We start from the raw sequence: 288,155 nt of genomic DNA, 5'->3' as shown, positions 1-288,155 counted from the left end.
GAATTTTCAATTTATGTATCGTACCGAATCTTGGCAAGAACTAGAGATTTTGACAAAACACGCAACCACTCCTACACTATGACATCAGTATTTAAAAGTGAGGTGGAAGTCAAACATCAGTCCTACACACGTTATGTTTTAACCTTATATTTCTATTAACCTTGCACACACCGGGTTTTTTAATCTTAAAAATGTTATTGTTCTCTACGTTTTGCCCACTATAACTACTACATTTCAACAGATAAAAGTACACAAAATTGTATATTAGCTCAACAAGAATAAATAAGAAAGTGTGAAACAAAATTTTATATATTTTCCTATTTATCAGAAAATAAAGGAAATAATGTGAAGACAAAGTAATTAATTAAATAAATATAATATGTATATAAGACTTGAATAGGCATAAAAAATATACATAATTAATCGAACATATATTAAACAAATAAAGATTAAACAGTATGAATATAAAACACTGAAATGCTGAGCTTTTTTTTTTAATTACAATATTAAATTGGAAAATGAAACAGACAAATTATAACAGAATCAAGAATATATATATCTTTGATGAAAATGTATGATGAAATAAAAAACAAAAATACTATTAAGTACAGACTGAGTGATTAAAAGATGAGAACATAATAGATTTATGTATAATAGTAATGGAATAATTCGAATAAAGAAATAAAATAAAGCTATGTAGCATGCTACTTACAAATCGGTTATTGTAAAGAGTCCTTGTGCATTCATGGTATAAGCATTTGAGCATTAAATCATATAAAACAAAAATATCTGCATATAATTAATATAAACTTACGCTTTAAACTATTCATATCCCAGTAGGACCCTATTTAAAAATATAAATGTTGTAAACAATTCATGGGATTTGAAGAAAAATAAATATGTATAGTATTGCAATAGGATACAAAACTAGGTTTTCTCATTTGCTTGCTTAATATGCAATTAATATTGTGATCAAACAAGTGTTACAAGAGGGCCACTGCTTCAAATTACAAAATCTTCTATTGGGAGCTAAAGTGCTAATTTTTTTTTTATTATGGTCAAAAAGTTTTACTATTATTATTATATTTCCTCCTTTTTGGGGGCCTAGCTAGCAATTTTATAAGAATGAAACCCCTTTTTTCATTACAATTAAGGAAAATGGCGAACAACTACTTTCGCATCTATTTGCATGTCAAAATGGGACTGACAAATAAATGATCTAAACCTTTATTGTCTTTTAAAAAGCATTCATCCAACGTGTAGATGTATTCTAATTACCTCCGACCCTAATAGGTTTTAAATTATGTTATTATACATTCTTATTTACATAATGTACCGCAGGATTATATATTTATATATATTTGGGTTGACTTGATTTTTGAATTTAAAAAAAAAAAAAATATTACATTTTCTTGTAAAAAGCAAAAATTATTTAATTATGGGAGGCCTACACCCCTTCCAACACTACCCCTCCAGACGTCCCTGATTATGATAGTTTTTGATAGGTAAGGGTAATTGAGAATTTAACCTAATGAATGTATTATCAAATTTAGATGACCAAGATACGCCTTTTTGTGGGCTTAGATTTCATAGATTTATTGGTTTGGTGTGTGAAGCAATTTGTGACGACAGTGAAAAGGCTGTATTTGATATGGGAGTCTGAATAATTTTAAGCGTAAGAACTCAAAAACATGCATGCATACATACAAAGCCTATGTATGCATGGTGAATGATGTGGCTTATGTATGTATCATAATAGTAATAATAAAACCTACACATAAATATTAGTAGTAATTAATTAGTAATAAGAAACTTTGACTTATAAGAATAGGAATGACTAGATCCGTGATTATTTATGATTAAGACTGTGACTCAATATCCATGTATATGGGACCGTCTCCACTTTTAGGTCGTAAAGTAATGGATTTTCGAAGGTAAAAACTTCGATTACATCTAGGAGAGGAAGAGGAAGCTGGAGGATCACCTCGTGTAGATTGAGAAAATGAGGATTTTCTATCATGATCATTATAATAGCCACCATCGTTGATTAGGTTTTCCATGGATTTGATGTCAGATTTGTTTCGCCACTGATTTTGCCAGTAGGAATCCCTCCGAACGGCAGATGAAGCTCGATTAGACCGGTAGAACTGATTTCCTCCATTTGAAATCAAAGAACGACTTCCTGACAAAAATTTGTGCCGATAGGCGTGAATCCCGTCCTGCTCATCGACGCTAAAATTCATGGTAGCACCTACGTCTAGATAATAAAAATATATTGGAATAGTTAATCATTACTATGGGGAATCATGAGGGATTGAAACTGATCTCAGTTTTTCTATGACCCTTCTGGTTTTTTAGAAATCCGGGTTTTTAGTAAGCCAAGGCTAGTATCTTTTACCAGTATCAGAGAAATAAAGATTTGACAAATAAAACTTTTATAAAAGTGTTTAAATATTATAACAGTTTCTGTCTCTTGTTCTGAACTCAAGATACTTCATTTAAGACACAAAAATGAGGGAAAAGGACACTCTTCTTTAGGGTTATTTATATAACGTATTCATCATTCAAAGTAATGAGGAATATTATAGACTATAAATTATAGAAAATTATTCTATTTAAAGATACTTATTCAAAAAATATGCATCTCCTTCGAGCTTTGTTCCAAACCAAATGGGTATGAGAAAAATTGTGATGAGTTTTGGATTTGGGCTCAAATATAAATTCAATCCAATTATAAAATTTGTGGGGATAAATATTATCCCTGCATAGTTTATTTGAATAATAATTAATTATATATAATGAAATGTAAAACAAACCGTCGTTTGGAGTATTTTTGGGAGAAAGTAAGTCATTTTCAGTGGACTTATCCATGTTTCTCCAATTTGCAAAACGAGAATGTCTACCCCCACTTCTTTCTCCGCCATAATAGTTAGGACTAGAACAAACAATGTCTGGCGTAGCTCCTCTAACGGGACTTAGCATCATGGATGCAGTTACGCTCCTGGAACCTAGTATATGTTCTTCTGAATGAGATCGTCGATATTCATCGAGTCCATCAACAGATGAAAACTCTATAGGACTAAATGTTCCAGACCTTGGTGAAATAGGCCATGAGATTGGAGGAGGGGAGCGAACCAAATGAGAATGTATTTCTGGTGAAATAATTAGAGGATCGCATGATCTAGTAGGGGAAGTAAAGGACTGAGGAGGGGACTCTGAGAGAAGACATTCTCGAGAATTAAGAATTTGTAAATATGGGTTATCCCTTCGAGAAAGATGAAGGGCATCAAGTTCTAAATCCCCGTTGAGCGACAAGTTGAACCAGCGGAAATGCAATCTAACCCATTGTCTCCAGGCGTAGTTGGATTATTTTCGTGATCTGAAATGGATACTTATAGATAAATATATTATCATTTCATAGGTTAAGACATAAAAGTAATAAAGACCAGGACTAATTATATTTATATGCACAAATGAACTTAGTTCGTACTCATAAATGAAAAAATATACCTAAGAGATTTTTATTGTTGTTACTGCCATTGTTACTTCGATTCTTGTGTTTCCCTCTGCTAAAGAGATTAGTGATTATTTTAAGTGGACGATTTGTGCATTTTCGACGATGATCCATCCTATTCTTCCAAGAAACATTTGTACAGATGATGAATATTTATTCCCCAAAGGGACTTTTATCGATTGACGCTAAACGACGAACCAAATGACTTTTAACTATGCTAGTCGACCAATCGTTGATAAATATCAAAGAAAGGAGCCTTTTTCCCCATTGACGTCATTTTATTCCTATGTCTCAGCTCAATTCTCTGATCAAACGATAATAATAAAAAAACATTTATTTATTTTTTGATTATTGTTTTATATTATGTATTTTATTAAGAAAATATAATTATGTCAAATTCCAGCTCATACCAATGTAAATATTAGGGATTCAAGTTTATTTCATAAACTTAATCTATCACGAATATACATAAATATAATATAGACGACTACGTACATCAACATGAAATTAACAGCTGATGTGTCACATTGCATAAAATAATTAAAAATGAATGTTGGAAGATTTTTCTCAAGAGGTTTATGCACTGGGAGATTACTTCATAATAAAAGACTCGAAGGAAAAGTGGCCATCGTGACAGCCTCTACTGAAGGGTAATAACTTAAACATAATGGATGAAGCTTAATTAATTGACTACAACTAACTACATTAATCCAAAGTATTGGATATGCTATTGCAAAAAAACTTCTATCTGAAGGGGCCAAAGTAACAATTGGGTCTAGAAGGCCGGAAAAGGTCGAAGCTGCACTGGAATCTCTTGATTCTCCTAATGTGATAGGCGTCCCATGCCACGTGGGAAAAGCCTCTGACAGAAGGAATCTCTTAGAGAGAACACTTGAAACTTTTGGGGGCCAATTGGATATTCTTGTGTCCAATGCGGCAGTCAATCCCACTTTTGGACCCACACTGGATACCTCTGAAGATGCATGGGATAAAATTATGGATATAAATGTGAAGGTACCATTTCTGTTGGCCAAAGAAATGGTCCCGTCATTGAACAATTCCCCCGACCCTTCTATAATATTCATCTCCTCCATTGCTGGATATGTCCCCATGCCGGTGAGATCGTTTATCCTATTCTTGAATATAGTTATTGATTCTTGTATTAATAGATGCTAGGACCCTACTCCATTAGTAAGACTGCTCTTATTTCCCTGAGCAAAACTCTCAGCAACGAGTTGGGACCTCAAGGAATCAGAGTTAATTGTGTTGCCCCGGGTATAGTGAAAACCAAATTTGCTTCAGCAGTAAGTTGAAACGACTTCGGTATTATTATTATTTAAGGAATCTCCTTCCAGTTAACTGATAATGACAGTATAGCAAAGATGGCTCTTGCTAATATCCCCCTCAAACGGTTTGCTGTTCCCGATGAAATTAGTGGAATTGTAGCGTTTTTAGCTTCCAAGGATGCTTCATATATGACTGGAGAAACGATTGTTGCTTCCGGAGGAATGCCTTCAAGAATATGATTCTTTACTCATTAATAACGAATTAAAAAATACATAAATATATTACGTTTCTCTAATCTAATTGAATTAATTATATGATTAAATAAGATTTTTTTTTTGTAATATCAACTAATACGTTGAAAAAGGCAGTTACTTTTTCCGACTTAATTTGTTTCTCGAGGATGTAGTTGAATTCTGTTCTGTAGTATCTCCTTTCGTCGTTCCTTTCTTTTTCAAATGGATTCCAGGAGAGGATGAAGCTTCGCGTTTTAATCGAGGAGAAGAGCGACGAAAAGTTTCAGTTGAAGGAGATAGAGACTTAGTCTCAATATGAGGGGATTTACGTGAAATGGAGGAGTCCCGAGGTGAAGACTTATTGTTATAGGGTCCATTTCGAAGAGACTCAATTCTTGTAAGTTTGAGGACAGGTATTTTATTTTTTATAATTGCATTAATCCTTTCCTCAGGAGAAGATTTTTTTGGGCTGTCTTCCGATACAGGTGGTTCTAATCTATTGGATCTTGTACTTATCTTTTTTACGGAACTTATGGTTTCTTTTTTACTACTTAACTCCTCTATTGGTGAAGATTTTTTCTTTCGTAGAGATTTTACAGGTGTAGCAGTGGTTCTTGTTTTTTTGCTTGAAGATCTTACTGAAAACTCCTCTTCAGAAGAGCCATTGTCTAATGATTTATTGACAGATTTCCGCTTACTTGAGTTCGTTCTGATGATGCTACTTTTCTTTTTGTTCGGAATAGAGGAGGAGGATTGATTATTATCCTCTTCTGAATCATCAGAAGAGTCTTTCGTGTTTTTATCTGTGAGTCTCTTATTTCTGAGAGACTTGAATTCCTTAAATTTAGTAAAAACACCTGGAGTTAGACTTGGATCATAGTTTACAGTTTTTCTCCTATTTTTATTAGCAGTTTCTTCATCGTTTTTAGTTACCCTCACTTTGGGTAGACTACGAGGATGAAAAGAAACTTCATCATCACTATCTAACAAGCCAGCGATTTTTTTGTGTTTTACCGAATTTCTAGGTGTAGAAATAACCCTTTCATGTTCATTATCCTGACCATTGTTTCTTCTTCTTCTTGATGATCTCATTTCATTAGACAGCATATTACTACTTACAGTGGGGGAGCAATGTACATTTTCTTTATTATTAGAACGTATCCCATTCACCCCAGGAGAATGATCTGTATTATTCAAAGGGGTGGCATCATTAGATTCTTCTTCGTCTAGTTCTTCATTGGCTTTACCAGCTTTTGCCTTATTAGCTCTTTCATTTGCAGTGTGGTCTTCTAAGCCTCTTTCATGCGCCTCTTCAATTTTTCCTTCGAGCTCTTCGATAATAACTTTAGTTTCGTTTTTAACAGTCTTTTTGGCAAGCACTAGAATGGAAGTTAGAGAATCATAGACGTCTTGAATGTAAAGTTTATCACTATAACAATTGAAATTATCACTGAGCTTTTTAACTGCTTTATCATTAAAACTGAAGGAACAGAGGCAGTATGACAAATCTCTCCATTGTCTATCTGTTTTAGTGACTCTGAACCGGTGACACATTTTTTCAACAAGAGACTCTAAATGTTTATCCTTCTCAATTAGACATATAATAAATTTCATTATTTCCCTAAATTCTTCTTCGGGAACTCCAACTTCAGGGCTGGAGAGTCGTGAGACGATATCAGGCATAACATTATATAGAGAATTTCCTTTTCTAGCCAATTCAGTAAAAAATAACTTAGCCATGCTAGAAATTCGATCCACCTTGTCAATAATACATAGAGCCATATCTGATATTTGCCCCTTTACTTTTATCATATCATTTAAAATGAGATGAGTAAGAACAGTTAATGTGTTACTCCTGACAAGAGAGGATTCATCTCGTAATCTAGCATACATCCTGGGAGTCCAAGGTTCTAACGTATTAGGAAACCGAACGGAAAGATCTCCTGCTGCTATTATCATATTCGCACGAGTAGTTTCATTCTTACTTTTCTCCAAAAGAGTAAAAAAAGACGAAGATGTTGATCACAAAATTCATTTGAAACTAGCATGAATTTGGATAAAGTTAAAGCTGCTACCGTTTTTAGAGAATCGTCATGCTCTTGAGAAGAGCAGAGACTTACGATAAATGGAACAAAGTGTGATAGTAGATTCCCTCCAGTGACAGTTTCATTTTCACAAATATTTCTGATGAACTCCGCTTCTGCATCATCTCCTTCGGCTCCAACAAGTTCATCATCATCATTATTACCATTTCTTGGAGTTTCACTTGCACTGTTAGGAATATTAGCAACGGACTTGCGTTTCCGTTTCTTTTCTTTTTTCATCTCTCTCAAATGGTTTCGCCTCTTCATTTCACAAAAAATGGAGATATCTAAATGCTTGAGTTGGCACACAGCAATTTGTCCTGCAACATATACTAATCTCTTTATTTCCGTCATATTAATGTTATTATCGTCGCAGACTGCACAAATTAAGTCTAATGCTATTTGTGCCATACGCCGATCTGGATGTTCAGAAAACTCGTAGATAACAGTTACAGCGACTTTCACCATGGGAATATAATTCTGACTCTCACAACGGGTTATACCCTCGACAATGATTTTATGTAGAGATTCGAAAAGTTTATAATCAGAATCGTATCTAAATGGAGTTTCAAGATCATCCGATTTATGTCGGGGAACAATTTTTAAAAGAGATTTACATGCTTCACAAACCAGTTGAAAATTATTTAGGCCTCGTTCTCCAAAAGCATGCTCAATAATGATACTAACATTACTAGACACAACAGAGGGCTCTTTGAGACCAATCATTCCAAGTATCATTATAGCATCACATGATGATTCCTCGTTGGAATCTGGCATAACGAGTGTAAATATTTGCCAAAGAATCTGAAAACACTCCTTTCCTATATCTTTCGTCTCAACTAACATACCCACTAGAGCTTCAAGTGATGTACATTCGCCCAAAGTGGATCCCCTTACAAGAGCAATAATATTCTTGACTATTTGAGAAGCTCCTCCAGATCTAGTGCCAACATCAATATAGAGACGCCTGTATGCCTTGACAACAGCCTCCTTCACAACTGATTCATTCGACCATATAAGAGACAACATTTTTCTAACGCCCATCATAGCATTTAAAATACCAAATTCAAATGCTGTAACGAAGAAATCAATAGCTTCGAGAATATCAGTGGATTGCTTTGATCCTAGAAGTTGGCACATAATAGGAAGTGAGTCATTCATAAGTTTTCCAAAAGAGACAGAATCTTTGAGATAAGCAACAAGAATTCTTTGTTTAGTCAAAGCTTCTTCATCGGGTTGATCATACATAGATGCAGAAAAATATATATCTTTAAGGCTGGATATTGTTTCCGATTCAGCCGAAAATTCATCGGGAAACTTGATCCTAGCATCCATTAAGAGAGCAATTGCATTGATATAAGTTTTACGTGTTATAAGGTGCTTAATTCTTCTCGAAACTTCACCATGAACCGCTCCATCCCAAACAATTTCTTTCGGAAGATTTTCTTTGCCATAATCATCACTTTCTAATATTTCTTTCAAATGCAACTCAATATCTTCATCATCCCATTTTTTTTGTTCTTTGTCTATCAACCCTTCCAAATCTTGCAATTTCTTAGATTCGGCATTTAGTTGAGACTCAAGTTCTTCAATAGGAAGGGAAAACGTATAAGGATTACACTGAAGCAAGGAAGTAAGAAGTTGAACGGCTTGTTTACGAACATTGGAAGATTTGTCGAGTAGCCGACCCATAGTTAACTTTAGTACACTATATTGACGGCCCAATGGTATCGACTTAGCCACACATAATTTACTCCATATTGAAAGTACTGACGATCTTACGTGGGCGTTAATGTCATGAATATGGTCTTCCAAATATTCTAAGAATTGATTGCGATTGTCTTTACTTTTTTCATCGAGATCTTCTTTAGATAGAACTTTAATTACAATCTCTCCAAGTATGCCCAATATACTTTTACGCATCATGTAAGAATCCCCGTCCAAATGAACGATTAATAGACTTAATGAGGGTCTTACATACTCGGGGAGTTTTTCAGTGAGTTCAAATAAGAAAAGTGAATAGGATCTCGTAGCAGAAGTATCTCTATTTAGCTCCTTCATATCTAACCTCGAAATTTCTTGAATGATTTCCATGACGATAGACTTGCAATTAAACTCTTTGACAAAGACTTCAACCGCCTCTGCGAGAGGAGATACCATATGTTCAAAAAGTTTCAATTCTTGAACTAGTTTAAAACTACATGATAAGGAGTAATCGAAGCGCGAGTTTAATGAACTTAATACTTGAATCACGGACATACGCACACTTCGATTTCGCTGATGGGCCATTACAGGATTTTCCAAAATTCTGAAACCCGCATTAGCAAAGCAATTAATAAAGTCCTCCTCTGCTACAGGTGGAGTAAAGAGTCTATTGACATTGAGTTGTAGAATTTTATACATAAAGTTAATAGCACTCATTCGGGAAGACTCCCAATTTATTCCTGCCCAGTCATATCCGCTCGTAGAGTTTTTCTTTCTTCCTTTTCCCGGAAGGGATGCAGCGGATATCTGAGATGATTTTTCAACAGTTTCCCGTTCAATGAGTTCCGTGAGTTGGGTTATAAGATAAACAATCATTTTCATATCATTGAGACATTCTAATTTCGCTTCCGGATCTGAAGAAAAAAAATAGGATTAATTCAAAGCTATTAGCGTTTTCATGGGACGTCAAGCATTTTAGAGGCACTAATTATCAAGTTTTATAAAAATAAAATCCCTCTTTGATTAGTATTAAGGACAACACTCAACTATTAGATGTCAAAATGGGACCAGCAAATAAAAGGATATAAATCCTTCTAATACATAGTTTTATTAAATATTTCATGAGTTGTAGGTACTGAAAATCCCTATTACTCTGATTGAACTTAAGTTCAAGAATGAGTGGATTAAGTGAATGGAAAGTATGAACTCTAAAGTGAAGAGGCTCTAGAAGAAAGGTTGAGGCACCTGGATCTTGTTCATTGAGGATGGAGTCCACCCGTTGAAGCAGTTGATCTCCTGCGTTGAGAAGACAATCATGGGCTGTTGCTTTGATATTCGTGGGCAGCTCCTCGTGAAACCGGAAAATGACGGAATAGAATGAGTCAAACCAATCCTTTTGTCCAAAGCAAGATCCATCGTTACGAATATCGAACTCAATTTCCTATGATTATTAGTGCAAAAAATGAAACGTCAAACTCCTTTACGAATTCGGATAAACAAACCTTCATTCGGGGCTTCAGTTCCCGGACATTCAAAATTTTTAGAACAGCATATTGGTCCAGAGAGTCCGCTTTGAGGAGATCCTCCCTCTCCATTGGTATAACGAAGTTGATCGTCATTTTGGAGGATTCCAAACTTCACTCACTTATTTCGGATTTTGCCACCTTTTTTCTCTCTTTCTTTCTTTCTTTTTTCTTTCTTTCTTTCCCTCCCGATAAACATAAGTCGTTTAATAGTAGATCTAGCAGAAATACTTTCTTCCTTTTTTCCCATTATGTTTGAATAGAGTCAGGGGTAACAACTGCACTAACCACTGACCAATAAATCTTTATTGGGCTCTATTAAAAAAAAACACCGTTAATTTATAACATACTCACCGTATAAAGGGAAAGTTGAAGTATACTTACTTCAACTATATTATTGATATCAAATAAAAAACAATTCAAATGTCTTTATGTCATTTTATTTATTTAGTGCGCATCAAAATGACACTACTAATTTATCTGGTGCTCCTTTTCGTATTTCCCTCGTTTTTATTTTAACATTTGTAAAGATATTTACGCATTGTGAATGACGATAAGTTCTACTAATATCTGGAGTGTACCAAACCTCAATCACTTAATCTCATAGTGGGGGGGAGTGTATTTTTTATTGTTAAAACCCAAATAGCAATACCTAATTGATTTTGTACTATATTACTCGCTTATTATTTCGTCAGCATCAGAGAATTTATGTGAAGTCACTTGCTACAATTAATACATCTTCCAGAAAGACAACATTTTTGAAATGAAATAATGAAGTTTTTGATTAAAAAACTTTTGTACAGTAAGTATTTCAACCTGGGGGTGCTACATATATTACCATTATTTTTTTTCAACAAATCAATTAGAAAAATGAAGTTTAGATCGAACATTTTAACCATTAAAGGTAGGAATCATCTCTTGGGCAAAGGACGTACATAGAATATGCATCAATTAAATCTTAAATATAGAATTAAGATTAAAATCATTAACAGTATTAATATTATAGTAGACAGTATTATGTGCGTGTCATTTTCATTTCTTCACTCCGTATTATTAATTAATTTTGCTTTATAACCTAATAGTACGTATAATTAGTATGTATCTTTGAAGGTATGATTCTAAGTTTTTCATCATTACAAGTATTTTTAATATATTCTAAATCATGAAATGTACACACCACAGTATTTGGTATATTTTTTTAACAAACCATAACCCAAAAATAAATTTAAAAAACTAAATAATAAGACTGCAATTATTTATGAATTATGGCATACAAATGCTGGAAAATTGGTTTTATAGCGTAACAGGTTGCGTGATTGGAGGTTGTGCTCCTCCATATAGTATATAGCATATAGAAACTCATTGTTTCTACTAATATATTATTTGTACAACTCAATGGCATTGTGCTATTATTACCTCCTGTATTAACAAAATGTATTTTAATTCATAAATCGTAAGGAACGCAATTGTCAATCTATATACGCATGGTTGGCGTAGAAAAGTATTTAATTATATGTCGGATGTGATGTGACTACATTTACATAGTTGAACCAACATCAAAAGTAGGTAGCATAAACAAAAAAGCTATTTATAGTTTGTAGCTATAAATAGTTAGGAAGGATGGTTTGGCTAACTTTTGTTAAGAAGGAAACACAATATTTCAGTGTTTCCTATATTAAGAATGGTTTTTTGAAGAACTAATTTAATAAGTTAAGGAAGGATTGAGATGAGTACTCCTTCTACCATGATAATTATATGATAAAATAATTCTTAAAATAGATTTAATTTTACAATTAAGGCTTTTGGTGTCATAAAGATCTTATCAATTCCTTATATTATTTAAAAAAAATACATTTCCTAACTCAAAGATCTATTCTTTTAATTATGTCGGAGAAAAGCAAGCTTTAAACTCTTAAAAACAAAAAATTATTAATAAAGTAACTTAAATATGTATGTTATAAATCAGCCAAATGCATAAAAGTTGTACAGTTATTTAAAAATTACAAAAAATAAGTTAATAGAGAATTGAGTTTTAATCAGTTATTTAAAAGCGTATAAAAGATGGGGAAAAGTCCCCTTTATACAATAAAACTATGAAATTTAATATAGTTTAAAAATCCATTGAGTCCATAAATCTCACGATAGCTTTGTTCAGACCTTCAGGAAGAGGAGTCCTTTTGGATCTGCATGCACATATTATCGTAAGAGTCTCTGCTATTATCGCTTTTACTTTGAAGTCATATTATACTCTTGTTGTAAGAGCAATGAGCCAATCTGACGCCTTGACACTAATACCAAACCTATCAGTTATGATACGATACACTCCATCATTTGTATTAGAGGCCTCACTCGATCACAAAAATAAAATAAATCGAACGAAGATTTCATAGCTTCCTTTCAGAAATAGCATTCACGGTTCGTTCAAATCGACTTGCTGGTATATATCGAGGATGTCGCCAACCTGTATCGAAACCATTTCTGTGTCCACGAAATAAAGGGGTGGGAGTGAATTATTGTCGGGTTGATTTCTTCTTCTTCCATAGTAAGGTTCCTCCAACGCTTCTCCAAAAACAAACCCGGTGATGATATTTTTTGCCCTTTCCAATGAACCAATTCCTATAAAAAGGGGATTGGCGAGCGTTAATGTTGGAAATTAGCATTACGATTCAAGGAAGTGAACCCTGCATGAAGAATTCAATCACTATCAGTAATATTTCCTTCGAATCTTTTCAGCTCGCCTGTTGATGTTAGGGTATGTTCTTTATACTATTAATCGACAGTTCTTAGGTGAAGGTTATAGTTTGAGTGGTGCATCAGGATCTAAGGCAATTATATTACCAACGATAGAACTTTCCCAAGAAACTGCCATGTTATACCAATAATTATTAATTACCCAAGGTCTTTATTACTTTAAAAACTTCATTCGGTCCTTAGCCTTTTTAGCCAACTAACGTATAGATTTTTCAAAAATACTTCTGTCGACTGAACCCAGTCCCAGCTATAAAGCTGTAATAACTAATAAGGCGGTCGTTGAAGATAAATTGTCGTTTATCTACGCAGACATGGTGTTTCTTGAAATAGTTTATTGTTTTGCATGTATTTTTTGGAAAATTGTGTGCATCTCAAGAGATGGTCAATTTTGGGAACGACCGGTTTGTCCCTGATTTTGAGTTTTTCTAATTTTGTAATATTTTACGAAGTATATATGTTCACTTCCTTTGTCACTTTCTCCACAATTTTTTTGTAATTATATTAAATGAGATGTTCTTGGGATATCGGAGAGACCGAAACGTCAAGAAGAGTGCCTGTGGATGCGTACCATAAGTTTGGAAATAACTTTGCAAGTTGGTTCTTCAGAGAGGTGACTAATTCTGTTTTAGTTATGTTTATTTTCAACCCTGATGCTCCTTCGAATTTGGGAAGTTCATCCATAACGGAAACATGTATTTATTTGTGTTCTCATATCTATAAATTATAAATAACTAAATAGACACAAAAATACTTATACCTTTTACTCATTTTATTCCCAAATCCTCATAAGTAATTAAGTAAATATTTAATTATGTATGTCTCCAATGAATTTCTCCACAAAACCTCAAACTATTATAAACAAGACTCATAAGTCATAAGTCATATCAATAAAATTGGTCAATAACTATTGTTTTCGCTGAAACAAATAGTTGGATTGACTACTGTGTACTACAAATTGTGTAGGTTACAATAATATCTGCATATCAATATAGCCTTGAAACGGTGTCTGGTAAAATGATTGTGATAAAAGGTTGCGGATAAAATCGTTGTGGTAATATCATTTTGTACATTATCATTCTGAGAAAAAATGTTGAGGGTAAAATATAATCGTGAAGCAATATCATTGGAAGCAATATGATTATGAGTAATTTCATTGCAACACAATATTATCGTGTGCAATTTCGTTGCAATATGAATATATATTATGTTCGGACGATAAAACTATTGAATGATGAAGAAACATGCCAGTATAGAACCCTTCTAATATGCTGTAATATATCAAGCCCCAAAGGTTATGTATGTGAACTACTGAGGCCCGAGGCAAGTTAAATTTATTCGCCGCCATTTCTTTGAGCATCTTAGAACCCTTTTAATATCCCCAAATACCCCCGGCCCTCAAGTTGCACTGGTTAAGTGCTGGGCCCCAAGGCAGTTTAAACTCCGCCGCCGCGTTTCTAAGCAAACGAACCCTTCTAATAAACTATAATACACCTTGGCCGACAGGTTGTGTAGTTGAACTGCTGGGCCCGAGGCAAGTTAAATTTATCCGCCGCCGCTTCCCTGGTCATCAAGGAACCCTTATAATATCCCAAAATACACCCCAGCCTCAAGTTGTACAGGTGAAGTGCTAGGCCCATGAAAGTTTAATCCCCCCACTTACTAAGACCCAGGGTAATATTCTATAATGTACCCTGGCCCACAGGTTGTGTAAGTAAACTGCTGAGCCCCGAGACATCAATAAACCCTATATAATATCACAAAATACACCCTGCCCCAATAATGTAATAATATTTAATTCATTTTTCGATGTTTTTATGAAGGACTACATAAGAGTTTACAAAGTTTTATTTTGTTTTATTAAAACGTTACAGCATGAAGATATCAAATAGATTTGGTCTAAACAAATCCGTGGGCCTGGGTGTATTATAGTATATTAAATAGGTTCTTTGGTACTTAGAAACGCGGTGGAGTTTAAACTGCCTAGGGGACCAGCACCTGTAAAAACTCAAGGTTGGGGTGTATTTTGGGATATTAGAAAGGTTCCTTGATACTCAGGGAAATACAGCATATAAACTTAACTTGCCTCGAGCCCAGCAGTTCAGCTACATGTGGGCAAGAGTGTATTATAATTTATAGCATATTACAAGGGTTCTACCCTGGGGGGTTTCTTCATTATTCAATAGTTTTATGGGCCGAATATAATATATATTGTAGCTAAATTGCTCAAGATAATATTGTCTTGCAATGACATTACTCTCAATCATATTGCCTGCAATGATTATTACAACGCAACGATATTACCAAAAAGATTTTATCCCTAACCTTTTTACCATAATCATTTTTTAGTGAACCCATTAAAACTTTTAGTAGGTACTTACGACTAATATGGAGTATTTTTAATCAAGACGTACTCATCCTGGTCAAAATATCAATAATCATTTATAAATTAAGGTTCCATAATTATAGGGAATCTGAAAATACAAGTGGGGGGGGAGGGATCCGTACCAGCCCAAAACAATACTTGTATACTCAAGTAAAATATTAATATAAACATAATTTATTGTTTATTCTACTCAAGGTGGGGGGTTTTAGTGTTTAAGTACCTAGGGCAATGATTGATACTTAAAGCTTTAAACCAAGTTTAGCTTTTTTGTCCGCCAGGGGCATTATTTTGTACAATTTTTACCTTTAAGAAAATAACAACTCTACTAGAAACTAGAATATATTCGTGTATTAATAAAAAAAAATAGCTAGATTTGAGTCACAATTGTAGAAAGTAGAATATGTTTTAATTCTAGTATTATTAAATAAAATAACTATTAGCTATACTTGAGTTATTTTAGTGATAAATTATGTGAGATGATAAGATGAATGTATGGTGGTAGTCTTCCGAGAATGGTCTGCTTTTACAGCGCTACAACTTGTCCTTCAAGGGAGCGGATGATCTTTTTGACCATATCAAGAGTAATTTTGAGAAGAAATCTGCTAGTCAACTGACCCCTACAAGTACTGTACGGCTTTGCTTCCCAATGGGGGATGATATCTACTGGAACATTAGTCTCCACGTTTTGAAGTAGCTTTATTCTAAAAATTTCCAGGAGGTCCTTGAAGGAGGAGGAGTTAAGTTTTTTTTCCTCTGGCAAGGCTTCAAAATTCAAGGCTCTATCTTTAAATTCTTCATGCAATAATTTGGGGGATCTCTCTGGAGGTGGAGAAATTGATGGAAATTCATCAGGTTAAATCGGAAGTTGGGACAGCTCAATACTGATCTGCATAGAGCATGCTTATTTTTTTAAGAAAAGAGGGCAAATGGACGCCAGACTACAGATGACAGATATTAATGGAACCTTCAAGAGGATGCTACAGAAGAGGCCGTAATTGAATTTGGAATTTATTAAGTTTTTAGACTTTTGCTCAGACGAAGGATATATACTTCATAATAAGTTAAAAGGAATATTGGATATAAACTATTTACTCTTTAGTTTTAGATTCATTTATGGGAAGATACTCAATTCACACATATATCGCCATCGGAGATGATCTTCTCATGAAGAATCAGCGCACTAGATGTAAAACTAATTAGTATCCAACGATAATATAAAATAATTGAAACAATATATCGACAATTGGCAGTTTTAGTTTATTTCTTAAGTGGTCTGCTATTAATTATGTGTTCCAATAATTTTGATTAAGTTAGATATTTCGTTTATGACTATTTAATGTATCTATTAATAATTTGAATTCATATTAAAAAACATTATACGGTCACAAGCTCTTGGTATAAGAGCACATTTAAGGTCAATTTTCCATAGAAAAAATAATTATATGTAGCATGTAAGAGGATCTTCGTGTGCAACCACTTATCAAATTCCATGGGAAAACTTGGTAACAAAAGTGAAGATCCAGAAGATATAATGGTAGACAAGGGGAGCGAGTGGATCACTTAAAGGAAGCACAGAGGTCAAAATTCACTTATTTAAGGAGATACGAATGAAGTGGGGCCTTAATAATATAAATGATATTTTGAGCTGCATTGAAACTACTCACCCTGCAATAGCGATACCGTAACGATGCATTCAGCTTTCCTGATTTAATATCCGTAGGTATAAAATTGTTATCTTCCAAGATGGTACTGGCAAATTTGCGAGTAATTTGAGCAAAATTTATGCCTTGAGGCATATTGATGTGTAATTCTCCTTTCTCGAACCTCCCATCCGAAAAAAAAGATGGCAACCCCAGACGTTGATTATCAGTTTTAATTTCTAAATATGGATTGAATTCCCGGAAGATAGGAGAGTACGAGCCTCTTAAATTTGACCATCATTTTAAGTAACTCAGACTCTAAGATGATTGATGGTTTATAAGTGGCATTATTTTCGTGATCTTCAAAATGAGTTTACATCATCAAAAAGATCGTTTGCTCCCTTGAAGACTAAAGCATTATCCGAAGACTCCGATACATGATTCTTATCATCTGACATAACTAATTTATAATTAAAAAGTAAAATAATTAACTCAATATGACTTTATAAAGACTAGAAAATGAATATAGATAAACATAAGACACTTGTTATAGTCTTCAGTATAAATAATTGAATGACATATTAAAACCAACATCTTAGGAAATACTATTAAAAATACTGACCATATTTTTTTTTTGGTCTTCCTTTTTCATTTTTTTTATAAATATTTTGAAGCGGTCATTTTTAACAAAAACAGAGGCGTGCTGGAGGCACAGTAAAAATTTTCTTCAACATCATATGTAATGATTGTTTTTTAGTGAAATTGTAAAAATCTTTTTTTTTACCATCTCTTTTTTAACAGAAATGGTCATCCGGCCTCTTCAAAAAAAAACTAATTCCGAAAAATGTTTATACTTATCTAAAAAAAAACCACCCCAAAGTTAATTCCTCGGACGTGTTTTTTATAAAGAAAATAATATTTAACGATGACCTTTTTCTTTTTAGGGAAAGCAAGACAATTTTGTCCATATTTAATTTGCGTTTTTTTAGAAAGGATATATAAATATATTTTTAGCGTTACCTTTTTTTTATGAAAAGGTCGATTCTTTATTCTATATTTGAATTATTTTAATAAAAACTTATTCTTTGTGTATATATTTAAATTTTTGAAAAATTACATCCAGCCAAGAGCCAGTGTAAGGGTTCCTCCTAAATACCGGCCTTAATTATATGAAAACTGCAGATTTGCTTAAGGACTGATCACGTTGAACAAATTGTCCTTGAAACGAAACAAAACAAAATCAAATTTTGGGCTGCTATAAAAAAATGTTATTACAAAAATTTAGAAAATAAATAAATGTAAATCTCATATCAAGCTAGTCAACCGGGAAAAGAAAAGTCTTAGTCACGGCCCTGCCCCCACTTAGAATTAAGAGTACTTGTACTTGGATATAGGTCTGGTTACATGACTATTTATAGTGCGTGCTAAATCTTGATGAACAATGATCAGAAGATAAAACCTGATTAATTATCATTGATCTCATCATTTGTATCCTTATGCATCCTGTATCCTGATCCTTATATATCACTTATCAAAGTTATCAGTGGCATCTGTAATAATTATTTTTATGTAGAGATATATTTACATTTCAAACTGTTTAGAAGAGGCTGAATTTGGTCGAATGATTTTTTTTTATATAAAAAAAGAAAAGTTGAAGGATTCTTTTTTCAAAGATTTAACATTTAAACTTTTTTATTCAAAGATTACTTTTATACAGTGTTGACGAGATTTTTTTTTATTACAGCCCCTCTAGCCAACCACCTGCGGACGCCCTTGTGTTCATATTATAATTATATTAATAACTAGTGGTAGTACTTGGTATTACACAAGGTAACTAGAAATACAAGGTATGTCAATTATGCATATTGGAACTAATGTGTGTCTTCCATCATGAGTATGACGTCATAGTCGATATACTATTAAATTCATGGATTGAATTCACGCATAGTTATGAAATGATTAATCTTAATTATTAAGACTAAAATGCTTTTCAGTTTTTATAACTAAATATACCTTAAAAATAAAATATTATAGAGGGAAATTATCTATATTTCGAAAACATAAAAAAATGCATAAATTACTTCAATACTTGCAATAAAAATAAACTAGAGTTGGATAAAAATTTGATATTTAATTACTTTAAAAGTTAACAGACGAAATGAGTAATCTTTCTTATTTTCCTTGTTAGTTTATTTTTTATACAGCTCTTATTTAATTTATTAATATATTTTTAGTCGAATAAATGTTCGAGACGTATTAATTTTTTGATAACTTCACGAGGTTCATTGGGGTATTTACTATGAATAACTTTTATCAGTCTATGCAAAACAAATGATTTAGTATCCTCATAGTTTCCGTGGAATTGATTAAATTCGGTTTCAATTTTCTTTGAAAAGCTTATGAATTCTGTAGATGGTTGAATTAATCCCCTTCAATAGAGTTGGTAGTCATGGACTAGGTGGAACATTAAGATATGAGTTATGAATTCCTAATCTTAGGAATTTTGGGGGAGATTGGCCACATACACCACAACGTATATAAATCCCTCTTCCTGACAGTTGATTTGGTTGGGAATGCTTGTAAAACTCTCCTTAATTGTAGTTTCTATTTTCATCTTCACTACCAGATTCTGTGTTATCTCTTCTTGCTTTTCAAAAAAAAAAAAAAAATACATCAATGTCTTCAAATGTTTACTCTGTTATAGATTCATTCTTTTCTCTTGTCCAAATGCGGATATTTTTGGGTTACCATTCGAATAATACGAATCCCATTATTTTCCAATTCTAAAATAAAATTGAAAAGTAGCTCCTTTGTTACCGGACAATCATAGACGAAGAAAATGGGTTGCTTCCAAGGACTTATCAATCTGCGAATAAATATAAGCTGAATTCAATACATAAAATAAGACTAGTATTATTTATCTGCGAAAAATAAAATATTGTATGGAAATAGTATCGATATAAATTTTCATGATATCTTGAAAAATCCTGGATTTCTTTTCAATGAATAAACGATTGAATTTAAACCTAATTATGATAAAAATAATTTATGTTTAAAAAAAAACTAGTACATAATTATATATTGTAATTTATAGTTAAGTTATGGATTTCTTTAGTCATTCATGGATAAGTATACACGACAAAAAAATGCAAAAATACCCACAAACTTAACAACTTAGCTCAATTTGTGTTCCGATATAAAGAGTTTCACATATATCCTGCAAACGATCTGAAATAATTTTTTAAATAAACATAATAAAATAATTTTAAGACATACGACTTTATTAACTAGGAAGATTTATGAATTTAATATAATAGTAATTTATTACTATTATATTAAAACGAGGACTAAACAATGTGATATTATGAACTCTTCACATCAACCCTGACGTCACAAAAACAATTGTTCTATTTAGGTTGACCAGCGGTCGGTACAGACAACAATTTGAAAAAGAGGGCTAGTCCGATGTATGTTATTGGCATACGTTGTATTTCTAGTTATCTTGGTATTACGGTGAGATATTATCCGTTGACGAAGATACAAATTTTGCGTTAATAATATACAGCACACGCAGCTACTCACTCAATACTTAGACATTCTCTCCCGTACAATAAAAAAAAATAATGATAATACCTCATTGCTAAACCTCAATGTATCAAATTGTATCAACTCATTGAATACTCAAATTGTATCTCATGGTCACATAATGAAGTGCCCTAATGTCCTGAATGGAACATCCTTTTAGATTAAAGGAAGCAAAAGTTGATTTTATAATGAAGTGATAACTTGGAGTGCAACTTTGTGTTACTAATAGAGATATATAATTTAAATATTAAAGGGAAGTTTATCTGTCTTTTGTACAAATTTCTCCAGGTGTACTGTATAGTGTATATGGTGCTCCATGATGTATATCATAAATATATTTTGATCAGTGGACTAACAATGTAGTCGAATTAATGAAATATTGAAGGGGTGTGCATATAACATCGGATACATGGTACACTGTATATAGTGCTCCTTGATGTAAATTAAATGAATATTTTTGATGAAAGAATAATAATGTAGTCGTATATTTGAAATATTGCAGGCGTGCACATGTATAACAAGAGCTCTGTTTCTCTTTTTTTTATTACTGGTATCGGTGTACGGTAACTTCATATAAAACATTTACTTATACGGAGATTTCGAATAAATTTATGACTAAATGGGGCATAGAATTTATGAATTATCATTTTGTACCCCCAATGTTGGGGGGTGTTTTCGTGTACCGCCGGCTCCTAAAACGGGATGCAGCCCACCACCAATACTTGAAGAAACAACTTAGAGCACCTCACAGCCACCCCATTCTACCCCGAATGCTGGGAGTATTTTCGGATAGCGCCGTGTCCCAAAGCGGGATGCAACCCCCCGTTGACACTTAAGTAGTAACTACTAAGAGTACCTGACGAACCCACAATTGTAACCTGAATGTTGGGGTGTTTTCGGGGTTTATTAGTTCTCAATTCTTATTGGCTTAAAATCATAATTTACTACTTGTTCGGGGTACAATTGGGGGATTATGTGGGGCGTTTAGTAGTTTCTTCAAGTATCAGCGGTGGGTTTCCTCATAAAATAATACGAAATGTCCTTATACGAAAATATTTTATACGAAGTTACCTATTACCATTGGAAAGGTTAAAAGAAATACAAAGTTAGACCATCATGTAATCGGGCTTGCTAGAATTTTCAATTTAATGTATTGTAGCGACTGCTAGGCAAGACAGGCAGATTTTGACAAACCACTCATAGTCTATGACATCACTATTCCTAGAATTTTCAATTTTATGTATCGTACCGACTGCTGGGCAAGAAAAACAGATTTTGACCAAACACGCAACCACTCATCTACTATTACGTCTATATTAAAAGCGTGGTGGATGTCAAACATCAGTCGTACACGCGTTATGGTATAACCTTGTATTTCTATTTATAAACATGTACCATTGATACCTTATAGAAAACATAATTCAAGTTCACTTTCAGTGTATGCTATGATTTGAATTAAATATAAGCGCTTGTATGTTAATATACATTTTGTTTGTTTTTATCAGTGAGTGCTCCAGAGATTAAAGTACACATCACTTCATCAGTCAGGGAACACTGCAATGAATATGGAACGCGCTCTTTTTTGTATTGTTTTACAAGACTGCAAAGAAGAAATGACATTTTTACAGGAATTATTTAATGAATTTATTAATAATTTCATCTAATAAATTGAAATTTTGCATTTATTATTTTAAACAGATGATTTGCTGTTGCCCAGGTTGTGTGACTGGTTATCATAAGAAAGAGACTCATCAAAATCATACTGAGGAAAAAATTGTTGAAGAAAAACATTATCTTCGTAAGTTTTTGAAAGTTCCTGAACTTATTAATGAATGGGTCAACTCCATCGGAAGAAAAAACTAGGAGCCAACTCAATATTCAATAATCTGTGGCAAGTATTTTCCTATATCATCTTTTATTCATGAAAGAACGGATACAAATTTAACTCGGCAAAAAATATATATAGTCACTTCATACATGTAAATCCGGTGTGTTTTTTAGCTCGCGTGTTAATTTGTAATTGGTAGTATAAAGAACGAATTTTATTTTCCTGAACAGTTGTCATTATTATTTAATTCCTGAGTAGTGAACATCTTTTTCTAAATATATTCAAAACCTGATTGAACGTTCGTGTGTGCTCATAAAAGACGGAGTGTAACCCTGAGGATTTGTTGCGGAGATGTAATTGTAAATCCTTGAGGGGCTTAGAGTAGAATTGGGGATTAAAATCGGAGTAATTCTAGCAAATGTCCAATTTTATATTCTTTTTACTTTCCTCTCTGGGACAGCTGATTGTGGCTGATCTAATGAAACGTCATGAGCATTATTCTTTATCTCCTCGCATACATTCTTCAAATTGGTAGGGTTACCATGTTGATTTTCGGTTTCTTTTTTTTAACATGCCCATTCCACACCGGATTTACACCTTTGGTCCACTTAAACGATATAAATTAAAATCTGATTAGCTTAAAGTGCAGTGTTATTTTTTCAGATTTGAGCAGGATAGACTTCGTCTTAATTCTCCTATTGAACGTTTATTTCAAGAAGATGATATAAAAAATTTCACGGATATAAAACAAGTCTGGATTAATCCTGTTTACCCATAGGCATTATTGTAATATAATATATAATGAAGACTTCATCTTGTTTTTCCTCTTATCATCACGGGATCTTGTTCCTGATATTTTTTTTATTTTTTGGTTTCAAAGTGAATAATGACCTCTCTTTCTCCAATTTTTTAAAAGGACTTTCTATACCTATTGTCGAAGTGAATCATATATGTTCATCAATCAGTCTGAGCCGCGATTCTGATATTACTAACATTTTAGCATATTTTAAACATAAACAGAATGAACCCAAACTAGCTTCAAGCATAAAGTATGCCATTGAGATATTGGAATAAGCAGTACTTCATCAAGACTTTTATTCAAGAAATCATATCAGCTTTATTATAGAACAACTTCACTTTCACTCTGTAAGTGCAAAAGGACGAAAATACTCTCCTGAATTTATTGGAATTTCTATAGTTATACATGCCCAGCTTTATATAATCAAATTAGAGAATCTGGACTTATTTACTTGCCATCTGAATCACGTATAAGAAGAATAACAAGTGTTTTTTCAGTTCAAGGAGGAGTGCCAGTCACAACTATTGATTATTTAAAATCTAGAGTTAAATTATTGGATGAAAAAGACCAGTATGTTTCTATAATAATGAAGATGAACTAGGAAATTTTTCACAGACACATGCTGAATCCTTTTGCCACTTCCGAAAGAAAAATATTTATGTTATTTGATTCATTACATGTCTTCAAAAAAATTTATAACAACTTTAATAGCAGACGAAAAGTATCATGCCCATCTTTTGAAAATGAGGATGTTATTGTTGAAGCCAAATTTGGGCATGTGAGCCAAATCTTCTACATGAAGCTAGGCCAGGGATTGAAATTAGCTCACAAGCTTAATCATAGAATAATTGCTCCTCAACCAATTGAAAAATGTAATGTTGATCTTTCTGGAAGGTTTTTTTACGAGTCCACACTGAATGCACTTAACCATTATGTTACGAAAGATGATCAATTCAGAAGCTTCAAACAACCAGCACAAGTTATGGATGAACTTTTTGAATTGCATAAATATGAACTCTAAAACTATGTACGTCCAAAAGAGAGAAGATTCATTAAAACGAATTTCTGTAAACGTAATCCTCGTTGGGATTTTGAATCTCAGCTTCAGCCATCGACTGATTTTTAATAAGGGGATGAAGCTGAAAATTCATCTTTACCATCGGAATCTTCATCCGTTAGTTCATTAACATCTGGAGGTTGAATGTAAACATTAAACTAAGCTTCCTCATCTTATGAAATATCCAATACTTTACTTGTTGTAAAAAAACAACAACTGAAGAATGTCAAAAATGTTAGTATTTTTTTAATTAGCTTTTTGGACACATAGTAATGCAATTGTATATTTAGAAAGGTCTATTGCCAATTATTTTTTGAATTTTTAAGGAAAGTTGTATAATATATTATACATTTAAAAAAAGTAAAATTATTATAGGTATTACATATCCAATTATTAAAATATAGCGTACTTTGCTCAGCCATCATGAAAAATATAATTTTAGGTTTTTTACTACACTGAAAGATCTCTTATGATTCTCAAACTTGCAAAATTTTGATTCCCCCCCCCCCTTTTTTTAGCAAAAAATATTAAAGAAAGAGTACTTTATAAATAAAGTAATTACGCATATTATTAATTAATGACTTAATTTGAGAACAAATCTAAACTTCATTTGCGTGCACTTTTGGACACGTTAGAAGGAAATTTTGATAAATATATTGCAAAAAATAAAAATATCGGGGAAAGTTAGTAAGTGGAAAAAATGTAAGATTCTGTTAAACTGATATAATATATCTATCACCAATATAATGTATATTATGATAAAAGAAAAATAAACAAACAACGACAGCGATTCCAATGAAAAAAGTGTGATAATCACTTAATTCCCGTTATCAATTATAGTATCATTTGATATCATGGATTTCTTATATTGGACAAGACTCTTGGATTAACGGACAAGCATTTGCATAATACTAGGCAAGAGCAGCGATTTCCACTTCGTTATGATGTTATAAGGTGTCGGAGGAAGAGGTGGTTGGCTGTGGAGCAACAAACCACTGAGAGGATTCGGGCAGTTAGCCAAAGGTTGAGTCGTTGGAGAGTGCGAGGAAAATTGTAAAGCTAGGTAAAATTGGAGCAATCTGAAAATTCCAATAGAACGATGGTCTTCGTCTCTTCATAAACCTTCTTTCTTGTCCAAAGAGAACGATACAGGTTGCTCGCCGAAAATGGATTTACACACGGGAAGAAAATTATATGAACAAATGACGGAATCCCAAATTCAACATTATTTTCCGATGCCAACCCGATTCCAGAGAATCACTGGATTCTCTGATTCGGATTAATTGTCCCATCTCTATTTTTTTCCGTTTAGGCACTCAAAATGAATGGAACGTAGGAACGGCACTCATTTTCACTCATTAATTCAAGCCTGGACATGAATTAATACATACCATTAGAGCTGCTAAACTGCATTATCTAAACTCGTGTGTATTAAAAGCAAAACGTTGATCCTTTAATATCCTGTCTCTAATACAATATATGTAGAGTTGAATGAAATTAATATGTTTTTTAACAATGTCACTATGATCCATATGTTTAATGATCTTATCAATTGATCAAATTTGGAATAATTATCATTTCTGAGGCCATTGATGGTGATATTTTGTATTTTTGTCATCAAATAATCAACAATATACTACTACTTTCTATATTTCTCTATGTCAAAGATCCCCAAATAAAAATATGTGAAGGATAAATCCTTAGATTATCATGTACATCCACTGATTAATTTAAAAAAAATGTATTTCTATGTAGAATATAAAGTTTTTTACAAAAATTGTAGATGGATCCTTTCTCCATAAATTTAAACTCAATTTTTAAATAATCCAATTTGAATAAAATTAGCAATGTCAAATCATTTATAATTGTTAAACTTAAAAAAAAAATTGATCTGTGAGTTAATCCAGCTTTGAGCTATTTTTCATAATGAATTTGATCAAAAATCAAGACTTTTGAGTTTGGAATGGAAGTGTTGTAGCTATATAAAAAATTTAATATGTTTATATAATGAAATTTTCATTCAATGGTTTCCAGCCCACTATTATTCGACTTACCGAATTTGATATGTTCATTTAATTTCATTTATTACTAAAAAAGTTGTTCAATGCACCTTCTTAAGTTAAGTACATATTTGATTCAGATATGGAACCTGTAGATGTGGTCCGTCAACCCAAAAATAAGTTATAATGATTTTAATTAAAATTGAGTGTGGATTATATTTTTATTTTATGATAATTTTATCTTCAATTTCTATCAACAAATTATTCTTATTAAACCTTTGGAGGCGCTGCAAGTCGCACTTGAAGTAACCAAAATTGATCGTCACAATAAAATAATAGGAAATAGATAGATTTTATTTGAAAGGTCATATCGGGCCCAATGAAAGTCTTTTAAATTAAATAAAGATTCTAAACTATAGTTAAAATTATTTGGGAGCTTAATTCCTCACACAAATTTGAATACGAAACAAATAATTATTTCAAATCTATATCCATATGATGTAAAAAATTAATTCTAATTTTCTCCTGTTCTTGATTTTTGTTTTAAATTGTTTTAATATGGACACACAACAGATATCCGTATAGCTGTCAGCAAGTTTATTTAATAGTATAATCTTAAGCAATTGAACATTTGTTCAGTTGTTCATTTAAAATATATTTTTGGTAAAATATGAAGCTTTTTCGTCCAATGGCATCTAGTTCAGGTGAAATACCTAAGTTCCTGTCAATTAATGTTATAACATAAATATCCTTCATATTCCTGGTGGTTACATACAAAATTTCTAATAAAATAATACAATATAGTATTCGATTTTCATAATCATTGGCTAGAGCAAGAAGAATTATGTGCAGAGGTTTCCCTGCGTATGACTCGAGTTCCACATTGGACATCATCCACCAAAAATATAAAAAGAAACACTTTTTGAAGTAACAGGAATATGCAGCCGTTTTGGAGTGGGAAGGGGTGGAGAAAAATATTACCTTTGACCAGGATGCTGTTCCCGACAATAGCTTCTCAAAGGTAATGTTACTATATTTGTTAATAAGAAGTGAAGAGGGATACCAATCCCCTGCACCTTGGCCAGTGACATTAAAATACAGATAAATAATAATAAACGAACGAACCCATTAGAGTAGAAAAATAATATATAAGAGTACTAAAACTACCGGAAATCTGGATGAAACAAATATATGGTCCACATGTTGAATCTTGGATGGTCGTAAATTTACGACTGAGTTACAGATTTCGGCAGGATACATTTCCTTTTTTCGAACTTTGTAAAGACCTGCTAAGATGTATAATTCGGTCATCCACGTATTTGTTTAGTACCCCCGCCTGAAAATACTTAGGCTATTTGCATCTCTAAATATAAATGGTCTTGAAAACAGAAAGTCAAGATAATCATCGGCCATTATTCTTTTTTTTCTCTCTGAAAGAAGGAATTCGCCTCCAAAAACCAAGGCACTTTACTTTGGACTTCTAAATTCTAAGCCATATATAGAAAAAAAAACTCATTTTGAGAGAGCCGATTAGAATAGAAAATTTTAAAGCTTTTTGTTAAGTGAAAAGTTCTGAGCGTTTTTCGTTAGATGTCTTTAGTAAGCTATAATAGCTCACGATTAATACTTTCACAGTTTACAAATTCACTCTTCTGTTTGTTTTTGAAGCCCTAGAATTAATAAGTGCGTCAATGTCAAGTTGTAATATCAAATCTTTGATAAGGCTTATGCAAAGAAGGTGCCCGAGTCTGTCCAGAGTCAGCATTGATCGCAACTTGGGACATACTCTATTCATTGTAGAAAAGCTACGCTCCACAGTTGCCGTACTTGTTGCAATAGTGTTTTATAAGTTGACGAGCTTCATTAGGTTAACACACCTCTTTTCACTAATCGGTAGCCCTAGTTGAAAATCTTGTTTTGTTCTTGACATTCCACTTTGAGGACGGACCTGCTAATGTCTAAATAGTCAAAATTCTCTATAACATAACCTAAAGTATCGATATGCAAGTAGCACGGTTTGGATGTATCCAATACATCGAATATTTTGATGTCTTGCTGTCGAACCGGATTCGGAACTCTTCTTTGACCCTTTGAATCAGAACGTCATTTGAAAAGTTAAAACATATTGTTGGGAAATTAATTGGTCTTAACTTGGTCTTAATTTGTGAGAATGAATATTACACGTGAATCGGTTAAGAGTTCCAACAACTTTACTTTATAACCTTTAACTTCTATTCAAAATAGATGAAAAAAATCGAGTATAAATTTTTGATGGAATTTCCCAAAAACATAATGCAGTTGCAGAAGATATCTGCAGTTAATCATATCATTTAAATACTTCATACCAAAGACCCAAAATAATTACACTGACCTACAAAAAAGGAAAACAAATTTTTCTGCAATGGAATTGAAGAACAGTTTTAAGGCTAATTTAAAGACGTTGAATTCAAATTGGTTCTTATATTTTCTCTATCACATCACGTTTTTGTGCTTTAAGTAATTACTCAATTTTTATGAATTTCAAGAAAAAAAATCCTTTTATCTAGTTGTATAGTAAAAGGGCTACACAGGAGGAAATAAATCGCTACTCACGGGTTCTTAGTGATGAAGAACAAAGCTACAGATATTATTCAGCTATCTCATGAAGATTGTGGACATCCCAATTCTATTTACAGAGTATACTTTGAATGATTTGGTTAGTGTTATTTGTGTAAAAAAAGAGTTGGCTGAACTGTTGTCTTCAAGACTGCCAGATAATTGAATGCTGAAACCTGGGATAAGTCCCTCATTTAATCGTAACAGATAATCAGAGCTGCCTAATATAATTAAACATTTATTGCTACCCTTCAAATAAAACATACAATCAGTACGGGCACATGTAAAAATAACTTTAACTTTTGGTGCCCTCGCAATAGTTAGCCGGATTATGTATCCTACTACAGTCTGTCCTGAACAAGTTTTTGGAATGGTGCAAGGTTCAGCCAACCACCGATATCAGAATAAATTAAAAAACTGGAGAGGCTGGAGACGGAATGTCCTTGAAAAGGTTGAATATTGTCTAATAGCGTCCTCTCAATCATAAATTTAGAGCATTCATAAACAAGATGAAGTGGGTTTTCATCTCTTAAGCCACACCCCCGACATAGTGGGCTAATTTCATGGTGTATGAGATGATATAATCGGCGTAAAAGACAATGCCCAGTGATAAACTGAACCAAGGAGTTCAGTTATCCTTTCGAAAAATCAAAGAGATGCTTCCACATCCCAAGTCGTCTAACTTTTGGGAGAATCGCACGGATTTGACGCCAATAGTCAAGGTTCGATCAAAGTGTCAGCCATTTATCTATGTAATGGGTAGAGACCTTCGCCTTAAGAGATGACCGCGTGATTCCAACAATTCGGGTAGGAGGTTGATCCAGACCGCAAGCATTGGTTAGCATATCAGCCACCTCCTTTCCAGTGATATTACTGACAGAGCTGCCTAATCATATCGATTAAGATGGCCAGTTTGTATATTGTACTGATGTAGAAGGACTTCTTCATTCTATAGGATTGATATCATATGATTCAAGGCTTTTTATTGAGAATTTCAAAAGAACAAATAGGTCATTGTGTAAAAATTTGTCTCGATTTTATAGGGATTTCCTTTCTTTCATTTAGATCAGAAAGGAGGATAAACAAAATACCCCCTGTTTTCTGTATAACTGGGACTGTGAAGCAACAGCAGATCATTGTGAGAAAAAAGAATATCCACAATGATTCTCTAGCACAGTGGTTCTCAAATGAGGGATACACATACCTTTTGATTACTTGGATGCACTCCAGAGGGTACGTGAGATTTTGGAAGAATATTTTACAAGTGGTACATAACTCAGGGGCGTCCGCGGGGGGTAGCTGGAGGAGCTTTACCCCCCCCCTCCAATTAACCCTTTACTGCCTGAATTTTATATAATGTATTAAAAAGAAAAGTTATCATTTCTATAAACTTTTATAGGCATCAGGATCTAATATAGAGGGAAAAAACCAAAATATTTTTTAATAAGAAAAATATCTTAACAATACATTGAAATCCACTTGGTCACATGGCATATTTATGTACTATGGCTTTGAAAGTACATTTGGGCGAATGACTAGGAATAATAACACTAGAAATTCATAAAAAATGATAAAAACATTCTAAACATAGAAAAAATATATATATTATCATTCAAAAACATATAAAAAGGGCTCTTCATTCTCTGAAATGTTTTCTGCCTCATCATCACTAATAAGTAGAGGACGATAGTCAAGATCTTAATATCGTTGTCATCAGATAAAATATCCACAGAATAGATATTGAAAAAATTAGTCGTTGCCTCTTCGTATAAAATCTCTGAGGTGCAATCGCAATCGTTTAGCGTTCAAGTCCACTTTTGATGACGTTGCCTGAAGCCCAAGAGGATTTTGAAATCCACTCTAAATATACAAGGACATTTTTTGGTATACAAATATTTGAATATTTCTTTGATTGTATAAACTCTATTTACATTACTACACAACCATGAATTATTTCAAAATGTTATCTTATCGGGTTTATCCCCTATAGTGGAATAAAGATGAAAGTGCAGAAGCTCCGTGATGACACAACAACTCACATTATAAATTAAGTTATAAATGACAAATTAGTGTAAACAACACACTATTTTTTTTTAACAGGAGTGTACCTAGAATAGTACTCTAAATATCACTTGGTCGTACGAAGATATAGATTTGGAAATTAAAGCAATACACGTGTTTATTTTAAAAGAAACTTGGAAGTACATCCAGGCGGTAAAGGGTTAAGGAATTTTTGGTTTTTTTTACTAAAAAATTTAATATTTGAATTTTATTTAACAATTAATATTTGAATTTTATTTAACAATTAATATTTGAATTATATTTAACAATTAATATTTGAATTTTATTTAACAATTAATATTTGAATTTTATTTAACAATTAATATTTGAAATTTAATTTAATAAACTGTGAATAGCTATGGATTTTTAAATTTTTCTCCCAAAAATGTAATATTTGAAATTTTATTTAAGAAAAATTTATAATTGAAATATTTGTGAACAACAGTAGATTATCATTTTTCTTTCCGAAATAACTTAATTTCTTGAGAATAAATATGGATTTTCGAAATTGTTTACCAAAAAATTGATTTTTTTTCAATCGCTAAGGATATTTGAAATTTCTCTAAGAAATTTAATTTTTATGAACAGCTGTGGATTAAGAATTTTTTTTCAAAAAAAAAAAACACACAATTTTTTGACAATTGATATGAATTTTTGATTTTTTTTTTCCCAAAAAAATAGTTTTAAGAATGTAATTTTTGAATTTTTTTTCTCCAAAAAACTCCATTTCTTCTGAATAGCTATAGATTTTTTGAATTATTTTCAAAAAAATTAGTTTTTTAACTTTTTTGAGTAGCTGATGTGAGTGTGTTTGTAGATAAAAATCTTGTTTTTTTATTTTTCAACATAGTCTTCTTGAAACTCTACACACTCGCAGGTCCCATCTCTGTGACCTGTCCCGATCGTAACTTCACTGTGATAAGTATGTAGAGTGCTACCATCTTCACGTGGAGGTCTGAAATTTTACAGGTCACCCTCGTATTTAAAAAAAAACAAAAAAACATTTGAACTTTTTTTGGGAGAACCCTGGGGATGTAATCGAGGAACAAAGTAACAGTTTTTATAAAGACATTAAAAATGTATCAAGTTCGGTGGGGCTCACATATGATGGCGAATTATTGCTGGAGGTTGATGAGAGACAACCCAGAAGTAGGACACCAAAGATCAACTAAGAAAAAAACTATCAAGACACTCATAGATGGAATTTAGAGTTTTAATGTTATTGCTACCATATATTTGGTTGATACAAGTAAAAAATGGGAGTTGAAAAATGGCCAAGTTAGTTCAAACTGATATAATACCTATCACCAATGTAATATATATTAAAAGAAAAGAAAAATCCATGAACACGACAACGGTTCGAAAGGAAGAAGTGCTGATAAATTAATTCTCTGTGTTCAAACTATTTTTTTTTTTTTACGTTATATCTCAAAAATTAATGGGGAGTATGAAAGGTGCTTATTTTCCACTGAATCTTATAGCTTGCTATTGAGCCAATTTCTTCATACTTCTGAAATGTTAAATTATTCACTATTCAACAAGTCCAAAGTAAATTGCTTTTTACGTATTAACAATACGATGATATTATGAATTAAATCCCTGATTTGAAAAGATATAAATAAAGTAAGTATATTCAGTTGTGGATTATTTAATCCATGATTCAGTACATACTTGCTTAATGGACATTGATTTGACATCATCTGATAAGTACGTACAATACAATAATATTATATATTCCAAGTATTATGTTATCGACTTTTTGATTTCGAAGCCTTTTATTTGTATTTCATAACGTGCATTGTTTCTATTAGTGTTGGAACTCGGTCTGAGACCGAATAATTTGTTCAATTCGGGTTAAAAGGATTTTTCTACTCCAATCTGGACCGATATGTCTAAGGCCAAATTTCCTTAGAGTAAAAATCAAACCACTAACTGAAATTTACTTTTCTAACAAGATTTTTTCTTATTCTCCGCAACTTTATTGTGTCTCGCAACCTTTAATCCAAAAAGAAACAGAAAAAAAAGACAAAAATCATTTGATCTTACACAGTTCTAAGCCAATTCCTCCTAAGTACGAAAATATTATTCAATTTATTTTTGGAAATTCTTCACAGTAATACAAGAGCCTCTTCAAATTCAACCAAACAACTTTTCAGAACACTGATATAAGGAAAAGAAATTATAAATCAGGGCCCCCCCCCAAATTAAGGATTTCTTTATTTAAAAAAAAAAATAATATTTGAAATAAAATTAAAATTATTTCCAAAAAATTTAATTTTCTCTAAATATCTATGGATTTAGAAATTTTGTCTGCGAAAAAATTTATATTAAATTTAAAAAAAAAAAAATTATTTTGAAAGTTTTATTTATGGAATTTTTTTCCCAATAAATTAAATCTTTTAGGAACAATTCTGGATTTTTGAAATGTTTTGAGAATAGCTATAAATTTTGGAAATTTTTTTCCGCAAAATTGTAATTTAAAAGAAAAAATCAAAAAACCAAGCCCCCCCCTCCCTTAAAAATATATGTAACCCTGTGGATGCCGCTGTTTATATAACGGTGTCAATCCGGTTTAGGATTTCCAGACCAAAACCCACCACTACATAGTCTGTATCTTTCTTCCTTTTTTTTCTCTCTCTCTCTTAATTTTAGTTATTGCTGTGTACTTGAATACATAATAGATTAATTATCCATGAACATGTCTTAATTAGGTACATTGAATCAATCAATACTAAAACTTTATTCATTTTAAGTCTACCAATCAGTAACGATCGGAACAAAGACTGGGGTAAAGATAAATGGTCGGGGGTAGTGATGAAAATCGGATATATTTTGTAGCTTACTCTTGTTATTGGAGTTGCTAAATTAAATTTTCTTTTCCTGAGCTGTTTTCTTCAGTATTTAATTCCTGAGAAGTGAACTTCATTTTCTACTACTTAAAAGCTTTCACTGATGTATACGAAACGGGAATGAACATTAGCGTGTGCTCATACAAAGAAATAGATTTTTTATTTTGATTTGTTATAATTGTAAGTCCTTGTTGGACTCGGAGTAGAATTGAGGATCCATATAAGAGTAATTCTTGGCTATGTCCTTGTTTATTTCCTTTCCCATCCCCCTCTTCAAAGCTACATGTAGCTTATCTCATAAAACGTCATGAAAACTAATCTGCTCTCCACAAAAAAAAAAAAAAAAATCAAATCGATTTTCATTTTCTTTTATTATAACATCCCAATTATTATTCCTTTTTAGAAAATAAATGTGCCATGCCGTACTGACAAAATTATGTACAACTTAAAGTTAGCCCTAGTGCACTAGTTCAGAGCTCTGATAAGTGAAAAACAATACATATATCAGCAGCTGAGAAAAAAATAAATTGCAAATTTTTTATGTAATACTATAAGGGCAATTGGATTAGAGGGGTGGACGTGTTGGAAGGGTTTAATATTTAGTAATTAATTAATTTATGTATAAGGTGTTATTAATTATTGTTTTTTTAAGTTCGGATATCTTGGATTTTAGTTTTGGAAAACAAATATTCTGGATATGTGTCTTCCTTAATTTAAAATTTATTTTTTCTATTCAAGTAAATTTTCAAGTTTCGCAGTTTTTCTTTCATAAAAACCTCACATCTTACGAATTTATACGACAGTCCCCTGGTAGGATATCAAAACAGGCCATATTATACCGATATTAAATATAAATTAGCGGATCAAGCAAATTGTTTTGTTGAATAGTTGAAACGCAATCTGTGCAAATAGTTGAATCAAGACTTTGCAGAGAAAGTATGGGCTAGCCCGGTCATCAGAGGAGAAAATCGAGCTGAGTAGTGGATGGAATCCATAAGTCAGGGCACTTTAGATTTTTTATCTCAAGGTGGGGAGCATTCATGAGTGTTACTACATTAATCATGTAAAATCTGGGTGCAGGATATTTTGGAATTACGGAAAATCTGGAAGGCATGACCTCGTTCCCCCTCCTAACTCCAATGGAGCTAATGTCATAAGGAGGTTTCTAGGAATTTATTTGAATGAATAAAGCCCTTCATCCAAATGAATATGAAATCAACAAAACAGAGCAACAAATTCAAACGTATTGCCAATGTAACGAGAAAAAAACCCAAACAGATTCTAATGAGGAACTAGCCAACTTCCAGTATGCTACAAAGTGCTATGAACTAAAAAGTACACTTGATATATAAAAAGACTATTAATTGAGCTCAATTTGCAGCTTGAAAGACTTAAATCAACTCAAGGTTGAGCGAGGAATGATACAAGTTCATAATTTTATTAGATGACATTGTATAAATGTAACTAGATCCTTTGGAACATAAAGTTAATTAGCTTTAGAACATGGAGACTGTATTTCAAATGTTTATATTCAACGAATGACATGAATAGGCTGTCGTTGGACGATCCAAGAGATGTCTGGATGTTTGTCTGCCAGAAAAGAGCAGGAAAAATTCATCGGCGTGGACAAAAACACGTATTTGGAAGAAATAGTAGACGTTTTTACATAGTCAGGGGAAGAATGATACCACAAGTCAGTCTCATAGACATTGTACCAACCAGTGGAGCCTTAACCAAGGTGTCCATTGGATCCCCCATTTTTAAGACTGAGAGTATTAGTTATGAAATAAAATTTTAAGGTAGAATGACTATGACGTCACTATTATATAATTTACCCTCCCCCTGCATTGGAATGCATACTAGCACCACTGATTACAGTTCCAATTAAGACAACTGTTATATAAAAGGCTGTGAAAAAAAGTAATTATGTATTTTACGCTTTATAGCAATACATTATAGGAAGTTTTACAAGCATCCGATTTAAGCCAAGTATGCCCTGTTCTTTTCAATAGGTTGTTTACAACAATAATCCAACTTCATAATCCCTTTTCCGAAGAATCCTTTGTTCCTATTGGCTAAAAAAAATCGAACTATCAATTTTCACAGTCCTCTATTGTTGCGAAATTAGTTTCCCAAGCACATTGGCCATAGACAGGAACAGGTGGTACTAACTTGGTACCAGGTCCAGACTGGAGGGTGGATGCATAATAGCTTCCCATCCGAGCGCCCGGGACTTCTGGCAAGTTATCAAGATATATGCGGCCTTTTGTTCTCTTGTTGTCTCTTATACGCCAATACTGGACACTTCTGTTCGATCAACCTCTTCAAACGGTCGAGTTGTTCACAGTACTGGGAAGAATTGAAGGTATATAAAAATCGCTCAAACAACGATTGTGCAACACAAATCCAAAGAGTATTGGCCCACTATACATTGTATATTTTCTTGGTCGCTTTCGACGCGTTTCTCCCTTTCAGGTAGTAACATGATAAAATATGGCAAATTTCTTCCTTTGGGAATACCATACTCTACGCACGATAATTTACGATTGTACAAGGTAAGTGAAATACTATAGGAAAAGCGTTTGAAGTATACACTCACACATTTACATCGCTTTAACGCATGATCCCATGTGACCAATATTGAACAAGGTATACTTAGTTTTAAAAAAAGGGGCGTGCGTGAAGTAGGAAATTACTCCCCCCTAATATATTCAAAAACTGCCTTAAAGGAATGTAAGAAAGCTTATTCGCTACTGACAATAACTTATTAACTTTAAAAGGCGAATTACAGTGTAACGCATTCAAATGTTCACCTATGGTTTTCGATATTTTAGAGCCGTTTATAATTATCACATGTAATTGAAAATTATTTACGTGAAAAAGCACAACACTTACCTGATAAGAACTAAGTTTTATTTATGTATTGGACCTGAATAGTATAGAATTAAAAAAGATAATATTCTGGCTCAAATAAGTATAAATCATGATTTAAATTTAAATACCTACGTGACTAAAGTTGTGAGATTTAAGCATTTACTCCAGAGTTTATAGTTTATTTTTTTCGAAAAAATTGAAAAAAACAATAGAAACTCTCAAAAAATTAAATTTTTGATTGTTTTTTTTTTCTAAGTTCAACATCTGTTCACAAAAAATTAACTTTTAGGGGAAAAATATCAAAAATATAATTTATAATGTTAAAATTTCTTATTAAAAAATAACAAATTCCACTGTTATTCACAAAGAATTTAAAATATTATTTTTTTTGTAACAAAATTTCAAAAATCGATGGAAATTCTCAAAAAATTACATTTTTGGGAAAAAAGTTTCAAAATTCCACATTAATTCAAAAAAAAGTTTCAAAATTCCACATTAATTCAAAAAAAAATTCAATTATTAAATTTTTCGTAAAAAAATTTCAAAAATGGATAAAAATTCTCAAAAATTCAAAAATCCACAGCTGTTCACAAAAAAATAAATTGTTTAGAAAAAATATATCAAAAATCCCTTGCTTTTCGCAAAAATGATTTTTTTGGAAACAAATTTCAAAATCCACAGCTGTTTACAAAAAAATTAATAACGATTCCTCCTATTGCCTTTAGCAAAAACGAAATTGAATTTGTGTTTATTTCCTTGTTGTTATAGTTAATAATCGCTATTTTAATCAAACACCACGACAACTAACCTTCCAAACTTTGAATAGTCAAATTTACCAAACTCATTCATAGAGTGTTTGTTTTTTTACATACCTTTAGTGGTAAAAATTCTTCACTCTACTTATAAAAATCCCTCTGTAATCTTAGACATCCTAATTACTATTTGTTTGTTTATTAAGACGGTGAAAGGGAAATTAGGGCACATTTTATTGGATATTTTGAACATTCAGTTCAAACATTGTGCTTATCCAAACCCATTAATGATGTTAAAATAAATGATTACTCTGTAAAACATTCTTTAATTAGATCATATAATGTTCTATGAAGGATTTTAAACAGTTTTGGTACCTGTACATTGAGTTAGTTTTAGGCTTGCTTCAGGCCCATAGTGACCCTGTGGGAGAATTAATTTGTAAATATACACGCAAAAAATCATTTTTTATAAAACGACCATATACATAGAAAAAGCAGTCAACTTTTTTTTTTAAATTAGAATTAAATAAGAAAAAGGCCCTGCATTTTATTTTCTAAAAAGTTAAATTATTTTTTTTTAATCAAATTTTAACGAGGGAAAGAAAGAAAGGAAATGGTCCTCTCATTTATTTTTACCCCAGGGCCAGCTCAACCGGCCCTGTGCACACAATTTCTTATATGACCTCAGTTGATCACTGCATTGAAAGTTTTATTGAACTAACGGTAGTACCCGACATTGCCCGGAGTTATTAAGCGTTGTCCATCCCGAAAACTTTACCTAAAAAATAGGTACTCAATACATAAATGTTTTCTCCTCAAGAATTTAATAATAACAATAACAGCTTGAGAAAAAAAAAAATTGACGTTATAATTTGAGTTCACATTTTGCAAGGAAAAAACTAAACTGAGAAGTTTGAAAAGAAAAAAAGGTTTTTGCGTGTGCTCTATTTCTTTTTTTGTTCATATTCAAATAGGTCGTCATGGTGTCACGCATTCTCGCCTATATTTGATGTAAATTGTTTTAAAAATGCATAATAAAATAAATGTATATGAATTTAAATATAATTATAATATTTTCCCTACACTAATGCCTTTTTATAAGTGGAAGGTTCTCCTCTTTATAGCAGTAATTCATTCATTTTCTCTCCCACCTCCAATTCTTATACCAGACTGATGATATTAACAAGGGACTTAATTTTTCGTACTACTATATGTCTCGATTTATCCTTCTTCTAACTCTTTTTTTTTCCTTACAAAAATATCACCTCCAGTTATGACTGATGACGGAGGGAGTACTTTAGTTTCTAAAGCGCTACCTGGCTGAGCCTTAGCTACACACGCTCGATGCTACAAGCAAAACACAACAAAATTTCATTAATATGACTTTACATATTGTTATTTCTTAGATCAAAAATGAATGTTTCAAACATACATTCATGAATGAGATAAACTTGGCTTTATTAATATAGATGGTATTTTTTTTTTTAAATATACGAGCTCATTGACCTATTGTTTCTTTGGTGATTAGGGCTCCTTGTTATATTTATCATAAATGAATCATTAAAGGAAAAGGAATATTTTTCCATATTTAGTATAAAAATATTGTAATAGGGCTTTGCTTACTTATTTTTAAATTAATTAAAATAACGTCATTGGTAAGAGATTGAAAGAAAATGTATAACTTATATTGCTTTGAATGTTGTTATCAGGATTGTAATGAAAGGAGGGTAGCAGTGGGACTGGTACTCAATATTTTTTTCTCTATTAGTATTTATCAGCCTATTGATAGTTAGCAAGGTTGTGCCCGGTTCAGGTTCAGTGGTTCCATCGGTCTCGATTCTTTCATTTAAAGTGTATTTACTTTTTGATACCGTCCATTTATTTAAACAAATATATATTATTCTAACTTTTTATACAAGAATAAATTTGAATGTCCAGACTTTGAGGGGTAAAACCAAAAATGAAACGCATTCAAGACCTGTGTACCCTTGAAGGTCTTAAATATTCCTAAAAATTGAACCGAAAGGCTCTAAACCCAAGATCAATGGAGAGGTGCAACATAGAACTTGCTGACTCGCTCTTACATAAATCAATGATTAAAGTCTTCTATTTTTGATTCAAACAAGTATCCTGAGTCAAAAAGGTAGATTCAGAGATCTGATATGTAAATCAGATAAAGAAGAGAGGATTTCGAGGCCTGACAAATATCGTTGGTAAACATTCTATATTGTGTATTAGTATTTCCCATCGATTGAGAAAGAGTTGATGATTATAATTGCTTGAGAGACGGAGTTATGGAGGCTGGAACGGAATTCTTGGTGCTTGTGTTTCAATGTTTAATTTACTGTGTAATTTGACGATAAACCACTCAATCTTCTACCTATCTTTATACCGTGAGGACATTATAATGAGTCAATCCGAGGGATTCAGTTTCACATTAAAGTTTATCAAGATTTCTTCCTCCACCCTCTGAAGGACCGGTTTTATCTTTACACATTCGTAAAATAGATGATACGAGGTCTCCAATTGTTCATGTCAAAAATAACAACTTCTCTCTTTATAATCTGCCTGCACTTGTTCGTAAAAATACAGGTTGTTCCTAGTTTGTACCTTAACCATTTTTGATGTGTATCAGTGAATGGTTTCTTCAAAATGACGTTTGGATTCACATGTTTCATGTTGATGATGGGTCCTTCTCTTCATGGTCAATATCAAAATACTGGCTTAATCATCTTGTTTGGAATGACTTCTAAGGCAATGAAAGTCGGGATTGGAGGACCAAGATATTTACTTTTGAAATTGTGCCCTGAGAACATTCACCGTGTTCTAACGGACATAAATAAGTTATTCAACACTGGGCTACCGTCTGGTACATATTAACCTGCAGAGACAATCCCAACATTTCTGAGGAGTTCACTCCTAATGTTCATTCCAGGATTATAATTAAGTGGTTAGTTTGAACCTAGTTAAGGGCGGATAATCTCAATGGTAGAACTGCATACTGTGGACATCTTTCTCCATTGATGACCCAATAATTTGACCACTTCAAACATTTCAAATGGACCCGTACATATCCATTCAGCAAATTGACAATCAATCTTCTGTAAGATTTTTGTATATGAGTGGCCCAAAAATCACAAGAACTTATAAGTCGTTTTAACCACAAGAGATTCAATGCCTTCCACATACCTTTTATATGTGTAGAACCAAGACCCCAGTGAAATGTTGAAGCATTAATCCTCCACCATGAGACTTGTGCACACAAATGCCTGCTACTAAATCTTCCCTTCCCTTAATTTGTATAAACTCTCACATATCATCCCTGAAAAGGACTTTATCTCAAAAGATGGAATGTTTTTATGAGGACATTGATATCCGCAGTCTTCAGTTTTTCATATCTGGTGATTGGGGTATTACTGAAAATCTAATACCCTTCTGTATAGGAGATAGATTTTTTACTTCATTTCTTCTATAAGGGTTCTTAGAAGTGAGAACAATTTAACCATCACATTTCTTAAGATTCTTGAAACCATCCTTAATGGCTTTAAGGATGTGGGAGATGGAACATGCCAGTTTTTCTTGTGCCCGCCCCCTTGAAAATACAGTCAGAGAATCCAAGTAAGGAGCACTTAAGGGACTTTTTCATTTATTTTCAGGCCTTCAAGGCTGGAGTTTAATCCATTCATTACAATTAGAAAGGGAGATAGTGATAGCAAATCTTCTTCACCACTCAATGAATTGGATTGATCCTAATGACGTTCCATATAGTTGATTGGTGCAAATCATCAAGTTTGTTACCAATATAACATATGTAAATTCGATTTTCTTTTGATATTTTGTTGCATGCATACCAATTCATGACAAACTATCACATACCTTGAATTAAGATGATGGAGGAAGAATTAACAGAAGGAAAGGGATATGGAATGAGTATTTACAAATTAATTACTTAAAAATTTAATAAAGCAATCGGTCTATCTGTTTGTTTGTTTGAGGATCACTCATTTTTGAATATGAGGGTGTAAAGCTAAGGCTCAGGGCCTCAAATTAAAAAAGAAGAAGAGAAAGGAAGAGTACATATTTTTTGCCATTGTAAATCTTAAGAATTTTTCAGCGTGCGAGTTTTGTTGTTGTTAGCAATATGAACAATATTTTTTCGATTATTTCTCAAGCTGTTATCATTGTTTATCATTCTCGAGGAGAGAACATCAACATATTGAATATCAACGTAGGAGTGTGTGTTCATAAAAAAAGTAGAGTAATACTGAGGATTCCTTGAGAATTAATTTCATACAAGCTTTGATTTGATTATATACATGGACACAACTTTTCAAATTAATTTCCTAATATGTAAATAAATATTTTCACAAATTATCTACATTATTTGATTAATAATAGACGGCCTTATAGGAGAGTCATCTGCCTTAATAGGACATGAGCAATATCTGCAATATGTTGTTATCAGTTAGTTAATTCTTCCGAATTATGGAATTATTATTTTATGTATAATTGTTGGAAATTGTTGAATCATAGATAATTCAAGATCATAAAGCCCCAATAAGCATATTTCATCGCATTAAGTAGATGGCAATTTGAGTAACAAGGAACATTATCATTATGAATTGGCTTTGGAGGATCTGTCTACAGAATATGGGAAATCTTATATGCATAATTAACATGTAGTTATTTTTAGTATATTAAAAATTATAACTCATGTTTGCTCATAATGTTACGAGAGTTGTCCCGCAGCATCTACCGATCATTTTCTTGAAACCAGATCTCTTTTTAGAAATTTTGACTGGTCTCGAAGTAAATATTGATGCTATGAAAGTATAACCAGATCCGCCTCACAATTTGAGGAATTTAAAAATCAATTATAATCAATTTGTGACTGATATTTCATGCCTTTTCTCTTGATTCCTAGGCATTCTAAGGTTTTTCTGAAGACCCCGTTCCAACTTTCTCCCCCCAACAATTCATTTTATTCAAGCTCTTTAATTTAATACATAACGACTGCATACATAAGATTGTAAGAGGAACTGTTGCCTCACAAATGGTTCCCTTTATTTTGTCATACAACCTTTAATACAAAAAATAAAGAGGGGGAAAAGGGCCCAAAATCAGTTGGTCGTTAGGCAATTCTTCCAAACTATTGAATTATTTTTCTATAATTGTTAAAAACTGTTCACTTCTTAACAAAACCTCAATCTACTGAGTGGTACATTAAAATCTGAACACTTTGAATTTTATTATTCAATAAGATATAATTTATTTCCTAATGGACAATAGAATTTCACAAATTAATAGTATAAATAGATGTGCGTCTGAGCTCTAATAATCATTTGTGTAACAGCCCTAGGGGCCAATAATGACTTCCCACTCCAGATGTAGTCCTCTGTCATGGCCTCTCAGTGCTGGCTGACAGCAGCTTGAAGGGCATCAGTGTTTTGATGAAGGACACTGCAGACCTTCCCCTCCACATGAACCCAAAAAGTGAAGTTGAGGTGTTTGACATCAGGGCCGTAGGGAGGCTAAAAGTCTCAAAAAAGAGTTCAATAGAACTTAAAATACTCATTTAAGAGTCTTGCAACAGAGAAGATGGAGCTGTTTTATTGCTGGTGTCAAAAGTGGCCTCCCACACTCACAAGGCTCTTTCTGCCCACTTTTTTTATAGCTCTCTTGGCAGTACCTGAGATCTCTTGAATGGGCCCTCATGGACTTGAGGGATTGGCCTGGCCTGTTTTCTTTAACTCCTCCAGGTCCAGTTTGGCCTTTTGGAGATATTCTTTCTACCTTTCCAACGTTTTGGACTTGCTGACGACGTAGACGGTGGTCCTGGAGACACTCAAATGCTTGGAGTTGAGAATGGAGATTTGTCAATCTCATTCAAATATTATTTTCTCGACTTGCATGTAAGCAAGAGATCTCTACTTTATTTTGTTTTGTAACTAATTGCTTTAATATATGAAAATATAAATTAATTTCAATCACTTAGCCTCCATTAATTCCTGAATTAATAAGTGTTCATATTTCAATGGACCAGCCTGTAGTTCAACCAATCAATGTTTAGAACACTATTTATTGCGGGGAGGGGGAACAGAAACATCGTCAGTGGATAACAAAATATAGTTTAATTTTTTGTGTTAGTAAGATAATACCAGGACCAAGTACAAATACGCAATTATAAACGCAAGATGGCGACACTATTATGACGTATGTAAATAAACTAGTAGTAAATAAACTCTGCTCTTGCAGCAAATATTAAGTATAAATTTTATCAATTGAATCAAAAAATATTTTTCATTGTTTGATGCCTTTACACGAACTTGACTTGACTCAATGCACAAAAGCTCGAACTCTATCCATGACTAGTACATACAATTAAAGAATCTATGTATATTTTATAAAGATTTTTGTATTTATGTTATTTTTTGTTTAAACTATGATCACTGAACAAAATAAAATAAAATATTATTTTATTTTTTAAATATTTACTTAATTTAACACCTACATGATGAGATTTGAATGTACGAGTAGATAGGTTTGAATAGATGGAGGTGGGAAAATAATGGGATATAAGGACCCTATTATCCTAATATATAAGGTTTTTCTTCATTATTTTTTATTTTTGGATTTAAAATTGATATTCCCCTTGAGTTTTTAAATCAAAATATATTTCTATTATTGATCTATCAAGATCTCGTAGAAAAATGAGACCAAATATATAAGATAACAAAAGTGTCCACAGCGGGTGGGATGAAGGGGCTGTTGCCTCCTCCCCCTCAATATCCAAATTTCTTACAAAAAAAAATTCCAAAAAATTTCATTTTCTGTGAATAGCTATGGAGGTTTTTCCAAAAAAATTAATAATTTTAATTTTTTTTTTTACCAAAAGATTATATTTTTTGAAACCAAGAGTGGATTTTAGATAAAAAAATATTTTTTTTTTTTTTTTTTAAATTTTTAGGAAAAAATTAATTTTTATTTTTTTTTAAGAGTAATTTAAATTTTTGTGAATAGTTTTGGACTTTTGAATTGTTTTTTCGGAGAATTCAATTTTGTTTAAATAGCTGTGGATTTTTGAAATTTAAAATGAATAAATATATACCTATATATATTCTTGCAGACGCCCCTGTCTAAGGTGAGACGGGTGTACAAGAAATTCTCTGATTTTTAAGGATTACGAACTGTAGTTACTGTTTTATTTTTGAAGGACAAATCCATCAGTTCAAATAATTTAATTTGATTATTTTTTTGAACATTTTTCGTTAGAAACCCCTTTAACATATTCTCATATCTTCTTTGTCTTTGAAGGTGCTCAGTACTTTTGCCTTAAACTATTTTGACTCAGGACTTTTTGCGTTAAAGCCATTTTGCCTCAAGGAAATTTCAGGATCATATATAAATATATGAGGTTGATACGTCGTTATTGTTTATTTTTGGACTTAAAATTGATTTCTCCATTAAATTTTTTTAAATTTAAATGTGTAAAATATATTATTGTAGCTTTTTCATGAATCCATGAGTCTTTTCCAGTATGAATAAACCATCATGTATAATGATATTTAATAATATTAGTACTTCTTCTATTCGAATCTATTTTGTGTCTGGGTTCAAATTAATTAAATAGTAAGATTTTGATGATGTGGTTTGAAATTTTTGCACTTAATAACATCCTTATTTGAACAGAACCTTCACATTTACTGTTTTTTATAGTAATAAACATGACATATTTTGGTATAAAAATTCAAACAGAAAAACAATTTTAACTTTTAAATCTCATTTACTTATATAATAAGGTGAAATATCCTTGAGACAAACTAGTTTAATGCAAAATACTAGGCGCAACCCCAATCACGCAAAACTGTTCTGGTGAATAACATTATACTGTTTATCTTTGTTATAATTTTGTATCAATATCACCTCCTATTTTAATCATTTCTTTCATTTTAGGATAATATTTGATATTTAAAAAGGAAACTGTTCGTGAGCAAAAAAATGATGGATTGACTGAATATCTACAATTCAAAAACGGTCTTATGATGTTAAAACAAAATTACAACTACGTTATATATATGTAGAATAATGTTTTTAACCACAACAGGCTGCTTGATTGGAGCTGGTTCTCCTCTAGATATTATTAAAACTCATGAACCTAATGAATGCCTCTCTGATATTTCCGTGAGTCAACACATAAACAATCTTGAACAAAAAATCAAGAAGGGAGAAATATCCCAATTATTTTTTTTTTACTTCATTAATACATACAGCTCAACATTTAATAGAATTACGAGTCCGTGCAAATTCTGGGAGATGACACTACTTTGATGAGTAACTTTGGTGACTGTCTTTTGGATTTACCAGGAATAATCCTCATCGACTATCTCGAAAAGGGTAAAACTATTACAGATACATATTATTCGTCGTTATTGAACCGTTTGAAAACCAAGCTGCAAGAAAAACGGTCAGGATTGGCCCACAAAATAGTCCTATTCCATCATACCAATGTACAATCTCACACCTCAGCAGTTGTGGTGGTAACATTAACGAAAATGGGGTTCCAACTCGAGATAGCCAAATAACTAGAAATCTCACACACCTTCACTCTTCAGTCATTCATCAGCATATCATGGATTTTATCAATAATTTCTATCGTACTATCCTAAACATGGCCTCCAGAACGTTCAACTTCACTTGTGCCCATATGGCCACTCCGAAAATTTTGAAACCAATTATTAACTGTTCCAATAGAAGTTGCAGATTCCCCATAATGGTTTACCATGCTTCTTTTTAGACACCAGAGGCGTTTTGCATTTCATAAAGTAATTTTTAATCAACACACGATATTCTTTTTCATCCATTTTTTGAAAACTACTCCACTTCTTCGATTCAAACGAATGGCAAAGAGAAAGAAATTGACCAATCTGGCTGAAAGGTAATGTTTGTTCTTCCAAGAGATGCTACTAACTAAGCATAACCTCGATACGAGCCAGGAATTCCCTCTCTCGAACTTTCACGGACTTTTCAAACAACCATCGCATTTGAATTAATTATCAGCATTTTATTCAAAAATACTGAGAATAATTAAAATAGATAAAAAATGAATTTTTTTGGAAAAAAAATTGAAGTATAAAATTTTTGGGTAAAATTTTATTTTAGAAAAAATTTCAAATATAATTTTTTTTTCAACAAATCCATATTTATTCTCTGAAAGTTAAAATTTTTCGAAAAAAAAATTAAAAATCCGCAGCCATTCACAAAAAATTAAATCTTTTCGAAAAAAAATTAAAAATCCAAATCAATCCACAAAAAATTAAATTTTTTTACAAAAAATTTAACATATTAAATTTTATGCCCGAATGACCTTATTTTTAAGAAAATAAATGTTTCAAAAAAAAATTACTCCTATTTTCTTTCCAAATATTTTCATCCGGACCAAAAAAAATTTTATGCTGATATTTGAGATCCTGCTAGGTTATGACTAGACAAAGTGAGCCCTATTGGCTATTGTTGTAAATGAAACAGTCCATATATCATTATTATATAGATGAAAAAAAAGTGTGTTTTCGATTACAGTTATCCATCCTCCCTTACTTTCAAAAACGTTGTTAGGAGCCTGTAAAATGAGCTTGAAAATAATCTAAGGAATGAACTGCACTCGAAAAATATATTTGAAACTTGGAATTATTAGCAAAGGCTTGAGATACAACTGGGAATGGTTTAACCGCGAGTGAATGACGCGGCGAAGTTTAAATTAAGCACCCCTTTAACAAGGGCCCATGTAATATATATATATATTTTTTTTTTGGGGGGGGGAGGTGTTTTTTTTTCCTACATCATCATTTAACCAGCCCCTTCAGTCCCCTCCGGACGCCTCTGATTAAAGAACGCGTCTAACAATTTTATTTGATAAATTTTTAATGATGTGAGATTTTAAAACAATTAAATATTTTTTTGGATGACGTTGTTTTTATTATAAAATGTACTTATATTAAAAATAACCAGTTCCCCAAATTTTCCTTCCTCCTTAAAATCAATGACTGGAGACGATACCAAATAGTCTTTTGTCGGTTCTTATATCGTTAGTCCAGTTTAGTCTCAGGACAGGTTCTATCCATCCTTAGAACAGTCAGTCCTAGGTACTGGTCTTTAAACTGTCGTTGCATGAACTTTTCTTAAATATTTGGATAGTCTATCAAGCCAAATAAGATACATTATATATCTATTAAGATCATTGCAACATCTTGCCCAATAACTCATGTTTTCATTATAATACTATATAAAAGGAACATTATTTATTTTTTATCATATTCTCTTTTCCCTTTTAACATTCGAGGTTGAGAGTAGATAAATGTTTATTTGTTTTCTCTTACGTCATCAATGTTTAATTTGCTTCAAAACTATCTTTCGTCATTATGATTTACTGCCCAGTAAAACCAGGAGTTTTCAAGATAACCCTGCTTAACCAAGTAGGCAGGATTTTCTAAACTACACAACTCTCCCTGTCAAAATAAAGGGACTCTGTGAAATAAAAATTCCTTGTTTGGGGGAGATAAAATGCAGGTTAATTATATTATTTATAACATTACAATATAAAACTTCAGCTGAGCAAAAATAAATGCAATTTTTGAAGCCAAATGAGAATATAATTATTTATATATCAATCACTCAAAATCTTTTATGGAATTAGTGCATAATTCTTCAAAAAACTGAAGAGTTATATTTAAAAAATATAATCAAATGTCAGATACAGTGAGGAACATAAAAATATTTGAAGTGTGCTCCATGTTGTTAACATACTTAACAGGAGCGTCCGCAGGGGAGGGGTTGTAGCCTCCCAAATTAAGGAATTCTTAATTTTTACTAAAAAAATTTATATTTGAAGTTTAATGAAATTTTTCAAATTTACTAAAGATAATTTTCTTATTTTTCTCCAAAAAATTTTATATTGAAAATTGGATTTTAGAAATTTTTTTCTAAAAAAGTTAATTTTGAGAATGACTATGGATTTTTGAAAATTTTCGCCTAACAAAATAATATTTAAAATTTTTTTCGGAAAATATTTTAAATTTTAAATAAAAATTTAGAAAAAATTTAATTTTTTGTGAACAGCTCTGGATTTTTGAAATTTTTCTCACAAAAATTTAATAATTGGAAATATTTTTCAAAAAAAAAAATTATATTTGAATTTTAGTTTTAGAAATTTATTTACAAAAAATTTAATTTTTGAGAATTTATACTGTTTTTTTAATTGTTTTTGACAAATAATTTAATTGTCCTTGAAAAGATATGGATTTTTGAATTTTTTTTTTCAAAAAATTAAATGTTTGAAATTTATTTCAGAAAAATTAAAAAATTTCTATTTTATTCCACTAAATTGTAATTTTTTTTTTTTTTTCAAGATATACAATCATGTGAACGTCCTTACTTGTATATATACATACATATACTACAATTTGAATGTTTTGGTGAACTACACTCCTTTATATCTGAGTATGTCACCTTCATCTTCACCAAGGTGCTAACTCGCATCCACAAAAATATACAGAGTATTTGATTATCAGTTGTCGATAACCTTACTTTTTTTTTTCTCCTAGTCAGTATTCTAAACGTTGATTGGTTGAATTAGAACTTTGCTCTTCTTCCTGTTAACGGTACCCAAGTTGTGTCTTGCAAAAATAGATCAGCTACGGATCTCGGGGGCTTTTCGTCCATAAAAATGTTTAGTTTTCCTAAATATATAAAAGAATAGAAGGAAGTTGTGGATCAGATGTGTAAATCTGACTCCAACGAAACGCTCAAAGGTTTGCCAAATGATTTGATCAAAAAAATAAAAATTACTATGTAAGGGATGTGAAAATTAAATTAATAAATTGTGCTGGGTTATATATTCTAATTGTTAATCCTTAAATTATTTTCTACATGCTCACTTTGAAGAGGCAATGCTTCTTTCTAAGTCTCCAGAAGGACAGAGACGTTTGGTAATTCAAAGCTACGTTTTACCGAATTTTTTTATTTCAGAATATATATCATTTATACAAACAAGAGGAATCCCCGTATTTGTATCCCTGCCTCAATCTTCATGTTTCTTCGGAATTCTTTAGTAATATCATAGAAGTTCAACCCTAAAGAAATGGTCTCTTTTGTGACCAAGGAATGACTCACGAAGTTATGGAAGAATTCATATCGTTTTTGGATCATGAACTTTTTAGTAAATATGAATATATTCGATTCAAAAATTTCCCTTTGACACGTAGTTACGGAGGATAACCTTAAAAAAAGTTATTTCTTTACAGTTATTTCGAGAAGCTTTGAGGAAAGTGACCAATATTTCTTCTCATGAGAGTCAAGATAATTTTCATTGATGAATTATTACTTTCTAGCTCCTAAATAAGGCAATGACAACATCTATCAATACTTTCTCTACATACAATTTATAGAAATCTAAATATTATGTTTATCGGAGACCTATGATCTCTTGTGCAATGGAAGGAAATATTGATGTCTTGATAATTTGTTGTAAATTTCCAAGCATTTTTAAATTGGATACTCTTGACTCATACTTCTGATCAATTTGATTATTATTTTTTTCTTCAGAAAATATGAATATTTAATACATCTATCTATATGATGATATCCAGATTGTCCTATTAAATTTATTTTTGTATCTTGAAATCCAGTTTTATTTATTTATATAGCATATATTTTTTTCATCAAGTTAGAATTGAAATTTTTTATTTTAGAATCCATGGGGTGCGGTTAAAAAGAGCTCTCTTGCTTACTTGCAAGCCGAGAAAATGACACTTGAACGACATTGACGAATTTCCATTCGCGCACTCCAAGTATTTGAGTGTCTTTAAGAACAAAGCCTATTCCCTCAAGTCAATGAGGGTCCATGCAATAGATCTTGGTGTTTCACACCAGACTGCCTAGAGAGTTATCCAAAAGTAGTACCTTGTGAGGGTGGAGAGACCACTTTTGACAACAGCAGTTCAATAAACCCACCTACTTCGTTTCAAGACTCTTTTTGACACTTTTAGCTTCCCTCCACAGCTCTGATGCCGACGCTCTTAACTACACCTTCTGAATGCATGTTGAGGGGAAGGTTTACAGTGTCCGTCATCCAAATATCGAAGCCCTCAAAGCCACCGTCAGCATGCACTCGGACGCCATGACAGAGGACTACACTCTCAGTGGGTGCCAGGCCTTCTACCACCGCCAGGAAGCCATCATTGGGGCTACATTAATAATTAAGAGAGATCAGGAGTATATCTATCCATAGTTTTAATTGTGTTGAAATTCTATTATTAATCAATTAATTATATTTTGTTGAAGTTCAAAATTCAAAGTGTTCAGATTTAAATGGAGCACTCGGTATATTTTGGTCCTTGAATTGTTGATCAGAAACTTATTTATTTCCCTTATATTTACCTGGTTGTTGTTGAATTTTTATCTGTCTGAATTGGGCAAGCCCCAAATGATTTTTGGCCCTTTTTTTAGGTTTCTTTTCGTAGGAAAGCTTGTGTGATACAATAAAGGTAACGACGGGGGATGTAACGGACTATAAACACAATTAACACTCTCAATGACGTCATGAGGGATCGATTAAGCTTATTTAAGGACAGAACAGAGGGACTGAAATTGATTGCAGTCTTTCATCCTAGATAAGCACGAACAAAACACATGTAGCAAAGATTTTGAACACGACTTGATCTTGTGTTTAATCAGGACTTTCTTCTATCTCTGCTAATTACTATTTAAATAATTGATTTATATTATTATTTGATGTAATATAAATTTCTTTTTTTTTCTTTCCTTTTAAAGACAAAGAAGAGAGTAAAAACATATTTTTTCAATCATCATTGATGCAGCAGCAACAGGTTTAAATTTCTTCTCTTTTTTTTTTTACTTTCTCCCCCGCTCTCTGGTTGTAGTATGCTATGCCTTTGATGGAAAAAAGAGAATTATTGTACATAGTATGAAGTACATTACATCGTAGGGGAGACCGGGGAGAGTTACAACACAGTTTAAAAAAAACAACAGATACGCTAAAATTTGACTCGGCATACGTACGAGTTAGCAGGGGCATTCGCAGGGGGAGGTTGTAGCCTTCCCCCAAATTAAGGAATTTTTCATTCTGAAAGGAGAATTTAATATTTGAAATTCTTTTTTAAAAATTTAATATTTGAAATTCTTTTTAAAAATTTAATATTTGAAATTCTTTTTAAAAATTTAATATTTGAAATTTTTTTTAAAAATTTAATATTTGAAATTCTTTTTTAAAAATTTAATATTTGAAATTCTTTTTAAAAAATTTAATATTTGAAATTTAATTTAATTTTTCAAATTTTTTGTCCAAAATAATGTAATAGCTATGGTTTTAGAAATTTTTCTACGAAAAATTTAATATTTAAAATTTAATTTTAGAAATTTTTTTCCAAAAAAATTAATTTTTTTAGAAATAGTTAAAATTTTTGAATTTTTTTTCGAAAAAAATTTCAAATTCTTTTTCAAAAATCTATTATTTGAAATTTAATTTAGCTATGGTTTTTGAAATTTTTCTATGAAATATTTAATATTTTTATTTCCAAAATTTTACATTTTTAGAAAAAATTAAATTATAAAATTATAATTTAATTTTATAATTTTTTTTTGAGAATAGTTATGAATTTTGAATTTTTTCGCCAAAAAGATTTGAAATTCTTTTCCAAAAATTTAATAATTGAAATTTAATTTTTCAAATTTTTTTCCTAAAAATGAAATGTTTGAAATTTTTTGAAACACATTTAATATTTGAAATTTTTTGTGGAAAAATTCTATAAACCAAGCCTTTGTGGTGTCCTTGAATGAGAGTCCCATAGACTTATAATGTCATTAAATTAGAGTATGTTCTAAAATTCCTACTGGAGGTCACTTTTTTAGACAAAATGAACCATTTTTTTATAAAGTAATTATGTTGCGTGACTAAGACGTGGCTGTTATATAATTTCCCTCTCCCCCCGCATGTAAATACATTCCGGCGCCCCTGTTATATGTAAAGAGGGGATGTGTGTAAAGAAAAAAAACAAGTTTAGCGATCAAAAAAGGAAAAACAATTATTGCGTGTAAAAATTTCTGCTCCGCTGCAAAATTTGTTTGAATGATCAATTTCTTCATTAGGGGGGGGGGTGTCAAATCGAAAATTACGTCTTAGCTGCTCCCAGTTAATTTAGTGAAATGTCATGTCAGTTCAACTGCTCTTCTCAAAACACATTCTTCAAATTGTTAAAGTGACCACGTACATTTTGTTTTTTTCCTTTTAATATACCTGCATGTCATAGTATTTGAATCCCTGTAGATAAGATAAATTCACTCTCAAAAACCTCTTCAAGGCTCCACTATCATAGTTAACAAACATCCTTGCTGAGAAGTGTAAAAAAAAAGACAATAAATAAATCCAAAAAATGTGAGGAAATGTTACAATATCTCAAATCTGTGCTCACTCAGTTAGTTTTGAAGTTTGATAACATTATATTAACTGATAGCAAAATAATCAATAATTTAAAGGATTTAAAGTCATACGAAAGGATATCTAAAAGGAAGATAGTAAATACACTGTACACTTCTTCGTTATTTATTTTCATTTCTACTTACTATAATTATCTATAGCTGTTTTTGTGTCTTTCTGTAGTGTAATGTTTGATTGAGTGCGTTACGAAATACCAATGTTTTGCAAAATTTGGAAAATTACATACTCTGAAAGTTAAAAGATATTAGTACATTAACCGTTATAATTAAAATGCATTTGTTAAAAAATGATAGATTTTAATGAGGTGCGTCCGCAGGGGATGGGCTGGAGGGGCTGTAGCTCTCCCCCTTAAACTAAGAATTTTTTTCTATTTATTAATTTTTTTTTTTGGTCAGGATAAAAAAATCTAATATTTGGAATTTATGTCCAAAAAAATTAATTTTTTGTGAATAACTATGGATTTTTGAAATTTTATTTCGAAACAATTAATATTTGAAGTTTCATTTTTGAAATGTTTTTCCAAAAATTTAATTTTTTAGAAACAACTATAAATTTTTATCCTCAAAATTTAATTTTTTCTGATTAACTATGGATTTTTGAAATTATTTTACAAAAAATTTAAAATTTGAAAATAATTGGTGAATTTTGAAATTTAAAAAAAAGTTTATTATTTGAAATTTTTTGACAAAAAATTAAATTTTCTATAAATAGCTTTGAATTTTGGTATTTTTTTTCCAAAACTTAATTTTCTGTAAATAGCTATAAATTTTGGAATTTTTTTTCGAAAATTTTTAGAATTGGAAACTTTTTTCCAAAAAATTTAATTTTTGAAATTTTTTGGAAAATATTTTTTAAAACGAAATAAATTAAGTATATATATATACTCCCGCAGACGCCCTTGGAAATGATTTGCCTAATTGTAAATTACTTGGCTTCTTTATTTATCCTCTCTATAGTTTTTAAAATATGATGCTCGCTATTTAGGTGCACTCTCCTTTTCCCTAGTACTCATTGGTTAAAGCAAATACAATTAAAAACGAAATGCATTATTAAGTACAAAAATATGTATTGCCCCTACACAAAATTATTTGACCATATAAAAAATAGTTTTTTATACAATATATTGAAAAGAAAAAGTAAAAAGATTTATTTTTTATTCACAATAATCTCTATTGTATTTCACATATGTGAAATCCAATTTGTGCCTATAGATTTTTTAATGTTAGAGAAAATGCCTCTGTTATAATTCTCTTGTGTTGCAACTATTCGTGGTATCCTCAGATAATTCGAAAATATTTCAAAATAAAGCTAGTACTTTTTCAGACCTTCAGAGCACTTAAACCTTTTTTAATATTTTGTAATACATAAAATATACTCAACAAAATGTTTTTTTTTAATTTAAATGTAAATTTTTCACAGACCTTGACTATGCATTGTGGGACACAAAAAATTCAGGGAACCCTGGTATGAAACATGGCCGGTTTTAGCATGAGCAGAGACTGGGCAAAGATAAATGCGATGGGTGCTTTTCTTTTTTTCCTGTTATAAAAAAATGAATTTATAAATATTCACAATTTTTAAAAAATAAAATGCAGGGTCCCTTTGTTATGTTTAGTTAAAAGTTCTGAGTGTTTTTTAGCTAGATATCTTTAAAGAACCTTGTCTCACGATTAATACATTGCATAAAAAAAAGCTTAAAGTATGCCTAAACGTTAAGTGTACACTTAAAAATAGTTAATTTACAGTTTTGTGCTGGGTGAAGGCAGTTGTGTGTTACAGCGGTCTATAATGGAAGTTAAAAGAGAAAAAAATCTATGCATTCTCCCGTATCACTACAACCAAGGTGAAAAAGTGGACGAGGTGGCAAAAAAAAAGGTGCTGTTTATGACCCAACACAGTACTGAATGCAACAGCAATGCATTGTTCCAACGATTCCCTTCTGATATTATGGAAGTCGAAAATGTCAATAAAATAATGGAAATCCTTTTAGTTGGACCGTCATATGAGCACTTATTCCATTGCCCACTACCTGAAGATTAGCGAGAAAAATCATTTATAAAAATTTTAATTTGATAATCCTGACTATGTTAATTCTATTGTCAAAGTTGATCGAAAAAACGGTCAGAACTTTTACCTATTATTTAACAAACAAAATTTTTTTTTTTAATTTGATCCAAAGTTATTTGAAATACTTGTTTATACCATTATTTTGTCGGACTTGCTATAATTTTCAATTTGATGTATTGTACCAATGGCTGGGCAGGACAGACAGATTTGGACGCCATAGCGTATAACATTATTATATTTACAGCATATAATATTAAAAATTATATGATTGAAAAACAATATACATTATACTCTTTGACGTCACTATTAGAAAAGCGTGGTGGAAGTCAAACATCAAGCGGAAAAGTGTTATGGTATAACCTTGTATTTCTATTAACCTTGGTATTACCTATTTTTAGAAAAACCCATCTCTTCTTATGGAATTTTTAATAAATTGTGTCCATATTTTATTAATGACAAATAAGATTTCTATCTATATTTTTAAGATGACCTTTTTTAAAAAATATATCTTCTAAATTTTATTACAGGGAGCTTATGTTAACAAAAGTATTGAAACAATATTAGGTATTCAAAATTACAAAAAATCTGTGCGCCATTATTCATGGAAAGGGGAAAAAGACGCATATAGCGTGTGAAAAGTATTTCTTACTCTTCTATAAGCTGCAACGTGTCTTTGCCACAATATATCCTCAGACACTTAAAAATGCCCACATTTTCACTTTTCCAATTTTTTTACCCAGAAGCCAAAACACTCATTTATATTTTATTTTCGGCTATAAGATCACTAACTTTATCGATAGAGAGGACTACGTTTTTTATCACAATTTTCTAAACTAATCAGTACTCTCCCTGCCTTCCCCCATAAAACAGGCTCTACTTGGAATCCACAGCTCTATGCATTCCGTATAATATGTTTACCTATCTTAATTATATATGTCCTACATCAAAATAATACTATCTTGTCCACAAAATCAAAAAATCCCAATTTTACTTTTAACTTGATATAATCAACATAGAAATATTAAATTTTCCATAAAAAGTAATTTTTTTTTTTGGGCAGGGGGGAGAGGGCAACAGATTCAATTATAGTGTTTGTATTCGAATTTGAGGGATATTTTAAGATGTCCAAAAAATTTTAACTATAGTTTAAAGCCTTTATTCGATTTAAAAGACTTATATTGGCTCCATAAATTACACTTTTTCAAATAAAATATGTCAATTTGTAATTTTTTTTAATGCAACAAATAATTTTGAATACTTTCATTGATATTTGCGGCACACCCATAAGATATAATAAAAATAATTTTTTGATAAAATTTGAGAATAATTTATCGAACTTGCCACTTCGAAATTACGGATTTTTTGATTTTTATAGAAAATTTAATATATGAGTTTTTTTTTTCAAAAACTTGATATTAAAAAAATTATGGATTTTTGAAGTTCCCCAAAGAATTTAATTTTTCAATTTTTCAAATTTATTTAGAAAAAATTTAATTTTTCAAATTTATTTAGACAAAAATTGAATTTTGTGTGAATAAATGTGAATTTTTGAATTTTTTGGATTTTTTTCTAAAAAAAAAGATATATCATCCAGCAAATACCAATTTAATCCACACTCAGTTTTGAGAAACATATATACCCTTGAGACAATAACAATTGGGTGTGAAAAGTATATCTTATAGGATAAAAAGACTACCACTTCCCATTTAAATAAAAAGAATAAAAAAATCAGAATGTTGTGGAGGTTCAATTTTGAAATAAATACATACAATAAACCTACATATTATCATATTGTGTCTGTAATATACTTCAATTCCTATGTATCTATGTCAACAACACATTCTGGAAAAAGTCATTAGACGAATACTTCCCATAGTCTTTATTTATGTATCCTAATACTATCATCTACTTCACCTTGAAGCCATCTTTCAAATTATTTGCATGGGAATAGAAGAAAGGAAAGTCACAGTGATATCACTTCCCCTTCCATTAAAATTATTAAAAGCCTTCTTTCTTGTTTTAAAGTTGTATTTTTTATGTGTGCTTGGGGGGGTGGAGGGGTACCCAATCCTCACTAGGGGCCTTTCAGGTAAGACTGGAGAGATATCAGACAGTTGAAAAAATCGGACATAACTATTATGTTCGATAACTAAATAGATGAACTTTAAACAGTTTTGGACATACATTGACAGAAAAATGAAATAAAACTTTAATGTACTCTAATTAGTTATTGTATAAATATATTTTTAGATATATATATATATATAGGTATAACTAATTAATAATCATATTTTTGGTCTTCAGCTACTCCATATTTCTCCATAACAAGACCAGAAGCTTTATCAGACACGAATGGTTTCTTTCAAATGAATTAAGGCTCATTCCAATTAAGTCAATTAAGTTTTGTAAAATTGAGGAGGTAATGGCGATTATCCAAATGTTTTTCAATTATCTTGGAGTAAATAATTTTTTTCTTATTAACTCCAAATATTAATTTCAAATATACTTTTATTCTTAGAATAATGTGAACGAATCAAGATTAAATTCTAGAAAAAAAATTTGAAACATGAAAATTTTAATTATTAAATTTTTTGTGAGAAAAAAGTGAAATTGGAAATATAAAAATTTTTGGAAAAAAAATTCAAAAATACATAGTTACTCATAGAAAATTACATTTTCTGGAAAAATAATTGAAAAATTAATTTTTTTGGTAAAAAATTTGAAATACTTAATTTTTTGAAAAAAAATCAAAAAACTACAGTTTTTCAAAAAAAGAAAACATTGCAAAAAAGAAAAAAATTCAAAAATTACATTTGAATGGTTAATTTTTTTTTTCAAAAATCTATAGTTTCTAATAAATAATAATTTTACTAGAAAATAAAAATTGTAAAATTAATTTTTTTGCTAAAAAAGTTGAAATATTTAATTTTTTGAAAAAAAATTCAAAAACCTATAGCGAATCACAAAAACTTAATTTTTTGGGGAAAAATATTTCAAAAGTAATTTTTCAAATATTAAGTTTTTTGCTTTGCTGCATAATTTGCCCAAATGACGAAAAAAATTATAGCAAAAAGTAAAAATTCCTTAATTTGGGCGTCTACAGCTCTTGCGGACACTCCTGATTATATAGTAGAATAAATTATATAATCGAGTAACAATATAATATATTCTTATTATATAAAATACAATAATTTTAATAAATATTTCATAAATCGTTTAATAAACCATTCAAACTATTAAGACATATTTCAAGGACCCACACATAAGGACTAACATTCAGGGTAACTATCTAAAAACTTTTTCAGATTTTTTTTTTTTTAAATGATTTACTCCATCCAGCACCTCGAAAATTATATATGGAATTTTCAAAAAAACACCTGGTTCACTTTTTTGATAAGACGTACATTTACAACATTTGGTTTAATGATTCATTGATCATAAATTTGCAATTGCATCGCAAAAGTTTTTGAGCTCAAAAATGGTCAAATAACTCAAATTGAGGATTTAAAATCTCATGCATACCAATTGATAGAGTATTGTGTTATAGGGTTATGTTCATTATTATTGTTATAGGGTTATGTTCATTATTGTTGTTATAATTAATTATTATATATTTTAAAATTATTCTTATATGTATGCTTGCAACATATTTAATGACAAGTCAAAAAATTGAGTTTAGTTATTTACTTATGACGTAAATTTGAACATGAATTATATTTTTTAATATACATAAATCAGAAACGTCCAGTCGGAATTTTTTTTAAGCCTTCATGTTTTGTTTTCAAACGCTATAGCAGGACAATTTTTGTAATTTTATCACATTAGTTTTTACCAGGCGTTTAAGCGTTCCCCTATTTTGGCTTACTGTTCATCGTTCCATTCAATTTGTTTTCTTCATTCAGCCATTATTTCTGTTCCGTTCCGTGTTCCAATCATAAGGTAGTATCATATACACTCTACGACCTTAAATTACGACTTCGACTTTGATAGTGTGAGCCACTTTAGAACTAGGTTTTTAGATTTTTTAACATAATAATTTGGTGAATATTAACGTTCAAATGAGCAACAATTGACAAAAATCGGTTTATTCATCGTCGAGATGAAGACCAAAAGGCAAAGTAATGCCGATTTGATTCGTGTACAGTTCAGCAACAAAACAAGAAAAACTGTAGTGTGGACTAGTTGAGAAACTCAAAGAACGACTGCTACCTCACTTACAAGGTCAATGAGGTTCCGTCGGTCAACCAGACTTAGTTCCCAGCCTCTGTGGTTATGCTAGGAATCGTGGCATCAGGCGTAGGAATGATGCCCCCGTATTGGTTCCCGAAAGGCCTGAAAATCGGGGCCAAGGAATGCCAGATCGTCATACAGGATGTGGTCTTGCCCTTGGTGAAGTTCCACTACACAGAGGGAAATTATTTGTTCCAGCAGGACTATACTGCGGCCCTTACAACACATAATTTATTATTTATGGGGGGGCCAGTTGCTGACATTCATGGCCAAATGATGACCCTCGGCTCCATGATTCAGAAGTATTCTACTGGCTGAGCTCATATGTTCGAGTTAAGGTAGTAAAAAATTTCATAATCGATAAGAGGCTTGAAAAAGTGCCCCATCTGCTCCCCCCTCACCCCTGAGCCACTGCTACAAAATAGATCTTGCTGATTCCTCGTCGTATGTATGTATTTAAAGGCTCTAAGAAACCTTTCTGAAAGTCACTTTTATGAACAGAAATTTTGACGAATGACTACTTTGTTGAACAGATACTGTGGCAAAAGCAATGATAAATATATTTGATGATTATTTATCCTCCCATAAAATATAATTATCTACTGGACTACTCTAATGCCAAATATAACTTGATAGTTATAGGGTCGGAGACAACCTTGGAATATATAAGGATCAATCAGGAGATGACGATTGACCAAGTACATAGGAGCTCTAAAACATTAGATTTAAACGATTGATTCATTCGAATTGTCGATTGAATCCTTTGAATCATTGATTGATTGACTTAATCTATTAATTACCTATTTAAAAATATTTTATCTTTGTAGTTTATTTATTTAGATATAGTCTTGATTTTTTTCTATAGCGGTACTAATATTGGTTTGTGCCAACCACTAAAGCATCCTCATAATTAAATGAATCAATTATTAATTGATCAATACTTAATCATTACAATTAGTTGCAAATAATTAAACATTGTATCTTTTAAAGTAAGTGCATTTTATATTTATTTCGGCAAAGTGGTCATTCGGCAATGTGTTCATTCGACATAATTGCATTCGGCATGGTGCCCACGCAAAGTATTTTGGCTATAATACACTCTATTGCTACACTATTAGCAAATATTATTAATATACTGTATGGAATAAAATACTTTTCGTAGGATTTAACTGTTAGGAAATATATGGTTCTAGGACAATTGCCCGGAAATATTTTTGTCGGGCATACATTTTGCCGAACCAATTTTTCGCCAAATGACCATTTGGAATATTTCTCCGAAAAATGATATTTCATATTTTAAGTATTGTGTATATGCTATAATAGTTATATAACGTAAATTAAAGAGTTTTCTTTTTACAGAAAAATATTTATTTTATTAATTATCATCTATGAAAATGACATTATACTTGTTCGTCATGACTTTATGTCAATATGAATATACCATTACGTGGAATGATAATTATTTGATTATGTAAAATTAATTAGCATTTCTTCCATTTGAATTGTGGTCGTGTTTGTTTATTAATTAATTTATTTAAAATACTATAATGGTAAAGATCTTAAATACATTCGAAGCTTATATGTTGTGTTTCTATAATGATCATTAATCAAAAAAAAAAATTTTTTTTTTACAAAATAACCCATATTAATTTACTCTGGGGTGTGAATAGAACGCCAGATTGAACGGCGTTCAACGAACATAAATAAAATTCTCCTTGTGTTAGTTGTACTTCAACCCGGGAGAAGACCGCCCCCTTGAGGATATCCTACTATTACTTGGCCCCAATTTTCAGGCCTTTCAGGATCCGATGCAGAGGCCTTCTTGACAATATCAAAGTGGAAGTAGCAATTTGCCGTCATAAAGTACTACCTTATGATTTGAACGCCGAACGGAACGAAATAATGACCGAACAATGCACGCTGAACGAAAAAAAGGAGAAAAAAAGGGAACGTCACGATAGCAGAACGCTAACAAGTCTGAAATTACCTATATGTTAAACATATTATGTATATTGAATATAAAATTGAATTAAAATATATGATTGTATACATCAAAATATTGAATATAATTTTATCGTCCAATTGCTCCAAATGGTCCTTCGGTAAAAATGTTTTCGGACAATTGTCCACTCATGGAAATATATACAAGTAAATCATTTACTAAATTTTGGAATGGACTAACTACTAGTTAATTTAGGCTCTCTTTTCTTTAGAAAGAAAAGTTGTGAGATACATTGAAGATTGTTATGGATAAGCGACTCTTATTCACATACTAGAAAAAGTTTACTATGGAGCGGAAATTAATGATTTATGATTCCTAAGCATTGATTCAAGAGGATTAATGTTGAAAGTATTGATATTTGTTAATCAAAACTTTGTGGAAAAAAAAAAAAAATCCATAGCTATTCAAAAGTTAAATTTTTTGAAAAAAAAAAAAAAAAAAAAATCATATATAAAATTTTTCGTAAAAAAATTTCAAAGATCCATTACCTTTTTAAGAAAAAAAAGTTTGTATCTTTAATTTTTTGTTATATTGCATGATTTGCCCTAATGACCTTTCAAAAAAGAAATTTTACCACTATTTTCAAGTAAATTTTTTTATCCTGAACAAATTTTTGCTTTCTAGTAATACTGGATTACCACGTTAATTTTCGATTTCTTTAAAAATAAAAGACATATTTAAAAATATGTTTGCTCATCCCAAAAACTAAGTTCTTGTGTACATCTCCTATCCCAGAATATTTTGTTGTCAGCTGTCAATTTTTCTACCTATTTCTCCTTTCCACTGTACGTTGATTGATTGAATTTGAACTAACTCTTCTTAAGCCGTGAACAATTCCTAACCATTAAATGATAATTATATATGTACTTGAGGAAAACCCTTCCAACTGGGGTGGCTGGAAGGACTGCAGCCCCCAATGGAATTTTTGCTTATTACATTTTTTTTGTCATCCATGCAAATTATGCAGTAGAGCAAAAAATTTAACGTTTGAAATTTTGTTCACAAAGTCTGATTTCTTACAAATAGCCGTGTTTTTTTAAATTTTTTTTTCATAAACTGCAAATTTTTGTGAATAACTGTAGATTTTTGAATTTTTTTTTCAAAAAAATTGACATTTGAAGTTTTTTTTCTAAAACATTTAATTTTTAATTTTTTTTTACAAAAAAATTATTAAAATTATTGTGATAAAGTTTATATTTGAAATGTTTTTTAATATTTTTTCCAAAAATTTGATTTTTAGTAAATTGCTATGGATTTTATTTCTAAAAAAAATAATTTCTCCTGAATACTTATGGATTTTCTAACTTTTTTACGCAAATTTAATATTTTAAATTAAAAATTTTGTGAATAACTATGGATTTTTGATATTCAAAAAATTATAACTTTTGATTATTTTTTTTTTTTTTTGAAAAAATAAATAATAATAATTAATACATATATCTTCCTACGAACGCCCCTGGACATATACATTCCGGATTCTAATATTATAAAGCTCAAGTGTTTGATATTTATTTGATCAGAGATGTCAATATAGTAAATCATTTAAACAATATTATAAATAATTGTTTCAGTCTTCTTAAAAAGATAAATCTTACAGGAAGAAGATAAAGCTAATTTGAAAAGATTTGCTTGATGAATTCCTCCAATTCTTTTTCCATCTAGATAATGATGCTATTATTATCTTACTATTCTATGTAATGAACATGATTAAGAACTTTGAGGCTGAGAAAGTATCATATCTTGATAATTAACTAACAAAATATATGGCTTGGATATAGAATAAAAAAATAAGCATCGTTAATGTTTCTGTTCATTTTTAGCGTCTTAGCAGGGATTATTTTTATTGTTAATTGTTCTCCAAGGACATCTTTTATCCTAGTACCAAAGATAAGACCATGTTGCCATATCATCAAGTTTTGTCAAAATTGAGTAACCTACTTTTGCCCTATATAATTAATTACTCTTTAATCAGCGTCTAACGGTGTAACTTTGATGAATTCAACCTTTTAATGGAGAACTAACTAGATTAATTCTGCATAATGAATAAAAAAAGGATAAAGTGACGTACCATAAAATGGATATCCCACAAGGAAAAAAAAAATGTTTTTCGTCCCTAACTAAACTTGGCCATAGCTGATCGCCAGATCGTCTTTTCTTTTAAAAAAGTGAACTAAGTGAAATTAAGTAATGATCGCCTAATTGAAATTTTCCAGAAACAAACGGATGAACAGAGAAAGTGTGAACGGGTCCATGACAACCTGATATATGTATCTATATATTGGAGAGGACGGATATGTTGAGGATCTATTAAAACGTTGTTACTCCAAATATAAATGATAATTTACAATCTATGCCATCATCAGCTGTGGAATCCCCTTTATTGATGTTTTGAAAGTCGATCCGTATAAATCAAATTAGCTCTTGTTAAACTATGGGCAAATGCTAGTAATAATTAACTAATACTATCATAGCAGAGGCGTCCCTAGGGGATGGCTGGAGGGATTGTAGACCCCCTCAAATAAATGAATTTTCCCTTTTTACTAGATTTGTTTTTGGTTAGGATGAAAAAAATTTACGTAAAAATAGGGGTAAAAATTTTTTTCATTTGGGAAAATTATTTGCAGAGCAAAAAATTTAATATTTGAAATTAAATATTTTCTATAAATTGCTGTGGATTTTGGAAACTTCTTTTCAAAAAAATTAATTTTTATAAATTGCTGTGGATTTTTAAACTTAATTTTCTGTGAATAGTTTTAGATTTTTGAAATTTTTTTTTAAAAATTGTTTTGTTAACAGTTTTGGATTTATAAGTTTTTTAAATTTAATTTTCTGTCAATAGCTTTAAATTTAATTTGTGAAAATTTTTGTGCACAGCTGTAGATTTAATTTTGTGAAAATTTTTGTGCACAGTCGTAGATTTTTGAAATTTTTTTCCAAAAAATGTATTATTTGGAATTTCATTTTTTCTGTAAATTGCTGTGGATTTTTTAAATTGTTTTCAAAAAATTAAATTTTTTATAAATTGCTGTAGAATTTTTAGATATAATTTTCGGTGAATAGTTTTAAATTTTTTTGTGACCAACTATGGATTTTGATTTTTTTTAAAAAAGATTTAATATTTGAAATTTTTTAAATTTAATTTTCTATAAATAACTTTATATTTTTAATTTTTTTTCGAATGTAAATTAATTTTTTGTGATTTTTTTTTCTGGATTTTTGAAAAAAAATTAAAAGATATAATTTTTGAAATTTCATTTTTGATTTTTTTTCTAAATTCCTGTGGATTTAAAAAAATCTAATAGTCGATATTTTATTCCAAATAATTAAATTTTTGCAAATTGCTGTGTATTTTGAAATCGGTTCTTTTCATTTTTTGGAAAATTTCAAATCAGTTCTATTTAATTTTTGAAATAGAAAAAAATAAAAATAATTCCAACCCCCCGCCCCCCACACAAATAGAAAAAAAAAAGTATATTTATACATATATATAATGCTGCGGACGCCCTTGGATAGTTATCAAGAATTGGCTACCTAAAAAAGGTTGCATTATATAATTAAAGTAAACATTATATGTACTACAACAGATTTCCATAGAAGCTTTTCAAAAAAGATAACATAAATAATTTGATATTTAGAAAAATGAAGTCAACTACTCTTGTTGAAGGTTCATATGAATGATTATGATAGAAATCTTATCATGAGGCCCCTCTATGTCTAAGAAATCCAGCGCCCTCAAAAACCGGTACTCTAAGCCTGCCATGTCAACTCGTTAGAAGTTTCATGGACAACAATACATAATATTACTAAGCGCTTTTCGCATTATATTCATTTGTATACAGTATACCTTGGTACGTATGTTTTCTCCACTCTCTGCATGAGTCTCTAAGATTTGCAATCCCTTTTAACGTAAAAACTGTAGATTAACAAAAGACAAATATCACAATCCTAATGTAAGTTTATGGTAAAATAAATTAAATTATTTACGTTTGGGGAAAGCAGTTTTTTATCAGTATGGGCTTTGGTAATTCTCTGTAAAATATCTATTTTATTCTAACCACAGCTTTACTCCAGTTGTATAAAAATAATTGAGTATTTTGTGGTCAGCTGACAATTTTCTACTGATGTTCCCTTTTATCCGTGACTTTAACGTTGATTTGTGAACTTTTAAGTACCCCTTCCTAAGCAGTGAGAAAAAAATATATAAGAAGAAAATGAGAATCATCCATGAAATAAGTGTAAAGCAACAGCTGCATTTTTATAAGGGCAAGAAAATTATTAATAAAAAATTAATAACTAAAAAAGTGATAATATTTGGATACGAGTTGGAGATGAAAAAAAGTAGTTATCAACATTTAAGGTATTTTAATCACGTGGTCTCTCTATTCGTTATCTTTTAGCATTTGCATCGTCTAGTTTTTTGCTAATGTCACACAACAGACTCCATTCCTTACTAAGGGTCGTAGATAACGACGATTGGGGCTCTGGACACATGCAAAAAGATTTTGGGAGAGTCTTATGTATTAATATATACTCTTGAATATAATCATTCCATATTTGAGAAGAATTGCTTACTGTTACCAAATTATTTTGAGTCTTTTCCCCGTTAATTTTGCCTGAACTTTTATTCTAAACTGTCTCAAAATATGATTGAATAATAAAAAAATTCATAAAAATGTAATTTTTGAAAATTTTCCCCAACAATGTATATCTATATATTTTAGATATCTTTAATTTATCTCAAAGCCTTTACCCCTCTAAGAAATAAAGTAAGTTTGAACATATTTGACCTCATACTCTTTCCATCTATGGAATCATAGTTGTTAAATTGTGAATTGTAATTCAGAGCTAAACAAGAGCGAATTTGAATTCAACCAGTCAAGTTTTAGGACACTGATAACTGGTGTTGTGTCAGTCCTTATTTATTAGGCCTAGTCTTATGAGTCCTTGGGAACGATCCTTCAGACTTTTTTCAATTTTTTTTCCAAAAAATTAATTTATATCAATACTTATGAATTTTTTTTTTTTCAATAAACCAAGCCTTCAAAAAATAATCCTGCGGACGCTTGCTACTGATAACTAGGGGGAAATAAGTAGAGAAAAATTGATAACAGGGAACAAGAGTAGACTTTACGTAAATGGGATATCGCCATGATGGGCATAAATGGGGACAGATTGCTCATTGATGGAATATTAAATATTCCATCAATCCAAAATGGCTCCTTCATTTTATATGATAAATATCATATCTACGCCCTTGTTGTAGTAATATAATATTATTAATAAATCTGTTAAGGGAATTTAACTTTAATTCCACAATTCGTCACTAGGAGCCTTTTTCATCTTTAAAAGAAAAATAGGGATTTTTGTTAGCGACAACATAACAATATAATTTCTTACTTGTTATTAAACTTAATTTTTGACACACAAAAGATGAGATGAGTGAGTGAGGTGCACGCGCCAAATTATAAGGAAGCAACAGTTTTCAGTGCGCTTGAGTGACGCATCATCATCATTCATAATATGCGTAAGACTGTATGTACATGGCGTCACGAGACTCTGCAACAACACTTGTAGTTTCTCAAGAATGGAAATTTTTTGGGCGAAAAAAATTAAGAAAAGAGTTAAAACGGTTTGGCGAATCGGCTTGTCCGGGCGGGCGGGTGGGGGACAAATATTATTTACCCAAGGTAAAAAAACGCGCACTCTCTTACTACAGACAAACTACTATTACTACTATTAATACATTGAATAACTTTTTAAAGTAAAGTAAAAAAAGATTTATGATAAAAAACTATAATGGGGTTCTTGAATGTTCCCTGTTTTATCAAGAACACACTCTTTTATATATATGTATATATTCATATTACCATAGACAGAAAAGGGAACGAATAATGTGATTTGGAAGCACCACCAGCAAGAAGAGCTCCTACATTAGAAGAAGAAGTAGAAAAAAGAAAAAAAGAGAGATACGGGCGTCGCGCACCCAAAGGAGGATCTCATTAGAGGGAGCGGAGATTTTGTATGTGTTTGCCTTCAGTTACTAATTACTTGTCAGATCGTGAGGAGAGTGTGCATATTCTTTTATTATTCTCGTGAATGTGTGTTATTGTTTTTAGTGAGTCCTCCTCAAATACCTTTATAAATGGGAGCTAATATTATAATAAATATTATTACATCCTCGTTTTCACGATTTTTATTAGTATTTCATCCTTAAAATGGAAGAAGCCATCAATAGGAATACAATTTAATAATATAGTTTGAAGTGTCTTCCTTTCAATCTAAGATATAAAATATTATAAATATTACATTGGTTACTCACAACCTTGAAGTAAGAAGCGGCGAATATACTATAGTACCTAGATACAAATCCTGGTGCTCTTCCTTGATTATCTTATTATTATTTGATGGGATCTAATAAGAAAAGGATGGGTACTGAAGGGATTCATCCATTGAATTCGGCGGCGGCCTTGGAGAGCGTGGTAGAACTTGATTCATGCCTCCTCTCCGGAGAAAAATTCCTCAAATGGACAGACCATGTAAGACTCACTCTTCTAATACTTGTTAGGAATTGAATATATTTTTTGTAGATTTTTAAGTAAGATAAAATAGTCTGCTTCTAAATATTTGAATGTCATTTTTTATATAATAATAAATAATTCGGCTAATTATATAATTTTGAGGATACAATTTGGCAGTGGCGTCATCATATATATATGTAATTTAACAATTTAATATAAGGAATAATATTATTTTCTTGATAATTTTGAGCCTGTCATTCCTATGAATTGACATTTTATACTCATTGCACGTAAATGTTTTATTACACTAAGAAGAATTGTTCTTTTGTGTAATCCGAACTCATCGAATTCAGATTCAAAATACATATATTATGGGTAAAGACATGAAAATTGTCTTAATCCTCGTGAGTGTAAATCAAAGATTTGATAGGCGACATATCTGCTGACCAAGAAAACTAAAGTGCTCCTGGTTCGCTAATACGTTTGAATATTCAAAATAGGGAGAGATAATTAACAAGAGCAGTAATACATTACAGGTTACCAAACTTTACTTTAAAAAAATATCCTTTCAGAGATTTGTACAAGTTTTTCACCTCTAATTATGAGTATCAGTCTCTGTGCATCGTTTTTGAAAGTGTGTGGGGGAGGGACTATAACTATACTTAAAGCAATTTCTTTTTTTTTGCTACGATTGATAATTCTAAATTCTCAAAAAGTGGAGAGGTCTTGCCTCCCCCCCCTCGCCTGTTGCGCGGTCCCTGTCTAAAGTTATAAACTGTATTCAATGCAGATTGTCCGAGTGACAAATTATACGCCTCATAGAGTTGAGTTTAATATTATTTAGCTTTGCTCGAAACTATCATTTCATTTGGATACTCAAGTTACTTGGTTATTATGACTTTACGTGTAATCTAAGTGTAGGTATTTGAACTTTATATTGTCCCCCGGAGTACTTATAATTATAATTGAGGTACTTGGAGGCACTCCAAGGGGGGGTACTTGAAATTTTGAAAGAATATTTTTTAGAAGCTGTACATCTTGCTTTTGCCCCCCCATTAAGGAATTTTGGTTTTTTACTAGAAAATATAATGTTTAAAATTTTGTATTAAAAAAAATTAATATTGGAAATTTAATTTAATTTTCTGGGAATAGTTATGGATTTTTAAATTTTTCTCGGAAAAATTTAATATTACTTTATTTTATATTAATCTTAGTTTTCGTTTATAAATAAGGATTTTTGAATTGTTTTTCCAAATTTTCTTAAATCTTTAAAAAAAAACTACTTTTGAAATATTTGATTTAAAAAAAAAAAGGAAATCTAAAACCAAGCCCCCGCCTCCAAAATATAATACTACAGACGCCCTTGTCACTGAAGCTCAAAATGCTTTGTGCTTCGTAAGGGAGTATTTGGGTTCAATTAATATTTTACTAGTGGTACATCATTCAAAAAAGGTTGAGAGTCCCTCATCTTAGGAATAATCAATTATTGCGTTATCCTCATCACAAGAACCGAAAATTATTCAACTAATTTTTCTTTGTAACTTGTATCAGCAAATTCTTCAAGTTAGAATTTCTACGTTTCAAAACGCCTTATTTATTTACTACATCAGTCATTTTTTTAATTACCCTCCTACTATTAATTGGTAAATATTATTTAATTTTGATCTATTCAAAGTACGCATTTATTATGTATTTACGAGTTACATAATTGTGGGCATTTGAACTTTATAACTTCCCTACTCTGAACTTATAATTAATTTTTATCCAATTAGTCAACAAATCTACGATTAATAGACCAACCATACATCTATTTAACTCACTTTTTAGATGTAACTTGTAGAATTAATTAGCTTATATCGGTAAGAAATTATAGACAATATATATATTCTTATGGTGCCTCAACACAAAAGGAAGTTTGAACAAAATCAAGTACCTGATAAATTCCCAATTTATTTTTTATTTGATCAATATCAAAATTATAGGCCTTATATTCAAATTCCCGGGATAAGTGAAGATAGTTATAAATGCCAATTATAATTAAAAGACTTCAATTGATCCACACCATAATATTTGGCTCTGATATGGCCTTTTTTGAATAAAATTATTTCTAAATTGTGAAAAAGCAAAGTGGCCGTACCTTCCCCACAGTTGCACGGCATACGGTGTACCACCCTGTCATAATGACCCCAAACTACAAATTCTAGGGATTGAGATAAGGGTTAGAAGAGGGCCAGATGTGAGCCAAATTGTTGCTGCAGAAGTTTTGGTTTTTCTGGGCTGTATAGGGCTATAATTGACCTTTTGATGTTGTAGGTAGTCCGGAGGGAGATGCCAACGGTCTCAGCAGCCTTCCCGGCACTGACAGCATTACCTTTTTTGTTGTTGCTCTTACACTTAAAGACATAAAAATAATAAAAAAAACTTGTTTATTTTGTTTCAGCTGTAGTTTGATTGCGTATTGCAACATCATAATAAAAATAACTAGTTCGAAATCTTAATTAAATTCTATTGCAAGTTTTAGGTCTCCATTCTGTATACTGCCAACATTTCCTGCAATTTAAAATGCCTAACTTAAAAAATGAGATCACTGATGGGCCTTAAAAAAGTTTTTTTTTTTAGACGTATCCAAGACACAACTGAGTGAGAGAAATATCATCAAAAAGATCATATTTTTGAAGGGAAATATTGTCTTTCGTTTAATTGGGGCCTTGTTTTTTACTGCCTCGTTGAGTTAGTCAAACTGACATAGATTTGATTAAATTAAAGAAAAAATATTTTTTTTTGTCTAATGCCTTTACTCGATCTCAAGCTCACTTGACTCAACGCTCAAAAACTCAAACTTGAATTTACTCAATATTTAATAACTCAAAATTGACTTAAATAAGTATTTATAACTCGAATCCATCACTATAAATAATCGTAATTAGCAGAACCTTCCGTTCTGCTGGTATATAAATATGTATTATTATATGTATGCCAGCCAGGTTTTTATTTGTATAAACATGTTGATAAAGTTACAATTTAGATAACGGCTTATTTTAATTTTCGAACAAATTAATCATTGATTCATTTTGATCAATTGAAATTAATTATAAATTATATTTTTAAACTGTGGGATTAATTAATTATTTAATATGCAACTGAATACTTATAAATATCAATTAGTAAATTCAAAAAATACACCAATAATTATAATGTATGGACTTGTGTTGGTTTTTGTCCTGAAAAAAAAGGCCCTTAAGAATGTATTTCATCGACCTTAGACGACTAATTCATTTAAGAAATTGGATTTTTCTTTTTTTAATAAATGCTTGTTTCAAAAAATCGATTTGGGTTTTTTTAATTAATAAAAATGAATTTCGATTATTGTTGGTTTTCTAAACAAAATATATTCTGATTCTTGTTACAATATAGAAAATATATTATCTTTCTTTTTTATTTCAAAAAAGTAATTTCAATTCAAGTGTTTTTTTTTTAAAGAAAATAAATTTTGACTCTTGTGTTCTTATTCATCTTTAAAAAAAAAGAGAAAGAATATTTACTTATCCTCTTGAAAGTTTGGAGTTCCTTAAAGTATAAATATCAAAAAGGAACATGGAGCCCCAACCCCGCCACTCAATCACTGATCATAAGTAGGTAACTTTTTGTAATTTGGTCTTGAGTTTTTTGAGACCTTTTAAAGAAATTCGGTTTAATCAGACCTCAAAGAATAATTTGATCTATATTGTTCGAATTCAAAATGCAGTCTCGATGGATTCTATTGATAAATTGATTATGACGTCATTTGTGTTTATCAGATATGAACATCGACCTACAATTTAACGTCATATGAAGTTAAATCATATTTGTACAACTCATGAATCTGGATAAGAGATAAAATCGGTGTATGGATTGAGACTGAGCTGGGAAGTGAAATCAGTCATTGGATCGAGGGTGGTCTGAAAAGTTTCCGACCTCAACGTGAAGATGGGAGTAGTTGTAAATAAAAATGAGTACCTTGCATTTAGATTTTGTTGACAGTTACTCACTAATGTTTCACAGCTTTTGGACTCTCAGTTGTTGTGTAACAGTCGTTTGAGTGAATTTATGGGATTATTTTTGTGAAAATGGAGAAAATCAAGTATGGCTATGTTGGCGTAGTTTAGGCACGGAGTAATTAAATTAATGAAACTTGGATACACCATTTTATGCTCAAAATACAGTCCAAACAGTGGACTGTAAGGAAATGAAGAGAACAAATTATTTTGCTGAGAAAAACACCGAGCACTATTTGAATGGGTTACTGAGATGGGAACATCGCTGGGAGAAGACTGTAGAATTACAAGGAGACTATGTTGAAAAATAAAAATTCAGACAAAATGCCTTGTTTATTTGTTAGGGCGGAAAGTTTTCAGATCACCATCGTATGTTGAATTCGATCTAGTTATAAATAATTCCTTCCTTATTCTAAATGAATAATTGTTCCTCTGTATGATGATTACAATTAGGGATAGTTGGTTAAATAGTACTAGGGATGCGTGGTATAGCCCAAAATTCTGCTGTAAATATAAATATTTGCGGCTAAATCTGTTTGAAGCTCCATTACTGGGACATTGGAGCCGTTTGGAGGCACTTCCATCAATTTTCAATTTTAAATCGATCATATTATTACTATTTCGGACGAAGCGTCTCTATTCCTTAATGACGTCATCAAATATTGACATGCTGATGATGTCAATATCATATATCGTGGTTTTTGTTCCACCGAAATATTTTGGTCCTGTAAAGTAGTTTTATTTGTCCCACAAAAAAACTAAAATTGATTTGTCTCATGAAATTAATTACTGTGGGATGTGACTAGGATTTTTCGCCCCAAACAAAACTACAGTACAGAGAGTAGACTGCAAAGATTATCGTCAAATGAAGAGGAAATCGCATCCGTGAGAAAAATGCTGAGCACTTTCTGGACTGGTTACAGATATGTTATCATACTATAGCATGGGCGGACTTACAAGGAGACCATGTTGAAAAATATCTTGTTAGGTCAGAAACTTTTCAGACTACCCTCGTATTAGTATTTTTATTTAATCAATAGTCATTCTTATATTTTCTTAATGCCTTTAGTCCACATCATAGTCATAGAGTCATAGGTAGGGAGAGGAAATATATCAGTATTGATGCATATATATTCATTTAAAACGAAAAAGAAAAGCCTTCAAATTGAATTTCAATCGACTTGTTATATACATTCACATTCACGCACTTATTTTTCTGTGATTGATTTACATAAATGTATAAAATATAGGGTTAGCATTACTTTATGCCTACCTAAGTGTGTAGGATATCATCAATATGTAACCAGCTACTACTTACTAAAAGTAGTGTTGTATCCCCATCTTTTCGAATCGAGTTGTTCAACACAATGTAAAATGAATGTGGTAATCCTTACAATTGAATAACTTTTGAGAGGGCAGCAGCTGAGCTCTCCTGACGTTTCATTAAGTTAGCTGCAAACGGCTATGGGAAGAAATAAATTAGTAGAGTTTTCAAAAATATGACCTGTTTCAATGGTAAGAAAAATAAACCTAAATTTAACGTGATAATCCTGACAGTTTGAAGAATGTTTGGAAGGGGAGGATCTTAGCTGTCATGACGTTTCAATAGATTAGCAGCAAACAGCTAATAGAGGAAGGAAATAAATGCAACTCTCACACATTTAATCATTAAAATTTATTTTTGACGCCTTCAAAGTAATCTCCATTGGATGCAATGCACATATGCCAACGTTTTCCAGCCTTCCAAACATTTTTATGCGCAGTTTTTGGCATGCCTTTAGTTCCTTCCACGAATTTTGTTTGTTAGATTCAACAGACTCAAAAGGGGTTCCAAGGTGTGGCAATTTAAGTTTGGGGAACAAAAAAAAATGTCACACGGAGCTAAATCAGGTGAGTATCGATGATATTTATTGTGTCCTTGGCTTTGAACTCGCTCACAATTGTAGATCTGTGTGATGGTGCATTATCGTTGTGTAAAATCCACGAGTTGTTCTTCCAAAGTTCTGGCCCATTTTGACGGATTTTCTTACGCAAAGGCCTCAGTACGCCCAAATAGTACTCTTATTGACTGTTTGTCCCTTTTGGAACGAATTCATGATGTAACGGACCTCAGATAGCACAGAAAAAAATGTCATGTCTTTGACGATCTTACGGCCCTCCTTGAATGCTTAGTACCACTCATATGTACGGGGGTTTCATAAAACTGATTTACCAAAAAACTTTTTCCAACATTTTCAACGCGTCTGCACATGAAATTTCGTTTGAAACACAAAATTTGAGGCAAACTCTTTGTTCAATAATTTTGTTGATTATAAAAATTGTGGAGCACTAGTGAGGTAGACTGGCTTATCCAGGTGTTGCAAGCAAACTGGTTTATAGATTGCGCTCAAACTTGGCATCCTAATGATTTTTTTTTTAAATCCCTTCAGAGCGGGTAATTTAAATTAATAATTCCAGGTATTTTTTTTGACTGAATGTAAATGTCCCTTCTCAAGAATTAAATAATAATAATAATAATAGCTTTGGAAAATAAAATTACCGAATGGCACATTAAAATTTTAACACTTTGAATATTAAACTTCAACAATATATCATTTATTATTTAACAATAGAATTTCAACAAAATTAATACTATAAATAGATGTGTGTCCCGGCTATCTTAATCATTCATGTAGCTGGTTTTAGGGGGTAAAAGGCCGGACATCTGTAGTCCTCGACATGCACCCAAAAGGTGTAGTTGCTGGAGATGGCATCAAGGCTGTTGGGGGGGGGGGCGAAAGCGTCCAAAAATGAGTTCAAAAGACTCACTTAAAACTAATTCAAAAGAGTCTAGCAACGGAGGAGATGAGTTTCTTTCATGACTGTTGTCAAAAATGGCCGTTAAAGTCTCTGGATTTTCTTGTGCAAAATCCCTAGATCTCTTACACGGGCCCTCATGGACATGAGGAGATGGCCTGGGCTATTTTCTTTAACTTTTCCGAGTCCAGTTTGGCCTTTTTGACAGAGCCCTTCTTCCTCCACCGTTTTTGGACTTGCTGACGGTGTAGATTGTGGTTCTGGAGACCCCCACTGCCTGGAGTGCAGGAATGAAAATTCGTTCATCACGTTCAAGTATCCTCTTCTCGACTTGTACGTATCTAGAGAACTCAGATTTGTTTTGTTTTATAACTAATTGTTTATGGTTTAATATATCGAAATATGAATTTATTTCAATCACCCAACTTTTATTAATTATTGAACAAGTAAATGTTCAGATTTCAATGGGCCACCCGCTCAAAAAAGGCTCGTCTTAGGTCATATTTTTGACAACTATAAAAATAAACACAATTCCGACTAAATCAAGGAAGAATAGAGGCAGGAATGACTTCGATGCCGATTCTTAATTATACTCTGAGTCCAAAAAGACCTTACTACACACTTATAATTCCCCGACAAATTATCAATGTTAACCTCCCTCATTCATGGGCATACACACTCGTAATAACACTTTGTACTTGTATGTTTTCTCGAATAATGAATCCTGAATGTGTGAGAGCTAATTGTAATTCATTGTTGTTTATCTTTGTCTGTTAGACTTGTCTTTAAAAAAATGATAATTTAAATTAGACTGAATGTTGTTGTATGCTAACTAATCAGTTTTATGAACGTGGATGTGTTAAAACAATTCGAATTAGCTCTTCTTAAGATATGAAGAATTACTATTAAATAATAATTGTTCATAGTTAGGACTAACAACTGCCAGATGATTCAAGGCAGTTTTTCTGTTTCTCTTTAGAGAAGGAAAGGTGCTGAGATACAATCAAAGTAATTTAAAAATATGGATTAAAATGACATTTTGTCAAAAATGGTTAAATTTTTTTTTAAAAAGGAGCTTAAAAAAATCCCAGTTACGGCTTCGTCATTAAGGATCGACTAGATTCAAATCTCGATGTATGAAGTAGCTACCACTGCATCCTCACTGCCGATTAATTAATTTCTAATAATTTTTAATCATTTTATTCTTTCAATGTTGTTTTAATAGTTTTTATTGATGAAAAATAACATCATTAATAGGCTGGAAATACACTTGGCAAAAAAATATTTTTTGATATACTTATCGTTGAGGTTGATTATGAAAAAGTTAGTAGATAGGAGGAGAAGCATACAATTAATTGAATGAGTGTCTTATCTGGGGGAGAGGCTGCAGAATATTTGATCCGCGCTGACCAGCTCAACTTCAACTGCCACAACATCTGCCGTGTTTGCCAGCGCCTGGATAGAGGGTCTGGCGTCAAGGATAGTCCTCAAAGTTTTAGGCAATTAAAGAGAAGCCGAAAGCTGCCAAACACACAACCTGGCCATGTACATGGGCGAACTTGCTAATAAAATTACCTAGACTGGTTTATTGTCTCAAAGGTGGTCAAAGCTCCTAGGGGAAAGTCAAAGAGTTTTTAGAAGGAACCGTACTTGATTCAAAAGCATCAACTATGGAGTATTATTTTCTACAAAGACATTTAGAAGTATTTTTTAAATGAGTTCAAACAATTTTTAATAATCTTCTCCGATTAAATTTTTTTTTAATATCCATGAAAAATTAAACTAAGTCGAAATTGTAATTATTTTACAGAGATTAAAGTCCTTTGTGCAAGCTAATAAGACGATGTCCGAGATGTCATGGGCGGCGGTAATCAGATTGTAATCTCCGACCTTTTTGTTTCTATCTTGGTCCGGAAATGAGTTTGAAAGATAACAAATACAGCTTATGGTTAAGGTGTGCAACTTTAGGATTAAAACTCTCTACACATCTCAAAAATATAGTTAAATATATGGGGTAAAGCTTATCACTAACGGTAAAATTTGTGAAATTAGTGTCTTGGTTGAGGAAAAGTCATAAAATCAATAGGCTAAATTGGTATTGATTAGAACAATGGTACCAACCGTGGCTCCAGGGAGTACAAGAGCTCTACAGTACATCGTCTAGGGTTCCAGATCCTCACTAAATGTATTTGAATAAAAGGTTGATTAAAAAAATCCAAGACCCACCACATATTCTGGCAAAAAACAAAAAAACTCTATTGAGTCGAGTAAAACCGAGTCGATAATTGTTCGAGTCAACACAACACGAACTAAAAGTTAAGAAAAGGGGAATTTTTGTGATGCAGGTGTATTATTACTACTAATGCTAGGGTACATATCTTCACACAGAGAAAATAGAAGGAAAGGGAGACTCATCAAACTTTAAATTATTGATTATCTTTTTATTATTTGTTTCTTTAGAATTCCTCTTCAAGTGATACCAATTGTATTAGTGCTTATTACAATAAAAAAGAACAGTTGAGTATTGGATCTTAACCAAGGGAGGTTGGAGAAATAAAAACGTTCGTTCCTTAGAATCACTTTATATTATATATAGAATAAAAATGGTCTTTTATTCTACAAAATAAAAGGTCCGCCCATTTCTGAAGTAAAAGGTTTAAAGACTTTTGGTATGTTACAAAAAGTAAGAATGGGGTGGTCCTTAATATGGGACTTAAAATCGGTCCCGTCCTTTCCTTGTTATGGGCCCTTTAAAAATTTCCAAACTTTAAAGTGCCCTCTACAAGGCTACTAATGTAATCATAGCTGAAGATAATATGATCTGTCAGTATGCTAAAAAAAAGGAAACCGAAAATAAACGTGGGCACCCTGACCATTTGGAGAATTTTCGGAAGAAGAGCAGGATGGCTGTCAAAACGCTATTATACTATATTTTAATTCATATATATATTTATTTTATAATGCATTTTTAAATCAATTTACATCAAAGATAGGCGAGAATTCTTCTTTTAGAGAATGATGTTAACACACACACACACGAACAATTATTAAATAATTAATAATGACCAAAAAAGAAGAAACCACTGACTCATCAACCCTTTTTTCTTTTCTAACCGGTAAACATAGTTTTTCTTTACACACATCCCTCTATACTGATAGTTTAATGGACAACGCGCTTGGGATAAACTATTCTCTTGAACTCTATGGGTGTAGGTTCGATAATCGGTTGTTCTTAGAAGTAAAACTTTATGAATATGAACTGCTAAGACACTTCTTAGCTCAAATGGAATATAATACTATAATATGTACTTGTACATAATCAGTGCAACACCATCTGACCTATTTTTTTAAAACTTGATACTACAATAATAAAGGAAAATAAAACAGCACATTTGGATGTATCAATTTCAAATGGACGCTCCCTCATTCATTATCATATTAAATTCATCTATGAATTTTATAGTACATGATCTCTGTTTACTATTTAAAATTAGACCAGTAGTAAAACTTGAAGTATTTACCGTGGATATTTCCATTTCTCCACATTGTTATATGTTTTTGTTTCTTAATGTTATTTGATTGTTTATACCCCTTCCAAAATGGCTGACATCTGCAACAATATTGACGTCCATGAGAACGTTCAATATGTAAGTATTACATAATCAAAACTTAATGCATGGACTTGGAAGTTTTCATTAGAATACAAGTGCGACTTAAACTGTGTTATACCGATTGGAGACCCAGTACTTGCTGTAACATTTAATTACGATGTTATCTCTCTTATTTTTACTGTTTTTTAAAATATATTTTTAAGTCTACAAATGTCGGATCAACAATAAGATAAAAAAAAACACAACTTGATTACGATTCTCCTCTGCGATGGTGTGAGTGCCAAGAAGGCTGCAGAGAACATTGGGATCTCAATTTGGACTGCCTAAAAGATTAAAAAGTCAACTATATCCCCATCTATAGCCAAGACGAAGCAAAAGTTCTGCAGTAACAATATGGCTGACTACTGGTCTGTCTCCATTTGCCTCCTTGGTTTTGGAGCTTGAAGCGTCATGGAAAAGAATTTATGGAACAATTTTCCTCCAAAATTGGTTTAGCTACGAGCTGCCGTCATGTCAGCGTGGTACGTCTTTGACAAGGCCTTCATCTTCAAGAGCGACCAATCTGTTTGCTAGCGTGTCGAGGCAGTTATTGCTTGTAAAGGGAGGGGTATCCGCTGGATTATATATTTATACATATTTTTTGGGCTTGGTTTTCGTAATTATTTTGAAAAAAAATCAAAATATTTTTGAAAAATACATTTTCTAAAAAAAAAAAATTATGAAAAAAAATGAAAATTTAAATTTTTCGGAAAAAATTCTAAAATCCACTGCTTTTTTTTAGAAAAATAATCAAGTGTTAATTTCAGAAAATTTAATTTCTGGAAAAAATTTGGAAAATTCAATTTCAAATATTATAAAGTCAAATTTTTCATTTTTTAGTAAAAAACAATAGTTCCTTAATTGGGGGGGAGATACAGCCCTTCCAGCCCATCCCCTGTGGATGGAAAATATAACTAAATATAGTATTTAAACATATCACAAATTAGTTTGGACTGTCTTTTCTTGATTCCATAAAAGTCAAGCTCTTCTTAATTTAGTCACGCCACTACAAAGTTTTGTGTCCCCACTCACTCTGTAGTATTTGTTTCTTAATTCAATTTGATTGTTTATACCCTTTCCAAAATGGCCGGGTTTTCTAAAAAGTTTTTTTCAGTTTTCCTTATCTACAATATACATCATCATTCTCCTCTGATTCTTTTTAAAGAGTTTCTTATCTCTGAAGTGTTTATTTGTTTTATTCTATTATGTATATATAAAAAAAGTGTTGTTGAAGCATATTATCTGTATTGATAGTGACATGTCTGACTTTGACACTATATATGTATATATATTCCTCGTGGTCAAATGAAAGGGCTCACTCTATACTCTTTAAAAAAATATAAAAAAATACAGAATTTATAAGATTTTTTTTTTTAAATTAATTAATTTGATATATAAATAGTTAAGAGATTGTAAATCATGATATTTTATTGATTAGATCAGCTTCAAGGAGTTATTGAGAGGAAAGCAATTTAAATAAATCCTACTTTGTAATAATTTAAGTATGAATAATTATAATATGGAGCCCAGTGACATCCTTATAAAACAACCCATTACTTAGTAAAAAATACTTGATTATATTACTTGGTAAACTCTTTGGCGGGAGTAGAATTCACACGTTTCTTGGGCGATAAGCCAGGAGACGTTTTAGTCAAGGTTGATCTATTAATACAATACACTGCAGTACACGTTATCATTATGAAAAATATATTGTAATTAATGAGTATTGCCGAATTATCATAAATGATTAAATTAAGCTCACAAAGTAATATATAAATTGCATTCAAGACCTTTAAAATAGACCTGATGGTAGTTGACAATTTTAAGACAATCTGAAAAGAGAAGGATAAAAACATTATCTTCTTTTACTTATGGTCCAATCTTTCCCTCGAGTCTTTTACTAACAACAAGAATAAGAAATACTTTCATGTTAAAAAATGCTTCGGATTTACAATCCTGTAAATTGCAGTACAGTCAAATCCGGATAAGATATTTTTTTTTAACTCTATAGTTATTTTTTATATTAATATAACAAAATTTTTACTACCGCTCGTAATAAATGAATTATATAACTAAGTAAAATGATTATATATTATTTTTTTATTGCATTATAATGAAAATATTATGTTTTTTCTATCTCATATATCTTATTTGGCTTAAAGACCATCTATATTCTCAAGAAAAGTTCCAATGACTGAAAGTCCTAAAGAGAGAAAGAGCCGGTGTTAAGATTGGACTTGACCATACCGAATAAAGTAGGACCAACAAAGCCAGGACTGCAGAGTAGGAGTTGATGACTTTTTCGGTGGAGTTGAAGTCTGGAGAAAGTTTGTGCCGACTCTGGCTAAAAAAATTATTATAATTTATATAAATAAAACTTATTAAAAATCTTAGGGTTACATTGAGTTTTCGTAAGATATTTTTGTAAATGGTTAGAAATTATAAGTATTAAGGTCGTCTATTAATTTATGAAACTACACTAATTTAAGAGCTTTTTACTTCACAAATTTCAAACGGGCTCTAGTGTCGTTCCTCGGTTACAAGTGTAAAAATTATTTTCAGAAACTTATGAATAAACTAGAAATAGATATAAGTCCTATAACTTTTAATACATTTAATAATAGGCTGTTCATCTTTTGAAATATCTTATGTTCCAAAATATTTTCTTCATACCTAGCACAATTATTTAGACCATACAACTAATAGCTATCTATAGCTATCAATTGAATCTATATTTTTAGTCTCTAGACTCATTAGTAATCATCTAAGAAATAATATATATTTCTGAGTTGGTGTCAGAGTAAGTGACATTCAAAATACTGGAGTTGGACTCCGGACAGCCCTGGAAAAAACACTAGTGATCGTCAGGCAAAAAACATTTGTACTCGAAATCATTTGTCCAGTCATAGTTTACGAAAATATGTAGCATTGGTCCCGGTGCCCTGTCACATGACCTATAAGTGATGCTTCGTTCTGAATGTGCCTTTCACACATATATAATTACAAGTACCACATTATTAATGATTATGTGATAAAGTTGTCATGTGGGTAGCTTTGGTTCTTTTTGTCCAACAAAATTGTATTTTAGGCGCAAAAGGAGAAGCTAACTTGTCAGCTTAATATCTTTTGTATGTCTTCTATTCCTTAATTATACTCGAAAATAAATAAAATAGTGGGGGAAAATATATTTTTCATGTCTAAATTAAAAGTCTATTATCTAAATACGTTATTAAATAAATAATACATTTCTACTTGTGATGGAACGATTAATTGGAATTGGATGCTTTTCAGGAATAGGAATGGGTATCGGGGAAAAAAGGGTATATTTTCGATTCTCTCATTCATGTAAATTTATAATATTGTCTTATAATTTTATGCAAATGAGTTATTGTACAAAAATTCTCGCAATGTGAGGAGAAACAAGTTGAACTAAAACAAACGTGTTCTAAACGGCAATTCTAATTTTATTGCAATAAGTTTTGTAAATGTAATGGAATCTCATAAATGCTAAACGTGTATGATTATTAGTGACGAATATCGTGTGTATAATGGGCATGATAAAAAAAACACCCTAAAATCAACAAGATTACCCTTCCAATTTGAAGAATGTTATGGAGGAGAGAAAGAATAACACTCATGACGTTTCATTATATCATTTACAATCAGCTGTGACAAGGAAGGAAGAAGAGAAGGAAATAAACAAGGAAGTTTTCAAGAATCACCACGATGTTGATCTTCAATTCTACTCTGAGTCCAACTAGGACTTACAATTATAAATCCACAACAAATCCTCAGGGTTACACTCCGTCTTTTATAGGCAACCCCCAATGTTTAATCAGCTTTTGGATATAATTCAATTAGTAGAAAAATAAGTTCACTAATCAAGAATTAAATAATAATGACAATTCCTAAGGAATCTTCAGATGATCAATTCCAAAAAAAAAAAAAAAAAAATTAACAGGATTCACAGCACTTATGATTATTCTATTGTACTGGCTTACCCAATAGACTCGCTGGTAGTGCTGTAACATCGGTCGATCTGCAAGTGAGCAAGTGTACTTATTACACTACAACCAGTGACTGTCATAGGAAGAGTTGCCATTTTTGTAAAGAAAAAAAATAGTGCATGGAGAAGGCGGGAGAGAGACATCATATGGTACACCTGAATTAAGACCTTTGTTAATATCAGCTGCCTGATATTATTTTGGAAAGTCGAAATGAATTAGTGCTATAAAAAGGAGAACCTTCTACATATAGAAAGGCATAATATTCAATTTATATAAAAGTCCATAAATATTTATTTTATTATGGGTTTTTAAAACAAAAATACAATCACAAAATGCAATTGCCACCAAAGATAGACAATAATGCTAACTTTAGAGTCTGCAGTTAAAACAATGACGACCTATGCAATAATGAACAAAAAAGAAGAAGAAACTCATGCAACAACCGTTTTTCCTTTTCTAATTTATAACAATAGTCTTTTTTCTTACAAATATGTCAATTCTAGTTATCGGTAAGTAAAAATATGATAAAATGTAGAATAGGTTAAAATTCGTTAGTAATATTATTAATAATCCGAAATTATTACAAGAATTGGTACCGAGATTGGCATTGGGAATTTTTAATAAAATCGGTACAGGGATCGGCATCGAATTTTTTTTTTAGGAAAATCGTACCATCACTAACTTCTACATATAGATAATAAGCATTTAATAGGTACTGTTCCTTGCCTCTTTCATGCATAGACTATGTATGTTATTCACGACATAGTAAATATCCTTGAGAATTGATTGATTTAAAAAAGTATTTTTATATATCTCCTCACATATTATATTTAAGTCAATTCCAGTGATTTTGCAATTTTGTCTTCCTTTCTACATGTTTGTATTTAAAAATAAATATATTGATTCTCAATTTATTTCTTTTGTGATATTGAATGTCTTAGAAGTTACTTGCGTTATTCTTCTTTTCTGAAGGATCTTATATATAAATATATGTTAGACTGGTTCGTGCAGAGGCTTTTTTTGATATGTTGGGGACTTAGTCCAAAAAAGTTTATTTCGATAAAAAAAAATATATAGCCATATTGATCAATGTTTTGAGGTTGAGAAAATTTTAAAATGAGTAGAAAAAGAGCATTTAATCTAAAAATAGTTGATATAATTTAAAATAGTGCAATCTATAATGATCACGCTGGAGTACCCGATATTTTTCGTTGTTATATGGCGTCGATGAATAGACAAACTATGCTTTAATATTATAGATATGTACTTCCCCTTTTCTTTTCCTAATTTACCTAACGTGCTGAGCCGTAGCTAGACACGCTCGTTGCTACATTGTTATTACTTGGATCATTTTTTGACGGCGTCAACTAATTCTTTATGTCATCACTCTATGTATTTCATCTCTATGGCCCGTTGTTACCTACCTAACAAAACATTGTTGGCAACAATAGGATTTTGGGAGAGAAAATGAATTACTGCAATGAAGAGCAGAACCTTCTACTTTTAAAATAGCATTAGCGTAGGTTAAATATCATAATTATATTTATTTTATTATGCATTTTCAAAAGAATTTATACCGACGTTAGACGAGAATGCTTCCTTTACAGGAAGAAGTTAACACGTCCAGATTTTATGAACAATAAAAAAGAAAGAGCACATGCAACTTTCCTTTTCTACTTTATAACCATAGTCTTTTTCCTTACAAATAAGTCAACTCTAGTTATTGGTAAGGAAAAATACTATGGTTATAAATTAGGAAATGAAAAACGATTGACGCGTGTGTTCTTTCTTATTTTTTCTTCATTATTTAATAGCTCATGGTTGTGATTAAACATCTCCCTCTAAAAGAAGAATTCCCACCTATCTTTGATATAAATTAATTTAAAAATGCAATATAAAATAAAGGTATATGAATTGAAATATAATTATAATATTTTTCCTGTATTAATGCTATTTTAAATGTAGAAGCCTCTTCTCCTTATAGAAGTAATTCATTTTATCCTTTCCAAAATCATACAACATGCAGCTGAAAATGTCAAAAATACAGAATTGTTAAAAAAAAAAAAAAAAAAAAAAAAAAATTATTTTGGGAAAAAATTTCTAAAATTAAATTTCAAACATAATATTTTTTGGAAAAAAATTTAGATATTAAATTTTTCGGGAAAAAATCTCAAAATCCATAGCTTTTCTGGATGATTAATTTTTTGGAAAAAAATTAGAAAAATGTAATAAAATTTTAAATATTACATTTTCTAGTAAGAATCAAAAATTTCATAACTGGGGGGCTACAGCCCTTCCAGCCCTCCCCTTGAGGGCACCCCTGTATATATATATATATGATATATTGTGCTGTCTGTATAAATGAAGGAAAAAAATAAATTTGGATTTAATCATTTTCTTGATTTTTGTTTGATATTGCTTTTATGTTAGCGCACTGCTTTCTTTCTTTTTTTTGGACGATGTCCTCCCAACATTTCAAAAAATCAGTCTTATAGTTTTATATTTATTTTATTTTAACTTACATCAAAACCAAATCTTTAGAAAACATTATTTATTTATGTATTTCTTAAGCGCTCATCAAAGAACTATTTTTTCCATTATTATATTTTGAATCTTTTTATATTTATGAAAAAGCTATTTATAGTCTTTTCTTTTTTGCTTTTGATGATTTAAAATTTTTGAGGGGAATTAAAGTTTTATTCTTTTTTTTTTTTTTTAGTAGTGTATATTTTCATATTTTGTTGAGTAATTGTTTCGTCATTAACAACAACAGGAGATTCTTGTGATCATACTCTACAACTAATTATGATATAGAACATATATTTACATTTCTCACAAAGTCATCTTCATTCTAATATATATTTTGTGAGTGTGGTTTGAAACGTTTCCGACCTAACAAAGTTGCAAGACATTTTTTATTTGTCAACATCATTTAACTCTACTCACTTCTCCCAGGGATGCTCCCATCTCTGTAATCCGTCCAAATAATATTCGGGGTTTACTCTACAAAATAATTGTTCATGGAGATGATAGCCTCTTCATTTGACGACAAAAAATCTTTGCAGTCCATTGTTTCGACTGTATTTTACTTTTGGGCATCTAATGGTACATCCAAGTTTCATTTGAGGCAATTAATCAGCCCCAAACTTGGATTTATTGCACCTAAACTGCGCCAACATTTTGTCCATTTAAAAAAAACCCCACCTTTTACATAACAATTGCACGTCCAAAATGCCTGAAACTTATGTGAGTAACTGCCAACAAACGCTAGATGGACGTGTCTAGCTTCTATTTAGGAGTGCTGCCATCTTCAGGTTGAGGTTGGAAGCTTTTTTTAAATATTTAATATATTATGCAAATATAATGTTTTGTCAAAGGTAACAACTGGTTTTTTTACAATGATATTTTAAAATAAAAAACTTTGATTTATTCTAAGATATTAATTATTTACCTTTGAAACACATGTTAGTTTTTTAAACGTTGCTTTGATTAGTCGAACTAAAATTATATCTTGTTAAGCTGTGTACTCTAAATTAAATAATAGTCCCAAACTTGGTTAACAACAGACCATATCATTTTAGAACTTAGAAAAGGTTCAGTAATGCCATATATATTTGAATATATAGTTTATTTATTAACATATATTTAATCTATTTTCTCTGTACAAGTAAAAAAGTCACCTGAATCCAATTGGTAAAGCTTTATAAAAGCCGCTGGCGAGGCATAAGGCGCTTATTTTGAGGTACAAGTGGCCTGCATTCGTATTTATTTATATTAATTCCAACAATCTCCCAACTCCATACATAATTAACCCAACAGTCATATTATATTTTGTATTATTTATCCACTGGAATGGCACGAGAAAGGTTTAGTTCAGGGATATCCAACCCATGACCCACGGGCTGCATTGCTGCCCTCTTAATGTTTAAATACGCTCCAATTCTCACTTCAAATAGCAAAATTGTAACAGTATAATCAAAAGGAGTAGAACGAGCTTAATATTTACAAACATTGAAAAATATTTCCCAAATACAGAATTTTTTAGTAAATTATCGCTCTGGGGGGAAACAATTTAGTGAAAAATCAAAGTAAGAAGGTTATTTGATCAAATTATTTAGTGGAGCAAAAAACTGTCATTCTTAACCTTCTCAAAGAATCCCATAAATTTGAATATAAAGCCATAAGTCAATGAAATATTGGATCAGTTAAAAAATAGATTAGAATGTCTTATTTCAAAGTTTTTAGTGAAGATTGTTTTTGAGTTGACGCACTAAATATACATATAAATGAACTATTCATTTAGACCTACGTAGTTGTTGCTTTTTAAAGTATTTTTTCATTATTAAAGTACCACATTAACTGAGAGAGACACAAGTTTTAAATGAGTCACAGGAGATAAGATTTTAAATAATGGTATATCTTTTTTTTTTATCTATCCATTCCTTCATATCGAAGGTATAAGAAAATAAATATAAATATTAAAACTTTCAATTAAATCTATATATTTATTTGTGTATGTAACTTTGGAGGGGATAAGCATATTCAAAATATATATTGTATAGCTATCGATTTAAAGTTTTATAGATATATTTTTGTTTTTTATATAATGAAATATCGAATCGATATTATCAAGCTCAAAAATACGATTACAATTTATAAAATGTTTTTTTCCTCCCCCATTCTACATATTATTAGAGTTGTATAAAATATGACCTGTTGGTTGCTTCAAAAAAGAAATGGAAAATCAACATGGACAATTTGAGGAATATTTAGGAGAATGTAGCTGTCAAAGGAAGGATAATTTATAAATTAAACCATATTCCCACTTTGTATCTAGCAAGGGCATTGACAGGAACTACTATGATCCTCAATTATACTCTGAGACACACAAAAACTTAACCCTCACAACTCCTGAGCAAATCTTCAGAGTTACTCTCCGTATTTTATGAGCTCACGTACTAGTTATTAGTTTACAATATACTACTGCCTTAAAGAGAATAATAATCATGATAGAAGCTTTGGAAAAAAATAACATTTTCTAATAGCCAACCAGATATAGCCGCTTCACCTTTCCTTGAGCGCTATACCGTGTGGTCCATTTAAATTTGGATACTTACTATTTCAATAATTAATGAAGGTTGAGAGATTGTAATGTGTTTAGATTTCGTTATATTAAATCATCAACAATTAGTTACAAAATAAAATAAACCTGAGCTCTCCAGCTTAGATACAAGTCGAAAAAATGACATTTCAACATGATCAACGAAATTTCATGTGCGCACTCCAAGCTGTAGGGCGTCTACAGGGCACCGTCTACGCAGTCAGCAAGTCCGATACGTTTGGAAAAGAAGAAGGTCTCATTCAAAAAGGCCAAGGTGGACATGGAGGAGTTAAAGAAAATACCTCAAGCCAATCTCCCTAGGTCCATGAGAGCCCATGCAAGAGATCTTGGGATTTCACACCCGACTGTCTAGAGAGCTATCAAAAAAGTGGGTGGCAAAAGTTGCAGGTACGAGTTTATCTTGAGACATCCATAGTACCTACTTGTGTTCTTCAGTATACAGGAAGTATACATACATGTTGATACTATATACTACTTATTTAAAAAATACTATACTAAATTGGTACTTGCATTGACATTATGACATAAAAACATTCACCCATCCATGGCTTAAACAATGATGATCCCCAAATACATTTTTCCTCCATCAAAAAAGTAATCAAATTTCAGCATCCCCCTTCCCAAACCAAAATTGTATTTAATTTTAATTGACCTGAATGACATTTTTGTTTTTTTATTTTATGTTGAGGTAGTAACGAAAAGTATCAAACCACATTGACCAATTTTGGTGCATGACCCGATACGAAAATATTGCTATATGTATTTAGTGATGAAAATACGGTACATTTTGTGGTTCACCCGTTGCTTTGGAGTTGACAAACTAAAGAGTCTATTTTCTTTTCTTATGCTATTACCATTATTATTTAATTCCTGATGAATAAACTTCCTTTTCTTCTAAACTCAATTTTATAAAAAACCTGATGGAATATTCGTGGTTGCCAATAAAAGAGGGAAAGGATTGGTGCAGATTATAATTGCAAGTCCTTGTTGGACTCAGAGTAAAATTTAGGATAGACAACGGAGTAATTCTTGCCTATGTCCTTGTTTCTTTCCTTCTCTCCTTCCTCCCTTGTCACAGCTGCCTGTGTTCTGATGTACGTTATTCCAAGGACCCCTAGAGTAGAATTGAGTCACCTGGGGACTGTAGTCCTTTTACTTCACGTCTCATAATTGTGACGTAATAAAATGAATAAATTTTGTCTCCAGTCCTACGCTCTTGTGGCCATTGATTATACATATAATAATGGTTTGGTTGCATAGGAACAAACATAAAATCATTGCCTGTTCCTACATGAATATAAAAGTTCAATACAAACACTTCTATCTCTCTCTCTCTTAATAGAGTAGTAGAACGATCACATCATGAGAGGAGATGAATTTTTACATACCTAATACATAGTGGAAAAACGACTTTCTGACTCTTTTTATATATCTAAAATGATTGATTTTAAATCAATTAGTTACACGGGATGAGGTGATCCATTTTCCTTTTTATAATGCCTGATAGAAGTCGATATTCTAAAGTTTTCTTTTAAATACAGTCTGTCGCTATCATGTTTTTGCCTTTGAAAATAAATATTGGCAAAAAATTGTTTGAAGGAATATTTTATAGAATTAAACTCTCTGCAATTAAGCGCTTGAGTTTGATAGTGCGATTTATAAGGAATCCTTAATTGCTTCCATTTCTAGTATATAAAAAACGCTTTTCATTAAATAGTTTGATTGCCTGAATATAAAATATTTGTAATCAAATTACACACGAAAATATTGTCATGCAATAAAATTACTCACAATCATATTAATTACAAAGAAATTGCTACACGAGAATATTACCCATAACAATTTTGTCTCACAATGATAATTTACACCACGATTTTAACACGCAACGAGATTACTTCAACGATTTTGTCTGCATCCTTTTTAGCACAATCATTTTTCAATTAACCAATTGCCAATACAGTATGAAGAAGCGGAAAAGAGATTATAATAAACAGGGAATCTCCAGAAGTTTAGTTCAACTCATATTAAAAAAGAAGATTAAAGTTGGGAAGTACTTTATTTAAAATTTTATAAAAAGAATATGACTTTAAATGAGGTTTAGTAACGAGGTAAAGTACTCCCTGTCTCATCAAATCATATCAAATTTTTCTGTTATTATTATTTTTATTTATTCTTGAGGAGAGAATATTCAAGTATTGAGTGAGTAGCTCCGTGTGATTGTGGTCATGAAAAACGGAAGCTAATATCAAGGATTTGTTGGGGGTGCTATCTTCTATATTATTAAAGGAAAATTTGTATGTTCGTCCGGCAATGCCGGGTACTAGCGGTAGTTCCATATAAAAGAGGAGGAAAAAATTAAACAACATTAAATAACGGCGGATATGCCGGTTCCGTAACCGGTATATCGTTGCTTCTAGAGCTTATTCCACCATGCAAGAGGAATTTTTTTTATTGAAAAAACACAAAATCCAAAAAAGATGATAGGTAGATTTTCTATCACATCAAGGTTTAGAGATCTGGAATTTCATGATATCACCTCAGATTTTCCAGAAAATTGTGCTTCCATGGTAAAAACTAAAATGCTAAAAATGCCCGTCTAATGAGTGTCACAAGAATGCTAAATGTTTTTGGCTTTTGGATGGTAAATTCTATATTGTCCCAACCAAATAAAAAAATCGATCTGGGACCGAGTCTAACGTTATTTGAGATCCTTTAAAATATTTTTTCGAAGGATCGTTTCCTATTTGTTTTATGGGGTAGGTTTATTATTATGTTTATTTGACTCTATTTAAAGTTAAGTACACAAATTTTTCAAAAAAAAAAAAAAAAAAAAAAAAATTGGGATGACTTTCTTTTTTCAAATGCTACATTTTTATTTTTCATTTTTATCAAATTAAAAGAAATTGACAAGATCATTTCAATTTTTGAAACAATTCATTCTGCAAGCCCCTTTTCAGAATTTGACCTTTATTGATCACGTTTCCTTTTATAAAAGATTTCTTTCTCTATTGTTGTTGATTATCAAACATTCAGAAATGTCATTTCATTTCTTGACAAATTTATTAAAAGTGGGACGACATCAAGAACCATTGTATTAGTGTCATAATATTTTCAAATCTGTCATCAAGATGAACACTTTCCTTAAGACATTAGCTCTTTATTTTTTCATTGACTTGCATGGATAATATTGTGGGGTCAACGACAAGCAGCCGTGATATGAAGGAAATAAACACAAATCCCATGTCGAGCAAGGAAATAATAAACTGAAATTACTCTGATGTTGATCCTCAATTTTACTCCGAGTCCTACAAAGACTTACACCTATAAATCCCGATTAGACCTCATTGTTGTTCTCCGTCTTTCAATAGCACACAAACTAGTTATTACTTTATACTTAGATGTTGTCTTCTTAAGAATTAAACTATAAGGATAACAGCTTTGGAAAATCAAAAAATCATGTTGAAGTTCCTAAATACTTTCATAGTCATATTTTAAGCACATTAAGAATCATGAAAATTAGAAAAGTTCCTCTTCATATTATGCAGGTAGTAATAGTAGTTTTCTTAGGAACCCACAGCAACAACCCAGTCCTTCTTTCCCCCATCAAACAAACCAGTGTTGTATCCGTCCTTATTTAGAACAAAAGAACGTAGTCCAGTCCCACTTGTTGGTCCTTAAATAAAATAAAATCGGACCCTTGTGACAACGTCAATGAGGACGCAGGTTGTGGCTGGAGCTTCTGTAGCCCCTCCCACCCAACTAAGAAATTTTTGCTTTTCAATAGAAAATTTAATATTGGAAATCTAATTCAATTTTTCAAACAAAATTCAAAAAAATTTAATTTTCTCTTAAAAGCTATGGATTTTTAAAATGTTTCTCCAAAAGTTTCATATTTGTAATTTGTAGAAATTTTTCCACGATAATTTTAATTCCTTTATAAACAGGTGTGGGTTTTTGAATTTTTTTTTCAAAAAAATTACTTTTTTAGAATAGCTATGTATTTTTTAATTTTTTTCTGAATAGCTGTGGATTTTAGAATTTTTTCCCTCAAAAATTAAATTTTTTCTAAATAGTTATGAATTTTAGAATTTTTTTTTTCCAAAAAAAATTAAATTTTTTCTTTATATCTGTGAATTTTTCACTATAATTTTAACTCCTTTATAAACAGCTGTGGGTTTTTGAATTTTTTTTTCTCAATAAAGTTACTTTTTAGAAAAGCTATGGATTTTTTAATTTTTTTCTGAATAGCTGTGGATTTTAGAATTTTTTTCCCCAAAAATTTAATTTTTTCTAAATAGAATTTAATTTTAGAATTTTTTTTCCCCCCAAAAAATTAAATTTTTGATTTTTTTTTTAAACAATTTAATTTTTCAAATTTTTTTTGGATAAAAGTTCCAAAAACTAATTATAAATTATAAACCTGTAGATGCCTCTAGAGGGTGTTTTCTTTTTTTAATTATTCCGTTATATAATAGAATAAATTAAAATATAATATCTTCGCATTATGGTGTATTATAATAAAAATATCTTATATTTTTGTAGATTATGTGCAATAATCTTAATACATCTCTCATTTATCTTAATTGACTTAATAAACCATGGATATTTTGATGAAAAATTCCTAGGACAGATTTGACGGAATAAATAAGAAATGACACAACACTAAATCAAACCGATGCTTTAGATTAGCTTCATTAAGTAGATTCTTCTTGTTTCGTTTCCATTTGTTTCCCTCTTTGAGTGTAACGTAAATGTATTGATAAATATTTATATATATAGAAGGGATACTTTTGGAGGGAGGAGTAAACCAATCGTCTTTTGACCTAATTAAATGTAGCCCCTTTGTTATCACTGTATGCACTTCAAGGACAGGAGCCAATGACCGCTGTGGTCGTTGTTATTTGACCTGAAAGTCCTACATACTTAAAAGGCTCTGCTCCAGGTAAAATAATCTATATACATATGTAGATAAAGAAGACACTCACTACTCATCCTGTGCTTTGTATATTAGTGTGCATCTATGTTTTTGGATTTTCCTTCTTAGTCTCTCAAATGTGACATTTGGTCATATGCAAAAAATCAACCAAGTAATAGATGGTTCTGGGTGGTCATATATATATTTATGTATGTGCTCGGGGCCATAAAATAACAAGTTTCTTATTTTTCCCTTTAGAAAAAATATCAGAAATCCACCTCTGTTCAGAAAAAAATTCAAAATTAACAGCTTTTCAAAAAAAAAAAAATTAATATTTGAAATTTTTTATCAAATATTCTATTTTTGAAGAAAAATCAAAAAAAAAAAATCATATTTGTTCACAGAAATTTAAAATTTTGTAAAAAAACATGAAAAATTATATTACAAATAAATTCAAATATTCTATTTTTTCGTAAATTAAATTTCAATTATTAAATAAAATTATTTACAAAAAAATAAATTTTTTTGGAAAAAATTCAAAAATCGAACGCTGTTTACAAAATATTAAATTTTTTCGAAAATTATTTCAAATACTCTATTTTAAAAGAAAAAATTCAAAAACTCAAATTTTTTGTAAAAAAACTTGAAATTATATTATAAATATTGAACTTCGGAAAAAAAATTTCAGAAATTAAATTTTTGGGATAAAAATTTGCAAAAATTCATAGCTGTTAGATTTTTTGAAAAAAAAAAAATTGAAAAGTTGTATTAAATTTTATGAAAAAAAATAAATCAAATAATCCATTTTCTAGTGAAAAGCAAAAATTCCTTCCTTTTTTTGGGAAACCCTGCGGACGCCCCTGCTCATTCTTGCATACTATGTAAATATTTATGTTATTCACATTTGTATGTTATGTTCAAAATTACATATAAGTAAGACCTTCGCGGCTACCCAGGACCACCTCCAATTTTGTTGATTTTTTGAATACATTTTTTTTAATACCAAATGTCACATTTGGTGCATTTGATTCACCCTATTGTACCCCATTGAAAACAATGAATAATCCATTTATTTGAACGAGTTATTTTCAATCATCAGTGTGTCTTATAGAGTATTTCTATGACTATTTTGTTTGTGTTGGGTTTATTTTTATTTATTGTTAATATTACTTACTACTTATGTATACCTTTTATATAAAGTATATACCTAAAGAATATACATATAAGAATGTTTTCTATTTCTTCAGAATCCACCTAAGGCCATTCTTCTTCATTGTTCCTTCTTTGATTCACAAAAGTAATAAATATATCTCTTTGAAGACTATGTATACCAATAAGTGTGTGTACACAATAATATAATTGTATGCCTAATCAGTGACTGGGTTGTGAGTAGTGTTGGCATGATACAAGTATTTTGCGCCGGTTCCGTTACAACATATAAGTAAAATTTAATTTTTGATTTTTTTTCTACAAAAACACGTAGTTTTTAATGGCTGTAGATTTTGAATTTTTGTAAAAAATTAAATATTTAAAATTTCATTTTGGATTTAAAAAAAAAAATTAATTTATTGTGAATAGCTATGGATTTTTGGAATTTTTATGCAAAAAATTAAAAAACCAAAAAAGTGTATATAGTATCCTGCGGATGCCCCTGTTATATATTCTTTGAAAATCAAAAAGAATAAAAAAGATAAAAAAAAGGCAATATAGCTTTTATTATAGCATAAATATCCCGACAACAGTTGACGTCATGTTGAGTCAATTACAACCTCCTCGTTAAAAACTTAGTCATATTCTCTATGATGGGCATGGTGTTCTTGCGTGGTTATACCCAGCATATTCTTTCTCCAAACACTTTTTTTGTTTATTCATAGAATGTTTCTTACTGTTGAAATTAACCTACTATTAAAATTATTGACCATTTATTTTCTTTCTCAGTGGACAAACTTACAAAATCGGCTGTAGATCAAACACTGTTGGTATCAGGTGTTTTCGGTACTTTTCTATACTTTAGGCAATAAAAATATAGAACAAAATAATGTTTTTATGGTGATTGGCATTTCAAACGTGGCCTACATAGGTCAGAAATTTGATTAGTTGTTTTTTTTTGGTTTATAAAATAAATAAAAAATATTCTCACTAATTTTTTAAATAAAGGACATAATGTTTAGTGCTAACTTCATCTGTGGGCTATTTTTTTCCCTCACATAGTGGGACTGCAAGTATTGGCTGCAATATCCGCTCACTGTTTTAAATGTGTAAGTATCTGGGTACCAATATAGTACCAGTATAGGAAACAAAATTAGTTGTCTACGAATTTTACCTTTCTCTATCCCTCTCATATTGTTATTTTTGCATTTTTATCAGGAGAAGAACGGCTATGAAGGTCAAATTTACACATTATATTTACCTATGTGTGAATATAAATTGGAAATAGATAATACACCATATATTCATGGTCCGTCAATGAACTCTACGCAAAAAAACCAAAAAAAAACCGACATAAATAAATTTGGATAAAATGTCCTGTGATAAAAATAATGTGTTTCCCTCAGGCAAGAGACATTTATTTAGGGAGGGGTAATTTTGAGGTTTGAAGATAATGAGATGTTGTAGTTTTCAAAAAATAAATTTTCCATACACGGATGATTAGTAACGAAACTCGGGTGCATATTTATTTACTCGCCCGTTTTTGGAGTCATTATTATTTAATTCCTGAGGAGTTAACTTCTTTTCTACCACATAGAAGCTGTCATTAACATGAGTATGTAAAAAAAGATTGAATATGTACGTGTGCTTGTAAAAGACGAAGATTAACCCTGAGGATTTGTTGTGGAGCTCTAATTGTAAGTCCTTCTTGGACTCGGAGTAGAATTGAGGATCAATATTTGTTCTTTTATATTTCCTTTTCCCTCTCGGGGTAGGTGCTTGTAGCTTATTTAATGAAACGTCATAACCGCAATGCTTCTCTTCTCCAAAACATTCTTCAAATTGTCACGATTACCATGTTGATTTTCGGTGCCAAAATGCTACGGATTAACATCACTGCGCATGATACATAGATATGGTTAGACTGTTTTTGTTATTAATATACCACATATTCTCTTTTCTGCATCGGGAAGAGACTAAAGTTATTGTGGCAAGTTCTCATTTTGCATCAAAGGATTAACAAAGCAACCAGGAAGAAGAATTAGAGCTTCTAATTAATTTCTGTTTTTTTTTGCATTCATGTACTATGTAGTTTCTACATAGTACATGAATTATAATGGTGTCCCAAAACATCAACAATGACTATCTGTTTTCTTTTTTTTTGCCCCTTATCTAAATTTGTTGTGAAGGTTGATAATATATTGAATTCGATCTAGTTATAAATAATTCCCTACTTATTCTAAATGAAGAATTGTCCCCCCTCTGTTGATGATTACGATTAGGAATTGTTGGCTGGATATTGCTAGGGGTGTGCAGTATAGCCCAAAATTCTGCTATAAATATTTGCGTCTAAATCTGTTTGAAGCCCCATTACTGGGACATTGGAGCCGTTTGGAGGCACTTCCATCAATTTTCAATTTTAAACGTGTATATTATTAATTATTCGTTAATGACGTCATCAAATATTGGCACGCGGATGACGTCAATATCATGTATCGTCTTTTTTGTGGAAACGAAATATATTCCGGAGGAGGAATGGTTGAGAGCAGTACTGCCACTCGTAGGGAATTTAATCTTATGTCGGTATAAATTATATCATTGAAGGAAAAAAAAATCATTACGCTCATCCCGACGTAGGGACTTTTTATCTAAAAGGAAAGTTGTGTTAATCAATAATATCTTAGCAACTAGGAAAGTGAATTGCTGCAAAAGCTATGTGGAAAAAACTAAATGATGCCAAAAGGGATGTGTTTTATTTAAGTGGCTCGTTAGTTTGCTTTATCGACGATTTATATGGATCTTTTCGACAGAACTTTCAAATTTATGGCTCTGCTATCATTGTTCGAATGATTTTATATCTTTTCATAAAAATATTTTAGCAAATTTGTTTTTTTACGTCATTGATGAAGAATACATACATTTATAACGTAATGTATGTAAGCTGATTTTAAGCGTAGGGGAATGTAGGGATTTTACAGTGGGAGATATACAACACCAAAAGGAGGCGGGATTCCATCTTTCAGAGAAAAATGTTAATGAATGAAAAAATGAACATATTTCCAAATAACAACAATAGTACCATGCGTTTTTCCTTTTCTAATTTTAAAACTGCTTTTTTTCTCTACGTTTGCCCATTCCCACGAATCAATGAAGTGACCGTCATAGAATCACCGAGGCCCTCAAATCCACTGTCAGCCAGCAATGGGATGCCAGGCCTTTCGCCGCCTTGAAGCCATCATTACCGCTAAGAGGGGATATATTAATAGTTTAAGAGAACTCTGACACACATCCATTTATATTATTAATTTTGTTGAAATTCTATTGTTAATTAATAAATTATATTTTGTTGAAGTTTAAAATTCAAAGTATTCAGGTTTGAATGGACCATTCGGTACTTTTCCTTAAGTATACTTTCTTCAAGTATTGTACTATCCAATTTATGTCTAATAATATCAGAGTTATTTCATCTGTAAAATCGTTAGGTAGTACCCATTGAACTTCAAACTTTCACTTTGTACAATATTTTATTACCAACACTTTTCAAACGTTTCTCCAAAACGAACTAACTAAGTAAATAAATAACTTTTCCTCACTTTTCTTTTCAACACTTACCATCAAACTCCTTTGTATTTACAAAACTTTAACGTATTATATAAACAATCCAAGATGATGTATATACGGTTAGAGTGGGTCTGAATTAAGTTCCATTTGGATTTTAAAAAAAAAATACTGAATTTCGTCATTTTTTTGGATTAATTTCTGCTAATTTATATAAATAATATTTTTGTGATATTGTTGATGAAATTGGGAGTTAAAGATTTAAGCATTGTGAGATATTATGGAGACGATATCCTAAGGGTTCTTAAATAATTCATATTTCCATTGTTTGTATACCGATTATTTAAATTCAAACTTTTGTCAATACTTTAACTCAAATTGTACATTTATTATATCATAACCTAACTTAATATGACAAGTTTTTTTATACCAAAAAAAGTCCATAAAGTTCAGTTGACTGTAAATCCCCGACGAGAATACGAATGTTATTAAAAATAAAATGCGATTATATTAATTACGAGGGTCGTTTGAAAAGTCCGTGGAAAGTCCAAGATATGGAATTCTAAGCAAGTATCGAGGTTATGTTTAGTTGGTTGTCTCTTGGAAGAAGAAACGCCAATGTTCAGCCAAATCGGTCAATTTCTTTCTGTTTGGCATTCGTTTGAATCAAGGAAATTGATTTTTTTTTTTTACATAGATTCCCCCTTGATAACCCATTGTTTAGATTGTTGTTTTGTTTCAGGAGTGTAGAGATGTATACATGTTTTATCCACAGTGACGAAACGACACTTAAAGTCCTGCGGATTCTTCTGGAATAGTTGCAAACTGTTCTTACAACACTTCACCCAAATATTATTTTTTGGAAAATAATATCAAAAATCCATACCTATTCTCAAAAATTTAAATTTTTTGTAAAAAATTTCAAAAATGGACAACTGTTCAACAAAAATTTTAAATATTTAATTTTCTAGTAAATGCAAAAATTCCTTCTTTTTTTTGCGTGGAGGTGGAAGCCTGTAGCGGAACCATTTAACCTTTTGATTTGTGAATGGGTTTCCAAAGAGTTTGCTCGAGATCTCACTAAAATTTTCATTTGAAAGGCATTCAAGACCTTACAGCCTTCACTTAGCCAAGTGTGCTAGAGATTTTCTTATAAGACTTCCATTGATAGACTTAAAAACTCGCTGTTTCATATAGTGCCCGGTAATTTTGCATAAAAACTATTTTGCCTCAGGACAATCTACCTTAAACAATTTCGCCTATGGACATTTTGCCTTAATATATAAATAAATGAGGTTTCTACATTAGTTTTTATTTGTTTTTGTTGGAATTTTATATTCCCTTTGAATTTTTTTAATCAAAATATGTAATATTTATTACCTTAAATTGGATTAAATGTTTGTTTTCTGTTGGAATAATGATGGAATTAGGCTCTTATCTCATATTATGCTGTTACATCAATCTATGAGTCTTTTCTAGTATGAATAATCCATCATGTCTAATGATAATTGCTTCGTACTTCATCTGTTCTAATTGTTGCCGTATTCTTTATTCTTGTTTCTCTTATTATACTAATTTTATTACCTATTAAGTCTCTGGTTCGAATTCATTAGATAGTGAGATTTTGAGGTATGATTCCATTATTTTTACAACAAAAAACAACCATTTAATCCGTTTTATAGTAATATGCATAACATATTTTGGTCAAAGAATTCCAAGGGAACATGAATTTGAACCAAAAATAAACAATAGCAACGTATATACCTCATCTATATATGTTAAATCGAAATATCCTTGAGGGAAAACGGGTTGAAGGCAAAATGTCCTGAGGCAAAATAATTTGAGGCAAAATTACATACTATCAAATAACAATTCCATAGTTGGGAAGGATTGGCTAACTATACACTGATTTGACGAATTCCCCCTTGTTTCTTTTTTTATGAAAAGTTGCGTGATGCAATAAACGTAACCACATGCCAGATGTAGAGCATATTATTCTTGAGGATGGGGGGAATCAGACATAAATCATAATAAATAGTCTACTCCCCAGTATTATAGCGAAGATAGCTTTAATATAATATTGGTTAACAACTTTATATATTTAATGGTGATAAATTCTTTTGAATGGCTTTTAATTCGTATAAAAGCAATTAAAAATACTCTCTTCTGCTCTCTTAAAAAAAGAAAAACAAAATGGTTGCGCTTAGTGGTAATGATTCCAGGATTTCATTATCATTTCTTTTATGTTAATTTATGATATTTATATAACATACAATAATCTTGTACTACTAGGGGAGATCGGGAGAGTTTAACAATTTTCGCTTTTGCTTCAAAATCCCTAAGGCTGGTTTGAGTAGAAGGGGTTGAGTATGTTGGTGTGCTCCACACTCATATCTAAAATATTGTTGTAAAATTTCAAAAAATGAAGGTACGTTGCCAAAATTAGTTGGTTTTGTTGTCAACATTTGAAGTGATCAATATTCATTTCTGTCCATTTTTTTTTGTCTTTTGTAAAAAAAAAAACGCAGTGGATTCAAGACCAAAACGGATATTATTATTGGGTTTCGGTCTGAAAATTAAAGACTGGTTATATTTTTAAATACTTTGTTCCACAAAAAAAAAAAAAAAAAACTGTCTTGATTTGGCCCCACTTTATTATTTTTTTTTAAAGTTACCTTCAGGGTTTGATTTTCGAAATATCAGGTCCAGCTTGGCTTAGATAAAAATCACTTAAGATCATACCAAAAAAAAAGAAGATAAAAAGTAGGTCTCAGACCGAGTTTCTAGATTAAAAAGACGTTACTGTGATGACGGTCCAGTGGCCCCAAAATCATAAGGACACCTCCCCCTACTTTAGAGTATTTATGATGGTTATACCAATTTTAACTCTAATCGTTCCTGTTGTTATAAAATTCAATCTTTTTTTTATTGAATGTTTTTTTTTTTTTTAGAAAAGAAAATTTTGATACACTGTAAAGGTTAATAGAAATACAAGGTTATACCATAATGCGTGTACGGCTGATGTTTGACTTCCACCTCGCTTTTGAATAGTGACTTCATAGACTATGAGTGGTTGTGAGTTTTGTCAAAATCTGTTTTTCTCTCCAGGCAGTCAGTACAATGTAATTAAATTGAAAATTATAACAGTAGTGACGTCATAGACTAAAAGTATTGTGTTTTTTGTCAAAATCTTTGTGTCTTGCCAAGCAATCGGTACAATACATTAAATTAAAAGTTTTAGCAAGCCCGATTACATGATGGTCTAACCTTGTATTTCTATTAACCTTGGTACACTGTCTGATTTTCGATCTGGATCGAAATATAAGTCCAGGTCGGTCTAGAAAAAATCACAGATATACAGAACTGAACTCGACGTGCTCAGTCCTAACTAAGGATCGAAACATGACTAGCTATTGCAATAAAAAAAGTTCGTATTACCAAAAAAAAAAAATTAATAAAAAAATTTCAAAAAAATTTTTTTTTTTACGTTAAAAAAACTTATCGTCAAAGTTGGCATTTATAGAAATAGCTAAATGGATTATCTCAACATTTTTCTGCCACTCCCCTCCATAAAAAAAATCAATTCTTTGGAGGCCCTTGATGACGTTATCAGTATATAGTTTGTCCCCACTCCCATTTGCAAATACGCTGATGGCTGGGGCTTTCCTGGATTTTTTTACTTTTATCTTCAATAATCTAGGGACATTTGCAGCTTGTCTTCCCTACAATACATGAACATGTAGACTTCTTAAAATCATAAACTGTTATATCTTGTATATATCATATAAACTCTCTCATAAATCACATCTCGAATTTCAATATCCTTCAAGGACATTATCATGATATTAATAATAGTTGAAGATAAGGATTTTCAGTTAATGTGCATATGTATTATAATATGCTAAATTTCAGATCCCTCCCTCATTATTGTCCATTATATCTCCGTATTCCCAATGCTGCCACAATACTACATATATGTATTGTTGGGCTCTATCAGTGCATCATAATCAGGGACGGGTTTAAGGGGTACTGGGTGTCCTAGGTTTCGCCAACAACGCGCTGGACGAATTTTATTTAAAAAAAATCATATATACTGGTATATTATTTTATTTTGATAAAAGTCCATAACATAAGTGGAAAGGGACATTTGAACACATGATATTAAATATCAGTTTTGCCATAAGAAGCTTCGACATGATTATATTTGAGGGAGGTTTTTTTTTTCTCGAAAAAAATCCAAAAGTTAATATTTAAAAAAAAAAAAGTGCTTAGGTAAGGAAGACACCTCGTAATAAAACCCATATTTTGCAATAAAGCATAAAAAATGGAAAAGATTGTCCAATAGTGTAGTAAATTATGTTATATTTTAAATGTTAAAAATAGAAAATAATATTATTTTCTTTGAAAAACACATCATTAAATGAAATATTGATACCATTTATATAAAAGACCATAAAAAGGCTAGGCATTTCCAAAAAAAAGTAATTTTAAAAATACAATAAAACATTATTTTCCTTAAAAAAAAAAAAAGTAATTTGATAAATATTAGGAAACATTTTACTACAAAAGCCCTGCAGTATATATATAAAATGTAAATATATTATAAAAAAGAAAGTGCCCGCCAATTTATCTTTGTCCCAGGCCCTGCCATAGGTAAAAATGACCCTATTCTTAATAAGGGCCTTAAGTTTGGTACTGTCTTTTTTATCAGTTATTGACTAAAATCCCAAATCATCCTCTATATGGCACCATTATTACAAATATTAAATTACGTTAACTGCTAGAGTTTCTAAATATACCGGGGAACAATATTTTATTCATGGGATTCTGGGATGAAACGCATTGCACAGTTGATCGTCCAGGAAAAGCTCCTGTTGCTTTCAACCCCTGCTGCATGGATTTGAAAGTTGTTTTTGGATTCTTGGCAACCTCTGGGACGTTATGGTAATTACTACAACCTGGTTGAGTTCCTCATTGAACTCCTTGGTCTTGGTCATGTTGATTGTTGAATAAGACTGAATCATGAAATTGGCGCATCACACTTTTATACCTCAGAAGATAGATCTTTATCTCTCGGTTACTTTATAGAAGTCTCTTAATCTTTCCATACTTCACCATAATAAAAAACAAACAAACAAGAAATATGTTTGTTATTTTTACCTCTTTGGAGGTGTATGAATACTTTTGAAACAAGCAGAAATTGTTTTTGAGGCATAAAAAAAGAAAGAAGTTCATATTTTTCAACTGTACATCAACATTCTAAACCAGATTGGATAAAGTGGACGTCTTCCTCGTGTAAACCCGAAACTTTTTGGATCCGAATAATAGAAATAAAAAAGCGTTAATTAACATACTTCTACGAAGTGGGGAAAAAATAGATTCTAATTTTGAAAGGGGAAGGAAACTTCCGTCGAGAAAGATTGACATGCTTTATTTTATTCAAAAAAGTAAAAGGGAGAATCCTAAGTTTGCACGAGTTATTTGTTTTTAACGAGTTCCATGTCAATACTCTCCTTCTATGTGCAGGAAACGAGTTTTGCTTTTTTTTTTTTGTTTACTTCTTAAAAATCGAGTATCAAATGACGAGTTTTAGTCATGGCACATCACTATATAATTTATAATATTAAGTATTCATTTTTAAGTATGTCTTATGGGTCCTTTAATTTAAAACTTAATCTCAAGTGTATCTCTAATATGTAGTTTTGCAAATTTTTATTGCATGAGTTATACATATATTATTAAGTTATTTAATATCAGATTTTTTGTCAATTTCTTCAAGGTGTTTCTTCCCTGAGAAATCCCAGCAAAACGGAATCCAGGGAGATACATCATACTACTGATATATTGCTTTAATTAAAGGGTTGTATGGATACTTAATATTTGACTTAAAATCCGTCCTTCAAGAGTGTCCCATATTTTAAAACGCCCTCTAGTGATAATGAAATCATTATTATAAATTTACAATAATAGAGCAAAGTTCATCTGTATGTATTTATTAGTGATGGGACACTTCTAAAAAAATCCCGATACCGACTCCAATGGGATTCTAGTCAAAATTCCGGATGCTGATTCTTTAATATTTCAAATAATACTTAAAAAATACCACTTTGTTATAAATTTCTAAGAACTGCAATTGATAAAATAAATTCCCTTCCTTTATTTAATGTAAATATTATTTAGATAATAAAAAAGAAAGGTGATTCCTCTGCCCAGTGAGCTTTTTCGAAGGAGAATTTTCCCAGGGTCAGTAATCCCGCGGTAAATTTTTAAAAAGCAAATTTTGCAAAGGCGAGCTTTCTTAGATCCCTTTACAAAACTTATTCCCCTAAAATAATACTATCTTCACTTACCACATGTGTTTAGAACACTTGTGTTCACTTTTACCTTTTGTTCAATTTGTTTCTTTTCAGTTTTCGAGCATTTTTTATCTTCAATTATTGTATTACAATATTTATAAAATATTAAGACTCAATTAACAAAATTTACATGGTCTTTTTTTATATTTTGACGTATACATATAATATCATTTTTTTTTTCATAACTTAGAAAGCTAATAAATAGTCAAATACCACTAATAATTAATAATACATAAGAATCGGAATTGCAAATTAAACATCGTATATATAATGGACATGCTAAAAAAAAAATTGAAAATCAACATGTTAACCCTGAATATTTGAAGAATGTTTTGAAAGAGATCAGCTACAATCAGCTGTGACAAGGGAGAAGGACACGGGACCACAGCAGGCGTCATTTTTTTTTTTTTTTTGGACTGATACATCCCTAATTCGTTATAAAGGAAGAACCTTCAATATCAGAACTTGTTGCTTCATTTTTGTTATAAATTAGGTTATCTAACTAATCAAATAGAAGTAATTAGTTTTTTTTTTTTTTCATAATAAAAGCACCTTTAATTAGTGTTTCTTTAAGATGGGGTTTCCTAGATTATCATAGCGTTTATTCACTTAGAATGTATATAAAATATACGTATTCAAATAAGGGTCCCCAAATTCCCCCTATGGGTCTCGCCAAACAATGTATACAAAAAATATACTTCTACCCGCTGATGAGTAATAAATCTAGACAATGATTTTTTTTAGATACAAAAAATTCTTATGATTTTTAACTCCAGATATAATTTTAATATCTTTTCAATTTATGTCCTTATTCCTTAAATGATTTTTAACATGTATCTATTAATAATCTAAGACAAAATGAAGTTAACTTTGTTTTTTTTTCTCTCTCTCTTTCTTTCTTCATAAAGCACATGCATGCATAAAAACAACAACAAACTAAGCCTTTTCTACTTTTAATTCTTTTTTTATTTTATTTACAGGTAAGTCTATACCTTGATTTAATTGAGAGATAGGAGCAGCGTGACTGAATTCTATTGTTTCTTTCACGTTTGCTAATCGATAAATATGCAGTTTCTTCGTCTACTCCCCCTTTCTCCTTAAATGTCCGTTCTTCCTTTCTGTGGACCATGGAGTCCACAGAGTACTAGATCTATGTAGTATCCTACATATATCTAGTGTCTCAACATAAAAACTATCTTGATCAAAAATAAAGAAAAAAAGAAAGTATATACATTTTTTTACTTCATATATGTATATAAAGGCTCCCTACTATGTCATAGAAGTGATTGCAAAACCAATTAAAGGCTCTGTATTCAAATTCTTGGGATAGTTTAGGATAACCAAGAATTATAGCTATAGTTAAAAACCTGTATTTGATTTAAGATACTTATATTTGCTCCGATATGGACCCTTTCAAATAAAATCTGCTACTTTTAGTATTTTACGATTAACGATAATTCGTCAAAGAACATGCACTCAATTTTGAGAAAAATCAATCTAGGTTTTGTGTTTTCTAGTTTTTTACTTTTGTTTTGACGCTCCAAATATAATCAAATAAACTCCTTTCTCAATTAATTTTTCATTACGGTAGAGGAAATTTCCTTTATAGGTCACATACAGCATATTTATAAGATTAATATGACTTATTTAACACTTGGGTTGAAAAGTGCCGTGCTTAACAAAAAAAACACGTTTTATTTTCTTCCGTTTAAGTTGCCTTGTTTAAAAATTATTGTTATTATTTTTTGTTGTCTTTATAGAGTGGAGTCTCTGTGACACGTATTTAGCCATTTTTTAAAAACTTAAACAGTATTTTTTCTGGTCAAGCAGTATATAATTTAAAAAAACCGAAAAGGTTCCATTTTATTTTTGGAAATAACAAAAGTAGCATCACGTAATAACTCACAAACTAAAACACAGATTGTCGTTAAATTTTGACAGCTGTCTTTTGAAGGCACGTACTAACTAAACATGAGGTGAAAAATAAAGAAATATTGCAATATACAGGGTTCAGAAGCAAAATGTAGACTGTTTATTAATGTTAATTATGTAATTAAAAATGAGAGGTTTTGTGATTTTTCCTGCTTATTCCGAATCTCCTGTCTGTTCTGCATCAGTAAACAATAATAAACATATCTCAAATCTTTCATCATGCGTGAGCAAGAAGCAAAATGCAGAGGACCTCAGACCTTCTGGATGCCAAAATTGAGGTAGCAGAGATTATGGGCATTGTGAAGTGCTCCAGGAGCCTCATTTTCAAGGTGACCTATATGAAAAAGGATGGAAAATACTTCTCATGGAAAGAAGGAAGTCGGGTATACAACTACAAAAAGGATTCGGAGTTTCTGGGGTACCTGAAGAAAAAGATCAAGGAGAACCCACAAAATCCATGATTCGCCTCTCTGGCGAGTTTGACGTGGACGACGGGACAATCAAGAAGGGGTTGTGAAGGAGGACTTGGGGGTGTCCTCTTACAGAAGGATCCCATACCACTTGTTGACGGATACTCTGAAGGAAAGGAGACTGCAGAAGTGCAAGAAAGTTCAAAATTTTCTCTGACGAGAAGATTTTCACCGTGGACCAGGTCTACAACCGTCGGAACAACCGTTGGCTTGGGGGATCACCATAAGAGGTCAGGGAGGTGTTTGTACAAAACATCCGTGCGAAAAAATGTTACTGGGGGTCGTGGTGACCGACGACACGAAGATCCCTCCCGTCTTTTTTAATGCTGGGGAGAAAAGCGGCCAGGAGGCCTACTACAATGAGATTCACCATACTATCATGGCTCAAGGCCACCTACCCAGACGACAACTATGTGTGGACCCAAGATGGTGCACTCTCACACACATCGGCTAAATGCCAGTAGTTCTGTGCCGACAACATGGATGATTTTCTAAGGTATTATTTCATTTTATGGGATTTTATGAGACGGAACGATTTTTATTTCAAATAAAATATCGATTGAAGGGATCTGTCATTTCCATTCGAATGCAATTGAAGGGATTTTTAAAAACGAACGAAATTTTAATTCAGTGCATTCTAAGCTTTGCTAATTTTGGGCAATTATCAAAGTACCTTACTCCGGCTATCTCTTGTATAATAGGCAAAAAAATATGAAGACTACAAATTTCCAGACAAAATTTATAAGTTGGTTACTGTAATAAAAGTGATTCTTCTAATGCTGAAAAATTAAACTTTAATTACAATAAACCGCTTAGGGACTGTTGAGCTGTTTTTTGTGATTTATTTAAAAATAAATTCAAGACACCAAATTTTAAATAAAATAAGGTCTTCCTTATCTTTAGTTTTATTATTTTTTTGTTGCCTCTACAAAAGAGACTCAATTACGTTTAGGTCTTGGCTTCAGCTGTAATAGTTGCACGGACTCCAGTTTCCTCATAAGTACATTCATCAACTTTTTGTAACTTTAGTTTAATTGTTTTTATGATGTATTTGCAGAAACACCTGCAAGGTGTGCAAGCCCACTTCGGAGTTAAGGAATTTTCGCGTTTTATTACAAAATTTAATTTTCTGTAAATAACTATGGATTTTTAAAATTTTTCAAAAAAAAATAATATTTTGTTAATAGCTGTTGATTTTAGACATTTTTATCCAATAATTTGACATTTGAAATTTTTTTCTAAAAAAATTAATTTTTTCATTTTTTTCTATAAATTTTTCCAAGCCCCTTCCCTAAAAAAATATAACCTTGCTGACGCTTCTGTTAAGATTTCCTTTACTCGTAGGTGTTTCAAATAGAGTATGGCCACTTATATCGCTATATTTGAACTAGATATCATTTTTTCTTTTTACTATATCAACATTAAGATATTTAGGGATTACAATAGTAAGGATTATAAGATTAATTCTATCTATTTGACACTTTTTTTATTGTTTTAAATTAAGGGACTATTTTCTTCGTACAAAAAACAAAATCTTTTTAATCAATATTCTACTGTATTTTGTTTCACAAATGAATATTCGCATATTTTTATTTATTGAAAAGTCAAATCCTGGTATTGAAGTAAGTAGTTATGGGCCCTCTACACAAAGCAATCTAGAATGATTTTTTCTCAAAATTGAGTCTGTATTATATTTATGTATACTCAATCTTCAATGCCAAATTATTGTCAATGTACAACAACTAATGAGTCTAATGAATCCTTTGATAGTACCGCAAATTGCATTTTAATAAAAAATTTATAGAATTTAAAATTGATTGATTTTATTTAAAAGTAATCATATATAGGAGCTAAATATAGTTGCATAAATAAATGAAGGCTTGAAGCTATAGTTAACATTCTTATGTATTCCAAAGTATCCCAGAAATTAAATTTGAATACAAAGCCCATAATTGCCCGAAATATATCCACAAAATATTGGGCTGTATGTGATGTACAACAATAATCGAGATACGTCTTATTTTCTTGCTTTTTACTCTATATGGTTTTTGTGTTAACGTATTAAATGGTCAAGTTTTATTTTGAACGTCAAGATGTGCTTGAGTGGGAGTTATTTCCCCTCTTATTAAATTTTATTTTAGCTAAATGGTCTTACACGACATTATCTTAATTGTATCTCGTTACCTTTACAACAACAAAAATATAACGAACATAATTAGCCAATTATATCCATCTGGGGAAATATTCTTCATTTAATAGTTGAAAAATATATGTTAACTGTAAGTGCTAATGTGAGTTTAGTTAATCATCAAAGATCAGATCACTACTAATGGGAAGAAGACAAGTAAAAAAATAGGCAGTTGATCACTGTAAATTTGTATGTAATACCAACACAAAAATACTCTATCTATTTTGTTGTCAGCTGTCGATTATCACATGATACATGATGTGATTTCATAATATATATTCTTTTTGATTATTTGACGAAGTAATAAGTTATGCAATACTTATACTCTGTTTCCAAAAGGACAGGAATACAGTTGTTTCTTGTTGGTCCCTCGTCAAATATTTATATGAATAAATTTTGGCTATCATATTATAAAAATGTATAGCTAAGCTTTTAATAAAATATTAAAAAGCAGTATTAAATACAGTTTCGAAGGAAATACTATGTAGGATTTTAATATTATGAAATACATATATATATATAATTCATTCTTAAAAATTGTTGAGTAATAATAGAACAATCATACTCTAGAAGTACTTCAAAGATAAATAGTAATTGGTAAGATTAACTTATTGGGCTAATTACCAGATAATTTAGGGCCTTTTTTCCCCTGTGTCTTTGGGCGGAAAAGCTGCGTGATGCAATAAAGGTAACGACATGGTAAGTGTCCAGAACAGGATTTTTTATTTTCGAAAGATATTATCATATAATACTTGGAAAGAAACCATCAAATTATAATGAATAATTAGTTCGGGGCTCTCATGCAAAATAACTAGAGTTGAATTTTTCGTAAGGAAAAAAACAAGTTTGTGGAGGAGGCGGGAGTGAGACATATGGTACTACTGAGTTAAGCCCAGCTGCTTGTTATATGATTTTGATGGGAGGAAATGAATTACTGCTATAAAAGAGGAGAACCTTTTACATTTAAAATAGCATTAGTGTAGGGAAAATATAATGAATATATTTGTTTTATATTATTTATTTTACTATGCATTAGAAAAAATCAGACCAAAGATAGGCAAGAAGGCTTATTTAAAGTTGAAGATAACGCCACCACGACCTATTAAACAATGAACAGAAAAGAAGACAGATCAAATGTTTTTTTGTTTGTTTTTTATATATAAAATTAGTTTTTAACTTACAAAAATGTCATTCTTAACAATCTGAGTTTACTTGGAAGTTATTGGTGTAAATCCTTATTAAACATAGAGGAGGATATATATTGGAGTAATGCCAGCCTATAGGCCAGGAGCGTCCACAGGATTATAATTTGGAAGAGCTTCGCTTTTGGAAATGTTTTGGAGCTATTCACAAAAATAAATTTTTTTGGAGAAAAAATTCAAATATTAAATTTTTTGGTCTGCTGCAAAATTTAAAAAGCAAGGATTTCTTGGGGAGTTATCTTGTATATTATGAAAGAAAATGATTCTTTTAGACTGAGCCTAATTACTCTGGGTAATGCCGGATACTATAGGTAATGGACCAAGAAATTGTTAAAGTAGTGGATGTATTTATTATTGTTTAGATATAGTCTGAGACCTATTTTTATTTGGGTTCAGTCATAAGTGATGTTTCTAGAAAAAAAAATATATAGTATCCGCAATATTAATTAGTAGTATTTTGTTATCAACTATAAATTTTTCTGTTTCATTTCCCCCTTGTCAGTGTTGTTCTTAATGTTGATTGGTTGAATTAGAATTAGCTCTTGTTTAGATGTGAGCAATTCCAAACAATCTAATATATAAAAAAATATGACGAGCTGTTTGCTAATGAGGTACTTTCAAAGTTAAACAATCTTTCAGAGGGCAAAGGGTATAAATTAATCAAATTTTGGACCTTAAGTTCAAGGAAAACATCAAAAAAGTGGTTGCTTATTGTATCAAAATTTATTTTTCCATAATAATATTAGACTCATCTGGGACGAATTGTCTAACTATCCATTGATTTTTATTTCTGTTTCTTTTCGAAAGAAATGCTGCGAGATGTAATTAATGTTTCAAAGTGGTTTCCTCCTTTTTTTTTGTTTTTGATATGACAAGCTGAGCTTTAGCTACACACGCTCGTTGCTAAACCGTATTCTTCTTTTCTTTTTTAATATGAAATTCTGAGCTATAGCTACAAACACTCTTTGTTAAAAATGAGTAACCTTCAGACAATCAAACAAACTTTATTTATATAGATTAAATTTATTATTTTTCCAACAAAAATTTCAATTCTCAACGCTCACATAGAGCTACGTTAAAGGAAACCAAACTTTTGAAAGGTATTTGATTGATATTTACTAACCAAACTAGCTATAAACGAAATGGGGGGAAACACTTCTGTTAGTTTGAGTAAATTCCTTGTCTACGTAAACTCTTTTGAAAATGTTTTTTCTATTGATGATCTAGATCAGGGATTCTCAACCTTATTTTAGTGATGTACCACTAGTAAGGTATTTTTTCAAAATCTCCAGTACCCCTTGGAGTGCCTCCAAGTACACCAGGGGGTACGTGTAGCCCCATTTGAGAGCCAGGGATCTAGATAACAAGTTACTTTATAATTTTTTCTTATGAGTAGCGTAGTGAAATTGAACACTTTCGCCATGTGTAAACTGACCTCTCCATTAGATGACAGAAAATTTTGTTTATACTAGAAAATTTAATATTTGAAGTCTAATTCGGTTTTTTAATTTTTTGAGGACGTGCTGTTAATCATATAATTTCAGTATTATTTGCTGTTAATGTATCGATGTTATATTCCATCAGTCTCTCTTGCCCAGCAGTTGATACGGTAGATCAAATTGAAAATTCTAGCAAGCCCAATTACATGATAGTAAAACCTTGTATTTCTACTAACCTTGAGTGCACCCTGTATACACGTAGAATGCTATGTATATGCACTCGTCTGCAATATTTGATTTATACGACTACATTGTTATTTATTAGATCAAGATATTTATATTTTTTACATCATGGACCACTTTATACAGTGCACCCGGTGACTATATATGATAAACTTTGCTTTATTAATATAGATTAGTATTAAGAAGTCGGGTATTTTTGAGTTATAGTATTTTCAAATGAGTCTACATAGCTCTATAGGCCATCTCTTAGTTCCAACTCGTAAATTATACATATTATAAAATTATCCTAAATTTTAGTTTGGTTAATTAGGAAGAATTTCTTTTCATATTTCTCTTATTGCGGTTTGTCTCTAATTCCCTTTGTCTATGCATACATATACACCATATAAATTATAAGAAAAGAATATCTTAGTCATTAAAATGAATAATCATATACTTATGTCTTTAGTATAATGCACAATACTTTATTACCTTTATAGCTTTGACAAAGTATGAGACCCACATGATACTCTACATTCGAACATTTACACATACAGGGTGAGAATTTATAATCCTTACTTTTTATTTTTAAGAGGGGATAATTACTTGATGAATTTCTATAATGCATATATTTGTGAATATAATTGATGGATAATTAATTATTCGAAATATACGGCTTCGACAATGATGCATTTTTCGAGAGAAGGCTTCAGTATGCTCTAACGATTTAATCTGGTGCGATTTAGACCCATTTTTCTGAGATGGAGGCCCAAAAGACATTTCTATTTGGATAACGGGATGTCCCAATCCTCCTTTCGATTTCTCCTCCAAAATAAAAATCCAGGGGAAAATGAAGCTTTTGTCGATACAGGACTTCATTACGTCCAGAAGCATTAGGATATATCCATCCGTGTTGACTCTCGGGCCATTCACAGAGAAAAAATGAGGAACCAAAGTTTTCCCATCGCTGGAAATGACCTCAAGGACCCTAGTACCTTCCTTTGCTTGATGATTGCATCTTTGTTACCATCTTCCCATAATTGCAGTTTAAATTTACGTGTTGAACAAATCGATTACCCTTCTTCGTTTAACCTCTTGCTCCGACATCTTTATTCAAAATGACGCCAAAATCGATCATAGAGCCCTTTATATACCTTAGCTGGAAATAAATTAATAAAAATTCACATTGGCCTCACAATTAGCCGTAATAACTGATTAAAATTAGGTAACTATAATAAAGTCGCACCTGGTCCAAACATATTACATACTAGTGATGGATCTCCAGCATATATCGGAACCAAAAACTCCGGTCCAGTTCTATATAATTAAGGATAAACCTAAACAGAAATACCTAATGTATCCGAACCCGAAAAAATTGTAAGAAAAGTATCTAAAAATAAAACCCGTATCGATTAGTGCGTCAGGGAGAAGTTTCCATGGTGAGTCGCGAGTCTTTAAATACAACTTCAAGTCTAATTCTAATCAATTTTTTTATCTTTAACCCTTGTGACATGTTAAGGATTCACCCGTTTAAGTTTTTATATTGACCAAAGTAGTGATTATCCTCTCTTTTTCTGCATGATATTTTTTTCTACTTTTCTGTCATCATTATTCTTTTATTCTTGAAGAGAGAACAATAAGTATAAAATAATCACTAGTGTCTGAAAAACGAAGAAAAGCTCTTAAGATTTGTTGCTGAGTCTTTAGTTTGAGTCCTTGTTGAACTTGAGGTAGAATTATAATTCCTGCTTATATCATTGGCAAATACGAAGTAGAATTAATGTTTATTTCTCTCATCTTGTAGCTGCTTCACTGTTTTGAATGGATTTGTACTCTACAGGTCAAAATGACCCAAAACATAATTAATGTAATTTTTACCCAATACAATTTTAACAAAAAGGGAAAATAAGAATAGAGGCAAAAATAATAATAAAAAATATTAATTTTCAGGGTATTGGCACTGAGAAATAGAGGTGAATTAGGCTAGAAAATATTGGGCTACAAGATTTCGGGTTTCGAGCCAGCTCGCAGGCCAAAATATGAGAATCTCTGTAGTCCAATATATATTCATGAGACCTAAATATATTTGAAACATCAAAATATAATAGCTAATTGATGAATTCAAATATCACACAATCAAATCCCGATCAATCTTATAAAAAAAATGAACCTTTACATAATAATAAACTTATGTGTTTATGTGTACTAATGTGTTTATGACTTTTCCATCTAACAAACACGCTTATTTTTTCAACGTTAGACATTTTAGGTGTTTAACGTATGTCAGTACGAAATCAATATAAAAGAAATACGATCTAGTGTAAGTGCGACACTTAAAAACAATCAATAAAGTTAACTCCAGCTTATTTTTCATAAGGTGTCAAATCAATTATTTTGTTAAGGAATTATTTTACATTAGAAATAAATATTGGGCTTGAAGGTTCGGGCCACGGGCTTGTTGGGCTTAGTAAAATATGGTTCGGACGTGTGGCTTTTGGACTTGGGACTACCTAGACCGAAACCCCTCTACTGAGAACCAAAAGCTTATGCAAATTACCACCCTGATAATTTTTAAAAATTATCGATACTACCTGGATCTAAACTACGTATCTGAAATATCTATGTATGTGAAATCAATATTGAGGAGGGCATACCTCATTAATAAAGCAGGAACAAACTGAACTAACCGCCATCACCACAAAAACACAAAAAAACACTTCCTTCTTCGTCAATATGTGGGAAATGTCATCATCATCAATATATACCAGGTGTTGTATAATTAGTATCGTCCAAATGTTTGAATGAGACTCACAAATAAAAGTCAAAATAGGAATGTTATGAAGAATCTTGGAAAATACTATAAGGTATTCTAGTCAAATATGGTTTTAATGCTCTAATTTATGTGGTAGATTGACATGCAAAGGAATATTATCTACAGTCTCGAATCTTCATTTCATATATCTGAGGTGTCTGCAGGAAATAAGTTGTTTTTTAAGCTAAATAGCTGTTGTTTTTTTGAATTTTTCTACCAAAAAATTTAAATAATTTGAGAAAAACTATAGATTTTTGAAAAAATTTCCCAAAAATGGTAATATTTAAAATCTATTTTTGAATAGTTGTACATTTTTGAAATTTTATTTGAAACAATTAATATTAAAATTGGAAAAATGAATTTTTATTAAATTTTTTAATTTAATTTTAAATTTGTTTTCAAAAAAATTCCAAAAACCAAGCCAGCACCCCTTAAAAGAATATAATTTTAAATTTGTCAGGTTTTGATTGGATATTCATTCGCTCAAAGGAATTTTGCTAAGGTGATACTAGCTGAAAATACTCTTTCTCCAATAAACAGACATGGGTAATAGATCCAACTGGAATTACCAGCATTGAAGATGAATATTTAAATGACGTTGAAAAGATACTGAGCCTAATATAAGCATGGTGAAATGATCTGCGCCGAAAAAAACCCTCCTGAATATATACTTGCAAAAAAAAAAAAAAAAAACGAACCCCAATGAGGATACACTATTTTTTCTATAAATAATTCATTATTTTTCAGTCCTTTTAGTGCAAAATTAAATCCAGAGACATAAGTGAGAAATGATCCTAGTTTGCTTTTTTGTTGCAGCAACCCTACAAATTATCCTTCATATTATATGTATAAAAAAGCAATAATGAAAATGGTTTTTAATGAACAATAAACGTCATTAATGTTTGTTATTGATAGATGACTGAATGCTTCCATTACGACCCTGAATGTCAGTCATGGAAGGAACCTGCTTGAGTACATAATATGTAATAATAATTATTAATAGATCTGATAAAAACTTTGAAAAAACTTAATCACTGATTGTGTTTCGTACATCAAATTTAAATATTGTTGCCTTTGAGCCTGTATTGTGAAGGATCATGATTTAAAAAAATATATACAGTATAAATGTTATAAATTTGTTTAAATGTCTTCTAAATGGTTATACCTATATAATTGGTGCATTAATATAAAGGCAATCTTGAACAAAAATTAAGTAAATGAAAAAATCCCAATTTATTTTTGACTTGATAAATATTTATTTATGAACCTTATATTCTTATTTTCGGAATGGTTAAAAATACTGAGGAGTGTCAACTATAAATTAAATCCTTCGGTTGATATATATACGATAATATTTTGCTGGGTGATGGTACTTTTCTTATATCATTATTTGAACAGTACAGAATGTTTATGCAATCTAGACTCAATTTTTGAAAGGAATCACCATATGTAGTTTTTTTCTTATTTTTTTGTTGTTCACAGTAGTAATGGGACGATAAAAAAAAAAGAATCCAAAGCAGATTCTGATGCAATTCTTGTAAAAATCCTCGATACCGATTCTTCAATATTTTAAATAATAGCTAAAATACCATTTTGCTATCAGGGGCGTCCACAGGGTTGTATTTTCTTTAGGGAGGGGGAGGGAGGATTGATTTTTTGAAAAAAATAAATTAAAACTTTTTTGGAAAAAAATTCGAAAAAGTAAATTTTTTGGAAAAAAAAATTTAAAAACCAATTGCTGGTCTCAAAAATTGCCAATATACAGAGCAATTAATAAAAAATTTAATTTGTTTGAGAAAAATTTCCAAAATCATCAGCTGTTAACAAAAAATTGGAATTTTCCCCCAAAATCTCCAGCTGTTCTCAATGTAATACATTTTCTGGGAAAAAATTTCAAATATTAAATTTCCTAGTAAAAAGCAAAAATTCCTTTATTTGGGTGGGGGCGGCTATTTTTTTTTTTTTTTTTTTTTCATAACTTAGAAAAGTAATAAATAGTTAAATACCAGTTATAAATAAGTATCGGAATCGTCTATTACACATTATTTTCCTGATTCAAGGGGGAAAAAAACCAGATTCCGATTAATCGTCCCAACACTAGTTGACAGACCACACACAAGCACTTTATGTTTTCATGCTTCAAAGAAAGATCCATGGCATGTCTTGTTTTGATACATTAATAATAATGCATTAAGCATCATCTGTTGTTTTTACTCTTATAAGCTGTGAGGCAACACTTTGCTATCAAAAAGTACCTATTATCACAATAGGCATTGAAAAAAAGAAGCAGTTCATTGATGAATGGGTACATACATTAAATTGTACTTTATATATACACGCATCGTACCCTCCAATGAATCAATGCACACTCTTGTGATTTATGGGTCTTTAATACTATAAAAAATATACCCCAATACTTTTATTGGCATATTTCAGTTAATTATGAGATTTATGTACTAGGCGGGGATTTCAAATCCGAAAAGGGTGCTGTTTATTACAATTTATTTTCCAAAATCAAATCAGCAATTCACAAATCTTTTGCTCATACATGATGGAGTTGTCCATAGTGAAGTCAATCACTCAAACCAACCACTTCCAGGTTGGACCACAGTCCTAACCTGGCACGACCTGGATGAGGAACTCATTGTCCATGTTGGCTACTCCCTCGAAAATGGAAGTCTGTCAGGAGTCAATAGTGTAATGCGTACGTTTATTTGTCTCTCTCTCAAAGACATCCCACACATAATCATCCAAGTGGTTCAGATCCGGAGAGCTAGGAGGCCACATTTCCTTTCTCCAAAATATTCAGGAAGTCTGGAAAGGTTTTTTACACGATCATGAGTCTTCCTTGCAGGTGGTCCCGATCCTTCAGACTCCTTGAAATCCTTGGCAACATCACTAACAGTTGATTTGGGTATCTTCGTAAACTCAATCATCTCCCTTTGCATGTGCCCGGCACGGAGGCGCACAGTAATGGCTGCAAAGTGCTCGTATTCGGAAAACAACTCAAGGGGTTTGTACTTTTTATTATATAGTTTTTGGAGTTGAATCTGATAGTATACTTTCATAAACATAGATCTCAGGATTGCCTAGATATTGAGACTTGATACGGATTTTAAATTCCCTACCTTTTATGCTATTTACGTAGAAAATTATTTATATAAACTTTATGTGCCTTTTGCAGTCCCTCCGAATGATTTATCGAAATAATTTATTAATAGAAATATGAGAGAATTAGGCAAATATATTCCAGACTCCATATTGAGAAAAAATATCATAACGTGTTTTTGTGTTGACGGATCTTGCATATATTTCCCTTGTAGACGTGCATTTTGAGACTTCTTTTCAGACTATGCATATTATTAGTTATTAAATATACAGGGTGCGTATCCGATAATTACAACATATTTGAGAGGTTTTTTAAAATTATTATTTCTGGTAGGGCGTCGTCGAGAGGGAGTGCAACTCCACTTCTCACTAATTTTGTATTAGAAGAGTTTACACGTGCTTGAGACAAGGTTTTGGAGGGGCTGTAGTCCTCCCTCCCTCCCAAACAAAAAAAATAATAATTTTCTGTGAAAATCTATGGATTTTTCAAATTTTTCTGCAGAAAATTTAATTATTTTTTTAAATTATTTTTTGTGAACACCTTTGGATTATTTTCCAAATAATTCCATAAACCAAGCCCCCAAAATATAACCCTACGATGCTCCTGTGTTAAATAGAATTTCTTTGTCCTATTGACAATTTTTTTTTAAATTTATGAAGTACAAAATTTCAGTAGACTCATTTGATTGTATATAAATATAGATTTTGTTGCGAGCACTTACGCACCCTTTAATATTATTGGGTCAGTTTTAATGATATTTTCTATAAAGTTGAGCTCCCCTATGTGTGTACTTGTATTTACAATGTATTATGTAAATGGAGACATTGAGTAAACACGAGGATTATGTTACTTTTTCTAAGGACATGGAAGATACTTGATCCCACAACCTATGTACCTATAAGAACAACAAGGAATGTTTCATAGCAAAGCCATAACAAATATGTAATTTCCTCAGTTTAATTTGAGTTGTCTTCCTTCCTAATATGTCTTCAGCGTGCATTCATTTGAGCAGTATTCATTTCAGCGAGTGTCTCATGTTAGCTACATTCATTAATTGGGCAAGACTAATTTCAGCGACATTTTAAATCATAAACAAAGAGTAGCTTTAAACTATACCCCCCAGCAGGAATATATATTGTATATTTTGTCCTTTAAGAGTGCTAAGTATTTTTACATTCAAGGAAGCTTACAGAGTCATATAGAACACTCAAAAAGATCCGTCCCAGCTCCTTTCGTGTTCCTTTTCCTAAAAAGAACTACATATAATTTTGAACAAAGAAAAAAATGGCTCATGAATACAAGGTTTACAATAACAACTTTTGACAATGAAATCTCACTCAATAAGCTTATTAAATTCATCTCGCCACAGAAGCTTGCTGAGTTAAGACGAAATCCGATAAGAGCCTCAGTTGCTCCTGCTATATTTCATCTATTTGATTTTAAACACCGCTCTGGTGAGTGATGAGTTTTAATATTGACGTCATTCATCTTGTATTGTTTACTATATGAAAATGTCGCTGAAAGTAACGACGCAGAAAAAAAGCTCGCCCGCATAAATAATCGATCAAATGAATGCTTCTTAGATGACACTCGCTGAAATTAAGGCTGCTCAAATGAACGGACTCGTATTTCTTTATCTCACGTCGTTACTTTTATTGTATCACGCGATCTTTTCTTTGTAAAAAAATCTGTTGATAATAGTTAGTAGTGTTGGGTCAGTCTGTATTTATACTGAAGACTGCTGTTCCGTACAGTTCAGTCTCGGTACGGTCCAGTTTAGTTCTTCACATCAGTCCTAAAAACTTATAAAGATTTGTCCTTGATGACGTAACTCAACTTTATTTCTTCTTGTTTTAATCAGTTCTAGTACTGACTGTGCAAAGGATCAGGCCTAAGACGTGACTGGACCAAATAAATAAGCATTGATACAACACTAATAGTTAACTTATTTGTTCCAACTATGCTGTAATTATTATTCAATCATTGTTTATAATTCTTGACAAGATCTAATTTTATCAAATGAGGTGAAGAGAAGCGGAAACATCCAGCAGAGATCCAACAACAAAATACAAGTGGAAATATCTGTATCTGTGACGTAATACCGTTAGGTATGCAACAAAGCTACAAACCATGTGATACCTATAACGCACTTGTTTGCTTGAGTAGATTCCTGAGCTAAGCTTTTCTCCCTACAATATGTCGTTTTTAGATTGATCATGTGTGATCATAATGATAAAAAATATACTTTGTTGAGCGCCATTTAAAATTTCATATTTTAAAAGTTAATTCAGATGTCTTTTATCCAGCGTGAAAACAGACAACCGGGACTCAAACTTCAAATAAAAAAATTCCTTTTCAATATTTGAGGTACTTTTGCAATTTTGATATCATGTTTAGTATAGACTATCCACTGAATTTTTATTATTTATGCCTATTATAAAAAATGAACAAATATCTTCCTCATCGACTACCTATTGCACTGACTCATAAATGTTGTTCTTTCATGATCCATGACGTCAAATTGTTATTGCTTAATAAAATATTTGCTCATATTTCGTTTGCTTAGGTTTATTTTTGAATTCACCTCGAAAGTTAATATTTAGGAATACATTCAAAGTTAAAACATTGAATGATTTATTCTTTACATATTACATACTTATGTGAACATTTTAAAATCATGTCCTATAATACAATATACTTTGATAGTATTATTAGGAAATAATAAATAATTTAAATAATCAATTGTAATTTTATGATATGAGTTATCAAGATGGTTGGAGTGAGTCCAATTGCACGTTTGATGGCATTGATCTAGAACTTCTTTCAATTTATGAATTATTATGAACGAAAACCTGGAGACTTTGTATCCCTAGCTGATCGATGTTTACAATACACTGCATTCCACATGATCCTTATAAAAAAAATCGATTGCAATTAATTATTGGCTAATTATACTAAATAATAGGATTAAGTGTTGGGCAACTGAATAGAACACCTTTAAGACATGGGGGGGGCTTGGTTTTTGGAATTATTTTGAATAAAAATACAAAAATTAAAATTACTTTGAAAATAAATTTCAAATATAAAGTTTTTTGGAAATAAATTTAAAAATCCCTAGCTACTTTCAAAAAAATTTCAAATATCCATAGCTTTTTTCAAAAAAAATTAATACATTTTGAAAATCTTCAGCTTTTAACATAGAATTTCATTTTTTGAAAAAAATTTCACCAATTAAATTTTCCAGTAGAAAGCAAAAGTTCCTTTTTTTAGCGGACGTCCTTGTAGGAACGAGAAGAAGAAGAAATATATTATTTTTTGTGTTTTTTTCTGAGTGTCCTCAATTTCCCTTGAGTCCTTCCATTATATACCTAGCATTTAGAATGAAGTTGATAGACTGTTTAATTGTCTTTGTTTAAAAATGGGGGTTGACCCTAGATAGATATATACTCTTTGTCAATAAATAGTTTTTTCTCTTCCTCTATTTTCACTTTATGCTGAGATTTTTGTCCAAATAAAAAAAATATGTACTCGGAAAAACAATCAACTTTTTTGGTTTTCACTCCTCTAATGCATTTATGATTATGACTGTGGTTGAATGGTTGTATTTATACATATTATATAGGGGAGACAAAGGATAACTGCAACATCCCTTTTTTTTTAACATCAAAGAAACAATTTTTTATATACATTAAACATACGTTTATATTATAACGACGAGATTAAAGTGTTCAGTTGGAATATTAATATTTGACATATTTTGCTTCACAGCAAGCATGTTAGTTTACAGAACCAAAAGCTATTAACCTAATGGCAAAACGATGATTAGTGTCATATATTATATAAATCTTTTTACATCTAAATCTATTTGGTATAATTCATACCTTTCAAGGTGTAGTTTTTATGGGATACAAAAATCCCATACAAGTCTATTTTTTTTTCTGGCTCAAGCTCGATTTTTTTAAACTGTTACAACTACTACAGAGACAGGTGCAACATTGGGTTTGATGCATTGAAATGTAATTTGTTGGAAAAGTACCCATTAATATTTTCTCAGAATAGGTTCTAACATTAGCTTATATAGCTTATAATACCTCTAATTTAACAACCCGCACGATTTTATTTTTAAATGAATTTTCTCCTAAACTAATTAATGCCAAACGAATGCGGCATAGTAAAACATAAAAATTATCATTCAATTTAATCGCCTTGGCGACAAGAACGGCCTCGATGCGACCTCAGAAATAGTACCAGGTCTTGATCAAGTTTATGCCATCATGTAATCAGGCTTGCCAGAATTTTCAATTTGATGTACTGTATCGACTGCTTGGCAAGACAGTAACAGCCAAGGAGGCGATATAAATATACTCTTGATAACAGTTATACTGTTGGACGTCAAAATATCCTCCACATACTTCTTCATCAGCTTTTCAGAGCAGCTGAGATCACTGGCTATGTCCCTCATCGATTTGGATGGCTCATCATCAAAGATTTTTTGTAAATTTTCAATGAAATCCTGATCCCTCAGGCAAATTGAGCACATCATCTGATCCCCACGTCTTGCTGTGTTTTTTCTTCTTCATAATCACCTCCAGACTTCAAAGGATCTGTCTGGGGTTAGGAAGTTTGCAATGACAACATTGCCTTGTCCGACACAGATCGTAAGAAGGACACATTTTTTTGCTGATGGCAAACACTACTGGCCAGCCACTAAAAAACAAACAATGTCTTATTTGCGCATGGGCTCAAAGTTAGTTGTTAAACAAAGGATGAACGTTGATACAAAGAATATTCTTTACATGGAGCATACAATCTTTTTTTTCTTTTTCAAAAGAGTCATACAATGGAAGAGATGGAGTTCTTTCATTGGTGGTGCCAAAAGTGGCTTCTCCACTCTTTCAGGGCTCTTTCCATCCACTTTTTTGATAGATCTCTACACAGTCTGGTGTGTAACCCAGAGCCTCTTGCATAGGCCCTCATGGACTGGAGGAGATTTGTCTAGGCTGTTTTCTTTAACTTTCTTTTGACAGAGCTTCTCTTCTTCTAAAACGTTTCGTACTTGCTGATGACGTAGACTGTGATCCAGGAGACTCCCAACTGCTTGGAATGTGCGAATGGAAATTCGTGGATCATTTTCTCAACTTGTACCTAAGCTAGAGATCTTAGATTTGTTTTGTTTTGTAACTAATTGTTCATTCTTTAATATATCGAAATATAAATAATTCCAATCACTCAACCTTGATTTATTAAGGAATTAGTCAGTTTTCAGATTTCAATGGACCCCCCGCTATAATATACATATATAAAAAGGTTGGGAATCTCCAGTTGGGAAACTACCTGTGATGAAAATGTATACAGTCATTAAATTTTGGAGTGTTAAATACAAAGCAGCACCTAATAATTGAACATAAAGACAAAATCCCTGCAACTCTTCCCAGTCTCCCCTAATATTAGATGTCATTATTCAATAGTCATTAACCAATATTTTAATGTGTCTTCCTTACATTTTCCATTCGATTGTAGAGGTTCTATCATTAATCTTGAGAAAATGAAGATATTATTATTATATCAATTTTTGGAGATATAGAAATTGTATTAGTAGTGCTCTATATATATATATATCTCTCTCTATTGAGACTCCTCTTCAAAACCATTCTGCTTTCTCTAGTCTATGTACACCTACTGCATACATAAAAAGTAAAATAAATGCAGTTTTACATATATTTGTAGATCCAAGTACTTTTAGAAGTATAGTTTTGCAGAAATTTATAAATGTTAATTTGCAAATAAATTCCGTTATTTGTCTTTTTCTTCTTCTTTTTTTGCACTTAGATACAATGTTTATATTTACTCTCCAATGTTTAATCTATTGCATAAATTGTAATTATTATGTGGCGTTGCATGTATGCATGGAGTTAGTTACACATTGAAATTGTGGGAGTTTGGTTGAAAAATTAGCTAAAACGTCTGCGAGACTTTCTGCATTTGCAACAGAAAAATAATTACTTAATAGATCATCCGGGCGTTGACATCTTCCTCTGAAGTAAGAAGGATACAATTGATATATATGAATTTGAATATAACTTTATTTTCCCTCCACTAAATCTATTTGAAGTCTATCGGAATCTCCTCTTTTTAGCAGTAATTCCTTTTTTTCCCTCCAAATTAAAGTAATATGCAGCTGATATTAGCGCATTAGTAGTAATGTAAATCCGGGAAAAAAAAATTACCTCGTCGTTTCTTTGGAATTGGTAATCTAAAGAATGCATTTTCTTTTCCTTAGCAGTTGTCATTATGATTTCATTCCTGAGTAGTGAGCATCCTTTCCTAAATAGATTCAATTATATTCAAAGCCTGATTGAACATTCGTGTGTACTCATAAAAGTGGAGCGTACCCCAGAGGGTTTGTTGCAGATTTATAATTCTTAGTCCTTGTTGGACTCAGAGTAGAATTGCGGATCAATAACGGAGTAATTCTAGTAAATGTTATATTTAACTTACCTCTCATCCCTTCTAACAGCTGATTGGTGCTGATTTCCTCCAAAACATTCTTCAAATTGTTAGGGTTACTATGTTGATTTTCGTTTTCTTTTTTAACATGCCTAGTATACAGGCGCTTTTACTCCCTAAGAATGGGTCTTAACGCAGTAATACTATAAGTCTGCCTCCGACCTTCTCTTCGCGCTCTTACAAAAATCCCATCTCTAAATATACAATGTGCGACAGCATTACTTCCTTTTTTATCATGCGTGGCAATCAGACTGTGGAAGTAGTAGTGGGATGGATGTGCTTTCATGCTAGAGACAAGAATCTAAAGTTTTCTTGAAAATACAGGGTTCTTCGTAATTTGTATTCTTTATTTACTTTAAGTCAAGTCAATGTCATTTGCAAACAGAAAATAGTGTCAATTGCTACTAATATTTTTGTCCTTTTTACACTAAGAAGGAAAAAAATCGGAATAATCTTTCTAAATTAATTTAACAACCTATATACCCAAATAACCTAACTTTAAGAAAATGTTATAAATACACCAGTAACGAACTACATATAATCTCGGTACTACGTAATTTAAATCGTTTCAACAGCAAAGTATTTCCAAAATTCAATCTCGCAATCTTTTAGTGACAATTTTTGAATTTTGTGGATCAATTTATTTGTTTTATGTACTAATTAGCTGTGGTACCCGGCATTGTCCATATGTTTTAGGTGTCAAAGAACAGACAACTTTTGTTATAATAATAAATTGATAACTTCCCAACAAATCATGAGTGACAATCTCGGTTTTCGTGGGGACACTCACACGGTGCTCCTGAATACTTGGATGTTCTCTCCTCAAGAATAAAATATTTAAAATAAAAGCTGAACAAAAAAATATATAAAAGTCAGATTCGTTTTTTAATTTTATATAATGTACTTCCCATTTTTTTCTTAATATAAGAGTCGTCCTAAACGCCTGCAAGATTTCATTCATTTGACTATACTGGTTTTTAATACGATTCTATACAAATACTCTCGTCTTTTCTTTATTTATAATATAACACTCAGGCTCTGATTTTATTGTTATTTCGCAGATCAATTATCTTCACTAAAAAAGATGACTTACTTTTAACATAGATACATACAGACAGACTTTTTCTTTATTAATATAGCAGAAAATATATGTTTTTAATGTCTAGTTATCGACATTGAAACTTCCCCATTTAATATTGATTTTTGTCATAAATTGCTTATAATTTATCAATTATAATGTCAATTTTACTTCTTTTTTAGGGGGGGTACCAGGCCTTCATAACAGCTCGCTCATTGATCTGTCACCCATGCAATATACAATTATTTGGAACTGGTGATCGTCTCAGCCCTATCATTTCTAAAATTGCTCTGAAATGTCATTTTATTCGATCCAAAGTGCTTCCTCCTATGAATTGTGATGATCTCTCAGAATTCAAAATATGTCGAAAGATTACAACTCGAAGCCACCTGAAATTGGATACTGATACATATATTTGTACAAAACACAAACAAGCGTTTTTCTGTCGGTATCCCAGGGTTTTACACGCACGGAAAATCTTGCAATTAATTATTTCTTAATATAAGTTTCATTTCAATATATATATACTCCGCCAAATATTAGCTGGGATCATCGTTCATGATTCAAAATAGATGGGATCCGCGGGCTCAAAAAAGACCCGTGCACTATGGGTGATAATGATACAAATGAAACTTTTGAGCGTTATTTACTTATATTATCCACAATTCCACGAATGATTATATTATTCAATATAAATTATAGATATAGAGGGGACTAGGAAAAATTTATGTTACGTCCCAGGCTACAGACTGTCGTATCACCTTGCGGATAATATATAAATTTTTTAGTTTGGTCATGTCCTTTATATAATGATATATGTTATAATGATCTAGTTAAAAATTTATTATTTCTTCTTAAATTAAATATAAATAAATACTCAAATTTCTCAGTATTTATTTATTCATTTACAGGTATCCTATTTTTTCCCGGAATCTTGAAATTATAAACAATATTTCCCAGGATATCCCTCAACGAGAATTTTCTAGGAAATGCATACAACTGGACTTGACTTTCTAGTATTTGTTCATAATTTATTAAATGAAAACATATCATGGAATGAAGCGTATAATTGGCTCTTTTTGTGTGTGTCGATGACCTCATATCCTCCTACACTAGGTTCTCTCTTGAACCACATATCTATTATTACTTATGTATGTTTTTTATACCTCCTCCTTAATTTTAATTGTTTGATTTATATTATGGATGTGTTTTTTAAAAGAATTCAAAGTCGACCTTCATATTGAAGTGTATCCTGTCCTCTAGGTTACCAGGTTAACTCTGATTTTTGTGAGACAACAGAGTTGATCCATGTAAAATAAAATAAAAAATCAACATAGCTCATATATCGACATGAGAGATCTAATCATACAAGAACTATTGGCTAGATTTTATGGTATTATTCCGTCATTTCTAATTTATTGATATCTTTTTTTTTTAAATCAGTAAATTAATGGGTGTTAATTAGGACAAAACCCAAGTGTACAAACATATGAAAGTATGTACCAGACCCACTACCAGACCTGGGTACTCAATTGATGACCTGTGACATGACTTGCAATATAGATTTCAATACTTGTAATTGACTTGAAATTAAACTAATGCCTTTTATAAGAAATATATCATTTGGAAAAAATTAAGAAATGTTTTTCTTTAAAAAAAAAAGTCATGAATTTTTTTTTTTTCATAAAAAAAAACTTAAAGATTCTGGCTTGAGATTTACCTGTGACTTATTCTTATGTCTGATTAATAGTCTCGGTCTTCGATCATTCGTTTTTTTTGTTTTTATGAGAGACCCTTTTTTTAGAAATTATTTTTTTGTCTTTAATTTTTATTTCGGTCCATGGTCTGACTTCTGATCTAAACCAAAATATCTGTCCAAATCAGTCTAGAAAAAAGTATTTAAGACCGAACAAAAAAAAAAGTTATCTGCCGTAGATTTTGCCTATTTTTAGCATTACTAACAGTTATCCCTGTACATTATACATACTTATATTATTTGAATAATGTTTGTAGTCTAATCAAATCTGTTTTTCCTTTGTTTCTATTACCTTTTGTTATTATTGTTCCTATGATGATTGTTCTTACGTAATACCTTATGATGGATAAGGCTTTATTCCTTTTTTTTAGTAGAAAACAAAGAGGCAACCCGCTTTCTATGATCTAATCTTTCTATAAAACTTTTTCAACTTTTCATATCTACAAAATATTTCATTTTTTGTCTTTAGGATGAAATAGAATAACATTCCAGAGAGAGAGAAAAAAAGCGGTTTGTCTGTATATTTTACCTTCTTCTATATTTATATTTTAAATATATTGGTATACTCATTCATGTTTTGTACCAGTTGTAACTTGTATTTGAGGATTGTACAAGCTACAACTAAAAAAAAATAGATGAATAGTTTTTTAAATGAAGAATTTACAATACTTGTTATGATCAGAGATTCAAATAATATCAAAATAAAAATCGGAAATTAACGTTGTCACCCCTACGATATGAAGAAAATGGCACTTGAATGTGATTAACGAATTTCCAGGCGTAAATTCCAAGCATTTGGGAGTCTACAGGATCACCGTCTACGCTGTCAGCAAGTCCGAAACGTTGAAGAGGGGCTCTATCAAAAAGTATAAATGGACCCAAAGGAGTTGAATAAAACAGCCTAGGCCAATCTCCTCAAATCCATGAGTGCCCTTGCAAGAGATCTCTGGGTTACACACCAGACTGACCGGCCAACTATCAAAAAAGATGGTGGAAAAGCCTTGTGAGGGTAGAAAGGCCACTTTTAACACCAGCAATGAAAGAAACTCATCTCCTCCCTTGTCAGACTCCTTTGAATGAGTTTTTTGAACTTTTTTTTTGACACTTTTGAGCCCCTTACAGCCCTAATGCCAAACCCTTCTTCGATAATAATAATGATGACAGTTTTTGTATATATAAAATTCTTTATAGGAGGCCATTAGAAAAAGAGCGGGATTTTCAAATTTTATATTGTTTTAAGCTCTGGTTATGAGAAAAATACAATAATTGAATATTCCATCGATGGTCGATGTATAAATGGAGAGCTCTCAAAATTTCCAGGTTCTTAGGTACCTTTGGGCAGGCGCACTTAAAGTTGAATAGTCTAGGGACAAATGAAATGGCGTTTTTTTTTTGTTTTAAATGTTTAATGTAAGTAGTAATATATTTAACTTAATTAACATTTTTGGAACTTTAATTATGAGAATAAAACATAACGAGGGGAGATGGAAATAAACAAGGTCATAAGCAATAATTACTTCGATGTCGATCCTTAATTTTACTCTAAGTGCAACAGGGACTTACAAATATAACTTTGCAAAAAATCGTCAGGGTTACTGTCCATATTTTATGAGTACCCGTAAATGTCCAATCCGCTTTAGTATGTATCAATGATAGCTTGTATGTTTAGAAAAGGAAGTTCCCTCCTCAAGAATGATATTATTATGACAAAAGCTTAGAAAAAATGACAAATAACAGGCGTGCTAATAAATATCTCAATTTTCATTTTCATTCGTTACAGTCTCTTATTTCTGTCGAAGAGATAGTGTAAAATTTAACTAGCCTGAATAAAAACCCGACAGATTGGTTAAGCGAATTTACAAGCTCTGTAAGTAATGGTGTAATTATTCTCAATGATGATGAAAATTACTAATTGATGGAACATATTATGTGTCACATTATACAGTTCAAATATCCACACTTATTTTACTCCTAAATACATAATAACTAAGTAATGTTAATATATCGAAATGAAATGATAGTTTCCATTTACAATTAAATGTTAATTAAAATGACTGATTCTATAATTATATAAGGCGTTATGACACGTACAAATGGTAACTTCTACACACTATCTACATTGTAAACATAAATAATTTTCTTCGCAGTATATAAACATACAAACAATACTGGCCCAACGACAACCTATTTTAAATGTGTCACCATGCTAAGCGACCTAATCCATTCTTCAAATTTAGAATTTTAATAAAATAGCAAACCTTTTTTAAGAGATCACCTGCACTAAGCAGTCACTTTTTCAGTTTCCAATGTATGACCGCTTAACCCAGGTTTGACTGTTTCATAAAAATATGTCTACATACTTCTATAATTAGGTTTATTTTATTGTTACAGAAGGCAATAAATTAGGTGGCAATATAATTAACATATTATCAATTATTATCAATTTTTAATACGAGCCGCTAGGGGTGTTGAGAGTGCCATGAATAATTTAACAATAACTAACTACGCAACTTCCGTGAATTCCCCCTTTTAATTGAATTAATAACTAGATAAATTCTGCGAAGACGATACAAAATCGCATACGTTACAAGGGGCAATTAAAAAATAACTTCATCTGTCTATTCTCAAGAGTTACATCTTGTAGGAGTCAAGATACTTAAAGATAAGGTATATGACTTGACTTGACATAAGAAAGAATAATTGAATTTATCTTCATCCCCACGTTGATTGTCTGTTATTGGATGTAGTCCTTCTCAAGGTAAATAGAAATACAAGGTTATATCATTAGGCTTTTCCTACAAATGTATCACTTCCACCACGCTTTTTAATAGTGATGTCAAAGAGTATAACTGTTACCAAGAGTAGCTATATATCCCCTTCATTGACTGTTACTGTTAGAGTACCGCTGTTATACTCAATGCCATCATATCTGTCTGTCTTACCCAGTAGTCGGTACGGTACATCAAATTGAAAATTCTAGCAAGGCCGATTACATGATGCCTTAACCTGTTATTTCTAGTAACCTTATCTTATTTTTGTGTAATAATTACGTTACAAAATTGTGCGTGCTTTTCAACTTTTTTTTTTTCATGAAAACAGTGTCTTTGATTTAAATTGTTTCTAGGTATCTTGGTTTGGGGAGAGTTTTGTCACATTGTTTTATTGGATTGGAGGTATCATATTACTGTCTATTAAATGTTATTTTATTATTTATTTATTATTTTGGTCCATCATTCCACTAATTGATTTTAACTTGACAACTTATGCGCCTTCATGTTTTAGTCGTAGAACAATAACTATAATTATATTGGAATGAACTTTGCAGTATTTGCATACACTGAATTTGGATCTATATTTGGCTTTTTCCCCAATAAAGAACATCGTTTGTTGAGTATGACTTCCTGCCTCAATCATTATAAAGTGGTATGGGAATTTCATTCATTGTCTGAATGTATATTTTTGCCAATAGCAAACACAATTCCCCAACGAACTAACATTATTGTTATATCCTGTTCCTATAATAACGATTTTTACTTGTCAGAATTATATTTAATTGAACAATTGGGGACTTTTTTAATATGACGTTTGTATAATTTAATTTGAAATCAACCACATGAGATTTAGAAACTTTGCTCAACAGAGAAGTTTATGGAATTAATGGACACTCTTCTATCAATACCTTACTGATAAGGATGTATCGTTCCCAATTTTTTTATATGTTTATTCATATCATATATGTAAATATATACAAAACATAAAATATTATAATATTAAATTGCTAGAAGGAATTGCGTTATATTAGCATAAATAAACATTTTAGCTTACAATTAGTACTCCTCACCAAGACCTACATCTAAAATCAATTACATCTTCCAACAATCAAATAGTTTTGATGGTTTCATTCTAAATCATAAGGACGCAAAGCCGCTTCACAGAACAATTATTGTCAAGTGACAAAGAAACTCGCTAAAGATACTCTAAGGAAAGATTCGACAAAGTATATCAATGGAGAGAAGAAATCATTATTATAATGGATTAAATTTTTCAAACGTGTTATGTTCATATTTTGTAGCGCGTCATTTTTTGAGATGGGATTTTTGTTCATAAAAATAACAATTAATATTCTCCTTGTGATCACAAAAGTCCCATCCTTTGACATTGTTACTCTACTTTTTGCCTAAATGAGATAAGATAATTTTAATATACAGTTAAATACGGATAAAGAAAACGGCTAATTTTCGTATAGAAAGTTGACTACATCCGGATTTTTCGTATATCTGAAGTATATAAAAACCCCAATTTTTGGATAGTTGTGTAAATATGTCATTTGGAAACTCCCATTTTGAGGCAAACATTTTTGGATTAGATCTTGTTTTTAAAAGATAATTAAGGACCTTTTACTTATCTTTTATTAAAAGTGTTTTTAGGGAAGCACACGAAATATGTATCGGTATTGATTGAAAAGTAATTTGAAGTAAATTTTAAATAAACATACTGTAAATACGCTGTTGGTGACAGCTTACGATTTGTATCTTTTTTAAGATTTGCATTAATTCATATAAAGTTGATTTTATGACAATTTTTTAATTCATATTTTTTCTATGCGAAATATTTATGTATTAAAAAATTGGTATCTGAGATATCTTCACGTGTATTTTTATTATATCCGGATTTGACTGTATATTTTTTTGTTCCAGTATTGTTTCAACTGTCTTACTGTTTCCCTAAAGTACATTTAATATCTGCTGGTGATGTTATTATATATCTATCTTGAACGTATAAACATCCAACTGTCTATTAAAATAATACATTATTTAATTAAGTCTAAATTAAAAACAATGACAAACGCTTTTTATGCATTTTGTCTGTCCAAATATGAACATATAGCAATGAAATATGTTTAAAAATTTGACTAAAAGCTTACTAAAGTATAACTACCTTATTGTACTTTAAGTGAAATAATTGACTTACAATTTTGGAATTTTTAAAGGACCAATAACGAGGATAGGAAATATTTTAAGTCTCATATTACGGAGGGACATATACCATAAATAAGTATAGATTGCTTAAGGCAATAACAGCAGCACCATATTTCCATCCAGAGATGCCCAGAACCATAAAATAAATGGCAACATATATTGGAATAACTAAAATGATAACAGCTGAGGGATCATAATTCGTAATTTAACTGGCAATAACAGTTTTGAAATTCAACAACGCTAATTCCTTGGGATCCCTTTCGTTTTGAAAATCTAAACAAAACCAGTGCTTTTGTGAATTTTGATTCTAGCTCATAAAGTCTCTTACCGTTTAAGGCAATATATTGTTTTAAAATTCCAACACTGGGACAATCTATGAAAGAGTACATAGAGAAGTTAAAAGTTTTTCTTCAGTCCTTTTATGGAGCATTTTAAAAATTAAGGCTTGCCGAGAATTGAAACTGCACAGTAAATTTTTTTGTCATCATAAATATATAGGGAGGAACTTTCTATTTTTTTTATCACAAAATTTTGGGGATTTAAAATTTTCACATATCTCAGTAACATACCTCTTAAAATCCCTCGAATATAACATTTTCAAATGCCCTGGTGTAGGAGGAATGTGGTTCTTATCAGTCCTAAAAAGAGGGAACCAAAATTTAGCCTTCCCAAATACCGAACCAGGGTATTTCGTAAGGTTATCAATATTGAACAGTCAAAATAGACGTATAGCCACACTCTTTAGGCAGCTTGGGCTCTTTATATTGCTGAAGAAATATTTCTTTGCTACGTTTTGATGAATTACATCTATGGTAGTGTTCGACTCATACGTTGAGGTTCCATACCATAAAACACGATGAGCAGTACCCCATGAAAATGTGATTTTATCGACTGATCTGTTCGATAAAATAGTACCATCATCAGAAGCATGTATAGGGGAGTACCTCTCCATTCCAAAAGGGGATTTTTCGTTATGTCAATAAAAATCTTCTGGTATATCTTAGGGATAATAGAAGATACTAGAGTTAGCTCGCCTCCTATATATTTTTTAGGCCTTTTGAGAGAAGGAAGGTACTTGGAATGAAATTTTCTTCATTAATTGCCTTCTCAGCTAAAAGAGGCAGAGAATGTGTCATATATAAAACCAGAGGAATTATGTATTTTAGCAACATACAGTTCGACTCCTGTCAGGAGATTGTATTTCCTCAATTTGCATACTTTTTATAAAGTGAATTACAGAGTGACGTCCAATTTGTGATAGTTCCCCCGTGTCTTTGCCATTCAACACTCTTTTTGAAATTACTATCTAAAAGCTTAGTCAAAGAATCTGGCTTCCCAAATCCCTGTTGTGAGAACATTAGTTTTACTTTTATTTATTATCACTCTTAACCCGTGGGAATATTTTTCAAACTACTTTGGAATGACTTGAACTCCTTTAACTAACTGAGATTTAGTGTTGTCTTCGGCAAATAATGTGACATCATCTGCATAAATATCAATTACATTTTAGAATGACCTAGATAAAATTCCATAGCTTTGCATAGATATATAAAATTCTTAAATAACGGCAATAAATAACAAAAGAGTAGTGAGTGGGACATCCTTGCCTGCAGCTTCTCTTGAGAAGAATAGCCTCACTTCCACAACCATCTACCTCAATTGTAGATGATCCATTATAGAGTAAAGTTATTATTGAATTAAAAAAAGGGCTTAGGAAAACGCTTTTCAACAGCACTTATCCGGAGCCGTTTTCCTTATTAATTAACATTCCTTTCTACTACATTCAATTTCATTCAAAAACTGATTGAGTATACATTAACCTTGTAGAGTCATAATTGTAAGTCCTTGTTGGACTCAGAGTAGAATTGAGGATCAGAGTTACTCCTGCTTATGTCCTTGTTCATTTCCTTACCCCATCATCACGGCTACTTGTAGCCGATCTAATGAAGCGGCATGATAGCAATGCTGATCCTCTCCAAAACATTATTCAAATTGTCAGGAGTACTATCTTGATCTTGTTTTTTTTTTTTTCACATGCCCAAAATGTTCCAGATTAGCATCCCTGGTCTTCAATTGACTCTATATTCCAGGTAATTTAGTTAATAAATAAGAAAAAGGACTTGTCACAACGTGTTTGAAGGAAGGAGACGAATAAGAAGAAAAACCCCGAGCTAAACAAATTTATTGAAGCATTTCTATTAAATTAAAATGGGTTTTATACTTGATATACACATTTGTATTAAAATTTATTTTTATTTGCTGAGTCGTAACTTTTATACTGTATATGTGAGTTGAGTAACACAAATATAGCTAGTTCCTTTCTTCCCCCTAAATATTGCTGAGTTGCTAATAATAATTCTTTGCTATTAATTTTGGATGAAATTTAATTAATAAAATTAATCATTTATGGATATTAGCAATAGTTGTTCATTCCTTGAACATAATTTTACCCTTGAGTTAATATATTTGTACGCTATATATTTTCATGTTGTAATCCTACAGCTCAAACATAATAATTATATAATCATGTCAGCTATATGCGCACATTTGGGGGAGGCTGTAGCCGAACAAATTCTTCAATTTTGACAGATACAAACGGGTTATCACCAAAAAATGAACTCTCACGAGTTTAGGTATCTTGAAAGTTACCACTTGTTAGTATAAATCCCTTATTTAAAAGGAATTTTCCGGGGACACCGAACCGATCCTACCTTCCTTTTTGTCCGCAAAGGTTTCTCTATGAAGTAAAAAAATCGTCTCATGTAAGTAATTTTTTTTTTATAACAGATAAAAAATTTGTTCTTTATTTAAAAAAATTGCTTTGTGTGTATGTAATATATTCTTAAAGTTAAATCCGTGACTCTAGAGCAGGGGTCAGCAAATTACAGCTTGTGGCCATATCTGGCCTTTGACGTCAGTTCATCCGCCCCGCCGACGTTACGTAAATTTGCTTGATAAAGTGTATGGAACACAAAACTTTGTGATGTAATATAAATTTGAGTATGTTGCTTAGAAAATTAGAAGATCTTGATTGATATGTGCCTTGAATTTCCTATTGTAAATTGTATTGTATAGTTTATTATTTTATGTATATTATCTTATACAAGAGATAGTCTAAATTAGTTATAATGTAAAGCGACCAATGTTTTTATATTTCAAATACTATCAAATGATACCATTTGTACCTACTTGTAATACGTAGGTTGGCTATTTAGAGACCACAGAATACTGCTTTTTTTAAATGATGTATCCAACATTTGAGTAAGGAACGGCAGCTATCTCACGTCTTCAGTTAGATCAGCATGATAGTTTAAAATATACTTCTAAGTAAATCATACTTTGAAAAGAAAATTAGCTTCACGTAAAATTGAATGCTACTTTTATTTAGAAATGAATTCAGTCAAAGAATATTTACAAACTATAATGTGCTCGAAAGAGAAAAAGGTGGAAACCTAAGTTTGGGCGAGTTACGAGTAAATACTCGCTGTTTAGGTAGCCAAACCGAGTTTTTCTTTTATTTATATATACATTTCAAAATAAGACCGATTTGATAGATTAATTGTTGATGACGTCATCTGTGTTTCCAAATTATGAACATTGGTCCAATGACATCATATATATATATGATGTATCCAACCAGGGATAGTGGGACAATCGATCCATGATTTGAAAACAATCACATCTTGTTCCAAGATCTGAGACCACAGTTGCGACCGAAATACCGGTTTAAATTAGTCTAGAGAATATCATTTAAAATTTGGTACACATTTATATTTTACAGATCGATTTACTTTTTTTTTTTGTGTATAGACTGAATGTTACTTCGAATCCAGATCATACCTAACTTTGACCCAGTTATTTCAGCATATTACAACAGTATCAACAGTTTAGTATTTCCCCGATTGAAACCCATGTGACAAATTACTTAAAAATAGCTAGTTAGTCATTTTTAATTGAAAACACAATTTTCCTTTCCTCTTTCCTTCATAATATGTATTTCTACATTGTACAAATATTTGTGCGTAAAATATATGACAAAACTTTTAAGAAACTTTTAACCAAATATATATATCAATTAGAGCGTCTTTGTTGAATTATTATTATACTTGTTACTTTTGTAATTTAGTAAAAGACAAAAAAAAAAAGAAGATACTTAATAGGAGGTGATAAAATACATGCGGGCATAAATAGAGTTGTAAAAATACGACCGAGTATTAACGAGGTAACTTTGAGAATTTTAATCATGTTTGAGTGGAGAGGAGCTTAGCTGTCAAGACTTTTCATTGAATTAGCAGCTATGACGTGAAATGAAGGAAATTAAAATTAATCCTACCCGGTATTTAGTAAAAATATCAACCGGAATAACTCTGATGTGCATTTTTAAGTTGCTCTAAAATCATTTTTTCTAGACATATTTGTACCAATATTTTGGCCTTTTCTGAAACCGTGAACCGGTTTCCATTTTTTTTTCATAGAGACCGAAAAAGGACTGAACACTTTACCTCTACAAATAATCCGCAGGGTTATATTTCCGTTTTTTTATCTCGTTACCTCGCTAACACAAAATTTTGTTGTCAGCTGTGGATTCACTTGTCACACTTAAATAAGTTACACACTTATACTATAATTACGCTCCATTTCCAAAAGGACAGAAATACAATTTCTTGTCGATCCCAAGTGTTATATACATTTATAATCGGCCATCTTATTATTTATATGTTGGTTTTTTTTTGGCTATTATGAAGAAATACACATTCATAGCTGTTAAAAAATTATAATACAGTATCGAATAAAATATTATATAGGATTTTAATATTATGAAATAGAAATAGTATGTGATAGTCTGGGTTTACCTATGAGATAAATAGCAGTTGGTATGATTGACTTAATTAACTAACTACCAGATGATTTGGGCCTTTTTCCCGTTTCTTTTTGGAGTTAAAGTTGCGTGAACAATAAAGGTAACGATGTCCCAGGAGAACTCTCACTAGTGATGAGTATAGAGATGTAAAAATGCACGCATTTTTAAGCGTCACAAAAATAGTAAGAACTCTAATTTAAAAAAAAAACTGTCTTCAGTCATAAGTCAATGTGATGTTTTCAAGATAAATGTGAGTCGTTTCTAACAACCCCAATATAGTTCTGTTCAATAAATGAAAAAGCCTAAGAATAGAACCTTGAGTTATAATAAAATATAACTTCTCTTGGTTCTAGAACTGTGAATTTTGTTTTTTTGTTTTTTTTGCAAGTTAAACGTTTTATGTCATATTTTCTACAATTAAATGTAAAAATGTTATCTCATTGAATCCTTTTTGACCCGTAATTCTAGTGACTTCTACTATGTAGAAGTCAGTTTATGTTCATTTAATTCAAATGAAAGTATCAAAGTAGAAGAAAGAGGTAACGTCAAATAGATCAAATAATTATTACTTGTATTTGCTATCCCGTAATGATGTTCTATGTGTTTTGCTGATAACATTCCTATAAGTTTCTTATCATGTCCTCGATCCAATTTACCAAATGATGACTTCATACTGTATGTAGTTACATATAGATATTGAAATGCTAACATGAGTGTCTCTACTGATATGAGGATGTTAGGGAAGCCCTGTTGTAATCATATTTTTTATACCTCAATAATTTGGGGACGAAGTTTGACTCGGACACACCAAAAATTTATTATAACATACCGGAATATGTCTCCCATTGTTTTAATCTGTTTGTAGATTATAGCCATAGAGAAATAAATATATGGAGGCAACAAGTGGGGAAATGAGCTAAATCTTTCAGCTGTTAGCAAAAAGGGGTTTAGTAGAAAAGATACGGAGAAGAGTTGGAAAAGAAAACACGGCTCAGGGGCGTCTGCAGGATTATACATAAATATATATTTTTTTTTTTGGGGGGGGAGGGGGAATCTTGGTTTTTGGAATTTTTTTGAAATTCCAAAAATTTAATTTTTTAGAAAAAATTTAATTCCAAAAATCCACTGCAATTAATAAAAATAAAAATTGAAAAAATTTCAAAATAAAATTTTAGATATGAAACTTTCTCGAAAAAAAAATTAAAAACAACAGCTGTTCACTAAAAAATAAACCTTTTTTAAAAACTTTCAAAAATTAAAAGCTATTGACCGAACATAAATTAAAATACTAACTTTTTTCGAAAAAAAAATCAAAAATTAACAGGTGTTCACTAAAATTATAATTTTTTGGAAAAGAAACTCCAAATATTACATTATTGAAAAAAAAAAATCATGGTATTAATTAATTTTATGTCTGTTTTATGATTGCCCTTGAATGACCTTTTTTTAAGAAAATAAATTTGCTATTTTTACGTATTTTTTTTATTCTGACTAAAAAAAATTCCTCTGAAAGGCAAGAATTCCTTAATCTGGGGTGGGGGGAAGTTCTGTAGCCCTCACCCCCTGTGGACGCTCCTGCGGTCACAGTATTAATGAGTTAATCATCCCAATAGGGATAGTTCTATTTTTTCGTCCTTTTGTAATATTGTTATCCATCATTTTATCTATTTTTTCAAATTAGCTGATTTGAAAAAAAAAAAAAAAAACACCAATGAGTAGGGTTAACGATGAATGATCTAAACTTGTTCTTCAAACCAATCAGTGTTCAGTGATTTTTACGTTGATTTTTCAATTAGAATGAACACTTTTATGTTGTCAACAATTTCCAAAACTATTAAATGATAATTTCATATTCTATAATAATTGGCTAACTACCAAGTAATTTTGATGGCCATTTTTGTATGCTTGCTTGTCGTAGTACCTGTTTGCTTAAGTCTAATAAATCTGATCAATGATGGGTACTCCCCCTAGTCATTGATAAATCAAATTATATTGCTAACAGCAAGAACAGTGTAAAACGGACTACATTACTTCAAAAATATTCATCTATGCCTCTCAAAATCAGTTTTTATCCTATATGTTGAAGAAAAAATGACAAAATTGATTTATTTTTTTCGCACAATAATCGTAATTATATTTCACATTATTAATATAAAATGTGTGGCAATAGCTTTTATTGATGTTTTATAAAAAGGGACTGCCTCAACTCTCTCCGGTCTCCCCTACAAATGTTGTGATTTATAGATAGGAATTATTAATTGCTGTTCGAGCAACAACGACAACTACAAAAGTGGATTTTTTAGTTACTTGCTTTACTTTTTATTGCCCATTACATGCAAGTATGCACATCGTAGGTATATTATAAATATTCATATTTATAAATATTAGTGTTGAGACTCCGTTTTGGTTCGGTTTGGACCGATTTTTCGGTTCAAAACGGGATCTCAGCGCATAAACCGAAGTGGATTGATTTTTTCGACCTCAATATACAGAGTGGGTACCCAAAACTCTTTTAATAGCATTACTAAATTACAAAAAAAAAAAGTGCTTTTTATGGAAATGACAACTGAATTTTTGATATGTTTAAATACTACATACATTCAGCTATATTTTTTATCCAATATGTCCTCCTGTACAAGTAATAACAGTCTCAGCACTACGATGTCTATGGCTTTCATGAAGGTAGCTAGGGGCGAATCCAAGTTTGGATGAGAGGTACAGCTGACATTTTTCCGAAAAAGTCCACTAATACAAAGTTTAAGGGGTTGAGGTCAAGTAGAGAGGAGTGCCAAATGGAGGCTGGCCAGAAGTCGGACATATTGTTTCTGCAGAAGTTTTGGTTATTCTTGGCTGCATAGAAAAGAGAGCGCTTCTCAATCGACTTATCAATGCTGTAGTAAGTCTGATTGGGGATGGTAAAGGTCTCTGAATCCTTCTCGGGTCTGACTCTGGTACGGAAGAGATCGCAAGCGCGTTGGCTTTTTTGCTGTTACTGCCTACATTTTTACACTTTGAGGGATAGAATAAAGATAATTTGTTGTTTTTTTTGCTTCAGCTGCCTTTTGGTTGCGTAATGAAATTTGGTAATTTAAAATAAGTGGGATAAAATTGTTATTAAACGCTATTGTATGTTTTTGGTCCAAACTCTGTATATACCGATTTTCCCCACTCCTTATTTTAGCTATACAAATATGATTAGAAAAGGACTGGAGATGGAATTGAAGCAGTTGTTCGCTACAGTCATTCAATTCTATCCATTGATTATTTTTCCTTCATTGATTTGATGGTTATTGCTGCGACTTTATAACATCATTAACAATAGTGAGAAATGGAGTAAAAGGACTACAGTCAACTGCTGACTCATTTCTGTCACCAATACTTCCCTCTATTAGTCCTTGATCCAACACATTTAATGTCATATGGGACACTTGTAGATTGGTGTTCACCATTTTCAAACAGAACAGACGTCATCAACAATTCATGTATGAAATCTCTCGAGACCGAATTTTAAGTGAGACCTACCATCCCCGAACTTTTCTTGTAGACCTGTCCTGACCGAACTGTTTTACGGTTCCGAATTAGTTTGGTGCACTAAGAATCATAGTGTGGATCTCATATCGGTCTAAGATTTAAAAGACTTAAGCCCAACACTAATAGATAAGTAATGTATATGAACAAGCATGTAACTATTTATTTATATTTTATTATCTATGTAGTACTGGGACACATGACATTTATTAAAAGAAAATTGCACAAGGTTATACCTGACGTCAGACTAGTCAAGGTAATAGAGATAGATATATATTAAATAATCTCCATCCTGACTCTTTACCCTCACACATACAGAGATTCAAATACTACAAACGAGTATATGTACACTAAAGTGATTACTATTTTGGATATGTTATAGAATGAACGTGTTCATCTTAGGCAGGGATTCAAAGCTACGCCAGCCTGTGGCTATTAAATAACTAGTCGGAGTGTTCAGGGTGGACTGTATCCAGCACGTTTGGCTACGTAATATCGTACATTATATACCACATATATATATACATTGATATCAAAACAAATATTATGTTGGAGTTTGAAGTAAAAAAAAATTTTAAAGACAAATTTTGCAATATTTCACTTCTTGTGGTGTTTGGAAATGGTTTTAAACAAAACGAACATTTCTATTCGCACTAACTAATATTTTTGGTATTTTGCCCTAGTCAATTTTTTTAGGCTAATTTTAACGACATGGGCCCTGCATTTAAAGCCCTGTCCTCACAAAAACTTTTCTGAGAGAAAAGCAAAGTATGTATCAGGGGTGTTCGCAGGATTATATATATTTTTAGGGACAGGGTATGGTTTTTGGATTTTTTTGAAAAAAAAAAAAAAAAATATCTATAGCTATTCACAAAAAAATTTCAATATTCAATTTTTGGGAATTTTTTTTTCAAAAATCAATAGCTATTCATAGATTTTTTTTTTTGAAAACAATTTAAAAAACTAAGTTTATTGGGAAAAAATTTCAATTTTAGATTTTTTGGGAAAAAATAAATTTTTCAGAAAAAAAAAATTAATTTTTGGAAATAAATTTCAAATATGAAATTCTTTCGATAATTTCATTTTTTTGGTAGGGGCTACAGCCCTCTAGCCCATCTCTGCAGACACAACTGTACATTCACATTAGGCCACCTTTCCGTTAATCTAAAATGATATTTTTAGAAAACGGATTCTAGAGTGGAAGAATCAGGCAACACCACTTAAGCGTAAAATAACTTGTACAACTTTCGAGTTCAAGTTGTAAAATATATAAGGAATGATGTAAATCCGGTGTGTTTTTTAGCTGTCCTATTAATTTTTAATTGTTAGTATAAAGAAAAAAATGATCTTTTAAAAAGTTGTTCCGTAGCAAAGCCTTTTACAAAAAAAATTTTAAATTTTTTAGTAAAAACAAAAGTTCATTATTTTTTTATTTTTCTTGGGGGTGGGGGTGCTTCAGCCCCTCCAGTCCACCCCCTGTGGACGCCCCTGGTGAGCTATAAATTTTTTCCTTGACAGTTTGTAGGGTCATCTCCATCCGGAGGTGAGGAAATCAAGGATTTTTTTTAACAAGAAAAAAGGATCGCTCTGTAAAAGAAATTAAATAGGAATTAAGGGTAAAAAAATGCCAATTCAGTTGCATGGTTTATCTTTTTAAAATAGAAAAAATTCTACGAACGTCCCTGGTTTGTTATTGTTCTGCTAAGGGAATTAGTTCTAAAATCAATATATTATAATAACTTCATACTAAAACTACCCAAAAAAATTAAAATGACTCTGTTTATTTTTGGAAAGACAGTGAGTGAAGTCAAAGGTATTTTTGTAATTATTTGCATACTTCGAATGAGTACCATCATGCTATTTTATTTCAAAAGTAGTAAAATCTTTGTTGATTTTAATGCATACATCTTTATTATATAAGTTAGTGCAAAATATTTAATTTGATTTTTTTTTCTATTTTCAGGACACAACTCTAGCTCAGCCCATTGTACTTTTTGTGGACCCAAATGGATTTTTTCTCTATTGGAAGGATTCTAATCGTGATAAGGTAAATGTCACATTCATTGTTTCTTCCAATTATATACAGAGTTGTCCAGATAAATCCGGACAAAACTCAATTGATATTAACATTGGTATCCTTGCACAGATATCATGAAGTGTTCATTAATGTTGATTCAATTCAGACACATCTTCAAACTTTTTGTTCGAACCAACCATTGAAGCATCTTCATAATGTCATAAATCAATGGGGCATGTGAGTTCCCTAGGCCCAACCGTCATTTTTTACTCATCTCTATTATGTAAATTTTTAGTGGTTAAGAGTCATTTTTTTTTTACAATTTTTCTATAAGGAATATTGTAGAACTCATAATTGGCTGTCAATTGCTAAGAAAAACATTGTCATAGTCGTCACCATGAGCACGCTGTTCGAGAAGAGGATTAAGATAGCAGCGCTCCTCCACGAGGGATTGTCCCAGAAGGCCATCGAGGAGCAGACTGGGGTCTCAAGGAAGACGATTTACAATGTGTTCATGCATGGAGAGACAACCTCTCAAAATTGCCATTATAGAGATGAGTAAATAATAACGGCTGGCCGGTATATTAATTTGCAAACAAAACGGTCGAGAGAAAAGAATAAAATTACATGAATGTAATTAATATTTTATTCACAAAATATATGGATTTTACTCACATAAAGGCGCTATCAAAACTAAACAAGTAGTTGAAACAACAAGCTACAGATTGTAACATTACTTTGGGGATAGTTTATTTTTTGTAGGTTGTTCATGCCCTATTATTAATTAATGAATGAACAATTAATTATCACAATTTGTGGGGAAAAAATAAACTTTCGATATTTTAAAATTGGAGTAATTGGTAATCATCATGATTACTAGACTCAGGATTTGTAAGTAATCACTCAAACGCTCCAAAAGTAGGTCACTTTGACCTTTTTTTATAAAATTTGCTCATTTTTTTTAAGTGGTATAAAATAAATAGAGTAAATTTGTATTCTAGTTAGATTACTCAACAACTTTAGATGGTTCTTTAGTGATATTTTTCGAGGAAAAATCCACCAGCAAAAACCATTCTTCATTAGATTATCTTTTAGGAGGTAAAACTATGTATATTATGAAATCAGGATCGCAGAGATATGAGGAAGCCAGATTCAGCTAACAATCAATTAGAGGAACGATAAATTTGCCACAAAATGGACTCTTGAATAATCCCCCTTGAATCTTGCTACTAAGAAGAAATACTTTTCCGCCAAATTGCAAAATTCGAATCTTCCATTTATGCAAAAGGTTGGACGTATAATCTATGGGGATGATGATGAAATTCTTCTATCTAACCAGAATATTTCCACTCTTGCAAATTTGCTTCAACTACTAATGTGAACGTCTCTAAGTATGTTTAAAACTACCGAAACTGATCCTATGCAAAAATTAACACAAGAAAATCTTTCTAAAATTTTGATTTCTCGATATATTATAGCAAAATTTTCATATATTTCTCAATATTTTAAATTATCCGTATAAATTGTATTTTTCTTTACAATTCAAATTGCTCAATTCTGATGTTTTGAGTACTCATTTTTCAAAATTTTAGCGCTCTTTTTTTTGCTCATTTTGACCAAAAATCTCTCTCAAATTCCTAAATCTAATAACTTCAAAGTATTAGGAGTATTAATGATCGTCAATAATATTCATTGTTTTTTTGGCAAAGTGTCCTAGAACCATATTTACGATAGATCTGGATTGTATGCATGTTGCATAATTATTTTCCGATTAGTTAATAAAACTAACAAATGAAATTCAAATCATTGAAATGAATAATGATATTAAAAAATGTGTTTTTGAAATAGTAATAAAGAATATACAAAATACATTCATGGCATAATTAACAATAGACTAAGCGGGGATTTTTAGACCTTGACCTTATTAACTGAAGTATTAAGGTCAATGTGGGACTTTTTGAGAGGTATTGTCCTCCAAGTTGAAAATAATAATGATTGAAGATCTCTGCTCTTTTTGGAGCCAAGTTTCGTTATTCCTTGAGCATTACTTTTTGTGTTTAGCTTAATTTTATCCTATGGTGAATTTCAGACGATGTTTAAAGTCATTTCCAATCTCCAGACGCTTGGACAGTGTAAATTGTCCAGTCTGCTCAGCTATCTTTTTTTGACAATCAAGGCGGAGGATTGGGTACATTTTAGTTCGTTTCTCGTATTGTTCCGCCATTTTGTAATAAAAACAAACAATTTAAGTGTATAATAAATGAGTTTTCTGTCTAGTAGTTTGCCTTTTAGTACTTTTAAAAAGTGAAGAATTTACACCTTAAAGTTCAATGACAAATTTAATTTTAATATAATTTTCATGCTCCTCTCGGTAAATATACCATTAGAGACTCATCTTTCTCCTTACAAATAGGTATATACATTATTAGGAGGTGTGACCGGTTGTTGGACTATGATTCATAAGATAATCTTGAAAATTACTAAGCAGAGGTGTGTATACAAGAGCATCTTAAAGGAGGACATTGCAGTTCCTCCTTTTTCTTATCATTTCTACGAACTCAGCCCTAAAGTACATTTTTTTCTATGGTTGTTTGCTGTAAATAACTTTGGATTTTTGAAATTTTTTTCATAAAATTTAATATTTGTATTTTTTTGTTAATAGCTATAGATTTTTGAATTATTTTTCAAAAAAAAACAACATCAAAATATCAAGACTGGTCTAAAAATAATCCATGACCAAGTGCATAGCGTCAGCAGGAGAGAGAAACCTGTTTTCTGAACCTCCACGCATTCTGGTTAATGACTGAGAGCATTTTCATGATGTTGGTGCGACCGGTTCATACTAGAAAGGCAACCTCGTTACAGACGACTTCCATTTGCCACTTAACAGTATTTAATCTGACATAAACAGCTCACCTCACATCTATAACTATCGCGCCAAAAAGTTTGAACTGGATATTTACAAAAAGAAAAAGAAAAAAAGCCTACAAAACCTCTTAATTTTCATTTTAATTCAATTCCAAGGCTTTTTGAAGACCTGACAAAGTTTATCATTTATTATATTTACCCTTCACAGTTATCATGTTTGTTAACCATGGCTAGGCCGTGAGAAGGGCATTTCGAGTGAATTTATCCGATATTTATTACTGATCAGGGATCTGTATTATATTTTATTCTTCTATAAGTAAGAGAAAGTGAATCGTTCAACAACATCTAGTTATTTACTCCTTATAAAATACTATTTAGTTTAATTTTCTTATTTTCTATCTCAAACTCAAGCCTTTTTAATTGTACCCGATCACCTTTACTTTGAAAATGAAAAACTTTGATGATCTGTAACATAAATCTTATTCAATCTTAATCGTCAATAACAAATAAATTAACAAGTCTAGTAATTTATTCTTTTAAAAAAATTTCGAACTCAAATTTGATTTTTCTAACTGTCTTCCCCAACAGAGAAAGCTGTAACCAACGAAAATTATCTATGGACTTGTTTAAAATGTAGCATATATCTTATTTACCATCTCAACTTTTGATATAAATACTATGAATTCTGAAATATTATATTTCAAAATGAGTGAATGAACATGACTTTTATCACACCCGGTATAATAATTAATTTTCTAATTAAAGTACTTTAGACCTCTTTGTTAGTACGACAAAAATAAAGTGACCTACTTTTTATGTGAGGAGTGAATAGGTTAATGAATGAGCTCTTCAATTGGATTTAAATAAATATACATCTCCTAGACACCAATAAAAGGAATTATAAACTTTCCATTGTTAAGTCTTATGTGCTTGACGTGTGGTCCATTGAAATCTGAACACTTAATAGTTTAATAATTAATTAAAGTGAAGTGATTGAAATTCATTCATAGTTTGATATATTTTTTAGCATGAGCAATTAGTTACAAAACAATACAAGCCTGAGCTTTTTAGCTTACGCACAGACCGAGAAAATGGCACTTGAACGTGATCAACAAATTTTCATTTACATAGTCCAAGCAGTCGGGCGTCTCTAGGACTACGCCGTAAGCAAGTCCGAAACATTGGAGAGGAAGAAGGACTCTGTCGAAACGGCCAAACTGCACTCGGAGAAGTTAAAGAAAATAGCCCAGGCCAATTTCCTCAAGTCCATGAGAGCCTGTGCAAGAGATCTCAGAGTTTTACACCAGACTGCCTAGAGAGCTATCAAAAAATTGGAGGGAAAGTGCCTTGTGAGGATGGAGAGGCCACTTTTTGACATCAGCAATGAAATAAACCCATTTTCCCAGTTATAATGAGTCTTTTTGACACTTTTGCCCCTATAACCCTGATGCCAAGCATCTCCTTATCGAGGATAAGACCTGTAGTGTCCGTTATCAAAACACCAATTCCTTGAAAACTACTCTCAGCCAGCACTGGGAGGCCTTAATAGACGACTGCATCTGCAGCGGGTGCCAGGACTTCCACCCCCCGCCTGGAAGCCATCATTGACCCTAAGGATGGCTACATTAATTGTTAAGAGAGCTCATACACATAGATATTTATAGTATTAATCATGATGAAATTCTATTATTAGTTAGTAAATTATTAGTGTTTAGATTTTCATGAAACACTCGGTATATGTTCTGTCCCTATTACTTATTAAATTTTTTTTCATTTTGTGGTATCCTTGATGATAATTTTTTGTTAAATATAATATGAAGGCACTTAGCATTTTTACCTCTCCTTGCTTTGATCTGTCAAAAGCTATGATGTGTCGACCGTATTATCCGTTTTGGTCCATTTAGACGGATTAAATAACACTTTTTTGCCCGCTAGTGGTGACATGTATTACTCTACATTAAAGAGACTATGAGGCCTTCCATAAGAAATCGTTTTCTGAAGATACTGCCCCTTAAAAATATCAGTCTTTTTAAATGAAATTAAATGAGATAGAATATATAAGCTACTCGAATTGAAAACCCTGTTGGTGAGTGTAAATTGCCTGTAACGACATATCAAAGTCATATCGAACTAACGATACTAATTTTATAACCTTAACCGGTTCGAACATAATTATATCCTGACAAGAAAAATAATAACTGATTTTGGGGCTTTTCTCCCCTTGTTTCTTTTCGGAGGAAAGGTTGAGAGGAGCAATGAAGATACCCCAAGTCGCAAAAAGGGATTTTTTTGGGAATTTACAATTAGGTAGGGTATCCAATGTCCACATTTTCCCATACAAAAAATGGACATGTGTCCCAACTAATGTTAGTATAAGTGGATAGAGGACAAATATTTCAAGTTAAATTTGGATTTTTGTTTAGTGTTGGATTGAATCCTTCATTAGAGAGACAGTAAGTGTTGGAGAGACATACAAATATGCTACAACGTCACTCCAACATACATTTGAATTACAACGCATGAGATCAGTACATAAGTGACACTAAGGCTAATAGATAGAAGACTAATACGAAACAGAAAATGAGAGATACGTCTACTCTTCTCCTTAAATATTTATATCCTTTTCAAAAATCAATTTATCTTTCAAACAAAAATTGAATTGCCAGGAATAAATTATTTATTTCTAAGCATGTCAGTAAGAGCTTATTGTAGGAGTGTGTCTATAAATATATTAGGATTGGATCGTTTTATAGAGTAAGTTGTAGTGTTGACACGATATCATTGCTATCGGTATTTACACACTTTTCATTTGCTTGCAAAATCACTAGACCCACCTTTTCACTCTAAATTCATATTTCGAGTATCTACTAGGTGGCTCATATAAACTGGAAAAATCTTTAAAAGGCTCATAACGAACAAACTAGATAGGGTAGATCCTTAGTTCTTTTTATTAATTGGAAGCTACATGCAATAAAATTTAATTATTCTTTATGAGGTCCACCATTCTTGATAACCTCAACAACACTACGCCAGAAGCCTTGCCAGGCTCGGGCGACATCTCGTAACATACAGCTGTGCCGTCGTATGGTTAATGGACTCTTCAAGGTATCGACAGACGATCGACCCTCCCCCAATGGGTTTCAGGTCCGGGCTTTTTGCAGGACAAAAAACCGTGCTACAAAAGTGAGGAAATTTTGTGAACAAGACAGCCTTCACTTTATGGCGTTGTATGCCTGTCCTCTTGGAAGGTGTAATTTATTCCTTGGGCTACTGAATCCATGAATTAAAAGTGCAAAACCAGTAGTAAGGCTTCTAGGGACGTGTGTCCGAGTTTATCTAGAAAGGCCCGCTTCTTTTATATGCCATCTATTTCGTTCAATATAAGCTTTTTTTTAAAATCTCAATTTATCTTAACCACCCAGTACACTTTACAAGGTCGTGTACTTCCATTGGCACAAACTATGTATAAGTACATTGTATAAGTTTTGTCTGCACGTCAAACTTTCTCTTTCTATCCCAAAATTAGAGACAGCAGATAGATGAAATTTAATCATTGCAACCTTTTAATAATAAGGAAATAACTTCGATAAGCGAAGAATATATTATTGGAGGAGGAGGTGAGGGATCTCGACTCAATCGATCATAATTGCTCGAATATGTTTCCACGATAGATTAGACAATCATTTGAGTTAGTAATGTATATTTTCATGTATGTATAATTTTCTGTTTCCGGAGTTAATGACATAGAAGTTCTCTACATTATACCACTTACGTTCATTCTGTAGTTGTACTTTAATGGTTCATACTAGATACAAAAAAAAAGTAGTAATGCTTTACTTAATGAGATGTGATCCCATCCCCCTTGTCACTTCAGAAGTGAAAAACTCATAACTTCTCCACATAATGAGACCCTCCATTTACTTTTATGATCCTCCAAAGTGTTAATTGCCTGAATATCTCAAAAAAGTCGAAATCCCTTTTCTCCTCATCCAATAATATATTCCGCGGTTCGTAAAGTTATTTCCTTGTTATTGAAAGGTTACGATAATTTCAACTGTTTGCAATTTGTCTTCCTCAAATATTCCGAGTGGAATTTTAGGTTATTGACTTTCCCTAGATAAAAAAGTCGTATCCTGGAATAAGTTGATTTCGAATCCTTGATCCATACAGATATGATATTGTTCCTTTGGATTTCCATTAAACATGGGTTCATTAAGAGCATTGAAACCCTAAGTATATTTTTCACTAATTCTTTTTAAGACATGGCCGGCAATTAAAAAATAAATTGATATATTTAAAAAAAAGATAAGTTTTATCCATTAAAATCAATTGAACATATACTCTCAGTTTCTTTTAACACAGCAAGTACATCTTGTGAGGGGAAATCAGTACTAAATTGATGTGATCAACTTTGGATGAATCTGTCAATGCTGATTTGCAAAAGATGCAACAAAGACGTCTTTGCTATTTTAGAAAATGCCCCACACAAAAAAAAAAAAAAAAAAATCTATTTATTTTTATTAACAGTTGCAGATTTTTGAAATTTTGTTTCCAAAAAATTTAATTCATGATATTTTTCCCAAATTAGCAATCCCCCTCAAATATTCAAATGTAAAAAAAAAATTAATTTTTGTAAACAAAAGTGTAAGTTTTAAAAAAAATTCAAAACAATTAAAATTTATCAATTGATTTCTGAAAAAAATTTCCCCACCTCCGGAAAAAAAAAAATTATATATATATATATAATCCTGCGGACGCCCCTGATATTGGAGAACTTTTCATAATGTCTTTTAGTAGATATGTCAGATAAATAATTAATTAATATAATGATAATTAATGATGAATTAACCTTTTTAAGGGGCTAACCTCAGGGAATCTGTAAAACATAGATAACCACAACATTTTTTATCAACAGCTTTATATCTGCAGTTAAACTACCAGCATTTCGATTTTTTAGATGAAGAAATGCTTGATTTAATTTTTGATCATTTTTTCAAAAAAAAAATCCTGAATTGGGTGGGACGGTGAAAAATTAATTCCTCCCCCAAATATAATCATACGTACACGACTGCGTCATTTAGTAAAAATTTATTCTATGGGAAATTGTGTTCTTAAATCTGAGGACGGGTTTTGTATTGGCGTCAAACTTTTAGGAGCGATACATCCCCAGTCTGTAGTTGTTTTTTTTACCATCCTTTTGAGTGAGAATATAATTTTCCCTACTAATCATGATTCAAATGTTTTAATTTGTTTAGATTATATTTGGAGTTCAAGTAAAGTGGATTTATTTTTGAGTTCGAGTAATACCTGAATCTAACACTATTATACTATGTAGATCTACTTACTTACATATATTAGTTTTGAGTCTTGATTTTTCATTGTAGGGAGTGAGTGACCTAGATAATTTAAAGGTATTTGAATATTATCTGACTGTTACTTTGTTATACTCGAATAATTATTTTTTTAACTCCATCTAGGAAACGGTTTTGTTGGATGTGTCCCTCATACGTGATGTACGAAGAGGACCTACAGCACGTGTTCCGAAGGAAGCAAAACTCCGTGATAGTCTTTATTCCTCCTATGGATCCATTGAGGAAAGAACGCTTACTATCGTCTATGGGTCGGATTTCGTCAATATTAACTTTGTCAACTTTTGTGCCTCTCTCATTCATGTGGCCAAGGTAAGGAGGAGTCATTAACTAATTAATTATTATTCAATGGGATAAAAAATCTTAAAATCAAGGTGAAGCTCCTCTACTTAGCAATTTTATTCAATAAATATGTAAACTAATTACTAATAACCAATAAAAACCTATTATGTTTCAATATCTTCACCGCAAGGTGTGTAACTATATTTATCTATATTAATAAACAAATAAGCAAAAATTCAATCTCTTAGCCGCAATATGGTGGTGCTACTATTCTTAGTTACGTACAAAGTGTGGTCCAAAACTTGCGTTAGCATGACATAACTATACGAAAAGAGAGACCATGAGGGAATTAAGGAAGGGAAACTCATAACTATTTTGTGATATGTTTAAATACGGTATTTACCTATATTTTGTATCCAATATGTCTTCCTTCAGAAGCAATAACAACCTCGACACGCTGACAAACAGATTAGTAGCTCTTGACGATGAAGGCCGTGTCCATGGGGGGGTACCAAGGTGTCATGATTGCGCCTCGGAACAAATCCAAATTTAGAATAGAGGTGTGGCAGACATTTTTCACCAAGAGCCCTCAAACTCTAAAGTCTATGAGTATGACGTCAGGGCCGGAGGAGGGCCACATGAAAGCAGCCCAGAGGTGAGTCCTATAATGGACTTCTGTATACTTTAAGCAGTCTGAATAGAGATGCTAACAGTCTTTGCAGCCTTCTAAGCACTGACACATTCTACTTCTACATTTGTATACTTAGAGACAGGGTCTAACTTCAAAGCATGTTTTGTTTGTGTTTCAGCTGTCGTTTGGTTGCATAGTAATACCTGCTAACTTAAAAATGACAGAGTAAAATTATATTACTGCGAGTTTTGGGCTCCTACTTTGTAAACAAACACCTATTAAGTAAACAACGATTATTTCCTATTCGTTCGTGTATGGACTAATTTGGTAATTCCTCTTAAAATGTTTATTTGAAAAGAATTATTATAAACTAAATATTTATTGAATCCACAAAATGTGTTAGTTCTAGCACAAAAAATCATTGCATTGAAATGTCTTGCTTCTGTGTAGGAGGTAGCTACTTGGGTTGGGGTTTGGTCTGGAAATTCTAGACCAGTTAGTGAACGTTATAATTTTTGTTGGACAGCAACTAATTTGGTGCTTTAAAGAATTTAAATCTGGATCGGTTTTAAAGAAAAATTAGTAATATTAGCTGTGGTTTCAAAGGGTTCAAAGAGAATAATTTTCTCATAGAAACACAAATACAATTCACACTCAACTTACAGAAAAATCATTTTAGATTTATTTTGTGTTGACGGGCCAAATATGCAGAAGTAGGGATTTTTGTAATTAAAAATAAGAGAACGTTTAAAAAATACATAGGGGTGTCCGCAGGATTATATATATATATTTTTTTTTTGTCGGGGGAGGGCTTGGTTTTCGGAATTTCTTTGAAAAGTTATCCAAAAATTAAAATTTCAAAAATTTATAAATATTCACAAAAAAATATTGTTTTATTTTTAAATAATTTCAAATATTAAATTTTTTGGAAAAAAAAATCCAAAAACCACAGCTGTTCTCAGAAAATTAAATTTTTTGAAAAAAAAAAATTAAAAATTAAATTAAATTTTTAATATTTAATTTTCTAGTAAAAAAAAAGAACTCCTTAATTTCTGTCCACCCCCTGCTGACACCCTTGACCTACCTATGAGTAAAAGATGCATGAAGAGAGTAATGGAGTAGGATCATGCTGTATATCAAGTATCCAGCTTTATTCTTTCAAATTTGATCATTCTTTGCAATGTTGCTAAATTTAACTCATGCTCACTGGATGTAGAAAAAGTAATGATACTTTGTTAAAATACAGTTTTTGTTAATATATATCGAGATGGAGATAAGAAGAACCATCACAGGCAATTAAATCAACGCCGGGAGGACCCCATCGGACATCATAAAGCCTCAAACGTCAGCAAGGTCATTGTCTGTTGGATCAGAAATCGTTTGGCAGATGGTCAAAACCTTTAGGACAACCCCAAGTGTAGAAGACCTACCAATGTGAAGCCTGAGGACATCATGAAGGCCTTTTAGATCAACCCAACGATGAAGATGTCAGAGTACGCCAAGAATAAGTAGGCGTATCTGTCTACTGTGGGCAAGGTCATCTGAAAGGCTGGAGGAAAGTCAGTTAGAAGTATTGAGAGGCAACTCCTGTCCCAACGTCAAAAAGAGCTCCGTCTTCAGCGATGTCAACTACTCTTAAGTGATCTGAAGCACAACACGAGCTGTGTAATTTTTTTCTCTAATGTGTAAGGCTGACAACACCATCAGAACAGTCAGCAAGCCCAAAGATCCGACTTCTGTGATGATGTTTGGGGTTGTGGCATCAACTGGAGAAAAAATGTGTCCAATTTGGTTTCCTGTTGGATACCAGTTACCCGCAGCCGACTACTTGATGGTATTGAAGGAAAATGTGATCCCATAGTTCAACAAGGCCACGTATGTATTTAAGCAGGACGAGGCTCCGGCCCATCCTGCTAATATTGTACAATAGTAGATGGGTAGCAACATGAACTGCTGGTCCAAGAACCCCCCGGAGCCCAGATCTGAATCCACTGGATTTCTCCATTTGGTGGTAAATCGAGTTGAGGGGCTGCAAGGTGCCTCACCCGAATATGGATTCCCTCAAGACCTATGGTAACCAGAAGTGGAGGATCTTGAAAAATGACTACTTTGCCAATGTGTGCAAGGGGTTCAGGAGGTGGTTGGAGACTGTCATTGGTGGCCAAATTCATAATTAATGTGTATTGTTATGGTAAAAAAATATTGTAAAATAAAATTTTCTATGTACAACATCATCCTGATTAATTATGAGTATTTTAATGACTACTTAGAGGCAGGTATCAGTAGTTTTTTTCTACACCCGGTATTTGTCTGTGTTTACTATACAATGTAAATATTTGTTGCAGAAGCACGTCTTAAATACTATTCAAAAAAGTTTAGCCTGAAGATATTCCGTGTATTTATGTTTTACAATTTCAATCAGGTTATGCCTGTCTCTACATACATACACATTACATCTCTTCTTACAGACAACGACTTCATAAATATGCAGTTTTTTATTCAATACAGTAATACTTTGAAATACGAGGTTTTTTTTATATATATAAGACCCGGATTCAGAGCAAAATTTGTATTGGCATCCGTGTTTATTTAAAAAATATATTTATTTGATTTTTTAAAGGAGGAGGCAAAGTTTTGAAAAAACTTGTACAATTTTGACTGAATGCTTTTTTAAGCAATATCTTTTTAAAATGCCGATTCACAAAAAAATAAATATAAATTTGTGACCAAAAAAAAAAATCAAAATTTAGACAACATAGATACAAATCAGGAATTAATAAAATACACATAAAATCAACGTTCTCTCCCATACTAAAGTTGTATTACATAAAAACTTTGCATAGAAGAAACACTAATTAAAAAAATCCACATAAAGTTAACTTTTTCTTCACTTATTTGGTATCAAACGAAATGGGAATTCATAAAAATCAAGAATTCTTTAGAGGATTTTTCCTTTTTATAGGTACAAATCGCAAGCTGGCGCAAAGATTTATATTCCCTATGTTTCCTTTTAAATTTATTTCACATTGCTTTTCAAGCAAAACGGATAAATGTTATGATGAATGCGCCCCGGAAAAACAATTTTTCTAAAAGATATGCTATAACCTAGATGATATGTCTCAAAAAGAGGATAAAATCATATACTGGTTGCCTCAAAATGGGGGGGGTGAGTCTCAAAATTTATTTTACACAAGTATTCAAAAATTGTGGCGTTTTATATACTTTGGGTATAAGAAAAATCCGGATATTGTCTACTTTTCATCTGAAAAATAGCTGTTTTCTTTGTTTTTAATTGACTGTAAGAACATTTTGGACATTTTGACTGCCAGATTTTAGTCCAATAACCTCCCTTCCCTCGTAGTGAGCCTACCCTCCTCAGACAAAATATTGTAAAAAAAAGTGTCATATGTAAAATTTTAAGTTTTTAAATTCAAATTGGTCAAAGTTTTCTCAAAAAGCCCAAACACCTTCTCAACCCCTAGTAAAGATTCTGGTGGGCGACGATCCACAAGAGCGGATTCAAGTTTCATTTTTTTTTTAAATCCTTTCCTATAGGATTATAGGATGCTTTGACTTACAAGCTCCATTCTGGAACGAATTAACCTCGTATGTGAAGGTTTTACTGTACATACATTATTATATGTTTGTAACTTATGTAAAAATATACATACGTGGAAAGAGACTGTTTTGTCTAGGCTAAATGTTAAGTATCATTTCTTCTACACTTTTAATATATATATCATTTTTTTTTTAAATTAATTATTTACACTCATGAGAACTGGACTCAAAAAGAAGTGTTGTATTGATATGTGTCGTTAAAGGTCGGCTCAAGTGAATGCATTTTAAAAAAAGAACTAAAAATAAAGTAGCCATAGTTTGAAAACAATAAAAATGAAAATCCATATTTTGGAATTTCGAACATAGTACAATTTCCTCCCTCCCCATTCTTGGCCAATTTCTAGTGATGTAACACACGCTGAGTTCTGCTACTCAAGTAATTTCGAGTTTCTAAAAAGCCTCCTAGGAATGACCATCTATCCTCGTTACTTTCATAACAAATTTTTGCTCTTTAAACAAAAAGTCAAATAATTATTTAAATCAAAATAATTATTATTCAACCCGTCATTTAATTTTTTTTTTATCCCCGAAATTATGTTTTACAGATTAAGTGAACCCTATAACGGGCACTACGCTAAATAATTTCCTGATTTTTAACAATTAGAATCCTTTTCCATTTCTAAGAAAAAAAGTAGCTTTATTTTAATCAATATGCATTATAGATTTTTCATTATTTCTGTACTGATGTTTTGGAATTTTAGATTAAAAATTGGGAAAACTTTTTCTATTCAAAGTTACTTCTTACTGTTTATGCTGATTTATATGAAAAGAAAATGATTTTTTTTTATATAGCAATTTTAAAATTATATTTGTAACTTTTCAATAAGCACGTGTACTTTTCGATAAGGCAATACATATGTTTGATACACTAGAAGTTCATAAGTAAGAAATTCGTAATTTTTTTTTTGTTAATATAAAAAATAATTAAATATATGCAATTATTTTTATGAAGTTTTTGATATAAAAAAATCGAGAATTACAAATATCATGTACTAAAAATTAAACATGTAGCATGAGAGGGTTAAAAATTAGTTTAACTTATTTGAATCGTCTTCATAAGAAGCTTAAATCAACATTCAAAATAATCAACACATCAATATTTTATTATGGTCGGGTTATAACAAATTATTTTGGCACTGATGCTTATTAATATATATTTTTGATGTATATGCATATTAAAAATTCAAGCCAGAACAGGACACCAATGAAGAGTAGAGTTTGGGGTTTCATTAATGCACATGCTTTAATTCCAAATAGGAATTATGTTTGGTTTCAGTTAAGTATTTGAATATGCAGTATAAAATATAAAAAATTGTTGAATAGATTATTGACTATAGTCAATAAAACTTGGGCTATGATGTCAAAGATTTAAGAACTCTTTACTCTCCATATTTATTGCCAATGCATAATATCCCTTAAATTTAATATAGAATTAAATATGTTATAAACTTTTTTAATAATAGAAAAATAGTAATATTTAAATATTGAAAAGTTTAACAAAAGAACGAAGGACTGATCATAATATTAAAAGCATAATAAAGGGTACTAATATAAAAATATTGTTAAGACATTATAGAATGTATATATTGACTTATAATGAGTTAATATCAGACACGGTTTTACACTGTGCAGTGTTTTAGATAAAGAAAAATATACAGAGCCATTTTCTTTCATTTCTTTTTTCCTTCTAAACAACGTTTATTGGTTGAATTCGAATTAGATTTTGTAAAAAAATATTAGTTGCCGGAGGCTAAAGAGGTAAACAGCTTAGCTGTCATGACGTTTCATTATATTAGCAACTAGCATCAATGAGAGGATGGAAATAAGCACGAAAGTAATTCCTAATCTAGCCTTGATATATAGCCAGGAATTACCTCAATGGCGATCCACAAACTCTGGCCCGGACTTTAACTTATATCTATACTGTTAAAATACCTTATGTAAGAGATTATGTTAGTATCTAGTTTTGTCGTCTTTTGGGTGGCAATATAAAGTAGGTAAATAAACGAGGTACGGAGAATAAAAGGTAAAGTGTGGACAACATTAAAAGAGCTTCTCAGACACACTGATTATAAAATTGTGTACAGATAAAAGATACCCTGACAAATTAGGTACATTATAGCACAGGTAATACTGGGATACAGATTCGGATTAGAACTATTTGACATTTGTATGAATACATGACAATAACTCCCCTCAACCAATAATCAGTCTGACTCTTTGTCTTTTATGCACTGGGGATTACTTTATACTTATTGTTCTCCATTTCTTTCTTGAAGCATTATAATAATAATGATAATAGCTTTAGAAAATAAGATAACACTGTTAAGATTGGAACTACATACAAAAAGTATCGCGCTCAAACAAGGTCATATTTTTTACAATTCTAGGTATTATATACTGCGCATGTCAATTGATTGCTGATACATATTATGTACCGTACAACCGTTATAATTTACTCATCTCTATTATAAAAATCTTGATAGGTTACGGGTCATTTTTTGAGATTTTTACTATGAGGAAGGTTGTGGAACACATCATTAGCTCTTGATTGCCAAGGAAAACATTATCCTAGTCGCCACCATAAGCGTACACAATGAGAAGAGTATTGAGAATGCATGGATGGGAATAATGTAAATCGTCTAGGCCCTAGTCTGCCCCCCCCCAATGACTTTCTGGGACAATCCCGTGCGTAGGGGCGCTGCTATCTCAATCCTCTTCCCGTACAATGGGCTCATGGTGGTAACTAGGGCAATATTTTCCTTAACATTCGACAGCTAATTATGTGTTCTACAACGTTACTCATTTACCTAGGTTGGCGGCAAAAAGTACGAGGCTGCCCCTGTATAAAGAGAGTCTTAGCTGGTTCCTCAAGAAAAGATTCGGTTGTGACGAAAAAATCTTTGCACTTTCAATCTATAACTTTATCAAAATGATAAATTAAAAAATAACAAATATGATGTCCTGGCTACTCTAATCATATTTAGACCCCCCAACCCCGGGCAGCAATGATAGCTTCCTTGCAGATACGGAAGGCCTTGCACCCATTGCAGATGTAGTCCTCCGACATGGCATCCCTATTCTGGTTGACGGTGTCTTTGAGGTTGTTGATATTTGGGTGACGGACGTTACATGCCTTGCACTCAACATACACCCAAAAAGTAAAGTGCAATAGGTTGGCATCTGGTGAGTATGGGGGCACCATTTTCTTTGGACAGAAAGGCAAGTTGACCTACAATCCCTTCTGGGCCTTTTTGGACGTGTGTGCTGGTGCACAATTATGGCAATATGATAATCTCGTTGGGTTTCTTGCCAGTGTCCAAAAGTGCACGGACCGAATTTCGTTGGTCTCGTTCAAATGGTATTTCTTCGCCTTCTAAGACACTTAGAAAGATCTAGTTTTTTTTGTTTATTTTTAGTATTTGACTGGAACAATTTTAACATATTTATAAAAATTTTGATTTATGTAGCAAAAACTAAGTGTATATATATGTTTTATATAGATGAACGATGACTTATTATTTTGGCTTGTTGAGTATAAACTCACGGTTCACAAACTCCTCCCTTTTTTTTCAAGAAATGGTTCTTTAACGTATTTTGAAAAAATGTTATGGCAATATTGGTTTTTCTTAGTTTAGTGGTTTGAACCTGCTACATCACTGATATCTACCTACCTATTTGTCTTTATAGGTATTTATCTATTATTTAAAACCATATTTTGGGTACAACGCCAATCAAACAAAATACCAAATATTTGATTTATATTAAATGTATTAATCCATCTTTTCATTTGTCAATAGGTATTTTTACCTTGGAGCTGGCATACATAATAAATATATGTGTGTTGTATATTATATAACTATGAATTGTAGGGTAGACTAGGTAAATTTGCAAAAGTTATTTTTTTTTAGAATATAAATATAATCAATACATCATGGGGACCCAAAACTTGCAAAATCATAACTAAATTACGGAAAACTATATTTTTATAGAATAAAGAATAGACCACTCAAAACCAATTTATTATATGTATAAATAATATAATTAGCTATACTTTCAATATGTTTCATTTCACAACAAATAACAGATTTGACAGTCTTCAAAGATAATTAAAATAATGGGCTGACAGGAACCTTTTATTAAAAATCTTCGACTAGACTTTGTGGCAGAGATGTCAATAAAAATATATTTGATAATGTAGTTGAAATTTGTATTTGAATGCTACTCCATGTTTTGGCTCCCCAGTTTTTAAATATAAATATATTTATTCTCAAAATGTATATGATATTTTCAAAATATAATAGGGATATTTGTGGCAAGGCATAATTAATTTTTGACAACTTTTCTTTAAGATATTGCACAACAACTAATTTAAAAGTAATTTTTTGTGGGAGCGAGTTGTTTATAATATTATAGTGAGTTTTTTTTGTTATATCTTATAACATTTAAGCTACTTTTCCATCTGGGGATTTAATTTGATTAGAACTTAAAATTGAAAAGAAATTTGAGATATTGTAATGTTTGGTAGAAAGGGATAGTTGCAAAATTTGTTGGCAATTTTCCTTGTATTATGTATTCGAATAACAAATAATCAAAATTTAGAGTGTAGGGGAAAGATTCTTTATTCATGAAGTCTGTATATTCATGCCGTACTGCCTAAAAACTCGAATATGGGTGGAACCCATATTCTGAGGCTTCTGTTGGTGAAGAATGGGGTACATTTCACATCCTTCCCCCTCCTTATTTCAATATCACATATTAGTTTTTGATTTTTTGATTAAATTTTTTGGAAAAAAAATTCGAAAATACACAGATTCACAAAAAGTTAAATTGTTTGAAAAAAAAAAATCCAAAACCAAAGCTATTTTTAACAAATTACATTTTTTGGAAAAAAAAATTGAAAAATCCACAACTTTTCAAAAATAAAAATAAAAAAGAAATAGATAAAAATTCAAAAATTCAAATTCAAATGTTAAATTTTTATACAAAAGTTCAAAAATCTATAGCTATTCGCAGAAAATTAAATTTTTGGTGGGGGGAAAAAAATTGAAAAATTAAATTAAATTTCAAATATTAAAATTTCTAGTTAAACACAAAAATGACTTAATTCCCACCCCTGTGGATACACTCTGATCAAGCAGTTTTGTTAGCCAAGTTTGCGTTCTGAAGGAGTTCTTTTTTAAGAGTTAATTTTTCTGATTTATAATATTGATCATTGATTTACTTGCTATATTAATCGTAGATCTAACTATTTATTCCTCAAAAATAGTTATAAAGTCTATTTCCTTAATTTCTAAGATACTTTTGCAATCCTCCCTGGCTAAAGGGACAGTGACGACATCTGACTTATATATATATGGAAAAATACTGATTAGTATAGTCTTTCATTTGATAGTGACATTTGTATTAAATGTTGACCTGACAAAGTCAAACCAGCTTCAAGTAATTGAGTCAAAAATCAAACATGTAACAACTATTCCCTGTCTCCCTTACATATAAAATATTTACAGTGAATCAATATAAAAACAATATTGAATAAAAAGTAAGAGAAGGAGATGATCCCAATTTATTTTTTACTTTGTAATTTATGCTTACAGCCCAATATTTCGTATACATGTTCTAATTAGTTATAGTCTTTGTATTCAAATTTGTGTTAATAGTTCAGATACCTTTGAATTTTAGTTATAATTTGATATCCGAAATACCCTTTCATATAAAATAAAAATTTTATTCTTTTATTGTGACGATCCATTTTGGATATTGAGTAATTCAAGTGCAATGAGCGACCCATCATAATGGTTAAAAATAATAATTTGTCGATCGAAATTGACGACTGTTGGTAGAACAAGGGTGTCTGCAGGATTCTATTTGAAGAGGGGGGGGTCTTGGTTTTTTTTTTTTTAAAGAAATCCAAAAACCAAATTAAAAAAAAAGTTATAAATATTAAATTTTTTGTAAAAAAATTACAAAACTTAATTTTTTCTTTTTAAAAATTCTAAATATTAAATTTATGGAAAATAATGTCAAAAATCCATTTTTTTTCACAAAAAATAAATTTCAATTATAATTTTTTTTGAAAAAAAATTTCAAAAATTAAATTTTTAGGAGAAAAATTTAAAAATCCATATCTATTCACCCAAAAAAAATTGATTCTTTTTTTAAATTTTATAGTAAAAATAAATTCCTTCTTGTTTTGGGGGGAGGGGGTTGATACAGCCACTCCCGAAGCCCCTGTAGAAGAATATAAATGTAATCAAGAGTGGAAAATAATTTTAGCTTACTTGTGTGTTCACTGATGTAATTACACTTAAAAGCTACTTCATAAATCTTCAAAGATATGTAATACAAAAAAGTAATCGGAAATTTTTATCTGTTTTTAGCTTTTTACCTACCTAAATATTTATAAAAAGCCACTAATTTCGTGTGATATATTTCACTGTTTCGTTTTTGGGTTAATATTTTTATTCCCAGTATTTTTAATTTGAAAACTGGAAATCTTAGGCCCCATAAAATATAATACAAACTTTTAATATTTGAATTTTTTTCTTTTAAATCCCAAAAACCAAGCACCCCCATTTAAAAAATATATATATGTATATATATAGGGGTGACCATAAGTTTTAAACCTTTTTAAATTTTAAATCGTAGAGAAAAACACTCTTACAAAATATTCAATATAACTGACTCTTTTATCGAGTACCTCTCATAGACTTGATTGAAATGCTTCGCATGCTGCATCTGAATGGAAGAAGGGAGAACTTCCAAATTTAAATATTGACGAGTTTTTTCCTTCGACTCGAGATAACCCTGCGCAAAGTAATCGAGAGGGTTAAGATCTGAACTCGAATGGGTCCACTTAGATTTGTCCCAAAAAGGAATATTTGCTTTAAGCCACTATTGGCATTGAACTCTGGTATGTATTGGATCTCAATCTTCTTGAAAGGTCCCCTTAATCGTTTTAGATGAATTGTCTTTAAACTACAGAAGGACCAAAGGCTTCCAACCCTATGAAATGTGGTCACCCGTCTTCATACAGAGGCTCTATGCTATCTTTCGGACTTCAAACAGACTTTACAAACGACCCTCGTATATATTCAAAAAAATAGGGTCATAGAGAAAGAAATACAACAACAGATTTAATACAGATTTCTTCCTCTTGTGAACGCAAGACTTCGTGGATCCGAATGAAAGAAACACATCATCGTTTAAAAAATGTTACTGTGGGGTTAGAGTTTTGATTCATCACATTTTGTTTTATCTTTGTCACATCTAGATTTGCTTGTATTTCACCATGAAAATAAATGATATGTTTTATTTAGGTGAATATATTTCATTTAATAATAGCTGACGAAATAAACACTAAATGGAATTCTGCATGATCAAACAAGTTGGTTTTAATCAATAAATATTCCTCCCTTGAGTGTGAATATGCAAATATACATATCTATATGACTTGATAAGATTAAGATATACTTAGAAATTGAAGTATTTCTTATAATTCTGTGTTGATTCTTTCTGATGTCACTATTTTTCAATAAAAACAGATTACTTCATTTATAAGTGTGGATCATAGGGACTGTTTGATGTACCTACAAGAATTGCATTATTTTCTTGTGATATAAACATTACATTGAGCATGTATTTTTCTCATATCATAATGTTTTCACTTATAATATATATTGAGTTTTGCTCCTATACTAGCACCGTGCATCTGCCTTAAACTGTATCTGGAAATAAATCAATACATCGAGATGACAGAGGGATTTCGATCGGCAGTTCGGCATGGTAAGGCTGTAGTAGATTAAAATCTTCATTCTGCAACAATAAACGTGAGCTATTACAAATGGTAGAACCAAAGATACATTAACCAGTTATTTTAAAAACGCAGAGGGCGCCACTACAGAAAAATCACAGTCGGATTAAGTAGCTTTACCATATGATTTTTTTTTTTTCAAACTAGCTCATTATTGAATATTTTATTATTTCGTAACTCATTACTTATATTTTTCGACCTAACCGAGTCTCTCTGGTTGATTTGAGGAATATTTGAATATATCGGAGTTAAACTAAAGTCTTATATCTATTAATTGGCCGAATTTTATCATAGTATTAATGTCAACAGCAAGATACATTATTTAGTATTAATAAGTATGCGTTGTTGTGTTTGTTATGACGATGTTATGAAATTTGATGCGCTATCTAGTCAGACAAATATACTGAACAAATAAATATTCATGAAAAGTATGACGATTGCGGGTCATAAAGGGTTTTAATTTTTTTCCTAGATAAATTGCAGTTATTCCGTCTATATCCAAGCAGGTAAGTTAATTTTTGTATCATTACAAATTACAGCTAAAATTTCATAATAGTTATTTATTAAAAAAAATAAAAAATCATGATTTTTTATTATCATGCCTACATGGACACTTTTGGATACGTTTGCCATGACATATGAATTTTTATTAAGATAATAGCTGCTCCATTGGTGGTAACAGAAGGTGAGAGTTACTTCAAGCTTAATTTCTTTTTATTTATTTTGTTTGGGATATCTTGCTTTGACTTACAAACTACGGTTTAGGTACGAATTAAACTCGTATGTCGAGGTATTACCGTATATCATGTTATCTCTGTCTGTAAAACTGTATTACCTATAATTTCAACGTCAGCTAGAGGAATGAAGTTTTCTTTCATCAACAGAGTCAAACCGAGTTGACTATGACTATAATCAAGGCACCAATAGTCAATAAGTCCTTTTGAAATAAACTAATGACCCCGGATTAGTGACTCCTTTGTCCTTACAAACAATATTTTTCTTTTTTCTTCTTTTTCTGATCTATAGCTGAGATACAAGACTAACCACTCAAGTAAAAGTTCGAAACTATAATATGAAAACATAAAAAGGTTACAAATATATTATGCAAAATAATCTCCAATTGGCCTAATTATCAAAAACGAACCTGTGCAGTCACGACCCAGTATATCCATTTGAAGTTGAGTGAAAAAAATAACGACCCTCGGTGTGAAAAGAATCGAGTAACAAAGTCGACGCATAGTTAGCACAATTTTACACAACTAAAAATAGGAATATATAAGTTTTAAAATTTGGTTGGGCTTAGTCATACAGCGTACCCCTTTTCAAAGACCCATAACAGGGAGTAGACGTTTTACAAGTGCCATATTAAGGAGGAAAACAATTCTAAATAATAAAAATTATTCGTCATTAATAATCCCAATTAATATGCAAATGAAATTTGTCAAAAATCATGTGCCATAAAAAAATACTTAATTTAATCAGGGATAATTGAATGAAAAATTGCAAAATAATTAGTTTGTTTGCAATCGCAAAAATGTGTGGGTTGAATGCATAAATTTATAGTATACATACACAATTAAGCTGAATGCATAGAAAATGCAAAATTAATACGTGTTTAAGATAAATAAATAACATTGTCCATACATCCATCTTAAAAAGGAAACAAAGTCCTCTAAAGTTTTGTTCAACTCTACAATGTCACAACGCCAATGAATATGAAATTATTTTATACCTTTTATATATACGTATCAGCAAGTTGCGACGATATAACTTCCTTTTTACCAAAAGACAATGAAACAAGTTTTAAAAATGTTTAATTTTTGATTCATAATGATAGTACACACTTAAAGTAAAAGTTTTAAAAATCATATCCGATATGTGACGTTCCCATTTCCCATACACTGAATAAACCAAACGTCGGTATACTTTAATACCCGAATATTTTTCAATTTATTTTTGTTTCTCTTTAAATAACTTTTCATTTTGAGGATATAGAGGAATTGATATTTTTATACTCTTGTAGTTATTGTCTTTGGGTTGTTGGAGAATCCGGCAAAGGTGTACCATATATATATCCGGTTCCAATTACTCGATTTGAACAAATCATACAAAATTAAAATTCTTGTATGCCACCATATCTGATGGTACCAATTTAAAGCATCATTATTTGTAAAGTTATTGGCGTTTAAAGAATTTTCCAAATTTCCGAATATGAAAATGAATTTGAAAAATTGCTTTTTGTATATAAATAATTTCAGTAATTAAATTATTTCTATAAATCTCAGGAGCTAAAATGTAATAAGTTTAATTTTATGATATATTCTGTCAAACAATTTTTTGGAAATATTTATTTTCGGCGGCAAACACTAAATTTTGACACACCATAACGGGACTGCTCCTTTCTGTAAGAAAACATGTTATCTCTAGGGAAAGTATCACTTAACATACATTTGCCTAACCTATCATTTTTGAAGTCACTCTGAAATACACTTACATACGAGGGGACATACAAAAGTATTTAAAATTTATTTTCCAACAGCATTTTTATGTGAAGCTTTTCTAACTACTTAATTAAAACTTCTTTGTGACACTATTTTGTGCTCACAGCTTTCTCAATCCCAAATTTTTAGATAGTATACAATATAGCAAACTTTTTGAAATACTTTAAATGTCTGCTAGCTCGTACACTTTCAGCTTTGTAGATTTTCTTTGCAATTTCTGTAATCGTCACCTTATTTGGTCGACCAGTCCGATGCTCGTCTCGGCAGCTCCTACGGTCTCGTTTAAATTCAGATAGCCAGAGTAGAATACAGTTCAGCTTTTATATTGGCTGGGCTGTGGTCTTTGAAATAAAAGTATTATATCACATAATGAGGACCAAATTTCTCCATTTTTCATAAATTCACTGACAGCGTTCACTATTGATAGCTGTGAAATAAATACTTAAAATGTGCGCCTTCAAACTTGAAATATATGCTTTATAGAATGTGTACTTTCTAATACAATGATTTTTTAAACAATTACCGTCATGTCTTAGTCAGGCCGGGTACTTTTTGGACCGCTCTCGTATATTGATTGCAACATTTTTTGGTTTTGACTCAATTAATCGAAATTGATTTGACTTATACACACCAAAATTTAGCAGTACACGACTGTGATGCGAATATATATTCAAAGTGTCAAAGGAAGTTCATATATAAATAATCATTGAGTACAGATCCAAAATATTAACATCAAATTCATCATACTATATTAGAAGGGCATCTTTTAGATGATATTGCTATTAAAAATCCAGGAACTTTATATAATGCAATATGTCTTTCTACTACCAATAGTTCATCATAAAGAATAATTCAAATGTTAAAGATGTGGCTAGGCATATATTTAAAGCTATAAAATGGATTTAAGAGGAAGAAGAAATAGTTGTAAATTTTTTTTATAAGTTATAGAAGAAAATGCCTATTTTTCTTGTCCTGAAAATACTTTTTGTCAATGTGATTTGTAATGATGAACTTGAGATTCCAAAACGGCATACGAGATCCTTCGATCTTCACGAGGTAGTCCTTCACAATCGTGCCCTAGATTGTGCAAAATACTTAAGTTAATTGTAGTGAATAATATGAAATTTTGACTAACCTTATGTATAAAGCAAAAACAAATTGATAACAATTTCAAAAATGAAGAGCTGTTCATTTCAGACAAACATTCATACCCCACTCAAGCTGTAGAAAGATCAGTTACAAATTTGTCATTAAAATATTATAAGTACGTGACAAGAGATGGTTATATATTTGAAAAACTTGCATCAAGGAAGCTTATATCTTAGTTAGAGGCCATAAATGACTATGCTTTTAAATTAATGATGTTTAGCGTATTTAGAAAAATAATACTATTTTAAATGTTTATCTTTTTCAATAACAAAGAATCGTTTATTTAAAAAAAAAATATTGTTATATATGTATGTATATTTTATTGAAATTAAAGGTACTTCAAAATAAAGTGTCACTTACACTAATGAGCTATTGTTATTCGTCATATTAGCAAAATATATAGGAATAATTAGTTTACTTGGATTTTTTCTCATGAAAAGGTCTGTCGTCTGGGATGGTTTTACCATGAGCGGAACCTTAGATAAAGATAAAATGTTGGCCTGTGTATTTTATGAATAAAAGTGAAGCCTAGGGCAAGTGTGGCAGATCCCCTCATAAAACCAGCACTGACTGTGGTAATTGTTGTTGAAAAAGCACTAAAAAATCTTTTCTTAAATTAAATACGGATACTACTATATAAAGTCAGAAAAATACTCGTTTTCGTATTAATTCGGACTAAAAACCTTTATGCCTCTCGATTCTATTTTTTGCTCAAACAAATGATATTTTATAAGAATCTACTTATGAATATAATTTGCAATAACTCATAAAAATATATCTAATCTTTGGGTATCGAATATTTTTGATATAATAAAAGTTAGCATTTAAGGACAAATTGTGTCACCAGTTAAAAAAAATATTATCTAGAGCTGAAATTTAGCATACAGTTTTTCAACAGTCCATATCAACTATTTATAACTACCAATTAATCGATTTCCAAAAATTGGCTTATAACATATTTTTGGCCTTCTGTAATATTGTAGCATTTTCAGATTTATGTACATACTACCGGTAGTACCCGGCATTGCCCGGATCACACGAACTACTCAATGCTTAAATGAATATATTCTCAGCTCAAGAATGGAAGAAAAAAAAAAAAGAAGTTAGGTTGACTTATGAGTACTTTAATCCTTAGTACGCTCACTAACAAAAACAAACAAAATTTATTTCAACATACCAACGTTTATATTTTATTCAAATCTTAGTATATACTGTAAATGCATATGAATTATGATATACATCAGAGAGCAAAAAAAAACAAAACTTTGTTTTATGCGCATGCACTAAATTATTATTTCATATAGCAAAAATATGTATATGATGTACATCAGTGTGCACTATTAAAAGTCTACACATTCAATGCTGTATGCACACACCTACATTTTTTTCTAATACGACTACATCATTATTTCTTATATCAAAAACATATTTATGATATACATCATTCATACTGACAAATGAAACTGCCTTTATTAATATAAAAGATATACCAGGTCTTATAAATTTTCTAATTCTGAATTAAATTATCATTGAAATTTCTTAATGTTATTTATTTTATTATGTTCGTACTCGTGTTTAACACGTATGTTGACAATATCACCAATTTCGCATCGTTATTTTATTTTTGGCAAATAAAAGATTAGATGTATTTTGGTCTGCTCTTCGTTTTTCCCACCGAAATTAATGTTTCCATTCCCGGGGAAATATTTTTGAAATTATGTTAGTAAATAATGAATATTTAAGTATTTCCTTTTTTGTTTTAAGAAGAAATAATAAATTGGAAGCTAGTCTTACACAAATATTCTCAATTATCATTTTTTTAGTATCACTAATGGTGGGTGGGTTGTTTTGTAGAGGCTGCGGGTACTGCTTTTTGTAATTCCGTGATCTAATCCGATTTATAAAAAAATATTAAATAGAAAGTGATAAATAAATTAATATTTGGTATATTATATAGGGTAGGGATCGTATATCCAGAAAATTTAAGGATAATATATATTAAAGTTTATTTCCCAAAATAATGGGAAATTAAAAAATCTTTTGCTCTAACATAGTGAAGTCAATCACTCAAACCAATTACCTCCAGCTTCAACTACAGCCTCCAACCTGGCTCCTAACCTGGCACAGGCCTTGTTGAGGAACTTTGGTCACTTCCTCGAGAATGGAAGACCGCATGGAGTCAGCATGCGGAATGTGTATGTTTATTAGACTCTTTCTTCAAGACACATAGTAGTCCAAAGGATTCAGATCCGGCAAGCTAGGGACACACATTTTATTTCTCTAAATCATAAAACTCTTGCAAATGTTGGTTTTTCTTGAATACATCCAGTTCCAATTACCCGATTTGGACAAAGTGTACCTCTTTAAAATTCTACACAGCGTTTGTATTCGTGGAAAATCTCGAGAATTTTATATTTCTTCTTATGCAGTATTCTTTGCTAAGATACTGAGCTCTCAGCTTGTTCCTGATTTAAAATCATCACCCCCTTATATAATTAAATGAAACTTAAATAATTAAATGCAGGACTTTATGTGAATTTCTTGTATGTGTAAAATCCGAAAAATCCCGGGAAAACGGTATCACGAGAGATAAACTCTTGCACATATAAATAGTGTATATACTCGTATATGAAGTAGACACTCATCAAAAATAATGAAGAAGAAGTCTACTCTTTTTATAATAAGGATGAAATGGGTGACATAAATTTTTTATCCCCTAAAAAGAATTACATATAATAATTTATACGTCTTTAAAAAAATAAATTAAATAAAATGTATTCGTTTATAATGTTATTTTTCCTTGTTTGTTCCATTCTGTAGAGATGGTATGATGAGCTCCTCAAAGTAACGTCAAACTTCCTAGGCTCCAATTTTTCTCCACTTAAATCCCTCAAAAAAATCCACATGCTTATAACTCTAACTCCAAATACTGATGGGAAAATACCCATTAAAACGTAAGTGATATATTTAGTCATTTTATGTGGGTTAGCACTAAAGATGTAAATAAAAACTATCTCCCGGCGTGTGTAAAATAATTAGAAAAAATATTGGGCAATTTCCATATGTTTGTAGTTTTACAAATAAAAGAAGGGGAAAAAACGTAATAACTATCTAATATAACATTTGTAGTTATGACCTCATGCTGCCTCCTTATTTTGTTTTAAATGCCGGTTGTGCATATTTTTTACTAGTCACAAGCTTAACACTACTTTTAAAACAAATATTTTTTCACTTTTTTATTGGTTGTAAGCTGAGCAATGATAGGATAGGGACAGCTAACAGGATAAAATAAATCATCACATTCCTCTAGGACAGTGGTCGGTTAACTTTTTTTAAAGTTATCTCAAAAGAACTTGTAGTAAATTTAATTTACCACAAAACTAGTCGAGGGGCGTCAGCAGGATTATATATAAAATATTATTAGTGTTTTTTTTTGTTTTTGGGGTGAGGGGCTTGGTTTTGTTCATAGCTATTCACAAAAAAAAAATGGAAAAATTTAAAAATTAATTTTTTGGAAAAAAATTTCAAGCGTTAAATTTCATATATTAAATTTTCTGAAACAAAATTTCAAAAATTCATAGTTATTAATTAAATTTTTTGGAAAAAAAATTCTAAAATCTCATAAATTAAATTTCAAATATTTATTCAATTTAATCGAAAAAAATTTCAAAAATCCATAGCTATTTATATAAAATTACATTTTAATCACTAATTTAGGTCAAAAAAAATTATACTAACCAAAGAAATTCCGAATAAATACTACAACCCTTCACTGATGCACCTGTAGTGGCATTTTGATAATTTGATTTAACACAAGGAAGTAGTAGTCCCATTAACCCCTCCCCCCAATATTTTCTAAACTACCCCATTTGGGGTATTTACCCTGTTCCCCCAACCCTACTACAGTATATCCAGCCTACCAACTGATGTTGTTATATCATTATTTTACATGCACCGGGATGTAGTTTTATTTACGACTCCAGTTACCAAATCTATCTTGCGTGTACACCTTATGTGTTTATTGACAATTTATTTCTAAGAATTTTTCATATTATAATTCTCAATTCCCAACCACTTTCCTTTTAAAAATATTGAGATTTGCTTGGTTTTTGAATTTTTTTTTTAATAACCATAGTTATTCATAGAAAATTCTATATTTTGGATAAAATTTTTGAAAAATCCATAGGATTATCAAAGTAGTCATTTTTTCAGAAATATTTAAAAAATCCACAGCTGTTCAAAAAATTCAAAAATAAAATTTTTCCGAAAAAAATTTCAAATATAATATTATTTCGAAAAAAAAATTCAAAAATCCATAATTATTCAAAAAAGAATAATTTTTTTTGCCAAAAAATTTGAAAAATTAAATTTTTTGGAATCAAAAATTGCAAAAAATTAAATTAAATTTAAAATATTATTCTTTTTTTTAAAATAATTTAATATTAAATTTTTTAGTAAAAAGGTAATATACCTTAATTTGGGGATTGGGGCTCCAGTCCACCCCTTGCGGACAAAATTTTGGAAGCACCAAAAATATTAAACTTTCCTTTTCTCTGTTTTTGTTCAGATTTGAAGATAATAATATGCAAAGATCTTAGATAGTACTGACGTGTAGATGCATGTTATGTTGTATGTGGCAACCCATCTTTTATTGATCCTGACTTTTTTTAATGCTGATTCATTCTGTATGTTTCGTTTTTAGGGTTTTGAAACTATTTGCACAAAATAAAGAGGATCGAAAATTTGTGGAGAGAGCTCTGGATCTCTCGGATCTGCCTTCTCGAAAAGGCCAAGTCATTGATCCACATACGTTTGATTTCAAATCATTTTTCTCATTCTATCGCAATCTTTGCCAAAGGAAGGAAGTCAGTGAGATTTTTCAAAAGTTGTGAGTATATTCTATTATTTTAATATATTATTAGGTGCGTCAACACAAAAGCTAATATGATTTTATTTAAAATTGAGTCTGAATTAAGTACATGTATTATTCGACGAATAAAAATCATCCATTTTCATTAATAAATTATTCAAATTCATCTTTTAAATGTGAATTGTCACGATACCAATATTTTGGCACCAATTTAGGTACCCAAATGTCTATTGGTAATTCGGTACATTTTGACTAAAAATATAATCTAATACTTTTGATAGGGTGCTTCCCACTAGTTTAGAAATTTGAAGACATTTATTAATATAAATTTTTTCATTCTTGCTTGTTTTATAAAGGACAATTTGATTAGAGTTTCACAAAAATTTCAAAATTAAATTTTAGAAAAAAAAAAATACAAATATTATATATATTTTTTAATTTTTTTAAAAATCCACAATTATGATTTAAAAAAAAACTTATTGTGAAAAAAATTAAAAATCCAAAGCTATCCACTAAAAATAGAATTTTTTGAATATGTTTTTTAAATTCACAGCTGTCCAACAAAAATTATTTTCGGTAAAAAAATTTCAAAAATATAATTTTTATTTTTGTTATCTAATTACTTTTATGTTACCTCACCAAATATGTATGTACATAAGTATATCTTGAAGAGAATTATTGATGACTAGTGATATACTCATTTTTTTCATATATATTTCAGCTGCAACGAGGATCCACGAGGGCAAGTCATGAGTCGAGCCGAGTTCCTCAAATTTGTCAATGAGCAACGAGATCCTCGACTCAACGAAATCCTGTTTCCCTATTGTACCGAGACCAAAGCACAGTATCTCATTCAAATCAATGAACCAAACATCACCAATATAGAGGTAAGCTGAATTTGTTTAAGTCTTGTTATAATTATTCATTACTACAACATTTGTGTAGCCAAATGTCTAATATTTTATGGCAAAGATTGTGGTTTGTTGTCAAACTTACAATTAATTTGTCAAAAAATGATGAATGTATTCTGTCAAAATGTATAATATTCATCAAGAGATTCCAACAAAATGTGAAATTCTTTTGCATTATTACATACAATAAATGTCAAAAAGGGAAATCATGATTAATGTCAAACATTAAAATTTTGACAAAAAAAAAAAGCTTTTATAAATGAAAAAAGCCATCTAAAGAGTATGAAATTTCACTTCGATTAATTACAATACATATTTGGATGATCAAATCTCAAATTTTGCTTTAAAAACAAAAATCTTCCTTAAAACAATTCAATAAATTACAATGACATTGATTTAAAATGAAAACAAACAAAATTGCCAAATTTTGTAATAAAAGAATTTCTTCTGAAAAAAAAAAATGTCACTGCGATAGAAGTATCTCAAATAACCAAAAACCCTAGTCACAGCTAGTGATGGGAAGGGACTCGAACTTATTTATAAACTGATGATTTTGGTGTTAGCGAGGTAAAGTCGTAATTTTTTCTCGAATTTCTCATTAGTTCTTAATGAGCTTAACAACCTTTTTTTTTAAAAAAAAGAAGATAAAAAAAAAATCTTGCAAAATAATTATCATTTCAATGATTCATCACCCTTTGTCTACTCACATAAGTATTAAAAATAGACCTTCATAGGTAGATAAATAGATTAAGAGGTAGGCAAACGGCTGCAAATATCTATACAGGAAAAGTAAAAACATTTTACTTAATTAAAATGTAGGTGTGTGCAACAAATTTGTTAAATCAAATCAAGATAGAGATCCTCATTCTTATCTTTTGCAACTTAAATATCTACTCCATTGTAGGAGTTAAGTACTATTTAGAGCAGAAGTGGACTAACTTTTTTTAGTGTTACTCCAACAGAACTTGTAGTAAAATTAGTTTACCCCAAACTAGTGCAGGGGCATTCATTGGATTATATTTTTTGGAGGATAAGGGGCTGGGGTTTTGTATAAAAAAAAATTCCAAAAATTTCAGCTATTCAAAGTAAAATAAATTATTTTCAAAAAAAAAAAAATTTTATATAGAATATCCAAAAAATCCAAAGGTACTAACAAAAAATAGTTTATTTTAGAAAAAAAAATTCAACTATTAAATTTTTTTAGAAAAAAAATTCAAAGTTATTCACAGATTATCAATTTTTTTGGTAAAAAAATTAAACAACCCAACGATGCCCTGAAAAAATTTAAATATTTTGGAAAAAATTCAATTTAAATATTAAATTTTTACGAAAAAAAATTCAAAATTCAATTTTTAGGAAATATTTAAATATTAAATTTTTGCACTGCTGCATAATTGGCCCGAATGAGGAAAATAAATTCTAGTAAAAGGCAGAAATTCCTTTATTTTTTGGAGGGGCCTTCCTGCCCAACCCCTGCTGATGCTTCTGGTCTTTGACCCTAAAATTTTCAAAATATATTTGTCATTGAACGAAAAACTTAACCTAAACCAGCAGAAAAAGTCTCAGCAAAAAAATATTCTGAATAATAGTTACCCAAGAAATCCAAACATTGACAACTGACAGCATAATACACTGTATATTGTTGTGTTAGCAATGTAACACCCTGATTTATAGGACAATTGTCATTATTTTTGTTACAACCGTTCTAATAGGGGTTCGAAATTACTGTTGAAGCATCTTCATAATGAAAGAAGTCAATTATCATTTAATTAACTAATAGTTCTGTCAATTCGTGATAAATAAATAAACATTTTATCTTTTTAAATTGGATTAACATGAATGGGAATCATACTCGTAATTACATAGTATTGCAGCATGACTCATAACTAAATACATATATTTATTTGAATAAGTGTAACGTTATCATCAATCAATCTTCACCATTTTATAATAATAATAATAACTACTTTAGTTAGATCTGAATTTAAAATAATGAAGAACTATTATATTGCTTGAAAAATGCTTTAAGTGTAGTAAACTGAGGTACTTTACTGAAATATAGGGTACTTGATTTTGAAATTACTTATGCATCAGATGTGTAGGTGGCATAATCATTACTATGACGTCATTCAATAAGTTCTGACAAATGAGTATACTTATTGACTTCAGATAAAATATTAAAGAGCATTTATGGCTCATTTTTAAGCTTATATGACGGGCTTGGGTGGCTCCAGTAAGAAACATAGGGACTATTAATCAGCAGCCATTTCTACTGTTATAGTTCGAAATTAAGTACAAATGCGTGATAAACGTCATGTAGTTGACATTAGGTGAAAATTTGGTAGTCTTAAGCCAATGGCATGGTTACATCCTGTTCAATCAAGGCGTACTTGTCAGTTCTTAAAAAAATGTAAAGTTGATCACTTGTGACGTCATTGAGGGATTTTCCCTTTTTTAATTATTCTAAGATATAACAGAATAAATTATATAACTAAGTAAAAATGTCATCTTATGTTTGGGAAAAAGTAATTTCTCAATTTAAGCCAAGTATGCCCCGTTCTGCTGGATAACTTTTTGCCAATGAGAATCCAACTTCATAATGCCCTTCACGTTGAAGCCCTTGGCAAAAAAAAATAATCGGACAACCAATTTTCACAGGCTTCTATTGAGGCCAAATTTGTACCCCCAAGCGCTTTGGTCATAGACAGGACCAGGCGTTAGTCAATTGGTAACAGGTCTGGAGTGGAGGATGGATGTATAAGAACTTCCTATCCAAGCTAACAGAGCTTCAGGCGCACCATCAAAGATGTAGTCGGCCTGGCGTTGTCTTAAAGATGTATTTTTGTCAACTATTCATCAATGTTGGTCGCTAATGTTGGATCGCCAGCTTCAAACGGTCGAGCAATTTACAGTAGAGGGCAGAATTATGCGGGGTAAATCATTTGAACCACTGTCGTAGAACACGAACTGAAAAATATTGGCCTATAAATCCCCTATTTTGTTACTCGCTTTCGATGTGTTTGCCCTTTTCAGGTAGTATGAATGTAAAATGTGGCAAATTTCTTCTTTTGAGACCTCCATAATTGACGCACGACAATTCACGACGGAACTAGCCAAGCGCAATACTGTGAAAAAAGCGTTTGGATTATACACTCACACCTTTACAACGCCTTATCGTATGATCCGATGTGACCAATACTAAACCTTTTATGTTCATTTTAAATTACATTGTAATAATAACATGAATATTTCTTGCAAGATATGTGCCATTTTCTTAATATATATACCATATATCTTATTTGGCATACTAAACCATATATATTTGTGAGAAAACTTCCATAGACCCACAGTTAAAGACTGATAGGACCGGTGGTAAGACTGGACCGAATAAACAAGTGCAACACTAGAACTGGCTACTACATTTCCAAACATTGATCACACAGTCTTCATTTCGACATTTTGTTATGAAGTTGTAGTTTTTACCCATGGATTATTCTCAATTCTCATGTTCTTTTATATAATCATTATCACTAACAGTACAGGAGTTGTCCCGTATTTTTAATCCCGTAACTCGATCTCCCCCTACAAAAACAAGTTAATAATAAGTTATGAACATGCTCATATACGTACATAGTTAAATGAAACTTATATTAAGAAATAATTAAATGCAGCATTAGTCGGGAAATTAGATATTTCCAGGGTATTCCTTTAGGTGTAAAACTTCAATAAATACCAGGAAAACGGGAATGAGACCTTATTACGAGTGGTCCATTAAAATCTGAAGACTTTGAACTTCAAAATTCAACCAGATATAATTTATTAACAATATAATTTCAACAAAACTAATAGAACGTTTATTATTAGAACGTGCCCTAATACTGGAGGAGACGTAGAAGGGGACTGATTTAACTCCGATACAGCCCTACATTTAAATTAATTAAAATATAGGTGTATGCTGTAATATTAGTTGAATACAGAAGCTTCATATCGAATCAAGATAAGGATCATCCTAATAATGATGACTGGAGGGAGCTCCTTATCTTTTGCAATTTGAATCACTACTATACGAATATAAGTATATAGTAGAAGGTGGAAGAAGAAAAAACTCAAATCTACATACAAATATTAAATACATACATATAGCTTTGTATCGACTTGAATTGAGTCCAACTGAGTCACAGTCAGTGATGCATAATATATAAGGATGAATAGATAACTTTGGCACGAAATCTAAAGAATGGAAATGAGGCAATAAAGAAACAAATTATTTATATAATATTGTTAATTTGTACGTGTTGACAATTAAATGTTTACAAAACACTCATTTCATTTGGTGATCAATCATCCCTCAATTTCTTAGTTCTTAGTTTGGACCTCCTTTTCGTATTTATAATATTCACAATTGACAATTGGAGTATTTTTGTATAGAAGGTGCTCACTTGTTGAGAGTTCCTTTAGTTCAATGTAGCCAGGGTTCTTTTGAAGCACTTCTTCTAATTTGGTATTGAATGGTTCTTCCATCAAAGCTTGAGATAGATTTTCTACAATGGTAAGGCTGGAGAGAAGAGGCAATCTTTCCTAAAGTTTTCCTGTAGGAATACGATATAGAATCATTATTAATTACTTCGTGTGTTCCTCTTCTGGTTGATACCGAATCTTCATCAAGGCTGCTTAAATATTATTTGAAGACGTGGAAGTGATGATAGTAGTACTCCACTATTTTTAACCAAGTTCCATATCTTGTTATAATTGGTAATGAAGGAGGAAATTTTAGTATGAAGCAGTGAATACTCGCTTCCTTCTTCCAGAATTCAAAAACATCTTCTTCACATAGGAAATTAGTTCGTTTTTTAGAGGACACTTTGTTGAACCCTATCTGTAACCTTATGAAATCCATGTGCAGCACATGTAATATGAATCAATTCCTGGGAAATTTGTTCGAAGATATTCTCCTGCTTTGAGAAAATACTGGGCATCATTGAAAAAAATTTCAAACATCCATATTTATTCTCAAAAATTAATTTTTTTTGAAAAAAATAATCAAAATCACCAATAAATTTCAGTTTAAATTTTTTTTTTTTAAACTCAAACATTAGCAAAAATCCATAGCTCTTCATATAAAATTAAATTAAATTTTGTGGAAAAAAAAAATATATATATTAAATTTTCTGGTGAAAAAAAAAATCCTTAATTTGAGTGGCTACAGCCCCTCCAGACCACCCCCTGGGTACATCCCTGAGCTATTTAATACTTGTAAAATATTCATCAAAATCTCAAGTATCCCCTGGAATACAACCAAATACCCAAGGGATCCGTATGCCACCGTTTGAGAACCACTGGTATAGAGTACTTAAGTATCAATACTAAGGCACTCCCTGGCTCATCATGTCGTTAAAAAAATTATCAGGCTCTTATTATTATTCTTTTCTTCTTGAGAAGAGAACATATAAGTATTGAGTAACTACGAGTGAGTGTGCTCATAAAAAACGGAGAGTCAGACTGAGGATTTCTTCGGGAGTTATCTTTTATATTCTTAAAGCAAAGTTTGTCTGTTTGTCAAATCCTAATAACTCGGGACAATGCCGAGTACTAAATCTAGATTATAATATTCGCACAACCATCATATCCTGATGTATGCTTGAAACATATCTACGAAAGGAGATATGTTTCTAGTGAGTTTTAAATTATATTGTACACTTCATGAATGCTCTTTCACAAGAAAAAGAGAGGGCTGACGTCATCATTAAAGACTTAAGTCTCTTCCTTTACATGATTTCTTATTTATATTGAACATACATACATAGAACATAGGAATTGACGTATACTTATGAAGGAAATTGTGCTTAAATGTCATTCCATTTATTCCACACACATATACACACGAATTACTCAATTGCCAATAGCAAAAAATGAAATTTTTTGAGAATAGCCATGGGTTTTTTAATATATTTTTTTGAAATAGTTGTAGATTTTTGGAAATTTTTCAACTATCAAAACGTATACATATATTTAAAATGTCATTTTTTAAAAACCAAACCAAAAAATATAAATGTATATAATCCTGTGGACGCCCCTGATAGCAAAATTATATATTTTTAACTATTATTTAAAATAATTTAGAATCAGAATTGGCATCGGGAATTTTCACTAGAATCGATTCAAGTATTTTTTTAATATATAATGGCAAAAGTATCGAAACCAGTACAAAAAAGGACTTCTTTTTTTTGTAGGAAAGAGAAAAAAATAAGTTAGATTTCACCCTTATAAAAGAAACGTAATTGAAATCTATGATTTCAATTTGGTTCACGATTTCAAACCACTGTATTGAAAAAATGGGTTCTTGAACCGAATATAAACACCAAATTGTATATGTGAGATCTATTTATTTTTCGACTTTGTCTAAGGACGACATAGGTAGGAATTACTTTGTGTTTATATGTGTAGGTCCTTGTTGGTTTCAGAATAGAATTTGTGATCGACATTGAAGTAATTCCTATATATGTTTGAGCTAGATCTGGAGTGGGATATATGCAGGCCCGCGACTATGTGGTGGGCCTGCAAAAATCAACCATTTTAAATACAAATATTATTGTCGAATATGTGGACAAGACAAATTTTTTATCAATGATTGATTTTTGTCACAATTTTAAAATAAACAAAATTCATTGTCTCCAAATTATAAAAAAAAGATCATTTGTCAAAATGGTCTGCTCTGATGTAAAGATTATTTGTGTGAATGCCCAACATTCTCTGAAATACAAATCCTAGTAACGGTCCTTGATTTATGTGGGGTCCCTTCATCTCATAGGTGCTTATACTTAATCAGATTTACCATGTCCATTTTGTTTTTGTTTTTTTAGACCAGCGGTATTAAGACTGTCCAACAGCATAAGGGTACAAACACAGTTTATACTCAATTTAATAGAATTTGATCCCCTCATTCCAAAGATATCCTTATTTTTTCTCTCAGAGTCTCGTGGCTTCGAGAAAAGGTCACGACAATATTTCGAGGATAAACTCATTTTTGAATTGATCTTATAATAAAAGTCCATATTTATTGGTATGCCCCAGCTAGAAGAGATGTGATCAAAGAGAGAAGAAGAGAAGAGATAGAAACAAAGACAGAGAAAAATAAATGATATATTATACAATTTACTATAACATTCAACCTCATGGCTCGAGCTATATAAATGATTTATTTCAAGCTCCATGGAAACAAGATGACTCGTTGCATACCCGTAGCAAGTGAGTTATTCCAAAAGACGTAAATTCAAGGGAGTCCTCGGAGCTCAACCTTTTTCTCTTTCTCTCTCTTTTCTTCTTCTCTCTCTCTTTGTTTTTATCCCTTCTAGACGGGGCATACCAATAAATATGGACTTTTATTATGAGATTAATTCAAAAAATGAGTTTTATTCTTGAAATATTGTTATATTGAAATAACAAAAATATATGGCCTTTTTCTGAAGACTACGAGGCTCTGAGAGAAAAAGTAAAGCCATATTTGGATTCAGGGATCAAACTGAACTAAGTTGAGCAGAAGTTGTTCTAATACATTAAAAAAAGTGTTATTTAGTTGGATAGTGCAATCAAATCCCATAAAGTTCGACTTAAATTTTGTGTTTATTAAATATAAAAATTATCATTCTTAGTTAGTAGTACATTTAAGATAAGAATATTAAAATTATAAATTATTTTAAAAGAACAGAAAAGTGCAAGATAAAATTACGTCATAATATAAACCCCAAATGCAAATAACTTCTTTATAAATGTGTCATACGAAAAAAAAACAACCAATTAACTAATAATTGCTGAAGGTCAGCCTCACTTCCCTGGTATAGAATTCTAAAGACTTGCAATCTATCATATAAGCTATGCTTGAAAATGTATATATTTGGTTTTGCGAAGGAAATGGTATTGTGATCAGTGAGTCTCGTTTCGTGGAAGAGGTAGCCTTTATTGAGTATCCAGGGTGGGGGAGATTTGTTTATCTTTTTGTTTGAAGTTCGGTGGAGCGTAGTAAAATCCTTAACAGCACAGAGTGATGATGCCAAGTCTTTCGATTTTGCATTGATAGTTGTCGTTATCTCCCAATGAAGGAAAAAATGACACACCCCTAGCTTGTACCTTTTCCAAGGACTTAATAGGGTAGTTTCTGTAAGTATTCCACATCTTAGGTCCGTAAGTTTCACCATGACCGAAAGGCAACATATTTTGAAATTTATTTTATAATTCCCAAATTTCGATTGGCTTTCCTTATAAATTAGTGTATATGCTTCTTAAATCTCAGATCAGGAGATATGAAAATTCCAAAGTCTAAGTAATCATCTACTACCTTAAGGCATTGGTGGAAGTCATATTTCTTACAAGCCTATGAATGTAAAATTTTTAAAGTTAGCCCTTTTATTTCTGCTACTATCTTGTTTTTAGTTACTATATATTGTAATTGGAATGGTTGTGTGTAAATATACCTTAAGGCAGGTATCATGCAAAGGGTATTTACTGCTCCAAAAAATTATAAATATATTTGCTTACTTACAATTATTATACATCAATGTACACTGAAGCAAAAAAATCATCCTACCCCCTATAGAGCTAAAGTGTTTTTGACACCGAATAAAGATATAATCTTTTTTATTACCATAATAATTTGAACCAGATTATAAATAAAATATTAAGAGTTGTAAGATTGCTAAAAAAAAATTATCTATATTAATAAACAAAGTATGTATATATATAAGGATGTTTGAAAAAATGGATTTTTGATCTGAATTATAAAATCGTAGTCATATTAATATAGACGTTTTCATGTAGCATCAAGCGTGTATACAGGGTGCATTGTATATAGTGCTTCCTGATGTATGTCATATACCAATACAGTATAAAGAAACGAAAAAAGAGTACAATATACAGTGAGCACCGTATAAAATGAATAAAATATTGCAGGTGTTTAGATCAACTTATAATAAAAAATTGTGAATGTGGCTTTAAATGAGGTTCAGCAAAGCGCGTCTGTAACTAAAGCTCAACTAAATAGCATTCTAGAGATTAAAGTACTCCTTGGCTCATCAAATAATATCTAATATAATAAAATATAGGATTTCTTTAAAAGTTATCTTCTATTTTGTTAACGCAAAATTTATCTGTTAGTTGACGCCTGATAACTCCAGACAATGCCAGGTACTATATTCCATCAGTTGCAAAATCTTAAGTCCAGAGGGTTGAGATCTGGAGGAGGGCATTAATTTTTGTACCAGAATATGGTGCTCTTATAGGAAAACTTTCCTTTGGACAATTTTTCTTTTTAAGCAGCTCTGACTGTCTAAAAGTCTCTAATGTCTAAGGGGGAGGGCTTTGTCTTTGAGGATCTCCAGATAGACGATATTTATGGCATAAAAACAAATTCCAAACTTTAACAAACTTCAAATTCGATAAATAAATATTTAATATAAAAAAGAATTCAGCTGTTAAAAAGGTTCTGAGATATCATAAGATGTGAAAGAAGTACAAATCAAACCCTTCAATCAAGAGATTTCACATTTTCAAGAAGATAAGCTAATATATTTTTTTGAAAGAAATATTTAAATAGTATTTCCCTACAGAATTCGAAATTTATTTTATAAAAAAAAGATTAAAAAAACAACTATCAGTTAAAATCAGTCACCGAATCGAAAAAAAAACCCTGAAATTTATTTTCTATAAAATGCAATTTTTTTAAAATATACCTTTGTAAATCTGTTGCAAAGGTGCAGTTAAATTTACGCATAGTTTACCCAGTAAAAAAACATGCTTCTTTGACATTGTATTTTGGTATTATTTTTTAACAATCCTGCAGTGTAAAGTCTTTTTTTAGCTTCAAAAACATAGTACTTGACTCATTATATTAGTCATTTAAGTGCAAAAATTTTTAGACATGTATAATTTTACAATAACAAACCCATGAATATTGTAGTGAGGTGTTGAGACATTCAAAAATGTAAACTATTGAAATATGTATTCAATCAAGTAAAGTAAACTAAGATTTTAACTTATTTTCATGTTCGTCGATCATTAGAAATATTGTTTATCTATAGCGTTTTTGTCTGGGACTTTTTGGGAATTTACTGGGAACTCCGCATCATTGAACAAGTTTTCCCTGATGGATAAATATTTCTCCTCTGAGTGTTAATATGTAAAGAGTGGTCCATTAAAATTTGAACACTTTGAGTTGTAAACTTCAACAAGATATCATTTATTAATTAACTATAGACTTTCACCCAAATTAATACTATAAATGGATGTGTGTCTGAGCGATCTGAATAATTAATGTAGCCACTTGTAGCTGCAATGATGACCTCCAGGCGGTGGCTGAAGGCCTCGCACTACTCCATATGTAGTCCTCTGTCATGACATCCCAGTGCTGACAATAAACCACCCGATATAGTATATGGATTGATAAAACCTAAGACATTGCTTAGGTTTTGAAACCGTTTTTAATACAAGTTTGATGCTTTGTCATCTTTCAAGCATCATTATTTTCATGGTAGTTGCGGCATACGCTCATTGTATCAGCTATGCCAAATTTGTTAACTTTATTCATTCTATAGATAAATAAATACATAGGGCAAGTCGTTAAAAAAACTGAACAAAGTATCAAAATCATTTGCTGGTTAGGCAATTCTTCCCAACTATGGAATTATTATTCAATAATTATTCACAGCTTAAAATACTAATTCAACCAATCACTGATTAGGAGAAGAATAGCAGAAACATTCCCAACTGACAACAAAATACACGGTATATTTTGTGTTCATGACGTGACGCTGTAACAAGGAGGGGTGGGGGGTTGAATGATTGAGAAAACATATCAGCTGCAATAAGGGTATTATACTACTTCACTTTTGTTTTGTTTTTCTTACATTCATAATTTAAGAACTTCATTCATAGAATAATTGGCAATTTCAAATAGAGAAATGAGATTCAATCCTATATAATTAATACAGTATTTCATGAAATAAAAATATCAATTTCGAGTCCCACATTCAATTATGATGTAAGTGAAAACGTTTTATTGGGAATGGAGGTGCTAATACCGGGTGGTCCATGGAAATATGAACACTAACTAATCCAATTATTAATGAAGATTGAGTGGTTTATATAAATTAATACTTCGATATATTAAAGCATAAACAATTACTTCCAAACACAACAAACCTGAACTACAAGTCGAAAAAATGACACTGGAACGTGACCGACGAATTTCCAGGACCAACATCTACAGTGTTAGAAAGTCTGAAACGTTGGAGAGGAAGAAGGACTCTGTCAAAAAAGGCCAAACTAGACTCGGAGGAGTCAAGAAAAAAGCCCTAGCAAATCTCCTCAAGTCCATGATGGCCGATGCAAAAGATCTCAGGGTTTCACACAAGACTGTCAAGAAACCTATGTAAAAAAGTGGGTGGAATGAGTCTTGTGAGGATAGAGAGACCACTTTTGACACCAGCAATTAAAGAAACCCATTTCTTCCTTTGCAAGACTTTTTTAAACTCTTTTTTGACCCTTTTGGCCTCCCTACAGTCCTGATGTCAACCCCCTGGACTACAGCTTTTGTGTCCATGTTGAGAGGAAGGCATTCAGTGTCCAGCATCCAAACACCGATACCCTCAAAACCACTATCAGCCAGCACGGTAGATAGCATGATAGATACTATATTTGGAACAGATGCCAGGGCTGGGAGGCATTATTGCCCCTAAGGGCAGCTACATTAATGATTAAGAGAGCTCAGGCACATACCGATTTATAGTATTAATTGTGTTGAAATTCAGTTGTTAACTAATTAATTATATCCTATTGAAGTTCAAGGAGTCATATTTTAATGGATCACTCGGTATCTACACACACGACTTTATGTTGTAACATGCTAAGAAAATGTATCAAGTGATATTTAAAAAGAAGGAATCATTGTTCTTTGTATACCTAGGTATATAAATAAAAAGAACATCCTATTTGCACGTTCCTCCCTAGACAGGTAATATGGTACAATGAATGTATGTAAAGTTAATTAAAGTACCTTTTAAAGTAATTGATAGTATGTAGAGGACAATGGGAACTGGAGGCCAGGTCTGCTGTCCAGGTAATTACAACTTTTTTATTTCCCATGGTTTTATTTTATTTTTGTATTCACATTATTATTTTGAACCATTTCCTTTGGAACCTCATTTGATACTGTTTTTTTGTTTTTTTTGCAAAATCTGGCCTTGAGACTGCTGAATTTGATTGTGCATGCAAAGACATAAGTTGTAGGTATATTTATGGCTCTGTAAATAGCGAAAGGGGAAACTCCATAATCATAATATATGGTTCATATTCTTAAGTAGTGGTTTTCTCTTGGGATCCGTTTTCCCGGGATTTCCTAGGGCTTAAACCACAGGACAACTGCCTTTTCATTATTTCATTATAAGAGTTTAATTTCATTAAATATAATCTCCTAACGAATGTACTTGTTCATCTTATAAGATTTAATCATTATTTTTTTATGGGTCGGATAGGGTTACGGAATTCAAAACAGCTGGATTTGCAGGCTCTGAAAAATAACCTGTGCACTATTAGAGATAATGATAAAAATGAAGAACATGAGAATGGATAATATATTATTAGTAGGAATAGCTTCAAATTTATTATTTCTTCTTAAAGTATAAAAATACTGAAATTTAACGGACAAGACAATATACCCGGGAAATGAGGAATCCTAGTATAAAGGCTTTTCTTGAGTTAAGTAGAACTAGATTTTGTGATCAAGTTGAGCTGCAAGTCTTAGGTATCGAGTACAATTCAAAAGTCGAGTCTTTGATTGTGAGATCAAATCGAATGGCAAGTTTTCAAAATATGGATTTAAGTAGAAGTCGAGTCGTAAGTCTCGAGTCCAAGTACACACCTACGGTAATTAGTGTCATCAAAATGTAATGCGCCCCTTTAATGTTGTTTCTTCGTAGCATTACTCACTTTTAAGATCCCCGCCATAGATTTGGGCTTAGGAAAGTTTTTAGATATATTACTCGAAACAAGTAATCAGTTACTAGTTATTTGCCTTGAAAATATCACTGTTACTCATGAGGAAGACTATCGAGTCTCTGTTACTTTTGTATTGTTATTAATTCAACATAATGTCGAAGTTTCCATTAAGAAAAGGCTGATTTATTGTTAGACATTTCCATGTTTAATTAATAATATGCAATAACTAATTATTTAGAACTAAATTATTCTTTCTCAATCGTCATGATTTATGTTTCTATTCTATTGAATTTACATATCAAAGATTAGTCTTGAATCTGTAGGGTAGAGAAATGTTAAGAAATTGTATTTATGTTTATAAAGTCCACAAATGATGTAACATTAGTTTATATTATTTGTAAAAAACTTATAATAGCCATTGAATGTTTTTACAAATCTCATTGAGATTTAACCAAATCAATCCATATACTTGTATAAGAAAATGATACTAGTTGCAATTTCTTTGTCTTAAAATACATTATTTAATAACAACATTAGATAATTATCAACCAATAACTATAAATTAATACTATCATTTCATTTTGATCTATTAAAATTACATGGTTAATATGTACTCATAAGTAATACAACTTTGAGCATTTGAACTTTATGTATAATGTGTCACAGAATACTAATATTTTAATCATTTGTATGAAAATAGACAAAAGTTAGACTACTGATATGTCGATCCTAAATATTCAATTATTGCATTTTTCTCATCCCAAGTAATTTAAAATTATTCAACTCATTTTTTAATGCAATTTGCTGATACAAATTGACCCTATATTAACATTGATTCCGGAGCCGATAAAAAATATTTATATAGTATTTTTAGCTGGACTGTATTTTTGGAATTGGTAAATCAGAAGCATGAATTTTCTTTTACTCAGCTGCTGTTATTATTATTTTACTCCTTTCCTACTACATTCAATTATATTCAAAACCTGATTGAACATTTGTGTGTGTTCATATTAGAAAGAGTGTAAACTAGAGATTCGTTGCAGAGATATAATTGTAAGTCCATGTTGGCCTCAGTGTATAATTGACGATCGACATCGGAGTACTTCTTGCCAATGGGCTTGTTTATTTCCTTCTCCTTAGTCATAGTTGATTGCAGCTGATGTAATGAAACGACATGATAGCTAAGCTGTTCTTCCCCCCAAATTCTTCTAATTGTCAGAGTTACCATGTTGATTATGGGTTTCTCTTTTTTTTTTTTTTTAATATGTCCAAAATACCCACGATTTTCATCACCAACCATAGGACTTAGATTCTCCATAGTTATTAATAATTGGATTTATGTATGAATATTGTATATGTACAGTCAACAGTGTGTACATACATATATCGTGGAGAAAGCAACGGATTCTTTGCTATAGAGTAGGTATTTTTTAACAAAATAGAATTAATAAAATTTTCGGGTGAGTTTGCACATGACACTGCTGTGTAAACTTTTATATGTTCATAAGTAGAATAAGTAACACCCACCTTCATCTGGTAATAATTAGAGGATCTCATAAATTAATCAACCTTATATAAATAAGGCATTATTATATTGTTTTCATAGTCGAATGAAGGACTCAAGTTTCTATCTGGATTAAGGAGGTTAAATAATTAATTACCAAAACATAATGAACTCACCTATAATAGATAAATGATACATATTATATTGCCAATATTAGCTATATAGTACCAGAGTTGTAAGTTCTAAGCAATGTCAGTATATTAAAAAAAAAAAAAACATAAGAATAACATAATGATTATAAACAGTTTGTAGAGCGTTTGAGTCGAGAGCAGCTTCACTGACATGGTTTTTATAACATTAGCTACAAGCAGCAATGAAGAGAGGAAATAAACACAAATTCCACTTCGTATATAGGGACTGTTTAACGTTCGGCACCGCTTGTTTGCAGATGAACGTTGCTATTACAAGGGTGCACGTAGAGGGAGGAGGGGGCTAGGGTTGAAAAGAAGAAGGACTTCATTACAGTAATATAGGACTTTTATTCTTTCTTCTAGTCCAAAAGAATAATTCAAAAGGATAACTTTTGGAAAGTGTCATTTATTGATATCATACTGAGTCTTTCTAAACTGTTGCCCGACCTTATCCCCAAAAAGAACTGTAGTGCTCTTCCAGGTTTCATTCAAAAGTTGGTTATCTAAAAAGAAGACTTGTAATTATTCCAAAGTTTGGAAGTGGAGCTTCCGATCTGGAAAATAAGGTGGGAAAATTCCATTGATAAGCCAATTCTTTTCCTATCTGCTCTATAACAGTGTGATAGGGATTGAATATTTGCACTTGCGTGGGCTCCTATAGTATCACGCCTTAACTCAATAGGATTATAAACGATAATTATGGCGGGAAACATTATAAAATATGAAAAATCCAAGCTCAAAACAAAGTTTATATCACAAGAAAATATTGCCACTGAGTCATTTGAATTTTTGACAGAAATTCAACTTCCTTTTAGTGTTTACAATTATAGATGGGTCATGTAGGGTTTTGATTGGATAGAGGGGGTCGTAGAGGCGATTCTCGTACATCAAACAGTGTATGGCGAAGAAAAAAAATTATTTTGTTATTGATCCTCAATTCCACTCATAGTTCTGAATAATGAAAAAAATAGTGAAAACAGCTTGGGAAAATATCATTCAAATACCAGATTTTGCTGATATGCACCTGGTGACACTGGTTATACAACCCTATCCTAATATTTGTATAAATATGTACATATTTATACAGGAGCGTCCGCAGGATTATATTCTAGGGGGAGGAAGCCTTAGGTTTTAGGTTTTTTTTTTTGAAAAAAAAAATCAAAAAATTGTCATAATCCGCAGCTGTTTCCAAAAAATTTTACTTTTTGCAATAACAAAAATTCAGAAATCTATAGCTATTCTTAAAAAATTTATTTTTTTGAGACAAAAAAATTCCATTATTAAATTTTCTTGAGAAAGCAAAAATTCCTTCATTAGGAGAGGCCTACATCCCCTCCAGTCCACCCTCTGTGGACACCTGTGGTATTCTAACTTTTCTTTTGTAAAATGATGTGCACGCTCGATGCTACATGCAAAACGCCTACAAGATTTAATTAATATGCCTAAATTGTTATTTCTTAGATAAAAAATGACTTTAGTACAGAAAGACATACCAAGTCTCCATTATTAATATATATTTACTATAAGTTTAATAGATAGTCAACACATTTGCTTAGCGGTGTATTCTTAGTAGGTACGTTGTATTAAAGTCAAGCTACCTCTGAGTAATTGAGGCTCAAATAAAAAGTGTTACCAACTGTCATCTTTTGTTCTCTACTTTGTATTAATAACAAGTATGAATATTCTTAGATTTTTATTTTGATATACTTGTTATTGAAGATTTCATAAGACGTCATATGCCTGCCTCTCTTTTAATCCCTAGATTATTTTGTATACATCCACCGTGAATATTTACATAGATGTGTCTATATTTTTTTATATTTTCTCTTTGTATGATTTTTTAAGAGGCACTTGTCAAAACAAAGACTTGATATCGTATGTATAATTATATTCTTCATCATTCATTTTTAGGGTGGAAAGATAAGTTTAGAGGGCTTTCTCCGTTTCCTTCTCTCGGATGAAAATCAAATCGTTGGTTCCGAGCATTTAGATCTCTATGCCTCCATGAATGAACCATTGACCCACTATTTTATTCAATCGTCGCACAACACGTATCTGACAGGTAAGAAAATCTAATCTATGTAAAATATTTATTTTAATTTGAGATACATTTATTGCATCACTCAATCTTTCTTCCGAAAAGAAACAGAAAAAATGCTCTAAATTGGTTTTTTTGTAGTCAGGCAACTATGGAATTATTATTCTATAATTGTTAGGAATTGTTTACAACTTAAGAAAAGCTAATTCGAATTCAACCAGTCAAAAACCTTTCTAACACTGATTAGGGCTGGGGTGGAGAAACAGAAACATCGACAGCTGACAACTAAATACATTGTAATTTTTTGTGTTAGTGAGGTTACGCCATGAATAATGTCCGTAAGTACCATGTTTCATATTAGGTACCTCCCGTAAAGACATGGAGACTCCAGTCTCTTTTTTATCACTTGTGGCTTGACTTGAATTAAACTTAATTTTCTTGAGACTGGACTTGGATTTGAAATATTAATACTCGCACTTGACTTCAAACGACGTACACGGTTAAATTGGAAAATCTTCAACATGTTAAAAATAAGATTCTGATAAACCGTCTTGACTTGTCCTAAAAAGTATACTTGTAGCTTGTACTAGAGAAGTAAAAATGAGTTCATTGTCAGCATGCAATGATACAATTGAGTCATTTTCTTGTAACAGCTGTTACTTGTATAATGTAAGAGGGTGGGTGAATTTTTACAGAGTGAATACGCTTATTTTCCCTTCTGCAGTTATGACAAGGGACCCATGTCAACTTCCATCACATTGCAGATGCCTTACTGAAATGAACTGTTTATCCCCAATTATTATTACTCATGGGCAGTGACAATGATTCAACTATCGCCCTGCGTAAATTTTAGTACCATATATTAGAATTAATAAGTAGATACTTTTAAAAGGATTTTCAGATCTAGTGGTTTTTTTAGCAAACTATTGTACATCTGTAGCTGGGGACGCTAAACCTACACATTTACCCTCTTAAAATTGTGCCAATGAGTCATTGTTCCAAGCTATATGTGAAAATGAGTCAATTATTTGTTAACGTTAATTAATTTCTTCTTTTCTTTTTCATATTTGTATTTGAGAGTTGCCAGAATAAATATTTATTTTTGCAAAAAATATTTAATTTTTAAACGTCATTATAAGGACCATTTCAAATGGTGATTGCCTATAAATATCCAATTAAATCTAAATATACTACTACTACTGAACCAAACTAACTAGAGAAAGATTTTGAAATAAAACGTCAATTAATCATTCTTCAAATAATTTCCTTTTTGCTCTAAAAATATTAAAAATCAAAGAGTTACTCAACCTCTAACAAACCCCTTAGAAAATGGGGATTTTTGATATCTTTTAATTTGATTCAAATATAAATCCATAATTATTTTTAAATATCATTGAATGAAAAAACTTTGATTTTAAGAGTCAATGCTTCCATAGTTTTCCTTATTTAAAAATTGTTTCAAAAATATAAATGGAGGACTTTTGTAATCAATAGAAATTAAAAATTATGATGAAATACTTCTAATACATATAAGTAAAAATTAATTGCAGATTAATCATAATAAAGGATGGGTTTTAGAGCAAGGGTCATGGGGGTGCCTACCTTAGGCCTTGAGCTTTAATGAAAGTAGGACAGTTACACATTTATAATTGCAATAAGCTCCAATTAATGTAAAAACTACTCTGTTTGTGTATTTAGTTATAAGTAAATATTTATATGAATCTTTAGTTTTGAAATCCGTTTAGCGTGGGATTATTGATTATAGTTCCTGATGTCAGTCAACTGTGCTCTCTGGTTTTAAATAATTTCCGGCAAATTCAGAATAATCCATGAGAATAAAAATATTTATTGACTTCAGATTAAGAATCCTGCAGTACTTGTGGGTTGTTTTGAAGTCGTATTACGAATGTGGGTGGCTTCCATTTGATATATTATGATTCCAAACAAGATATTTTTGATTTTTTTTATTATTGACAAATGCTTAATAAATGCAATTTGTGGCGTGGTATTGATGGAAAATGTGTTGATCTCACGTCAATTCCATGAAACATTGTGACCCCTGTATTCATGAAACTCTCAACGCCCCTGCCAGACAAGAAGTTTGTCGTTTAGTCAACTATATTTGGACAAATATGGATCACGTGAGCATCGTTCCACCACTTGGTTTATAGCTTTAGTGCAGCAAAGTGGTGTAACGCACCTGTTAGGTGAAGTAGATTCCTTGTTTAGAATATATCCCTTCATCATTTTCTGTCATCAGGCTACAGCTTGTATAAGTTAAGAGGAGTTATTTTTTGCCCCACTGAATGCGCTCATTTTTATTTATCTACTCATAACGTATGAAGTTAGTTCTTCTGTTCACAGATTTTACTTTGTTAAAACAGTTAAAAGGGTGAATTGACGGAGTTTGCTTTAGTTGGATATAGAGTAATATTCAAATATACTCGTCCCCCCTAGTGGACAGAAATTAGACTTAATATATTTGAACGAATGTGAATCACAGAGCCTTCGTTTCGCCAATTAGTTTTAAGTACAACCGGACCATAGAGTAAGATATCCATAATTTTGTTGCCTTTCAATCAGGCGGTACAATAGTTGTTCTATTTTCAATATTTCCCCCTTTAAAACATATTGCAAAACACCAAAATTTGGAAATTAAAATTATTTAGTCATTTATAATTAAGTGTATCAAAATCCACAAATAAAATTACGGTAGTACATACAAAAATACCAGGCACATTATTTAATAATTCAGGAGTACTTGATTTACTTCGTGAAACTCATTAAAAAACTTCCATAATTCTACGAGTAGATCATAGATCTACTAAATGATATGTTATACAGTAAATAATAAAAAACTTATGATTATTACTTTACCCGTAGCAGTAGATTGCTTCTAAATTTATAAATTAAAGTATTGTAACGTATATTTGTGGTATTAAGTTAAAGAAGTATGGGTAAAATAAGAAAGAACACAACTAGAAAAAGATTAACTATTAATAAAAAATATTAATGGTCTTTGAGACTTCATTCAGGCAGTTGTTCTTGCACTGTAGTTTTCTAACATATTATCTCGGAGATTATAAATATTTAGCAACATGCTAATCCTATATTTGATAATGTAGTAATACATTTTATGAACATTTGAATACGTCAATATTAACTTACACTAGTATTTACCTGAAAAAAAATTATGTTAGACAAACTACTTGCACACTATCTGAAGCTAAGGCCCTTTTGAAACCAATCAGGCAGTTATTCTTGCCCATTTTTCTGTATTTTATGAAATTTTTTAATGAAAAAGTGATTTCATAAATACTTTCTCTAACAAATCCACTATTTCAGCATTTCATTTCATACTAAGCATGCCCTCGACACTATTTACTGATAAAAACGACCTTATTTTGGTATGAACGGCTTTCAAAATGGTGAAAATCATTTCTAAGTCACAATTTACAATAGGGTATTCCTGTAAATTGTCTCCTTAGATTGACTTTGTAAGGCCATCTTTAATAGTTGTACGTTGGATTTTCTTCTAAAATGTATTCAATTTGGGTTTTTAATGGTTCTAACTTGATATCAATGCGTAAATATTCAACAATAGTCAAGCTTACAAATAAAAGAAGTCTCCCTTCTAAAGCAGTAATGGCCTCGGTAATTGAGTAGAAATTATCATTAATTATTGATAATTCTTCATAGATAAAATAATCAATTATAATCTCCTTAGCTTTAACGACCAATGATGTTTGTTCATTAAGGCTACTTAAATATTCCTTGATTACTTCAAAGTTATTGAAATAGTAATAAACTGATTTTAAATAATTTCCCTAGGGGGTAACGAGAGGTACTGGAGATAAGGGAATTCGGTAAGAAGCAGTGAAGTTCCGTTTTCTTTACCTGGCATTCAAAACTTATATATTTTTACTTCTGAAATAAACTTGTTTGTCTTTGGGAATTATTTAATTGCAAGTTCAGCTACGTTATGGAACCCAGGAGCCACACAAGTAATATGTTTCCATTGGACTCTTCATCCGTGATTCAAATGTCCAGAAAACATATTACGAACGTAAAAATTCGTAGTATTATTAGCATTAGCAACTTTTAAATCTATTATGTTGATTAGATAAGGACTAACCAAGAAGGGGGCATCCAAAAGATCCATTAATATAGCTCTCATTCATGGTTCCTGATTCCTTTTAGTCATGATCAACAACTATGAAAATATCCTTATCCAGTTTTCCATTTAATTTCGGAGATTACATTCTTTTTGGCAACCATCCTTAATCTATGTAGAGACCTTCTACTAGGGACGGTTCTACCGAAATCCTTCGAGAAATCGTGGTTCTTTATGATGAAAAAAGGTACATTACTTGAACGAATCATCTTTCAGAGTTTGGTGTTAAAGTTAGAGTTGCTAGAATCATCATTAGTCAGATGTTGTTTATATTACATTCATGTTCTTGATGTGGGACAAGGACATTAAGTGTAGTTTGACTCTGGACCGGGACTATAAGTTTACTTGTAACGACATATTAGATAAGATATTTTGTTGCCTTGCGGTAGGTAGCTCCAAATTTCATGGCCTCCATTAATTTCAATCCAGACGTAGAGATAATTGTTTTAGGCATTTCACTAATAATATTAATTCTAGTGTACAATGGTAGGCAGGAAACAATAGTTTATTTATTAGAGAGAGATGTGATAACAACAGTGATTCCTTAGAGCATGAATAAATAAGAAAAAAGGGGTAAGCAACAACCGTTTTTCCTTTTCTAATCTCAAAAGAGTAATTTAACGAAACTTGCCGCCCAGCTTTAATGATCATACTACCTGGGAGTAACTCGTCTCTCAGGACATTTATAGGTAACAAATAATAAGTACCTACATTATCTATTTAATATATCACAAACGGCTTATATAAATAAGAGATTAAGAGGGAGACTTAATCGTAATACACGATACCATCTCTTCAATCATCAAGCCACGCCAAACTGGTGATTTAAACAGCACTAAAAATGTACAAAAAACAGCGCCTGACACTCCCGTAATCTTTTCATCTCTATGCGAATCATATCATACCAAACTGTTGATAAAGCCCAAAATGAAAAAAAAAGCAACTGGATCATTGACTCGTTTGGTCTTGGTAATTCAAACCCACATTCCCGTAATCTTTACATCCACTAACGTGAGGAACCCTGCCTCATGCTCCCAGAATCTTATCATACCGATCTATAGATTACAGCTCAACGATGGGAGATGTTTTCTCCCACCGACCACAGTAAGAAAAGAATTTAAGAGACAAGATTAAATCCAAAAGTAGACAATGGTCCCACAACAGGACACCAAACTCACTCACAGCTTCATCCTCCACGAGGCCCAGCTCAAGGCACAACCATTTTAACTCCATAAGAAATACGTATCCCTGTTGATACAGCTAGGCAAACTCTATCCATAAAAACTGCTCTGACGATCCCATAGAAGAGAGGTCACAGGGATTCGATCCCATCCTCGTAGCCAGATGTTGTGACGTGAAGAAGCTCAGTCCGATAACATATATTAAAATAATCCAAATCAAACCGAGATAGAAATGCGTGGAGGAGACTTGGAATACGTTTAAAGGTTTATTTACATGATCCTGCTACCGGGCAGTGACTCGCCTGCAAGGATATTTATAGGTAACAATTAATAAGTACCTATATTATCTATTTAATTTATCACAAACGGCTTATAATTATAAAAGAGATTGAGAGGGAGGGAAACGACAAAAGCTTCTTATGCCATTTTGCATTTGTGTAGGATAATTATGATTTGGCGTAAGGATATACATATATAAATGAATGCCAAGTATTTTTTTTCTTCTTTTTTTTACTGAACAAACATATAAATGGATCCAACTGATATATACAATTGTTGTCAGTCGTTCTAACGTGTGTCTCTAAATAAATAGATTAAGACATTCATGCCTAAAATATGGCAATGTGTACAATTCTGAGCTGTTCATGAATTAGTGTCCCTCCTCTGTGCACCTTTTTTGAAAATGGCGGAGCCAACAACTGTAATTTTGTTTGCCTACTAAAATAGCTATCCCTGAAGTATCCGACCCAATAAAGAATACAAAAACAATATTTTACAAAATTTCCCTTCAGTGTCTACTAGCTTGTACAATCTAAGTGACGATCCACTTGTGGGGCTTTGTGTATTTTTTCACAATTTCTGGAGTTGTCACTTTATTTGGTTTGACTACAGCGATGCTAGTCTTTGCCGCCGCTCGTTCTAAATTGTTTAACAAAATTTTACTTTAGTTAATGAATGAATAGACTCAGACTCGTCTTAGACCGGGCTATGATTTTTAGACCGATCCCCAAAACCATTATACATATATGTAAAGAAAGGCAAATGAACCTTGTATTCATTGATTTATTTGCATACTCGTACAACATTCCATTCCCTGATGATTAGGATCACGTCTGGCCTAATTTATGGCTTTTCAAATATATGTTTATGTGTACAACATGCTACATATTAATTTTGTTCCTTCCTTGATCATAAATATTCATTTATAAATGTGTGGGATACCTACATACAGAGTGCAGATGATTTTTCCCTACACTTAACACATGAAACTTCAAGAATAAATTATTCGGATTAGTCCATGGGAGACACTGCAAATTGCAATTCATGTAGGAGAAACGCATTGTCACAATGAAAAAGTTAAACATTGATTTGATTTTATGTATATGATCGACCCACATAACGTATCATTTCTCAATTAAAAGATTGTAAAATATAGTAAACATTCTTGGGTATATCAACTCATTTTAACTCAAAGCTAATAATTGACTTCGATGTCTCTATTGGTTTATCTTTTTTTTTTTTTAAAGATGAAAACGTTTTATTTTGGAGATTTTTTCTGCTTTTCTCGTTGTTTGGTTTTGTGTTAAATCAACACATCTCTGTTGTTATCTTGCCTTCCTTCAAAAGTACGTATATTTGAATCAAATATCAAATTTGAAAGAAATTTTCTTCTAAGGGAAGGGGAGTCTCCAAGGCTGGGCTGGAGGGGTTGTAGCTCCCGTCCTTCCAAAAAAAAAAAGAAGGTTTTTGCTTTTTACTACAAAATCTAATATTGGATTTTTTTACAAATAATTTAATATTTGAAATTTTGTAACAAATCTATTGATGACTTATAAATACATATTTAGACGCAACATCACAACTTACACTTACAAGATTTTTGGGAGGTGCTTGGTTTTGGATTTTGTATAAAAAAAAATGGTGATTATGTTCGTTCACCAGCTTCAAACGCTCCAGTTCTTCACAGTAGAGGGCAGAATTGACCAAAAAATGAATAGTTTGAACCACTGTTGTGTAACACAACCGAAAGAGTATCCGCCCCGCATACATTGCAAGTTTTATTGTTCTCTTTCGACGCGTCTTTTGCTCTCTGTTAGTAAAAATGTAAAATATGGCGAATTACTTTCTTTGAGATCTCCATATTCGACTTGCGATAATTCAGAACTGAACCGGTTAATCCCAATAATGTCAAAAAAGTGTTTGTAATATATACTCACACCTTTACAACACTTTATTGTATTATCCGATGTTACCAATAATGAAAAAGATATACTTAGTTGAAAAAGGGTCGGGGAAATACGAAATTACTTTTTCCCTGACGTAATATATCTTTTAACGGCATCAAAATAATTATGTAATTTCTTTTAAATCTTGTACCTAATCCTTACTTTAGTAAGTGTACAAAATGTCCACTGCACCCGCTATATTAATTAAATTTATAAAACTCAATAAACAATGTTTGGGTTTTGCAGTGCATTTATAATATTCAATCATTTTTTTGAAGTTTGAATAGAAATTTCATACAATATATGTTTTGCATACATATCTCTATTTATGTTTGTAAATATATAATATTTTTCTTTGATTAATTACTTTTTGAACGTTTTAGACAAAGTTGCAAGAAATACACTGGGATGACTTAGGTCAATAAATGGGTTAATCTTATTTGATGTGCAATACATAAACATACACACCTGAAAAGTAAAGGATTTTGCTTCCAAGTACCTATTTGTGGATGTATAGCTGTGTTTGTTCGTTCCTTCATTTATTTATTAGTAGATTTAGTAGTCTACATAAAAATATTGATTGAATATGTCAATATCCTAGTTTTGGGTTCGAGATATAACTATCGAGTTCGAGTTATTTAATATTGATTCAAGTCGGATAGGTACCTGAATACGGAGCTAATGAAAAGCTTGTTGTCAAATTGGTTGAAATGAAACGTTTTTTTATGGAAGGACGTAGCTCAATGGACAACGGGCTTGGGTGAAATTATTTTCTTGAACTCAATTTGCGTATCTTCGCACCCGGTCTTTCCTGAAGAAGGAAATATTCTTTATGTATATGGACTTCAAAGAAGATTCATGGGCTAGATGGAGTCACTTTTTAGTATTTAAAAACAACAAAAACATTATGTCGAAATAGTCAAAGATTGGTCAAAAACCTAACACACCCAAGCCAAATCATATTTAGGGCGTGTTTGTTTCAAATTTTCATTTTTTCTAAAATCGAGCGTTTTTCGAATTTGATTAATAATCAAATCGAACGCTTCGTTTGCAAATAATCTCACTCTAATATAATAATGATCATTATGTGAGGATTTGAAATAAAAAAAAAGATTTTTTTTAGATACTAATCCACCACCTCCAATGAGGTTCTCGTAATAAATCATCAATTAAGAAAATTAACTTATGATCTATTCTTATATAAGATTATACACATTATTAAAAGTTATATTAGAGTGGCTCGTGGGTTTTCTTCCTCAAAAAAGTTGAAAATGAATTTTCAACATTTCGGTATTCATTTGTTCTAGATCATATCAGTAGAATATAATTTGAAAATGTTATCTTTTTAAATAAAATTGATTACGAAAAATTTAGGAAATGGAATGAGTTGGAGATGAGAAATATCATTTCAAAGTTTGTAACGAGATCAATTATGAATCGGGGTGTACCGGCTCAATACTGCCGATTCCACCGACACCTATGCATAATATTTTTCAACTTTTGAAAAATTATTATTTTAAATGATCAAACTATAAGAGGGGGTGAGGATCATAGTACAGACTAACTTAAGTCTAATATTAGGGGATCTTACCTTTATGGGTGCTAAGAAAACTATTTTTTTCTTCAATTTTTATTTTAACTTATCAGAAGTTAACAAAACATAACAAAATTCCGGTTTTGAAAGGTAATTGGTCCCAAATCACGTAATTATTATTGTTATTATGCGTCGTACGAAACGAAAAGGACCTTTAAAGCCTTCAACAGATCCAGGTTTTGCCTTTAGAGCCTTTTAAAATAATTCACGTATATCGTATATTTTCTCAATTCAGAGTCATATTTTGGCGTGAAATAACCATATGGAGGAAAATCAAAGTTTGTACCCATTGATCAATAACTTTTCAGCATTTAAAAATATACAGAATAATATTCACATATAGATGAAAATCTTTAAAATCCACAAATCTCACACAGATAAATAAAAACTTGTTAACCCTGTAAATACCTCTTGCAATGGGTTGGATGTGGCTCTCTATGACTGAATCCCTAAGGGGGCAGAATTTTGGGGATAAAGAACCAAATAAAATATGAATGATCCCTTGAACCAATAGTTTCCAACGTCAGGGCCTTTCCAGTCTCATGCATTTGGCATAAGATTCACGCTATTTTACTCTTTGAAAAATGATTTTCTATTTTTTATGTAGTAAATTTACATAAGATTTCCAATTCTCACGCAAGTTCGAAACCTTGAATCCTAAAATGGCTTTACCCAATCTGAGCTAGAGCCAACCATCAATTACTCCAGGGCTCTTCTATATCCGCCTGATAAAAAACATATTTTTTAATATTTTTAAGGTGAATGGTATTTCAATTGACACATTCTTGCTTACAATTCAATTTCAATTAATTTGATTCAGATTAGTATTCATTATTCAATAGACCTTGAGTTGATAATTTTGACTTATATAACCCAGAAAAAAAAGAGACGCTAGGAAATTGCTTGTACATACTTCTCATACCCACTTTCATCCATTGATAGTGAAAGACTATTCTCTAATGCGGCCTATATAAACATATGATCCAACCAGAAATAAATTAACTTTTTTAAGGTTTAATTTAAAAATAGTTCAGAGCAGATTATAATTCATTTATTTATGTATATTCTTACCGAGCCCTAATCAATACAAAGTTTAACATTTAAAAGAGTAAGTAATTGTCACTTGTTTATGTAAATCTTTTATACATAATAAGAATCTGATTTGTCCATAAAGATGGTGTCGGAATCGGGCGAAAATTTTGTTATTAGTACATCTGTAATTATGACAAATTCCAGTGTCAAAAAAAAACGTGTGGCTGTCATCCAATAGATATGTTACTTAGATATTCTTAAATTTATCAAAGTCAACTTAAGTTACACGCTTAAAGTTACCCCATTTCCCAGACATGAGTGACAGATTCATAGCACAATGTCCTACTGTAAATTTTAAGCTAACATTCGGGAAAGTTCCAAAACTATTCCATGTTTCCTATGTTAGAAGGTGAAGTTGTTTTTTCTCTTCATTTATTGGCTTTTTATGGGTGGTTAGTACAAATTGGGCATCATTTTTTGTTGATCCATATCATTTGCTCTGTAGCATAAGTCCTTAAAAACTTTATATCAAGTGAAGATTCAATATGAATTAAACTTTTCATTGAATGTATAACAGAGTGATTCTTAACTTTTCTATGTTGACGTAGCCCCATGTGTTTTTTTTCTTTGCTCTTGAAAGCATCTAATGTATGTTTGGGATTATGATTACTTTGAAAACTTGTACATTCAGTTTAAAAGGATGAATTTATGGAGACTCTTAAACTAATTAGTTGTTATTGAGTAATATTCAAGTACCTTAGCAGAGAGATAAGTGTCGCTAGGACAACTACGTTTTACAAATATTGATCATGTGGTCTTCTTTTGCCATTTGGTTCATGGTTTTGTTTTAACAAAAATCATAAAATAATCAAAGACAAAATTTCCCGAGACTTATTGCTTTTCTTGCGAATTTATCCTAATTGTAAATCCTCGGGAATTACCGAAAAACGGGATTCTCCGTTTCCGTTTAATATACATTTATATGAAAGTGTATTATTCTCTATTATAAGCCTTAAACATTTCGAGTTGGTTCCAATGCTCGTCACAATAATTTATAATTGACATTGAAATGTCTTCTTTTTTTTTACTGATTGACACTTGCTCCTTTATTCGATGACGAATCCTAAAGTCACAGTTTTACATATGGTAAATGATTTTATAGAGAAGAGAAGAAACACGAGGGGAGGCTTTCTTATTCCTCTTATATTGACCTTTTTTTAAGAAAAAATATGTAAGAGACTCCCTTTCTCTCAAACCCCCATTTCTTCTCTCAACCAACTATTTAATAACGAACAATATGTACATCTTTTACCAAAAAATATCGCTCTTACTATAACATATGTTTATGTTTATACCTTGGCTCCTTACAATACTATTCTGTCAATAGACATAGTGCGTAAACAATTTTGAACAAAAATCAAGAAATTGAGAAATGTCTTGATTCTTTTTTTATTTCCTACATAGCATTTATATTCTCTCTTTTGGATCTTGTTTTCCCAATATTTCTCGGGGTTTTACACATACGGGAAATCCTGCATTATTTTCTTTTTTTTTACCGTTACTTTACATTTAGCCCGTGGGTGGGTATTTCATATTTATACATCCTCGCTCAACCAAAAATTTGTTGTTTTATCACTTACTATTTAAGTTTTTTCTCGCGAGCTGGGTCGGATCTGGTTACAGAATTTAAAAAAGACGGACCTGTGGGTTATAAAAAAAACAAAGGGCACACAATTAGGGTAAATGATAAAAATGAAGGTTCGCTGTAAAATCAGGGGTGTCCGCAGGATTATATATATTGGAGTTTTTGGAAAAAAAAATTCATAAATCCATAGCTGTTCACAAAAAATTAAATTAATTAAATTTTTTGGGAAAAAATTCCGATATTAATTTCAAATAATAAATTTTTTTGGAAAAAAATTTCATAAATCCACAGTTGTTGACAAAAAAATTTCAAATAATCATAGCTATTCACTAAAAATGTATTTTAAAAAGAAGAGAAAAATTAAATTTTTAGAAAAAAGGTTTAAATATATAATTAAATTTGAAATATTACATTTTTTGAAAAAAATATATATTATATTAAATTTTCTAGAAAGAATAAAAAATTCCTTAATTGGGGGGATACAGCCCCTACATCCCACCCCCGTGGACGCTCCTGAAAATGATTGTTGTAAAAAGGTTGTTTTAAAATAGTTGCGTATTAAAATTTTGCAAGTAATATCATCGTGAAGCAATTTTATCGCAAGTTCTATGGTTATGAGTAATTACATTGCAGGTCAATATTATCGTCTGCAGTTTTAAATATCCCAAAGTACATATCGGCTCACTGGTAATGAAGGTAAACTAGTGGTGGTTCCGAAGGCATATTAAATTTTTTTCACTGCCGTATCTTTGAGTATCAAAACTCCTCATAAATATACAATAATACACTTTCAGGGGTTCACCTGCACAACCCGTAGGCTGGGGTATCTTTTGGGATATTAAAATGAGTCAGGGATGCTTAGAGAAACGGTGGCAGAAGAATTGAACATCCCTTGGTGCCTATCAGTTCAACTACCCGTAGACAAAGCTGTATTTAAGGGAATTATAATGGTTCCTTGATGCTCAGGAAAGTGGCTACATCGGAAGTTTTTTATCATTTAATAGTTTGATTGTCGTAATATAATATAATTGCTTTGAATTTGCACAGGATAATATTGTCTTACAATGAAATTACACACAATCACATTGCTTTCAATGAAATTGCTTCACGACGAACAATTTTGTCCCACAATGATAATGTACACCATGATTTTACCAGGTAACGATATTACCCAAATGATTTTCTCTCCAACCTTTTTATCATAATTACCAAAACGGGACACCAAAAGTGAAGCAATGAAGATTGAGAATGTATGGCCATGGGTAAGATTAGCTTAGAATAAATTATGTCTTCCTCAACTATAACATTCAATAAGTTCTTTAAAAATGCGCTTCCGGTACCTCACTCAAAAACAATTTCCAGGGAAATGAGGAAGTCTAATTCATATAGCTCCATATTTTGGCCAATTATAGGAGTATATCCAAATTTCTTGGATACTTGGAGATACCCAAGAATATTAACTATATGTAGTTTAGAATCTTCATAGAATTTGTAAGACTTTATTTGGTCCTTTTCAAATAGAACAAATCTATCAACCTCTAATTTCATTGGTAGGATGTAATTTTGATAATTTAAGTGGAATTTGAAATGTGTCTGAAGGATTAAACAGTGTTGAAAGTGTTGATATACATATATAGAACAGACTCAATTTTGGGATAAATCATTTTAGCTTGCCTTTGTGTTGACAAGTGGTATATGAAATAATAGGAAAATAGATTACTCGCCTATTGTATGTATTTAAGTTATTGATGATTTTTTTTTATGCCAACTGATTAGGACATCAATGGACAGGTCGATCCTCTGTGGAAATCTACCGACAAGTTCTTCTTGCTGGTTGTCGCTGTATCGAACTTGATCTTTGGGATGGCACAACCAAGGAAGAAGAGCCTGTTATAAAACATGGATATACTCTCGTCCCTGAGATCTTTGCTAAGGATGTCATCATGGCCATTGCAGAGTGTGCATTCAAGACAACAAAGTTCCCAGTCATCCTCTCCTTTGAGAACCACTGTAAACCCAGGCAACAAGTCAAAGTTGCAAATTACTGTAAGGAGTTCTTTGGTGAGATGCTTTTGAGTGAGGCCTGGATAACTTTCCGGTAAATATATCATGATTACTTTTTTGTACTTGAATATTCATTATATTTGTTTGTTTGCAGTTGGAGGAGGGAGAAAAGCTTCCTTCCCCGAATGACTTGAAGTGTAAAATCATTATAAAGAACAAGAAACGTCACGTTCGACCCAAAGCAGGGAATGAGGAACAACCTACGCAAATTGTCAAAGAACCGCCTTTACCTAACATATCTACATCTCCCTCTTCAACGGAGGATAAAGGTGGTGGGGGAGAGAGTGATTCGGATGATGAAGACTTGGATGTGAGTAGTGCCGAAGTTCCAGTGGATGACCAGCCAGCCATTGGAGCCACTCCGCAGGCAGGGAGAGAAACTAAAGTATCGGAAGAGATTTCTCGACTTGTTAATTATGTACAAGCCGTTCGTTTCCATGGGTTCTCACATGCAGAAAGTAAAGCAACACATTAATTAATTATCATGATCTCTACTCAGTGGTGTCTGCAGGATTATATGGGGGAGGGGCTTGGTTTTTAGAATTTTTTTTTGAAAAAAAATCAAAAAATTTAAAGTATATATATATTTTTTTTTAATTTCAAAAATCCAAAGCTAGTTACAAAAAAATAGTTTATTTTAAATTTTTCTTTTCAAATATTTAATTTTTGAAAAACTTTTCATAAATCAACAGCTGCAAGCAATAAATTTTTTCCGAAAAAGTTTCGAAAATTAAATTTCAAGGATATTATTTTTTGAATTTTTTTTTTTCAAACATTCCATTTTTTGGTGAAAAATTCCAAAAATCCAAGTTATTCACAAAAAATTAAATTTTAGAAAAAAAATTGAAAAATTTAGTTTAATTTCAATATTTTTTTTTTTTTTTTTTTTGAAAAAGAAATCTCAAAGATTAAATTTTCTAGTAAAAACTAAACATTCCTTAACTTTAGGGGGGAGGCTACAGTACCTCCAGCCCACCCTCTATGGACGCCCCTGAGACTGATTTTACCGTGACTGGGGCTCTTTTCTTTTTTACAAGTCTAGATTCAAACTTTGTTTTGATATTTAGAAAATAAAATTTCGAATATTTATTTTTTTTAGAAATTAATTTCGAGATTTATTTCTTACATTAAAGAGTTGGACCTACGGTTTACCTTTAGCAAATACAAAATGCAGTTCTCCAAAATCTAAAATCTGCAAACCCTTAATTTTTAGCATTAAGCGTGAAGACAAGGGTAATGACCACCACCCCCTGCTCCTTCCTAAAACCACCACTGATCATGATATATGATGACTTAAGGGACTATAAATACTAAATCAATATTTTCATGTTAGAAAGAAATTTGTCCTTTGAAATGTCATCATTTGAGGAGACAAATGCTGTGGGTCTCCTCAAGGAACAACCTATAGAATTTGTTAATTATAATAAACGCCAGCTGAGTAGAATATTTCCCCGTGGAACACGAATGGACTCATCCAACTTTATGCCTCAAGTCTTTTGGAATGCTGGATGTCAATTTGTAGCTTTAAATTTTCAAACTCTTGGTAAGACATTTATTTTAGTAACTATGCTTGAAATTTTGAGGAAATTATTTTTGAAACAAAAATACTAACACATCATTTTAATTCTCAGTCTTTCGTTTTACATATCTTGCAATTTTATCAATTTTTAAGATAACTTTTTTTAAAAGTTAAGAGTTAAATCTTACTATTCCTTCATCAATTACACTTTATTCAACAAAATTTCCGCTATTTTTTACCCTTGAATTAAGAGTGTTTGTTCCTGACTGCATTAGCTTTTTAATCCGACAGAATGCATGTTGAAAAATATTTGTCTATTGAAAAATATTCTTTTAAAACATTTATTTGTTTTAGTATTATTTTCTTCTTGAAAGATATAAAAAAGAGATAAAAGCATTGAATATAATTAATGAGTATATATTTTCAGATTCTAAATATGTTAAAAATTATTTCTAGATATTTATCTGATTTGGAATAAATGCACAATAAAATGCAAAAATAGATTCTTTCGATGTCTTCGTTCTTTAATGAAAAAAGACCACATTAAAAAATTTAGTTATTCAAAAGTTTTTTAAATATTTTTTTGCTCGAAAAAATATTTTTGTAGAGGTATTAAGTTATCAAGGTTTATTGATATTATAATACAAATTTCCTCTAGACCACAACAGCTTAAATTTTGGGTTATAAAGATTATTTCATTTGGCGACGTACTTTCCTCTTAAACTATTTTGTCTTAAATCATTTTGCTTGAGGTCATTTTGCCTTAATATATAAATAAATTATGTTTATATATCTGTATTGTATTTTTAATACGAGGCGGGAGTATGATTCTATCATTATTTCAACAGAAAACAGACATTACTTGCGTTTTAAAGCAATAATCATTACCTATTTTCATTTATAAATTCAAAGGAAACATCAATTTCAACCAAAAATAAACAATAACGTCGTAAGGTTCACGTCCGGTCATTCCTAGGGGAAAAAATAGACTTTAAGTATATGGATTTCACAAAAGATTCCTAATTCAGATGGAGTAAATGTAATTCTATAATGTTTACTTATACTTTATCAGTGCAACTCCATCTGACCAATTAAATGAACATATAAAAAAATAATAATAATCACGACTTATAAACCTCATAAATATTAAGGCGAAAGTACGGGACACCATCTCAATCAAAAAGTAAACATATGTTGGTTAGTGTTGGTTCTTTGATTATCTTCAACATCTGTAAGATATGGACCAAGAGTTATTTACCTTACTTGCTCTTTCTATTCTATGTATGTACGAGTATCTCCCTGTAAAATACCCCTAAACAGGGGCCATGTCCTCGCTACTTTTGAGAGTTACAATTATCACATAGCAGCACACCAAAAAGTAATTTATTTTCATTATATTTATTTCCCTTCCCCCTACTTTGAGAAACAGTGCACGGAAACTGCTAGTTTTGTGAAAACTACTAAAATCACATCAAGCATATAATCGCGTCGGTAATCTGCTAAATAAATTTGTGCACTTATTAGTGAACTAGGAGTAGTATCCGGCATTGTCCGGAGTATTAAGCTAAGACTAACTAAAAAACTTTGAAAGCATATTATAGAAGACAAATCCTTAAGAAATCCTCAATGCTCCTCTCTATTTTTCTTGAATACACTCACACGTAGCTACTTGCTACTTCGATGTTCCCTCATCAAGAAATAATTAATAATTTATTAATAATAAAAAGTACAGAAAAACAAAATTTTAGGTTATAACTCATGGTCCAGGAAGTATTTTAGTCTCGAGAGTACTTCCTGGCTGAGCCTTAGTTACACATGCACGTTGTTAAAAATAAGTCCTCAACCTGCTTTATTAATTATTATTCACTATTTTAAATATCGACTGGTTCATAGAAATTTCAACACTTCCTAATTCAATCATTAATGAAGGTTGATTTATTGATGTTAATTCATATTTCGATATATTAAAGCATAAACAATTAGTTACAAAAGAAAACAAATCCGAGTTTCTAGCTTATGTAGAAGTAGTGAATATGTCACTTGAAAGGGATCAACAAATTTCCATTTGAGCAATCGGGGGTCTCCAGACCCACCTTCTACGCCGTCCGTAAGTCCAAAACGTAGGAGAGGAAGAAGGACTCTGTCAAAAAGGCCAAACTGGACTCTGGGGAGTTAAAGAAAATACCCCAGGACAATCTCCTCAAGTCTTTGAGGGTCCATGCAAGAGATTTTGGGGTTTCGCACCAGAATGCTTAGAGAGCTATCAAAAAAAGTGGACGGAAAGAGCCTTATGAGGATGGAGAGGCCACTTTTGACACTAGCATTGAAAGTACTCCTTTGAATTAGTCTTTTGAACTCTTTTTTGACACTTTAGCCCTGATGACAACCCCCTCGACTACACTTTCTGGGTGTATGTCGAGAAGAAGTCTGCATTGTTTTGGATCCCAACACCCTCAAAGCCACTTTCAACCAGCACTGGAACGCAATGACAAATGACTACATCCACAGCAGGTGGCTACATTAATGATTAAGGTACCTCAGACACACATCCATTTATAGTAATAATTTGTTGATTTATTTATACGTATTTTTTGAGCTGGTAGCCCTTAAGCCTTTTGGGAATCTTTCAGTAGCCCTCAGCTTTCAAAAGGTTAGTGACCCCTGACATAACCAATAGGCCAGTTTGTTTTTTAAAACTTATTCCGAATTTCGATTACAGCTAGTTTGGAAAAGTTGGGATTTGGTAAGAAAATAACATATGCAAAATATCATTGCCCTAGAATGTCATCTCTCAGTAGCAAATCTAGTTCAAATTTTGAAAGGAGACAACAGTTCTTTATTTCAGCAATTAAAATTAAAATATAGCATTAATTATTATTTTGTATTTAATCATTTTGGTAGATAGCTTTCTAACCTATAAAAAAAATTATTTTTTTTTCTTTCTAAAGCTACCCTATTGATCACTTAGAAAGTTGAAATTTAAGAAAAATTGACCTTTTCTCTCTACAAAATGTAAAAGAAGGATACACGCTATACGTTGATTATTAAATGTTCCCAACTTTTTTTCAATTTTATAAAAAAAACTTTAAAATCTTTTTATAGGTTAAAAAAATGTCTGTCAAAACTATTTTATTAAAAAGGATTAAAAATGTATTCCTAGTATTATATTAACTATGGAAAGAGTTTTTGCCTTTTTTCATAATTTGATCGATGTTTCACTGTAAAATGATTGTTGTAAAAAGGTTGCGGACAAAAACATTGCGTGGTAATATCGTTGAGTACATTATCATTGTGAGACAAAAAATGTTCTGGGTAATATCATTGTAAGTAATTTCATTGCATGACAATATTATTGTGTGCAATTTATATTATATTCGGACAATAAAACTATTGAATGATGAAGAAACATTCCAGGATAAAAACCTTTTAACAAGCTTGTAATATCCCCAAATACACCCTGGACCTTAAACTGTACTGATTAAGTGTTGGGCCCAGCCAGTTTAAACTCCACCACCTCCACGTTTCTAAGCACCAAAAAAACCTTCTAATATTAAAATAATTTTTGGGTGAAAAAAATTCAGTAATCTACAGCAATTTATTAAAAAAATCAAAAATTAATTTACAAATATTAAATTTTATGGAATTTTTTTTTAAAAATTCACAGCTATTCACAAAAAAAAGTTATAATATTAAATTTTAAGGAAAAAACAATCAAAAATTCACAGCTATTCACAAAAAAATTCAAAAATTACATTTCAAATATAAAATTTTATGGTAATTTTTTTTTTAAATTCACAGCTATTCACAAAAAAAAATTGTAATATAAAATTTTAAGGAAAAAAAAATCAAAAATTCACAGCTATTCACAAAAAAATTCAAAAATTACATTTCAAATATAAAATTTTTCGAAAAAAAATTCAAATATTACATTTTTTGGAGACAAATTTCAAAAATCCATAGTTATTAACAGAAAATTAAATGGTTCTTGTAAAAAGCCAAAATTCCTTCATTTGAGGGGGCGCATGAAATTTTTAAGCATCTTAGATTCTGCTGTGATTCCAAAATTTAATGTATTATTGCATTTTACATCCTACAGACAACTTCTATTTATTTTCAAAATGATGATAAGTTTAAATTCAAAGGTTATAATATGCAGAGATCATAGAAATAAACCCGTTTAAAAATTATACTCGTCGCTACGGGCAACCTAGTATTAGATTTAGGTCTTAAAATCCTAGAGTGGTCCCAGACTGTGGCTGGTAAATTAACTCACTGCTAAATTCCTAACCCAAACGTTTCATTTTCACTTTGAAGAGGGATATTTAGTGATTTCATTGGGTTTAAGTTTCTAAACTAGCAAAAAAAAAAATGAGCGCTGTACAGGGAGGGCTGGGCAATGGCAGTTGGTAGTCGGGACTGAAGATGAGTGATGGCTGGAGATGGGATTTGTGTAAGAGCCTGATAAAAAGACGGGAGTGAGACATTTGGTATTTTCTGAATTTATACCATTGTTAAAATCGGCTGCATATTAAAAGATGTTGTTGGGAGAAAATGAATTACTGCTATAAAATAGCATTTAAAATAGATTTAGTGGAGGGAAAATATTATAATTATATTTAAATTTATTTTATTATACATTTTTTAAACAATTTATACCCTAAAAACGCGAGAATTCTTACTTCAGAGGGAGTACCTCTTGTTTTTCCTGCTCTAATCCCCATACTTAGGACTTGTAGTAGATCCTTAGAATATCCAATTTATCCACTTCAATCTCGCTTCAATTAATATATTATATTATTTTTACACTATATGTGAATATTCAAGTAACTATGACTCAATATGAAAATCAATAACATCACTACCTTATTTCCCAGTGTAGTTATTTCATGCTGTCCTTTGATTTATTTGAAATCTTTATGAAAAAAGTGTATTAACTGGGATTAAAGGAGCAATATTCTTCCTCTTAACAATGTCATTGCATGTTTTGAAGAATTGGTAGATATAAATGATTTACCTTGAAAAATTTGAAAATAAAATAAATTGAGACACACAACGTTGGACGTTTACAAAGAAGAAGAGATAACGTCCAAAGAGTTTGTATGTTGGACATGCTGAAAAAAAAAAGAAACCAAAAATCAACATTGGATAAATGTAATAGAAGAGAACAGCTTAGTTTTATTAGATCATCTACTATCAGCTGTGACAAGGAAGGAGGGGTAGAAAGAAATAAACAAGGACATTTGCAAGAATTAATCCGATGTCGATCCTCAATTCTATCCGAGTCCAAAGAGGGCTTACAACTACAACTCTGCATCAAATCATCTTCCCCCACTCTTTTATGAGCACACACAAATGATCAACCAGGTTTTGAATAGAATATAATGTAGTTGGAAAAGAAGTTCAGGAGTTAAATAATAATGACAACAGCTGAGGAATAGAAAATTATTTTTCACATTACCAATTCCAAAAAAAAACGAGCCAGCTAAAAATGCACACAATTTACATCACTACCAACTATGCCTTCCATCAACCTTTGGAACATTATTTAACCACGGAATTAATAATAGTTCAGAGGACTTTGATTGTGTATTAAAAAGCTCAATGTCATCAGACCATCCTCACGTCTAGAAAGGGATCGATATTTAAAAAACGAAGATATATTGCGCAATTAAAGAGTATTTATTGTATTGAGGATGAAGAGATTATAACCTTAAGAAAAAATATAACAATATCAATAAAATAATATAAACTATTACTACAATGTACAATACTTACGACAAAGTAGCTTTTTTGCAAGTAATTGCTTGATAAATGATCAGTCATGGAATAAAGACGGTATTTTTCCTTTTCACAAATGAATCATTTTTTCTTATATTATATACATACAATCATCATATATCAGAGTAAAATAGCGTACTAACATATATCATTTTTAGCATTTTTTAAATGCAAAACTAGAAATTTCAGCAAAAATGGGTCTTCCTCACATTTTTTAAATTCAAATTTTAATCTTAACTATTATTTTTGATCAAAATTTTAAATTTACTTTTATAAAATTGTATAGAAATGACTAATTACTCATCATGAATATCGTTAAATATGCTTATTTTCCAAGAATTCGAACGACACAGTACAAATTATACACTAAGAACTATAAGGGTATTGCCTTTTTCTACAATTTTTTGGGTCATTTGTGCAAATTATGCAGCATAGTCAAAAATTTAATATCTGATTTTTTTTTCCAAAAACTTAATATTTGAAATTTAACTTTTGAAATTGTTTGTGAATAAATGTGGATTTTGTAAATTTTTTGTGAATAGCTGTGAATTCTTGAATTTAAAAAAAAAAATAATAATTTTTCTGCAAGTAGCTATTGATTTTTGAATTTTTTTTCCAAAAAAAATTCATTTTTCAAATTTAGTTTTCTGGTAGTAGCTATGCATTATTCAAATTGATTTCCAAAAAAATAATATTTAAAGCTTTTTTCAATCAAAATTAATATTTAATTTTTTTTCCAAAAAATTAAATATTTTATTCAGAAATTTTGAGTTTTTTTCCAAAAATTGAATTTTTTGTGAAAAATTGTGAATTATTTAAAAAAATTCAGCAAAAATTAATTTTCTGCAAGTAGCTATTGATTTTTGAATTTTTTTTCCCAAAAAAATCATTTTTCAAATTTAGTTTTCTGGTAGTAGCTATGGATTATTCAAATTGATTTCCAAAAAAATAATATTTAAAGCTTTTTTCTATCAAAATTAGTATTTAATTTTTTTCCAAAAATTAAATATTTTATTCAGAAATTTTGAGCTTTTTTTCAAAAATTGAATTTTTTGTGAAAAATTGTGAATTATTTAAAAAAATTCAGCAAAAATTAATTTTCTGCAAGTAACTATTGATTTTTGAATTTTTTTTCCCAATATTATTTTTTTGCTTGTAGCCAAAAATTTTGTAAAATTTTTACAAAAAATTAATTTTTGATATTAAATTTTTTGGTGAATAACTATGAATTTATGAAATCTTTTTCAAAATAATTTTAATGCTTGCACTTTTTTTCAAATTTGGGGCCTCCTTCAAAAAAGAATATATATACATATATAACGATTTTAATTTTGGTACATAGTTACTTAGACCAAAATATCGGTCTACAAAAAATCTCTGAAAGTCCAAAGAAGAAAATGTATATCTAAAGATGAGTATCAACACTATTTTACACCGATCCTTAAAAGTGGAAGCTCAACTCCATACAGCTAGGAACATGTTACTAAAGCTCTTTTGATGAATACAAAAAATCCAATAGTATTGATAATAATAATTAGTAAATAATGATAACCAATCTTTCTTACATAAAATGTACTTATTCATTTGAATTTCATTTCATGTAATATTACAAAGGTATTATATGTAATTAATATATATCTAGAATTTTCAAGGTTGTTAATGAATAAGGGGAATCAAAATAGTTTTCATCGTGATTAATCATTTTTTTATAGTATGATATTAAAAAAGGGGAACTGTTTTTGTTTTTTTTCCTTTTTAAAATCAAACAGGGAGCTTAAAGACAATTCGTTTCCAAGTCTAGTATATGATCTAAAAATGTTATAATTCAGAGTTATCAATAGGGACAGTTTTAACGTGAGTTGGGCATAGGGCAAAGATAAATGTGAAAGTTCTATCCTTTTTGAAAATTTGAATTTAATTTAGAATTGTGTTAGATCGGACAAAATAAAATACTTTGTTATTTGCTTATTATTCAAATGCACTCTCTTAAAGAGTGTGTATTTCTTAGTTAAAGGTTCTCATACATAACAGTGAACTTTTTTTATTGAAATGTATTTAAGCATGCTTTTTGTCAGCTATGATTTTTTTCGGGGTTCTTTTAATAGCAAAACTCCATATAGCGAATTTTCTTTTATGTCAATGTTTTGAATTTTACCATTATATTACTCATTACTAGTTACGACAGGAATCTATTCTCATTGGTCTAGCGACCTACTACGTCATACTCATTCTTTCGAACAGATACTTAGGTAATTCATATGTATTGAAAATATTATTTAAAATATTACCAATTCTCACGGAACAAAAGGATTGCCAATTAAATATAGAATCCAAAATTTTGTGCACTTCATTTTCATAAACACAGTATATATATATTGTCGTAAATTATAAGATAGATAAAGTAATTTTCATATATTTTAAACTAATTTTGTTCATAACATCACGATTCACAAGTTATGGAGTAATGCAAGGACTTGAGAAAAGGACTGGAAACAATTTTTATTTTATTTTGTTGAATGTGTTGATAAGGTCAAATCTATTTTTTAACGGTAACAGGGCACCTACCGACCTACCTTTTACTCCCTAATAATAACGATTTGATATTTCATGATTTTTAATTATCTTGAAAAACTATTTAATATTTGACTACAATAAGTAGTTTGCTTTTTTCAAATTAGTGTACCATGTACGTTTTTTTTTTTTTTTTTTTAATCAAAGCCTTCAAATCCACTTAAATATTTTCTACTTTTTTTTTTTTTTTTCGTAAATAAAATAACTCCTATACATTTTAAGCTTTTGTCTTGTTGTTTAAAAAAAAAAACTTGCTTGGACTTTGAACTCTCCCCCTGATCATTTATCTGAAAAAATATTATTCATAATTACGGAAAATGTCTGCTTATATATGATAATATTTGGATGGTATCTAAACTTTTAATTAAGAACATTAAGCATTTATGAAATGAGAACAAAGTACTGCTTAATCTATCCATATAAATAAAGCAAAGTGTGTCTCTTTGTAAGACAACGAGTCACCGGGTGCACTGTATATAGTTTTCTATGATCTACATCATACACATATTTAAATCTAAGAAATAATAATGTAAGTCTTATTAATGAAATATCACAGGCGTGTGCATATACCAGTATAGCATCGGACGCGTATACAGAGTGCACTATATAGGGTCCTCCCTGATGTAAATCATATTAATATTTTTGATATAAGAAATAATAACGCAGATGTATCTATAAAATTTTGCAGGCGTGTGTTATACAGAAGGAGTACTGTTTCCGTTGGTTTTTGTTATTGGTCTCTTATGGTTATTATTCATCATTCATGTGTATTTTCAGTATAACATTCGTTAAGATTTAAACTAAATATAAACCCTGATATGTTAAAATCTTTTTTTTTATGGGTAAACGCTCTAAATATTAAAAGTACTAATCAGTCATCCCAACATATACATACATAAAAAAAATATCAAACTTGTATTATTATTCTATCTCTCGTGAGGACAGAAAGTATATGAATTGATATAAGTATTGAGTAGTTACGTGTGAGTGAGGTTATGAAAAACGTAGAGGAACACTTATGATTTTTTAGTTTTCGAGGCAAAATATGTATTCTAGCCGATGCCTAACTTCTCCGAGTACTACCGTTATTATAAAATAAATCTAAATATGTTCAAATTATTTTTGCTCTTCTTAACTCTGAAATAGGGATGGGTCCGAGTAATCCACGTATCCGTATATTAGTATCAAGAATATGAATTAAAAAAATTACGTGAGGTTAATGGAAGTACCAGGTTATACTAAAACACTTTTCCGACTGATGTTTCCCTTCCACCACGCTTTTAAATAGTAACATCAAAACGTATATACGATTACTATTAATCATATAATTTATAGTATAATATGCTGTTAATAAACAGTTGTTTTACTCTTTGACGTCGAAATCTGTCTGTTTTGCTCAGCAGTCTGTATGGTACATCAAATTGAAAATTGTAGGAGGCCCAATTACATGATGGTCTAACCTATTAACCTTGATTCGGATCTTCTTTTTTTTTGACGAGAACCCGTTCAAACCGTGTATTTTTTAATCTTTCTCTTTTTATGAGTAAAAATGTAAACATACAGGTAAAAAGTAAAAAAATTAAGCCATAATGTTCTTGAAAATGTTCTTGATTCAGATTGACAAGACACAGGAACCCATTCGAAAGTGTTGAGAGCAAAAATAAAAAGGGTGTAATAATCAAGGATATATAGCTATAAGTTACTCGTGGGTATAAAAAAAACCAGCTTTACCAAAAAAGAAATATTAAAAAAATAACCAAAATCTAAGGAATTATTTTATTGATCAGTTGACTGTATTATTACTAACATTTATTAATTACTTGAAAAGTGTAATATATATTTTTGACTAATGGATGTTCTCATACTTTTTAACTTAGATTTGGCAATGCAATTAAACATAGGCATGTTTGAGTACAATCGGCATTGTGGCTATCTTCCTAAGCCCTCTTTTATGTGCCGGTCAGATCGAACATTTGATCCTTTCGCAGATTCACCAGTGGATGGAATTGTTCCAGCCACCGTCTCCATACAAGTTCTTTCTGGGCAATTTCTCACGGATCGACACGTTGGAACATATGTGGACGTGGACATGTTTGGACTCCCTTGTGACACTGTGCGGAGAAAATTTCGAACCAAAGTCGTTCCTAACAATGGAATTTGCCCTGTATTTAATGATGAGCCCTTTCTTTTCAAACAGGTGAGTGATTTATAACATTTGAACATTGTGTACTTATAAAAATAGATGTTTTATTCATAGGGTTTTTAAATAATTCTTTGGAAGTAACACAATGTTTTGAGATAAAATTGTTTCTATTCAGAGCACAAAGTTAATTTACATAATCGACAATGTTATTTATATAATTCTTGCTTCTCACTATTTGAGCTTATAAGGTGAAAAGTTTTCACTGCAAGCTTTAAATCTATTTCTCTTTTTTTCAATCGGATGATAAATTCTCAAAATTATAATACTGAGAGGATAAATTATTTTGATTTGAATTAGAAATTCATTTAATGCAGTCTATAAATATTATATAAAAATAAAATCTTAAATTTACTATTTTTTTAAATATGTGGAAAAAATATTATATTTATATAATAGACTATAGTTCATTTATAATTTAAATCGAAATATTTCCATTTATTTATGATATATTTACTCACATTTTCATTTTTTAGAAGGATTATCTTTTTTAGCAATTAAGTAAAATATAAATTTTAATGTTAAAGAGTAAATCTTTATGCTCTGATACATTTTGTAATTATGTTTGAAGTATATTAAACGAGGGAAAAAGTCGATTTATAGAGTGAGAATGGGTGAAAATATCGATCCAAGGTCTAAAAACCCAGTTTTGACTAAAAATGCTCATTTATGAGGGGATAAATTCGTATATATAAAATTTTTGAGATTTAGCGAAGGATAATATAATATATTTTAATCTATTACTATTTATTTATTTTTTCAAATAACCATTTTGATCTAAAAGACATTACTTTAATTATAAAATTAATGACATTTTAAAAAAAAACATGCTATAATAATTTTCTTAAAATATTTTATTTTATATCTGGGGATCCATTTACTATAAAATATTTAAAAATACCAGTATTCGAGCATTCTTTGTCTGATTACCATCTCTAGTCCGGACTCAAATATCAATTTATATCAGTATAGAAAAAATCACTATGGCCGACCGTGGAAAATGGTCCCAGATGGAGTTTCAATACAAGGGTTGTATTGGTTCTTAATATTGGACTTAAAATCAGTCCCGTCCGTGTTATTGGGTCTTGATAAGTCCCAAATTTCAAAACGCAGAAAAAAAAAGCATAGTTTTTACTCATATTATAGTAAAGTACGTTTATCAATTGAATTAGTTTAGAAAAATCTTTACGAATCTTTCAAGCATAAGAATTGTTCAAACAAAGCTCACTAACTGACAAACTTTTGAAAAGTACCTTTTCTATGTTAATTTTTAACAAAATAAGATTGTTTTCTAGGAAAGAAGAACACACTACATTATTCCTTATTTAGAACTAAATACTGCAGTCCTGTTCAGTTCAGTAATCTATTTTATCAATAAAAAAATTCACAAATTAAAATTAAAATTTTTGACCTTTATAAATTTTAATTACATTATTAAATCAACAGAAACATTTAACTTACTAAACGCAATTATTCGATATATTATTAGATTATATATTATTCGGCTTCGATATTCTAGGTAATAAAAAAAAACACCGGAAACTGAAACGAAACTACATGTTTAATTAAAATAAGGTTAACGACACAAGGAAGGGGGGTCGGTCATTCCAAAGATCTGATAAGTGAATCAGATCAAAAATATGATTGTCCAAGGATTTTTGTTTGATTTCGTATTTTTTAATAAGGGTATACAAGCATATATTTCAAATATACAGAGTGATTTAGATCAATCAGGACCACCTTTATCTGCATCCTCATCAATAACGGAAGCAAGTAGAGGTCTCAAATTTTAATTTCAAGTTTTAATAATAGAAAAGAAAAAATTCATTCAATGTGTCTGCCATCTTCACCAATCATTCGGTCGATACGAGGCATAAATGATTTATAAGTCTTCGCCACTTACGCTGAGAATACTTTGTCTCAGTACCTAATGATGGAGGCCTTCAAGGAGTCGATGCTGTTTTGGGAATTAACAAATGCCTTCCTTTCTAACTCCCCCTAAAATAAATACTCCATGGAATTCATATCGGGGGAATTTGAGTGCCAGGTCTGGAAATCCCAAAGTGGCACCTTCTCTTCTTTTAACAAGTTTTGGGTCTAGTGGGCCTTGTGAGAGAGGACCAAGTATTTTTTAAAACAGGAACTCCACACTATGGGACTTAGCTTTCATCCAAGGTATCACTTGGTCAGGCAGGAGATCATAGTACCTCTCGGGCCCCACCCTCTCTTTTGACTCAAAGAAGATGGGGGCATGAAACTGCTGTTGCTCCCAATGACCCTAAGGATCATGATGCTGACTAGAAACTTGGTTTTAAAGACGTGGGGGACATTAGCTATCTCTGTTGCTAACCATCTGTCGTTTTGGATGTTGTGGAATCTGTCGAAGTTCCATTGTTTCTCATCCGAATAAAAGATGGCCTTCATTTTGTCTGTAAGATATGTATTTTGTAGAGTCGGTATGAATTCATCCTCAGGTCAGTGTTTATGGTTCTGGAGACTGTTGCATGGCTTACTTGGCACTTTTTGGCAAGAATGTTAATTGGTGTCCTAGGAGATACCTTCACGAACCGTTTCTGAGCTACGAGGAATATGGGAGTGCGTTTGTTATAACTCCAGGACTTTTTATTTTATGTCTCTCCTCCTTCCAGCGGTTGTAGACATCGTAGACTGTGCTTTTTGGATACCTGAATATCTTCTTACTCTACGTGGGACTTTGTCCCACGCAACACAATTCGATGATGGTGTTCCTCCGGGTCTCCTCCATAGTAAATAATTTTATTGACTTAAAAGTTGCAGAACTAACTTAAAGCTAACGCTCAATCACTCACTCACAATTCCTTATTGTTCAAAATGTAGTTAAAGATGCTCTAGATTTATCTGAACGACCCTGTAATCAATAATTATTTGATATTTTATTTGAATTTGTACAAAGTGGGATATTAGGTTATGATATTACATAAGTTATTATTATTTATTACGGGGCATTGTAATAATGTTTCTTATTTGCTAGTACACCCTCATAAAAAATAAAATTACTTAAAAATACACAAAATCCAACAAAAATCCTTGGACATGCATATTTGTTCATTTAAACGTTGAATATTTTTCTATTATATCAGCTTTGATTTTCCTCATCACATGAATGAGAAATTAATTATAAGAGTCTAAAGGAGAGCGTCATTTTGTTCTTCATTTTTTACCCTAAAAAGGAAATACATCAAGTTCAGAACAAGATACAGAATCAATAAAGATACCTCTAAATAAATTTTATTAATCGTACATTTAATTTGGTAATATTCTTAATGGTAAAAAATGACTCTGAACGCTAATAGTAACGAATTACTATAATCCTAGATATTTCAGAGTTCGAACCACTGAAAGAAAAACTGAGATCAGTTTTGAATTCTGGGTTCAAAGATAAATTCCGTTATTGTCTTTAATTCATTTGTAAAATTTCCCCCTTCTAATTCTTTCATTGTGTTATCACTTATCAGTCAGCTCTCTTTGATCCTCTTTCCTTATTTCATTCCATTGAATAGGAGAGTAATGAGTATAATTATTAATTACTTTGATTTAAAAGAACTTTATTTCGTTTCTTTTCAACAAGTTTTAATTCAATTTCCCTTTCTTTTCTCTTTTTATCTTCAGACATTTTTCTCTTCTTTCTTCTTCAGAGTCCTCTTGACCGTTGAAATTAAAATCATTTGTAAATACACTTATAATAACGCCACTCTTTCTACAAAACTTTCCCTCATGTGAAGAAACTTTTTCAATGAACAATTATGATGCTTCAACACAAAAGCGATCTTGAACAAAAATCTTGAAATTTTTATCAATCACATGAAAAGCAATTCTGATGCATCAATACAAAAGAAATTTTGAAAAAAAAACCTATAAATATTTAAATGACCTAATATTTTGTAAACATTTTTAGTTAAATTATGGGCTTATATTTTAATGATTTCTGTGGTGGATTGAGAAATCTGGGAATGTTAACTATGTTATTTGATTCTGAATATATGGATTCGGAAGTATACTGGATGTTATATGAGGTCATACATTTATGGCGTCTACAAAAAAGTTCAATTTTTAACCCCACCTCCCTTAAGTCCGAGAGATGGCACTAATGGCACGCATCGAGGTTTTGTTTAGTTAGTAGCATCTCTTAGTGAGACACACACCAAATTTTAGCCAGATTTGTACATTTATTTCTGTTTGCCATTCGTTTGAATCGAGTATGTGGACCGATTGTCATAAAATGGACGAAAAAGAATTTCGTGTGTTGATTAAACATCACTTTATGAAAGGCAAAACGCCTCAAGAGACTAAAAAGAAGCTTGATAAACATTAAGGGGATCCTGCACATTCGATTAGTACAGTTTATAAGTGGTTTCAAAAAAATTAGGGTGACCATATGGGCACAAGTGACACTGAACGTTCTGGACGCCCTATTGAGGTTACAACTCCAGAAATCATTTATAAAATGCATGGTTGACAGAAGAGTGAAGGTGTGTGATATTGTTAGTGCTTTGGGCATCTACAATGAACGGGTACATAATATTTTGCACCAGCATTTGGACATGAAAAAGCTATTTGCAAGATGGGTACTCACACTTGACCAAAAACGAATTCGTGTGAAGTGTTGGAAGGACGGTTTGCATCTGTTCTAAAAGAATCCACAGGACTTTAAGCATCGTTTCGTCACTATTGAAGTAACATGGATACATCAATATCCTCCTGAAACTAAACAACAATCAAAAAATGATCTATTAAGGGGAAATCTGCACCAAAAAGGCGAAGACCGCTCCTTGATTTCAAAAGAATACCAAATAGAAAATCGGTAAACCCCCCCCCTTCTCAACAGGACGTCATAAAAGTATGACCCCTATGTATGCAGTATATCATTATAGAACATATCGTGTACTTTTTAGCTTTTATAGGTTATCCATATATTTATAATTATGAATGCTGGACGGAGTCTCAATACTACTTGCCATTAATTTAGTCTGAACTCAATTTTGTAGAAAAATCATTTCAGCTTGTTTTTATATTGACTACAATTACTACACTTTTTTTCTTTTTGAAATACAGGTGGTGCTCCCGGACTTGGCTGTCATTCGTATTGCAGTATATGAAGAATCTGGAAGATTTATTGGACATCGAGTTCTTCCCATCTCTGCTCTTCGACCCGGCTATAGACACATCACTCTACGTAGTGAGGCAGGAAAACATCTTCATTTCCCTTCTTTGTTTTGCTATGTCAAGGTTCAAGACTTTGTACCAGATCGGTTCTCCGACTTTGCAGACGCTCTTGCGAATCCCATTCGATATCAATCCCAAGTGGACAAGCGGACTCAACAGCTCCTTGTTCTTACAGAAGAGGAAAAGATCAATGAAGCACCTGCACCAGTACCAAAAGTAAAGAAAAAATACTCCTTCCGTCCAAGAAAGAATGTCACGCCAGGGGTAATATTTTTAATATAATCTAATCCTACCTAATTATGACCACTTTTACCATTTTATTATGTTCAAAAATCGGCTTTTAATTATCTTTTCTCTTCCCCTGTATCTTTCTTTCTTTCTTGCATATCTTTATTTATTTTAGCATGTTGAGCTTTTTAAAACATCTACACTATGTATTGAATACACTAACGTTATGTTAAGGGAGTTAAGTTTCTCTTGGTATGCATAATACGACTCATTTGGGGTAGGACGGTGCAGTATAGACTCTCACTAGAGTTGCACAGCCAAGTATTTTCGGTATATACATATATAACCTGTTGTAGTGAACAATATGTGTACTGTGTACAATTATAAAGCTATAATATTTGTCGTAGTTGTAATTTTATATAAACATCACGTGGTATTTTAAGCAACTCTTCCATTTTGGGATAATATTTGAAATCCTAAAACATTGTTTTTTAGGAAAAAAAAACAATCGAACATTAAATTACTAATAATAAATTTTGTAGAAATAAAAATCAAATTTACATAATTATTCACAGAAAATTTAGCTTTTGGAGAAAAAAAAATGAAAAATTATATTAAATTTTCTAGTAAAAAGCAAAAATTACTTAATTGGGAGAAGAATATTTCTTTCATAACTTAGAAAAGTAATAAATAAGAATTTAAATCGCAAACGAAATTCCAGTTCCTGATTCAGATGAATTGCCCCATCACTACTTTATATGTCAATCATTGCTGAAATTTAGTAAGATATTTTAATAATGTTAAACACAATATATTCAGGCTTTATTTGATTGATATATTATTGAAGATAATAAAAGAAAAAAAACACTGTTTTTTTAAGCAACTACAAAAAAAAAATTAAATAATGCTTAAGATTTAAGAAATGTGCGGTGTCCTTTTTTTATATATTTAATTTGAACATCATTTCAATTTTTTTTTCTTTTAAAATATATGCAGGCCTTTTTTATTTATTGTGGCAATGACATTTATATTAATTTAATTTTGTTTGGGATTTAAGGAGCATTTCTTAAGGAAAAATGCACTTTCTAAACGAATATTTTTAAATACCTTTTTTTAACGAAAAGACAAGATACTATACTTATTGTAAAAAATGCAGGGCTCCTATTTTCAGCAAATATATTATTAGCAGATAATGTAGAAAAGTATATTTTTATAATAAAAAATTTGAAGTTCGATTAGTTAAGGTTTTTTAATTCTTGATTGTAATAGATTACGAGGCCACCTACTGGAAAATCTATTATGAGTAAGCCTCGTACTGTGAGCCGTCAGTAACGAACTCCACACATATCTTGGAATTTGTGTCCCATCCCAATCCTAATTTCTACCATCTACAATACATACTATATTAAATACGCAATAATAGTCAAAATGATGACGACACAACATTACTATTTGAAAATTATGACTCTATAATCTAACAAGATCTTTATTCCTTCATGAAAAAAAAGTTATTTGGTAGTTAATCTATGATTGCCATCTTTGAGACTGCTTACATGAAATTGTATGATAACAGGGCTCTCAAGTAATACTTCGTTACTCTATTTATGTTCTCTATGCCGAAACTTCACAAAGCTAACAGACTCCAAAAGCTTTTTCAAATTTTTCATTTGGAAGTAATGGGTGCAAGAGAACAAAAAAAGGTCACCAGTCTACGCTTCATAACATATGTCATAACAAGAACGTTGATTAAGAGCCTGTCCACAGGAAGACGTTTTCTTATACAAATACAACAAACTTATCCGTTTGGCGATTCTTTCACCAAAACAAACATTTGTTGAAATCGGCTTCCAATTCCATAGCTATTTCCAAAACATTACATTTTGTGGGGAAAAAAATGTAATTATTAAATTTTGACTGCATCTTAATTTGCCCGAATGATGAAAAAAATATATACTAAAAAGCAAAAATAGGATAATTTGGTGAGGGGGCTACAGCTCAACTCCTGCAGACGCCGCTGGATGATCTTAGATTGACAAATTTTTAACTCCCAAGTATTAATATTGTACATACTATCTAATATTCTGTTTAATATTTATTTTTCATATATATAAATATCTATTTTTCCTTCTGTATTGTACATATCCATACTCCCTCATTTAGAGCTTCGAGATCAAACACTTCTCTACCATTGTACGCTTCCTGGTAAAGACAAAAGTACTTGCATTTTTTATTTCCTTCATTCAATATTATTTCTAACTTCACTTCTTATTTTTTGGATTTCCTTCTGGTGACGGATGGAGTAGATTTAATACAACTAATTCATAATATTTCCACTACTTTTCTATAATTAAACATCACTCTTTTATTAACTCATTTCTAGATTTACACCAAGCTTAATAGAAATAAAAGGTTATACCATAACGCATGTACGCGTGTTCCACCACGCTTTTATTAGTGACGTCATTGTGTATTAGTGGTTGCATGTTCTCTCATAATCTGTTTTTCTTGCCGAGCAGTCTGTACGATAAATTAAATTGAAAATTCTAGCAATAGTTAACTCATAGGCAATGAGTTGTTGTGTGTTTTGTCAAAATCTGTCTATCTTGCCCAGTAGCCGGTACGATACAAGAATTTTAAAAATTCTAGCAAGCCCAATTACATGACGGTCTAACCTTGTATTTCTATTAACCTTGGATTTACACGAATATTCATAATTATTAGAGAAGGGGAAATGATTGCATTTTTGCGAATAAATACTTAATCTTTATCATTATTTGTACAAATGTATCCTAAATGTGCTCATTTTTACTTAACTAATAATTACATAATCAAGTATCTCCAAGGAATAACTCTACATATACATGGAAAGATAACTCTTTTTCCCTTTCTTCTTCTTTTTTACCAACTTAAGGCTATTTTTTAAATTAGTTGAATAGTTATGATATGAAATAGAGTATTGGATTAAGACAATTGTGTAATGAATGTCTTAAGGAATTAAAAGAACTTTATTTACTAATTATTATTCTGACAACATAAAATAATTAACATCAACCCAAAAAAATATTTAATAATGTTGTGTCAACTTAAATCGATTGAATAGCCTCATTATGGATCAACTCTAATCCATATATTAGAAAACGAACAAAAAGGGGAAACATAAGTAGCTACTGTCTATTTATTAATTTATATTGAATTAAATACTTTCATTGTTTACTTTGTGTGTTACTGACTATTGCGAAAACTTTTTTTGTTTGCTTTATGAGCATTAATCAGCGTAGATTGTTTCGTAACTGCGAGAACGTGCAATTTTGTTACAAAACCGTAGTATCCACTGTCTAGTCTGTCCAGGGGCATCCGCAGGATTACATTTCTTTTTGGGGAGGGAAAACTTAATATTTTACAAAAAATTAATTTTTTTGAGAAAAAATTTCAAAAATCTGTAACTATTCACAGAAAAATAAATTTTTTGAAAAATATTAAATTTTTTCTCTGCTAAATGAACTTCCCCGAATGAAGAAAAAAACTGTAATGAAAAGCCAAAAATTATGTATTTGAAGGGAGCTACAGCCCCTCCAATACCCCCTCCCCCCAGCGGAGTCTCCTTTTGTCTCCTTTGAGATTATAAGAACCTCATTAGAAATTACAATTTATTCTGAAATCATGTGTGGACAGCAGCATCACAAAAGTCAAAACATCCTTTGATGAGGTCTAGTTATAAAAATCAAACCTACTCAATAAAATATGAAATCTATTTTATTTTTTTCAAATCTGAAAATTCGCTCTCCATTTGAATAGAGTCAAAAAATCCTCGATTCTAGTGGAGTACATAATTGTTTGAGTCGATACATCAGTAATATGTAATTACTGTAGACTTTCATATTTTTATTTTTATTCAATTCCATCTTAAAATTCATAACTATTCTACTTATAAAAAAATAGCCTTAAGTTGGTGAAAAAAAAAAGAGTGGTTCTTCCATGAATCCTTGGCATATCTAACTAAGAGTATCTACCTTTTAGCCCTTAAATAATCTTGACTTCTTCTTTAGGAAAATGAAGTGCATCCTCTCCGCTACTCTGCATCTATTAGAAATTGTTCATCAAGATCTACTCGTCGTATTGAGGAGCAATCCACTCTTTCAAGATCGACAATCTCCATCAATGCTGCCGCCTCCTCCTCATCATCCTCCATATCAAACATATTACCCTTTAAATCATCTGCGGAGAACTCATCCGTTTCAAAGCGTTGGACGACATCCTTTGATGATGGTCGAAGCATTTCTGTACACTCTAGTCCAGGAATATCTCCAAAGTCTACTCATATGCAAATGACGGCTTCACTCAATCACAAAAGCCTTATTGCCTCTTTCAGTGCAATCCCCAATGCATCCTTCAATAACAACAACAATGTCCTTACTTCCTCAAACACATCGACCACCCATTCCTTAACCAACATTAATAATAATGTGCATTATTCGCAAAAGGGCTCTTCATCCTCCTCCTCTGGGCCCTATACCAAAAACCTGTACCTGACTCCCGAGTCTGTGGATATTTTCCTTTCTCATAAATCCATATCCGAGAAGAAAATTGAATTGGACAAGCGATTGAAGCAGTTAATCAAAAAGCATGAAAAAGTAAGTACAGATTTTTTTCTATTCTCATTCATAGAAATATGGAAAGGATACAAATGCCCGTGAGCTCAAAAACAACAAGCTTGAGATACTCTTTTAATATTAGATAACTCTGAAAAAGAATCATTCTTATATAATTAGAGGTTCTAAAAAAACAACTAAATAGAGGTCAAGGGCGTCCACAGAATAATATTATTGAGCTTGTTATTGAGAATATTTTTTAAAAAATTCCCCATAAATCAATAGCTGTTTACAAATGTTTATTTGTCTGAATTTTTTTTTTTTTTTTTTTTTTTTTGTGTGAATAGCTGTGAATTTTTGAAGTTTATTTCCAAAAAAATTAATTTTTGGCGGGAAAAAACTTTCAAAAATCCATATTTATTCAAAAAAAAATTTTAAAATTTAATTTATTTCATAAAAAAATGGAAGAATATTTGGGGGGGGGAGCTTCAGCCCCTTCCAGCCCACCCCCTCTGGATCCCCCTGGAGGCTTACATACTATCATAATTTGCAGCCTGCTTATTCTAGGGGAATGTTAATATTTAATTTTTCTTATTTACTGTTCCTGTTCTATCATTGTTCAACTTACAACCAATCACTTGCACGGAAGAAATTATTCTCATGAACTCAATATGTGTAGGTTTGCGGCCAGGTGATACCTAGAGAAAGAAATATGCTCTATGTGTATGGACTGCACACAAGATTCCTAGGTTAGTTGGAGTAATTATAATACTAAAATGTTTACTTATACCTAATTAGAAACATTTTATAAAAAACACTTACAACCAATCGCTGACCTAGCTCGAAAACATACTAATCGGCAAAATAAAAAAAATAAAAAAGAGTTAAATAACTTCTTCGGGAAATTCGGATTCTACAAAAAAATAGGGCTAATAATGAATATTTTTCCATATTTAAGAAGGGGAAATATGCTAACTGTAATGTGCAATTATTCTTTTAGTGCGAAACCATGCTATGTGGCTTTAGAAATACTACCTCAAATGCAGTGTTGCAAATATAAAAAAATTTGAAAAAAATTCAATATTACATTTTTACAAAAAAAATCAAAAATCCACAACTATTTACCAAAAATTAAATTTTTGAAAAAAATTACTAATATTAAATTTTTGGAAAAAAGCATTCAAATATTAAATTTATATTAAATTTTTTCTGAAAAAAAAGGAAAAATCCACTGTTATTTACCCAAAATTAAACTTTTCGACAAAATTTCAAGTATTAAGCTTTAAAAAAATCCACAACTATTCACAAAAATTAATTTTTTTCGAAAAAAAAACAAATCAAAAATCCACACCTATTTACAAAAATTAAATTTTTTGGAAAAATTGTAATAAAATTTAATATTTTAGAAAAAATTGCAAATAAAATTTAATATTTTGAAAAAATTACAAATAAAATTTAATATTTTGGAAAAAATTGCAAATAAAATTTAATATTTTGGAAAAAATTGCAAATAAAATTTAATATTTTGGAAAAAATTGCAAATAAAATTTAATATTTTGGAAAAAATTGCAAATAAAATTTAATATTGTGGAAAAAATTTCAAATATTAAATTTAAAAAAAAAAAAAAAATAAAAATCCTCAGCTATTCACAAAAAAATTACATTTTTTCAAAAAAGAAATTAAAAATCCACAGCCATTAACAAAAAACTTTTTTTTGGATTTTGCTGACTCCATATCAGTGTTTTGGCTACTAAATGAAGCGTTTATATGTATATTTCCCCACAAAAAAAGCATTGCACAAGTTTTTTGTTATATTTGCTGTAAAAGTCCGAAAATCTGAGGTCCCCGATTTTGTTGTTACACAATGTAGAGATCCATTCTATCCTTGATAATACTTGAGTCCTTTATTCATTTATAAGCCTGTCCTTCAATCTCTTCATTATTGTGGATTTGGCAAGAGGATATATATACACAAACAAATGTACATATTTTACTTACAACCATTTGATGGTTTCCCCCCTCTTCTTTTGCATATACTTACAAAGATAATATATAATTATATCCCAATCCTCGTTGTTATATATACCCAATATATATTTTCTTGGCTAAAGAATTGAGGATATAAAATAATCCAAAATACATTAGAGTATAAAAGAAATTATCTTATTCGTATCCGTCACAGAATTATTATGTAAATGACTTCAATTTACATCATTTTGATGGAAAAAATGTTCATGATTTTAAAGATATATTCATATATTAGCGGTAGTAACCGGCATTGTTCGTTGTAATTAGGTGTGGGCTAAAAAACACATTTTGTTGTAATAGCTTAGAAATAATTTTCGAACAAATCCTCTGCGGAACGCTCTGTTTTTCATGACCGCATTCACATGTAACTACTCAATACTTATTCAGGTGAGTCCGCAGGATTATAACTGTTTTTTTGTTTGTTTGATTTTTTTTTTTTTTTTTTTGGGGGGGTGACTTTGGGAAATTTTTTGGGGAAAAAATTCCCAAAATTAACTTTTTTGGAGAAAAATTTCAAAAATTCATAGCTATTAAGAGAAAATGAAATTTTTGGTAAAGAATGAAAATATAAATTAAATTTCAAATATTATACTTACAAAAAATCAAAGATTAAATTTAGAAAAAAGAATCAAATATTAAATTTAGAAAAAAGAATCAAATATTAAATTTAGAAAAAAGAATCAAATATTAAATTTACAAAAAAGAATCAAATATTAAATTATCTATTCAAAAGGAAAAATTCTTTAATTTAGGGGGTACATCCCCTTTAGCCCACCCTTGCAGACGCCCCTGTTATAACAATTAATATGTATTCTCACCTCCAGAATGAAAGAATAAACATAAGTGTTTGATAAAAAATAATAATATGTTGGTCTGAGTACTTTAGTGTCTAGAGTGCTCAATAACAAAACAAAGAAAATCTATTTCAACATACCAGCGGTCAAATCTTAACATATACTGATAATGGTCATGAATTGTAATATACGTGTACATAACATATCAATAACAAAAAAATACAGAAACAGTGCTCTTGTTTTACTGCAATATTTCATGGATAAAATTATTATTTCCTATATCAAAAATATTTATATGATTTACATCAGGGAGGACTGCAATATTTAATTAATGTATTGTTATTTCTTAGATCAAAATATGTTTATGATATACATACATCATAGAGAACTATTAACATTGCAATCGGTGACTTGTTGCCAATATTCAGACAGACATAAGGATAAACTGTGGATTATTAATATAGATATTGTTAAATAAACCTAACTAAATCAATGCAATGCATTTTCCTTTCAGCTTTTTTTTATTAATTTTCTCTTTACGTATTAATAAATCAAAAAAGGTTTTATATAGGATTTTGATTTTTATATTAATCAAGGCCAATAAATAAAATAACAGCCCTTAATACAAGCCTATTCAAATAACCAACAACGTTCAGAAGTACCGCTGAAAACAAAATTTAATATCAATTTTGATGTAAGTTATTAGCTAAAAATGATGTGTACCCCAATATCATAATTCTTATCTTCAACGCAACGTCAACTTGAAATAATAAGAATGTTTCCTTCTTACATATATCTAGCTTCAGAAACTCTAGGCAACCTTTTTTATTCATGGGTTTCCCAAAGTCTGAAATTAGGTTATTGCAAGTACAACAAAAAATTAATTGATGCATATAACAAAAAAAAAAAACATTTATACTAAATTACTTGAGGGAAGAATAGTTAAAAAAATAGTAATTTCTATATTATTTAAAAATAATAAAAATTGTATTTTTGTCCTATTGTTTGAAATTACATTTATTGTCCTCATAAGTGGTTTGTAACTGTCCTACATCAATTACCTTATTTCATAATCTCTCTATTGTCATTACTCCAAATATTGTCAATATTTTGTCGTGACTGGAAGTATTTAAGTTTCCTCTTGACTAGAGGTTGTAATCTTTAATTGCTAGGATGTATTGGTCCCAAAGTTGTGAAATTACGTCCTTCAACTTAATTCTTTAATTTGGACGCAAAAGAAATGTCATGGAACAAAACTCATAATACATATGAATCAGTGTGTTAATCATCAATATACATCGATTAGAGTGATTAAAATTCAATGTATTTAAGAATAATAAATACTTTAATTAAGAATAATGATAATCAACTTATATTGTGCATGAAAGATACTTGAAATTTGACTGAATGAATTGAAACGGTAAACTGATGTTCCGAGCCAATCGTTATTATTTACCCTTTTAACACACAAAGTATTGAATGCATGGCAGGATCCTGGATGAATTAGTAAACAAGTTTATGAACTATTAATTAAAATCTAAAGAACATGTTTTAGTCAATGTATCTACCTTTAGAATTGATGGTGAGCTACAAGCGGTATTGTAAGCTGTTGCAGGCCCTTTGGATGTACTCAGCAATCATGGAAAGCCCAGGTCTTGTTGATGGATGTTTTCAGGGCGTGGGTGCAATTGTTGCGTTTCCAACAAGCCTTGGACTCCACGTGTGCCTAGATAGAGTAGTCTAAGGAGTTGAGGTCTGGGCTCTGTGGTGGCCAGAAATCCTTTGCCCAGAAGTGCGTGTTGGACTGGAGCCACTCGTAGGTCTACGGTGTGACCAAATGTTCCATCTTGTTGGAATACCCGGGGAAAATTGCCAACAAAGGATTTGATCCATGGGAGAACTTTGGTATACAGAATTTTGACGTACTCATCAGCCTTCAGCCGGATGACTTAAAGGAAACCACACGGGATTCATGGATGCAACAAGGCCTTACATCATTAGAGGAGCAGGGTGTTTGGTGATGGAGACCTATCTGTGCTCCTATGCTACATCCCCAAATGTCACAATCATTCAGCGTGTTGAAGACAGAGTCAACAGTAAAGGTCTTCCCTTCAGAAAAGATCTCTATGAGTCCACAGTTTCCTTTGAGGTGCTCCAGAATCTTTTTTGCACGCTCCACGCAGACTTTTCTCTACTGTTCTGACATCAAAGGCCGCAGAATATGCCGCAGAGACTTCCCTGTTACCTTTTTTGAACTATGGACTCTACTGATGAGGACTTGTTCCTTTTCATGGCCATGTCAGCAATTGAAGAATTCAGCTTTTACTTGAAGGCCGACTTCAAGGGATTATCGAACATTGGAGGGTTTCCTGCCTTCTCCTGGAGAGTGTATGAGGTCCTCTCCGACCTTCAAACTCCTGGAGTAATTGTAAATCGTCTTCCTGGAGGCCCCAGTCTGTTCCCAGATGTTCTTCTGGAACAATTCCACGTGGAGGAGCACTGTGATCTCAATCCTCTTCTCGTACTGTGTGCACATGGTGGTGACTAAGACAATGTTCTTCTGAGCAATCGATAGCTAATTATGTGTTCTACAACATTGATAATTGGAACATTGTAAAAAAATGACTGTTAATCTCTCAAAATTTGCAAAATAGGGATGAGGAAATATTAAGGCTTGGCCTGGTAGATACCTAAACGGCAGGAAATGAGTGTTTTTTTGTTTGTTCAAAAACGTTTATTAGGGATCAAGTAGCAATCAAAAGGGGCAGATCGTTCCTTAATATGGGACTTAAAATAGGTCTTAAGATCAATATCAAGGTTTTTTATTATTTTATGTCAATTTTAGATATTCTTCTATGTGTGATGATTCTGACGCGTCCTTAAGATTTAAAATCGCTAGATTCCTAACGGGGCATGAGATTTGTTTACTTGTTCATAGGTTTCTTAACACAATCAATTTGCGTTTATTAGTAGTTTGTATACATATTTATTTGTTTACCAGCGGGTGTACCTGGCATTGCCCTGAGTAATGAGGCGTCGACTAAAAACAAACTTTATAATATACATAGAAGATAACTCTCAGTTTTACATGAGCACACTCACACTTAATTACTCAATCCTGTCATGTTCTCTCGTCAATAAGGAAAGAATAGTCGTAGTAATAACAACTCGTGGGAAAAAAAGGACGTTATGACTTATGAGCTACATAGTTCTTTAGTTTCTAGGGGGCTATTTGACTGAGCCTTAGATAAACACACTCAATGCAACATGTCAACCCCCAGATAGATTTTATTAACATGATTTTATTGTTATTTCTTAGATCAAAAATATGAGTATGATATACATCAGAGACCACTATATATACGCTCGGTGCGACTTGCAAAAGGCCTGCGAGATTTCATTAATATGGCTAAATTGTTATTTCTTAGATAGAAAATGACAGTTTTTCATTCAAACTTGCATACGGAAAAACTTGCTCTATTAATTTAGATGTATAAAAAAAGACTTGTTTATTTATCCTTGTTTGTGTATATTTAAGCATCTACTATGCTTCATTAAGAGTAACTTGTAATAAATAATTGTTTTCTTTATTTCCAGGAGATTGATAGGATAACACAGAACTTTAAAGCCAAAGAAGACAAGTACAGCAAAAAGGTTGCATCAGAGAAATGTAGCCCTCATAATCAACAACCCTCTACTAAGAATAAACTAGTCAAAATTTTGTCAGAAAAAACATTGTAAGTGTGATTATTCTATGATGGGATATGGAGCATATAATATATTTATCCTCATTTTTCCAGAGATGTGTCTCGTGTCAACAATGAAACTCTCTCTGAGTCATCTGATAAATTGGCTAAGGCCCGTAAACAGTTTGAAGATAAAATTTACTCACTTACCAAAGAAAAAGAAAAGGCAGAGACGGAGCTGAGGGAAAAGTATTTTGAGAGTGTATGTGATGATATTTATTTATACCTAACTAATCCTTGGGTAGACCGGTTCTCTGGCCTCGAACATCAAACAAGCCGCTCTTGCAAAAATTTACATCAGAACTGTATAATATAATGCAGGTTATTGAGAGGGAAATCAGACATTTTGTAAAGTTTCCCTTCAGATATTTGATAAAAGGGATCCAGCCCCTCCTGCCCAACCCATGCAGACGCCCCCTAGTAAAACGTTTTGCAATTATCCCTCGTCTCCCCTACCTGTATTCATTCTTCAATCAATGGATAATAATATTAAATAAACTGAACACAAACTAATGAAGGGGCATTTCCAATTATATAACGAATCAATTACTCTAACTTTTATACAAGTGATGTCACGATTCCAAAAAAAATCTCGATGCCGATTCCGATACCATTCTTGTAAAAATTTAGAATTGCCCAATCCGATTCTTTAATGTTTTAAATAATAGTTGGGGTTTGGTTGGAAAAAAAAATAATTCAAAAAACAACATTTTTAGGAAAAATATTTGATTTTTTGGATAAAAAATTCAAATATACAATTTGATGTCTAAAATTTTTTCAAAAATTCAAAACTATTAACCAAAAATCAAATTTTTTTGTAAAAAAAATTCAAAACCCAATATCTATTTTCAAAAAATGTCAAAGTTTACAGTTGTTTACAAAAAATAAAAAAATTTCCCAAAAATTAAATTTCTGATATAAAATTTTTTGAAAAAAAAATTAAAATATTTAATTTTTTGGAAAAAATTTCCAAAATATTTGTTGGAAAAAAAATTAAAAAATATAATTTTAAATATTACATTTTATAGTAAAAAGCAAAAATTATTTAATTTGAAGGCGCTATTTTTTATTTCATAACATAGAAAAGTAATAAATAGTTAAATACTAGCAATAATAAGAATCGGAATCATAAATCAAACATAATTTCCCCGATTCCCATTCTGGAAAAAACACCCGATTTCCAATTCCAATTTTCATATCTTGTCCCTTAATTAACTTTAAATCTTTTGATTCAAATACATAGATTTGGTATTGTGCAGAAAAGCTTATGAAATCCTCGCAGAGTAGTCAGATCAAAGCACTTGACGTTTATAAAGAGAGGGATATCGAGGATATGATGAAATCCATTGAGTGTCAAGCCAATGAAGAAATCCGTGAGCCCAAGGACGGGAATAAAGAAGAAGTCCTTAGGTATTCATTTCTAACCCATGGGACTATCCATAACTTAATTCCTTTTATTTTCATAGGCTTAAACGAGAAAGGCGATCCTTTATCATCAGACGGGGTGTAGAGGAGCGTAAAAGATTGGACCAATATTACTTTTTGAAAAAGGAGGCACTCGAAGAACAACATCGAATGATACGAAGTAACTTTGTGTTAAACAAGGAAAAGGTTAGTGACTCATGACTCATAGAGCTGTAAAAAATATTAAATAAAGGTGCCCGTTAAATAATAATAAGAATATCCCTTGACCGTATGCTTATTTTAAAGAGATGGTGAGAGCATTAGTCTGCTCAAGACATCAAGAGTGACACTTATTTTTTCGCTCGCATAGGAGTATTTCAAGCTGATAACTCTTTATCATTGCAATTAATTTCCTGAAGTTTAAAAATATTATTTTTTTCCAATTAATCAAGAGAAATAATGTACAAGAATAAATAAAATGTAAAGATCTAAAATTATATTTTAAATAAAAAGATCCATACAATGATTATTCCAATGTTTGAAATATTTGATTCATTGACAACATTTCTTTTTCTTTTTTCAAAGTTTTCATCTTTTAAATTCTGGTATTTATCCTTAAATATTAATGACCACTTTTAGAAAATACTCTCTCAACGGTGGCTGAGTACAGCAGTGTATAAATCAGAGGGTAAACTTTGTGATTGATTTGCTCTAACGGCAATTCGACCAAATATTCAAATATCTTTGAATAACAATTATTAAGTTGATAGTAAGTACATTACAACCTGAAAATTAGATAATATTAAGTTCTAATGAATAGTGCTTCCCAAACAGTATGTCTTGAGGCAATTTTAAGTGTGCCCTACGATTTGTGACAACCATACATTATTTGCAATAGCTTATAGTATTTGGTTAAGTTAAAATAGGTGTGTCATGAAAAATTTTCTTTTGGGCACAAAAAGTTTGGGAACCATTCTCTTTGGGGGTCAAGTTATTAAGATGTTTCGTGCACTTTCATCTAGCTAAACTTGATAGTTAGTTTGGGCTTGAACACAGGGGTTTCAAGTTTTTGAGCTTAGGCCTGCGTAAGATTTTGAGATCTTATTTCAATCCATTACATAAAAATATAAGAAAATCGAATTTCAGTTTTTTTTTCCCCGTTTACAAAAAAAGAAAGATTTATATTCCAACGTAATCTCCACATATGAAGGAGCTGGGGGTGTCTCTGAGGGAACTGATCTGGGAGTCCGAGTATCCAGCAACCTAAGCGGTAAACATATCAACCGAAGACAGCAGAAAGTCGTAGATATAGTATATAAAAAAGATTCTAGCTCATCTTGGGACATATCTTGAATCGTTTTTTCTTGCAATCTTTAAATTATTCTTTAACTCTCTTTTTTTCTTTATGCTATCTCATACGATGCAGAAACGGAACAGTAATACAAATTTATATAAATTAGCGAAAATTCGTGTGATTTTATAAGATCGCTCTTCTAAAATGACGAGAACGCTCCCGCTGTCCCTGAAGAATTTTGAGCACTACTCACTAATGCTTTGAATATGCTGTTATTTTCTTTTTCTTAAGAAAATCGAAAATATCTTTAGAGTTGTAAATCATAAGCACTGCTGGTAAGTTTAATAAAGTGGGGGAAAACTTGATCCTTATGTAGCGTAAGATATTTTTTTATAGCGTCATTTTGCTTATTTTCGTGCTTAAACGTACTTTTAGACAATTTATTGATAAAAACCCAAGGAGAGTTGCCGACTATAAATTTGATCCACGGAAGGACCTTGGACGCCAGAATCTTCACATAATCCTCTGCTGTTAATCTGTAGCCAGTGGGGAACCATACCAGCTTCATGGCCTTCCCTTTGAAGGCCCCGAGACCCAACATCATCACCGAAACAGGGTGATTTGTTGTTGCCACATAGCGGTGCTTATCTTGCACATCTCCAAAGCTCACAACACGGTCATTTTGCCTGTTGAAAACAGGATCAACCGTAAAAGTTTTCTCATCTAAAAAAATGATGATGCGTCCAGATGAGCTCTTGATATCATTCAAGATTTCTTGGCACGCTCAAGCTTGACTTCTCGCTGACGTTCAGTTAGCAGAGGGCGTTCAGTACGCCTCAGGGACTTTCCTCCAGCCATTTTCAATGCCCTTGAAACAGTTGATCTCGACGTTCCCATCTTTCTGGCCATATCGGCAATGGATCTGTTGGGAGTCATCTTGAACACTGCCTTTACTTGCCTTGTTGAGACAATGGGCTTCCTGCCAGCCTCAGGGGAATGCTTGAGATCACCCCCAGCCTCCAAGCGCCCCAACCTGTTCCTTAATGTTGTTATGAGGCACTCCCGCTCGGAGGAGGGCTGCAATTTCGATCTTCTTTGTTTCCTGATTGGACATGGTCTCACGTGTGGAAGTTGTTACGCTCTCACAGGAAGGATTTTTGTTTATTTTAACAGTAAAAATACGAAACAATCAGATTGGTTGCCACAAAACCTCTTAAAAAGTATATTTACATCATCGGTAAATAATTTTGCACGGCCCGGTAAGGTCCAGCGACCAACTTGGCTCGAAAAAATCTCCTCCCAAAAATTGCAATAAAATTGTGATTTTACTCAACACCATTAGTTCGCTACAACTAATGATGTCCTGCATCCAATCAGTCGAAATGATAACCTTAAGTCCTAATAACTTTTTTTTATTATTTTTTCTTTAATTGGTCGGATGGAGTTGCACTGATTAAGTCTAAGTAAACATTATAATGTTACATCTAGTCCCCCATCTGAATCGTCTTTGAATTCCATATACATGAACTATATTTCCTTCTCTAGAAACGACCGGGCGCAAACCTACGCACATTAAATTCAAAAGAATAATTTCTCCGCAGCACGTTATACATTGATCTATGTCGTTCCATACCTTAATAACCTTCTCAAATCTCCTCCTGAATAAGCACAAACCTTCTTCACGAAATTTCTGTTCTTTTTTACTATATCCTCCTCGATGGAGTTTGCCAGGGAAGGATTCATGATACCAGAACACAAAATATCCCATGGGATTAAGATTTTGACTACTTTGCGGCTCATTTATAACCATGTCGCTACATTTTTTTAAAGACACTGCAGTTATTATTGATAATCATTAGTACCCACCAAGGCCTTTCTCTTTTTTATATATTTATTACGAATGACATAAGAAATAAATGAAGGAGGAAGGATCACGTAAAAATTCACACAAATAAACATTTCTGTTTATAATTACCCCTTTCCGAAAAATCTTCCTGAATCATTATTCACACAACACAAAGAACAAAAATCATCAATATATCTAAATAATTCGGAAGACACATACAAGCCTACAACAAAAAAAGAAACAGGAGCGAATAGGAATAGAATACAAAAAGTAATTCGCCATTAAAAGGACCAGTAGTCCCCATAGTAAAAGTTTTTCTTTTTAAAAGCTTACGATATTTTACCGATATCTAATAACACCAGCACCATATTTCAATCCAGAAACAGAGGTGTCCAGAATCATCGCATATCTTGCAGAAGCTACGATGATAACAGTTCTTATCTCCTCAGCAGCTAAGGGTTCATTAATGAATATCAGAGTTTATCAGAAGGACGTCTGTCAACACAAATATTCTTCCCATTTTTTCTTATTTCTCTTCTTGCCACCTCATAGCTAGATATGTGGGTTTTTTTTTTTTCTTTTTTTTAAGAGGGCGAGAAGAAGGCAAGAGCGAGACATATGGTACACCTGAATTAAGACCTTTCTTAATATCAGCTGCTTGTTTTATAATTTTGGAGGAAGAAAATGAATTACTTCTATAAAAAGAAGAGCCTTCTACATTTATAATATCATAAGTTTAGGGAAAATATGATAATTATAAATAAATGCATATATATATTTTATTTTTTTCCCTTTTTAAATGAATTTACACCATAGATAGGCGATAATTCTTCTTTTAGAGGGAGATGCTAACACACACACGACTATTAAATAATGAACAAAAATAAAAAAGAGTACACGCTTCAAACGTTTTTCCTTTTTTTATAATCGCTATACTTAGTTTCTTTTTACACACATCTACTCTTTACTCATAGCTGATTTGCAGCTAAGTTAATCAAACGCCATGAATGGTAAGCTGCTCTCTTCCCAAACATTTTTATAAACATTGGGGTTACCATGTTATTTTTGGGTTTTTTTTTTTTTTTTACATGTCAGAGTTCATATAATTGACAATTCTAGTATTTCACTAATGCAAATTGTGAAATAAAATATTTATTATTATTTTACGGAGCACCTCCATTCTACTACTAATGGTAATTAATTAAAATATTCTAATATATCCTAATATTTCCTCTTTTTTTTTTTTGTAGGATCGCTCTAATACCTCTTCGTTAACATCTATGGATTCATCATCCATCTCATCCAATGTGATTGCTCCTGGAACATCTTCGCCCTCTCTAAAATTAAAATATAAATCCTAATTGATATACATAGATACATACAATTAATTAATTAATTATTTATGTGCATTTATCTACATAGTTTGTTATTTTTTATGTTTATTGTTGGGCCTTTATTCAATATTATTTTTGCTAAATCTATATTTGCATAATTATTCATAGTACATAGTAGATCATCTTGCTTAATTCCCCTGGTTATTTAACTTTGTTTTTTTTAAATATATCATTTTAGAAAAACAGAAATTATGTATTCAAAATCCATGACAAATTCATAAACATATTATTAATAAACATTGATACCATAGTTGTACCGGCATACGGACGCATTTAAAACGGTTCTATACTAAACTAATAATGGAATTGTTATTTGTAATTCATTATGTCATTAAAAGAATGGGGTGTCGATGACGTTACGCCTCAAATTTCTGATCAATCACTCCAAACCAAATTGTTTTTAATAAAGAAAGCAGGAATACAAATTTTCATTGATATAAAACCTCATCAAATATCTTAACTAGACCCTACTCTAGGACTGATACGGCACGGGTTTGTACCGTGGTTTGGTTCAGTACGTTTTTACTTTACGTGCAATACACATATATCATCACATATCATATATATTTTGATATTATAATATTTTATTTATTTCTTTTTATCATTCTTTATATGGCTTATATATTATAAATAACATATGTATAATATATAGACCGGAGTAATTGTGTTTGTTCGTATTTTTTACAAAATCAAACATGTATTTGCGTCATAATTATATATTAGGCCATAAATTTTGATATGATATCTACGAATCTGAGTCAAAAGAAATAAAACATTATCCAAAAGAAAGAAAAATACAGATAATGACTTATAAAATGTTAGCATTCAGTCTAGTATACAAAGCCCAGTGGTGGAGGGATAATTTAGATATTTTTCCCAATGTTTCCATGTTAGATTCTCGATACTTCGAAACTACAGTTACATCTTTATCAAGCAAAATATTTTTTCCAACAGCTGGCAATATTGTGATTGCTAATCGGTCTTGTTTATTACCAGAAAATGTAGACAAGCTCATCTTTTTGCAAAAATATTATAAAGTAATGAATAATAGTATTGTATTACCTGTGGATGTATATTTTATATCCATTTTTTTTTTGTAAGAGAAGTTACGTATATTTAGAAATAATTTATTTGTACAGAAAATAAATTATAAAGAATGAAATATCGAAAAAAATGAAAATATTTTTGGTTTTTTTTATTTTTACTCCAAAAAGGATCGAAAAGTACCAAAATGTTGGTACCATGGGAACTCTAATATACTATTATCTATTTTATTAATCAAATCAAAAGTAGGGGGGGAATCAACTTTCAGAGAAATTTATACTCGGACATTTCATTCCCACATTGATTAGGGATATTTATTTACGACATACGGTTTCTAACTAGTTAGTAGTTTTCGTGTAGCGTTTTACATACAGGGATTTGCAGTTAGCAGTGGGATGAGTCGATGACTAGTGATTGATGGGAGACGGATATGATTTTTGGTATTGATGTAAAAAAATGAAGTCATCATACATATCTTTAATAGCGAGTAGGAATGAAATCCCGATCTGTGGATATAATTTATACTTTGAACACGACCTTATCTTACTAACACAAAAATACCCAATGTATTTTTGTGTCAGCTGTCGATTCCCTCGTCTGACTTGATGCGTCATGTCATTTGAAAATTTATTCTTTTTGAAAAATAAACGAAGGAATTACACAAGGCTGGTAGGCGTTCCTCTATTTTGGCCTTCCATTCAGCATTCCGTTCAACTTCTTTTTTTTTTCGTTCCGCGTTCACGATTCAGCTATTATTTCCGCTCGGCGTTCCAATCATAAGGTAGTATCATATACACTGGACGACAGCAAATTGCGACTTCCACTTTAATAAAGCCAGGTGGACCTTATTTGCGAAACTAGAAATTCAAGATTTTTCAACACAATAATTCGGTGACTATTAGCTTTCAAATAAGCTACAACTGACTGAAATCGGTTCATTCATTGTCGAGATGGAAGCCAAAAGGCAAAGTATAGCCGATTTGATTCGTGCACAGCACAGCAACAAGTCAAGAAAAATATACCTTGGAGTAGTAGAGAAACTCCAAGAACGACCACTAACTCACCTTCGCGGTCTATTAGGTCCCGCCGATCAACCAAACTAATTTCTTAGCCTCTGTGATAATGTTGTGAATCGTGGCATCGCGCAGGAACAGAATGTCCCTTTATTGGTTCCTGAAAGGCCTGAAAATTGGAGTACGGAGTACCAGGATGTCCTCAAGAAGGTGTTCTTTCACTGGCTGAAGTCAAACTACCCAGAGGGAAACTATATGTTCTAGCAGGACTCCGCCCCAGGGCACAAGACTAGAACCACGTAGCAATGGCTCGAGGATAATTTTTAGGATATCTGGGGATATATTGAAAGTAGGACCTGTGTCCTCCCCCATCCCAGCATTGACATACTTAAGACTCCGCCAAGAGGCACGGTAGTGGGAGACCATGTCCAAGGACTACGTCAACAAAGTGTGCGCAGCCTTCAGGCCGAGGCTCGATGCCAGGGTGGTAGCAAAGGGCCATGTTTGATATGAACCTTCAAAAAGTACCCCCCTCGTGCCACTGCCACCAAATTGATCTTGCAAGCGTTGGTATTTGCTTTATCATCCCTTTCAATCATATTGAAAAAAATTTATAATCCTTTATTTCTTAAACTTTTTCTAAGTACTATTTTATCTCATTTTAAACGTTCAGCATTCAAAAATAAAAAATCAGTTTCGTTCAGCGTTCTCTAGATTGAACGCACGTTCCATGGACAATTTAGAATCCCTTCACAAGCCTTTATTATACACATATGCTCCGTTTTTAAAAGAACATGAATACAATATCTTGTTGATCCTTTGTCTTATCTGTATATATATATAATAAAGTTTGTGTGTGTGTGCCTCTTTTGAACCTCTTATTCTGTACCTAAAACAAAACAAACATGTTTTTTTAGATCAACGAGTCTAGATACGGAGTTAAGTAACAAATCAAAAAGTGACTGGCGTTTCAAAAAACAACTATACGAATAAGGACGTTTTATATATTTACTGAAAATCAAAAAAGTTGTGGGCAAAAAAAGAAATCGCTCAAAATTGCATTTTCTTTTTTTTTTTTTTCAGGTGCAAAAAAAAATGGATCTCCAATGAAATATTTGATTTGTAGATAAATAAAATTTGTAGAAATTTGTCTAGAAATTCGTTTGCATAAAAAATGACAAATATTTCATTAAAACATCAATTTTTATGTGTCATTTTCTTTTTTTTTCATCAAACGTCAATCTTCAATTTTTAAGAAGAAATGGCACAAAACGATGTATTTTGCCCGAATAAATTGATACTCAGATCATTGCATGAGAGTATTTTCAATTTACAGAACATTTTATAATATAATTTTACAATATATGCAAAAATGAACATCTAGGGTTATTTTTTTTGACGACATTATTCTCCATAACTTTTTATTTTTGCAAGTACAAAAAAAACTGGGGTGTTCCTCTTTACGATTTCAAAAAATATTATTTTATACTTTTTTTGCAAAGTTTGTGAAAAAAGGTTTTTTTGTAATTTTGTTCGCAAATTTTGTTTTGGTATTTTTTTTTTTTTGACAAAAATAAAAGATGCACTTCTCTTAATAATACATATATTTATTATGCAGGACTATATTATAATGCTCGCCCTCAACGAAGGAGTCTAAACATTAAGAATAAATAATATTGACTATTGTCAATGTGACTTCCCGCTTTCTCCTTGGTCCTAGCAACACCGGGTAAGCCTTTACTAGTACATATATTTCCCCTCTTATTATCTATAGGGAGACATTTTTAGCTGCCTATCATACACAAATAAAAATGTATAGGTACGATTTTAATAAAATATTACTAAGCAAAATTATAATAAAATAATATTTATAATTTTCAAGTTATGAAATCTATATAAGGGGTGGGGATTTTAAATCCAGAAAATTTGAGAATAATTTTTATTATAATTTATTTCCTTAAATTAATTCAGAAATTCACACATCTTTCGCTCTTACATGTAGGATTCCATAGCAAAGTCAACTCAAAGTCAAACCAACAGCCTTCAGCTTCAACCACAACCTCTTATCTGGTTCTGAACCTGGCACAGGCCTTCATTAGGAACTTCTTGTACATAATGACCACTACCTTGAAAATGGAAGCCTGCAAGTAGTCATCAGTGTTGTATCAACTCTCTCTTTAAGAGGGGCATATCCAAGGGGTTCGGATCCCGCGATGTAGGAGCCTACATTTCCTTTGCCCAAAACAATAAAATGTCTTGAAAAGAATAATTCCGGGTCCAAGTAGCTGATTTGGACAAACTGTACACACTTAAAATTCTAGCATGACACCAAATCTGTTAAAATCCATTTAAGCTCTTTAGCATCCTTATCTATAAATAATGATGTAAATCCGGTGTGTTTTTAGCTGGAACCGTTATTTTGTCATTGGTAATATAAAAAGGATTTTTTCCCCCATGAGCCTCTGTCATTAATATTTATTCCATTCCTGAGTAGTGAAAATCTTTTCTTATATATATTCAAAACCCTGACGGAGTGTAACCCTGAGGATTTGTTGCGGAGTTAGTAAGTCTTATTTGGACTCAGAGTAGAATTGAGCATCGACTTATGAGTTAATTCTATCAAATTTCCTTGTTTATATCATTTTCGCCTTCCTATCTGGTAACATCTGATTGTAGCTGATCTAATTAAACGCCATGAAAACTATTCTTTCTCTACTCAAAAACATTCTTCAAATTGTCAGGGTTACCATGTTGATTTTCGGGGTTTTTTTTAACATGCCCATTCTACACTGGATTTTCATCATTATCTATAAAGGGCGGCGTGCACCTAAACAGTGGCACATAACAATGGCTACACAGCGTTCATATTCGGAGGACATTTTAAATATTTTTTATTTATTCCTATACAATTTTAAAATGAAAAGACAATCAAAATATTTTATAAATGTATATGCATAGATTATTAACTCGTTAAATACCTAGATCAATATATCTCCTGTACTTAATAAATTTTAATGATAAGATATGAGGGAAGAATCATATCTTCCAAAAATATTTTGAAGAGGGTGAATTCTAAACAGTAAGCTTTATTTCATTTGTATAATTCTATTTATTGCATATTTCTTATAATATTATCTTTTTAGTAAACTTTATGTATGTTTGTGTATTAAGCTTTTGCAATAGTCATTTCAAAGGTTAAAATGAATTTTAATGTTCCAGTTCCGTTTGGGATCACATGATTGGGATACATTAATAAAATGTTAAATTATAAGGATTTATTCGCTAAGTATGAATCAAGTTCTTGATTTATTAATTGAGGAGAAGGGAGGAAAAGGACAAATTTATTGAAACATGTAATGTTTGGGATTTAATGCAGGTGCATTCAAAGGGATTGGGCTGAAAATAATTTTTATCTTGTACTAGAAAAAATTATCGCTTTTTCAATTAAAATTTTTGGAAACAAAAATTGAAAAATTAAAATTTTTTGAAACAAAAATTGAAAAATTAAATTTTTTGAAACAAAAATTGAAAAATTAAAAGTTTTGGAAACAAAAATCAAAAATTTCATATATTAAATGTTTTTGGAAAATTTTTTCAAAAATCCATAGTTTTTACCACCAAATAGAATTTTAAAATATTAATTTTTATTCTAAAAAAATCAAATTTGAAATGTTATTTTTTTCCCCAAAAAGTCTATAGCTACTTACAGATAATAAAATATTTTGAAAAAAAATTTAAAAAGTTATTTTTTTTCGAAAATGAAATTTTAAATCTTAAGTCCAAAGGTATTCACAAAAATTAATTTTTAAATACAGCCCACCACTGCGGATTATATGATATCTTTAATCCTTATATACCTATACCTTATATATATTCAAATTGCCATGAGTCCTTCAAAAAGAATTGGCCCCATGTAAAAGTGGAAAACAATGAGTAGAAGGTATTTTTGCCCGTATTGCTATTGAGTGGTCTTCCTCCAAAGCAGATGTATTAGTCAAGAAATTTAAATATGAGACGGAATAGATTTAATACGATCCTACAATGTTCACATTTCAATGCATTTCATATAACGGATACTTTGGACAAATTTATGAAAATATGTTCGTTTATACGCCATTTGCAAAAAAAAAGTTTATGGAACTTTTGATACCTTCAAAATGTATATCCTAATATGAAACTATAGTCAAATATTTTGGGAACATGTAAGCGATATTAAACAAACCAAGTTGTTTTGATTATAAAGTGTTGTCTTAAAATAAACCTTGCGCTCATTTTTGTGCCTTCTATGTATATCAAGGATACAGAGGTGAATAGAGAGAACATTCAGTAAATGCTCTTCCACAGAGGATATGGGGAACAGGAATCCTATTGACCAACAGTAAAAATATCATAAAGAGCTAATGTATGGATCAAAATATCAATAATTAACGAATTGGAATAAGAGGTAAAAAATGATAGTCACCACTTTTTACAAAGTTGGTTGATGCAACATTCCAAAATCCATCAATTCATGCCAGAGATGCACGTCAAAATTTGAATCATTTGTCTTATAGAAGAGAAACTGTCATGTCTTATCTCCTTAATATATCGATATTGCTCAAGAACTAAAAGACTGAAGTCATTGTGGAAACCAGGAGAAAATGAATCAGGATGGGTTATTAATTTGGACATTATTAGTCCATTTGTGTGAGTGATATTTGAAATCTATTCTCCCTGCCATAATTTAACTTCCCCGAAGAAGGGTACACACTTTGATATTCGCGGGTGTACCCTTAGATTTTTTCGTGGGAGTACAATGCACATTTTAAAAATAATGAACGTGACTTAAGATGAGATGTTGTTATTTGTTTGCACCCTGACAACACTTCATAACGTTTTGTTTACGAATTAATTTTAATTGATCAGACTTATGCACAAATTAAATGAATAATTTATACATTCGTTTGTTGGTTAATTATAAATAAATTGTTTACCTTTTTTAACCTAATCCACTAGGTGAAAATAAATTTATAAAGTTCCACGTACTCTTCATCTATTAAGATATTAATTCAAATGTTAAGCTGTCAATTATAAATGAAATTAGTATAGATAAAATTAAGTACATTACTCTGACATAATTATAACGTATTTTTTATTAGTGGAATAAAATAGATATCTGCAATTATATATTAAAAATTAAAAATGAACTGGAACCTTACACTATAAATTCATACTATTAATCAAAAATCTTTAAACATCAAATGGAAAAATTAAAGGCAACCAAAAATATATCTATATTTGATGAAGTGTTTTTCGACAGCCATCCCCCCAACTTTTTGAGAATAGCTATGAAGTTTTGAGATTTTCTTCCAAGAAGTTTAATTTTTTGTCAATAGCTGTGGATTTTTGTAACTTTTTAGATAAAATTCAATATTTGAAATTTAATTTATGAAATTTTTTTCTCAAAAATTTAACTTTTGTGAGCAGCTGTGGATTTTTGAATTTTTTTACCAAAAAATGTATCTTTTTGACAATAACTATTTTGCGTTTTAATAGCCAATAAAGAATCAATCAAAGGAGATTACTGAAACCCTTAAAAAGAATAATTTGAAAACTCTAAAAGAAAAAAGAACTAAAGAAATGTGGTAAGAACGATACAGTAGAAACAAGATCATCAAGTCTAAAGAATGAAATTGATAAAATGTGTTAAAAAAAGATCAAGAGTTTTTTTTTATTTATTTGGCGATATGCAAAATCTAGGAAGTTCTAATTCCTTTTACAAACAGAGTTAAAAGTTAAAGAATAATTATCGAGTCAACTTAATTCGATGATTTTTCGACTCGACTACAATGGTGAGTCTATTTAGAAATTTGAAAAAAGCCGGTTCTACCATTGTTAATAGATATACAAAGTTAGACCACGGTAATAGAATAGAGACTTCTGAAGACTCAAGGCGTGTCAAGTAAGTTGACGCTGTGACGTAACTGGATAATACTTATCAGTGGTAGTAGGCGATGTCTTGTCTAATTTATAATCTAATTTGATAATAAAATGATTAAGTGTCTATTTTTATTTTATTTAACTTAATATTAAAAATCATCTGGATAAAAAAGTTTAATATATTTTCTTCTTTTTCCTCCAATTAAGATATTCTTCCCCTCAATATTAACCTGAACTATCACATTTTCGTCTATTTTTTATAATGAATGTTCAACTTCTATAGGCTCAGGTAAAGGGTATTCTTCAGAATTATCATGATCGAGACTCAAATCAAAGTTTTCTTTGCTGATGCTATTGATTAATTTATCAAGCATCTTATTTGTATTTCTGGATAAGAGTCTAGAAAAACTACATTTAATTACAATAAACAAGTTGCATTTACTCGATTTGAATTTGAAAGTATACCTTTCTTTTTTTCTAATTTTGGATGTATAGGCCTCGAATATTCTTACAGAATTCTTGGGAACTAAGTGAAGGGTAGGAAACGCTTTGGGGTTTAACCTTTTCCGAACTTTGTTGCTCGAACTCCTTGCATAGTTCGGCATTAGTTCAGCCTTGAAATTTCTTTCAAACCACTCATTCTCAAAATGTCAAAAACAAATTCTGGCGGTTGTAGCATTAAATGAATCCTACCTATGGAAGGCTTGAATCAATTTGCAACGGATATCGTCAGTTGTAGGAAGTCAATTGTAACAATATTTCTGATCCGAATCAATATAAAAAGAAAAGTAGGTAGGCACAGCACAAGCACAGCACTTCTTTTTCGAGTATCAATTTTACGAGTAAGAAATTCTGGAAGATTTTTCCGAGAGAAAAACTTGTAGATATCCAACTATTTTTAAATTTATGTCATGTAATTTTTTAAACTATATGATTCTATGATCCAACTACGTCACACGTCAGCTGCTCCTATCAACAACAAACCAAAAATTGATCTATTCTATTTCTAGTCTCTTCTCTTGGGTTAGACGATCATATAATCAAGATAGTTAGAATTTTGAATTTGATATACCGTACAAACTGTTGGGTAAGACAGACAGATTTTGACGTCATAGAGTATAAGAACGGTATATTAACAGCATTATAATATGGCGCCTTTATAATAATTAATGTATGCATATATATATAATTAGTGATAAAAATCCTGCGTACAATGGACATGTAAAAAAAAGAAACCAAAATCAACATTGAAACCCTGACAATTTGAAGTATGTTTTGGAGGAGAGAAGGAATAATGCTCATGACTTTTCAGCTGTGACAAGAGAGGAAGGATAGTATTAAATAAACTAAGATATTTGTAAAAATTACTCCGATGTCGATCCCCATTTCTACTCTGAGTCCAACAAGGACTTACGATTATAACTCCGCAACAAATCCATCTTTTATGAAAACAAACGAATGTTTAATCAGGTTTTGAAGATAATTGAATCTATTTGGGAAAGGATGTTCACTATTCAGAAGTTAAACAATAATGACAGCTGCTAAGGAAAAGAACATTTATTCTTCAGTCTACCAATTTAAAAAAATGGGGCAACTTAAAAATTCATCATTATGAATATTAAAAAAAAAGGTTATAAATTTCAAGTAACATGCCAACATATATGTATAGAGGAGAAGACCATCTTTTATATTTGTCAAACAATTGCCAAATCGAAATTGGCATAGTAAATTGCAAAAAACCGTTTTTCATTAATTTCGAAAGAAAAGAAAATATTAGAGTTTTTTGCTTTTGTATAGAAGAACACAAACCTCCCAAGACTTTTTTCCTAATTGCAAAACCAAGAAATTTACGGAGAATAATGTGGAAAAAGTAACCTTAATAACTGGTTCATTTTTGCAAATATTTCAAAACAATTTTAATAAAATGTTCCGGAAATTGACAATACTATATAATTAAAGTTAGGGTTTTAAATTTTATGACCCAAATACATCGTTTTGGGGTATTTCTTATTCAAAATTGAATATTATTTTTTTTTAAATTCTTACTGGTCATTTTGTTTATGGTGAGAAGATGCATCTTCTAAAATTTCAAAGTCTGGATCATTTCATTCTTCAACATCGTTGATTTTCAAGAGGAGATTCATATGGTGATACCAAAATTTCATCAGAATGAAGGATGGGTATTATTGCTGAAGACAAATTTAGATACACGATATGATTTTTATTTTTATTTGTAAACCCGTATGTCTTCTCTAGTTTTGGGTTTTGGTCTGGAAATCCAAGACCAGTCTGAGACCGTTATATTTTTTGTGGACTGAACTAATTCGGTCCAACAAAAAAGTTCGGTCTGGACCGATCTCATAGAAAAATTCGTCTAGTTCGGTCCCAAAAAAAAAAGAAATCGGTCCAGACCTACTTTATAGATCAATTGTTTATAACATATATATTTTGAACTACAATGACGTCATACGAAGTTTAAACAGAGATAGCTCGGGTAAACTGAAATCCCGTAGTCTCTCGTTGAATATGTAATTCTGAATTCGAGTATCTCTTGAAATGGATGATCAAGTTAAGAATATTTTCCTTCAATTCCCTCTAACATAGAAGTCCACTTCATAATAAAATAGATAAACTAAATAATGTGCGAGTAAATTGATTCTTATTACTTATAACTCAACTGGTTTGCTTGAATAATCGAATGAGTAAATAGATACTATATATATACAGTATTTGTTCTAGAAAATATCGTGTACTTTTGAGATTTTTTTGAAAAAATCAATGACGGTTGATCTAGAAAAAAAATAAATTTAGTCTCTCATAATATATGAGACCGAAAAAAATCGGTTCATAAAGTTAGACCGAAAAAAAAATCGGTCCACGGTCTGACACCGCAATCTGGACCGAAAAATCGGTCTAGAAAAAATCATTTAAGGCCGATTTGAAAAAAAAATCAGTGCTAGACCGAGTCTCAACACTGGTCTTTTTTACCAGAGAGAAATAAAAATCAGAGGAATGATAATTTGGTTCTCGCCAAACCATAGGTAGGCCAAACGGCATCTTATTCAGTTTTCATTTGGTTAATCGACTTAAATTTATTTTACAAGAATTACACACTTTGTGTGGACCCACGACTTATCTTGATTACCTATGGGCTTTTTGAAATATGCTAAGTAAGTTTGCATAGTTAAAAAATTAAATCCCTCCTCTGACCTATAAATATGCAACAACTAACAACCATAAATATAGTAAAATAATTTCTGATAATTTGAGCACATATTTATAGAAATTAGTTGAAGACATTTTGTGAAACTAAAATAAAACTATTCTGATCTTATGAAAAGGATGAGAAAATCAGGGCAAAGTCCATATAACAGATAACATCCATAAATATATTGAAATAAGAAGATGAGATTAACAAATACTTAGATTACTGGATGTGATTTTATCAAAATTAAAAATATTAGAAGCAAAAACTTGTATTTTTATATCTTCCCGTGGAAAAAATAGTACATTTAATGACAAAAAGTATAATTAGTTTAATGTTTTCGAATTTGTAATTGGGTATTGCTTTTAATATATCCATTATCTAAGATATAATTATCATCTATGAATGATCAATTCACCTAATAGTGTAAAAAATGATTGTTTTAAGGATTTATATAATTTTTATCAAATATAAAATACAATTTTATGCAGAAACGCTTCAGACTTGTCTAAAAAATAAAACTTTTATATTTGCTAGTAATTAATCAATCATCATTAAAAATCATAATAAGTTATATAGATAACAGTTCAATTATGGGTTCAGTGAAAATCAAACATTTTTTATAAAAAAAATGAAAAAGATTAATGAACTACCATGCTTCATAAGAGAGCAGAGTCGATTCCTTCCTTGATAAGGATATTCTACGATCAAAAAAATTAAGAGATCCATTCACTATGAGTAGGAAATTTAAATATATCAAATATAATTAGTAATTACTTTATTTGAATTTGTACGAAGTGCAGTATTATATTTGATTTTAATTATTATTATTAATTACGGGGTATGACGTCATTATCGTTACATCTGAATAGTAAAAATTATTAAAATAATATTGTATATTTGCTAGTACGTATACCCCCATAAAAAATAAAATCTCTCAAAAAGATACAAAATCGAACCAAAACCCTTGAAGATGCATTTTTTTAAATAGGTCTTTTTAAAATTCAACATGGAATATTTCTCTATAATATAATCGATATTCTAGTTCTAGTCCAAAAAGGACTTAACTTATAACTACCGAGCAAACCCTCATTGTTACCCTCAGTTATTCATGAGCACACACAAGGTATACTTAGACGTTCCCTCTTCAAGAATGGAAGAATAATGACAATAGTTTTGGAAAATAAACAACACTGTATAAGTTGCAACTACGATAAGTGTCGAACAGCTAAGTTGTTCTTCTCCAAAGCATTCCTCAAATAGAGTGGGTTCATTGGCGTCCTAAATAAAGAAAACACCATCTTGGAGTCTCAAAGTTGATATTTTTAATAGATGAAATGGACAAATTTCCAATAAATCTTGATTAAACTCCCAAAAAATGATTTCAAGAATTTAAATAAGGCCTAAACCTGTATTGAATACTACTACATGCAGTGATAAACATTGATATGTGAATTAAATCACAAGTAATATGTACTGAAAAACCCAATTTTAAATGTCTAAATTTGTAAAAAGAAATTATTGGATCGAGTAGGGACGAAAAAATTAGTATAATTAGAGAAAAATACCTTTTTCTTTCCATTGTATTAGTTAATTTGTATCTACAATATACTACTAAATTGTATAACGATGTAATAACATATTTTAGAGTAAGATACATCACAAAACTAGGTAAAGGAGGGATACAGTCTTTGGTAGACAGTAATCATTAAGTCCTTCTATTTGTCGGTCCCATTTTGAACATCCAACTGTTTATTATTTTCCTTCATAATAATGAAGAAAGGTTTGTATTGTTATTAAAATTGGCCTATATCAACATACTGACGTTACATGAAAACGCTATATACCAGTAGTATTGCATAATTCAAAGTGACTTAATCAGACATTAATTGTGCTTGATATATTATTTATTATTATGATAATTTTACAATTAAATAATAAATATTATAAATACAGTCCAAGTCTTGATTTGTATCTTATAGTAACCCAGAAATGAGTACCAAAGCATGTATACACCGAATTATAATAATTTAAAAAAATATTTAAACACTCATTTCTGTATTAATATATGAGACAAATCATTGAAAGAAAGAGAATGAATAAATCATGATTTATAATTTAAACTGGTACAACATGCGGATTTAATTTGAATATGGAACCAAAAAACACGTGTTGAATAACAGGGAACTTTGACAGAACTTCTGCCTTATACATTTTAATGAGACCAGAATTAATTTTTTCCCAGTTTGGAACGGCACTAATATTCCAGAGTTGGTTGGAATGTTCGGCAAAAGGTCCAGTTTTGACTTGGGATATGTAATAAATACATGCAAAAAAAGTGATAATCATCAGCAACGGCTTTTGCGAGCTCATAATTTGATATAGCTTTGGGTTTGACGACTCCGTTTCCTATTAGTTGTGCCGCTCCCCAAATAAAAGCGACAAATTGGTAGTCATCCAGGGACCAGACTCCGTGTGAACCAGCAGGTTCAAGCATATAATGTCGTTGAATTTTTCTGCAGAGGTTCATGTACCTTTTGTGGGAAAGAAGAAGACTTTGTAAACAAAAATCACAATCAGTAATCTAGTTGCATTCATTTGCTCATAAAAGTAGATTAATTTCACTGTTTTTATAGTAGTTGATGATGTTAAAGTACGGAAGGAAGTTTACTTTAAATAATTAATGTATATGATAATAAAGCAGAGATTAATGTTAATTAATTAGCTTATTATAAAAGTAAATATAATTTTGCTTTACTTGCTAAACTTACAATTATAGCTCATAAACACTCCTTTACTTTTAAGACTGCGTTTAAAGAAAGAATCTGTAGAGTAGTAGCTTACTTTTGAAATAACTTTAATCCCACAAATTCCTTATCCGAGTCTCCAAAGACACCTATTCTGAATAATGAACACAAAAACTGTACGAATGCCATTTCATGACCTGTTCCATAGTCGATACGAGTCTCATCTCCAAAACTATGATTAAAATATACTACAACCTCATTCCTTGCACTTTCTAAGGGGATCAAACCCCTAAACAGCTCTTGACTTCTCTATAAATAAAATCAATATAGATATTACATCATGAGAAAAATAAATAATAAAAAAACCCACCTCTTTGACTCTGGAACACCAAATTCTGAAAGCTTTGTTTCCGAAGCGTTGAGATTGCTCTTCAAGTGGAATTTCATCAACCCACTCGCTTAGAATTTGGAGGATATTAATGCACGCTTGCGCTGCTTTCCCTGGAGAATCCACTTGAGAATTTTTTTTATTCTTTATACGATCTCCAATGTGGATAACGAATCCCAAGTACTCCTATGGATATAAAAGTACGTGTGGATTTCAATCATTATAGGACGCAGATATCATCAAGGGATTTGAGTCACGTCCCATTATATATAATAATATGTTGAACCAAGCACTACTAGAAGACCCATCATTAAATAATAAATATAATGTTATATGCAGTCTAGTACAACCTTATTTAACTACCTGATATGCTTCCGAGTTTTCCCATTTTTTAACATCTTCAAAATATTTAATCTTTTTTCAGGTACACAAAAATCCCATTTGGAGACAGGAAATCCCAAATTGTTAAGGAGAGGATCTATTTCTTCCGTTGACATTTCAATTATTTCTTCAACAACTGAGGGATTTTATTATCAACTTAAATCACTATCAAATAAATAATAATAGTGAAGCCACTGTGAATCTTAACATTGAGTAGAGCCGTCAGCTTATATGCTATATTTATTACATATCGCAGCTTTTCTCATGTCCATCATTCAATTTTCTCTCACTCTCTCTTTTTCCGTCTCTCTCTCCTTCTTTGCAATCAAAACAAGACCTCCTCTTCTCTAAATCACGGAGCCTTTATTTAAAATTTTCTGTAAACCTTGCCTTCAATTTTTAGATTATGTACATCGTACAACCATCAGCCACTCAATAACTATTCAACTACATAGTATGCTTTCAAGGCTTGATAATGCTATCTATTGATGAAAATACCTTGTTTATGGGGCATGTTAAAAACACCAACAAAAATCAACATGGTAACCCTGACAATTTGAAGAATGCTTCGGAGGAAAGCAGTTAAGCTGTCATAACATTTCATTAGATCGGCTAAAATCTAGTGTGACGAAGAAAGATGGGGAGAAGGCAATAAATTAGAACTTTGCCTTTTATGAGCAGACACAAATGTTCAATCAGGTTTCGAATATAATTAAATGTGGTACAAAAGGAAGTTCACTACTTAGGAGCAATGTAGCCAGGTGGGTTTAAGCAAAATCGGCTAGATGTACATTTAAAATCCGCTAGTTTCAACAAAAACTGCTGAAAAAATGGGCTAATATATTTAATTGTTTATAGCTTGAAGAGTTTCAATACCATTTTTGAATGCTTCATCTGGACAATAAACTTGAAAAATGAATGTGTGCTTCAGGTATAAAAAAATTATTGTCCTAGTTTGCAGCCTAGATAAGCCTACTATAAGGTTAATCGACCCTGAGTGTGCTGTGGAAAATTAGTATTACATTGAAACTTTGAATTTGAATGTAATGAATTTGCACACCCACCGCACAAAGTCGACTAAACTATTGCTAATATCAGGTAAAATTTGTGAATATTAGCTAATTTATATTTTTCAGCTAAATCTAGCCAAAAAGCAGCTACCCTGGCAGCCCTGTTGAGGAATTAAATAAAAATGACAACAGCCAAGGATAAGAGAATTCATGGTTCTAAAAAAACGGGTGAGCCAAGGTTAATTGTATTTCTATAAACCTTGGGATGAGCTAAAAAATATATCCAATTTTCATAACGCAATTACATGTTACCTCATGATTTCAAATAATATTAATTATAGTTATTGACTTATCACAATTATATTGATTCTCACGTAAAAATGTTCTGGATATGACGTAAGTATTTATTGAGATAAGTTTGCAATTTAAATGTTCTTAAAAATAATCCAGCAATATTGTTAATTTAATTTGTAGGGGCAATTTATTGACATGATAAATTTGATGCAACCCCGGACTGATCAAGCCAAGTTTCCGCATATTCACAAATCAAAATATAGTTGCCCTAACCATGATTTTTCTATTGATATTTGAGTAAAAATCAATTTAAAAACTATTAAACCTAAAAACGGATGATTATGCACTATTCATGAAAATATATGTTAGGAACCATGTAGGAATTAAGTTTATTGAAAATTATGAACAACTTACTTTTATTCATATTAATTGACAATTACAAAAAACAAATAATCTTCATTTGGTGGCTTTTTAGTTTTAAAAAAAATTGATAAGATGAAGGATGGGACACTGAGCTATATATATACTTAAAAGGATAAGGAATCATATATCCTCATATACTTATATTATATTCCAAAATTAAAAAATTGTAATAACATTACCCTGTCTCCTCTATTCTATAAGGTGAATGTATTTTATACTTATACAGTATACCCCATGGTCAGAGTCTATGCATAAATCATGCATGGCTGCATGATTCAAGGAGAGATACTATAGTCTATAGTACTCCCTAGTGCATGATTCGATTTTTAATGATCAGCTGCTGAAATGGATTTATTTCATATTCACCCAACCTCTTATCCTCTTTTGTAAATAGTAAATACTGATCAGTCTCACATAGCTCGACCGTTGTTACTTGTTTTGGTTAAAACTTAAATTTATATTAAAATTAGAAATGATTGGATCAATTAGAATGATCTCTCGTCTAAGACTTACTCGTCAACTACTCAGGGAACCTTCTTTTCGTGCCATGTCAAGTGAGCCATTACCATTAGTAGCAAAGGAAGGTCCCTCTGAAAGGATAGTCCAAATCTTAGATCAAATTGTGGAATTGAATCTGTTAGAAGTCTCAGAACTTAATAAAGCTCTAAAAGGTAATAATTATTATAGCCCATGTGGATCTATTAATGTATGCAAATTTATAATATACAGAACGCCTCAATATATCCGATGCTCCCGTGATGATGGCCTCTGGTCCCGCTGTTGCGTCGGCATCCACTGAGGAGGACGAAGAAGAAGAATCCGCTGCAGCCATTGCAGTTCAAACAAGCTTTACTCTTAAACTTATCTCTTTCGATGCTTCTAAAAAAATACCTCTTATTAAGGAACTGAAGACCCAAATTGAGGGCATGAATTTGGTTCAAGCCAAAAAATTTGTAGAGTCTGCTCCTGCTGTTGTAAAAAATGATATTGGGAAAGAAGAGGCTGAAAAGATTAAAGCCGCCTTGGAAGCTGTGGGTGGAGCCTGTGAGGTTCAATAAAAACATTTATGTTTGCTTTCCCTAAGCCCATTGAAAAAATATCCAAATTTTAGTAAATGAGACTTTGTATCCTATTCACTTTTCATTCAGTTACATTTATATTATTCTGTTTCAACTTATTCCATTAAATATAGAAATGAATTATTAATATATCATTATTAATCTTATAAAGATAAGCAATGCTTTAATGATGTGGAGTTTTTGTGTCTAAAATATTTACAAAATATAAGTTAAAGTATTAATTTAGTTAAAATTTGTATAACTATTATGAACAACCTTAGTTTTCTCTTTTATATCCATCTACGTGTAACTGGAACTAAGAGATTGCAATTACTTTCTTGGACTTATATGATTTTTTTCATGTAATATTTATAATTTATTGAGACTTATAATAATGTGGTTGTAAACTAATGAAGTATTAATACGTTTACAATGAAGTTTTATAATTAGAGGATGAATTTTTTACTTAGAACTTAAGCATGCTAAGTTTAATTTTATCCAATCATTCATAAAAACATCACTTTAGTCACGATTAAAGTAATTCATTCTTTAGTTAAGATTAACAACTATACAATTATTCTTGCAAATATAATTTAAAAAAAATATATATATATATGTACGCGAAACCCTCAGAATGAATAAATAATATTAGGATATTTCAATGTAATGTTTATATATTAATTATATACGTATTCAAATTATGTCAAAAAGCGGTATTGAATTGCACATATTAGCTCCATAGTATATGATATATCAATGTAAAACTTGTCGTTGAAAGAGGGTAATTAAGCAGTTCATATGTTTTTTAGGTACGATACCTTTTTGTCTTATTGACAAAATTTGCATTTCTGTACATAATTTCACATTTTTACTTTGAGTAACAAGTAATATTTCGTTAGTTTGGATTAATTCATTGCAAATAAATTAAATTTAATCAGTTTGTTATTTATTGTGTCTGATTAATATTGTAGTTTAGGTTTTTTCGGTTAAATTGTTTATTTTACATATGTGTAGAGCAGCATAAAAGTTAGAATATAATTTTAAAGAGGAAAAGGAGGAAACTCCTAATAAATAATTAGAAAAATATCACTAATATAATTTAAGGAACAGTAATTTGTGAAAAATGTTAATTTTACAGAATAAGTTCTTATATATATATATTTTTTTTTTTTTGGGGTTTGAGCTATTTTTAAACGAGGAATTCTCGATCCCATTGATGGGCCAGGGATAAGGATAGGCAACTCCAAAAATACTATTTCAGATGTTTTAATATGAAATCTAATACTGTTAGTAGTTTTAGAATGTCGGTCAAGATAAAAAAGATTATTGTTAGAAATATATTTTTATATCGAAATACGATTTTGAACGTCTTGATGAGATGTATTTTTATTTAATTTGCCATATTTAAATATTATTAAATATTTATTAATTTTTGATAATTAAGTATGCACATGTTGGGTCTGAAACAACTTCTTTAGTTGTGCTTTTATATGCTTTGACTATAAATATATCGTCATATGCTTAAAAGATTAGTTTGAGATTTTTCCAGATCTAAACAGCAACTGAATGCATGAATTATATGGAAGCATAATAATACTAATCTTATTAGGATTATTTAATACACTCAAATAGTTTTATAGAGTCCAATATTTGATATTACTTCTAAGAGCCAGACTCATCTTCCATATGACCAAAATTGATACGTTAGTTGAAAAATACTATAATATAATTCATATGTATTTTTAATACTGATTGAGAGCATGTGTGTATAGGAGGTAGAGGGAGGGCTGGTTTTAGCGGAAACACGGGGAGTTTTTATCCTAGGTTCCGCTCTTGATTGTAATTTTTTTTTTTAACAAAAAGATCCATCAAGATAGAAAAACGATTGACATTATTTTTGACAATATGTATATAATAAATATTATTACTCTTTAAAAAAAGCGTAAACAAATGAAATATAGACTTTTTTTTCTATACCAAACAAGGTCAATAAGAAAACGGCCCACATTTTATTTTGTAAAAAAATCAAATTATACAAAAGTTACAAAGCATCTGAAGCTAAGACACCCTTTGAGATCATTCAAGCAGTTTTTCTTGCCCATTATTCAGAAGTTTTGGATAAATATAGTTTGTTTAGGAAAACGATATTTGATAATTACTTACTATTATTCAATTTCATAATTAATCTGATACTACTTAATATAGACACCACCTTATTTAGTATGAATGGCTTTTTGGCATGCTGAAAATCCTTCCTATGTCACAATTTACAGTAGGTGTATTCCTGTAAATTGTCTCCTCATAATTTGCTAGGTCTCGTAAATCGTTGTACGCTGCATTTTCTAATAAAAGTGTATTCAATTTGGTTTTGAATGGCTTTTGCTTGATATTTATTCGTAAATGTTCAACAATAGTCAAGCTTACAAGTAAATGGAATCTCCCTTCTAAAGCGGTTATTGGGTTGAGACTATTATTAATTATAGATAATTCTTCATAAATAAATTCATCATTTATTATCTCCTTACCTTGATGTCTGTTCATTAAGGCTATTTAAATACTCCCTAATTATTTCGAGGTCATTGAAATAGTAATCAACAGTTTTTAACCAATTTTTCTAGTGTATGACGATAGATGCTGAAAGTAACGAAATTAAGTAGCTCCAAATTTTCATGGCCTCCATTTATTTCAATCCAGACGTAGGGACAATATGGAAAGTTTTTTTTGGCATTTTACTATTAATGTATTGTACAAAAAAAAATTATATATCTTTTCAAATAATGTAGCTATGAAGTATGAACTATTAATCTATATTTATCAAGCAAAGTTTGTCTTTTTTTCCTTATAAATATATGAAAAAAAAACATGGTCCATTACATATAGTACCTTCTGATGTATATCATAAACTTAAAAATTTGAATGAAATATTGTAGTCGTGTGAATATAACTAGGGATAGGCATCGAGCGAGTGTGTGTAAAAAGTGGGGGCGAGACATATGGTACTATTGATTAAAATTACGGTTTTGGAGGATAGAATATCATGTGATTCTACTATAGAAATGAGACTCTTCTTTCAAATTACACTAGAACAGTTTTGAGACTCCTAAATCTCTTCCCTTAAAGTCTCTAATATGATATGTTATACAATGAGTAATCAAAAACTAATGGTTAACACATTATCCGTAGCAGTAGATTACTTTGATTATTTGAGATATTAAGGTAAAAAAGTATGGATAAAATTTTAAAAAAACTGAAATAACGATGAACTATTACAAAAAATATTAATTAGAAATTTTAATAGAAGTTATAGATAGAAAATCAAACAAATTAATATTGAGAAATGATACGACATAGAAGTAAAATAAATATAAAATACCATCATAAAATATTAATAATAATTATAAACAAAAAACACAACAATTAAACATAATTTCCATCAACATAAACTTTTTTCTATTTTAAAATTTACACTATATAATAATTCCATTTTATTAATCAAGACCCTTTGAAACATTTTTAGAGTCTATTTTTACTCATTTGTGAGTTAACATCTCTTGATACACTGAATAACAGTTTACAATTTCAACAATTATATAATTATGAAAACTAGTATCATCAGGGGCGTTCACAGGTTTTTTGCTTTTGTGAGGAGGGTGGGGGGAGGCTTGGTTTTTGGAATTTTTTTGAAAAATAAAAAAAACTAAGAATTAAAATTTTTGGGAAAAAATTTCAAAAACCCATAGTTATTCATAAAAAAATTTCAAAAAATCTACCGTTGGTCACACAATGTTTAAAATTTATGGGAAAAAATTTCAAAAATTAAATTTAAGTTAATAAATTTTTTGAAAAAAATTCAAAAATCTATAGTTATTAACAAAAAATTCAAAAATCTATAGCTATTCACAAAAAAAATAGGAAACACTTTCAAATATGAAATTTTTTGCTCTGCTGTATAATTTGTCCGGATGACCTTTTTTTGATAAAATAAATCTTTCCAAAAAAAAATTTAATCTTTTTTTTTGTGATATAGTTCATATCCTGCCGAAAAAATATTCTAGTATAAAACAAAAATTCCATAATTGGGGGTAGCCTAAAAACCTAAAAAATATTTAGGTAATATTAGGTATGTTCAAAAAGATGATTTTTTGAAATTATTACATTTGTTATTGTAAAGTTATGATTCTTTATGTCTATTTTGAAAAAAACTGATAAAATTTATATGAAATATACAACCGTGTAGTTCAATATAATTCAATAGTATTCTAATGTTAATTTTTATGAGATCTTTACTTGTTGCTGTAGTCATCCTGATATACCCACATTTTATCACGTTCATTTAAGTTGCTCACCTTTTTGGCTTACATTTTAGTATTAAAAAACACCTGAACCCTCCGGTTGCAGAGGAGCCGCATGATGGTTATAAACCACCACCATAATTATACATATCTTTACAGAGCCCACTATGTTCAATACCAAAACAAGTTCAATCCCTTGAGTTGTATGAATAACGAAGGTTCTTGATGCTCAATGATGCGGTGGCTAATGCACTTCACTTGGACAACCCGTGGTCTTGAGTGTATTATATGATATTTTTATTAGGGGTCTTCGATACTGAGGGAAGCGGTGGCAGTGGGTAATGATCCCCCTTTTGGACCAGGGGTTCACTTGTACAACCCGTGGGCCAGGGTGTATCATATAATATTATAAAGGTTCTTGATAGCGGTGGCGATAGATTTTGATTCCTCTTGTGGACAAGCGGTTAACTTGCGTAACCTGTGGGGTGTATTATAATATATTGAAAGGTATCCTTGATAGTCAGAATAGTGGTGGCGATAGGTTATGATCCATCTACAAAACCTTTTGACTGAGGTATACTTTGCAAAATAAAATGGTGTCTCTTGTGACATTTTCTTATCATTCTATAGTTTGAGTGTCTGAATACAATATAAATTTCAAAAAGAAAATGTAATTGATGTGGGATGTATAACCTTTTAATATAATGGCCACTTGAAATATTTTAATGGGCCGCAGAATCTATTGAGTTAAATTTCCTGAAAAATGGTTGTATATAAAACAAAACTACTAAGTACAAATTTATTTAAATTTTAGGCCAAATATAAATAAAGGCCAAATTTAATTTTTCAATGGCAAACTGCTTAAAAAAGCTAAACTGCCAACCCTGTTAGAGTCTCAGAAAATACCGTCAAATATTTTTCAATTTTTGTACGTATTGCGAGTGTTCTACGCGTGTTGATGATACTGCGATAATTCTCCTAAAAAAATACTACTTAAAGATGGTTATAAAATTACCATTGACCACTCCATTGGAAATTTTATAGATTGCCCGGGCATTTTCCACATTGCCCGTAGCATATATATAATCATGTTTAGATGAACCTTTTTATGTTTAATCCTCTACCAAAAAATTAAACAACAAGATTTAAAATAATTATATAGATGTTATTTTATAAAGCTGAATATTAAACTCATTAGTGTACAGAAGATGAGGGAGAGGTTATCTCATATTTAGCCTCTCTAAATACAAAGAAATCTTGAGGGAAACAAACTACAAAATTTAAATATTTATTCATACTCACATGAAAAGGAAGTTATTAATTGATTTTACAACATGGGTAGATAATTGTATTTTGAGTTGAAGAATCAAGTATACAAATGAACTGGATGGTTTGTAAAAGGTGTGAAATAAAACACCTTAAATATTAATAGCTTATAGCTACATTATTAAAAGAAAAAAAATTATTCAGGAAAAAATCAAAGATATTAAACCAACAAAAAATGATAATAAATAAAATAATATTTTTTCATGTTTGGATAATCCCACATGAAATATACATCCGCATTTGAAATTAGCATACAATTTTGCAGATAATTAATACTTTTAATCTTAGTTTCTATCTTTTTTCTTAGTCGAAAGTTGTCTTTAAACTATAAAAAGGGTAAAAACAGCCTTTAAAAAATCAAATAAAAAATTGTCGAAAACCAAATTTGATACAAAAAAATAATTACAAACGTCAAGTAATTTATTCAATTAAATAACCAACATGTTGAGACTCGGTCCAAGGCCAATTTTATTTCGAGTTTGGCCTTATGTGATTATTTATTGACCAATTTGGACCAAAATCTTAGAATCAAATCGTAGTTAGACTTTTTCGGTTTTACTATTGACCGATTTTATCCCCTTTTCTGATTTTTGAGTTGTACAAATATGGTTTATGCAATACATTTAACTTCATATAACGTCATTGTAAGTTGATGTTCACAGTTTTAAAACAAGCATGACATCATCAACCATTCATCCATAGAATGAGTGTAGATCGAATTTCAAATAAGACTGATTTTTTGCTAAGACCGATCTTGATCAAAAACTCAGACGGAACTTCTTAAAAGGACCGAATTAGTTCGTTTCCCTAAAAATTATAACAATCTCAGACCGGTCTGGGATTTTCAGACCGAATCCATCACTAATATCCAGGCTTTGAGATTGAACGGGAAAATGAACGGCATTTCTCTTTAGAAATTATAATCATTGGTATTTAGAGTTAATAAGAATAATTTGTTGCTAGAAATGGACAATATTTGTCGATAAATATAAATGTAACACCCACTCAATTTTGAGGAAATTAATTCTATCAAAATATATCAAATTAAAGAAATAATGAATGTGACTACATGAGGTTTGGCAACGAGCGTGTGTAGCTGAAACCAGCAAATCATATTTTAAAAAAAAGAGAATACACGTAGATTTTCAAAGCGCAGTTTATCGACGCTTAATAATTACAGTGGTTCTTAACCTTATTGGAGGTACTGAACCCTACAAGCTTCATCAGTGCATTAATCAAATCCCTTCGTGATTGGAAAAATGAAATATGATTTTTTCAGAACATAGGTATATATTTTATTAGTGCACAAAATGTACCAGTATATCAGTTGCAACCAAAAAACATAAAGAACATAACCAACAAAACATGCATTTCACACAAATGTATAACTCAATGAATATTTGCTGCAAATCATTGTGTCTTTTGCTGTTGCTTTTCAGACACAAGTTCAGAAATGCGTGACTTTACCTTGGTAAGTGCCACTCTCATATCCCTTTTGTAACTGAGTATGTTCCTATTTTTCGTCTTATGTCAGCCATCCTCGAAAAAATATTTGTTATCACAAATGGTATGAGTATTTTCAGGTCTTTCTTTACAATAAGAGGGTATGGTACGATTTGCTGACACCAAAACGTTGACAGTGTTATTGTTCCGAACCCATTTCATTGCTAGTTTTGGAGTCAAGCTTTTTGTTACCAACGAATGTCTGTGCAGAACACAGTGTGTAATAATGATGTGTAGTCATCGGATTTCACCAGCACTCCAAAACCAGAGCGTCGTCCTAGCATTGCTGTTGCTCATTCCGAACAAACTGCAGAATCAATTTCTATGAAAAATTGTTGTCTCTGAAGGAGTAATCCACGAGTTTATTCACATCGTCTGCCCTTGTTGTTATTGTAAGAGGCTTAGAAAATAAAAAGTATTCCTTACCACGTCTTCTTTCATATAGCGCACAAATACTACAAGCTGGCTTAGATTGGAAATGTCAGTGGGCTCATCAAGTTGGAGTCTGAATTTTGCAGGCCTTAAAATCAGCTCTGTAACTACATAAGCCAATATGTCATTGATTATGCCGTTTATTCTGCTGCTGATAGTGTCATTAGCAAGAGGAATTGATGATAACTAATCTTCAGAAGCTTTTCACAGCATGATATTCACCTTCTTCAATGCAGCTGGTTTACAAGTGTTTCACCAATGGTATTTAGTTTGCCTTGCATTACGATGAGAAAGATAACTAGTACGATGATGTGAGGTTTGGTTTGTGGATGGGAACAAAGCCAAGAACAGACAGAGTAGCCTTTTCATCAAATCTGGCTCTCTTCACCTTGAATTCAGCAAGATTTGTGTTCTTGTATTTCCCATCTCCATGTAACTTTAGGATGTGTTCCTTCAGTTCTGACGTGCTAGACTAGAATTGCTCAAGTTGACATTGCAAATCATGTATTGAGGACGCTGATTCCCAACACGTTCCTTTATACACGTCAATCCATATTGTGCGTATTCGTCAAACCACATTCTTTTTTTGATCGACATAGTTAGTAAGAAGAGAGTGAAAGATTAAAAGAAAAAAGGAAAAATGACGTACAAATACTACAGCCACAAGTTGACTACTGAGCTCACCAAATTCCCTGCAGCACAGATATCAAAGCTTAGCAATATGGCCTGATCACTTCCAACCAATGGTGTGAAAAGCGGAGCATAACGTAACAAACAACATGAATGGGTTGTATTTATTTTGTGTAACAAGGAGAAGAAACTTTTTTGAATCTCAAAGCGGGTCCACACCTGCTGTTTTTTTATGTTGCTATCCCCCCCCCCTCCACTATGAGCGATCCAAAGCTGTTGCAGCATGCTCGTACTGAAAGTAGGTTGCCCCTTTTTGACAGTAACGTCAGTGGATGCAGGGGTCTTGCCGAACCCTGGAGAGTGTCTCATCGAACCCAGTTTAAGAACCACTGCTCTAGTACACATTTATATCGACAAGCTCTGACTTTACTGGATTTGTTGCCATGTCGTGGAAATATTATTTTTTTATCTTTCCCAAAAACTTTATTCTTCAATGCTATTTTTTGTCAGATCAAAAATGAACGAATAAACGGAAAAAAGAGAACAAAGGAAGGACGAGCGGAAACTTTTCAGAAAATCTAACCAACGAACGGAAAAACGGTGAACAAGTCAAAAACTTCTAATAACTATGCATATAGATATATTGGTGCTATATAACTCATAAGTGTATAATAACTATAAGTAAAGGAAGGCTCTGTGTAAAGAAAAAACTACCTTTTAAAAAAAAAAAAAAGGAAAAACGGTTGTTTCGTGTACTCTTTTTCTTCTTTTTTCATTATTTAATACATCTTATCATCACGGTCTTTACTTCCCACTCTAAAGTAACCTTCTCTCCTATCTTTGGTGTCAATTGTTTTTATAATCCATAATTATGTATAATTTTGAATATAATTACAATATTTTCCCTAAACTAATGCCATATAAATACTTTTATGCATACATATATAGTTTTTTAATATTTTGATAATTCTACCTAAGGATGATTATGTCTATTCCAGGAGTCTACGGATCAAATTTTAACTTGACAATAAATTTTCTCATAATGATATTAAGACATATTCATTTTATTGTAAATTATGAAACATTTTGAAATTATTTATTTATATAGTTTTGCAATATCTTATAAATTGTTGTAGTGTTAACAATTGTTTTCAAAATATAAATAAATATTTGATCAATCTCAAGTTAAATTCTAGTTATTTTTTAGTGCAAAGCCGTAGTACGTTCAGACGTTAGAATTCATTTAATGTGAAAATTAGAGGGAAAGTAAAAAAAAGTGTGATACAAATTCTCTCGTATACTCTTCCATAAATTGAAAATTAAGACATTCATTAATTTTTCAATTAAATAGATACAGTAAATCAATAAGAATTAAAAAAAGTTTTCAAAAAACAGTACTAATCAGTACTAATTCAAATTTTACAATCCAATGCCGATAAAATTAAGTTTAAATTTCATGTTACAGGTGCTATCCATAATTTTAACCCTAATGATAGCTAAATCTTTTTTATTAATATATCAATATTTAAATAAATAATTTATTTTATAACAAAAAAACAAAATAATCAATTTTGGATGGGGATTACTTATGATCTTGAAATACATATTACATTATATCCCCATCACTAACTTTATATTCACAAAAACCTGGAAATCATAATTACCGGGAATTAAAGACAAAATATAGAACTCATCCTCAAAAGATGTGTTATGATCCAATTCTATCGTCTGTTAACCCATCAAATTCACTCAAAATCTTACATTTCACTTTTATTTCACTTATAAATATATCCTGGGAATTGTCTCAATCATTCTTGATGCTCAGAATTTAATTATTTGTGCCTCCAAGTCAATACTCCAGAGATGGACATGATACATTTAGATTCGTTGACTTATATAGCTCGACTGTGATTGGAGAAAGACTAAGGGAATTAATCATTTAAGGAGACAGTTGCACCCAACCAAATCTGTTTTGTTTCGTTATATTCTATTCAAGGGGAACGTTATTCGATATATATTTAGAGGCTCATTGTTGAGGAATTTGGTTTGACTCAAGAAGGAGATCAATTTCTAGATTTGTTAAATTACACACATCTGATCCAGTACAAGATACTTTTTTTCCTTTTCCAATTTTTAAAGTTAGTGTTTTTCTTTACACGATCCCTTGTCTACTTATCCATTTAACACTAATACTCTAAATATATCCATATACATAGCTATTAGTGATGGATTTCGGTCTGAAAATCTCAAACCAGTCTGAAATTGCTATGATTTTTAGTGGACCAAATTGATTCGGTCCATTAAAGAAGTTTGGTCTGGACCCTTCTAAAATAAAAAATCGATCAAGATCGGTGTCATTTAAAATTCGATCTCAAACCCATAATATAAATAATTTTTTACCTATTAAGGGCTATTTTATCTATTATACTATTATCTATTTTTTAGATTTTAGTTTTAAACATTTTTTAGAAAATACATTTTTAATGAACTTGGTAACCTCACGGATCCCTTGACAATGCACTGCGGTGCCCAGTTAGAAATCCCCCGCTCTTAAGAAGATATGTTTTAATAATAATTAAAAGGTTGTGGTCATGAATAAGAAATAATTTCTCAGTCGGCGCTGTAAATGTGCGAATATATACTACAAACGCTTTTTGACAGTATTACGCTTAATCAGTTCATTCATGAATTACACTATACAACAAAAATAAGGTATCGGAATGCCCGCATACTGAAAAAAAAAACCCACTTATAGGTATTTAAGCCGTAGAATACGAAAACGGTTTGGCCTTTAAAGCCATTTTAAAAAAAAATCAAGTTTAAAGGGTTTAACCACTAAAAAATCGATTAAAATGGAGGACCTTCATAGAAGCACATATCTTTTTTATTTTTTCTTCAAGTGCTTTATATTCTTTCTGAAGCTATAGAATAGACCTTACATTTCAATATAAAAAAAATCCTTCAAAAAAGGTTTGATTTTAATGGATTCTTGCCAATTCAGTTTTTTAATATTTATTAAGAAATAAGCTAGTTATGTAGAGTAAATATAAATTACATTAATATTTCGGTCAAAAAAAAAAATCAATCAATTATTTTGAATATGAATAATCTATAAACTTGTTTTAAGCCTCTAAAATATCTAAATGATTTTTTCATATTGGTATATATTATTACTTAAAACTCATGAAGAGTTCAATTGTTTCCCCGGAATATTGTTGTAATCTGTATTCAACGAAAACAAATTTTGCCTCAAAACAGGCCTTTGAAAATTGGTTGTCCAATTTTCAAAGGCCAAGGGCTTCTACGTGAAGGACGTTATGAAATTGGATTCCTGTTGGGAATTGGGGATTAGTTGGCTTAAATTGGATGATTGTAACACTACTTATAAAGCATTGAAATAAAGCGAAATATACGAAATTACTTTTTCTCCAACCTATTATTAGTCTAAATCAAATATATATGCGGCACTTGCTACAACATAAAACTAAATTAAACATGAAATGAAATATATAAGAAAGAAAAATTGATTAACTTCCACTGAATAATTGATTAATTTTAATATGTTTTGACCTAAAATACTAAAAGCAATTGTGGAAAATTTCATTGGTTGCACATAAGTTTTTTCATTTAAAATTATATTATTTTTAAATATAAATAAATTTGCTCAATGATTGGCATATCCCTACTGCGAATTTTTTCTCCATTGTTTAAGAATAATTACATAATTATTGGTATGTGTCATAGATATGTAGCCATAGCATTTGATTTAGTTATAAAAATCAAAGGTCAAATCTACAAAAACAAAAAATCCGAGAAATAACGTTATGCCTATTGTTTTCAACAGTAATTTTTGGTTATAAAAATAAATATATCTATTTTTAAAAACATCATCCCCATGTTAGTTTTATGTTGTAGTACCACATATATAGGTTCATTCAACTACCTTGTGATACAAGAAGGAACGTTTTCATGGGTTTTGTCAGTAAGATCTAAATACCCAATAAAAATCTCTCTTCTCTAAGGTAAAAAATTTGAAATTACTACATAAATTCTTCTTCCGCCTTAAAATTTTTTTCCATTTCTTTATTCTTTTCTTTTTTACTACCATTAACAGAGAGTTAAATACATTTTTCTGTAGCAGCTCAAGAAGTGTTTTCCAACATCTGGACTATGAGAATAGATCAGAGATATTTCAGTTAACACGTTTCAGAGACAGTGCTATATGTATATATACTCGTATGGTCGATATAACTGTTAGTGTGTTATTCAAAAAAACGTTTCTCATAATCATTTTCATGAGGAATCATTGATTCATTTCTGTAGATCGTTCTGATCTTACATCACATATTACATACATAGACACCTATATAGAATGAAGAACTTTTATTCTACCCTTGAAACAATAACATTGGATCCACAGAAGATAAAACTCGCAAAGGAACATTTTAAACATTTTCATCCAAGTACTCTGGGACGGAATTACTGTGATCCGTCAAGGGATTTACATCCCACTCCACCTACAGCTCACTCTCTCTCCTCCGTGTCCTACTTTAATTTAAAATCCTGGCAATCTGCACCAGAAATATATGATGATACACTATATCTTTGCCCTTGGTGTCTACAGGAGGAAAAGAGAAAACAAGATCAAGATCGTTTTCAATTTAACAAAGAAAACATTTGGAGCTCTCGTGTGTTCCTTGAGACAGACTACAATTACTATTTTATGATCACAGAACGGATACTAAGAAAGCTAGAGGATATAACAAAGATGGAATGGGAGCGAGGCGATGAATGTGGTATTAATTGTCTCCGAGATATGGTTAGTATAGGAGCAGAAGCAAAAGCTCTTGAGGATATGGATGAGAGGGAAATATCAGAGATCGAATTAGATCCTAATGAGGAAGCTAAATGTATGGAACCTCTGAATCGAGAAAGATTTCCAATTTTCTATGAGCGGAGATTGGATGAAGAAGAGGGAGAAGATCAGTTCTTTGACGCTGTTGATGATTCGCCAGAGTCTGGATGGGAAAGTTTGGAAGGGCACAACTCCTCAGAAGCAGAGGGACATCACCATCATGATCCCTTTGAAAATATATTTGAAGAGTTTGTTCCAAACCATCTCGAAGAACAATTTGTGGAGGAGCAAGAACCAGAAGAGAATGAACAATTACCCTCAGAAGATGAACAACAGGAAGAAGAATTATCCTCCTTTGAGTTGGATGAAGAATTTGAGGAGGAAGAGTCCTTTGAGTCGGATGAAGAACTTGAGGAGGAAGAGTCCTTTGACTCCGAAAGCGACCCCATAATAGAAAGTAGCATGAATATTGAAGAAGAAGATGTCCAGTTGCATCAATTTGTTGAAGAGTCACATCCAATCACCATATCTGAATCCGAACGATACCACAAAGAGTGGCTTCAATGTCAAAATCAAATCAAGGATTTGAAGGCCATTAAATTCATTGACAAAAAAGTAAAGAAGATTTTATCCATGATCTTTACGACGGATGATTTTGTTGCACCCAAAACCAAGGCAGAGGAATTTGAGAACATTCCGAATATGAATCGAGATGAAAATGGATTGTTTGAAATCACGGATTTAAGTGAGCTTCAGGATCTGAGTTATTTGTCATTTATAGTGAGGAATGAAAGATTTATTCCGTAGAAATCACAGTACAATGTCGATGATAAGCGTCATGGAATCGAGCTTTATAATAATTCAGCAAACACGGTTGTCGTTACTTCATACACAAAGTGAAAACAAATCGTAGAAATGTGAATAAAAATAGTCAAAAATAAAAGCTTTTTTTTTATTTAATTAAAAATTGAAATCAAATTATATTTTATGTATAAAATATAATTGCCAATAATATTACATACTGAGAAATCATCTTATTATTTAGTAGTTTATATTTCTAGGAATTATATATTTTGTATGTCATTGCTAAAACAAAATGGTCTGATTAGTGATGAATTAATTATTTTTTTATTTTTTGGATTTTTATTCCCCACGTTTAACATCAATAAATTTTATGTTTTAGTTAATTAATTTAAACTTACATGTAATAAAATTTTATGTACCTATAGATTGGTACAAATCAAAAAAATCTATTAGAGTTTACTATTTGCAATTTTGTTAAATATATTCTGAGCTCAGCGTATAAAGACTCGGAAATAGATTTGTTCCTATATGAGACTATTTAGCTAATAAATTGGCTCAGAGAAATAACTTGCAACAGAAATGTATTCAGTTATTTATCACTCCTCAGCAAGATTCAATTTAATTGTTATTAAATATACAAAATTTGTGTTATAAATTAAATTAAACAGTTAATTATTTGCCTTTTTATTACCTCTATATCAATTTTAGAAATATCAAAATCTTTCTCAAATACAAATTTATAAAAAATATATCCTTGGACTTACAAAAATAATATTTCAAACTAAATAATATGCTACGTAAAAACAAAAAGATAATAAATAATTCCGTTCATAATTTCTTTATGATATTTTTATATCGTTGTATAATTAGTCGAAGAGTCCTTACATAACGAAATCATATAGATGAAAAATATTTAATTCATTTGACGGCATAATTCTGCTATGATGGCTGTGCTTAAGGAATCTTCAGTGCCAAATCAGTGTATCTATCAGCAGCTGATATCGAGATGGTCCTCAGATTTTTTTCTGTAAATCATCCTATTTTCACTGAGTTGTTGTGTAATGAATGCTTTACAATTACTGATTGCTGTAATCATTATCTTATCCTAGTCTTAACTCTGCTTGTCGTTAGTTGGACACCGAAATTTATAAAAGTTTCTCTAAGTCTTCATGTACTCGGAATAAAGTACTGTAATTTTTTTTTTTAAATATTGAGTTGAGCATATAACTACCGAGTTCAAGGGTTTAGTTTGGACCTTCCGGTGTTTCAGATCCACTCTCTAAATTAAATAATTACAAAATGATTTTCTTCATAGTTGAGATGTCATTAATAATTTATTAATATAATATAAATGATGAATTTACTTTTTAAGGTTCTCATCCTAAGGAAATCTGTGAAAACTTAGATTTTAACAACTTTTTTTATCATAATTTATTTATGGTATATGACATTATATGAGGTTAGAAAAAAGATAATGTACTCTTTGCCACATCAAATCATACTAAAAATATCTCCGGCTGTTATTATTATTAAAATAAAATAAGTTGTTTGTTTTTTGGAATTGGTAATGTGAAGAATGAATTTGCTTTTTCTTAGCTGTTGTCATTATTATTTAACTCTTGAGTAGTCTACTACATTCAATTATATTCTAAGCCTGATTGAGCATTCGTGTGTGCTCATACAAGACGGAGAGTAATCTTGAAGAGTTGCCAGACTCAGAGTATAATTGAGGATCGACATCGGAGTAATTCTTGACAATGTCCTTCTTCCCTTGTCACAGCTGACCTAATGAAACGTCATGACAGCTAAGCTATTTTGGATCACTTCAGGGCTACCATGTTGATTTTCGTTGTGTTTTTACCATACCCAAAATACACACGATTTGCATCACTAATAATAAGGAAGAGAGCGTCTAAGTATTGAGTAACTACATGTGAGCGTGCTCATGGAAAATCACTGAGGATTTCTTGAGGCGTTATCTTCTATATTATTAAAGCAAAGTGTGTCTGTTTGCCGACGCCAAACAACTACAGGCTATGTCGTGTACTGCCCCTGGTGTATTAATATAATAAAGAGAGAATAAATAGAAATTGTCACATGATTTGACTATAATCATATTATTTATTTAAAACATATTTGAAAATACTTTAATTGAGATGTACATTAGACATGATAAGTAGTTATATTTGAGTCAAAATATGATTATATGTATTTAATATAGGTATAATATACATAATAATATGAAATATATATATGTGTAGAGAGAAAAACAAAAATATTGCTCATAGTATGTATATTAATATCAACTTTTCTTTATAAATCTCTGCAAAATTCATAACAACATTCATAGATTAAAAATAAAAATAATAATAATAAATATATATATGTGTAAATAATATCACTAATCACTAATTAATCATTAAGTATAACTAATTAAGTATTTGATTGAGAGAGAAAAGGTTGTACATAATATTATAGGTAGAGTACTGAGAAGAGTATATTCATGGAGGATGTGGATGTTCAAAGGAAACATTATTCTTCAAAGCAATCCCAGTACATATTGATATATACATATGCATGTATATAAAAAAGTGAGTCCAAACTTATTTGTTTGCCTTCTTGTTATCCATCATGAGTTATAATGGGAGGAAAGGATTCTGAAGAAATTGTAATCAAAATTATCGCACTTTTACTACTTAAAATGCGAGGATTTTCTCTGAAAAGAGAGACAAAATTATGATGATATCTTGAATCATTGATCAATCTTATAGAATTTAATGGATTGAAAAGGAATGCTAGATACTATAACTTAAATGCAATTTATCAGCACAATTATATCGCTTACGTATCATCTACCAATTCCCATCAATTTCATCACGGCTAATTCTTGACGTTGGGACTCCAAATGCAAGGTCTCAGCCACTGCATCATCCCCTCTCTCATGGCTCAAATCTGACTGCCGTTGAAGATCATGCGCCGATTCTCTCAACTTGTGGAGTTCATAACTTTGTCCACGAGCATTTTCAACTGTGATGTGAACTAGTAAAGCTGGAAAATGAATTTGATATAATTAACTACATAATAGCGTATATTTAATTAATCAAGCATACCTGACAATTCTAAGGGTTCGCTATAGGCATTTTTAAGAGGAACTGACCGATAACCAGTTTGAATTCCAATCAATGGGCACGTATATTGGCCAATAAAATTATTTTCCCCAAAAATATCATAATCATAAACGGTAAATCTGCATAACAGGGGAATTGTTAGTTATAATTAATAGGCAATTTAAATATCGAGGATTTTAATTAATAAGAAGAAATACCTAATAAGAGCCAATTGAGGATTCTGAATTGTAAAATCAAAGAATTCATCCCATACAGGATTAAATCCATTGTCGTTAATAGACCTAGTCCTATTTTTAAAGTTGTCATACTCAGCCCCCAAAACTTCAACTTCAACATTTGGAGAGATAATGCTGTTTTTATTCTTACTTCTAGTTAAGTGTCGAGCAGCAAGAATACGAACTCCAAGAAAAAAAGGTTCCACAACCCCCTTAAGACTTTTTGGATCTCCTGGAACATAACTGGGACTAAACATGAACTCGGGACGAAGAACATAGCCGCATTTTCCATTTTGCATAAAACGACCCACATTAATTTGCATGGGTTTATCGCCCGTCTGATAATTTAAGGCCGTCATTTGAGATCCAACGTTCCACATGGATAAAGGATTATAGTTTGATGAATCAACTCGTTGAGCCTTAGGATAAACTCGACTGAGCTGAACTCTATGGTACCAAAGGAACATAGAACTATTTGAAGTCATTAGTTTTTCTGCTTTTGTTTCGGGAAATGATGACATTTCCATCGGATTACGATCTTTTTGACGAAGATAATAATCCAAATTGAAAACAACAGAACGGCAATAAATTACTAAATTGCTCAATTCTCTTGCAACACGCATTGCCCTTTCATTTTTACGATTTTCATCCTCTCGATGAGAAGCTGTTTGTCCAGTTTCTTGGATTTTCAGTTTCCACTGGAGTGCCTCGTCCTTGGACGTTGTTCCAACTCGATACTTTAAATAATCAAATTAAATAACTTAAATATAAAAATTTTCAATTGATTAATAACAAGAGGTACGTACCTCTTTACGTTCGTTAGGTGAAGGACAATCGATTCTGAGCACCCATAAAGGTTCTCTTTCTGAATTAAACACATTAAGCCCATCAAGAATATCAACTTTAGCAGCAGTTATATCCCATACTCCTTTTTGCATATTTCCAAGGGGAGCCTGACTGTCAACGGCAGAGAGTGGACCACCCCCCACTACTGATATTGGGATTCCTAGAGTCATCTTCGGAGGGAGGAGGATCAATTTCAACGACATAATTAGCAGGGAACCAATGTTGTTTGCGACCACCGTAGTCTCCCAGCCACCATCCCCCCCTCACATTTTTTAACATTAGACACGATACAATTCTTAACCAGATTAAGTTCATCATCACGTTTATTCTGATAATCATAGCGAGCACGGACATAAAAGTTCGAATTGAGAGTTGATGGATCAAAATATCCTTGTGCATTTTCATCATTGTTGTTAATCCCTGAATCAAAATCGCCACCATTACTCATAATTGGTGGCGAAGATAAATTTGTACTATAGGTTTCGTCATTCGGTGCCAACTTTAGCCGAATCTGAAGTTAAAACATCAATATTTAATTAAAAGGAAACAAATAAGAATCCAGAAGATGGAGGAAGCATCAAACCTACCTTCTTATAAAGAGGATTTTTAAGGTAATAATTGACAAGTTTGACAAGAGATTCGAATTGAAGACTCCCAATACTATAAAACCTTCCTTCTGGTTTAATAAGACAGTGTTTAACTTTGTTTTCAGCTCTAAAAGATATAGCAAAAGTTCCGTGCATCCTCTCACCAACCCGTACAATAAAGGCCCCATCAGTGTTGACATGGTTTAAATAGCATTCGGCTTGTTCCCTTGTGTAGTTATTTTTAAACCAAGACTATCAAAGTCAAAACATGATTTATTAATTAAATAAATCCTAAAACAAATTTCTTGGGAAATAACTCACCTTGGTTTCATGTGGATTAGGAGGAGGGCAGGCCCTGTTTAAAGTTATGGAAAATCTCGCAGATTTTACAGGGTTTTTCTTATAATAACTTATTAATGCATATAAAGAATCAAAGAAATTTTGATCAATTAAATAGTAGCGTAATCTTCCATTGTTTTGTCGACTTTTGATAGGTACATGAAAAACCTAAGAATTGTATATATTATGTATGATCCTATTATTTAATCTGCTAAGCAATTCTTTATAACTTACTTTTCCTTGTCTCAAGAATGAAAGACTATAATCGCCAACAAATGTTTCACTGGGTCTAACAAGAAAAGTCCCTTCGCCGAGAGAGGTGTTGCATTTGAGTAACTGTTCCGCAGTGCTACGGCCATTCTTCATATTAGAATGAAACCATGTTTCACCGAAATGTTGCTCCGAAGAGTCAATATTATATCCTTGAGATGAAGTGGAGGGTAGGCTTGCATTCAATTCACTATCCTCATCAATGGTGCTCTCTAAATCTTCCTCTTCATCATCACGATTTGCATGAACTTCCGAATAATACATTTTATTTTGAGTTAGTACGAAAAAATTGGGTTCCCACTCTTCACTCTCTTGTTCCTGAAGAAATAGTATACCATTTTTGACGGAGCTAGCAATGTCAATTCCTCCATCTCCTCTCCTGATAGAGTCCTCAGTGATAACAACTTCATCAGCACCTTCAGGCAACTTTTTGTGTTTGAGAATTATACGATATTTGAGCTTGTCTGGCGAGGGTAGAGCGGTTTCATTTTTTTCTAATGGTGCTGACACAAGCATATCTCCAAAAACTGATTCAAAGAGAGATGCCATTTTGCGCTGTTGAGTTAAAGTACAATGATCTTCTATGGAGAGGATGACTGGATATTCAGAGGTTACAAATGCATTTTCCTTAATTGTTTTTATCACATCATGAAATTTGATTTTGGAAGTGAGTGTATGTCCATGGTAGATGATGGGGGCATCCTCAGGCCCATCCCAACAATCCAATTCAACGCTACGACATCCCATTCTTAGACAACGAGCATATGCCTCGACAGAGCTATCACTTGAAATTTGATCGCCAGTTAAATATGTGTTATGCGATGAGGAAATCCAATAATGAGAGAGAGGGCGATTCATGGATTGGTCTACTATCTCAGACTCGAGGTAAATGCGATTATTTTTAGAGAACAACCAATCCATAAACTCATAAATAGTAAAATAAGGATCCTTTACATCACGAGAGGTATCTTGAAGAAATTTCCGCATCTGAGCCCCAACATCCTCATCGATGGAAGGATGGTCTTTTTCTAAAAACTTTTTAAACTCTTGCAAGGTCACTCGACGACCGTCAGAGCTATATATACCAAAAACATCTTTGAATAAATCACGTGTGAGCAATAACTCTTGTAATATATTACAGAAATCGTCAAATGATATCTCTCCAGTGGAGGAACGATCATATTTCCCAAATTTTTCTTTGAGAACAGAGTTAGGGATCTTATAGGATATTTTATGCAAGAATTTCTTGAGCTCAGTCAGTCCCAGGCAACCTTCCTTCCCAGGGATTTCAAATTGGTAAAAACCTTTTCGAAACCAGCGTTCCTGTTCATGCTTATAAGAGGCAGTTGCAACGTCTTCAAGGAGGTAACTGAGTCCTTCTATCCAATCATTACACTCTTCTTCGGATATGGTTACACAACTAAAAGTTTTAAGATTAAATTCTTTGCCGTAGAGGATGACAAAACAACGAGAGGGTTTCACGTTTTGAATGGCCTCTTCTGTGCAACGATCAAAGTCACGGGATTTGTTACTTGCCCCACGGATCTCTGAAAAAGTAATAAGGCAAGGATTTGAGGGATACCAACAATTAAGACACGGATGTCAATTATAATTACCTTTGATGTCTCGTATGTCAATTGAGCCTTCAAATCGATTACGCGAGGCATGACCTTTGTTATGCCAAACCACGAGCATTGTTTCTCTCCTCACAGCCAAAATTTTTCGATCTGGTTTCTTCTAAAATCATTTTAAATGGTAATTAGTTTAATACAATCAAAGCACTCAAAATTAAAAAAAAAATTCTATGAATTATTACTTAATATTTATAATAATAAACTATAAGGTGATGAACAATAAAGAATTTGACTCACTTTTTTACTGGATGTTCCTGGAAGAGAGGCCGAGGGTATTCGAGTCACAACTATCCCTCGCTCACATCTTCCAATCTTCAATTCTTTTATCGTCAAAAGCGACGAAGCCGTCGAGCCTCCCCCAACCATTTCTGGAACTTTGAATGAGAGGTTGAGTGACACTCCTCATTCATTCACCCTTTCTTATTACTCTTTCCATTTTCATTTCTCTCTCTCTCTCTCCTTCGCCCCGTCTTTCCCTCACTTTTTATTTTGTACTAAAGGATATATAAATTGTACGTTCATATACAATTAAAAGATAATATCGTCATTTCCAACATTGTTTTATTAGCACCAGTCCTAACTTTTGAGTTAATTTTGTTTATCTTGTATGTATTGCTCATTCTATTATGAAATACTAGTCAGCCTTTGTACCCATATAGTCAGATATAATATAAATAAATATTCACTCCCTTTCCATTCGCATACGTATAATAAGGGGAACCAAGCCAGGCAAACGGCTTTGATGTAGTAAATAAGTAGCATTTCATACTGACATTTAAAAGAAAAAAAAACAACTATAAAAATAAATAATTTGTTTATCTTCTATTAATCGTAGGATGTATGTAGTATATTTATAATATAAGTATCAGGTATATTTGTTTAGTAACGGTACTTATTAAGAGCAAAATATAGTCTTTAAATTATTTCCTTAGCTTTTGCCTATTCCTAATGCAACTAATTGCAGGATATTAATTTTTAATCTATGCAAATCGATGAACATCTACATATCAACTCCACTCCCGAGTTGTTAAAATATTAATTCATTATTATAACCGGAATTTGTACCGTATAATCATGAACGAGTATGAAAACTCAGGAAGGAATGATAAATAAAACAATATAATTTATAGCGGTTTTTCCTTCCCAATTTTTTATTTATTTAAAATATTAGTTTATAATTTAAATAATAAGTTGCGTGAAGACGTCTCAGCTGCTCATTGCTTCTACGCATACCTAGAAAAGGAGCACGTATATTAGCTGCTGACTTGCTGGTGCACGCTAGAAGCAGCAAAAAGCGTTTTTTCAAATTAGCACGTGTTTCATTTCAACATCAATTAAAATTTAATAGTATCACTGTTGCACCATAGAACGAAATCCATTCCACGGACCCTGCGGATTACTTAGTTACAAGTTATTTGTAGAAGTAAAGATGGAAGGGTCTCAACGGCGCCTCGTCATGATGGCTGGGGATGGGGAGAGTGGAGAAAGTTGTCGTACGTTTGTCTTTAAAGGAGAGAATCATACTCTTGGAAACGCACTTCGAACTGTGATTCTTCAAAATCCTGAGGTTATCTTTTGTGGTTACTCCATGCCTCATCCTGCTGAAGATCAAATGCTACTTCGTATTCAAACTGTTAACTCTTCTCCCGCTCAAGAAGCTCTTAAAAAGGGGCTTGAAGATTTAAAAGGTACTCTTAATCCAGCCTCTTATCTTAGAAGTTCCCATACTGTTTTCAGTTTGATTATTCATCTCGTCTATAGATATTTATATATGTTCATGTTATTTTTTCGATTTTTTTACAGATATGTGCCACAACGTTTCCAGTAAATTCAGCGCTGCCATATCCAAACATCAAGAGTCATGAACATCCCTACTTTAGACACGTCTCATATCAACTATCAAGACGTATATGAACCCGCAGAGGATTCATATCTCATGCTTGATGTCCTTGAAAAACAATTAAAAGAATTAAAACCCCCCACCATTTGTGTTGAAATAGGCTCTGGCTCCGGTGTACTCATTGGAGGAGTAGCATCTGCATTAGGGAGTGTCAACGCGGCTTATTTCGCAACGGATTTGAGTCCATTAGCCTGCATTGCCACTGTTCAAACAGGAAATACAAGTAGTGTACCACTTAACGTTCTCTGTACGGATATTTCATTTGGGTTAGATCGATTAAAAGGTTCTGTAGACATTCTACTTTGTAATCCTCCTTATGTCGCTACTCCCTTCGAAGAAATCACTGCCTATAAAGACGCCTTGATTAAGGCATCTTGGGCTGGAGGACCTCGGGGAAGAAATGTGACGGATAAAGTTATTAGACTCTGTAAAGACCTTTTATCTCCTGTGACTGGGAGAGCTTTTATCGTATTGGAACAGTGCAATGATGTAGACTCCGTCATGGAGTTTACCACGGAGGAAGTGGGACTCAAAGCTGATATTTGTGGTGAAAGAAAGGCTGGAAGAGAAAGACTTTACATATTGAGAGTCTCAAATGAGATTTCTTAATTATTTATCACTGATTCCGTCTTATATCATATATTTGATTTTTTTTCTCTTATTTTTTGTTTAACATTTATTATTGTATATTAATAAAAAGTTGTCTTCCAGTTGTAATGGATTATAAAATATCGCATGTGTAATTATTATCATTTGTCTTCAAGGGATGCAGTTTCTGTTGTAAGTCAAAAGTCAGTTGCATTCATTGCATACATACTATATAGTAATTATAAATGATACAAAAGGGGGTAGGGTAAGAGGTTAAGCCAGAAGCTGTAGAGCTTGAATAATCGAATTGCTACTTACAAATCAAAGTCCCTTTACTATTGCAATAGCTCCTTCAATGGCAGATAGATACCTTACGTCATTGACTTTCTTTTTGTGAATATGTATTATCCAGTGAACATACATGCGCATTGAAACGTTTTAGATAAGTTCTTTGAATTAAAGAGGAAGGTAAGTCTCCCACTTCGTTTAGAAAATTTGTCGATCCTTTTCGTCTCTATCTATTTATTCCTCATCTAGTTTGTTCCTTGAATCCACTCCATATATTACTTATATATTTTATTTGTAGCTACAGTAAGTTGCCCATCACCTATCACAGAAGCAGCCTTCCATATGTTAGGAAATACAATTCTCACAAGGCTTTTTACCTTATGCTTGGTATCTTCATTATTCCTCTCATCCTCATTATGCCAAAATATAGACTTTTCAGATCTACCGAGTCTATTAGGGGATTATGACGATGAGTTTATATCTCGTAATCAATTAAGCGATAATGAACCTACAGATGATTATTCTAACCTAGAGGACAACTATGAAGAAGTACCCCATCCTGTTGGAGTATATTATTGGGGGAAGGACTTAAAACTTGGACAAGTATCTGGTGTTGCTGTAGATGAAAGGAATCGACCCGTCATTTTCCAACGCGGACCCGTGACATGGAATCATAAGTATTTTTTTTTAATATTTAAAGAAATCATGGAGTAAAAGGCATCATATGTACACTATGCATGTATTTTTAGGAGCTTTGACAGGAATTATGTCCTACAAGATAAAACCCCAATCGAAGAGGATACAATCATGACATTACATCCAGAAACGGGTGAAATTTTGAGATCATGGGGAAAGGATTTGTTTTATATGCCTCATGGGATAGCAGTTGATTCCTTGGGTAATACATATGTCACTGATACAGGCCTTCATCAAGTCATGAGAGTAAGACTTTAAATATCCAATATCTGTACCTAAATAAAAATAATCTATTATATCGATTGATGATTCATATTTTACTTGGATATGAGCTATGATACTCATTACTTATATTTTTTTTCTAATGCTAGCTAATTGTCTTTATATATAGTTTCCTTTAGGATCAAAAGAGCCTGACTTGACATTGGGAAATAGATTTGAACCAGGAAATGGACGAAATCAGTTTTGTCAACCTAGTTCGGTTGCAGTCAGTGATATTACTGGTGACATTTTTGTGGCAGATGGCTATTGCAATAGTCGGGTCATGAAATTTAACAAGGATGGAGAACTCTTAGATGTTTTAGGTAAATTGATTTGTACTCATCTTTTATGAAACTTTAAGAAATTTTGGCTATCATAAGCTATACCAATTAATAGCTACGCCTTTAATTAAATGTTACTAAGCAATAATATAATAATCTAACGAATAAAATACAGTATACATTTAAATATTACAAAATATATTTTAAAAATGTTGAAGAAATAATATATGACGGTGATAGTCTAGGAGTACATACAATAGTTGGTATGATTGACTTATTTGGCTAACTACCAGATGATTTCGGGCCTTTTTTCTGTTTCTTTTGTGAAAAAAAAGTTGTGTGATACAATAAAGAAACACAACGAAAAATGGACGAAAGTACGAACGTCTAAATGAATGTCATTCAATATTTTTTTTTCTGCTATCCATTCATTTCTCCTATTTAGGCGCATACGCGCTCAAAAATGGACATAAAATTAGTATGGTACTCATTATTACTCAATCTCCAAGTCTGAATGTCATATTAAGTATATGTTCGAAAGTATGTAGATTCTAGGTCTACGAACATAAATATAATTATTGTCACTAATGAATATGTTAATTCCGAGAAAATGTTTATTTTATTTTTTGCAGATGGTGATTGGGATATCATTCACAGTATCACTTTATTTGAGGACGAAAATATATTTTGTATAGCGAATAGAAACGGCCAAACAATCGAATGTTTCAGCACGGGACTTAAACGACCTTTCGGACAAAAAATGATGCTATTCGAAGGAGTAGGATGCATTTTTGGAATTGTTGCAAAGGGAACAGCATTAGTTGGTGTGATTGGAAAACCAGATTCATCAGGAATAACCATTGATACTTCTCCTAACAAAGGACGAATTATTGATACCTGGGGTAAAAATGAGGTAAATATACTTTGTTTTATTGTCATTCGATGTCAAATCGACCAAAATAAATAAAAATGTCACCCGATCCTCTCAGATTTGGATTATTTTTGGCACAAAAACTCAAATTCATGAGTAGATAATGTGTGCCAAATTTCAGCACATAATTCTGAGTCGTTCGTCTAAGAATTTTTTTTTTCAAACGTCGCTTTAATGTCTTATTACCGAATGTTACTTTTTCTCATAAATTTTTACGAGAGCTAACCTCTTGAAATTTCGTACTTTAACTATTTTGAAGTGTGAGAATTCCAAAAATAAATTCAAAAGTAGAATATTGAAATTTCTTATGACTCAACTTTGATTTAAAAAAAAAAATAAAATCTGAAATAGACTAGCAAGTACTTGATCAAGAAAAAAAAAGCCGAACTCTTAGGAACATGAAACTTAGGCAATATGTTATACATTGTGCTAAAAATCATGTTGGCCTTTTTACCATAACTCCTGGGGTGGGATTTCAAAGTTAGGTTACTTTTGACCGGAAAAAAAATATGAGTATATCACTTGCTTTTAAAGTTAGTCATAATTTTAAAATAGTTAGTTTGTTCTTTTTCGAGACTTGGAACTGTCTTGTCCAATACACCTAGCCGTACAAAGCTTTTTTTCGAAACTAACCAAAAGTAAGATACTTGATACACCAGGAGGAGACATGATACAGGCTAGAGGAGACATGGTACAAGTTAGGATTAGACATGTTACAACAGGAGGAAACATGAAAAAACTGCCAATTGTTATTCAAGCATTTATTTTACTTTTTATTACAGATTGTCAGTATAAAGTAAATACTGACAATTACATACCTATATAAGATAAAAAAATAAAACATATACAGAAATAGAGCATAGTTAATAAAATTTAAAAAAAATTTTTATTACTATTTACTGTGATTGATAATTAAAGTATACCATGAAACTACACAAAAACATAATTAAATATAATGTATAAATAATAAAAATGGGGTGTTACAAGTCTCCTCCATTGTTTTAGAATCAGAATAAATGATGTAACGGAATATTGAAACTAATAATATAATCCAAGCATGTTAATTAATTGAATAACATGCTAGACTATGACATTTAAAGAAATAAAATTAAAATCTCATGTTTTATAATACAAATATATCTCAACAAATTCTTACCTATAATATTTACTTTTTGTGTCAAAAATTTCAATGTCGAAATTCTCTATATCTGTAAGGATTAGGCAACTCGGGTTTTATGTTGATTTGATAAACAAAGAAAGACATTTAATTTTATAGGACCAGGTTGATTAGATAACTTTACATTTTAAAGTTATTGGCAGTAGTGTAACATGTCTCATCCGTAACAAGTATCCTCACTCACCCTTAAACATTTTGAACCTTTGTCACCATTTTGATGAGTTTGGTGTTAGATATTCCTGCTCAATTTTTGGCACAAGTCACGGTAAATCACCTTGTGATGGAATTGTTTGACCTATGAAAAGATTGGTAGCATGAAATAATCTGTAGTGACCATTCAAAGATCTACTACTTGAGATTTTATGGAAGGTATGGTATCGTTTTTTTGATAAAAGTGATGCGGATCAATTGCCAGAAAACATGCAGAAGCGGTATGAAGATGCAAACATCATCGTAGGTACAAGAAACATTAAATATTTTCAGCCAATCTCTGATAAAAAGAGACGTACAGAAGAATCTAAGTAATGTTTTAAGCTTGATTTTACTTATCCACCTCCAGTTGTCGTAGTAAAAATATCGCAATTTGCTAAATAACCTTATGCAAAATTCAATAAGTCTATGGTTACGCATGCCCTTAACATAACCCATTTGAATTTCAAAAGTATTTATCTTTGACTTTTAATGGAGACTAGGGTATAGAAATCAAAAGACTCTTTTTATTCGTGGTGGAATTTTAATGGCTGGAATGGCATCTTTGATTTAAGATAAGTGGTTTACAAATGAAAAAAAAGAAAAAAGAAGTCATGTGTCTTCTTGTCACTCCATAACAATTTATGAGATTCCTCACGGAATAGACATTAAATATGCATTACGCGTTTTTGTAAGTCTAGTAAGGCATTTATTATAAAATCAAAAAGTGAACCATCAGTTGAGGGGAAAATGAACTTATACACTACAGCAGGGGCCGGCAACCTATGGCACGCGTGCCACTGCTGGCACGAGGGGACATATTCACTGGCACGCGCAAATTAGAAGATATTCTCTTAGTTTTTGAGTGCGTTTAACCATTATTGATGATAGTGGCACACTCATTGATTATAAATTTTGAAGTTGGCCCTCCATGTCTCAACTTGATGCACTGCATTTTAGGGCGTTAAAACCCACTAAACAACAACGCGGACTATCGCCAACTAGCAGCATTTGGCCAAAGTACGAACTATAGCTGTATACATGCGTTTTTATTAGTGGACGGACGGACAGACATCTACTATAAATAATATAATATTATAGTAGGTGTTTGTCCGTGGATTAGCAAGTTGTCTTAGTCTTCTTTAGTATGTGCATAATAAAATAATTTGTAATAAAATATAAAATACGGGTACATCCTAGTGTACTACAATATTATATGATAGTAGATATGCATATATTGAAGTGATAATTTTATCAAATTAAGTATCAATGACAGAGTATGAAATCAGACAAGTTTCTTGTATGTATATAACGCAGAAATCACTCATCCCTATCACATTTATAAGTTGGACTTCGTGATATACGGTCTATACGGATAATTATATAAGCTAGTCACTTCAAGCTCACGCCTGATTACTTTATTACTACTGAGTCACTTGGCATTGGGAAATAAGTGGAATATGATTCTCGACTGGTAAAGATATTGTACTTCTCTTTTCTCGATATTTTGGCCTGCAAAGCATATTCTACTCTGCTATTACATATAAATAGTAATTCGGAGCTGTTAGGTGATTATGTGTTTACAAAATATATAACAAACCTCTTAACTTCTGTAGACTTATGTTGAAATATCTGAATGTCATTAAAATTCCCAAACTCATTGAGTCGGGAATCCTTCTCTAAACAGTCAAATTGCTTGTCACCATATTGGAATATTACTCTTGCAAAGATCTAGGATCTCAACATGAATAAATACATTTTTAAATCTTTTCTATACTAGATAATTATAAGTTGTTTTACTGAAAACAATAGTTAAAATGTAACAATGTAATAATACGATTGTTTTAATATTGATTCAAAAAATAATAAATATTTATGAGTTCTCCGTTATTTTATTTTTTTATCTTATCGATTAATTCCGTTTTATTTTGGACATGCAAATGCTATTTTGTTATTGTGATTATTGTCAGGCGAGTGGAAATTTCAAAATCCTTCCTATTATTAGTTGTAGAACTATTATTGGTCTGTATTACAAACTATTGCAAGCAATATAAAAGTGGAAAATCATTACAAAGTTTGATTTCCCGAGTATTATTAAATTTTTTACTATAATATATATATATTTCTTTTTGGAGAGATAAGTAAAAATCACAAGGCTTATTTAATGCATCATCTTCAGTTCTGTTAGCAAGATAAACTCTATAGCAACATAAAAAACAAATTAAGATATAGTTGTAAATTTATTTTTTTCACAAGAGCGTTTTATGTTAAGAAAAAATTATATCGACTAATTTTTAATTAGAATTGATTTCTTTGATATTTAAAAAAAAATAAAACTATCAGGCCCAGTTTGCTAGTAGAAAATCTTACATTTTGAGTTAGATTCCTTGTAATCGTAGAGCAAAATAAAAGTACGGGCTAGCATTTTCCACACATATGTGACGTCATTAAAATGGGATGCTTACTTCTGTCAAATTATAAAAGTCGTGAGCGACACACCTTTATAATATAGTAACTTGTATGCGTGTGGTTACAACGTATAAAACGTATACCGGAAGTAAAAAGTTCTGAGCGTTTTTCCACCTTATTTTGACTATAAAATGAACATATTTAGGATTATCCGATTTAGATGGTTCCAAATGGTTTTTTGGCTAATCCTCAATTCCTGGGCAATTGAATAAGTGCACACATACCGGTCCAAATGGACGATTTCCATTATTTCATCGACATTTTCGACGTCCATATTACCAAAAATGAATAATTGGAACCACCGCCTTTTGTTGCATTCGATACTGTATCGATTCCATAAACATCACAACTTTTATTTGTCGCCTACTCCGCCTTTTCACCTTGGTCGGTGTAATACTGAATAATGTATAAAATTATCTCTTTTTTTTTTAATTTCCATTTTCGAACGCTGTAATACACAGCTGGATTCACCAAACACAAAACTGTAAATGAACTTTTTTAAGCGTATGCTGAACCTTTAAGCATACTTTAAGTTTTTTTTTTTTGATGGAATGCTTTCATTGTGACATATAGCTCCCGAAAGACATCTAGTAAAAAACGATCAGAACTTTTTGCATATCTTAATATTAATAATCGAATATTTCTAGTTCTAACTATCATTTATGATTTTTTTCGTTTTTATATTCTTCAATTCTGGCCAGGAGTGAAGAAAATAAAAAAGATATTTAGGAACGTATGACTATTAAATGGTAAAACCTATAAAAAAAAACTGAAGAAGGGGGGGGGGATTGATTAAAGAGTCAGTCCTAGGATTGATCCAACACTAGTCATGATACAAAACGGATGTAACATTAATCCATAAGTAATGTTATTCCTTTTATTACAAACTAATTTGTGATAACAAATCCTCTTTAATTATGAATTAGGGTTTGTGATTAGAATGTACTCGTTTTTTATTGTTATTTTAGATCAGTTAGAACGTGAAGAAGTAACACGTGTCTATTATTTCAATTCATGGTTAAAGCAAGGAAGGGGACACAAGCTATCACGGCCTATCATTGATCTGCTATGGATGCCTTGGACTTAATTTCAAACGGGTGTGTACTGAAAGAGAAGATTTTATTCTTGTGGGGTTGTAGAACACCTGACAAAGAATTGTAGAAGGAATCAGGGAAACGTCATGGGGGTTCTGCCCGCACTTGTAACACCCCCAAGGAGACAAACAGGCCCCAAAAACATCTTTTACATCAGTAATTTGAATGGCTCACGCATCCCATTGAAAGTGCGTGCTATTTTTTTTTTAGTTACATTCAATAAATAGATTCTATATTTTATTCCCTTGACTTCTATGATAGAAGTCAAGGGAATAAAATATATTCAGTTTATTTTGACTAGAAAAAAGAATTTTCAGATTTGACCAGGACTCAATATGAAAGACTCATAACTCGTCTAAAATTCGTTGTCAGATCGACAAGGTTCAGATTTTAATAAGATTCGAGGTTTGAAACTGACTAACTCATGTACCCAAAAACACACAACTTTACTTTTGAGACTTCATTCGAGCTTATCTCTCAATAATTGAGATTCAACTAGTGGTCGTAAAAATGACTTGTGAACGGCTCCGTTTTCGATATACTCGTAACAATGAATTTCTATTTGATATACGTTGAAATAATTCTACAAAAGAATGATCTTCATCAAATACAATTGTTAATATGGAAGTGAACTCTGTTTGCTATTGAATTCGACTTATCTATATATATAAGGTGTGTTAAAAAGACTACAAGCCCCTCTTCTTGAAGTCTCAGTGGGAGAGGAGGGAAAGAGTATGATTTAAAAAAAAATAATTTCATGCTTGAAATTACTAATAGATATTAAACTCCCTTTCTACAAGATATTTTATTTTGAATGTTTTTTATTATTCTTAAAGATTTCATCTAGCATCTGAAGTAATTACATGAAGCTGGGATGAACCATATTTGCGGTATTTTAGATAAATTGTAGCTGAGAAGAGGTAAACGAAATATCTGTCGTAAACATTAAATTACTCCGTTTCCATTGAATAAATATTGGAAATATTGGCATCACTGAAATTATGAGAAAAAGTTGCATGAAATAAAGTTAATCATCGCCTTCAGATCTATTTTTTTGGAATCCTTTAACATATCTATATATATATATATATGCTAGAAGATAAGTCATTTGACTGACTGAAAAAAAAAATATGCTCGTGTGTCATCATCGTTCATAATTTTCATACGAGGTTTTACAGTGAAGACACAAGATAAATAAATTATATTAGAAGGTGAAACTAATCAACCTTTATTATTTATATTTTATTACATTTTTTTTTAAATGGTTGAGCTCTACATATCAACTTGAGCACATTATTGGATAAAAAAAATGGTAATAGTTTATAGCATTCTTGGCATTTTGGGACTTATATAATGAACTTTGCTATATATATCCTGATATGTAAAAGACGACTCCGGTACATCTTTAACAGTGTCGAGGCTTTATCAATAACAGCGGATACCTAAACTTCAAAAATAAAAATAAAGACTTGACCTAGATGAAGATATTAGTCTTTGGAGAAAATAACTAATCATTATTTGTCCACGAAAACTTGTCCATAAAAACCATCCTTAGAAAGTTAGTAAACATAATATCAATATAATATTGTTTGTTTGATTTTAAGCGAATAATATCAGCATATTTTTAAAATACTAACAAAGAATTTTATGACAATAAAAATAATATTCAATTAATCCGAACAAAATTGTGGTTTATGAACAGTGAATGGATAATTAATAAATAGAATGGGTATACATTTAGTAGGCATGTTACAAAGGAGGGAGTGTTCTAATTTTGTTTCTCCCCCACGTATTAAGTTGTTCAAACAGGTGATCGATAAGAAGTTTCGGGACCATAAGTAAAGCGCCATAAATATGTACATCTTTTAAATTATAAATTTGATGACTCTTCTTTAAAGACATTACAAAAAAAATTACCCTAATAATGTTCTAGATGGTTTAAACTACATATATTGGCATTGCAAAAATTCAAGAAAAAGTCGTATACAGCTTCATTTAATAACTTTAAATTACATCCAAATTGGCTTCGACGTTTTGGGCAAATAATGACCCTTCTAAGTAATATATATATTTTTTTTAAACGTAAAGAGGCCTGAACATTTTTCTATTCATTAGTGAAAAAAATATATAAATTGACTGAGAACATCAGTTTTTATTACTTTGTAGTCACTAATGAATAGAGGATGTAATTAGGTGTAGATTTGCTTGGCAGTTTGGAGCAAAAATCACTACTTTCAGCTTATGAAGAACATTTTTGAAAATGCATAACAAAGCTTGAATATTCATCTATTCATTAGGGAAAAAAATTTAAAAATTGATTCACAGAATCCGTTTTAATGAGATTAAGAATTTTGTTGTTGCTAATAAATAATAGGACTTTACCTTTAAATTGGCTTCGACGTTTTGGGCAAAAATGAGACTTCTAATTAATAGATAATATTTTTTAAATGTAAGAAAGCTTGAACATTTTTCTATTCATTAGTGAAAAAAATATAAAAATTGATTGAGAGCATCAGTTTTTATAATAATTTGAAATTTGTAGGCGCTTATAAATTATGAGAGGAGTGTCATATTTATGTTATGCTCATTCTTTTAGTGTCACTGAACCTCATACAATACACAATATGGAACATGTAGGTTTCGTGATTCAAACTACGACAGTCCTAAATGTAAAAGGATATAATTTGAGTGAGATAATAATAACAAATTCTGTGCATCATATACATATGTATAATATCTGTGTATCATATATATATTTATAATGCGCCAGTCTTAAGAAATCAGTTCTTAGTACGTGCGATTCTAGGAGAAGACGGATTAAATTTTCTACCACGAATCTGCGGATTTCTCAGTGAATAGTCAATGGATTCCAATAATTTAGGTATTTATGGGAAGATATACTCCATACACAACGTAAGAGCCCCTTCTCAAATTCATATTTTGACTTTGGTCAGACTTTGTAACATACCTACATTTAACATTAAGTAATATACATAGAAATAATTTATATTAGTAACTACCGGGCCGTGCAAAATTATTTACCGATGATGTAAATATACTTTTTAAGAGGTTTTGTGGCAACCAATCTGATTGTTTCGTATTTTTACTGTTAAAATAAACAAAAATCCTTCCTGTGAGAGCGTAACAACTTCCACACGTGAGACCATGT

At 31.2% G+C, this 288,155-nt stretch overlaps 9 protein-coding genes across 13 annotated transcripts in view; 5 read left to right on the top strand and 4 right to left on the bottom strand.

Moving 5' to 3' along the window:
• Nucleotides 1-293: 293 nt before the first annotated feature.
• On the bottom strand, nucleotides 294-3,925 carry LOC121129514 (uncharacterized). 2 transcript variants are annotated; one of them, XR_011783598.1, is made up of 4 exons: nucleotides 3,511-3,925; nucleotides 2,817-3,379; nucleotides 600-2,257; nucleotides 294-559 (listed from the first exon to the last, which is right to left on the bottom strand). XR_011783598.1 is itself a non-coding variant. In XM_071893387.1 (3 exons), the coding sequence occupies exons 2-3, from the start codon at nucleotides 2,983-2,985 to the stop codon at nucleotides 1,860-1,862; spliced, it is 567 nt and encodes a 188-aa protein (XP_071749488.1). In that variant the 5' UTR covers nucleotides 2,986-3,379; nucleotides 3,511-3,925; the 3' UTR covers nucleotides 294-1,859. The 2 variants fall into 2 exon arrangements, 1 of the variants encoding a protein (XP_071749488.1); XM_071893387.1 differs by having other exon boundaries at nucleotides 294-2,257.
• Nucleotides 3,926-3,962: 37 nt separating this feature from the next.
• On the top strand, nucleotides 3,963-5,096 carry LOC121129867 (dehydrogenase/reductase SDR family member 4). Its single transcript, XM_040725579.2, has 4 exons — nucleotides 3,963-4,164; nucleotides 4,231-4,630; nucleotides 4,684-4,818; nucleotides 4,870-5,096. Exons 1-4 carry the CDS (start codon nucleotides 4,061-4,063, stop codon nucleotides 5,038-5,040), a joined length of 810 nt encoding a protein of 269 aa, XP_040581513.1. The 5' UTR covers nucleotides 3,963-4,060; the 3' UTR covers nucleotides 5,041-5,096.
• Nucleotides 5,063-10,559, bottom strand: LOC121129866 (condensin complex subunit 1-like). Its single transcript, XM_040725578.2, is given in 4 exon segments — nucleotides 5,063-7,040; nucleotides 7,043-9,736; nucleotides 10,068-10,263; nucleotides 10,325-10,559. Coding segments are annotated over 4 exon segments (4,878 nt in total). The 5' UTR covers nucleotides 10,442-10,559; the 3' UTR covers nucleotides 5,063-5,169.
• Nucleotides 10,560-67,361: 56,802 nt separating this feature from the next.
• LOC121129044 (1-phosphatidylinositol 4,5-bisphosphate phosphodiesterase classes I and II-like) lies at nucleotides 67,362-237,019 on the top strand. The gene is given in 20 exon segments (XM_040724710.2): nucleotides 67,362-67,862; nucleotides 141,478-141,561; nucleotides 149,877-150,080; nucleotides 168,583-168,716; nucleotides 170,465-170,650; nucleotides 171,354-171,519; nucleotides 188,134-188,284; nucleotides 201,888-202,190; nucleotides 202,193-202,209; nucleotides 202,270-202,633; nucleotides 203,509-203,718; nucleotides 213,921-214,240; nucleotides 219,335-219,709; nucleotides 221,834-221,887; nucleotides 223,720-224,304; nucleotides 230,683-230,822; nucleotides 230,886-231,033; nucleotides 232,075-232,241; nucleotides 232,298-232,442; nucleotides 236,626-237,019. Coding segments are annotated over 20 exon segments (3,996 nt in total). The 5' UTR covers nucleotides 67,362-67,730; the 3' UTR covers nucleotides 236,737-237,019.
• A 12,820-nt stretch (nucleotides 237,020-249,839) lies between these two features.
• Nucleotides 249,840-251,703, bottom strand: LOC121129562 (serine/threonine-protein phosphatase 2A activator). The gene is given in 6 exon segments (XM_040725277.2): nucleotides 249,840-250,287; nucleotides 250,289-250,484; nucleotides 250,795-251,006; nucleotides 251,068-251,271; nucleotides 251,449-251,501; nucleotides 251,504-251,703. Coding segments are annotated over 6 exon segments (963 nt in total). The 5' UTR covers nucleotides 251,583-251,703; the 3' UTR covers nucleotides 249,840-250,068.
• A 1,854-nt stretch (nucleotides 251,704-253,557) lies between these two features.
• On the top strand, nucleotides 253,558-254,399 carry LOC121129589 (large ribosomal subunit protein bL12m). Its single transcript, XM_040725308.2, has 2 exons — nucleotides 253,558-253,864; nucleotides 253,923-254,399. Exons 1-2 carry the CDS (start codon nucleotides 253,666-253,668, stop codon nucleotides 254,249-254,251), a joined length of 528 nt encoding a protein of 175 aa, XP_040581242.1. The 5' UTR covers nucleotides 253,558-253,665; the 3' UTR covers nucleotides 254,252-254,399.
• A 15,795-nt stretch (nucleotides 254,400-270,194) lies between these two features.
• Nucleotides 270,195-275,740, bottom strand: sl (small wing phospholipase C gamma 1). The gene is given in 12 exon segments (XM_040724657.2): nucleotides 270,195-270,809; nucleotides 270,939-271,141; nucleotides 271,204-271,340; nucleotides 271,419-272,173; nucleotides 272,243-272,437; nucleotides 272,439-272,541; nucleotides 272,543-272,793; nucleotides 272,870-273,121; nucleotides 273,191-273,376; nucleotides 273,443-275,025; nucleotides 275,095-275,215; nucleotides 275,350-275,740. Coding segments are annotated over 11 exon segments (3,912 nt in total). The 5' UTR covers nucleotides 275,479-275,740; the 3' UTR covers nucleotides 270,195-270,809; nucleotides 270,939-270,941.
• Nucleotides 275,741-276,333: 593 nt separating this feature from the next.
• HemK2 (HemK methyltransferase 2) lies at nucleotides 276,334-277,743 on the top strand. Its single transcript, XM_040724751.2, has 2 exons — nucleotides 276,334-276,800; nucleotides 276,916-277,743. The coding sequence occupies exon 2, from the start codon at nucleotides 276,974-276,976 to the stop codon at nucleotides 277,619-277,621; it is 648 nt and encodes a 215-aa protein (XP_040580685.2). The 5' UTR covers nucleotides 276,334-276,800; nucleotides 276,916-276,973; the 3' UTR covers nucleotides 277,622-277,743.
• Nucleotides 277,744-277,933: 190 nt separating this feature from the next.
• Nucleotides 277,934-288,155, top strand: part of LOC121129077 (peptidyl-alpha-hydroxyglycine alpha-amidating lyase 2) — a 24,523-nt gene continuing 14,301 nt past the window's right edge. The window contains exons 1-6 of one of the 4 annotated variants that reach the window (XM_040724749.2): nucleotides 277,934-278,068; nucleotides 278,187-278,565; nucleotides 278,638-278,830; nucleotides 278,976-279,168; nucleotides 279,759-280,039; nucleotides 284,861-286,671. In XM_040724749.2, coding sequence (XP_040580683.2) covers nucleotides 278,231-278,565; nucleotides 278,638-278,830; nucleotides 278,976-279,168; nucleotides 279,759-280,039; nucleotides 284,861-284,869 — 1,011 coding nt within the window. In that variant the 5' untranslated portion in view covers nucleotides 277,934-278,068; nucleotides 278,187-278,230 and the 3' untranslated portion in view covers nucleotides 284,870-286,671. The other 3 variants (XM_071893609.1, XM_071893610.1, XM_040724748.2) reach the window with 3 other exon arrangements.

The sequence above is a fragment of the Lepeophtheirus salmonis genome, chromosome 14 (assembly GCF_016086655.4).
Source record: "Lepeophtheirus salmonis chromosome 14, UVic_Lsal_1.4, whole genome shotgun sequence".
Taxonomy (NCBI): Eukaryota; Metazoa; Arthropoda; class Copepoda; order Siphonostomatoida; family Caligidae; genus Lepeophtheirus; species Lepeophtheirus salmonis.
This window is presented reverse-complemented; position numbering and strand designations above follow the sequence as displayed.

Bases quoted from the DNA above. Each gene is read 5' to 3' on its own strand.
- LOC121129514 (XM_071893387.1), bottom strand. From the start codon at position 2,985: ATGATGCTAAGTCCCGTTAGAGGAGCTACGCCAGACATTGTTTGTTCT. The intron at 2,258-2,816 runs GTTTGTTTTACA...TTTATTATCTAG, and splicing joins CAAAAATACTCCAAACGACG to ACGTAGGTGCTACCATGAAT.
- LOC121129867 (XM_040725579.2), top strand. From the start codon at position 4,061: ATGAATGTTGGAAGATTTTTCTCAAGAGGTTTATGCACTGGGAGATTA. The intron at 4,165-4,230 runs GTAATAACTTAA...ATTAATCCAAAG, and splicing joins GTGACAGCCTCTACTGAAGG to TATTGGATATGCTATTGCAA. The intron at 4,819-4,869 runs GTAAGTTGAAAC...ATCTCCTTCCAG, and splicing joins AAACCAAATTTGCTTCAGCA to TTAACTGATAATGACAGTAT.
- LOC121129589 (XM_040725308.2), top strand. From the start codon at position 253,666: ATGATTGGATCAATTAGAATGATCTCTCGTCTAAGACTTACTCGTCAA. The intron at 253,865-253,922 runs GTAATAATTATT...TATAATATACAG, and splicing joins ACTTAATAAAGCTCTAAAAG to AACGCCTCAATATATCCGAT.
- HemK2 (XM_040724751.2), top strand. From the start codon at position 276,974: ATGAACATCCCTACTTTAGACACGTCTCATATCAACTATCAAGACGTA.